Source organism: Perna viridis, chromosome 6 (genome assembly GCF_037379345.1).
Source record: "Perna viridis isolate PV_CMFRI_1.1 ecotype Kerala chromosome 6, ASM3737934v1, whole genome shotgun sequence".
Taxonomy (NCBI): domain Eukaryota; kingdom Metazoa; phylum Mollusca; class Bivalvia; order Mytilida; family Mytilidae; genus Perna; species Perna viridis.
Genome location: NC_142450.1, coordinates 42914385 through 43170186, shown reverse-complemented (window position 1 = coordinate 43170186; position 255802 = coordinate 42914385). Strand labels below are relative to the sequence as shown.

General features: G+C 31.7%; 11 protein-coding genes across 38 annotated transcripts; 6 read left to right on the top strand and 5 right to left on the bottom strand.

Annotated features, from left to right (window-relative positions):
* The first annotated feature begins 5305 nt into the window (after positions 1-5305).
* LOC148615074 (cyclic AMP-responsive element-binding protein 3-like protein 2) lies at positions 5306-24385 on the top strand. Of its 2 annotated transcripts, none has more exons than XM_088589737.1 (8): positions 5306-5535; positions 14210-14384; positions 15272-15601; positions 18419-18606; positions 18925-19068; positions 19706-19921; positions 21297-21489; positions 21992-24385. In XM_088589737.1, exons 1-8 carry the CDS (start codon positions 5437-5439, stop codon positions 22327-22329), a joined length of 1683 nt encoding a protein of 560 aa, XP_088445863.1. In that variant the 5' UTR covers positions 5306-5436; the 3' UTR covers positions 22330-24385. The 2 variants fall into 2 exon arrangements, with proteins under 2 accessions (XP_088445863.1, XP_088445864.1); XM_088589738.1 differs by lacking the exon at positions 5306-5535 and adding an exon at positions 11107-11274.
* Positions 24386-29776: 5391 nt separating this feature from the next.
* LOC148615073 (proton-transporting V-type ATPase complex assembly regulator TMEM9-like) lies at positions 29777-42287 on the top strand. Of its 4 annotated transcripts, none has more exons than XM_088589734.1 (6): positions 29777-29894; positions 32538-32656; positions 33090-33180; positions 33475-33597; positions 36082-36126; positions 39601-42287. In XM_088589734.1, the coding sequence occupies exons 1-6, from the start codon at positions 29838-29840 to the stop codon at positions 39760-39762; spliced, it is 597 nt and encodes a 198-aa protein (XP_088445860.1). In that variant the 5' UTR covers positions 29777-29837; the 3' UTR covers positions 39763-42287. The 4 variants fall into 4 exon arrangements, with proteins under 4 accessions (XP_088445860.1, XP_088445859.1, XP_088445862.1 ...); XM_088589733.1 differs by having other exon boundaries at positions 33475-33606; XM_088589736.1 differs by lacking the exon at positions 36082-36126.
* Positions 42288-43553: 1266 nt separating this feature from the next.
* Positions 43554-65804, bottom strand: LOC148615072 (uncharacterized). The gene is made up of 13 exons (XM_088589731.1): positions 65604-65804; positions 62692-62891; positions 61355-61831; positions 60211-60496; positions 59859-59991; positions 57783-58133; positions 55748-55915; positions 55133-55213; positions 54084-54184; positions 50363-50467; positions 50000-50076; positions 48566-48664; positions 43554-46461 (listed from the first exon to the last, which is right to left on the bottom strand). The coding sequence occupies exons 3-13, from the start codon at positions 61396-61398 to the stop codon at positions 46389-46391; spliced, it is 1518 nt and encodes a 505-aa protein (XP_088445857.1). The 5' UTR covers positions 61399-61831; positions 62692-62891; positions 65604-65804; the 3' UTR covers positions 43554-46388.
* Positions 65805-65965: 161 nt separating this feature from the next.
* Positions 65966-78557, top strand: LOC148615071 (ATP synthase subunit b, mitochondrial-like). Its single transcript, XM_088589730.1, has 8 exons — positions 65966-66047; positions 69194-69224; positions 69606-69889; positions 72758-72921; positions 74049-74177; positions 74701-74778; positions 75977-76078; positions 78415-78557. Exons 1-8 carry the CDS (start codon positions 66020-66022, stop codon positions 78484-78486), a joined length of 888 nt encoding a protein of 295 aa, XP_088445856.1. The 5' UTR covers positions 65966-66019; the 3' UTR covers positions 78487-78557.
* Positions 78558-79089: 532 nt separating this feature from the next.
* On the bottom strand, positions 79090-85826 carry LOC148615070 (sorbitol dehydrogenase-like). Of its 2 annotated transcripts, XM_088589728.1 has the most exons (9): positions 85703-85826; positions 85423-85456; positions 85035-85199; positions 84521-84680; positions 82422-82540; positions 81338-81403; positions 80865-81043; positions 80243-80364; positions 79090-79433 (listed from the first exon to the last, which is right to left on the bottom strand). In XM_088589728.1, the coding sequence occupies exons 1-9, from the start codon at positions 85754-85756 to the stop codon at positions 79274-79276; spliced, it is 1059 nt and encodes a 352-aa protein (XP_088445854.1). In that variant the 5' UTR covers positions 85757-85826; the 3' UTR covers positions 79090-79273. The 2 variants fall into 2 exon arrangements, with proteins under 2 accessions (XP_088445854.1, XP_088445855.1); XM_088589729.1 differs by lacking the exon at positions 85035-85199 and having other exon boundaries at positions 85703-85808.
* Positions 85827-87998: 2172 nt separating this feature from the next.
* LOC148615069 (uncharacterized) lies at positions 87999-107762 on the bottom strand. 2 transcript variants are annotated; one of them, XM_088589726.1, is made up of 19 exons: positions 107679-107762; positions 105652-105830; positions 104416-104535; positions 100933-101641; positions 100552-100617; positions 99473-99951; positions 99069-99144; positions 98516-98576; positions 98274-98295; positions 97328-97379; positions 96951-97082; positions 94961-95070; positions 94448-94615; positions 94027-94102; positions 93553-93758; positions 92632-92740; positions 91738-91937; positions 90080-90210; positions 87999-89238 (listed from the first exon to the last, which is right to left on the bottom strand). In XM_088589726.1, exons 1-19 carry the CDS (start codon positions 107679-107681, stop codon positions 89030-89032), a joined length of 3108 nt encoding a protein of 1035 aa, XP_088445852.1. In that variant the 5' UTR covers positions 107682-107762; the 3' UTR covers positions 87999-89029. The 2 variants fall into 2 exon arrangements, with proteins under 2 accessions (XP_088445852.1, XP_088445853.1); XM_088589727.1 differs by lacking the exon at positions 107679-107762.
* Positions 107763-107934: 172 nt separating this feature from the next.
* LOC148615068 (ras-related protein R-Ras2-like) lies at positions 107935-126701 on the top strand. The gene is made up of 6 exons (XM_088589725.1): positions 107935-108092; positions 118093-118180; positions 119519-119621; positions 122003-122111; positions 124075-124193; positions 124469-126701. The coding sequence occupies exons 1-6, from the start codon at positions 107988-107990 to the stop codon at positions 124554-124556; spliced, it is 612 nt and encodes a 203-aa protein (XP_088445851.1). The 5' UTR covers positions 107935-107987; the 3' UTR covers positions 124557-126701.
* Positions 126702-140386: 13685 nt separating this feature from the next.
* On the bottom strand, positions 140387-205906 carry LOC148615067 (mitogen-activated protein kinase kinase kinase 15-like). Of its 18 annotated transcripts, none has more exons than XM_088589697.1 (43): positions 205450-205906; positions 194702-194848; positions 193344-193566; positions 191406-191438; positions 181919-182091; positions 181622-181697; positions 179523-179615; positions 177567-177722; positions 175698-175819; positions 175106-175218; positions 174683-174842; positions 174305-174383; positions 172805-172873; positions 171716-171787; positions 171319-171407; positions 170816-170911; positions 170325-170409; positions 169744-169877; positions 168751-168878; positions 167992-168095; positions 167543-167681; positions 167060-167121; positions 166210-166275; positions 165821-165921; positions 165261-165329; positions 164686-164750; positions 164333-164396; positions 163975-164061; positions 163613-163630; positions 161712-161786; positions 158508-158570; positions 153344-153397; positions 151591-151765; positions 150989-151054; positions 150543-150621; positions 148739-148818; positions 147581-147686; positions 147032-147185; positions 146679-146771; positions 146392-146444; positions 145734-145840; positions 145062-145138; positions 140387-144737 (listed from the first exon to the last, which is right to left on the bottom strand). In XM_088589697.1, the coding sequence occupies exons 2-43, from the start codon at positions 194842-194844 to the stop codon at positions 144671-144673; spliced, it is 4068 nt and encodes a 1355-aa protein (XP_088445823.1). In that variant the 5' UTR covers positions 194845-194848; positions 205450-205906; the 3' UTR covers positions 140387-144670. The 18 variants fall into 18 exon arrangements, with proteins under 18 accessions (XP_088445823.1, XP_088445825.1, XP_088445827.1 ...); XM_088589699.1 differs by having other exon boundaries at positions 145734-145816; XM_088589701.1 differs by lacking the exon at positions 153344-153397.
* Positions 205907-205981: 75 nt separating this feature from the next.
* On the top strand, positions 205982-235701 carry LOC148615066 (homogentisate 1,2-dioxygenase-like). 4 transcript variants are annotated; one of them, XM_088589720.1, is made up of 16 exons: positions 205982-206069; positions 211924-212007; positions 212859-213053; positions 213348-213407; positions 214493-214584; positions 214949-214983; positions 215239-215318; positions 218019-218118; positions 221390-221508; positions 225591-225695; positions 225911-226037; positions 226399-226451; positions 227274-227402; positions 227874-228009; positions 230039-230058; positions 231183-235701. In XM_088589720.1, coding segments are annotated over exons 1-15 (1332 nt in total). In that variant the 5' UTR covers positions 205982-206054; the 3' UTR covers positions 230041-230058; positions 231183-235701. The 4 variants fall into 4 exon arrangements, with proteins under 4 accessions (XP_088445846.1, XP_088445844.1, XP_088445845.1 ...); XM_088589719.1 differs by lacking the exon at positions 205982-206069 and adding an exon at positions 206359-206409; XM_088589718.1 differs by lacking the exon at positions 230039-230058.
* Positions 235702-237944: 2243 nt separating this feature from the next.
* LOC148615065 (mitochondrial transcription rescue factor 1-like) lies at positions 237945-241452 on the bottom strand. Of its 2 annotated transcripts, none has more exons than XM_088589724.1 (4): positions 241324-241452; positions 239959-240086; positions 239504-239576; positions 237945-238238 (listed from the first exon to the last, which is right to left on the bottom strand). In XM_088589724.1, the coding sequence occupies exons 1-4, from the start codon at positions 241423-241425 to the stop codon at positions 238059-238061; spliced, it is 483 nt and encodes a 160-aa protein (XP_088445850.1). In that variant the 5' UTR covers positions 241426-241452; the 3' UTR covers positions 237945-238058. The 2 variants fall into 2 exon arrangements, with proteins under 2 accessions (XP_088445850.1, XP_088445848.1); XM_088589722.1 differs by having other exon boundaries at positions 241141-241425.
* On the top strand, positions 241421-255292 carry LOC148615064 (uncharacterized). Its single transcript, XM_088589721.1, has 5 exons — positions 241421-241701; positions 247039-247105; positions 248859-248981; positions 252534-252633; positions 254620-255292. The coding sequence occupies exons 1-5, from the start codon at positions 241509-241511 to the stop codon at positions 255085-255087; spliced, it is 951 nt and encodes a 316-aa protein (XP_088445847.1). The 5' UTR covers positions 241421-241508; the 3' UTR covers positions 255088-255292.
* The last annotated feature ends 510 nt before the right edge of the window (positions 255293-255802 follow it).

Sequence of the window (255802 nt, the reverse complement as noted above, 5' to 3'; positions counted from 1 at the left end):
CCATTTAAGTTTGTAAGAAAGTACAATAAATGGAGTTATTTCATGATGCTCATTTAAAATTATCCATGCTGCTCTTTTTTGAAGTTTAAAAATCTTATCATTTTGCACCAGACCAAATAGAACAACAGTAATTAAAATGAGAAAAAATTGCACAGTTATCAACCATAGTAAAGCATTGCTAGACAAGACTTTTTGATCTATGTAACACATACCCAATTTTTTTTTTTTTTTTTTCAATATCTTCTTAGTTAAAACATCTGTTTGATAAGGCCATGTCAAAGAACAATCTATATTTATTCCTAAGAGTTTTGATACATCAACAGTTTCAAGAATAACATCATTAATTTCAATACATATTTTTCTACATTTCGACAACCTTTGCTTTGTTCCAATTAACATTGTGTTTTTTTTAATTCATTGTCGATTAATTTCCAATTTGCTATTAATTTGTATTCAATGGTATCAATTGATTTATCATGGGTTGTATCACCTGCATAGATTGTAGCATGTGAATATTTTATACGTTTTGGATAATCACTTAGTATGATGTAAAAAAAGTAACGGTCCAAGTATAGAACCTTGTGGGACACCTATAGTTATATTTTCGAGCTGTAACAAGTATCCATTCCAAGCAACACATTGTTGCCTATCACTAAGATATGATATAAACCATATAAAAAGTGAATTAACACAAATACCAAGATATTTCAACTGATATAATGATACATTATGATGCACAGTGTCAAAGGCCTTGCTAAGGTCAATAAATAATACATCCGTTCATTTACCATCATATATATGTTTCAGCCAGGATCAACAAGGCTATCTAATGCTGTCTCGCAAGAATGTTTTAATCTAAAGCCAGATTGACAACAAGTTGTTAATTTATTTGAGGCTAGATATTTGTAAAAAATATTGAAAACATGTGTTCGAGAATCTTACTAAAAATTGGCAGTATTGAGATTGGTCTATAATTGCTAAATAAGTTATTTTGAGTGGAGATACATTATGATCCCCCAAACCTGTTTAAATATCTCCGTTATAAACTGAATTGATAAACTCATGGCAATATTCAAAAGGAATAGTCAAAAAGTAAAGTTAGTATAACAAATTAACATTTGTCCCGACTTAGTACAGGCATTTCCAATAAAAAGTGGTGGATTAAACCAGGTTTTATAGCTCGCTAAACCTTCCACTTTTATTACGATTAAGTATTTCCAGTATACAGTATGAATGGGTAAAATCAGAAGTCAAAACGGTACAGAAAATATGAACAATTGAAAGTGAAGATAAAAGGATCTAAATACAATTAAATACTTGTAAAACAAAGACACCAACTTCAAAATAAGGCTTGAACTTAGTGACGAAGCGCATCAAGTTTAGGATGAAAATAAGATACAAGTAAAATGAACGGAAAATAAATTTGTAGATATTATAAAAATCTATCATCTATATTATCTGTGTGTCAGAGACAGAAAATTTCTCAATAAGATCTGGATACCGGAAATAAAACTTTTTTGTGCAGCATATGAAACAAATGTGTTCATAACCTTGATCCAAAAGCCTGTTTCTCAGCGTATGAGACCTTGATCAAAAAGGCTGGATATATTATGCACAAGAAAGCCAAGGGAATTATAATGTTATTCAAAATCGTCTCGTTTGCCGTATGTTTCTGTACTAAGATGACTACTGTTGTCAAATTCGAAGTGACTGTCTAAAAATGACGCGGAGGAAACTGTCTCTTACATTTCTAGTTCTGGTGGACAAATAAATTGAAACCATTCTCCAAATTTAGGATTATTAATTGCGAGAATATTGTCAATAAATCGATGTAAAATCAAGGGATCTAACTTCTTTAACCTTGTTGTCTTTCACAGGATGTTGAAGAAACTCTGATTCATATGAATAAAGAAACATATTGGTTAGAAGACGGGCACAATTATGTCCTATTGGAATGCTGATAAATTTTTTAAAAAGTGTCCCCCAAAAGTGACAAATATGTTTCCAAGGAGAAAATCTAGCATATACTGATCACCTAGCTGTTGCTCAGTAAAGCATCTTCCTGTGTTTTTGTTCTCTCGTGGTATTTTATGTATAATTGTAGCCTTAAACAATAAATTTGTAAGAATTACTCATCGTTGCAAGTAAAATGCTTCGTAAATGATTTCGTTTAGACGGGTTTTCAATTTATCGTGGTGTAGGGAGTATGTAATGGTGATAATTGAATCAACTGCAGCGAAGGAGCGAGATTTAAGATTATCTATAAGACCTTTAGAGTTTTGAGAACCGCATGCACGTGATTATTACCACTACGCGAGTTAACAGTTTCGCAGTATTTTTGTTGTCCCTACTTCACTTCAGAAAAAAGCCTGGTCAGCTGTATAGACAATTTTTTAATTATCATATTATGTAGCTTTGTTTGTATGGATTTATATATACTTTTGTAAGAAATATTCAACAAGGCCCAACACAAACTGCTTATGCGGATAAAAATTACATTTATTTATCTGAAAATACATTTATCATAATAGAATTTGAAGTGACCTATGATTTTTTATTCAATTTCGTATAAATATCGCTATTCCATATGTATTCCATAATAACAAGTTAAAGAAAGGCTGAAGATAATATGTCATAAACATACTTGATTCTTGAAAACGATCCCACATCCCAAAATGATTGTATTTTGTCTTTTGTTTTGTTTTGTTTTTGTTTTTTTTTTTTTTTTTTTTGCGGAGGTGTTATTTTGTTTTGTTTATTATTAGTTTTATTTGTTTTTAATAGGCAACACACTGGCCCGACGGAGTCAGTATATCTGTTTTCAAATGATATTCCAATTGAACAAAAAATTGCCTCACCCTTCGCCTTGAGGCTAGGTTTCAACTAAAAATATTGGAAAACTGTGTTCCTCTTGAATTTATTTCAAATTGAAATGTGAACTCGCAGGTTCACAGTTATATCAATGATTTATATATAGCAATATATTTGACTCCTTGGTTATATGCTATAAAAAAATCCAAACTCCAGAAAAACAAAACAAAAAACAAAAACAGAAAAGAAAGGCAAGACAAGTTTATTTTGTCAACTCGGGCACAATTACGTGCTACAAGAGCAATATATAAACAAGTATTTAACAATATGGCAAACAGTAAGATAGAAACATTGGTTGCAAATGTGCACGGTTATCACAGACAAGTGGAAAATTAACAATATTGAAGTACAATGTAGACAGATCATTTTTTTGTTACCATTTTTAATTACTGCTTTGCACTTAGTCAGAGTAAAAGAAGTAACTGGAGAATATAACTATACTGTTTGACAGAATGTTTAAAGTACTACTTGAAATGTTTTTATGATCCATCCATTCAAAATAAAAGGCATGTCCCAAAGGCGGCGTAGAATAAACACCCTTTTTCATATTCCATCTTTACACAAATAGTGAACGGAATTTTGGCCTAAACATTCCTTGTGTGTCTATTTATACTTCTACTCAAAAGATGTATACTTGGTATTCTTAGATTCCATTTTGTGGAATTACAATTTTCACTTATTCCTCTTCAATGTTTATTATAACGCAATTCGTTTGAACAGAGCTATAAAATTAACCAAAAGTACTACAAAAATACGATGCTTATGACTTAAGTTTGTATTCAAGAGATTCAGTCTTTTTTAAAGACCTTGTGACTTTTTCCCTACCACCAACTACCATTAATAAAAACTAAATGGGTGTACTAGTTGGTATATCACTTTTGCAAGATCTATTTCACCGATATCTAGATCATAACATTTAACGCACACATTAAAAGACAATTACGTCGTGTGTACACGCACCGGGGCGCCCACATTATTCATATATATATATATACCAGTAATGACCGTTGAATTTTCTACCATATAGCTGAGATGAAACCGGAGTCCATTGCATTTGTTAGAGAAATTGCCAACAATATTGGGTAGTACTCTAGAATTTCAGATAGAAATCATTATACTTAGCAATGATTAAAGAAAAAAAAAGATGAAAGGAATAGGCCGAATTAAGATAACACAATAGACCTATAATTAATAAGTATATGATGACACTAATGCAAATGAACACAATTTTAATAATCGGGGCGGGGGGGGAGGGGGGGGGGCTTCCTATGTATATGGTGACGGGGCGCGCCACTGGAATAGGTGCCATTTTTTCAGTTTGCAAATATGTGAATAGGAGGGGGAAAACGAACACAATTGTACGATAAATTAATAGAATTTACATTACGAATTATATGGATTGTCAAAAACATCACTGTCCTATTTTTTTTTTGTATTTGTAGAATGAATGCATGATGGATATTGTTAGCATATCCTAGTGTTTCAATATCTTATATCTATACTCTTATATCTATTGGACTAAGTCTTTTTTTTTGACAAGATATACGAGAAGGTCTACATTTTTTTTCCAAAAGCAAAATATATGAATAGGTTGGGGTTACATATATTAATCCCATCGGCACCCCTATCAAAGACGTATTAGAGTGGCCCGAACTGCGAAACGTTCAGATCTTCCTTCCCAGTCTGCTACAGCTTAGCCCTGTAAACTTACACTAAAAGAATATGCTTTTATGAGATTTATTACGTTCTATCATTTGTTGTAACGACATATACAGTAAATACTGGTAAAACAGCTGGGGTCGATCCAGCCAAGGATGTCAGGTAAGGTTATGGCGGAGGGAGTAGGGCGTAAATAGAATTTAAGTCGAGCGATGCGATGCTGACTGAAATTTTGAGGCAGAATTTGTGAAAAAAAAATCTAGATGTCATATCAAAATATCGAATGGCTACAAAAATCACTGACAAAAATTGTGTATGAACGAACAGACTCCACGATCAGTAAATACTGCCCTAAAAGTGGGAATATTTCAATGGTCATCGAAAAACAACGATATAGGCAACTAACACAAACAAAATAAAGAAAATATATAAACATTTTATGCGTTACTTATTTGTAAGCACGCCGTTCATTATCAGTCAAAACAGGTGGTTTGCTCAATAATATTTATCCCATCTTTTCATTGGTCAGTCTAAGCATGACGTTCTACTAAACTTGACCTAAAGGTTATTCCCTATATATCCCTTCGCTTGCAAGATTATCTATAAAAAAACACACACATTAACTCTTAAAATCGATCTATACATTTTGTTTATATAAGTGCGTCATTCTTTTTTGCAGTATGGATTTCATAAAATACTCGTAACAGCTTGAATAATCTATTTTGATTCGAACTGAGAAAAACTAATTTTATTGGTGGAATGATTCACGTGGTTTGTAATAAGGTTGTTTAGCTAACAGACAGCACTGGCGAGTAAGGAAAGGAGTAAGAAATTCACAGGCGGCTGACCCACGGAAAACGACCCATCCCCCGAGGTGTTTTAGGAGACCTCCTGGGACTTCCGACCATGGACTTGCTATACGAAAGTGACCAAAAACTCGGCGACTTGGAAGATAACATGTGTGACATACTGGACAACGACGCTTTTCACTCCCCCTCTTCTATGGTAAGGATGTAAATTTTATCCATATGGGTTTACGGTACACACTGATTTCAAAAGCATGATTGTTAAAAATTGCGTTTCTACTTGAGTACCATCGAACAGACGTGAAAAGAGTGCAACTAGGTCGCTGTATTTACAAAAAAAATGTAAAACCGGCCCCAAAAACGTGATTAAACTCCATATGGTTTTTCAAATATGTGGTAACACGCCCATCTTTTGACAGTTACGGATGAGTGGTATTTTCAATGTGTGAAATGATGTCGAAAAAAAACGAATAAGAAAGCCAGTGGTGTAGTCTTTAGAATTGACCTCGTCATGTGAAGGGCCAGTTATTATCAAGATAATATTTAACTCCATGACCAGCTGCATTCTCCCGTTTCGTTATTTAAATAGCATAGAAAAGCATGTTTTGAATGTATAAATGGTAACAGGAAGGTTTGTGATCCTGTTAGACTTAAATGCCTTCTAAATCTGAGAATAGAAACTAAGACTTCCTACTTGGAAATTTCTATATTTATTAGTGTTTCATATTGAAATTTTCGAAACAAAAGATTGTGACAATAACAGAAGAGTTTCATTATGTGCTGCATCTCTTGACCAGTTCAAAGACTATTGACCTTAAAAGCAAACTTGTATAAGGTGACAAGTGAGGACCCATTATTTGTTATTATTGACATATTGCATCATAGGTGATGTCTTGGTGCCTTCAGGTAATATAAAGAATATGTTCACCTGTTTAGCAACAGGTAATATTGGAATTGCAGTTTGTATAACTGCTATAAATTTGTAATTTGGAAACAATACAGAAGAAAAAAAATAGGGTATTAAGAATACTTATTGTCAATTTCATATTTTTTCTCCTTAGTCTCCTAAATAGAACCATGGAAGTATAATATCCAGATTATACTTTTATGATAGAACATAAAGATTGCGTGAAATACCCAGTAAATAAAATTTAGATCATTAAAAAATCAAGACTTGCCTCACCATAACCTTTTAAAAGTACAATAACTCATCACTAGGGATGTGTAACTGTGAAAACTTAAGACTTAACGATTTAAAAATGAACTTTGGTGTAGGGAAACTCCTGAATTTGGCCCCTGGCAAAGCATTACAAGGTAGTTTACATGTAGGCTGAGATAGAGCTCTTATTTCTATCACTGAATGATATGTGATTGTCACCCTTGTTGAAATTATGAGACTGAGAGTCCATTATCTACAATGGACATAATTCCTAGACAACTTTTGTTGTAGGAGGAAATTTGATTGTAAAAGACCATAAAAAAAACTGTCTGCAAATAGAATGATTTATACTCATTAAGAGAACAACATAGGTGTATGATGCATTATTTTGTCAGAACATGTTTTTTATCTTGACTTAACTCTAATTAATCTTCATGATGCACATTGATGAAAGGGTATGGTTTTTCATAAAGTTTGAATATGAGTTTATCAAATTATTTTTTTTTTATGTGTGTGACAGACTTTACAATGTCTTAAATGCATTTACAAAAATGTACCTGTACTCTTACATGTATTAATTTGCCTGTCATGTCTGTTTAATAAAAAAAAGGAATAAAGGTTTAGGCCAAATTTATTTATAAATAATGTTATTTAACTGAATAAAGTGATAGTTCAATTTATGTTAGGCTTGATTTGTGAAATGAAATAGGGTTTACTGCTTATACTTTATTTAGAAACGTAAGTTTTCAAAATACATGTAACAATTTTGTTTTTACATTTACACATGTATTTTAATTTAACTATTCTTGAATTATAAATGAGGCTTGTCTAACATAATTTTTGTAGAGCAGCTTGCATGTTTGTTTCTCCCTTTTGGGATAATGGTTTAAAATAAACATCACACACAAATCACATTAAGCATGCAACATATTGCTATTAGACAGGTGGTAAGTGACCAATATATCAACAGCACATACATTGGTCATTAAATTTTAGACATTTGTCCTTTGACCTATTAGATTGACCATCACTGCCTCTCAGAATCGACTGTTGATATGTAAATAAACATGTGATTATCTTCTGGCTATCTTTCAACATAGTGCAAAGTAGTAGTTTCCTATCACACATTGCTATTGCAGTAAGTCATAATTACTACACTGAAGTGTGATTCAGACCATTTGGATGAGTCTTTGTTTTGGTAAGCCCCAGACAGGTTGATGATGTTGATTCATTATGAATTAAGGACTCCTTTAGGGCTTCCTACAATGCCTGCTTACTAGTTTGGAGTTTCAGATGTGACCTAGCCCTATAGTACTACGTTGTAGCATTATCAGTATTTCAGTTTGGAGTGCAGGAAAATTAGATTGGGAGTTCAAAATTCAAAAATAATATTATACATAAATCCAAGTTTAAGTTCTGTCAGCATTACTGCTCCTGTTAATTCAGATTTAAGTCTAGACAATTTGTACATTAACAGGAACTGTTTTTTTAAGTCTCAGTGCAGACATTTTTTACCTTGTCAAACCCACCACAAAGTGGTTTTGCATGTTAAGATTTGGTTGGAATTATTTGTTAAACAGAAGTGCAATATATCACAAATTTCCATGTGTATTTAATTCAGAACATGTTGAAAACTTGTTTCTGCAAAGTGAAACTGACAACTGTGATAAAAACATTACAAAATGAATGTTGACATTTTGTGAGAAAGTAACAGCTTACAATGAAGCAATAAAGCTTTAAGTTAGATTGTATGACAACCTTATCATTATTATTATTGTTTTGGCAGCTCAAATGTTAATTGTTCTGCTAAAAGGTGGTTTTGTGAACCCATCTACCCATTACTGAAAATAATTAGGAAATCCCCTTCCTAGTTTTTGATTTGCACACCATTTTATGTTGTATTTGGGTAGTTGACACACAGGTGTGAAACTGTTCACTAGGTCTAAAATGATAAGATCTGAGTATTTCCTTTGAAGTTTGGCATGGTACCATGCATTTATCTTCCTTTTTGAACTAAAGTTTAAAAACAAAAATCACCCAAATGATATCTACTACTTAAATGTATTTTACAATACTAGTAATAAAAGTACAAGAAGCTATCTAGTAGTGTAGTAAAAAATAAAAATTGTTTCAGTGTTGTTTTGTCTTGAAATCTTATATTTTACCACACTGATTTATTGTTGTTCAGGAGCTAAAAACATGCACGTATACAGTACATGTATGTCATTAAGATCATAATTATTTTATGTACAGGGTAATCTGATTCAACAGGTTCTTTATCTTTTAGGGGATTTCCATTTTCTTAATGCAAGCTAATTATCATTAAATGTCAAAGACATTATCCTACATGTTTTAATTGAAACCTGGGATTCTTGACTGATACACAGATATTTGATAAAGAAATGAGCACTTTTATAAATACTCCATTTAGTGTTCATGGATCCTTTCAAGTCAGTGTGATTTATGGGGATAAACCATTGCCTAATTCTTATCCATTCAGATCCTGTTTTCATATCTGAAAATAGAATTAAGGGTAAGAAAACTTTTTTTAGTACCAATTTAAAGCACAAAAGACAAAATTAATCTTGTGTGGTGATGAAAACTTGCTTTTAGATCATGTATATAAGAAGTGACATTGAAACGAAAAGCAACTGAATTTTAATGATGATGAATATCCATGGTAGTATATAAATACACTGACATTTCAATCATAGCTTCAGAATAAACCCTAAGTACCCTGGACTAATGGTACCCTTCAAAATTGTTGCTTTTTTATACTGTTTACTTGAGCAGAGAAAACATAAATTTTCAGGTTTTCCCATTTTTTATTTTATCAACAGATATAACCAGTTACAAGTCATTTTCTAAGTAATATATATACTTAGAATCACACAGAACAGGTACATGTACATGTATTCTAAATAATTTATGTTTTGGTTTGGTATATGTAGGGTCAGTTTGATTGATTTTTCTCCCTTTTTTTATTTTGTTGCTAAAGAGTTTTGGTGCTGATTATAACTGATAAAGGAACAATATAATATTTCTCAATATATCCTTGATTCTGCTAAACCTATGTAGAAACATTGATAAGTTGAAAAGATTAATGTGCAAATTTGTTTACAATATTTATTTACTGTTGTTGAGGAACAAAGATCGCAGTACATGTAAGAGAGAAGTCTAATTTCTCAAGTGATACTACTTGTACTCTGACATGTATACCATAACCACAAGGTTTAACTGATTTTTGTGCATGTCATTTAGTTCAGTTTCTTCCTAGACCTTGCATGTAATATTATAACAATTATGACATAATTCTATAAAATATTTCAAGTCTACTTCTTACTGTAAAATTGAATCCTAAGATACACTACTAGATACTAGTAAACTACATGTAAACAATTGCAAAAAAACTGAGATTTAAAAAAAAAATTGTTGGGAATTTCAACACCTTTTGAATAGTTTTGACAGTTTGTCAGTAGTTGGTAATGTTTATCAAATGGTAAACTACAGGTGATTTCTATGTCAGTATAATATATGTATCTTATCAGGTTCACACACCTCTTATGTGTGGGACATGTCATCTGGTGTATCATGTCGCTAAAACAATGGAAATATAGAATGCGCTCTCAATCATGTGTAAGTTTTCACTTTTAGGACAAAGTACTAGCCAATAGCTTTTCATGCTAACATTTGAAGTTTACAGTCCCTCCTCCTACATGTTTATACATTCTGTTATAGAAGAAGAAGAAGAACTGTTTATTCACCAATAAAGGGCCCATAAAGGGCATGATTACAGTACAATTTTTTTTTACATACAACAGTTTTGATTGAACATATATAATATGTTAAATCAATAACAAGAATTATTGGTTTCAGGAGTTTTCCATAGAACAAATTATGCAGTTTTAGAGCTTTATACATATTTATGTTTTTAAAAAAAAAGTTGGTTCCCTATACTGAATATTGAATATGTGGAATATTGTTGATAAAACCACTGAGAAGCAGTTTACTAATATACAGATTTAAATATAAAAATGAAAAAAATTCAGTATACATGCTTAGTCATTCAACTCTGTGAGAATGGTGCTATAAATTAAAAGTAATTGAATTACTTGTGAGAGTGAGAGAATGTATCATGCTGTGATTGTACAGTATACCAGATGAAACAAAAGAACAAGGTCAATGTTCTGATAAAGATCTGTAATTCAAGTCTACCATGACTGGAGAATGTCTGCTACACAAGTGGTTAATGTGGAGTTACAGAATGTATTTTGTTTGTTTGTTTTTTTTTTTTGCAACTTATTTTTTTTGTCATGATCTATAACATTCTCCTACTTGTTCTTGTTGTATGTCCAGAGAAAGAGGGAGAACGTTAGTTTGTTCACCTGTACATCATTCACGATAAAACCATTTATAAACCTTGTGTACAGTTGCATTTGAGTTTTGCAAGGAAATTGATATCTAGTTCCTAAGTCAAACCAGCTGTCACCAGGTTTTATCAAACAGGGGACTGATATATATATATATTGATATTTATTGTTGTCCAATAAACTTTTGTATTGCTAAGGTTTTCACAAAAGATATATATAATAGGGAACACTGAATTTATAGAGTCTCTAGTTGCAAGATGTGAGTTGGCAAATCCAAGCTGGCAAGCTGACGCAACAGAGATAATTTTGATCAATATGGAATGAAGATTTTTGAGACCTTCTGTAATCTTGTTAAGGATATTGGCCAGCCATGTTTGAAACAATGGATGACATAGTGGACTTCTTTATGGTTAATTAATAGAATTTTTGTTATTTCTTGTTTTGATGGATTATTATTAAATGAATGAAGTTTTTCTGATGTTAAATCTTCCCTTGAATTTATGTTGTTAGAGGAATAAATAATGTGTTATTTCCAAAAGGTGGTTGTATCAATGGTGTTAAGGATTATAAAGTCATTATCCTAACTTCCAAAAAACAGGTTTGATACTGTATAAGTATTTTCATGAACAGTGGTAAAATAACAAGTAATTGTTCATTTATTTTCTGTTTTAATACAGGGAGATAACTCTATTATTTCTGTCATTATTTCATCAATATTCATCAATTATTTGTGATGTTATCTCATGTTCAAAGGTTTATTCAATTTCCTTGTAATCAAGTATCGGCAGAGTTTACACAATACAAAAGTCATATGTTTTTACATACTGTGTAACAGTACATGACTTTTGTTTATTTAATCAGGATTAAAAGATAACATTCTCAGCAAAGATGATAACAGTGTTTTCAAAATTACTTAAAATATTCTGTTTGTTTGACCTTTTACCTTTGTTTAAGTGTTGACCTTAACCCCCAAGTTATTTTAATTGACATTGTAATTACTTACAAGACAATAACCTTAGTGCTGTGGGAATTCAATAAGATTAATGGATGGCATTTTGATTGAGATCAATAGTAACCCCACCCCTAAGGCTAGAGTATTCCTGTTCATATAGGGGGACCTTACTGTTTTGAACACCATTTATATATTCACATTTAAAGGATATTATTCACTGTTATGAAATGAGAAAATGGAAGTGGATGAAGACCTGTTAATATTTCCAGAAGTACATGTAATTAGATCATTTTATCTCTTGGAATAATAATTGGATGGTTTAATACATTTTACACTGGTATTTAGTATGATTGTAAAACATTTGAAAACAAACTTGTTATTGCAAAGTATGTACTGATTTATTTAATGTAAATGGATTTTTGTTTACTTGTACTGTAAAAGCATTGACAATGTACATGTATTTTGAGCTTGTGTGAATTAAGTGTGGCATGGACAGTAGTATTCATGACAGTTCTACAAATTAACCTTTAAAATTATAAAAGAAAACAGTTCTATATTTTATATCTTCTGATATTGTAAATTGGATACCTAATACTGACAGAGTGTTAGTTAAAAATGGTCTGAGTTGAACATTTAAATCAAATCCCTTCTTAAAATAGAAAATAATAGTTTTTGTTATAAATGGGAAGATTTTCAATCGTGATGTATTTTCTCTCCAAACTTGCGTCACAGACATGGTGTGACGTTTCCAAAACATGACTAGCACAAACATCATGAACTTGCTGTTTGGTGTTAATAAATGGACTGTTTAAATTTCTGATTTAATTCAATGAGTTTTTGAACAAATAGTCAAATTTGCCGATCCTATATGCAATTCATTGGACTGTAGACTTGATATCCCCTAAAGTTGTTTTAATAACAAATTGATACCTGTGGGAAATCAAGCAGGGTTAAAATGATGTAAAAATCTTTAGAAAGACATTATTGAATCTTGTAATTTATGTAGGGAGGTACCTTTTTTCTTTGTCCAAGTCATTTGAGTTTGTGATTATTTAATATTGAAACAAACTTTAGGTTTTTGTTCCTACTTGTATGTAGTTGTTGCACTTATTGCTCCACCCTTTTCTATTTTTATGCCAGTTTAAATACCATTGATGCAAGTATTATGAAAAAGAGGTTTTGTGGAAGATGGTAGTATTGTTTACACATGGAAATGGTACATTTGTACCTACAGCTATAACTCATAACATGCAAGTTTTGATAAGTTAAAAGATACTGAGAATTACACATTTTCTTATCTTTATCCCTAATGGAAGGTGATATATCTATTACATGTGCTTGTAACCTGATGTGTCTGATGTCCAAGTAGGAAATAGGTCAGACGAAGTGTGAAAACAAAGGTTGTTTATAGTAAAAAGCAGGATGAAGGAGCTGTGAAAAGTACTTTTGTATCCTGATTTAATTTGTTCCAGACCATGATAAATAAAAAAGGGGGTTTCCTGTTCATACACTACATCCTGAAGATTAGAAACTTGTAGTCATAAATCATATTCCTAGATATTTGTTAATTGTAAGGTTGGAGTTAGATGTGTTCTCAAGATGTTCATGAACTCTGTTTGAGATTTTGGACTTGTCTTATTATGGAAGGTCATGAGGTTACACAAGTCTATAGTAAGAGTAGTTTTAAACCAGGTTCTTAACAATGAGTTAACTAGATTGATCTCTTCCTCTTAACTTTCCTATTGTTCAATTCTGATCAATAAATAGGAACTTAAAATTTTACCAATGTTTAAAAAGCTTATAGAACTACAGGTACACATGCTTACAGTTAAAAGTTGATATCTTGAGTAGCCTAATATACAAGAGGACCTCCAACCCAATAATTGGTCTGACCCAAGAAGTGGTTTGTTGTACTTTGTTCTGTACCACTCTGTATTGTGGGGGTTAGTTTACAGCAAAATATATAGTTTACTTGTTTACCAATTTTTTAACCTGATTCATGCAATCAGACTCGTATTGAAGGTTCACATAGACCCATTTATATTGCGTACCTCCCAAAAAACACAGAGGAAGTTTTGATAAATTTAGTGACATCAAATTATCATATCAACTTGCCTGAAAAAGTCTAAATAAAGATGATCAGTGTATGACATGTTAAACAGGAAAAAAACAACTCATTTTGTGTATGACACAATAAAATGACATGTAGACATAGACAGTTGATCTGAAGTTTTATAACATATAAATTTTACTCGTTCCACCACTTTATGTATTTTTTATAGTTTGTTTTTAGCAAAATTTCTAATTCATGTTCCTTAAACAAAGACTTGTTATATCAAAGACATTCCTGTTCTGGTACAAAACTTAATTGTCTGACATTTTGTATTTACAGAGTTCTGACGACTACATGGATAATGACTGGTTAAATAGTTTTTTTGAGGATCCAGTCCTCAATGATAAAATGATAACAGATGCAGTACCAACACCTAGAATACGGTCAGAACACAGTTATTCTACAACCACTAATAATGATCCTGAATCCCCATTTGGACTTACCAAAATTGAAGGTATGGTAGACAAACTTTTACTTTGGCAATTACAAGTAGACATGGTTCTTAACAAGTGAAATACAACAGACAGGTTAATTATAAAATACTGGTTTAAATCATCTGCAATCTCCAGTGGCTGATCTAGAAATTCCAAAGGGGGACACTGAGGTTATTCCCAGCTTTTTCTAATATTATCAACCTTTTTTTTTTTTTGAATGTGCCAGTGATTTCATTGGTCTTTTTTGGATGATTGATTTCCTCTCAAATAGCTTATAAAGTTGCATGTGCATATTAAACAGGTGAAATACTTTATCATGAGAATGTAATAGTATATATAACTTAAGTCGTGTGTCTTCTATACATAGTGTTACATCTGTTATTAGACTGGTACAGAAAATTGTAATTAATTATTTAATAAACCAAAAACTAGACCATGTATCAAATTATTGATATTTGTTTAAATGCTATACAGTGTTAAACAGACTTTGACCTGAATTGTATGTTTGTGAATAAACACACACATTTTTATACGTGTGGTTTAATTTATGTACATGTATGTACATATATGCATGACATTAAGAAAAACTGATGAAGGTTTTATGACATGGTAATATTAATTATTAATTTTATAGTTTTAATGAGCTATGAATTCTCTTAATTTAAATAATTTTGATAATGTATAGCAGATAGAATATAAATTATGCAAATTATTAGCTTCAAGGTCTTCTAATATTTTGTGCATTTTTATAATATCTTTAAAAAAAAAAAAAAAAACATGTATCTTTATTATTAATATGTTCCATTGTTTTTTTTTTTTTATCTTGGATGAATTAATCATGATTTTATTTTATTATTTTCAGTGTTTGAATTACCATAAAATATACTATTTTATGATTGTTTTGTAGAACTTGATTTCTTTGGAAACAACCAAGCTCTGGACTTATCGGCTACCACAGGTAACACACCAACTAAGACAACACCTGAAATGAGTATCAACTTAACTCAGTCCATTCTGAACATAGCACCAAAGAGCGAACCATCAGAGCCAGCCCCACTGCCAACAATAACTACAACAACAACAAGATCATCCATCAAACAGCAACCAACCATCATCCTTGCAACATCTACTCAAAGTCAACCAACACAGGTTGAACATCAAGTCATCTCTCAACAGGCACCAATCGTCACCATCAAAACAGAACCCCATGACTTTCTAGATTACTCTGAGGGCACAGGTAAATATTCCATAAACTAAGCAAACAAGACTCTTTTTACATAAAGAGAAAATTTGGATATTTGATATATCATTTGAGTATATCGACCTTTGAGAAGTTCATGACCTATATGGTAGACTGCAGATTTAAACATCAGAAGAGATTTGGTGAATCTTTAGTATGTCACGTTTCTGAACAGTGAGTGATATCATTTGAGGTAATACAGACCCTTAATTAAAAGTTAAATATATATATATATATATATTCATGCAAATAGGATACTTATATTAGGATAAACAAAATTAGAAATTAGAATATGTGGTGTAAATTAATAATTTTAATTGCAGATGTAGTAACTTTTGGACATAGTAATGATTTCTTCATAGTAATTAAGCATTAGGTAATGATATTTCCTGAGTAAACTTGACAGAACATAGTAGTGATGTTGAGTAATGACTTGTCATTTTTGTGTGTGTGTGTGTGTGTGGTTTAATAGGCTAATGAGCAGATAAATAATTTACAAATTCCTTATTGTTATAGCTCTTAACACCTATTATACAAAGTAGTTCAGTAGTTGTATGCTTCACACACTTGGTATGTGCATTGTATACTGTACCTATAAGTGCAAAATCATGATACAATAATTATAGCAATCATCTGGAGTGTGAATCAGCTGATAACCTTTTACCCATGAAACTTATGAAACCCAACAAAAATATCTGAAACTGAATTAATAGTATTAATTAAAACCAACATAAAATAGTTTACTATTAAAGTGCATAGTACGTAAAACATTGTTGAAGAAATACTTAATAAATTGGTTGTTTTTATTGGTTATTTTCTTGTGATCTCCTTGTAACTTGACCATCAGTTTCTTGCTGTAAGGCAAAATTCAGAAGCTATTGCAATTATAAAGATTGTTGTTTATCATGAGAAATAATCTAAAAATAATATTTATATCTGTTTTGCTGAAATGATAACTTGTTTTTCCTCATACATACATGTCAAAGTTGTTTAAGGTCATTGTTTGTGATCCAACAGTTTTTAAGTTATTATAGCCTTCAGCAAAAATCGACAAGGTTTTATTAGACAGATAAACCTGCCATTTCAGATGTAATATTGTGTTAGGAAGAAAAATAATTTGATATTTTGATATATGGATCCTTAATCTTATTCTCAATACTTGTATTTAAAGGGTGATTTATGATCTTGAGAATATTGCCTCCAGTTCTATAACATTTTTTTAAATTCCTTTTTGATCTAGTTAATTATGATATATTATTGAAATGACAAGGGAGATAACTAAATAAACAAGTTGTTTGTGTTTAGTTTTATATTTATTTGATTTTGAAATCAATATCAGATAAATTACTAAGTTTTGTTAGTTCATCAGAGTCAATTCTTGTGAATCACAATTTCTTCATAGTTACATGTAATTATATTTTGTCAATTCAAAACCATTTAAATGTTCGTCAAAATGTCTAAGAAAATTAAATGTTACTTTGCAAATGTATGCCCCATAACATTTGCATTTGAAATTTGCCATCTACGTTTACCTTTAGTTTATCCTGTACAGACTTACTAAAATTCAAGTGACAATGATCTGTTCTAGAACAAAGGCTATGTTATATTCAAGATAAAAAAAATTCCATCATTTTTATGACACTTAGCTATTGAATTTTTAAGTCATGCCGTATTATTACCTTGCTGTATTACAAATTTAAATTCAGTGAGAAAGTTGAAAGTACAGTCCACATTTATGATGTTTTCTTATTTCAAATTCAAATTACATGTATAACTACTTGTTAAGTAAATGAGATGTGTACCTTATGGTGAGGATAAAAACTTTTTAAAAAGTTCTGTCTGAGAAATTTAACATCATGTCAACCTCATGGTCATAAAATTAAAGCTTGATCAACATAACAGGTGTGGAGGATTTTTTAAAGTGGTAAAATGAAAATATAGATTAATTTATATTTGTGAGGAAAGTACAATGGGACTGATATGAAAAATGCTGTACATACATGTATAATAATCATACATTTGCATGAGAGGCCTTGATCTCAATATCTGGTCTTCTGGGGAGCATGCAAGACTTTTATATTGATATCAAGTTGGATAAGACTCCTTTTTCTTACACCAGGCAAACATGACATGACACTTCTATCTATTTCACTCGGACATTTATGGCAATTTCAGCTGCTAAAATATATTTGAAAGACTGCCTGTTTTAAAGATATTTGATGACACAAGACTGTAACATTACCGAGTCCTTGATCTGTAAAGGAATACAAAATCTGCCGTTTTGAAGGACAAGTTGATGTGCTATGTAATAAATATTGACAAATATTGGTACTTGATCTGTGTATTACATCCCTTCCACAAGTAAGGCAAGTTGTAATTCACTACTTGAAATGACCTTACTTGATATAGGGTTACAATGAATATGTAATATGTAAACCAATATCATTCATCATGTAATTTTACCAGGAATATGTAAAGTATGAATTAGTGGTTTTTACAAGAGTTTGGCGATTTGTTATTTTCTTTTTACAAGTTTACTTCACGGACAGCTTGTTACTGTAAATTTGAGTCTGAAAATCACTTATCAGATCTATCACCAGAAAGCTTTGCAGTTTTTTTTTTTTTTTTTTTTCAGCTGAAAGTATTTTAAAATGATGTAGCAGATAAACGAACTATAGATAGACCTGCGAAAAGAAAAAAACAAACAGCTTTGTTTAAAAATGCTTTATTGATCCTAGATCAAAATCTTCTTTATGTGTCATTTTTTTGGGACCAATTACTCAGCAAATGTCATAAGATAATATTTTATTTCAGTTAATGTTGATTCCCTACCACTACCACCCACGCCACCTAGCAGTTCCTGTAGTGACAGTGATGGTGGTCTAAGCCCTCAACGATCGGCACCTTCTAGTCCAGTTCGTCACATGCCACAGAAATCATCCCATTGTTCATCCTCATCACCGTCATCAAAGCCATACTCACAGCCATTCTTTACAAATCCAGTAAGTACATGTAAATTGTAAATAAGAGAAAACTTGTATTGAAACTGCATTTTATATTGTATAGTATTGGAAGTATTACATTAGTATTGTGGGCTTGAACGTCAGGAATACAAATTGAATTGTTGCCTGTGGTAGATAGCAAATTTCATAGGGCAAAAGAACCAAGCAAGTTCTATTTTTTCACAGTATCTTAGGAATGTGTATTGTTACTTAAAAAAGTTAACAGAATAGTATAATTGCAAAATATCCCTGGTTGATTGAAAGGGAAATAACCTTGTTTTATGACATATTTTGAATGGTTTGTCTTGCCATTTACAGATACCACAATCAGGAGTGCTAATTTTATCAGAAGAAGAAAAGAGAACGTTAATTTCTGAGGGCTACCCTGTACCAACAAAACTTCCACTAACCAAACAGGAAGAGAAAAACCTGAAAAAGATTAGACGCAAGATTAAAAACAAGGTATGATACAATACTAACATGCACAATATACAGTGCATGATAGAAAATACTGAGAGTAGAAAGGATTATGGTGATCAATAAATGATGTGTCTAGAGAATATGGACGCATGCAGTAGTCACAGATAAAGAAGGGATTTTCAGTATACAAAAATTATTACTTTGAATAATGAAGATAAACTAAATTGTATTCAATGTTTAAGTTTTATACTACTTATTTGGTTTATAAGTAGAAAATAAAAGAATTCTTAGAAATTAAATAATATTGATATTTTTCCTGTTTTACCTTGTAGTTTTCTATTTTCAAAGTTTTTCTCAGTTATTCATTCACAATATAGCATGTTATTGTAATAGGAAATTTCTTTTATAGTGTCATCTGTTATGTTAAGTGTTATTTATGTGATCAATATTAGTGGTGGTAACCAAATCCATACTTCAATATAATTCACATGATTGGTAGTCATTCTTGGAATAGATATGTCCTGCTTGTAGTGGTAGACCGACATGAAAAAAATAGACAAAAAACTATGAACAAATCTTAATACATTTTTTGCCAATCTTAATTTAGTACATTTTCTCATTGTCACTTTCTCTTGTTTCAACAATTATTGAAGTATAACATTTACATTTTAATTTATAGATATCTGCACAAGAAAGTAGAAGAAAAAAGAAAGAATATGTTGAAGCCCTAGAGAAAAGAGTGGAATCCTTCTCTCAAGAAAATAATGATCTGAAAAAGAAATTAGAAATGTTAGAAACCAACAACCGGTCATTGCTGGGACAATTACAAAAGTTACAAAGCATTGTGGGAAAAGTAACACGGACCACCAGCAGTGGAACAGGAACTGTCCTGATGGTTAGATAATAAATAGCTTTATATGTGATTATGCTAAGTACATTTGAGAGGGATCAGGTTTAGGTGTATCCTGCCTTTGTATTTGGATGGTTTTTTATGAGAAAGGATTAAAGAAGGAGAATAAGGCAATGATTAGATTGTACATGTAAATATTGGATTACCAAGGAGATTGTGACTGTACCATATGGTCTGCATCTACCTGATTCCTCTCAATATACAAAGGGACCTCTTGTGCTAGTATTATTATAAACTGTTGAAAATCAGACTGTATGAACAAAATTTATCCCTCTGTGAGCTCCAGCTGAAAATTATGGTTGGTCATAAATAACTTTTTTCTAAGTGTGCCATTGAACATCTTTAGTGAAGAGACTTTCTGCTTTATTAAAATGTTAACTCTTGAGTGCATACATGTATGTTGTGACTAAATGGACATGTCTCATGATAAATGAGAATACATACATGTAAGGTCAGTAAAATCAACATGCATTTAAAATTGGCCAGATAATGCATGTAAAATTGACTATTTAATAAACAAGACTTATAAATGTTACAGGATTAAAACCACTTTTGCTGAGAAAAAGCATAGCGACAGATCAAGTGTTGTAATTTTATATCTTCAAGCCTTAACATAAATATAGTCTACCTGAAATTTATCAGTTTGAAGCACATGTATTTACATATATGAGTGCAAGATGTTGCATTTTGACATCCGTCCATATTAGTGATTTGAAAGTAGACATAAGCTGAGATTGAAAATCAATAGATATACAATATTGTTTTCCATTCTTACCACCAGTTTTGATTTTCAACAGATGTACATGTGCATTTTAGTTATATTTTCCAATTGTTGGTGAGTGCATCTTATAAAACACAGAACCAGCACCAGACTTAATGTGTAATAGAATGCTGTATATCTGCTTGCCAAAAGTAAATAATGATCAAATATAATTTCGCTAGTAAACAATGGATAATTTCTTTCATGAAAAGGAACAAATAAAGATGATATGCAAAGATAGAATTGATTTGTTTATAATACAGCATTCTTGCTTGCACTATTCTTATGATTAGGGACAAGTTTTATTTTTTGGACATTCATTTGTTCATGAATATTTGTTTACATTTAATTTAAATCAGGTCAAGGGGGCACTTTCAATGTTATGTACCATTTTTGTCTCTTAATTGTAGATATCCCTTTCAGTATTTTAACTAATTAAAAAAATTTTGTCAATGAAACTATCCAAAAAAAGCCTAAAGTCAAAAACTTTTAATGTGCCTTCTGATGTACTATGATCTAGTCCAAGTAACTTGGTTAATTTTTTTCCACCTTCAACTGTGCTAACAAAAACAATTAAATCATTGGCATGTTCTAATTCAGGTATTGGTTTTGTGTTTTGCTGTGTTTTTGGGCAATTGGACTCCATCCTCGTTGAATATTGGGTATTCTACAAGTTCTAGCATGATGAATGGTGGTGTTTCTTTCTTCTCCAACCCACGTCTGCTTACGCCTGCACCCAGAATGGGGCCTGCGGTACAGGATGTCAAAGTGGATGCTTATACTACTCCAAATAGTGAGTATTGATCAAAAACTCGATTAAAAGGCTGTTAACTCAAATGAATATTTAGAACTTAATTTTTCATTAAATTTGTGAGGGAAAATGTATGCTTCACCAAGGGAAGTTAAATTTTGGTGAGGGAAAGTTTTCATAATACTCCACTTTCTCTTTTGGCAAGTAGATGACTTTCAAAAGGATGTTATAACTTTGAAAAGTAGAAATTGATGTGGGAAACTTTACTTCATATGTTAATTCCCTGTTGAAATCTAATATTTGCAAAAATCTGAGAATACTATTTTTGATAATAGAACATTTTATAATTGTTCTTGCAAGAAGAAGTTGGGCCGTCATCTAAGTTTGTTGGTATAAAATCTATCAGGTTGTTTGAAAGAGAAAAAATTTAAGCCATTGGTCTTCTTAATTCCGTGTATTGCACAGTAAAAGTAAAATAACAGCATTGTATACAGGTTGGCATCTGAAAAAGAACACCTAAGTTACTGGAGTTTCTCCTTTTCAGTGAAGTCAAGGGTGCTGTTATCAATGGTTGATGAAACAGAAGATTCAACATTGTATTCACCATATGGTCCCATAACACCTGGTGGCACTGGAAAAGAATCTCAAAATCTAGATCCTCTAAAAACCTGCGAAAAAGGTCCAGAAATTTCCTTGCCAACATCTGAGGAGAAATCTGAATCCAATAAGGTGGAAGTGGTAACTGTTGATGCAAGGATCAGCAGAATCAATGAAACTGTTGATGAAAAGTCAACTCAAGCTATAATGCACCCAGATATAGCAGCATCAGCTGATTTTCTTCAAGACAAGGGATCAAAGGCTATTGAGGTGGAGACAGCTTGACTTTATAGTGCTCTATTTTTAGATTTGGATGGGTTATTTGTAGGAAAGTGCATTTCTCACTTGTTTTAGTTGTTTATTGAGGGTATACCTTGGTGATGTTTATTCATATAATTTCTTTGTTAAATGCAGCTGACTTATTAGTGAGAAGAACTGTTATGTGACTTTGTTATGTCTTGTTTTAATTATGTGGACCAATATCTGTTTTATCTAGGTCTGTATGTATTGTTCCACGACTTTTGTGGCCACAAATTGAAACCCTGTCTCGTTGTTTTAAGTTTTTTTCCTATCTGTTTTACAGGTTTTTTTATGTCCATTTTATTCATTTTTATGGAAATTGTGGAAAAGCAAAAAAAATTCTAGTATGCAACAGCCTTTACCAGAATGAAATGCATAAAAAATCTGTAGATTAAAAAAACTAAGGCAGAAGAAATGGATCATTGAAAACCATTGAAACATAAAATGCTATTAGGTCCACATAATTTCATCTTATTTTGATATTTATTTGCTTCTTTATTTAACTTTGAAGTTGAAATACGGCTTCCATTGGTGCTTTTAAAAATGTCAAAACTTTTGAAGATCTAGAAAAACTAGTTTCATAGTATTTGAAATATGCTGTTTAATGTTTGTTATATTTTATAGCAGAAACACTGACTTTCCGTGCAAAGATGGAAAGTTGTGGTGACTTGCAGTAATGTGGCCAATTGTATTTTCTCAGGAGATTAAGAGAACCTTTGTTGAGAAGTGGAAATTAATTTATTGTTTATAAAATTATATTTATTGTTAATGTTAAAATTAATTTTGTGTAAAGTTTTTAATTCTTGTTTATTGATTTTTCTCAAAATGATATTTGTCTTGATCCTGTGATAAAAGAAAAATTTGGTTCAGTTGATTGTAGAGAATTCGTTTGAAGGATGAATGCCTATCTTTAACTAGGAAAATTATGATTTTTGAAAACTTTATTTATAATTTCTTCCTTAAAACAATGATTTTAAGTGTTAGTTACTTGAAGAATGAGTTTGTCATAATAATATTTTGTTCCCACAACTGTTAGTGGTAAATTTGTTTTATTTTCTATTTCATTTCATGTTATATTTGAAGATGTATTTATTTTTTTTCCTCTGGTAACAGAGTCATTCGAGAGACTGTATGAATGAATCTTTTATATTAAGGATATTGTATTGTTTGCATGTATGTTGCTCAAACATAAAGATATATATATTTTATTCATGTATGAAAGAGCTTTATCATATACAGTTTTACTGAGTTGCAATATTATATTTTCATGCCAAGCGTATGAAAATATTGGCTATCGTCGGCAAGCGTGCATTTTTGAAAACTTCTAATGTTTAGTAGAATTTAATGATGTATTTATTTTAAATAATCATGAGTCCAAAATAAATTAACATTACCAGAGGCATTTATTTAAAAAAACATAACACATGGTTCCTTGACAATATTTTGTGCTAAAATATTTTTCTATGCAAATCAGTATTGTTATATATAATGAAACAGAAAATCATTAAAATTCATTTTGACTTATTGTTTTGTTATGATAAGAATTAATTTATTTTGGTTTCATCACCATTTTTATGACACTAGTCATTTTGTAAATAATAATTTATTGGAAGTTGAATACTTCTGTCAACATTAAATAATGGTTGTGGGTTTATCAAACCATTGTTGCTTACTTGTTCATACTCAAGAGAAGAAATGTTGGTTGTTTAATAGTTTGATAATAAAAATATTGTACAAACTATCTCAACAAACTATTTTTAAGATTTCATTATCAAAGTCCATGACATTAATTAGAGTAGTTTTTGGTGAAATTCATAGTGGTTCAGAAATTTGATCCAGAGTTATTGCCTGCTATGTTCTGTAAAGTGCTGTATACCTTGCAATGGGTTATAAACATTGTAGAAATTTGAGCAATGTTCAATGACAAAGAATATTTTTTCATCACATTGTCATATTTCTGGATTACAATGGGCATGATTGTAAATACAACATGTTAAAAAAATATATCATTATATCAATAAAAAAATTATTAAAAAGAGAACTTGATGTGTTTATAGCCTCTTTTTACCCATTGGTTCTTGATACATTTTATATTAAGTTATTGGTAAAGGAAAATATTTTGCTTGTATGAAAGAGCTATTGATGAATAGTGAAATTAGGTTATCACTGGCTATGAATCCATTTGTGGATTTAGATTAACCTGGTCAAGAGGAGGTAATTCTATAGTAGGACAAACTGGTTCCCTTGATTTCATTTTTATTTCAAAAGTCAAGCAAGATCATCTAAGCATTTTATTTGCATTACTCAAAAATTTTAGAATTGGTATTGTTTTTAGAAGGTTATCTAGTTTATAACTGTGTCTTAGTCGACCATAGACACATGGTTTTTGTGTGATAGTTTGAGTATTAATGGGTTGATTCTTATAAAATTATATTACAAGTTTCAAAGACCACATGGGGTTACATCCTCAACTGATTTAGAATTGGAAGCCAAAAACAAGCATTTCAAAGAATAGATCGTTATAAGTTGTGTACAAGCATAGGAAATTGATGAAGTGTGATATTGTTCGACAATACTTTATATTACAATAGTCGGACTGGGATTGATTTTGGGGATTAAGACTTGAACCTTTTTCTTTATGTCTGTCCAATAACTTCGGTAAAAGTAAATGGATTTCATACTTTTTTTTATTATAAGATGGGAATGATTTTTGAGGAGACTAGAGCCAAGTAAGAATAAGGAGCAGGATTTTGTTTTTGTTTTTGTTTTTTTGATTTCTGGATGTTTTAGTGAATGGAATTCGATTGCTTTGAAATTGTACTACAAGGAGTCATTTCCTCACAGGAAGTTTAGGATTGATTTGGAGGTTTAAACTGGAATCATTTAGGAATAAGGGACCACTTCTATATTGGTCAAATTTTTATCCAGTGTCAAATGTAATCATTATCAAAATTCAAAGCTGCATAAAGTTTGGATAGTGTGTCCATACTTGCCTCAACTGTTCAGGGTTTGACTGCTCCTGTCATGTTAAGCTGCACCCTGTGAAGCATTTTATTTTAGCATTTTAGACAACATTTTAAATTAGTTTTGGCACATTAACGAAGGGAAACAACATTTATTCATAATATTTACTCTGAACTATTCCGACTTTCATAAAATGGTAGATTTACTTACAACACAAAAAAAAAAATCAGTACATACAATATTCACGATTATCTGTATATTTTAGAGAGAAGAAACCAAACATTACTACAATGCTTCTGATTGTCAAAAAAATGTTTGTCCTACATTAAAGTTTTTTCCCTTTGATCAGTTTAATTAAAAACCACAAATAGTAACTACATAGTAATATCACAAATTGGCAATTCAGCTACAGGTATTTCAAAACAATGAAAAAGTGAAACAACAAACAATATAGAAACCAAACAATTTTGACTACTATATAACAATAAAAAGATGTGTTTTAGAGACACTAGTAAATTTCACATACATTTTTGGCTAGTATAAAAGGAAATGAGTCTTATAAAAATAATCTTGCGAATTCATGAGAATGGGTTTTTAACTCCCGTTGAAAAGCATAGGAATTTATTAAGTGGAGATTATCAAGTTATCAAAAATCTTTTAAAGAGCAACCATTTGATTTCTAGGGAGTTAGGTGAACTAGGATCAAATTTTTGTGATGGATTTTTAAATTTTGCCCATCCTAGAACTTACAGAAATTGATGCTTTGTTTTCTTACTAAAAAAAAAACATTTAAACTGACTATAATGAAGTGTTATTATTACACAAATGAGACTCTGAACATGATGCTGAGGATTTAATATAAATATGGATTGCCAGTAACATCCCAGAAACTAGATTTTATTTTCTCTGTTTTTATTGCCTGTTATATAGCTAATATTTTATTGACTTTCTTCATGAGGTTTGACTAACTGGTAATATTTTCTTTCTAAAAAAATGTCTTGATTTTCCCTTTGAATTATTTAAAAAGAATTTTCGACAATAATCTATTTCAAATATGGTAAAATTAAAACTATTCTTTTTCAAGGGGTGATAATATGCAGTATAATGTTCTATTGAAATAAAATGGGAATTTTGATTTTTTTTAAATTTCGAGGAAAAAAAGTACCGTAATAAGGCGACTCCCAGTAAGAATGAATGTGGTATTGGTGTTCTTTTAAACAATTTAGAATAAATACAAAATTTTAGACACGCCTTTTTTATTAACTAGCTTGCAAACTATATGGTCAATCTATATTAAGACTCAATTATCTCGCAATCAAGTTTGGTGACCATTAATTTTTATATTAAAATTTTAGAGAATATAAAAATAGATGATTTATACTTATACTACAATGCAAGCTGTAAAAGGCCCTAAAATAAATGAATTGAAACTATTCACAAAAGACGTAGATCTTGAGAAAAAAATGTATAAAGAAGAACAATAACCAGAATAACCAAAAACAAAAAAAAAAAAAAACACACACACACACACACAAAACAAAACAAAACCAAAAAAAAATCACGGCAACCTCTGGGCTACAGGTTCCAAGTTGTTTGGGACAGGCGCATGAAGTATGTAGAGGGGTTAAACATGATTGTGAGCGCTTAAACCATCCCCCAACCTAAGACAGTGATGTGAAAATACATCAATGAAACGAACTAGCTATAAAAAATCTGTGGAATTCGGATTGAAGTCCTGAGATCGACACTCGAGCGTCCTCAAATTTTCTAGAAACACCTGACGGCGCAGATGGATACACCGTAACGATCCACGAGTTCATAATGACGACCATAAAACCTCTGTAGTGATGACTTCAATCTTGTAGTAACATAACCCTGTTCCAGAAGCCTATTTGTTAGAATTCTAGCGCAATACAAAAGTCTGCGTAGTTTCGGCATAACGTATAAGTTGTCAAAAGAACACTCCATACGCAAGTGCTGAAGGGATGTTGCCACGTATGAAAGGAAAGTTGGCAATTCTGAATGAAAAGTCATCACGTTTGTCATAATGTTTGGTCAATAGTTTTCTTTTACCATCGATTTCTAAGTGCAGGTCAAGATATGAGGCTGACCTCACAGTGTCTGTATTATCCTTCATCTCAAGTTCGTTGGGGTAGATGCTATGTATCAAATCCCCAAAATTAGGATTGTTTAAAGATAATACGTCATCTATATAGCGGAAACTGAGATTAAAGGATCTAGCTAAACCAGTCGCGTAGCTGAGGCCAAATTGAAGTTCAGGCAAAATTACAGCAGGGGGACATCATTTATGCCTCTCCTGGATGTATTTTATCTCAAAAAAAAAAAAAAAAGGTTGGCAAAATTAAGTGCAGGCAAAAGGTTTTATGCCTAACGGCAGTTACGCGCCTGAGCTAAACGATATTCTTTCTTTCGGATCAAATCAGCTACAATGTATAAAGTCAGCCTCATAACAGCAGCCATGTAGTTACCCGAAAAACAACAGTTATTTCGTACAGGATGCTCTAAGAAACAATCATGATTCCAAATCAGTCACGTAGTTTCAGAGGAGGTTTTTGAAAATGATAACATCAAAAATTGCAACAACAAAAATACGAAAAAGGGCAATAACTCGATCAACATGCTGTTTTTTTTTTAGAATATTTATCACCCATGTCATAATTTGGTTAAACCATACGGTTTAGGAGATATTTGCATAAAACTGCAGTTTGACCCCTACGTTCTAATTCAGTAACTGCACGCTGGCATGTTTTACACGGATAAAAAACGATCATTTAGTGCAGGATCAAAATCCCCTCACCAGTACTATGCAGAACATTCTATAGAACATTTATGCCAAGCTATGTTGAAATCAGAGTCAGAGCACAAGTGTTCCAGTGCAGAAGATTCTTGAAAGTAATGACGTTAAAATGGTAAAAATAATGTCAAAAAAGGTAACAACTACAACATGGCTTAACAGATTTACACAAAAATTGACGGCAAATAGATCTCATAATGCTGAACATTTAGACCCCATATCAGAATATGGCTTAACCTTGCAGTTATAAAGTAACTAAAACAATACATACAAAGTAACAAAAATAAATGAGCAACTCGGTCTCCAGTAAAAACTGGTGCATCGGTAGGGTAAGCATCCCCAAATTTTCAAGAAACACCAGCCGAGCTGCTAATAAAAAGTCAAGTCCGGGGTAGCCGAAAGAGGAAAGGAAAACTGACACGTTGAACAAATTAGTTTTCATGGTGCAGATAGATACACCGTTATGATCCATTAAAGATTTCATTTCTCTTTTTACAAGCGAAGTAATATATTAAATGTACATAATTCCGGTTAACAGTGTCTCATAAGTTCAACCAATGGCTAGATATTTATTGCTGTATCTTATTTGTTTTTAGCATATTATTTGTGCAATCGGTATGTGACACTCCAATAAATATGTTTTTCATTATTATTATTAATACAATTTAATTAATTACAGATCTGTATGGATCTACCTAAAATAATAACTTTTCCACGAAATTAACAATACCATTTTTGATTACCTATACTTTCGTTTTAGTTTAAATGACTAGAATTTCTGGAGTATATGTTGCAATAGCTATTTTGGTATTTTGGGAAATTGAAAAATAACTGTAGCACACACAACACACAGGACATGGAACAGCTGTGCTGGTATCATGGTATGGTGGCCTCTGTTAAAGAAAAAAACATAAGAATAAGTTATATGATATAACAAAAAATTAATGTAAAAAATTTAGTTTAAATTTCCGAGAAGAATAAAATTAGAAAAAAAAATTTGAAAAAAAAATTTTAAACTTCTACCCTGTACTGACTTTATACGAGCAATTCGGCGGTTTTCCTAGAAAATCTAAGGACGCGTGCCCTACCGGTGCACCTGGTCCATGTTCCTGGTTTTTAGTTGAGTTAGAGTTGCTCGTTTACTCTTGTTACTTTGTATGTATTATTTTGGTTATCTTATGTTCTTTGCTGTGTGTGTTTATTTACCATGTCTGGTCTTTGTCCCTTGATCACACACTTGATTTCCAATAGAATCTTAGTTCCCTTAATTACTCTTTATTCTGTATTCAACGGGTCATAGTTTTCCTTTCCTCGTTTGTCTACCCCGGACTTAACTTTTTATGAGCAACTCGGCGGGGGTTTCTAGAAAAGCAGAGGACGCTTACCCTATCGGTGCACCTGGTCCATGCTCCCAGTTTTTAGTGGAGTCCGAGTTGCTCATTTACTTTTGTTACTTTGTATGTATGATTTTAGTTACTTTATGTTCTTTGTTGTGTATGTCTGGTCTTTGTCCCTGGATTACATTCTTTTGATTACCGCTACAACCTTGGTTCCCTTGATTACTCTTTTTTAAAGAACGTTTTAGTGCGTTACTCTATTTTTCGGTATTTTCTACATCGCTTTTTAAATTACGTCCCTTGAGCACAAGAAATCATTTCCGATAATAATAAAAATGCAGAATAATTGATGTATTGAAGGTCTCCTGCTTTTAGCAATGGGATATCTCAATGTAATCATTGCCTGTTTCATCTTAGTTATATCCTCTGCAAAGGTAATTTCATATGTCAATTCAGAAAGATAATAGTGACATTAGCAACAGCTTAATAATAAATAGGTTAATTCAATATACGATATACAGATTACAGTATACTCTGTTCCCATTTTATCGCGGGGTCCACTCACTAGATCAAAAACATGGAACGATGCACATTTCAGTATGTGTTGCGCTTGACCTAGGGACTAAGTGTTAACTTTGAAACTACATATTTGTCAAGTTTTCTCTATCAGTCTATGAGAGGAAAATTAGGGACCAACTTGAAATTTTATGTGATTTCAATGGTCATGTTTAGAAAAGGCAGTGGCTGCTTGTCCATACATTTGAGGATGGGGAGCCTCTTCAGGCTAATCGCCACACATTTTGTTTCAGTCAATAACATACACGATCGTGACAGAAACCCTTCATTTACGTTAGTTTTGTGAGATATTCATTTTATACAAATATTTACAAAATGATATAAGAACAATAAAAGTTAATAAATCTTACCTGATGTAACCAATATTGATTAAAAATCATTTAGTATTAAGACAAGATACACATTAAACAAACTTGAAAGACAATTTTAAACAAATATAACGTGAATACATGTACATTGTACATGTAGGTAAGGTGTATAACAACCCCATGGGTATGAAAATGTCAGCTGAAGTTTGCACATCCAGTGAAATTGTTTTGGCACATTTTAACTGATAATGCTGCCATTCCAGACAGCAACCACAAACTAGTGAGTCTTGGTTGGGCAATTTCTCCTCACATGTAAAACATGTCCATTCACACTGGTCCTTCTTTATAGAAACTAAAATTTTAAGAACGTTGCATGTGTCAGCACAGAGGTACTTTTTGACACATTGGATATTTACATTTTCGTCAAGATTTAATTACAAATTTTTTTAAACATCTGGTAAAGGCAATGCATTGACATTGACAGACATCATAACTTCTGTGACTTGTTCTGTGTCTGACCAACATAAAATCTGCCCATTTTTAAGCACAGGAGCTTGCTCCTACTATCAAATATGCAGCCCGACTTGTATATAACACAAATAGAAAACTGTACAAGTTATTAAATATGATCACAGTTTATGAACCCATGAATAGTGGTACATTTGCTGATAATATTTCTGCGACCACTCAGGCGTTGCCATCACAATTCCATTAGTTATTGATGCTATTCAGATATGTGAATGATTAGCCTAAAGACACTCCCCATCCACTAATTGCTGTCAAACTGAATGGAGACGAAATAAGGATTTAAAAGTTATCACTATTCCTTAAAAAGTACATACAATGTATGTAAATACATGTGTGATGCACACAAAATATTTTGTCGAAATTGTTGTCATGCAAAATCTCCTGCAGCGTTGAAATGAATTGCAGGAGTTCACTTGCAAAGTGGACCCATAAGGTTAATAGGTATGTCTCAGAGTGGTGTGCCACTATGTTGATGATCAGTTATGATATATCTCTTTCTAAACTTTATTTGTTTCTCCTTGATTAATTGATAACTTGAGAAAACTGAATAGGCAGTCCAATGACCAATGACTGTTATGAGCAAGAAAAACACATGCTACATTTTGTATATCTGAATCTTATAGATTAGGAACAAAATTCAATTTTGTATGTTTTTATAAGACTGAAAATATAATGCTATCATATATTCTAAGATTGTTCTGACATTCAGATGTGATCATTTTCATAATATCCAGACAATTGAATGGGTCTTAATGAAATTATGCACTAGGTGCCATACTGCAAAAGGTTTTTGGCATTGATTTTTTAGGTCTTTTTACTTTAACTGATTTAGAATGAGGAGTCAAAAAGGGGTTACAAACAAGCATTTTTATAATGTCCAGACAATGAATTGACTACAAATGAATGGATTTCTGTGAAACTGTACTGACAGTACCACAAAGTGCCATGCCTCAGAAGGAATTTCAGGGGTTGTGACTGTAACCATTAAAACAATTGTATGAATAAGGGCCTAAATGGGTCACTTTGGTTCAGGTCAAATTCTTATCCTGTATCAAATATTTAATTGGAATAAAAATTGAGAGCTGTGTCGGGCTTGAATGGTTTGTCCATACTTGCTCCAAATGTTTAGATTCAACCTTTTTGGTAAAAAATTCTTTGTCCCCCCTTCCCCAAAATTAAATAGTTGCTGCCTTAGGGTAGGCATAAAAAGTAGGGTAAGTAGGGTATCAGGAAATTGACATATAATTTTGTTGGTTTAAGTAGATTTTAATTATTTCATGATTTGTAACTTTTGTTTTTAGATCCAAGATTTTTGTGTCTGTTATAAAGAGTTTTAAGTAAATTCATTATTGCTTGCTTCTTCCTGTAGAAATATAAAATTAGGTTGACTGTGCCAAAGCCTTATCTAGAGAGAGAATGATTAAAAACATCTCTTTGATTGTGCTCACTTCTCCTATTTGTCTTTGAAATGGAGTTTTTGTAATAGATTACATAGACAAAAATGTTAATATTGAAATTTTTCAAACATAATTTACTAATACTTCTCCTTATAATTGATGTCTAGATTAGGCCTTGGGTTGACCATTGTCTACATGCAAAAAATTATTAATTTACAAAAGTCACCGATTGTGTTACAGTTAATAAATTTATGTTGACGCCTTTTAGGCAGCCTCTGAGGAGACCAGTTTTGAAGATGTCAGGTGTAGATGTGTTTGTCCAAAGCTAAATGACACGATACAGGATCGCACTGTTTACATCAGTGCTAATGTTAACCCTAACATGTGGTAGGTACAGCACTTTCTATTATATTTCACTAAAGAAATATGTAATGTGATTTTATTTGAATATATTTTTCATTCAAAAGCTGTTTTCTTTTATTTCTGCAGTAGCAGTGGTGGATCCAAGGAGATTGCAGGGGTTGGCAACCCTCCTTTTTATTGGAAATTTGATGTCTTCATGTGTAAAATTGACAAAAATGGTAAATGATGTTGTAGCACTCCCTTTTTCTGAGGAACCCTGGCTGGTACCCCTTCTTTTCAAAGTATCTGGATCCACCCCGAGTAGGATTCTTTCTGATTAGCTTATTTTAAAGAGAAAGTGTTGGATTTTATTGTCAAGTCCAGATGATACATATGATGAAAAATATAGATGTACATGTATTGCTTTGATGATTATATATCAGCCTTTATCATGAAATAATTTTGCTGACTGTTTTAGTACATGTGTTGAAGTGGTGAAAGACGCTTCTTCAAAGCTTTGTCCACAGTGTGAATGCAAGTATGAAAGTAGAAATACAACTACCATAAAGGTAAATCAAGACATTTTTAAAAGGAAAATAAAACCATTAATTATTAGTAACATTGGTTTCATGGTTTGTACACATAATTTCAAAGATCATATTACTTTATAGAGTAACATTTTAATTTTATGGGGAGACAGGATTAAGTTTGAGTTTATGTACTGGAAGATCTTAGATGAACTAGTGGTATTAATTTGGGAATTTCATATTATTTTTTGTGTAACCTATGAATCATTAAGTATTCCTTATCTGATCACTGAAATTTAATACAAACTGAATCAAATATACCAATGTTTCTTACAGGTTGTTGTAATATTCACCATTTGTGTGGTGTCTTTACTGTTTGTTTATATGGTATTCCTGTTCTTATTGGATCATCTAGTGTCATGGCGACCATCGTCTTATCAACAGCACGTCAGTGAGGAGGTGAATTTGGTAACCATTAGGGCTTGGGGAAAGCCTGTTTTATATAGTCTTTTGTATAATACACAAATATAAACAGAAAAAGTAATTTCAATATTTTTTATACCTCCTGTTTGCAAAATGGGGGTACCCTGATTTGGGTGTCAGTAGTTCCTCAGTACTTCTGTTATGCAGAGGCGTAACCTTATTTTATCTGTTAAACTTCCTACACCACTGAATGGAATTTAATGTAACTCACAAAATCTTCATTAGATATTCCCATAGTTTAGTCCTGTGTAATATTTTGTTGAATCTAAATTCATTTGAATCACCTTGTCAGTTGATCAATGAATCCTCCCCAAAATTTTCTCAATTATCTCAGCTACATGTACTACATTTTAAATTAAAGTCAAATTTGGCATCAGGCATATTACTGTTTAACTTGTTTATTTGGAGCATGTAGATGATTGTAAGAACATTTTGTTACAAAAATATGATGCAAATTTGGCTTGCAGCCAAAAAAGATATAATATATTTCAAATACTTAAGTATACAAGTTTTGCATAATATTTTGAAATCTTTTGACAGATATAGCCTCTGTTATTATTTGTGTATTATATGCATGGAACAATATGGATGTTTGTGACTTGTTAGTATAGTACTGTATTGTTAGACTGACAATGCTTATAATGTAATGTCACAGAAAGCTAGGAATGTCGTCATCCTAATACTGACTGAAGGAAAAGCTATGGAAATAACTTGTAAACAGTTACATATACCTTGACATGCTTCTAAATATTCCAAGTCTTACAGAAGTATATTTGTAAGACTCAGATGCAAGTCCGGTTTCACAAGTTGTCCGATTTCACAATCATTTCATATTATGACATCAATTATTCTCATGGAAATTGCAAAACATTTTACATCCTACTATGACGTGGCCACTCTCATAAAAGTGTCCTATTTGATTGCACAAACATATCCAATTTACAAAACATCAAACAAAGCTGTTTATCTTTGTCTTATGAATTTTCTGGAGCTTAGAGAGATGATATTTCCTTGACACTGTGTGACCAGAAAAATGCATGATTCATATTCATCATGTTTATACAAGCTCTATATATTTTTATGGTTGTTGTCTCACCCAATTTGAAAATAAGGGCCTAAAGGAGAAGATAGGTGTTGTCATTAGACTAGATTCAAACCAGTTGTTGTGTCCATAATGAACTGTAAATCTTTGTTGTAGTGTATCAAAAACTAAAATAGTGTCCACACTTGCCCCAGTGAACTGAGTTCATTCTGCTGCAGTTGTACCATGCTGCATTTCTTGAAATGTGTATAAGGACGGAAACCAACTAACAAACCAACATACAAAAACTTTTAAATTGTTGAAACCAAGAAAAACATAAACACTTACAAGGATGTGATCTAGAAAATTAAAAAAAACATTGTCACAGAGACATCAATTTTACATTAAAGTTGTCTGTTGGCGCATATCTGGCTCAGAGGATATGAAAACAACCAGACATCACAGTTTGTATTCCAAGGTTTTTCCTCACAGAACTTACATACTTAATACACTTTCATACTTGTGGATACTAGTTAATGATTATGTGTTTGATTTTCATATGTTTGTTTTGTTGGTTGATTCAGGCCCTTAGAACTCCTCTCAGGTTCCTGGTTGGTTGGTTCAGGCCCTTAGAACTCTTCTCAGGTTCCTGGTTGGTTGATTCAGGCCCTTAGAACTCTTCTCAGGTTCCTGGCTTAAATATTTTACCCTCTCTCATTTTAAAAAAGAAAATCCCTTAAATGCAGAGACAACCAATGAACTATAATTTCGAGTTGTATGATAAGGAAAAAGAAATAATGATAATAAAAACACAATTACACATACTGGTTCTCATTGATATTATCGCTCTTCAACTAAACCCTACATCCAAGCTCATAAGGATGATGGAATGTTTATCGCATCACAGCCGCTTTGCTGAACTTTGTACCATAGTCATGAACACTAGAACCCCTCAGCTGTCTGAACAACCAACAGTGTTGACTTGTAGCTTAAATATCATGACAAAGAAGTCGACGTTTGTGGTAATTTGACGTATTATATGTATGTGAAATCGGACATGTTTGTGGAACCAGACATGTTTGTGAGTCCTACATATTTGTTATTTTTAAACCAGTAAAATGCTCTAAATTGGAATAAGTTTTTGTGTATTAATGCAACAGCAGTATTTAGAGATTGATATCACTAATAACTTCAGTTTGCTGTGTAGGGTTTCTATGGAACATTATAAGTAAAGAAAAAAACTAAGTCACATTAAAATATTGAATGTTGCAATAAATCATGAGATCTAATGAACATCTCTTTAAATATTTCTTTACATTTTCCTCCTTTTATTCAAATACAATTTTGAAAGACTTATCCTATAGGTAAAAAAATCTGTTGATCCCTTCTCTATCTAAAATGACATTAAATAAAACTGAATGGTATGATTTTGTCGGAAGCCTGATGATATACAGTACATAATACACCAAGAAGAAGAGGATACGGTATGTGGCTTTTGACTGTAGTCTTTATCTCTGTAATTAATAGTTATCAACACCTTGCACTGTCACAAAACTTTGTGTGATTCCTCCTTCCATTCTCAGGTTATATCTTCATACAATTATTAAACTATTAGATGGTGATTGAATTTCCACAAGTTTTTTCAAGTTTTCTACAAATTCATGTAAGAAATTGATTTTTTTCTGCTAATTCTTAATTTCTACACTTTCTACAGCTAGATTTAGATTTTATTACCTTTATGATTCGAGGAATGACTAAAACCACTCCTTCCTAAATCTACTCATATAATTTCATGATCAGTAATTAGTAATAAAACCTTATCTATGTGTTTTTGGTTTTTCCTTTAAATCCTAAGAGATGTTATATTAGTTTGAATAAGGTTAGCTTACAAAGTTTAAAAAATTGGTTTACTTAAAGTACTTGTTTGCTTACAAATCTATTGCTTGGAGTTAAAAAAAAACAAACTAGTAATGACATAGTATGATTTTAGCTTGTAATCAGAAATATACATTATATATTTATATATTTGTGTAAAATTAGATTATATATATAACAGTTTATAATTTGCTATTAGCTACATGCACTTGTATTTGAAAGAGGAACTAGTCCAAAATTAATACTGCAATAATTCTCTAGCATGATGATGAAATTAACTACGAGCAAACCATTGAAAAGGTTTATTGAATTCATTTCAATTTGAATAGCATTTAAGCAGTGATTCTAGTGTCAACAAACATGTAATATCCTCTGTAAATGAATGGGAATGCTGAAGATCATTTTTTGTTCTGATAATGGAAATTCAATTGATAACTATGTTGGCGTGACATGGCTTACTAATAAAAATTAGCACCAAATATTTATCTGTTACTCTCAGAAAGCCCTCATAAAATGATGTATTGTACACATTTATGTTTAAACTTTGTCTGCCCTGTCTAAACATCCATTGTATACTGTACCACAACATTTCCTCTATCATTGCCTACTTTCTTCTGATTAATCCACAACATTTCCTGTATCATAACCCACTTTCTCTTGATTTATCAACATTTCCTCAATCATTGCCCACTTTCTCCTGATTTGTCAACAACATTCCTCTATCATTGCCCTTTTTCTCCTGATTAGTCAACAACATTGCCTCGGTCACTGCCCACTTTCTCTTGATTTGTCAACAACATTTCCTCTATCATTGCCCTTTTTCTCCTGATTAGTCAACAACATTTCCTCGGTCATTGCCCACTTTCTCTTGATTTGTCAACAACATTTTCTCGGTCATTGCCCACTTTCTCCTGATTTGTCAACAACATTTCCTCTACCATTGCCCACTTTCTCATGATTTATCAACAACATTTCCTCTATCATTGCCCTTTTTCTCATGATTAGTCAACAATATTCAATGGTCTCACTCATTTTAGTTAACATTGATGTGACTTAATGATGACTAACAATATGTATGTACAAATTAGAAGTAGTTATATATCTGCTGTAACTTACTAGCTGTTATTTGAAAAGTATTGCTGTTCAGTCTGGTAAAATTCCTTTGGGTATAGAGATAGAAATTCAGTACACTTGTCAAAAACAATATCAAGTCAATCAAAGCAAATTTATTTTTCACAACACAAAAGATTGTATTTTCCTGTTGTGATTTATCTGTTGTCTGCCTTTTTGGTGACCTATTTTTTTTAAATGATTCCAAACCTACAGTGAATTTGATGCACAAAAAATCAACATTACAGAAATATGTTTAAAATACAATATGTACTTATCAAGTTACTAATCAATAACACAAACCCTGTTATTCATGATACACACCACTTATTTCTTGAACAACAGCAGTCATTTTTTACCATCTGACTGACCTAGATTTTTACACATATCATGTATATTTTTTGTCCCATAATATGGTCTAATAAAATGGCTGGTGTTTTCTGAATCTGTCATTGACTTTGTAGTAATGTTAAACAAAGAGTTACAGATGGTTGCATTTTCAATTTATAGATGTGAAAGTATGAAGTACCTAGTCAGTACTTTAAAATTATATTTTTTAAGATAAACTCTTAGCTGTGTGGCATTAACTTTTTGTTTTTTTTCCTTAAAAGAATGTCTTCACCAAAATAAGTATATCGGTTGTTTTGTCCCATTCTGTTCTTTTATATATCCCTATATAACTTGTGTTAATGTATTTTGTACAATTTAGAATTGATTTTATAGCGGCTGAAAAGAGCTAATGAAGTTACTCCGTGATGAAAACTAGACAGTGCTTTTTTTACCATGTTTGTTTTTATTAAAACTAAGAAAGTGGGATACAAATTTTTGTAGATTTCGTGGTAAACTTAAACAATGTAATTAAATTCCTGACAAAAAAAAACATATTTTGTGTTTTTTGTTTTTGTTTTTTTTTTAACTGTGGGAAATGTCAAACCACAAATATGAGAATCCATGAACCTATGATCCATGAAAATCGATATTCACAAATAAAAGTACCTTCACAGTATACATATATGATTACTTGTGTGGTTGTCACATAAGACTCACTATGCCAAATCTATCATACTTTTATCCACCAGAAAAAGAAAGAAATATTCAGTGTAGTGTAAATTATCTAGATAGTATTCCTTAGATGATTGGTATGTGCAATGTTTTAAGGTTCAGCCAAAGTCAATATCTAGGATAATCTGTAATGAAATGTTTTCATTCTTAGTTTAAATAACACGTTAAATTTACTACTGAAACATTGCTAAATGCATCTTTATATGTATATAATACACAAGCACAAGTCAAACTTAGGAACAAATGTTTTACAACTTTTATATAACATTAAAAACAAAAATATAAACAACATATTTTAGAATAAATCTACAGCTGTCAAAAACAAGGTTTGAAGTCTGAAATTCATATAAATTGTTCCAAAATGTATTATGCAGTGCAAGATGGTATTAATTTTCTTTAAAAAAATGTGATTACTTTTAATTTAGATGAATTACTATATTTAATGCTAAGATCCAGTGAAGTACCAACACCAATTAACATAAAATATCAAAATTTCATACAAATCTAGCAATTTGTCACTAGCTTGCACTGCACTAGATATTTAGGCTACAACATATTTGCTTTTCCGAACAAAAGTCTGTTCTGGTTAATCTGTACGTCTATTTTAAAATTTGATGTTAACACTTCAGACTGTTGTTAGCAAAACACTGCAGTAGTAATATATTTTGTAACGGAAGGAAACATGCATATTTGTAGAATAATGTATATGAAGCATTAAGTAAAGTTTTCAGGAACATAATAATTGCATTCTTAACATCTTGACTAAAATTATTTTGACAACGAATGTCCTAGATTTTGACTTCAGCAGAACTTAAGGTATCAGAAACAGTTATTAGAACATACAGAACAACTCATCTGAGAACTTTTTTTATACTTAATATGTGATTTTTTCCTGTAATTTTATTTTACAGGATGAGCATTCAGTGACATCCACTGCCCCTGTGGTATCCAGGCCTGACCTAACACGTCAGAGGTCCATCATCAACCGTGTGTCAGATGAACAGAAGCGATGGAAAGGCACAGTTCAGGAACAGAGGAAGAATATTTATGATAGACATTCCATGTTAAACTAGAGATATCATTGTTAAATGTCAAATTCATAACTTACTGTGCTTCACTGTTATGGTATAAAAAAAAAACTTTTAGTTCTGTGCATGATATACAAACTAAAAGTATATGAAGTGTAACAGTCAAATCTAAACTGTATTGATGTTTTTTTTCTATTTTGATACAATACTTCAAAATACATTGCATCTAAAATGTATAATTATCTTTTTTAAATTAGCAGTTATGATCTGATCAAATTGTGATTCTCCTAGAAGAGAGTAAACCTACTGCAGTGCCAAATAAACAGAATACAAATATTATTACCAATATTTAATTTACATGGAAGACAAAACTAAGCTTGTACACAGTGTTATGTCTGAAGTTAAGTGGATAAATTTTGTGGTAACTGTATGAAATCTGCTGGTAGAAGTAGTGGCTAGATCTGAATTATCTTTGTTGTATGAGTATTGGATGTGTGTAACAGTACCTCGTGTATAGTCATTCCAGTTTTATTTTTATTAGGTATTTTGTTTACAAACCTCTTAGTGTGCATGGATTTTACAGTATTGTATTTATTTCAGTATTTCAAAGGAGAAAGTGCACATCCATTGTTTGATACTAATGTTTGATTGGAGTTAAATCAAATGCTGCAGAATAATGTAGAACAAAGTTGAAGAGATGTGAATTTATTAGTTAATATGCCCAATGAACCCCCTTTCCTTTATGTTTGGTTAATTATACAAAAAAAGCACTGGATTGCCTCCCCACCTATTAGGCTGGTCAGTTCCCCCTTTTTTCACAATTTCTGGATTTGCCCCTTTGTGTTATGGTGATGTTAACTGCATGGTATAGAATTTTTGTTATTTTTTTATGAAAACGTGGACACTAAGTTACCTCCCTTGGATTTCAATCGTATATTATCTTTTTTGCTAGGTAGATAGATCCAAAATACAAATATGAGATTTAAATTTATTTTGAAAATAAAAATGTTATTTATATGTGACATTGTGCTAATGTTAGGGTAATTTTGATCTTTTTTTAGCATGCACAAAATTAATAGTTAACCATTGGACTAATGCTAGATGAAATTATTATTTTGATGAAGTTTTCCAGGAAGAGAAATGGATTTTAACCAAACTTGGACTTTCTGGCAACTGGTCTTGTAAACTACAAGCCTCTTATATTTATATGTTGAAGATTGGATGTTATTTTCTCCCAGAAATTCATTTCATTGTCATATTGTTCATGAAAATGGAAGAAGTCTTACATGAAATGTAATGGATTTTATCCGAACTTGGACTTCCTAGCAATATGTCTTGTAAATTACAGGCCTCTTGTATGTATTTTAAAGATGATGATGTAAAGAATACTCTCCGGCAATTTCTTTCAACTGACGTTTAAGAAAATGAATTTTAAATTTTTATATTTTATTGCAAAATGCATCACGTCTTAAGTTATTGTACAACATCAGGATTGAATGGACCATGATGAGGTGATCATCGTATCAGTTGTTTTGACATTCATTTGAAATAGAGTAAATTACAAAAAGTTTGCAATTATGAAAGTTTTTCATACATCAGGATGAAATTTGTGAGAGATATTTGATGGTAACTTCAAATTATAATGTATTTGTAATATGGATGTTGCCACTGTTTCATTCAAAAGTACTGCATGCTGTACTTAACATTTAGATGAAAGGTCTAAGACAGAAACATTTTTTTTTTACACAGCCTACATATGTTCCCTCCTTTAGCAAGCTGTCTAACTGTATCAATACAAATCAGGTGGTAGTCCTTTGAAACATATTAATACAAGTTCATTTTGTTTCTTATGTTAAAAAGGAGTTCAAAGTCCAAAGAAACATTTTATTTGTGTATTTTATCTTATAAGTTTACTTCTTATGCCATAATAATGGTTCACATAGCATTGGCTGGTTAATGAACAGTAGATCAGTTGATGTAATAGAAATATAACGAATTAATCCTGGGTCAAATATCATCAAGATAGTCAATAACAAATTAGCCATACAACAGGCATTATATAAACAGACATGGAAATAGGGAAAATAAGCATCAAGGTCCTCATTTGATACTGACAATCCATATTTCTGTTCAGTCCTCAGCATCATGTTCAAAGTCTCACTTTTATAATAGTAACATTTCATTATACATCCAGTTCAAACTTTCTTTAGGCTAAAAACAAAGCATCAATTTCTGAAAATCAGAGATAGACAAATTTTAACCTGGGAAACACAGCATCATATTCATGACAATTTTTAAAGCTGGTAACCTTTAATATATGCTTTCCAAATAAAATTATTAATTGATTTTTCATTTTCAATCATCAGTTGTTCCTTGAACTATTGATGGCAATCTTGACTGCATTCCATTTTGAGTTATTACTGGTGTTCTTGCATGTATATTCTCTAAGTGTAAACTTTTCAGAAGAAACATGTACTTATAATCGTGATATAATATTTATTATATATGTGCAATACCAGGAAATATGCATGTTGTCCTAGATTTTTAATAAAACTTTTATGTGAATGCTGCTTTTGTTGTACTGTCATCATTTAGTGATTTAAAAAAAAAAAAAAACAGACCATATAAAAGGCATATTTACTACACATCAGACCAAATTTAAAAAGTTTCAGGAAAATGTGAAAACATTTCCTTACACATTTTATTGTAAAACAAAACAAATTATTATATTGAAATTTGTTGTGACAGTTTGATGGTAACCAGTATGCTTCATTACAAATTTATATTATCAGAGATAAATAAGCAAAACAAAAAACAAAAATTTGATTTAAAGTTTAATGGTCACCAACTCTTGTCCACAACACATTTTTTTGAGCTTGTCTTTTTACATGCCAAATATTCAAAGCTTATGTTGAAAGCCAAAAAATAATGGCCCCAGCATATTTGCTACATGAAAAAAAAAAAAAAAAAACAAAACAACACAAAGAGTTAGACCTCAAGATCATAGGACATCAACCCCGGAATTTAACACATCACCACATACCAAATATCAAGACAGCAAAGTAACTTTTTACTAATCAACATCCAGCACGTTTTGTCATGACTGAAGAATACTTTCAGTCATTAATTTTGATATCGGCAAACTAATCTGTCTCTAAGGACTAGGCTGTTGTACCTGAAGTTAATGACCTTGACATTTGAACTACATTATGAGACACCTAATGGGGGTTCCCTATACATTCCAAGTATTGATGAAGCAGATTTTCTTCACTCAGTCATAGTTTCTGATATTAACCTTGCACATTAACAATGACATACCAAATGCTGATAAAAATCATGATAAAGGTCTTTTATCTACTATGACTTTATTATACAGTTATAAAGCAGACATGATGAGTAGGAAGGATGAAAACACAGACACAGCAAACAGTGGTTGTCATTAAACCAATAGTTTCCTCAAATATCATTTATAGAAAATTTTCATGAGTATAGCCATAACAATATAGGTATTATTCCCTTGCTAATAGGTTGCATGTTAGATCAGTGTACCATAATTAATAAGGCCCTGAAAGAGGATGCATAATTAATGGCGTGTTTTAAAATCAGAAACTAAAGACAAGCATTTTCGTTGAACTGAAAATTACTTTATTTTTTATTTGCAAAATAAAAAAAAGTTCTATAATTTGTAACTAATCATGTAATCCTCTTCCCACTACATACTACAGAGCTAGTATTTCGAAAGTTTAATGTATGTAGAGATCAGGTTATTGGAAATTTGGGAAATGACTAGGCTTCGCTGTAGTCCTCTATACATGGACAGTATTTGAAACAAATAATTACTTTGATATTATAAGTTTATTTTTAAGTTTTTCTCACATTACCCTTTTCAGTATACCATAGGATTATTTTCATCAATGGATACAAGTCCACATTTTACATAATAGTAACTGTTTAGCAGTAAAATACCAGTATTTTTATTTACTCCCACAAATGGGAACAATATTCAAGATTTAACAATAAGTACATAATCTTTTTTCTGGCAAATGAAATTGATGCTCATGATAAAAAATATATTTTTACTTAACTAGTAAATTTATTTCAATAAAAGAAAATTTCTGAATCTGAGAAATTTCACTTCATTGAGTACATAATGCAGAAAAAGCTTAACTACTACATAGATTACAATCTCTAACTTGGCACTGGTAACAAATAGAAATAACTGTTTTTTATCAGCTAAAAAATAGCAAACAGCCACACCATTCATACATTTCTTACATGAACATATGGAAATCCCTTAATAGGGACTATGTATCATTCTTTCTTATCAGTTTCACACAAGAAATCCTTTACAACACTATCATTCAACCTGTTTCATAAAAAAATTAAAATACCAGAAAATTCCACTTATCATACCTAGAATCAAGAGGTACTGCTTCAAACTGAAAAAGGGGAGAAGCACAAAACTACCAAATGCATTCAAATTACCTATGAAAATTTTCACTTTTCAAATTACCTCCCATTCATCATTACTTATTTATATCATTAATGAGAATTTAGAAATTACTGCATGGATTATTAATGTAAATTTCTCATTTTTTACATAGTTACAGTTTATATTCATGTGACATACATATAAGAAAATTCAGATTAAGTACTGTATAAAGAACTGAATTTTATCTATTGTGATAGCAATCAATTCACATCTTTTCAATAATACATACATCAAAATATTTTCAGAATTTACTGCATTTAAATTAGTATTGTACTTAATTACAGCATAAAAAAATCAGATCTCCTAAAAACCTCATATATTCAACCATTCAAAACGGTTGGTTTGACATAAAACCAAAAAAAATTTGGTCCAAAAGGAAAATAGCTCAATCAAAAGTCGTTAATGCATAACTACAGTAAACAACAAAGTTTCTATCTACTTTCATGCATAACAGAAACGAGCATAACAAAAAAAATATTATCACATATTTCCATATAATTATTATTTCATCACAAGATCTCATCACATTTGTGTATCACAGTCATACAAAGTATAGAATAGTTACCTGTAATAAAAACATTAGAAATGGGACAAAAGTGGACACACCATTTGGTTATTCGTGAAATAAGTATAAAAAACAGATATTTTTTTACCATAAATATCCTGACAAACCCCCTATCATTATCATCATACTTAATTTCCTTAATCTAGCTTAGCCATATTCAAATATTAAAACAATCAAAAAGATATCTATTTATTCAAACATTCAAAAAGGATATCACCATGATAAGATATCTTTAAAAATTGGAAGAGAGATATTTCACTTTTATGTCAAAATGTATCTTTTCTCTGAGACATTGTTTATGTTGAACTTTTTACAAAAAATTTTGGAGCTATTTTTTAAAATGACCATCTATTAAATTAATGTACGGCTACTAAAGAACATATCAAGATATTTTTTTTCAAAATCACTGTGGTTGACCAATGACAAAGTCCATGATTTGCATCAGGAAACCTCAAAAGTCATTCAGATGAAAAAAAATGACATAGGAGGTGCACAATGGCAACATGTAATAAAGAATCTTCAGCAATGTTCATTCAGAGGTTTCAGAGGAGTAGCTGATTAGAAGAAAAATGACAAAGTCCATGTTTTGCATCAGAAAACCCCAAAAGTCATTCAGATTTATTAACAAAATAAGAGATTCACAATGGCATCATGTAATAAAGAATCCGTGAAAGTTTCATCAAATTCCATTCAGTGGTTTCAAAGGAGTTCCAGATTAGAACTAGGGACAGATGAACAGACAGAAGAACACATGGACAGCATGATATATATACCTCCTGTTTTTCAAAGGGGTATAAAAGCCTTTAAAATATTTTAAAGAAAATTTCACATTCCATATAATGAACACATTATTACTTATGCACCATAACAATAAGTCCAAGATACTGAACTTTGATTGACAAGGTCAAAATTTCCTACTACATAGTTATCATTCTTAAATGAATAGATTTGCTACAAGTCCCACTCTTTAAATTTAGAATAGATGAAAGAAAGATTATTGATTGTGTTTGTACCATGTAGCACTTAATTTTTTGTAGGTTAGATGTACATTATCAAAAGGTTATCATTACAGAAATTTTCTGTGTCATATATAATGAAGAGAGACTTGTAGCAAGTCTATTGAATCAGCTATTTTAAACATTCTAGGCTATGAAACATGATAAACTAGCTTGTAGAGCATTACTGTGTGAACTGATTAATGTCTCACAAAATGTATCATTCAAAATAAGGCATAAAAATATATTAGAATATAATGGTTGATTGAGAAATGTTAAAAAGAAAACATTTTTTTCTGGCGACATTTACAAAGACACTTCCTTATTTAACTTCAAGTTTTAACATTGTTGATGTACCTTGAGAAAGTACTTCAACAAACTTTTTATGTATTGTAAGTAGCCACATTTACTTACACATTAATGGTCTAATCTAACAGAAAAAAAAATTATTTCTTCATATTTTGAACATTGAATATACATCAATAGATTGCTCAACATGATTATATTTATCAAATAGAAATATGTTACTTTTCATAACTTCTTATTCATTTAAATCTCCCATTTGCATGGTATAGTTTGGTTCAATATTTCATAGAGTCTTCTTGTCCAACTTCATCCTTTATTCCATGTAGATATCCTCTGTTTGATGTGTGAATGCCATATACTCTTGGTAAAATCTCTTGAAAGCTTGTCTGTATAAAGAAACAATATTTAACAAGACTATAAAAGAAGTGTGCAGAGAACATCAAACCCCAATGTAAATTCAATACTAGAGGTTCTGAACAGCCTGCATGGCTCACCTAGTGAATCTGAAATCATATGTTATTTACACAAAAAGTTTATCATTCAAAAAGTTCTTTACATTTACATCATTTCTACCACTGACAATGCCATGGTCTGACATTGAAGGTTGTTCTATAGGCCAGGACAATTAAAATTAAATTACAGATAAGTAAAAGTTAAATTAAAACTTTCCAAAAGAACAACCAAAATCGATGCATTTTTCAACATGTAGAACTTAAGTATGACCTAGTTTTCAGTTTTTATCAATTTGACCAATAGAACAGGATTTACAAAATAAGAACATCATACACTGTGAGGCACCTGAGCCACAAAATGAGGATCATATTTAAAAGACATTGAGGTCATCAACCCTATCAAATTTCAAAACATTGGCATCTATGATTTCAGAACAGCTGATCATTGAAAATTGGCCCATTATTAGCTTAGATAGCTATTGGCAACTATTTTGTTTAATCAAGTAGAACGAAAATTTTATTAAGTGCACAAATTGTCCCTTTTATTATTTCTGTCAAGTTTTGCCACCTCTGGCTTACCAGTAACTGAAACAAGGATATAGGCCAAAATGCATTTTCCCATAGGTGAACAATGGTAACTTTGAGTGGCCAGTCAACTGCAGAGCCACCCAAGCATAATAAAAAGTAGATCATTTGTAGAGGCCATCAAGTTTTAGCACCTAAGGTTTCAACAAAGTTGATCTTCGAAAATCAGCCAATCAATTGCTTAGATATCCAATGGTGGCTATCTTGTTCTATCAAATGGAATAAAAAGTGGATCTTTTTGTAGAAGTATTTCTCCCAAGTTTGGTTAAAATTGGTCAAAGGGTTTCCTTTCAACCCTTTATTCCAAAATGGTTCAAGTAACAACTCCCAAAATAAATCCCAGTATTTCTATGGAGGTATGGCACATTGTTGGGTAATTGAAAAGAGATCCATTCATATTTATTCAAGTTATATTCTGTACACCAGAAACATGCTTTGTTTCTGTCCCCTCATTCCAAAGCCACCAACCATTTTTATACTGAGGGGGCCTGGGATTATTTTGAAAAAAAAAATTATTCCAAATATGAGTAAAAAAAAATTAATCGGCCATGAATTGAAAAAAAAAAATATTATTCAATATTTCCCCCATTACTTAGCAATGTAGATTTTCAAATAAAAAAAAAGTTTTTGCCCTTACTAAACATGAAAGCCCCTTTATATCCCCTAGTTTCAAAATGGCTCATGTCAGAACTCTCAAAATCTATTCAAATCTTCCTCAGGTGGAATGCCACCTTGTATGTTAATCTCAAAGAGATGCATTCACTTGTGTCAGGTTATTGTCTGAACATCATGAAAATGCTTGTTTCTCATCCCATGTTGGTTCCTGATTTAAAAAAGTTCAAGTAATAATATTTTTTTAGATCAATCAAAATTAAATATTGGATGCTTATTAGGACCATTATAAAAACTATACCTTAAACCATATTTTGATTTTTCGTCAAAAGCTTTGTGTAATGAAAGAGCATGATTTACCTCACATAAGTATATGCTTGTCACCAAGGATCAAACTGCTTGGTGACAGGCCACTGGCAAACCCATTCTGCTAAAGAATTAATGCTTTAGCAAAGTCTATTAACTGTCTTTTTAAATCTACTACCTACTACAACACAGGTCGGCTGTCCTGCCACTGTGCTTATATGTGTAGTTTGAAGTAAAGGGAAAATTGTTAGTTTCAGTCTTATAACTAATATCATGCCCCTTCAAGACCCACAAAAGTCATTGGAAATTTAGAATGAAGTGTCTGCTTAACAATAGTGCTTAAAAAACTACTGCAACATATATGACAAATGAAAACAGCATTTCAATACTGATCCTAGTATCAAAGGCTTATATAAGGGCAAAATCTAAATACTGAGCTAGATATGAAAGTCTATAGGGTATATGATAGAGGGACCAGTATATAAAAACCTATGTAACAATCTACAGACAACAATATATGTATAAATAACCTTACCCCAATGCATCGTTCACTGGTCTAGTCGATCTCTCACCCAGGAACACATGACATGCAAATCTGTACAACTTAGGATGTTTTGTTATAAAAGCAAAATACCTTAAAAATAAAAATTAGTATTATTAAAGACTATTTCAAAAAACAATTCAACTGTTTATTCTGGTTTATGTAAGGTTAACATCATTCACCTAGATTTCTCATGCTATACCTTACCATTTTCATGATGAATGATGTATTAAAGAGTTACTTGAGAGGTAAACACTCACCAACAACTAAGTGTGGGGTGGGTATTAATGATGCAGTAGTTAATTTGGGAGTTCTGAAGCAGAATAGGGCCAGTGTGATGTTAGGTATATCAAAGTCCTAAACTGTTATGACCATTATCCCATACTTTTGTGGAATGGCACCTCAAGGTACAATTTAACTAAGATCATTTAATAAACTAATACTCTTGTTATTGTCCAGAAACCAGAAAATGTTTGTTTTTATCACTTTTTTGGCCCCTATTTTCTAAATGGTTGGGTCATAACCTCTATCCCAACCTTACCTTAGTAGGATCATTAACCCTTATCCCAACCTTTCCATGGTTGGGTCAAAACCCCTATCCCAACCTTACATTGGTTGGGTCATAACCGCTATCCCAACCTTACCTTGGTTGGGTCATAACCCCTATCCCAACCTTACCTTGGTTGGGTCATAACCCCTATCCCAACCTTATCTTGGTTGGATCATAACCTCTATCCCAACCTTACTTTTGTTACTGAACCACGTGGAATAATTCCTTAGAGAAACACACACTTATACTCAGAGTTATCAAGGGAACCAAGGTTATAGCGGTAATCAAGAGAATGTAATCCAGGGACAAAGACCACACATGGAAAACAGACATACACAACAAAGAACATAAAGTAACTAAAATCATACATACAAAGTAACAAAAGCAAAGGAGCAACTCGGACTCCACTAAAAACTGGAAGCATGGACCAGGTGCACTGGTATAGTAAGCATCCTCTGCTTTTCTAGAAACATCCGCTGAGTTGCTCATAAAAAGTAAAGTCCAGGGTAGTCGAAAGAGGAAAGGAAAACTATGACCCCTTGAATAAATCAGTTTCCATTGTGCAGATTGTGTGTAAGGATCCAAGAGTTCATAATGACAACCATAAAACTTCTGTTGTGATGACTTCAATCTTGTAGCAACATAACCCTGTTCCAGAAGCGTATTTGTTAGAATTCTAGAGTGATAAAAAAAAGTCTGCATAGTTTCAGCAAGCTCTGGCATAACATATGAGTTGTGATATTAACACTCCAGATAGTGTCACGTAACATATTGTTAACCAACAATGACAGTCATATGATACTATCACAAATATTTTGCAGTCGTATAAAAGAGAAAATTTTCAGATAAGATCCTCCCTAACCCATGTTAAAACATACTTGTCTTTTCTTGGATGACATCCACAAAATGATATATTCTTCAGTGCAAAAAAGTGTGTGAAATCTGTGTCTTCATGCTGAAAAAAAAACAGTCTCTAGTATATCAAAAAAGTAGAGTAGAATTTTTTCTTTGCAAGCAGAGTAATAATTTAAAGGTAACGTTTAAGATTGCAGAAATATGATTATTAACTCCTACCAACCTTTTTCTAGTTTTTGATGTGGTAAATTCCCAACTTTGTGTTGATATCTTAAAGAATTCAAATCAATCAACTTCAAATGTTAGAAAGTCTATGTATAAATAAATAAAATTTGTACATCTATTATATGGACTAATGTTACCATGATTGTAGGAATCTATCTTACCCCAGTTTTACTTTTATCTAACATTCTAATTCCATACTGGCTAATTTCCACTGTACATAAAGGTGGAGGCACTGAACTTTTCTGTGACCTTCTTGATAAAGCAACCTACAATGTCATAGAAAAATGTAGCTCTAAACAGAGAAAGTTGGTTACCACTCAAGTAAAATTACCAGAAATTGGGATCTTTATGTTTTTTTCTTCATCATGACCCCATAATAAATGACTAAATTACAGGTATCAGTGTTAACTCTATTACCAGCCAGCTAATTTTCATGAGTGATTTTTTCTATTATTTTTGTGAAGACAAAAATCTGCAAATAGTATCTGTATACCAGCAAATTTGGAAAATATTACCTATAATGCTTCTAAAACAAAACGAACTAATGTATCCTTCAAACTAGTAGATTTACAGTACTTGTAATGAATTGTAATAACAGAGCTTTGCAGAACGCAGCATGATATTACCACAGTATGTTGAACTCTGTTCACTTGGGGCAAATGAGGACACTGATTCTTGATACAATGAAGCATAGGAACTTATAGTCAATTACAGACATAACAACAGGTTTGGATCCTATATACCACCCTATATATATCTTAAATATGATTGGTATCAAGCAGGCAGGGATTTTCATAAGGAATCCAATAATAAAAAATCAAAATCAGACCAAAATAAGAAAAAAGTTGACTATTTGGGGAGTGACATCTTTGATTTCTTATAACTCAAGTCATAAGAGACATCTGAAATCTGACTGTAACATTCAGGCAGGGATTTTCATAAGGAATCCAATAATAAAAAATCAAAATCAGATCAAAAATAAAATAGATTTTTTTGGGGCATGGCCAAAATTTTTACTCCTGCAACTCCAAAACATTTAAAGATAAGCCTATACCCTGTCAAAATATTTAAAACAGAATTTTAAAAGGTACACATTAACATCCATATCATAAAATTTGGATCAACAATAAACTTTTCCTACCAATTTCAATAATATCAATTTCCCCCCTTTTACCCCTTATTTCCAAATGGGGTGGGGCAAAAATGTCCAATATAAGGCCTTCCACCATGTCCAAAGATCACATAAGCTTTATTCAAGTTATCATAAATAAACTCAAGTTAATAGTCGCCATGGATGGTGACAGGGTGATGCCTTTATATGACCCGAAAAATTGTTTTCGCTGTCATATAAAAAAGAGATTTAGTTCCTCAAATAATGACAATTCAGTGAAGGATTACAAAATTAGTTAATTCTTAGCAGAAATCTTAAAACCTATTGAGACTATACAGTGAACAATCTATTGCAAATTATATCATTATCATTGATTTTATGAGTTGATATATTTTATCAAGAAAGACGTTGTCAAATTCATCATTAAGAACATTCAGAAAGATTAAATGTAAGTTTGGGTGATCTGACAGAAGCATTCATTCAGTAAATTTCTAATCAATTTAAAGTCTTTCCACTGACTTGTCCTTTGTCTGACATGGGGAACACGTCACATCAAAAATACAATAAACCACTTAGAACACTCAAAGAATTATCCCACTATAGTATTATTGATTAATTCTTTTACGTCATGACACAGTCTAGTTTTAATTAAAGTAAACCGAATTATTTATTAACAATAATTGGGTATAAATCATCATTTCACTCATTGATCAACCCTTTCACACATTCCATTTTACAAATATTGAAAGTGGAGAACAAATATAAATGTAAAACTGGCTCTGATTTAATATCTAGTTTGTAAGAATATCTATAGTCAGCATCATATACACATATATATATATATATAGAAGTGCATGATATAAATAAATGGAACTTTGTACATCTGCTTATCAAATTGTTTTGACTATTTTAAATCAATTGCCCCTAACAGGACAAATAACCTCCGCAGCCTGTTGAACCCTGTACATTTTGGAACCAATGTGGACATATAATTCATATTGGTCACAGTTTTTATGTTGGACAGACTACACTTTTGCCACACAATTTGCTGTCATTTCTAAAACAGCCAAATCCAAACAGCACAACACAATACCAGAATAGGACCTATTTCTGACAATATACACTTCTCTATATGATAATCTAACACTCCATTGAGTTTCATTACAATCCTGCAAGTCCTTAAGGACAATTTTTGGACAAAGCATCAGACCAAGTTTTGCTTCAAAATGCCTTAGTTCCAACAGCCGTCATTTCTACAATTTTTTTCCAAACATAAATTCCTAACAGCATGCACATTTCCATATGGTAATCTAACACCTCATTAAGTTTCATAATAATCCTGCAAGTTGTTAAGGAGCAGTTATGGACAACGCATGAGACCAAGAAAATAAGAATAATGAAAATGAAAAGTTGGAAAAATCCCAAGTATGTCAAATGTAATTTCTTTACATGCAATCTATTTTAGGCACAAACTGATGTCATATACATGATATAGCTCATAAAGCTCAAAGGTTAAAATATACAATGTAATTGATTTCTGGTTAAGTTAAATAATTATGGGGTAACATGAGTCTGATTGCTCGATATAGCTTCTGCCAAAATGACACTAGAACATTCAAGACATTTCATCCTATTATACATTCATTCCTAGAGATCATTGTGTGAAAGATTAAAATTTTTGTGAATCCAGAATACCTACAAAATCTATGAATATTGTTACCCAACAAATAACAATAAAACCACAGTATATTTTAGCTCTACTGAGTGATTATTTCCACTTGCCCCACAAAAATAACAATAAAACCACAGTATGTTTTATTAGCCCAACTGACTGGTTATTTCCATTTGCCCCACAAAAATAACAATAAAACCTCAGTATATTTTAGCTCTATTGAGTGGTTATTTCCACTTGCCCCACAAAAATAACAACAAAACCACAGTATATTTTAGCTCTACTGAGTGGTTATATCCACTTACCCCACAAAAATAGCAATAAAACCAGTATATTTTAGCCCTACTGAGTGATTATTTCCACTTGCCCCACAAAAATACGTGTAACAATAAAACCTCAGTATATTTTAGCTCTACTGAGTGGTTATTTCCACTTGCCCCACAAAAATAACAACAAAACCACAGTATATTTTAGCTCTACTGAGTGGTTATTTCCACTTGCCCCAACAAAAATAACAACAAAACCACAGTATATTTTAGCCCTACTGAGTGATTATTTCCACTTGCCCCCACAAAAATAACAATAAAACCACAATATATTTTAGCCCTACTGAGTGATTATTTCCACTTGCCCCACTTTGGCTAGTTGAATTTCTACTTGGCTAGCAAAATCAATATTCCACTAGCCAGAGTGGCAAGTTGGGAACAAAAATGGTTTCCCACACTGCCACAGTATATTTTAACCCTACTGAGTGATTATTTCCACTTGCCCCACAAAAATAACAATATAACAACAGTATATTTTAGCTCTACTGACTGATTATATCCACTAGCCCCACAAAAATAACAATAAAACCATAATATATTTTAGCCCTACTGAGTGGTTATATCCACTTGCCTTTCACATGTTATAAATATTGAATATACTATAAATGTCAATACAGTACTTCATCAATAAGGTTTTGCTAGTTTCACACTGCAACCTTTAAGGGTCAATATTTTACTCGTCTTGCTTTACCAACAAATTTTTCATCTATTCCACAAAGCCCATTGCATATGAAATAGAAATCTTAAATGACTTTATGATAACTAGAATCTACCTTATTGATTGCCTGACATAATACTTCATCTCCCTTGTGTCCATTAACTTCTACAGAGCCAAGGAAACGTAATTGGAATCTCCAACTTCCATCTTCTTCCTCTGTAAAATCAAGTACTTACTGTACTTCTAGTGATCGTTAAGATAAACGTGTCAAAATATTAGTGTTCCTGTTAGGGATTTTTGCATTATAATGATAGAACAAATATTAATACATGTAGTATCACTTTCTAAACAAACATAAGATCAAACAGATATTTTCACTTTCACTTTCTAAACAAACATGAGATAGTACAGATATTTTGACTTTCACTTTCTAAACAAACTGAGTTTTCCTGATTACTATGTACATGTATTATGATGTAACCTGCAAATTACATCATTTTCTACACTTAAAAAGTAGATTTTTAAATGAATATTTATTTGACAATGCAATGTACAGTACAAATTATACATCAGACTATCACTGAACAGGAATGAGTAAGTTATAAAGTGGTACAGTTTCTGATGTGTTAGGCAACTTATTGTAAGTACCAATCAATATCTGTCCTTTACCACCTCTTTTCAACAGAATGGTCTGAATAGAGAAGTCTCAAGATTTACAGCTTACCACCTCCTTCCAACAGAAGGGTATGAATATAGAAGTCTCAAGATTTACAGCTTACCACCTCCTTCCAACAGGAGGGTATGAATAGAGAAGTCTCAACATTTATAGCTTACCACCTCCTTCCAACAGAAGGGTCTGAATACAGAAGTCTCAAGATTTATAGCTTACCACCTCCTTCCAACAGGAGGGTCTGAATACAGAAGTCTCAAGACTTATAGCTTACCACCTCCTTCCAACAGGAGGGTCTGAATAGAGAAGTCTTAAGATTTATAGCTTACCACCTCCTTCCAACAGGAGGGTATGAATAGAGAAGTCTCAAGATTTATAGTTTAACTAGTAACAGAATAGAAATTTCTTTGAAAGTCTGACAATGCAAAAACAAATATTACATAATTTCATGAAGTGTATAACATTTGATGTTTATGGAAACTGCTTCTATCTACCTGTTTCTTCCTCCAGGAACTGTAAATCTGTTGCATACATTGATGGGAAGATTCCCTGTTGTCCTGACCTCAAATTGACACCTGAAATGTGGGTAGTAGTTACATGAACCTATACAATACAACACTCACTTCAAACTGGCATCTAGTAACAAGGAATACAGACAACTTAAGTGAAAAATTTCTTTGGTTGGTAAATTTACAAACTTAAAATTCTCAATGAAATTAGTTTGTTTTAGACCTAGATGATTAATTAAAATAAAATAATACACTTACTGACAAAACTTCTTTAAGCCATTGAGTTAATACCCATGAAGTTCATAGAACAACACTTGTCTTTAGTTAGTTAGCTTAGGATTAGGAATGTTACTGGGTACTTAGTTTTGTAACACTAGTATGTCTGATGTAAGATGCGCATCCCTTTTCTATAACTAACATTTTGTGCAAATGTTTTGTTTGATATGATATTAAAATAAATTCATAATATATTTTCAGTAAATAAAGATTGGTGATGAAATTTTAGTCTTATTGAGTCACACAAAAGTCCCAAAACTTGGATTTAAATATTATCCTGTGAAAGGAACATTAAAACTCCACATGAGAATGCACCCAACATACCTTCACACCAGAGATCATCTCCTGTTTTAGATACATGTATTGGATCGCCTATTTCTATCTCCATTTCATCTTTATGTCTTGGTACAAACCTATGCATTCCCCTGTGAGTTACCTCCATATCTAAGTAATTGGTTCCAGGATAACTTGAAGAGGATCTTCGCCTTGACCCTTAAAAGAACAAGTGTTTGAAGACTTTTTAAACATTTGTAATATGACTTACTAATATATGTACAAACACTCAGAGAATAAAGCTGTAGTAAAGTGATGCTTTGTCATGACCATTGTAATTAAAGAACCTTAGTGAGCATGCTCACATACCCCACATGTCCCAATGTTGGATACTCAAGTAAATTTGTTCATAAGAGAAATATATGTAGAAGGACCCAGATAAAAAAAAGGAAAAAAAGTGCTTTTTATATTTTAGACCTTTATCTTCTTAATAAATTCTGTTACTCAGAATGGTAGTTTCAAACTCCAGACTGTGATTTCTTTGAGTTTTAGTTAGATAGTTATCCGAAGTAGGTATCATCATAGCGGAACGAAATATACACTTGACCTGTAACTTATCATGGTGAACTTACATACCAAAAGTCATGTCATAATCTACAAGCGTTTAGAAAAAAAGTCAGAAAAATGGTTATTTCTGTGAATTTTGATAAGTTCAAGCCTCTAATTTCTGTAAAAATTATAGGAGCAGAACCAACTACAAATTTGTTCTGTAACTTATCATGGTGAATTGATATACTAAAAATCATGTCAACATCTGCAAAAGTTTAGAAAAAAAGTCCGGAAAACTGTTATTTCTGTGAATTTTGCTAAGTTCAAGGCCCGTAATTTCAGTACAAAATCATCAAAGGAGAATGGAAATTGAACTTGACATCAGAGAACAAAAATTGATCTTGATCTGTAACTTATCATGGTGAACTTATATACCAAAAATCATGTCAATATCTGCAAGGGTTTAAAAAAAGGTCCGGAAAACTGAAGATGGACTGACGGATGGACTGACAGACGGGTCAAAAACATTATACCCTTCGCAACTTTGTTGCATGGGGTATAATAACTAATGAAGGGCATGTTAAATATTTTATGTATTGTTTTTTTGTGTTCAAGACATCAAAAAAGTAAATGTTTTGTTATATTTCCATCTAAAACATCACATTTTTAGGTTTCATCAAATGATAAGAAATGTGTCCTTTATGAATAGAATCAAACAATCACAATAAAAATGGATCAAAGACAGAAATCACTGTTTGTCATAAATTTGACAAATATTTTCCCCACCTCACCATTCTACTATAAGACAATTTACATGAGTAAAACCCAGCCAATAACTGAAGGTAAACAATATACCATGGTTTTTAAATACTGAAACAGCAAACAGTGACAGCCACTAAATATTGTAAAATCTTTATGTCATTTGTTAAGACATGTTTAGAAATTCATATTAATAAAATGATTGTTTTAATTCATGTTCAAAGGAAGTTCAAACTAGTATGCTACTTTCAGTATTTCTTTTTATTGCAAGTATGTAGACAGCAGAGATTTATTGAATGTTCCCTGATAATTTTTGGATAATTCTCATTGTGAAATAGAATTTGATAATTTCATTCTCAGACTTTCATCCGCCAAAACGACACAATGCAAATATCTATTCGCCAATCAATTCAAAATTTATGTTGAAAATAGCAATAAAATATGAAGAAAATTTATCGCTCATTCAATCTAAGCATTCTTCGACACTTATGATCATATTTCGGTTATTGACTTTTTCCAATTAATAGTCAAATTATTTTTACAATATACAATGTAGATTTCAGTAGAAATATATTGATATGGGAAAAGGCTTGCAGGTGCTTCCCTGTCATTTCAGATTAATTAATTGTTCTACTTAATCTAATAGAACAAAATGAACCAAATGATAATGTAATGAAAGCCAAAACTATTCCAGTTACTGTGTGTGTGTAATTATCAAGTTTAATGTTATTTTCAAAGTCTGACACTATATTTCTATCAAAATATAATCTCATTTTACCATCGAATTCTCTTCCATCTCTGCCAGAAGCTGAAGCAACAGAAGGACGTTTAGTCTCTACAGATGAATCTTCTTCCAAGTATATATTGTTCGAATTTAAAAATGGTTTTGTATTTTTTGACACACTATTGGAAAACTGTAAGCTTTTAAGTTCGTCTAAATATCTTCCACTAAACTTGGGATAGATTTTCGAATTGTCAAGACATTGTTTAGCAGTAGGTTGTTCATTTGGTAAAAACACATCATCTTCAACTGATTCAGCTTTCAGAAGAGCTTCTTGTAACTCATCAGCTAGACAGCGTTCATTCATCCCTTTAGTCTGGGATTTGTCTTCCTCAGATTGTGACCCTTCTGTGAAAGAGAAAGGAATTAAAATAGTTGGAAAAAACAGCTCTGCACTTTGGAAAAGTGTAGGCTTGCAATAGTTCCAATCCTGCAAAAGAACTAATATAGGCTAAAAACCACTAATTCCACTTTCCATAGGCTTCTATGGTAATTTCACAATATTAAATGGCTTCTCTGGACTTTACCTTAACTTTAACCTGCAGAGGACTATATATCAGCATGATTCTACATATGTCAGCTCACAATCCTCAGAATGGCATGTGGGGTTAGCAGACTTGCAGTGCAGTACTGGTCACCGGAAGTGAAGGGTCTATAAATAGCATGGGAAATCCCAGTGTTTTCACAAGATAAGGGTATATTTAAAAATCATTATGGAGATTAGGCTTCACATCACAAGAAGCAAAATGCACCTATAAAATGTACAGAAATGTTTTTCCTTTCAGAAACTGTTTAAATTTTTTAAATAAGATGAGAACTTTTTTCACAGCACTATGAGGAACAGGGGTAATTTCTGCGTAGGACTATTTTTGCGTACGTTCCAAATGCTCATTGGTTGAATTGGTGTTTAAAATATTTACTTGTTGCTTTCTATCCTTTAAGTAGGACTTAAAGAATTACACAGTACTGTCATTTACACCATAGATCATTAGTTTTTTTACAAAGTACATCATGATCAACAACATCAAAAGCCTTTTTAAAGTCTAAAAATATAGCCAGATTTATGTTTCCATTATTCATCTTGCATAGCCATTTATCCACAATATTCACAAGAGCAGTTTGGCAGGAGTTTTAGGTCTAAATCCAGACTGAGCTGGATGTAAAAATTTCCATTGAGATAAATATATATAAATATTAGACGTTTCAGCATTGATGAAAGGATCAATGACATATTAAAAGAAGTTTTTATATCTTTAACCAAACAACATCTTAGATTTAGGAACAAAATAGTAAACCATGTGGCCATTTTCAAGATAACAAAGTTCAGACATTCAAATTTTGAAGAAAATGATGAAGTAAATAAGATTTTTTTTTTGTTAAGAGATTCTTTTAACAAATGCAAAACTGATGATAAAAAGCTTGCAGAAACAAACAGTAAAAGTTTTTTAAGAAAAAAATCAAAATGATGGAAGTGCCTGAAAATAGGCATTTTAATTAAAAACTTCCCAAAAATTTTAATTTACCCAAAATTTTACAAATCATGTGCAAGATATTATAGGAGAAAGTAAATAAGAAAAAGAACACTTCCATCTGAGTATCATACTTTACATGAAATTGATAAAGGAACAAAAATCTGACAAAAACATTATTTTTACGTAGTTACCCCCCCCCTTTCTAATGTTAATTTCCACAGGATATTTGAAATGCATTTTTTCAAGGTTTCCGCATGTTAGATTTTGTTAAACTTTATTGGTTTGGTCACAATGCTACATATTTTGATCATAACATTTTCTGTTGCGATTTTAAGTTTTAAATTTATACTGACTGGACTTACATGTCTAAACAAGATTGGGGATATCTGCATACAAATAACATTAGAAAGTTATGTGTTTTAACTTAAAGTTCATGCCTTAGGTGGAAAAGTTTTAGATGCGGGTCATCAAAAATTACCAGTAAGCAAGATCTTCTAGTTTTCCACAAAATTTTTAAAATTTCAATTAAATGAAGCCAAATATAACCCTGATATACATGTCAGTTGTCATTCAATGTGGGCACACTATTGCAGCTACTAACCACTAGCAGGTTGCCTAGGGATCTCTGGCAACTTCCTTGGCCTCTTAGGAATCTTAAAACCATTGGAGCTTTGGCATCTTCTGTTGTTTGGAAGGGTTTTATGGGCTGGCCTATCATGAGATCTGTCACTAGACTGAAAGTGTATAGAAAGCAGTTAAAATAGCTATTTACCACATAAAAACATAATCATAGGATATTTATTGAATATACTAATTTGATTTTTTAACATATATATACATTTGTGGGTTGTCTACACATGCATAAGTTTTTCCTGAGACACAAACTGATGGTTTTTTTTTTCAAATGACATCACAAAAGTTTCAAATAGAATATACCATGGGTAGTTACTCACTTCATTGTGTGTCTGTATATCTAACTTATTGCCTTGGCAATCTAAATACTGAGAATTAATAACATTATTTAATTTCTCCAAAGCTTTCTGCTGTGATAACAGAATATCCTCTTTACTGTGGTGTCCTAACTTGTCCCCTGTTCTCTCTATTTGATGCTTTGGTTTCAGTCTATCATGTGTTCTCTGTTTGGTTTGTGATAGACAGGATAAAATATATTGTTCTTTAGCAGTATAATCACCAGAATCATCTTCTGTTAGAATGTCAGGACTGATATCATGTACCAATCTAAAAACACAAAATTTATAAGTAACTGAATTATCTATCTACCGTTATAAAGTGTAGGGACAGCCCCAAAATAATTATGACACAATGATTCTATAAATAGCAAGGCTACAACAAGAGACTAGAAAGGCAGCATTTGTTTATATTGAAGTAGTTTGGAAAAACAAATTATCATTTTTTTATAGCACAATCAAATATTAAGGTAAAATTACCCATTTCCATGATTATAGTTCATAACACCTCTGAAATCATTGTAATACACAATACTAAATAGGGGAAAATATCAGCCTTCAGACAGGACAGAATCATTTAAACCAGAAAATAAATAATTTACCACTGGATCTTAGAATATGTAACACCACCCTTCTGAAAAGCACATTGCAACAAACATTCTAAATAATCTTAATGTCCGACATAATGCTGGGTCCAATGACATCTGTCATGTCTAGCAATTAATAAATTTACAAGATTTCATTCTTATCCAAATTACACCAAAACTGTTTAGCCTACTTATCTCCACAGGGTATACAAAGACAAAATTCAAGAGTGCTGACTGATATAAAACTGAAAACATCTTTCAAGAGTTGGATCCTGGTGAACATAAAATTATGAAAATCCTTCCTTAAATACATCACATAAATCTATTGAATATTGATCTCATTCTCAAGCTCTAGACACAATATAATAAAATTAGACAGATAATAATTTCACCATGATGAAAAAAAAGAAATATTTAGTTTGACTTACAAATAAAATATGCTTAAAAATTATCATAACTAATACTGATTTGTTTGATCAACAAATGGTATCATCATACGAGTCATAAGACCAAAACAAAAGATGTCAACTAGAAGAAATTACCTGAAAGTGACATCAGAACATAATGGTCTGTGAAGTCTTAACATAGTTCCAATTAAATGTCACAAATTCAGCCTTTCTTTTCCTTATTCCATAATTTAATGTCCCTTAAAACTTCCCTGCATGAATTAAGTTTGAGTGTAGGCAGTAGGTTCCATTGACGTCTATCAGAGCAATTTTATTACAGACTTAATCAATAACCTTTAGAAGCATTCTACTGGCTCAGATAAATAATTATGATAATTTCTCCAAAATCAATATTATATCATATGATGCTTGAAACCATCCAATTGTTCTAAACAATTATCCAGTTAATGAAAAGTTCATAGTTAGTTATTTAATTATAAAAATCCATATGGTGTAGAATGTCCTTAACAGCTGATATCTAGGCCAGTCAACCTGGCAAAAATTTGTCAAAAATCTCAAACTACTGCAACACAAAACAATCATGTAATTTTGCTGGAAATGTACAAGGCTAATCTAAGAAAAAAAAAACAATAAAAGAATACATTCGGAAAAAATGACAATAGAAAAAAAATGTCATATGAGATTTGTTTATTTAGTAAGGCAGAAAATTCTGTAAAAACTGCTAGAAATTTGGCCAAAACCACAATAAAACAATAAATGCAATTAGTTTAAGACAATTTGAATATTTCAAGTTGTGACTAACATTTTTCTTTTTCTGATAAACTCAACCCATTTCCCTAAAGTTTTAGGATATCAAGTTTATATTTAAGTAGTAGTATCACTTTTTTTAGGGGGGGGTTCTAAAACTCCTCTAAAACTGATTGATGAATTTTTAAGGAACTTTTCTGTTCAGGAAATGATTATTTGGTAATGACATGTACCAGTGGCTTCCTATCAGATGTAGAAGATTTAAGTAGCAGTCATTGTAAGAATCATGCAAATTCTGTAATATGCAATACACCCCAAAAAAGACTACACATTTTTATTTTTGTTATTAAATTGCTTTTAAGGTCTATTTAATGAAATGAATAATTATTCATTCTAACCTGTCTGCTTTTAGGAAATAATTCTCATTGAAAATCCAGTAGTTTCTATTGTACTTTGGGGTCACTTATAGAGTTATCTCCTTAATTTTGAATTCTACAGAAAATTCTATATAATTTTTATCTCCCAAGAACAACAGTTATCGTTACTTTCTGTTCACTATAACATTTAAAATAAAATATCAAAAATAAAAATGTGTAGGCTTTCCAGCCATGAATCACATTCTGCATGATTCTTATCTAGAGGGCTACTTAAATTTTAAACCATGTTCCATTAGCTGTGCTAGTGAAGTATTCATTTAAATCAGTTGATAGAACGTTAAGGCTTACAATGCCAGTGGTCCTAGTTTCAAATTGACTCCATAAGCTGTTAGGATCAGTAGTGTAGCAGCAACTTCCTCTCAAAGGCAGGAGATTTAAATACTGCAGAGTGCTCCTGTAACTCGTTTAGTTTACTGACCGTTCCATGGGGAAATATGGATTTTTTTCCTGGCTGGTACAGTTAAGAATTTCGTCAGGTGCAACATGCTCTAGTGTTATAGAAATATACAGTATGAATAAGAATAATATAAGTAGAATAGGTAAGTTGTGTATGTCAAAGAGACAACAACAACACCGGGATGAAAATGTCAGCCCAAGGCCACCCACTGGTTTTCAATGAACGGCGAGGAAACCCTCATACCATAGGACAGGCTGCAGCTGGCCCCAAAACATCATTATACACAAGTACAGAGAAAGAGATGCCCCTATATACTTGAGTACAGTAACATAAAAATAAACTAAAGGTGAAAACAAAACAAGACATACAGAGGCCAGAAATTCCCGACTTGGGACAGGAGTAAAACATGTGTTAAAGTACTTTGCCATGATCACAACCCTTCCCCTTTAAAATCTTGCCACTGTGGAAAACATATTACACAGTTAAACACACTGAGTCACTTGTTACAAGGGAAATAAAGAAACTGAATACAAATTACACAAATGTACAAACTAAGGACAACTAGCAGTTAACTGACATGCCAGCTCCAGATCAGTATAAACCTACAAAAAGTTATGTCCCCTTTGTATGTAAAATCAATCCCAATTCTTCCCATGTGGGATTGAGAATCACGGTACATCATAAGTCATACAAAAAGGACACAACCCATGTCATGCCAAAAACTGCTTTAAATATAAAGTTATAATTTCTATGTAGAGACCCTATGAGCGAATAAATGTTGATACCAAAAATGCTATCCTGAACGATTTGACAACAATATCATAACTATACCCCTTATGAATGAGCCTATTCAATGGTTTAATTAACTTATTGGGTGAGTATCAAGCTTTCTGTACTTTGTGCAGAATATTACCGTAAAACAAAGGGTGAGAGAAACCAGCACATATTAATCCTTTACAAGTACATCCATATTTTAGAGTGAGTTCCTTGTATTAGTTGAAAGATTTTGTAAATGTCTTCACAAGCTTATGATATCGAAAACCTTGAAATAGTAATTTCTCAGTTATATAAAGATTCCCTTCGTTAAAATTCAAAACATTGTTACAAATATGAGCAAATAGAACTAATTATGATATGTAAACACCCTATGATGGTGACAAGGGAATGTCACCATCTAAAAACGGATAGTTGACAATAGCAGGGATAAAAATTAGCAGTTGCCCCATAGCCCGTGGCTACTAGATATTAAGCTGGGCTAGCAAATCCTTGGGTAAATTTTAGTTGAACAAACAGAGAATATTACATTAAACAAAAATATGGCTACTAGGTTGTATTTCCTAATCTTTACCCCTGCAATAGGGAATAAAAAAATCAACCTTTTAACATAAATTTTCGTATTAAGTTTAACATTATTGATATGAATACTAAGATCAAGAAACAAACATTCTTTATTATCAATATTTGTTTTATTCAAAGACAGTTCTACAGGATATACATCTTAGGTATAAATATTTAAGTCATTGTTGTTCAGAGCCAAACTATCATCCTAATATCTTATGGTGTTATTAAATTTTTCTACCAAATGTTGTTTGGAAGGGACTTAATTTATTCTTGCCATAAATTGTGATTCATAATAGTACAGAAAGAGGCTTCAAATAGGTGGTGCACAGTTGGTCCCCATGAGAATTCCAGTAACTTGACAATAAATGGTTTTGCGAAAGTGAACAAAAAGGTCATATATTGGATGTGCAAACTATGCAATAGAAATTAAAGATATTGCATCAATGTGATAGCCTTTTAAACTGAGTTAAATGTTTTAATATAATCATTTAAAAAATATGAAAAACACTTTTAAGTTTAATGTCATTTAACTAGTATTTTATTAACATCCTATTTAAAGTGATAAAATATCTTAAAGCTGCATTAGCTGTCATTTTCGTAATTTTTTGTTTCTGTTGAAATATGCCTTAACTTTGAATTATTTCTACTAAATTGTACTTTTCCTGTTTAATTATATTTGATATCCACAAATAAAATGCATTAAATACATGAAATAGGTGTCGATACATTTACTGTCTTGCAAGACAAAAAGTTGACCTAGATAAATTTGTATGCATGTAACTTCTGGTGACCTTAATCTATCCATGTGCTGTAAGGGTTGATTCTTTTAAAAAAATCTGATTGCAAAGCGAAAGTGGTTAATCAACGGCAAGGAAGACTGACAACTCAAGCCGTTCAGTAGAATCAGAACTGAACAAAGTTGGCAGCCAATGCTGCTTTAACTTAATGTTTCATTGTTTATTTTAAAGTGATGTACATAAGTAAAATTTACATCCTTTGCCCTGTCAATAAGCTGTTTTCCCATGATAATTATTGAGACCGGAGCTTGGGGATGGGGAGCCACTGCTTTATAAGAATTTTTATTCCAATTAAAGAGTCCATGAAGGGCAATAGTTTATACAATGTTTTAAAAAATCTCATCAAAATAAGTCACTCAGATAATAATTGTTTATTTTGAAATTGCAAATATATATATTTTCAAAATTTGATTCCATGCAAGTATGGCAATTAAGATCAGTCGCCAGTACATAATCATCAGCAGGATTGATGGTATGTGGAAATTGAAAAAAAGACAATGATCTTGACTTAAGAAATATTTAATAGAGACATTCAAATATCAATATCAGAATCAACAGGCCAGCTCAAAAATTGGGAAACACACAACAAGTAGTTACATATACATATACATATACAGTACTACCAAAATATAGATCTAGTTGGTAATACACACACAGTTACTTACATCAGATCCTGTTTCTTGTTCTGCTCACTGACACGGTGGCTTAGTGAGTCATGGAATTATGATACTTTCCTGGAGTTCAAACATTTTGTGTAAAAACTAAAAAATGTATCATGACACTTGGTTTAGCTGTAAGATGTATTGCTTACCACGGGAGTTAAATAAATAAGTTCATGTCACATTTTTGGGTGCATTAATGCAGACGAATTATTACGACATTAAAATTATGTTCATTCACATTTTTTCATTAAAAATTTTTAAAGCATCATTTCCATCAGAATTGTTAATGAAAAGTTGAACTAAAGTTTTAAAATGTTAAAGATATCTTTTAACAAAACTCATATATTTTGTGACATAGAGGTCACATCCGGGCTTCAGTTAATTTGCGGCAAGTGGTTCCTTCGAAGGTCGAACCGAAAATGTTGTCGACCCTCGCATCTAAATCAGGTACCCTTTGTATATTTTACTTCGGATTAACCCTTTAACTTTGTTTTAGTCTTACCCAATATATTTCTGTTTGGTGCTGTTGTGACGTGTGTCGCACTTTATTTCAACAAGACACCAACATGCTCTCTATCTCGCTAGTACTAGTAGTAGTATCTCGATCATCAATGCCAACCCGTAAACCGGCGAATGTGTAAGCAGACTAGTCTAGATAACACATTTAAAAAAAAACTGGCGTTTAAGCCTCACAGGCGACTTAGCAAAATTAAAAAAAAATAGCCTTGCAAGACAGCATGATTATTTGGACAAGCAAAATATTCCAAGTCAAGTCAGTTGTTGCACTAGTCCGAATTTCCTCGGAGTCTGACCCTGCAACCCCCCTCTTTTTTATTTGGATATTGATATGTTGGTTTAGGGTCAAAACGTGCCATTCTAAAAGTTGGACATCTGTGGTACCGCCCTTCAACCGCCTCTAACGACTTCCAAGTTGAAATCGTGAATGTCACACCTACCTAGTTCAATTCCAGAATCATATTCCTGTATGCTGAAATCATATTTCAATTATTTGTTACAAAAAATTAATTTTTTATTGAAGTTTTTATCATTTGATGAGATATCTTGGTATGGTGACATTTTGAATCATAAACACATGTGAAGTTGCAAGAGGCGAGAGTTGGCAGAGGTGGTAACCTTTGAAAGGGAACAGTAGCAGACATGTACTTTTTTCAATGAAAATATTCTTTAAGATTACGGTTTTTATAAATGTGTCTGCTGTTCTGTTTTAGGATTATTCAAAATGTTAGGTTTCTACAGGAAAACTTGAAATGAGCAGTGATTGGGATTAAAATTTTGCCAATGGGACAATGGCCCCCTTACCCTTCAATTCAGTGGGACATTTTCAATGTCAATGGGCCATTTTAAAAAAAAAACATGGGACAAAATTTGGAATAGCAGCTAAGGCCGGCTAGACATAGATATTGAAAACCAAATTTAGCAGTAACAACTTTAATTTACACTGCAGATCAAATGTTTATTAAGAGTTAACAATTAATGTGTCAATTAATTGTTACATCAAATCACTTCTTTTGAGTTTTTATTCTAATGTATTGTCTAGTGCTTTATCGTAATCCACAGATCCCCCATCAGTTAGACCCTAACTTTGCTATGAAAGTAGTTTATCACAAATGATAGCAAAGAGTCTTTTTTTTTGGTTTGGCAGCACTCAGATTTGGATTTTTTTGCCAAGTTAGTTTCTACAACAATTGCAGTTTGATTCTGGTAATTACCATCATTAATATTTTTTTAGGCCTTGAAAAGATAATTTCTTCTGTTTTGGGTCTAGTTTAAAAATGTCTTTTTGGTGGCATTTTCAATTTCAAATGGGACCGCCAGTCCACGCATTTCTGATATTATCAAATTGTTTTTATTCTTTAAAACAATGTTTTATGTTCATTCACAAGTAGTAGACAACACTCCACCATCCATGATGGAAACTTAATGCGCGCACATGACACAACACATTAGTCACTCAATGTGCCATTTTAAGAGGAAATGTGACTATGGCGCACGGTAATCCCAATCACTGAATGAGGGTCAACTGTTTGCTTTCCAAACATAATAAACCTTCAGAAAATTCAAGCAAGGGGAAGTTGGGAATATTATTGTAATCAACTTTCCTACACCAAAATTGCACTTGCCCCCAGGTGATGGGAAAGAGGAATTCTAGAATACATGCTGATATTGAGCTTGACAGTAATAGTCCTCATGCACAGTCAGTAGATGTATTATTTTTTCAATAATTTTGATTTTACCCTTTTCCTAATTTTGTTTGCAAAGCCTTGGGTCCTTTACCTAATCACCATCATTACAAGCAAAAAGTTAAACAGCTGCAATAGGTATACCAAATTTGTTTAATATCAAATTTACTTGAAACTGGTTTACAGTTCTTTTATTAGTCTAGAAATAAAGGAGCAATTTGGAATTTATGAACACATGTCTAATTAAATTCTGGTAGGAAGATGTCTGTGGCAATGGAAGTTATCTCAGAAGCTTTTGATATCAATTTCTCATTTTAAAAATACATGTAATGAATTTGATTTCTGTTCTTTTGCTCCCACTGAAATGTCTTCAAAACTGTCAACCAAAAGGATTATTATTTGAGCAGGCCTCGTGTTCAAGACATTATGACTGACAAAATATTTTACAGCGTGAAAGTAGCAAAATTGATGCTTTGAATATAAATTGATGCATACATTTGTAATTCAAACTTATTCCAATTTACATATATTTTCCTAGCATATTCTTTTTATCATCACTGGAAATATCTAACAAGCATTCCCATTTTATATTATTTCAAGTCTTGAGCTGATTAAAATCATAGTAGCACTGTGCACATCTTTAACTCAAACATCCGACCAATTTGAAAAAAGAACTTATGGAAGTCCATGAACAGAGAACTACTCACAGTATATTGTGTTGTTTAGATTACCTGCATATTCACGAAGGAGACCTACTGAAATTCTTCATATTAATAAACAATTACTCTCGTAAAGAGTTCTTAAATGAGTTTTTGTGGCATATGCATAATTCTACATAATGCTTTTAATTTGTAAACACTTTGTACTTTACAGTCATGATGAAATGTGTCTAATCAAAAACTACGTCAGACAAAATTTCAATTGGTCCTGCTATAATTTTCACATATTTTTGTTGAGGGTATAGGGAAAAAGTCAAAATGTATCAAAATCAGACTGGTCAAAAATATTTTTCGCCAACTCTGATATGATAGTGTAATCAGGGGAACCAAGGTTATAACGGCAATCAAAAGAATGTAATCCAGGGACAAAGACCAGGCATGGAAAACAGACATACACAACAGAACATAAAGTAACTAAAATCATACATACAAAGGAACAAAAGCAAATGAGCAACTCAGACTCCACTAAAATCTGCGATCATGGACCAGGTGCACCGGTAGGGTAAGTGTCCTCTGCTTTTCTAGAGACACCCGCTGAGTTGTTCATAAAAAGTCATATCCGGGGTAGACGAAAGTTGTTTTATTTACACCATTTGCAAAAATCTCTGAATTACGTATTTATTAACTTCATCAATTTTAAATATTTAATTACCCTGTTTTTATTCTCCTGTAGGATCACTTGGAAAGATCGCAGTGATTCAAAGGTAAGAAGATGACAACTCTTTTTGTGATTTAAAGCATAGTTGTTTCATCATGTGCTGGACCATAAAATGTCTTATCTCTTATTTACCATTTAAGCATACATTGCATTTACTTAATGTGCATCTTTGGAACATGTATGTTATAAAATAAGAAATTTTAGTCAAAAGTAACTATTATAAATTGAAGCAAAAGTAAGGGCAACATTTATAATATAAAATAGAAATCATAATCACTATCCATAATTATATATGTATTTTATATCCATTGTTTATGAACATTGTTATGATCTTAAAATTCTAAAATTTTACCATTTTTTGCACAAGTTGTGTAAGAAGACAAAAAGCCACATCTTTTTTTTTCCAACTATTTAATCATCTTTCTAGATGTCTCCCAAGACTAGCAGCACTGTCCAGAAATGAGAGTACAAGTGTCCAGCCATCAGTTGCTGGTGGTAAAGAACCTGTTACAATCAGAAGGGATAAAATGAACAGTGACATGCAGGAAATGATGGATAGATGGGCTAAAGCTAATGATATATATTATGGCAAGGAAAGAGATACAAAAAACTTTCCGATCATGAAGATGCCAGATCTTCCTCCAGAAACTAAATTCTTGCTGATCCCAAAATCTTGGTTTGATGCACTGTATTCTAAAACAGGAGTCACAGGTATGTTAAACTTAAAATCCAGGGATTTATGATTTGACTTAACTATCATAATTCTTTCAGAACAGTAGGCTCAGAATATGAAAGTAGAATTGTTAAATTTTTTTTTTTTTTTCAATCCTCGTATATACTTTTACCATGTGGGGACCATATGTATACAGTTTGGGGCTGTTTATCGATATTTGGGTTATGACAATGCTATTTTTAGCCTTGAAAACCACTATTTGATTTTATCTCCAAGCAGACTGAATTTACCTTAAAGGAAAAGACCACCTTTACATTAAGTTAGGCTCTTATGAAAAATCATACCCATGTATACAAAAATGAATAACCTTTAATGCAAAATGTGCTGTTGTAAAATGCACAAGGCTATGCAAAATTCGAAATCTTTGAAATATATGTGGATAGTCATCTTTCAGAACTCTTCTATCTGAAGGAAGATCACAAGCAGACTTTATCAATATTTCCGATTGCTTCCAATTAACTCGTGGCATCACTAAATTGGTTTTGGTACTGATACAAGTACTGCATATTAATATGTAAACAAAGAATATTCTGTTAATAATATTACAATCCTGTTTTTTTCTAATCACAGAGACATGCTGTCTTGTCAAGCTTACGAATGCACAAATGATAAAAGAGAAATATTCAAAAAGTATTTTGACCGGCTACACAAACACTCTTCAGTTCTTGTCCAAGTAACCATTAGATTTTCCTCAGACATACTAGTCTTCTATCTGCAAATTCCATTGTTCATCAATGTTGTGTAACATTGGCTTACATGTTGTGCCTTAATCTCATCTTCTGTATAATATTGGGTTGAAATTATAGGGGAAAAGTCCTTAATTTGCGCTTTCTTAGGACGGTGTAATCAATTGTAAACCTATTTACTTACATTTTACTAAATGACTTCGTGACCTCACAGCTCAGCTGATTATGGTGGCATCAATAGGCGAGGGAAATTCAAATTCCATAATTATAAGTCGCTTGATTAGTTAAGAAAAGGATTTTTTTTTTTTCGATTTAATTTTCATGAACATTTAACAGATAAGTTTGGATATATGTGACTTGCACAAAAACATAGTCTTCTCCTTTAATATGAGACTAAATTTGAGTTTTATCAAAAATGAGAACTTCAGAGCTTATCAAGAGGTAATGAGTTACAATGGCCACAAAAAGTTGTGATTTGTTGAAGGGTAGTGCTCATTTCTCAGCCTCTTACCACAACAGAATTGATCCATGGTGCTTAAGTTCTCCTGGAATCTTTAGAAGAATGATGTCTCTCACCACTCCTGCGAAGTAATCCTCATTTTTTCACATGAGTGACCTTTCTGAGAATCCTGGACTTCCCACTTAAGACTGTATTGTAATTAACTCTATTTGGCTTAAATGACCATCTTAGGGTACAGGCTTTGGGAAAATTCAGGGTTCGTAAGGTCTCGAATCTTTGAAAAGTCATGGAATTTCATTTTGAAATTTAAGGCCTTGAAAAGTCATTGAATCCTGTATTTTTGCCAAAAGTTCTTGAAATGTCATGGAATTTTATTCAAATGACATATTGTTTTATTAAGTGTTGAATGAAGCAATCTACTGTCTTCTTTATCTCCCATTCGGGATGGTAAGTCAAGGGGGAATAATCTGTAAGTGTTCAGGGATTGGTTTCCGTTTGTGAATGTCATAAAGGGAACCAGACTTAACCAGTGTCAAAACATCATGACCTTATAAAACAAAATGCCAGGAAACTGTAATTTTCAAACGAAATGGGTTGAATAAGAAGAATACAAGCATTGGCTTCAAAGGGGATGTGGTGCAGGATAGGCCAGGTGCACAATCTGTGCAAAAGACATTGACATTTCAACCATGGGGGAATCAGCTACGTTGTCCAAAAATATTGAAGGGCCAAAATATCCACAAAATTAGTGCAATGTTTTTATAGGTCAAAGCAGCCTAATCTGGGTAAATTTGGAACTTAAGGAGCTAAGATTTTGCTCCTGTTAGAAGTCATGGTAACACATACATGTACCAGCTTTATGAATGTGTTCAAAACATTTGGCATACATAAATATGCTTACAATAATTGAAGAACTTATAAAATGATACGCAATTGTTTGTGGTTTTGGGTATTGAATATTTAAAAAAAATCCTTGAAAAGTCCTGGAAAATTGGAACAAAAAAGGTGTATGAACCCTGAAAATTGCATTTTGGACGCTGTCTTACCCCTGTTGAGCTCACATCTGGCAAATTACAATAACAAAATATTACCATAGATGACCATTTTCAGGTAACAAAACCATTTTCCCATGCATGAAACTACATTGCACCTTCCACCCAATCCACCCCACCCCTTGATCACCTACATGTACCTTTAACTTATATAACAATCAGCACCATGATGCAACTAATTTGCATGTAATTTGCAAAATATCGAAATCTAGACATTTTTTTCGAACAATTCAGCATGGAAAGAGTTTAAGATAATCACCATATGTAGTTGATGATATTGCACTGCAATTACAGCAGTTATGAACTTTTATTGAATTTGTACAATTTGTGGATGCAGCTCCTCAGAGACAACTGTACAGATATTTTTTTTTTCAAATTTTACATGTTACTCACAATACATAGTTGATCATATTGGTCCTTGATTTTGATTCTACAAAAAAAAAGAGTTATGGGCAGCGGGGGACATATGGCTATGTGTTGCAATCTTGTTTAATCTTTATCATACACATACTTTCTCACTTGATAAACTTTGTTTACTTAGTCTTATATAGAAAAGGAAAATAACCTGATTTTGGGTTGATTGACATCTGTTAGAATACATGTTCTTTTATCTGTTGAGAAATTCAGCATTTGTTTTTTTAATTTAAGGTCCATATGTGTTTTTGGGAGGATTAGCAGCAACTATTTTGAGCAAGGAAATATTTGTCGTAGAGCATGCAGTTGTTGATGTCATGTTCTTTATGGTATTCTTTTATTTGGTTGCCACCAAGGGAGGACCCCATTTTAATGCTTGGTACAACAAAACAGTCAAAGTAAGTGAACAATTATTATCATAGTTGCCAGAATAAAAAGTTTTGTCATGACATGTCAAAAAGTACATATACAAATGTAAGAAGAAACATGTTAGGCATGTGCGGGTCTTTTAACTCCTGAACATAATTCAAAAGTGTAATTTAAAAAAAAAAAACAATATTCAACTTTGTACTTACTTTTATCGTACAACATTGTGTGATGTTTTGTATCTTTTAATACATTATTGGATTGTGTATATACATAACAGTTTGAACTCTGGTAGAATTCATATGACAGTAATGGACATCATCAGACTGGGTTTCAGGAAAAATCTCAATCGATGTTTTTATCAAATCTAAAATTTCAAGTGATTTGATTGTCAAAGTTTATGTTGAAGGAAGATTTAAGAAAATTCTCAAATTGAGATTCTTTATGAAACTTGACCTTGACCTGTGCAAGTTTTTTTGTCACAGAAAAAGAATGGATATAACTTGGCTGAAAATGTGTGTAAATTGCTGGAAGCTATAAACATGCTTTGTAATAGATTTTTTGTATGTAAGTAGTGAAAAGGCAGGTATTACAAATGGAAATCATATTTGTTATCTAAATATTATCTAAAGCTGTTGATATTATAATCAAAACTACAAAAACTCGGTTAGGCTAATTTGTATATAAGTGTAGCTTGTACCTATAGAAGACAGTGCCAAAATTTTTTTGAAGTATTTTTAGCTACTTGCTTGATCCATAAGTTTTAACAGAATTCAACTAAATTAAAAAATAAAAAAATAAACTAGGACTACAGGCAAATGGCATCAGTCAAGCTTGGTCATCCATGTCATTTGATTATGATAGTTGTAGAGTACAACACATAGAAGTCTGGTGACAATCTTTATTTCTATGACCATTTTCTGTCTGTCCTCTGGTTGTTGCCAGATCATTGAGAACTGATCAAAGGATTTTTTCAAACTGTGCATAATTGTTCATTGGATCATACTGAAAAACAAGCCATCTATATTTTTACAATGAACATGAAGTAATGCCATGTAAAAAGTTCCATTTTGAAAGGGTATTATTGAATATCCAATGAGATGCCCTATTTTTGAAATATATCTTTGCATTAGTAATCTTATTCTGGTTTTATTGACAGGAAATTGAATACAACCGGTTTGAAAGGCCAGTAAAAGAAACAAAAGATTATCTAAACAATGAAGTTGTTAAGTATGAGGGAGCCAAAGAAGCTATCAGTGCTACTCAGGATTTCATTGCAGCTGAAAAGGTAGTGTACATTTATTCACTTTCTGGACCATAAGCTAAGGCAGACAAAATTCCTACTAATTATACCTCCATTCATAAGAGTAGGGCTATATTGTATTCACCTTGTCTGTCTGTGACACTTATTTTATGTGGCATATATCTCAGCTTCTATAGGAAGGAAGGCTAAGATATTTGGTATATTGCTTTGATGAATTTTAAGGTGTCTCTCCTTCTCAGGTTTATCCCTCATCTACCTTCTGTCTACTGTTCAACTTCAAGTAACTTTTTAGGTGATACATAATAGAAATTTTTGTGCTTAGATATTTGGTGTATTGCTTTTGTATGAGGTTTTGTCTCCCATTTTCAGGTTTGATATGTATGGTTAAGTTAATGTATTCTTAGAAGGACAAAGGGTGCAACATCTTGTTTATTACTGAATGACCTTATGACATTACCTTAAATTCTTTACTGCCATGACAATTAAAAGTATATGATCAATCTCAGAGTAATTTAAAGTGTTCACTATATATTTTTTTTTGTTCCAGGAACATGTTGAAATGCAAATGGAAGCCATTTATAGAGAAAGAATGGACAATGTTTATAAACAAGTTAAGAAACGATTGGTAAGTTTTATTGATTTGGCATATAAATATTCTGTTGCTAAAGATGCTTTAATATAATTTCATACAGTTAATAGTAGTTAAGTGTGTTCTTTACTACATTGCATATCTACCTAATGTCATATGCACATAAGCATTTTTCCCCATCTTCATAATGTCTGTGCTCCTGTGTCCACTTTTGTCCATGTGAGCCAGACAGAAGTGGACACAGGAGCCTTGACTAGTGTTCTAGGATTTTTCAGAAATTGAGGTTTCCTCGGGAAAAATCAATATAAAATCAACTTTCCCACAGTGAATGACTGCTTTCCTAACAAAACAAATCCTTACAGCATTTGAAGTTTTCTACTTGCCACAGGAAAGTGTAACTAAGTACCTAACTTTCCCTGACCCAAATTTCACTTGCCCCGGGTACCGGGAAATAAGAATCCTAGAACACTGCTTGACATTGTGAGAATGTGTATTTCCTAAAACTGTTATGGATAATTTGCTGAACCAAAAATACAAGTTCTGTGTTTTGGGAAATAAGAATCCTAGAACACTGCTTGACATTGTGAGAATGTGTATTTCCTAAAACTGTTATGGATAATTTGCTGAACCAAAAATACAAGTTCTGTGTTTTGGTCAATTAAACTATATGATTGCAGAATTCAGCATCTAGCGTTGTTCCAGTTTATAGCAACTTGTAAAGTACATGTAAACATGTAACATATTTTATTTAACTTCAGAAGAAACATATTTTCTAATGGGTAAAAAACATCTGTCATCTCATAGACCTAATTTTGTGACACCATCAACCAATTTTGATGATCTATCTACCAATTGTAATCTGGTAGTAGAATAAATTATATGGAATGAATGCAATATTTTTCTGTCTGTTTTGAATTACCTTAATTTTAGTGTGCACCACATGGTTGAGGTTATTTCCTCATGGATAGGAACATATTAGTCATAAATGAATTAAGACTTGCAATAAACTTCATCAATGCACCACTTATGGAAGTTATTTTGAATTTTCCATTGTTATAATGATAGATCTTAGATTGTATATGAATAGTTGTAAATTTTGCCATCCTTGTGCAAAACTTGTATTAAAAAAAGATAATAAGATATCTAATAAAAATATTCAATATCAGCAACTATTTCATTATATCAGACATGTCATTCTGAATTGATTATTTTTTCTAAATTTAAAACACTATAGGATTACAAAATGGAAGTTGATAATGCCAAGCGAAGATTTGAACAGGAACACATGGTCAACTGGATCACCAACAATGTAGTAAAGAGTATTACTCCTAAGGAGGTATGGTGTCAAGGAATTTGTGTCTCCTTTTCATTTACAGAACATTTGGACTGTTATAAGTGATTAAGATCTTTTACCCAGGGCTCAAGCTACTTGAGAAAAACAGGGAAAAGTGACCTTTCTTTCAGAGAGACACAAGGGAAAAATGGGTAGTGAACAGGGAGAAGTGAATGTGTATGCCCATCATTTACGAAAGCTTTTTAAAATCAAATGTGTTGTATGTTACTTGCATGCACACAATATAAAGAAGCATTTTGATGTATTCATTTTCTTTTATTGAAGTACATGTTACTTTTTCTTTAAGCTACATATGTAAGTAACTAAATATTTTGGACAAAATGAAATCAGTTTGCTGACTGAATGATTTACTGTATCATATATTCATGAAATTGAATTTCTAATCTATACCTCTACCCCTTACCAAATTTATTACAGCAATATTAATATATGATTGAGTAAAGCTAAGCTTCTTGCATGGCATTGTCCTATTGATTTTGTCTTTCTTTCAGCAGCACTGGAACGAAAGTTTCAGGCAGTAACATTCTGTTTTTTTTTCCTGATCCCACTTAATCCATAATGATTTCTTTTTTAGCTCACCTGTCCAAAGGCCGTCCATCATCGTCGTTAACAATTTTTCAAAACTCTTCTCCTCTGACACAACTTGACCAATTTGAACCAAACTTGGTCTGAATATTCCTTGGGCTATCCTGCATAGAACTGATGTGGGGATTTTTGATCTGTTGAAAAACATGGCCACCGTTACTAAAAATAGAACATAGGGGTCAGACAGTAGCTTTTCGTATATATCTCCAAAACAGTTAGGTTTAGCTAAATTCTGACAGGGTAAAATGTTCAGCATGATGAGATGTATCTGTGGTCAAATTTTCATTTTAATCTGTTAAGGTCTCACTAACCACGTCTAACGTTTCCATTACTTTACATATTAAAAAAGTAATTTTCAAAGTTTCACTGTGAATTCCCAGGACAAATGACATCTTAAAGCTGCATACCATTGCAAAGCTTGGAAAATAAGGCTTCCAAAATCATTATGCTAATGGTAATGGTACGATGATTGTAGAAATTCTTCACAATTTTTACTTGAATAAATAATACTGAAAATCCACATTTTTACCTGTTCTGCTAACTGACAGCATGGAGGCAAATTACTCACACATGTAAACAGTATTCATACACTTTTGTAGTTAATTACATATTTGATTTTAAAGTACACATTCTCAGCTTTATTATGACTACTTTTAATCTTAATACACACAAATAATGCACTTACAATGCACATGTCTAGGTTCAGTGTGTTTTTGTTACTACATAGGGGGGGGGGCATTTGACAGGAAGTGGTTAGTGAGACCTAAGCCATGTTGGAGTTATTGCCCTTTTTCAACATTTTTTGCTATTTTTTTATGTTATTTCTTTCAATAATCTTCTCCTCTGACACTACTAGACCAATTGGAACCAAAATTTGATATGATTGTTCCTTAGGGTATCCTGCATAGAACTGATGTGGGGATTTTTGATCTGTCAAAAAACATGGAGTAGTTTTTCGCATATATCTCCAAAATCGTTAGGTTTAGCCAAATTCTTTCAATAGCTGAAATGATCCACATTATTAGGACTACAAAAATCTTCAGGGATAAAGTTGTCAGATAATTCCTTGTAAGAGTTATTGCCCTTGAAAAGGAAAAAATTACTTTTTTTTTTTTACAGTTTTCAGCTAATATTTTGAAAACTATGATAGAAATTCTTCTTAAATTTACTGCCCTTGAAAGACAAAATTCAACCAGGTGAGCAATTCAGGCTCCTGGGAGCCTCTTGTTAAAATATCCAGTCTCAAGAGTTTCAATTATCATGTTCAAAATTTATAATTGACAAATCACTGTTACTTTAGAGTACAGTCCTGATCATGGGCGAAGTGAGCAACCCCAAGGTGACTATTTTTCCCAAATGGCCCAGTAGCGTGAGCCCTGTTAATGCTAAGAAGTGTGATAAAACAAGTTATAACAAATTTATCTATCAAATTAGATTTCATTAGAAATTCTAGTGCCACAGTATCTATTAGATGTTTTATATCATTCCCTCTATGATAACCAGAACACTTCATTGACTCCCACTGTGCAATATGGTTGTATTATATTAGCTATATATAGGAGATGGGTCTCCTCTTTTGTCATACTAGATAAAGAAAATCTTAATCCAAGCGCTAGGTGTAGAATCATAAGTTGTACTATTAAGAAACTTCAATTGGTTAAACAAGTCCTTGGATAAGGCATACAATAGTCTCAGTTAAAAGTAAAATTAACACGACTTATTATTGATTTCAGGAAAAAGAAAGTATAACAAACTGTATCGCCACACTGAAGAAGTTGTCACAGAGCCAAGCACTATCAACATAGACTATGTAGTGTGATTATGTATGAACATTAGTTTGTGGATTTGTGAAGATCTTTAATAAATTAAACATTTACTTATGTGTTTCCAGTTTATTATCAGAACAGATAGGCTAAAAAGGGAGATGTATGTACAGATGTCTTACATGTAACTAACTTTAACACTTAAAAGTGACTGTAATTGGGGAGTGCGCTTGATTCCACCCATTGTGTAGTTGATTTCAACTTGCATGTAAAATTAATTACTTTTAATCTTTTAAAATTTACATGTCTGTGCATAAATCTGATAGATGCTGTACAGATATTATTTTTAAAAAGCTCAATAGTCTCTGCAGTTGATTGAAAATGACATTAAAAAGGGGGAGTCCTGAATTCCGGTTCCCTTGATTTCCTTTCCCCTAAGAGACTATTACTGAATGTAAAAAAAATCTCTGTATGACCAATAATTATAATAATATTACTGCTGGTAGCATAGGGTGTTGTCATTTTAACTATTCAGAATTTTTAAAATGACTGGTAGGTAGACATCGTGAACATGTTAATAACAATAGCCTAAACTGTGAACTGTCTTAGTAGGGATATAAAGGGATATAAATGACTAAAACTGTCTGTAAGTATGCTTTTTCTTTTAATAGGAAAGATTACTGTATAGTTCTACAACAGAACTGTACATGGGAATGACCTATAACCAATATCACAGCTACAAAAAACAAATGGTAAATATATATATATTGGTTATTTGGTCCTCTGCCCATTACAAAGAGAATTGTCCAGTGCTAGAAACTGACGTTTCTTATGCCATAGTCTTTGTACAGTCAATAATAACTTTAATACCCTGTCCACTCTTTGCTGTTTCAAAAGCTTGTAGAGTCTCTTCTAATGTAAAGTTGTGTGTTATAATGGGTTTGACATCAATTAAACCAGCTGAGATCATCTCTATCAGGGTAGGCCACCTAAATAGATAACAGTACAATGTATTTGTTTATGTAAATACAAACTCCATTACATAAGAGCTGATTCAAATGAAGAGGATAGTCTTCAGTTCACATACCTCAAGTTAGCTTAAGTTAGACAATGCTCTCAGTCCAACCACTAATAGGACATAGATGTATTCTTTAGTTTTTCAGTCCAATATTCTTACTCCACCAATCAACAACGGCTGGTTTTTTATGACACAAAAATCCAATATAGATTATTTAATATATATTGTGAGCAGGAAAAGGGTTTGTAAAATATACAGATTTCTATTAAGAGTAGTTTGTATTGGTTACATCTACAAAAGTAGACAATGGAATAAAGTTTGTACAATAGTTATCCAAAATTTTTGACCAGCTGATGTTGAATATGATGAATAGAACCTTAACTGTAATACTCAATCTCAATTTTTCAAGCTTATCTTCCCTGAGGCCCTTGCACACTAAACTAAAACTACTAAGAAACTATCGATACAATTAAACAAAGCTTATTTGAATATAAAGGCACTAAAAAGATATATACTGCAAAGCTGTACTTTTCTATGTAACTATTCAGAATGCTCAATGTGCTTCTTTATATGATTTTTAATGAGTCAGTAGTAGCTGCATTATGTAAATGTTGGGGAACTTACTCCACAGTACATACCCAGAATATAATAATTTATTACTATCTAATAAATGATTGATACAAAAAAATAAATTTACAAAATACAATAATGGTTGTCCAGGAGATCCATGTCTCTGGTTCCTGTATTTAAGGTTACTCCTCATAAAAATATGTGACTTACGTGTTGACGTATCTGAAACAGCCTTTCAAATCCAATTCTTTGGCCACTGTCGTAACAATAGGGAAGGATACCCTTGGTGGTCCGTGTCCTATGATACCAACAGCGCCTGCATGTCTTGTAGCCTGTAATTTAATGGTTCTGTCATTAACAATCACCAGGCTAGGTTACGCTTTATCTGTAGCCTGTCAAATAACTGGTATACATGAGAAGTTCAGCTGCATCAGCTAACTTCAGTAAAACATGTCAAAAGTGGAAGTCAGCATATAGCTATGATATTAATGGTTAATCGACTTCCGGCAGGAAGATGTATTCTTCATAGTAACCTAGTGGGATTGACGTTGTCCGTTGACCTTCAAATAGAACGTGTGACTTGAGCAAAAAAAAGCTACAACTTGACTTAATCAAGTGATCATACTGGCATTTCGCTGCAAATACACTCAAATTTGCTTTTGAAAATGTGAAAGGATTAGAATTGAATAGAATATTTGTATAGTCACATGGGCTTACTCTCACTATCATATATGCAGCTCGGCTAGAGTTCATGTGTTAGACGGGCTGCATATCTGATAGTGGGAGCAAGCCCGTGTGCATCGGCTAGTTTGAGTAGCAATACACTGCTTACATAAATAGCAAGATCGACGGAAAATTGAGCCCCACTACACTCTATTGTTTGGTGAGGAGCTCCACCCATCATCTCTCCGATTTTTGGTCCTAACTCCTCTGGGGTGTCGTTCTTCCCAATTAGATAGGTATGGGTAGCTCCGATTGATTTAGCAAACTCAAGTCTTTTTGCATCAACATCTGGAATTTAATTTTGACAGCAATTGGTTAATTGTCGTAACCTTAAGCTTTCCTTAAATAGAAAAAGATGGAATCTTGTATTAACAAACAACATTTATTAACGCATTTCTCAAAAGTAAAAAAGGTCACGGTTTCTTGTTTATTTTATATTCATAAGCAACTATTTAATTTCAGCACATAACATGCTAGAAAACTTGAGGATTTTTTCGTTTGCGTGACACGACTTGGAATGATACAAAATGCATGATATGAATAAATAACTGACGCAAAAGTCACGTGGAAAAAATAACTTACCTGTGATACAGATAGCAGCAGCACCATACGCCTTGGCACATAACAATGAACACAAACCTATTGGCCCTGCAGAAGATGATAATGTAGTTCTTACAATTCAGACCTGTTTTTGGAAGTACATGTAGTACACACGATTAAAAAGGCATAGTTTATTTAATTTTTTTTCTATAAGGGGCATATCGTTCTTTACCGGCAAGGTGGGTGGGTCATCTTATTCACGTAACTATTTTTTTATGTGGAAGATTAAAAAAGGGGATCATCTTTCTATGACGAAAGTTGCAAAAAAAACAATGGTGACTTTTTGTGTCTAGAAAATTAAAATGTGTCATTTGTCATAACTTGTCACAGCTTATAGTGTAACCAACCCATGTATATATACATGTATATGGATTTTTCAGAAAGGGTCAGTGTTTCTGCTGTTTTCTTGGGTGTACAATCTCGTTATAGTCAAATTTTGAAGAACAAAACCTTTGTTACCTCCATGTTCAAATACACGTGTTGTACCAAGCAAAGAAAAAGAGGTAATGGTTGTTATCTAAGTGATTAAATTTGTATTTTGTGAGTAAGATCTCGTATTTTTTCTAATGACCATAACATTGAGATTGACCTTTATTTTCGAACATATTGATATTATTAAGTTACTAAATGAGTGGGAATGGTCCATAGTCTTCAACTTAGATGATTGGAGGAAAGCGGGGACCTGGAAACATATGAACTAAACATGTTGCAATAAATAAATGATATTTAAACAAGGAGAGTATATTTTGTCTGAAGAATATCTTGGACTACAAAAAATAGAGCCCCTCAGGGTTTCATTTTTCAGAAGGGCTAGAAGGGGGGGTAGTTTTGTTCTAAATCAACATTCGAGGGGAATACATATTTTTTCTGTTTTCATTGGTCAGAGATGAGGAGACTCCCTGCCAATGAAAAATGATAAGTCTCTAAATACTATCAAATTATTATTGAGTTGTTTTACTTTAGATATTAATTTCATTTATTTGTCCTTTCAACTTAACATTAAGAGCATTGTCTGATTGGTGATAATTTTTATAGCAGTCCTCGATCTTCCAATTTTAATACCAACCAGCTCCTGTTATCAAAACTTTGTTGCCCATAGTTACATCAACCCTTCTACAGGCATTAAGTCCCACAGAAAGTGGCTCAACACATGCGCCTTCTTCAAAGCTTACATTATCTGGCAATCTGAAAAAGTAAGTTACAGTGTTGATTACCATTTTCAAATTAAAAATAATGACAAAGCGACGTTTTCGCCTCCTTTTATCTAACCTCACTAACACTATGAAATACTTCGCGAGGTACAGATTGATACATCCCTAAAGGGCATCCCTGGAGAGTTGGACCAATTTGGAAAAACTCATCTTTGAATTTAGATTGTGATTAAATGTTTAACCAGAATTGACATGTCCTTTAATAGTTTAACAATAAATGGATAATACGATTTCTATGCATGTATATCGCAAAGTTTTGCTACTGGAGAGTATGATAAAACAAGAGGCTCCCAGGAGCCTGAATAGCCCACCTTGTTGAATTTTGCCTTTCAAAGGCAATAAATTAAACAAGAAGTTGTCCAACAATTTTGACTCAAGAAGTCTTTGGTAGGACTTATCACAAGATCTTTTCAACAATGGAAAGTTTCTTTTAATCTATTATAGTTTTCAAGATATTGACTGAAAACTGTTAAACAAAAAAGTCATTTTTCCCTTTCAAGGGTAATAATCTTACAAGGAGTCTGAAGATTTTGGTAGTCCTAATAATATGGATCATTTCAGCTCCTGAAAGAATTTGGATAAACCTAACGGTTTTGGAGATATATGTGAAAAACTAGTGTCTGACCCCTATGTTCTATTTTTAGTAACGGCGTTCATGTTTTTCAACGAATCAAAAATCCCCACATCAGTTCTATGCAGGATACCCCAAGGAACATTCATACCAAGTTTGGTTTCAATTGGTAGTTTCAGAGAAGAAGCGTTTTGAAAAATTGTTAAGGACGACGGGGAAGATTTTGATATTTGAACATTAAAAATAGCAAAAATCGTTGAAAAAGGGCAATAACTCCAACATGGCTTAACGGATTAAAACCAAAGTTTGACCAGAGATAGATCTCATCCTGCTGAACACTTTTATCCTATGTCAGAATTCAGCTAAACCTAACGGTTTAGGAGAGGTATATGAAAAACTACAGTTTGACCCCCTATGTTCTATTTCTAGTAACGGTGGCCATGCTTTTCGACGAATCAAAAATCCCCATATCAGTTATATGCAGTATACCCCAAGGAACATTCATACCAAGTTGGGTTCTAATTAGTCAAGTAGTTTCAGAGGAGAAGAGTTTTGTATAATTGTTAACGACGACGACGGACGCCAAGTGATGGGAATAGCTCACGTGGCCTTTGGCCAGGTGAGCTAAAAATCAAAAGAGAACTATTCATCAAAATTTCATGGCAATTGGTGGAAGCATTTCACAATCTGAGTTATAGTCCAAACGAATTCAAGGATATAATTCGCAAAACAATTATCTGAACTTCAAAGAACTTCAATAAACACCAGTATACCATAAAAACGTTTTCATTGTTGAATCTGGCAGTTGTTTTTTTTTAATACTGGAAACAGTTTAGAAACATTGGTAGCGCTTTGAAAGTTAATTCATAGGCACGTAAAATTATTTCGCTAATGACCTTTTTAGCGCCTGTTCGATAGCTACATAACTTAGGACTTGGGATATTAAAAAGCATGATTTGTCGGATCAAATAGCAGTATTTAAGTGTCAGACCCTGTAAGAATCAGGCAGTCGGTGAAACATGGCATGAAAAAAAACCCCCCAACATTTTGATAGTGTAATTTGACTATTTGCACCATAAGAATCAAGGAAAACAGACAAGATTTTCCATATCATGTTGGACCATTGAGATGCACTGAAAATGGACATTTGAAAGGCAGATAGCTCTGTAAAATGATGCAGAGATCAAATAATAGACTTTTCGTATAGAGAAAGCATCCTAGAGTGATATTATGTTGTCTGATCGATGGGGTTTTGACATGCATGTTTCTAATTTTTCATATTTTGCCTGATTCTTACAAACACTTACACTTAATCGTGATATATTTTTTAGAAACAGTTGCCTGCAGGTTTAGGACTAAAATATTGGAACTAAAAGTACAAACTTAAAGACAAAATCTGCTGCATGTACATGGTATCTAGCCAGTGCTCCGCTGTCCGGTGGCGTGGCAAGAAACGTCAGATCAGGACACATATTGTACCGTCCTGATTTACAAAAGTCACACGTTCTACAAGTCACATGTGGGTCCATAGCCACTCTGTCTCCTGGAAGAAAAGTGTCGATCCATATCCATACGCACATAAGAAAAATATTTTAATCTATCCTCCATATCTTGAGGCGAACCGTGCGCGGTTTGAAGATGGTTAAAAGAACGAAAATCAATAGTGTCACATTGCGACGAATTGTTTTGTTTATAAGCATTATTCTGCGTTTAATTATCACGTCTAGTAAATTTCCCTTTGCATCGAAATAAAGAAATAAATGTGAAATAAATTTTATTATGACTCATTCTTCAAGAGTGAACTGGTGTAAATTCTACAACTGTCGTCATGCAGTGATTGTGATCAATGTGACATTTGCGTGGAATGAAATATTGCGAGCATGTATATGGTAATTACCAACTTTAAGATTAGTAACATTAGATCCTAATTTAGTTACGACACCACTAGCCTCGTGGCCTAACAGAATGGGCCCGGTAACTATAAAATCTCCAATGGCACCAGCTGTCCAATACTTCACATCAGAACCACAAATTCCAACCTTATGCATGGAAATCTGCACCTCTGCAAAGTCATGTACTTCGATATTATATAATATTTATTTTAAGGTATATTTCGACTGTCAATTCCATCATATACATCGATAAGTTTTCACTTTTCTCGTTTCATTTTCACTTTAAATGCGTTCGCTTTGTGCTTAGATCTATAGGAGATTACCATAAATCTATTATGTGTATGCACTATCTAACAAAATTTTGTTAATGAGACTAAGAGTTTAGTTCCTTACCACCCGGACCAGGTTCCGGAACAGGACGATCCTCCTAAAAATGCGAAATTATGCTAATTACAAGAAGGGATATATATAAATGAGTACAACAAAATATCCAGTGGAAATTATAACATTAAAATATAGCTCAGCAGATTTAACCCGAGTGCACATATCTCTAGTTCTTTTTCGAGCGTTTACCCAAGGTAACTTACAATCCATTAATTCGTGTGCTTAATACCAGCAGAATAGTGTATTTAATATATGCCGAAATGTATTAAGATATAAAAGCTAGGCCTACCAGTCTAAGGTCGCCTTTCTTGTACAGAACTGCTGAGAGATTTACATCCGACATGATGGTATAGAAATGTAAACAAACTTATCGTTATCATGAGTTCAACGTAGATAACTTTATATGATAGCTTAGGATGAATGCATAATAAAAACTCGGTCACCTCACAATAGTTGTTGCAGTCATTGAACTTGTATGAAACGCATATTTTTTTAAGTGTCTATACCCTTAGGTAAGGGAGTTTCGGGTGGTTACGACGATCCTCTCTCTTTGGAAGCAAAAAAGTGTTAAAACTGTTAAAGGCGAGCTTTAAATTTACTATATTAAGTGAGGAAATTGTGTCCAAATAACTCCTCTCCGATCCCCTGTAAAAGTTCTGACTATGTATGCTTGGTGTCTGGCCTTTTTTTCAGTATGGTTCGTAAAGCAATCAAAATAGCATACATGTTGTTAGTTTTATTGGTAGGAGTGCGGTGTACGATGATTCGATTCATTCTTGATTTAGGTGAAATAAGGACAAAAGTAAATGTATGACTAACTGTAAGATTTTGAATTAACTCGGAGGTGGGGGTTTACACTATATACAGACGATGAAATGGCCATCAAAATCATCAAAAATTGTAAATCTTCTGCATATAGCACCTCGAGTAACGTGTAACTTAAAATTGAATAGTTCCGGATCAAAGTGCTTCACGCATAACAGGCATTTTTATTAAGCGCGATCATTTATAAATCGGTTAGTCATCTATCCTTTTTTTGCACAATTTGGAGTATTCTGACAACAAATATATTGAATCATTTTACAGCGCATGTAAACGTGGTAACTGGACATTCAATGATAACTTGTTACTGGTCTCCCATTTTACAAATAAAGAATACGGGTCACATATTTACGATGTTCACGTGATAATGTATTTGCTAGTTCGATTCTTATTTATTCAATAACCATTCAATGAGTTCAAAATTGAAACAGTTGGGAGCAATAAAATGAGAATAATGTCACGGTTGTCTGTTGTCTAAATATTTTGCTGGTTAGTTATACACTTTAAACAATTGTCTTAAGAAATTTTAAGAGTTTTGACTGTCCATACTACCACAATTATTTATTCACTTAAACCTTTTTAACACTAAGCACCAGACTTTCTTAAAAAGCTCCAGGAGGCACAGCTTGATATAACCCTGATGTCGCATCCAGAATAACTAGGAAACTATAGACTCTTTTTAAGGTTGATATAGCCATGAATTCCAACCGTCGCAGCATAAGCTTCTTTCATGGAATGAAAACGGTACAAACAAACTTTAATATTTTTAAAAATTTACCCTTATAGTTCATCATCCAAAATCTGTATAAACATTTAGATCAGGCACATCAAAGATCCCATAGATCTGTTTATTGTTGATATGAATGATACCATTCTTCATTTAAATGTCACTTGATCACCAATATATCTGTCTATGTATAAATGCTTAATTACATTTAAACCAGTATATCAACCTATTTCAACTTTTAATTTGAAGTTTTACAAAATTAGATCCTGTCACTTTTGTGAACAATACAGTGCACTTAAATGTAACTGCATAGTGCACCCTTATACACAGTCCAAGATAATGTCATTTTTTGCCAAGTACTAAAATGTGGTAGAAAAAAGCATGTGTTTCAGTTTCATAGAGATCTATACAATTATACTCAACTTATTGTTCAGAAACTATAAAATGCTTGGTCCTCAACTCCTTGTTGCTCAGAGTCAAAATCCACAGCTTTATTTTGTACTGAAGAAACAATTCAATCCAAACACCTAAGTTAAAGTACTATTTTTCGTGGGGTATCAATTTTCGTGGTTTTTGTGAGTACGCCAAACAACAAAATTTGGTTCCAAATGAAAAGATTTCCATTGATCTGTAAACTGAAAACCTCAAAACCATGAATTCAAGAATTCACAAACGTGTGATTCTTCCCTAATCCACAAAAACTGGTATCCATGAATAAAGTACTTTCAAGGTATTGGCCACTAATTATTGTGGTTGTATAAAAAATATATGAAATGTAGTTTATGCTCAGTTTGATTTCACATACATTAACTACGATCTATAAATTATCAAGAAAAAAAAAAAAAAAAAAAAAACCACAAAAAAACATTAATTTGCATTTGATACTATTCTCAGTTTTTAATACCACCACTAAAACAAATGTACCATGGCATGTAGTTTCTGTGTGGCTGGGTTGCTATTTTACATTACACATTTCTGTACACTATTTGTACACTGACACAAAGGGGAAACATTTACCCACAGTAACAACAATTCATTATATAATCTTGAGTTTTATTGCTAAACAAAGCATATGTCCCCAATCAATACCTAAATTGGGAATAACTTGCTTATTACTGTCATCACATGTCACATTGAACAAATCATATAGGTTAAGTAGATGTGTCTGAAATATTAATAACAAAGAACCAGACATAACTATTGAGGAAAGAAAAATAATAAATGATGATGTTATTTATTAGAGTATTAAAAGGAAGGGATAGCCAGGACCTTATAGACAAACAGGAATGACATTACTTTTAGATAACTGTATCACAGACTTGGACATTGACATTAATGATGTCACAATACCATACCAGGTTATACAAAATAACCCAGTTTGCCAAAAATGGCCAAACAATCAGAAATTATATATGTTAAGTCCTTCATTTTTTGGGGGTAGACAAATGGGTGTTTTTTATTAAACCATATTCTGGCTAGGTTATTTAAAGAAAAGTGTAGCTCATATCACTAATAACTTTCATGGTTGAAATATGGAAGTTGATGATGGATGTGGCTAATATTTCCTTTTAGAAAAATGTCATGAAAACAGTTATTTTTGGGTAACAAATTTGGTAGGCATAAACTGAACAGACAATTTATGATAAAGTTTTTTGATGAGTCATACACTAATAATTGATGCACCACTGAATTACACAAACATTATCTCTTCTCTTACATGCTGGGTAAAATATACAGATCAGTATTATCTTTTACTTTTTGTTACTCATACTGATCTTTAATCACACAATTTTTTCAATCATTCACATGAACAGAAAATATTACAAACCCAATTTTCATTATGAATACACCTCTATGTATACACTCTTTCAAACACTTATTACATATTCATTTAATCAACTATTAGAAATATTGAAATTATGCAATGTTGTGCAAGCTTACAAAATTATGCTTATAGCAGTTTGTATAAATTCCACATTGAAAAAAATATGTAAAAGAATAGCACATGAATCCTTGACACAACATTACAATGATAAAACAATTTATATAAATTAAAACAATATCACATTAAAAGTATGTAAGACCAGTATGTAGTCCAACAGTTCCTGGAGGTAAGATAGGAGAATCCCAGTGAGCTGAGCTAGTACGTTTGTTAAATCTAGCCTTCTTTTTGCTAAATAGTTCATTTAGATCAGGTGGGACTATAGCATCAAACATCTGCTCAAGATCTGGAGGGTAATAGAGCTGGTTTATCAGGGCTGCCTTTAAGTTTGGACCTACAAATACAAACATCACTATTTATCAAGTTTAAGGCTACATGAAAAGTATACATGTACATTTAAGAAAGACCAATTCATTTTCAAGTATAGTTTTGAAACACTAATTCTACTGGCGTTTAAATAACAAAAATAAGAGATTGATAAATCATCTACAATACTAAAAGTTGCTTTAATAGTAACCAAATATGAACAAATTTTGGTGACTATAACATGAATTCAAAAGCTTTTTCATAAACTTTCTAAACTTAGAATTAAAGCTGCATTAGTTGCCAAATTTGTTCAGTTTTGATTCCACTGAATTTTGCTGATTCAATGAATTAAGTTTGTAGTAATGCAATTGAAGCAATTAATTTCAATAATACCCACAGAATATTGTGAAAACGGTTTTTTTTTAATCAGAGAAGGTCAATAGGTCTGATCTAATTATTTTTCGCCATTACATCCAAAGATTGCAGACACCAGTGTTAAAAATACTTTAACCTTGGAAAAAAAAAAAAAAACAATAACTGATACACAGGTAAGCACGTGTCTTGTTTTCATTTCATTTCATCTTTTTCTTGATTAGTTTTCAAATACTGACCATATTTGAGCTGCATTATATCACAATACGTAAATTTCAAAAGGATCCTTGTGTCATATTCGATCACTATTTGGGCAGCCCCAGTTATGTAATGCTACTAATAAAGTTTTCATATACAATGAAAACTTTTTCAGCAGTATTACATAGCTGGGGCTTCCTAAATACTGATCAACTTTCTAATTTGAAGGATGTTGCAGGATACTTGTATTAATATCAATTCTTTAACAACCATCATTTGTTGTCCACGAGTAATCTAACCTGATGCCCAAGCAGGGATTTTCTTCTTTGGAGCATCCTCATCATCAGTGGAGTCATCAGATTTGAGCCCTGAGATGTCATATGTGTCAAATGTACTTGGTTTATAGGTTTTGGCTGGTGTCATGTCATACCTTCAACAAAAAATATTCATATTAAACAAATATGATGATAAACCACAAATATAAAGCCCAAGGCTGGTAAAAATGTTGGTGGTCCTGTAAAAATTTCACATACAGGCCAGCAATTTATATAGACATAGAATTGTATGTCTGTTTTGTTATAGGTCATATTGTACTTACAAGTTTGGGTTGTGAGGGTTTATTCACGTTTCTCCAACGTTTAATTATTAGACTAAAACAACATCAATTAAAGTTAGGGATTATGGGGTCCTCAAAAGGGTTTGATAGTTTAAATCTACTTGTATTTTACCTTTTTTAAAACTAAATAAAATACTTTATCGATTTTTTGTTTGTTTGATCACAGTATTGTTTTTATTTTTTTGTTTTGTTTCTGACTTTTTATTTTTCATATATTGACTATGTAACTCTATATTATTATGTAGATTTAGAACAGTTAACCATAGCTTACCATTAGGCTATCGTTTTTGTAATCTATGTAACTTAGAAATAGGGGGCAAATACCATTTTATTATGAAATGTCCAACACTTGCAACAGAGAGAAAACTGTATATCAACAAGGAGCTGATAAAGTGCCCATGTATTTTAGGTTTTAGGGCAATAATGTCACCAAAAGATAAAAAAAAAGTCTGATTGATTTGTGTAAATTTATTAAAATAATAAACAAGAGTGAGTCCTCCTGACTAACTTCATCATACTGTAATGTATCTAACATGTCTGTAAATAGTTCTGTATAGCATGAACTGTATATATGTTATATGTTGTTATACAAAATATGTGGTTTATGAGAAATAAAAATAATAATAATAAAGGAACCAATAGAAATATTTCTCAATCTTCTGTGTGAGCTATGAACAAGCTGACTTTTAGCTACAATTGACTACATTTCTTGATAATCATCCCAATAAGATAAATATTTTTTTTTAAATACTGACACAAGCTAAAGTCCACCAATCATGAAAATTGAAACAAGTGGATTAATAACTTGTTATTAATAATAATCTGGTGTATATATTTGATGACTATTGTAAATAATTTTAATAAAATTATATTGCCTTAACAGTAATCATTTTATTTTAAAGGTTAATTCAAATAATTGACTTAAAGAGATAGAAATATATCTTTTAAAACACCTATCGTTTTAATATGCTACATTTTTTTTTTCAAAAAACAGAGAAAAAAAAAATAAATGAAAAAATATAACATTATTATTATTATATTATTATATTATTGTGTCTCTAGTCAATGAAATCATTTGAAATATCATGCAACATTTTTCATTGGAAAAAGTAAAATACACGTAGATTTAAACTATCAAACCCTTTTGAGGACCCCATAAACAGTAAACTTAATTGATGTTGTTTTAGTCTAATAATTAAATGTTGGAGAAACGTGAACACACCATTGTGAGGTTTAGAGCTGTATGTCTGTGTTGTTTTAAGGATATTGTATACTAATGAGTCTGGGTTATGAGTTTTAGAGCTGTATGTCTGTGTTGTGTTAAGGTTATTGTATACTAACGAGTCTGGGTTGTGAGGTTTAGAACTGTATGTCTGTGTTGTATTCAGGTTATAGCCAGCAGCTGACATGGCTGTCTTTAGTATCTCCTCCTTTGTATTCTGTAGACTAGTGTTATGGTTATTGATAATTTTTCTAACAGCTTCTTCATGTTCTCTTAGTTCAGCTCTTCTTTTCTCCTCCTCCATTATCCTTTTCTTCTCCTTAAATAATTGAAGAAAAACAAAATTTAAGACAACAGGCGAAGTAAAAGAAACAGGTAGTCGACAACAATATAATGCTGAGTGGGCTCTCTTAATATAACTTAATGAAGTACATCAAACAGAAAGTCAGTCATGCTGAAAAGACATCAAAGATGTCAAAGCTGTAGTCTATTCAATAATCATGTAATTGGAATGTTGTAAAATCATTGAACAGCCAACTTCCTGTCTAACAAGAAAGAAAAGGCATGAGACCTGAAAATAAGAGATAGCATACAATTAAGGATTGTTTTTAATTTTTGACCAGGTTATGTGAAATAACCAACTTAGGGGAGTTTACATTTCTTGTAACTCAATTTCTAATCGATTAAAGTCAAAATCAAGATTTGTCCCTTCATCAAATCCTTAATTTGAATTGCAAAATGTGGACTGATTGATGTTAATGATGTCACAGTACCAAGTTAGTTATGTAAAGTAACATATCTTGCCTAGATGGGATATAACACCATAAAAAAGAACAAAAACACCTCCCTTATAAATTTTTTGGTCTATGAAAAATTTAAAATGTACCCTCATCACATAATAGCGGCAACAAAAAAGATAAAATAATGCCTCCACTTTTCCCTCCTTGTCTTCTGGGTAAAAAGACTTGAGAACAAAGTAATTAATTTTGAATGGCCTAAAGTGAAACATTTACCAATTCTTTTATCTTTTCCATCCTTTCTTTTAGTAACTGATCTTTCTGCTTCTTTTCCTCAATAGCCCTCTTTTCTCGCTCAGCTTTCTCTAATGCCAACTGTTTTTCTCTGTCAACAGAATAAAAGTGTGAACCATTACAGTATTAAAGCTACTCAGAGAAGAGAGAACACATCTCTAATATCTAGAAGTTTACTGCAGTTTATATGTTTTGTATTTCCTGCTTTTCTACAGAAAAGAGCAAATATCAAAACCAAAAAAACAAGAAGTTCCCAGGAGCCTGAATCACTCACCTTGTTGAATTTTGCCTTTCAATGGCAATAAATTAAACAAGCAGTTGTCCAACAATTTGACTCAAGAAGTCTTTGGTATCACATGATCTTTTCAACAACGGAAAGTTTCTTTTATTCTATCATAGTTTTCAAGATACTGACTGAAAACTATTAAACAAAAAAGCCATTTTTCAACCTTCCAAGGGCAATAACTCTAACAAGGAGTCTGAAGACTTTTGTAGTCCTAATAATATGGATCATTTTAACTACTGAAAGAATTTGGATAAACCGAACGGTTTTAGAGATATATGTGAAAAACTAGTGTCTGACCCCTATGTTCTATTTTAGTAACAGCGGTCATGTTTTTCGACAAATCAAAAATCCCCACATCAGTTCTATGCAGGATACCCCAAGGAACATTCATACCAAGTTTAGTTCTAATTAGTCAAGTAGTGTCAGAGGAGAAGAGTTTTGTATAATTGTTAACGACGACGACGGACACCAAGTGATGGCAATAGCTCACATGGCCATTCATCAGGTGAGCTAAAAACAACATAAGACCTGCCAAGAATAATGCATCAAAATTTTCTACTTACCATAAAAAGTTTTATTAATACATTTTACTATTCAGTATTTACAATTGATCTGACCTTTGTTCCTTTATTTTCTGTTGTTCTAGAAGTTTTTGTTCCTCCTTCTTTCTTAAAGTCTCCTGTTCTTCTTGTCTTTCTTTTGCTAAAGCTGTCAATCTTTCCTCATACTTCCTTTTTTCTTCAGCAATCTTCATTTGCCTTTTCTGTTCTTCTATTTCACGTTTCTTCTCCAAAGTTTCTTGCATTACTTTATTTTCTTCTTCCTGTTGTCAATTTGAAAAAAAAAAACAAAAAAAAAAAAAACAAAAAACAAGAGTTTAATATGTCTATACTGAAAAATAGTCAAGCCTCATTCAACTGTTAAAAGAGTTGATACATTTTTTTTAATCAATTCAAGAGACTTAAGTACTATTCTGTTTCAGAATTAAGCAAAATGTGTATAAGAAGTGGCACATGAAGATAAAAATCAGTTATCCAAGTTTTCATACCTCATAACCTCTAGAAAAAAAAAATTATATAAATAATCATTACAAGTTTCTGTTGTTTTTGTTGCTGTTCCTCTTCTTCACGTTTACGTCTTTCGTCTGCCTCCTGTTGTTTCTTCAATCTAAAGACATAAATAAACAGCCATGCTTAAGCACATGATACACCGTTCAAACAACTATTAATTCAAAGTTAAATGAATGAATGACTAGATTTTAATTGGTGTTTTAAATTCCTTTAACCCTGACATTGAAAAAAAAAAACAAAAAAACAATGTTCAATTAGTATTATCAAAATTTGTCTATTTTTTTTAGTAATCACATAAATACAAAGAAAAATAAACTGCATATCCAAAGCCCATTACACCACCATTCCTCTTTTTTCTATGTTCCAAAGTCCCATTACTTCAAAACAAAAACTTCAACCCGAATTCATGCAACACTACTAATTCTTCAATTTTTATACACACTTTTGCTGTTGTCTTTTAAGTTCTTCCTTTGCCTTTTCTTCTTTCTGTTTCTCATTTTGTTGTCGCTTTTCCTCAAATCTTTTCAAGATTTTGTCTCTCATTTCCTGATCTCGTTTAGCTTGCTGCTCCCTAGCTTCGGCAAACTTCTTGGCTTTTTCTTCATTTTTCCTTTAAATAAAGTGATAAAAAGATAAAAAAAAAAGTAGACTAAGTTAGCCTGTTCTAAAGCACAAAACATGTCTATCCCCTTTTTAATAGTGTTCAAAATCCAATAACTTTGAAACAAAAATTCACAAAACAAAGAAAAACAAAGCACATTTTAGATTAAAAGAACAGAAACCAAATTTATAAATCTTACATATACATATTACAATGTCAATCATATGACAATAGCCATAGGGGTGATTACATGTCACAGATTTTGCACTCACAAGCAGGCATACAATCAGTGCTAAATTTCAAACTACAATCTTCATTAGGAATTGAATACGTAGAGGAAAAACAAAAATTAACCTTCTCTGTTCTTCAATTTTGTGTTGCATTTCTATTTGTCTTTTCAGCAGTCTTTCCTGCTCTTTTTTCTCTTTCTCTTGAAGCTCCTTTTTCTTTAGTTCTTGAATTTCCTGATTACGATACATACATGTTCATATTTATTTATACAATTTACTACATTATAATTGACAGGAAAAGTAAATGTTCACAGATTACATTTAACTTAGCATAATTTGGAATCTCAATTTACTAGTGAATAAATTGGTGGAATTAAAAAAAAGTAATTTCTTAAGTCAATTTACAAATAACAAGAGACCCCTAATATTTAAAGCACTGAAATGCAGAAGCAGGAAAAGCAACAAGTTAATTGTGCCAAGACCATAACACACATCTGTAGAGTGTAAAATGTGCTTATTTAGTATAACCACCATTAAGTTTGAGAGTTTTACTCTTTAGTGCCAAATGTTGGCTCAAGATATTTCCTGTAAGATGTCGGACGATGCTTTCAGGCACCATCAACAGGTGGAAATAGTGTAACTATTTCAAGTATATATTTCATTCACATCTTACGTCATTTTAATATATATCTTTTAATCTTTTAAATCAAATTTGAATGTGTGCTTGGAAATCCTTTAATAGACTCAAGTGCTACGAAACAGGCCTGGATGAAGGGAATGGTAATAATGAGGACACTGATAAATGACAATGACAAAGAGATAATTAATAATAAAACTATAAAGTAAGTTCAAAATTAGTTTCATTTCAGATAGGTAACTCATTTAAGAATTATTATGAAACTGGTACTAAATTAATTACTAATCACATAATTATGAACACTGGCATTAAATCAATTATTTTCTTCACCAAGGAAGTAATACATTCAGTCATTTCATCTAGAGGGTAACAATTACAACTTTACTTGATTTAATTTGGCAAAAGAAGACAACTTCATTTCAATTTTTACCTGCAGTATGAGGAGCTGCTCTGGCTTTTAAAATTCTGACGCCAGAAAAATTGCCAGCTGCAAATTTTTGTCACCATTTTCAGAAATTAAAGCCAAAATAAGTGCCAAAAATTAATTTTTTTTTTTAAATATGCCAAGGACAAAGTACGATAAGGGCCATATTTGGCCACCTACTTTATGAGAAAAAATTGTTTGAAGTAAATGACAAAAATGTGATATATATTGTTTAATGGATGATTAAATCTTTTTGATATGGTTTTATTGAAGCAGAAAATTAAGAAAAATACCAATTTTTAATGCTGAATTCATAATTTCCAAAGGTCTCCGCCAAAATGACAGTCCAGGGATATCTTAACTGATTTGGACTCCTAACAAAATATCAAAAAAACATCTTGGATAACATATCACATCAAAAACATTCCAAATCATTAACTATACACCTAAAATTGTCCACAAAAACGTAAGTCCCGCTTTTTTAATTGTGCCCTTATAGGAAACCTTTACAGACACTTGAGTGTTTAATCATGATAAGATTGTGTATGGAAACAATTCAACAGCCATGGAAAACATTTACTACATATAATAGGTATTAAAAAATAAGTACAGATTAAATTATAAATTTTTTTCCAGTGGAAAGTATTTAAAACAGGACACTATTTGATGTTACATAAGCAATAGTTGAAATAAAGTATTGAGATAATCTGGGCTAATTTGCACAGCATTTCATTTTGAAATTACTTGACATGCTTAAATGTTATGACAGTGTCCTCCTGTACACCTATTTGTCTGAGGTTATCAATAAAGTTGTCTTGTCTTGAATTGACAAACATTTTCCTGGAACTGTCACATTATACATATGGCTAATTAATTCAGGTCAGGGGAACTAACACTTTAATTGCATACAGTCTTTAAAAGGTCAAAACTGGACAAATCCAGTAAGAAAAGGGTTACATAAATGTAGTAATAATATACAGTCGAACCTTGTTAAGTCGAAGTCAAAGGGACCATGCAAAAATGTTATCTTTGTAGAACATGGTAATGACATACCTTAGAAGTTAATTTTTTGGCAGGACTGTTCCTTTTGATGAAAGACTTGACAATACCAGGTTTATTCTGTACAACTATTTTGTTGCTAAGATTGTGTTGGAAACTAGGCTTCTGTATTTTTGGCCGTATTACCTAAAATGAAAGTAAGGCAAATTTTTATATGCTAAATAAGCTTTGTGTCATCATAAGAGGTAAAAAAAGTGTATCAATGTATTTCATGAAATGACATTGTTCATTCTTACATTAGTTACCATCATAGGCTCAGCTCTAAAAATAGTTCTTGAGCATATCAAAACTAGACCTTTTGAATTAAATAAACAAACCCAATCAAATCCTGTTGCTAACTTGTTGAATAACTCAGCATTAACATAAAATACCTTATCTCTTGGACAAATTGGAGAATCATAATCACTGCAGCTTGTGCCTTCACTGAAAGTATATATAAATAATTACTTGACAGATTATCAGCATTTCTAAAGTGACGACTTCATATCGTCAAACAGTATATGTCAGTACAACCCCACCTTTAGCACCTGCGCAGTCTCTTTTCTTTTGCTATCGCTTTGAGACGAAACACTCATTTAAAAATGTTTATGCTATGATTTAATGGCTGAGAGGTTATCTAATTGAAAACAATTACATAAATACACATATTTAACACATACAATGACATAAATATACAAATTTAATCCAACTTCAATACTGGGGAGGTTAAATGGAACAGCCGTTATTTTGGCTATGCCTAGGGAAATTTTTGTTACAAAAATTACGGTATTAGTTATATTAGAAAATAAACATCTTTCAGGGGTAGATTTGTACTCATTTTAACATGGGTTTGGCATTTATATTCTCATTTAACACCTTGCTGTCCCTCGATGTTAAATAATCAAATATAAATGCTGTACCCATGTTAAAATGAGTACAAATCTACCCCCCTCCGCGAATTATTTCTTAAATAACTCATAAAACATGAAAAGACAAATTTTTTACCTGAAATGGAAATTTTTCAAATATAGCAACAAACTTATTATTCATGGTTAAAGCATTATCATAAATTAACAATGGAGCAATTAACAGATGAGGCAAAAGCACGTAATATGCTGTCTCCCCATCAAAATGAAAGGTGCTTCCTTCAAAGACAAGACAGTCTACCCATAAATTATAAAATCTTTCCAACAGTTTTTGAGATATGGTACAAATTTAAGACAGAAAATTACATAAACTGAAATGTGCTTAGATAAACCAGAGTAGTGTGCATGATTAAATTAGAAACTATTCCGGTTTCAAATTCCCCACCAAAACCAACACAATACAATTACATACTCGTCTGTAGACCTTGCACCATCTGAAATTAGAAAAGAAAATACAAATTTTATCTTATTTGCAATATCAATTTGCTAAAATGTCAAATATAGTGAAAAAAAAAAAAAAAAAAAACTTGTGCAAACTTAACTAAGAAATAAAAATTAATTAAATAAAATTAAATTACTTACATTTGAAATACAATTTGGGATATGTAGACATGGAGCAAGAAAACAGAAACACAATTTTGTATACATACTTACCATTTTTAGTGGACAAGAATGTACTACTTCCAACAGGTGCACCAACTGATATGTCTGAAGACTGGAAAAGAACAAAGGAATTTAAATTGCATTACTGGATTTTGCTGTGATCACTTATTACAATTCAGTATTAAGAATTTAATATCTGATGATGGATGCAGACAGCATCTCTTATGTTACAAGATAAAACCACTGACAGAACTTGATCATTAACTTTAAAATACAGGCAGAATACAAGTAAACATTCATTTAATCAAATAAACAGTTCACTATCACACGTGAAGAAACCAATACTTTACAGATTGAACAAAATAAAGACACTAATTCTACAGAGGGATAACCAATAATTTGTTCAACAGATGTTAGTATAAAAGAAAAGGAAAAAGTGTATTCCTTTAAAGAACCCAAGGGATATAAATTAATATTCAATAAATTTAATAAAAATTCCCACAGTACATTAAATTAGCAAACACAATCTTTTAAAACCAACAAATTAAAATTGGAAGACAAGATATGTACAATAAAATTCTGCATTTAATTAGAGGGTACATACTGCACTCTCATCCATACAAGATTTCTTAGAAATAGACATATCAGCCTCATCATCAGATAGAACTCTCTTCTTTGTTCTGAAATATATATTGGTACGATCAACACATTATATTTTTGTACATAAAATACAGCAAAGAGGAAGAGGACACAAATTATTAAGCTGAAACTTCACACAAATCAACTCAATGAAGGGTTGTCAAGGTTTAGCAGAGGGAAACTTATGGGATAAAAATATGTATGAAGAACGGAAAAAAATCACTCATTTATGAATGTCATCAAAGGCAAGGTCATATTAGTATAATAGGTATACAATCAATCAGTGTAAAATTAGACTATCAAACAGTATGAACAATGGTCATCTTTATTCTTTAACATTTATGCATAAAACATGACAAGATTACTAACCTTGTTCTTGGTGCTGGATGGTCTGGTTTGGCAAAATTATCTTCTCGATCACTTGCAGATCCTTTAGGTGGTCTCATTTTAGATCTAGTTCTAGGCATGTTTGCCCCATTCATAGATGTGATACCTGAATCATCCTCTGAATCATTCTGACTAGATGTTTTTTGTTTTGTTCGAGTCCGTGGACCCTCTCTTTTATGTTCACTTCCAGTCTCATTGCCTGAAGCACTTAATCTTTTGTCTGAATCCTTCTGAGGTGTGTCATGGTCTATCAGCATCACTTCATCATCACTAAGGTCTATTGAGGACATTTCCTGTTCAGACTGACGTTTGTTTCGTAGCTTTGTTCTTGTTTTTGCAGAAGTCTCTTTATTAGCCTTCCTGGCTTTGGTCCGTGTTCTCTGAGGCTGTTCCTCTTCTGTAGAATTTTCATTATCACTGACTGATTCTTGTGAAGAAACAGATGTAACACTATCGGTATTCTATAAAATGCCATAATATATTTTATTGTTTATTTCAGAATGAAGGTTATTCAAAGTTGATTAACTAATGTTTTGGTTGACAACCAAATTAAAACATGAATTTAGCTGGCCTTTGTTTTTCATCTACATTACATTAATAAACTGTTACCACAGAGTCGTACATGGTCAATATAATTCAATATTTGACAGTGCTTGTGGGGGCATATGCATGAAACAGATATGGAACTGATGCAGTGGTGATAATGCAAATATACACTAAATGCCATTGACCTAGCTTAAGTAGTTCATGTTGAACTACTCAAATCAGAAAAATAAATATTAAATCTGAACAAGAAATATGAAATTTCAAACTCAAAAGACTGTGACTAAGGGAACTTATGCATGAAAGGGATATAGAAATGTGATGTGGAGATCCTATGCAAATGCATACCAAATATGTTTGCCCTGGCATCAGTGATTCTCATTAAAACTTACTTAATCAGAAAACTTGACATTAAAATCTTAATGTGGATGCCAAAGCCTGAAACACATTATCTTAGTCTTGTCTTCTGTGATTTTCATTGCATTATCAATGAATAGACTTGTTTAAAATAACATTACCTGAGATCCTTTCTTTAACCTAAGTCTTGTCCTTGGTCTGGTGGATTTGGTTTCTGATGATTTTGTCTATAAATAGATTAAAAGTCACATGATTAAAATAAAGTAATTCATATGAACAAGGCAAATCAAAACTGAATAGAACAATGAGGAAATATACTGATTCAGACCAAAGAATATATTTAATCAAAACAAAATACTCTTGGACTAAAATCAAGAGTATCATAAAACATTGAACCACTTAATACAGTAATCAGAGATGATTCTACAAACAAAGTGGAAATTGGCAAAATCAGAAGTAAATACACAGAAAAAAAAAAGAATCATAATTGTGAAATCTGGATTTGAAACAGCGGAAAAAAATAATCCCTGAGTAATACTTACTTCAGAAAGAACTGATTTTTCTGATGAAATACTCTTCACAGCAGCTTCAACTTTATGTAAAGCAGCAATGGACAGTCTTTTGATAGATGAAAGTCTTGCAGAAGAATTCAATGTTTTACCATGTTTCAATGACTTCCTTACACTAGTCCTTGATTTTCTGTGGCATGAGCTATGATCTGCTTTATTGTCTTGAGGTTCAATTTCCACACTTTCCTCTACACTTTGTTTATCAATACAACTTACAGGTGTCTTGTCATCGGATACATTTTGTTTAACAACTGTTTTTGGTGTGACAGGAGAAGATAAATATATAATTTCTGGTGTTTCTTGCACCACTGTGTTTTTATCAGCAGGTTTAGGAGTTTCCTTAATATTATCAATCTGACAAGCCTTAGGAGTATCCAGGTCACTGGCTGTATTAGCAAAAGGGGTCATATTTGCACTGGGCACTTTGTTGACAGGGGTAGCAGTCACATCTTCTATTTCATTTGAACTTCCATCTGTTTGTACACTTAGTTCCTTAGTCATTGAGAATACAGGTTCCTCTGTATCAGTTTTTATCTTCACTGTTTTAGTGTTTCTTGTATTTCTCTTTGGTCTCGTTGAGGCTGCGGCTCTAGATGCAGCTCTTGTTCTTGTATTTCTTCTGGTTGGTGGGGAATTGAAATCTTCCACATCAGCATCTTCATCTTCATCTAGTCTTGATGTACTGCAATTGTACATTTAAAGATTTAAAATAAAATAAAATGAAAATAACACTTAGCAGTTGAACTGAAACAAGAGGCTTCCAGAAGCCTGAATCACTCACTTGGTTGAATTTTGCCTTAAATTTAAAGGGCAATAAATTAAACAAGAAGTTGTCCAACAATTTTGACTCAAGAAAACTTTGATAGGATTTATCATAAGGATCATTTCAGCAAATGAAAGTTTATATCTATCATAGTTTTCAAGACATTGGCTGAAAACTGAAAACAAAAAAAAAAACAAACAGTCATTTTCCCTTTCAAGGGCAATAACTGTTACAAGGAGTCATCTGGCAACTTTTATGCCTGAAGACTTTTGTAGTCCTTAAAAATAAGGATCATTTCAGCTATTGAAAGAATTTGGCTAAACCTAAAGTATATGCGAAAAACTACTGTCTGACCCTGATCTAATTTTAGTAACAGCAGCCATGTTTTTAGATGGATAAAAAATCCCCACACCAGTTCTATGCAGGATACTCCTAAGAACATTTGTACCAAGTTTGGTTTCACTTGGTAAAGAAGTGTCAGAGGAGAAGATTTTTGAATGAAATAACATTAAAAATAGCAAAAAACATTGAAAAAGGGCAATAACTCCAACATGGCTTAACAGTAATGGAGTAAAGTGAAAATTTGACCGCAGATAGATCTCATCATGCTGAACACTTTTACCCATGTCAGAATTTAGCTAAACCTAACAGTTTTGGAGATATATGCGAAAAACTACTGTCTGACCCTTATGTTCTATTTTTAGTAAAGGCGGGCACATTTTTTGACAGATAAAAAATCTCCACATCAGTTCTATGCAGGATACCCGAAGGAACATTCATACCAAGTTTGGTTTCAATTGGTAGTATCAGAGAAGAAGCGTTTAGAAAAATTTTTAAGGACGATGGACGCCAAGTGATTGCAATAGCTCATGTGGCCTTTGGCCAGGTGAGCTAAAAATTTGTTTTAACAACAAATAAAATCATACTTCAATAAATAACAGAACTTTCATGAATTCATGAAACACTTTCATTACTAAGTTTCCTTATATTCTGTTTATTACAATTAAAAGAGTTGCACTGTCAAGCTGCTTTAGTGATATTTGTTTTATGTTCAAATTTTAAGAGGCACAACTTCCAGGAAGTTTAAGTGATCAAAATTTGCTGTCAGCATGCACTACCATATGTTTTTTTTTTTAAAGAGTTGCACTGACAAGTTGCTGAGACTACCTAGACAAGGATTTCATTTACTGATTATGGTTTAACATCCTAAGGCAGATATTTCATGCATTTCAGGACAAGAAGAAATGAAGTACCATTATGTGTAAGAATCAGGAAAGGGGTGGCACATCATAATTCTCAATTTGGTCTTTTTTTGCCTCAAACATATTCAAATACATCTAGAAAACAACTATTAACCTATTCAAATTTATCCTGAAGCATCGGTGATACAGATATTTTTTTGACTGCTTATAAAACGAAAACGTTCGGGAGAATTTTCCCACCATTTTTCCAGTGCATTTCAACTAAATTCAATATCTTGAAAAAGCAAACTTTAAAAACACTTTGACAGTAATTTCTTGAGGTGATGAGTTATAAATAATTGGATAATGCAATAAAATATCTGTGTATTTTTTCTTCATGTGCCACACCTTATACACATTTTGCCTGATTCTTAGACAGAGAAGTACTTAACTGCTTAAACAAAAATCTGTTGAGAGGCGACAGAGAAGTTGCACTGAGCAGTTCAGAGTTTCAGAGAATTTGAACTGACAAGGTAACTATTAGGATTTCTGACAAATTGTTCAAAGTTCAAAGGGGCATAACTCCTACAAAATTAGGGGATCCAAATTTCCTGGTAATACGCACTATATATGATGTTCTTGCTACATACCATGTTTTGTTTTTTCGGATTGGTAGTTTTAGAAGAGTCGTGCAGACAAACTATGTGACAGACCCAAAGACAAGCCAAAAACAATATGTCTCACCCACCTTAGTGATTTCCGGACCAGATGTCTGGTACGTTTTTTTTATTTGACACGCCTCAACCGGAACTTCCGGTTTAAAGATGGTGTTTGAATCAAGGCAAATTTAAATTGGGCCTGCAGATAATTGTTTGGACCAGCAGATTTTGTTAGGTTGCCAGACCAAATGTGTGACAGGTTGAAAAATGATTTCATCAGGTCTGCTAGTCTGACACACTGAGCCATTAACTTTAATTGTGCTAGCTCAGAGGCAAGTTCTGGCAACATGAAGCTATTTCATCCAACTCAGGTACATGATACATGTACTTACCTGAAATTCTGATTTCAACCAAATTGTCTTCACTCTATCCCCTAAATTCTGCCTGCTTTGCAGAAAAGCAGTAACTACCAAGTTTAAAGGCTTTGAAGTGACTTTGCACTTGATATTGAATTACTGGTATGGACTGAACAATTTTTCAAGTGAATAGCAGATAAATCTTAATTTCCAAAAAGACTGAATGAACAAAGACCTCCTTCATGGTTTGAGACTAACTTTTCTAAATTGGTAGCACACAGGACTATTTAATAGATTAATTTGGAAGGCTTCAAAATTATTTTGCAGTCCTATCCTTAGGACTAATAAAATTTTAAGAATAGATTTAAGTAGCCCAAAGGATTACCAATGCAAATTTCAAGGTCGACCTCTTTCAAACTAGGTCGACACAGGACTACTAGACCACTGTCAAGTGTCAAACCCTGCTCTTTTATTTATTTTTTTGACTATTTTCATACCTTAACCTCTTTGAAGGAGGTTCTTGAAAAACATCTTCTTCATCCATCCATTTGGCTGGTCTTTTTGGTTTACGACCTCTTTTCTGCGAAGGAGTTTTTGGAAGAAACTGGACTTCTGGCCTGAAATTAAATTTTATTAATAGACTCGCCTGACCAGGCCTGGGTTTCATTAAAAAAATCTGAAGTTGAGAATTTCCTCAAATCTTCAATTTCAAGTGACCCGATTGGTTGAAATTTGAATGAGGATTTGAAGAAAATCTCAATTTGAGATGTTTTATGAAACCGGACCAGTGCTTGATAATTTTTTGTAATGTTTTTGAAAATTAATGTTCTTAATTCCACGGCTAACATTTTGTTACATTAAAGAAGACAATAGTTCCATCAACCTTAACAAGAAGAAAGGTTCGAAAAGGGTGTTACATCATCAGCAGGCGAATTTGTTTACGACAAGAGAAATTTCAAAATCGAAGCATCACCGAACCAGCTCTCGATAATAAAAATAAACCTTGAAGATGGTAATGGAAGAAAATATCATATAGTTTGTCATTTATGACATTCATTTAACTGATAAATAAGCAGTATATTATAGAGATGGATTTTTCATATTTGAATGAGTTGAAATTTTCGGACAACTAAACCAAATTGATGTTTTGTTAATAAAGAAATGGCAACTACCTGGATCTGACTGCTTTTACTTTTTCACAGTAAATGTAATTTACTTATTGGTCAAAGAGTAACCTTTTTCCAAGCATATGTGAAAATATCTGCTACAGAGGCTTACTGCATAATCTCAATCATTTTCCTCATTGAACTTTTACATTGAAACATGATAAAAAGGAAAACACTAACAAATAAAGACAATTACCCTTTTGATTGGGATCAATACAAATCAAAGTCTGTATTGAGCACTTGTCAGGGTAATTAATACAACAGCCACACCGAAATATACAGTATAGAACATATGTGGGAATTCAAAAACTGGCCATTTACAGTGAAGGGAACATTGGGAAATATAAAATTTATACGTATTCATTGTCAATCAGAGTAACTGATTGTCAATGGCTCTCTCGCCTTCCCAATCTTGACAACTCGACAAAACAAATCACATGTACTTAAACATTAAATAACCAATTTCCTCAAATTGCAAAATGAAATCAGTTTATTGTTATAATGTATTACGGTGCTTTTATTGAGTTTTCATTAAAAACTTCAGATTTCATAAAGCTTGAAACTTACCTGATAAAAGTCTTCTTGCATTCATACAATAGTTCATACAACCACTCCATTTCCTTCTCAAATTCTCCTAAAGCATCTTGTGCTTTATTCTGAATTGACTCTTGGGCATTGAAGCCAAGCTGATGAGGGTATTGTACAGCATCTGACTTCTTCTTTGAACTATTTCTCTTACCTTTCATCTGTAAGATATAAAATCAGAAGTACACAATAAACAAAAGCCACATGAGGCAATGGGTGATACCTTTTGAGTAGAATTTCTATTTGTATTATAATTTGTTCATGTTTTCATATGTTCTTTGCCATTACCTGTTTGGTACATGTTTGTCTTTATTTTAATTTTGTTACAATGATGTACTTCAGGATCGAAACATGTGTCCTACATTGTTGACCTCTATTATTTCTTTTCAAATAATCAAAAAGAGACATGACTTGTTTACATTTTCATGTGGTGGTTCCCCATACATTTCACACAACACCGCCATGTATATGACTTAGTATCGTGAGATTTCACTGGATGATATTACCGAGCGACCAATCAAACCGCTTCATACAAATAGGAAAATCATTCTGATGTCATATGAAATAATTGCCACACATTCGGCTCAATGGTAAAAACAGAACTACTGGACTGGTCCAGTGGTCTGGCTTTTTCGTGAACACTGTAAGTCTCGCCTGTTCAATATTGTCAATATAATGGAGTATTTGTGAAATATTATTTTTTGTGTTGCTTTCATATTTTGTATAATATGAAATTATAAAGGCAGTGGCTGCTTGTTAAGAGTCAATAACACATGGAATCACGATGGAAACGGTTCATTTACATTAGTAATGTGGAAACTGTGAAGAATTCTATTTTATACAGATACCATTTAAATTGTAACTGCTATAACAAATAACGATTAAAATTCAATCAGAATTAATACAAAAATTGTCAAAATATACATTTAACAAACTTGAAAGACTATTTTAATTGAAGTTTGCACATCGAGAAAGATTGTTTTGGCACATGATTCAGTCCGTCACATTTTAAATCATAATGCTGCCATTCCAGATGGCAGATGTGAAATAAATCCATTCACACTGCTCCTTCTTAATAGAAACTAAAATTTTAAGAACATTCCATGCGTTATTAACAAGTACATTGTAGGATAATAATTTTCTACCAAGATTTAATGTTTTATAAACATCTGGTAAAGACTATGCAGCAACTTTGGCACCAGTCATCATAACTTCTGTGACTCTGGTCTGTGTCTGACCATATTGGACTTGACTTGACCGAAGCATGGATCCAATTAGTGTTTGGTAATTTTGTTGTTACCCTTATTATCTGCACAACATAAAACCAGTCTATTTTCAATTTAAGCAATTTAAATTTTGATTGCAACTGGAAATAAGATGGGTAGGGTTGTGCAATTTAGCCTCCTGAGGTGGAGCCCTATGGTTCCTACTCCGGGAGAATACCACAGTGGGGTTCTTAAACGTGCAAGGAACGTGGCATCTTTCCCAACACATTGCACCACTATGGTTGGCGGTCAGGTTTTCAGTAATATAGTCTGACAACCCCAGCATGAAGCACACCAGGGGTACCCCATTCCACCACCTGGGCTACACAACCCAGTTGCTCTGGCTAGGATTCTGATCACTATTTGGTCGCCTTTTACGACAAGCTTAGTGCTGCTGCAGGCCTATTCTTTCGACGCCCTGACCTGCGGCTGCACGGGGATCATTTTTGTGTTAACACTACAAAATGCACTAGGCTATGGGATTGCATGCATAAAATTGGTATGAATTTGTGATGCAATGATGGTAATGCATCTGTAGATCGAAACAAAGTTATCATTTTACACCTCCAATCTATACTACAAATCAAAACAAATAGAAAGGTGACGATTCAATGGATTCGCGTTGACACAGTGTACGTAGTCGTAGACAAAACTAAAAGGTTAAAGATGTGTCACAAGACTGCGTTCTTTTTTGAAATTATGATGACCAAAATGATTTACTAGAAAAGAAAACCTAAATATTACCATGAACAGTTTTGACCGAGCTTATTGGCCGACTGTCTTCCCTCTAAATTTTGAAATGTACGTCTAGGCATTAACCAATCAAATCATCGTATTAGATAAAAAAAATATATTATTTTCGTATACAGACCTAGAAAAAAGTTGATTTAAAATCAAAGAATAGTATTAATAAATTATATTTTATTTTATGAAAACGTTTCAGTTAAAAGAAAAAATAGTACAAAGTGTTATACGACAAAAAACTTGTAGCTCTGCTTCTACAGAATTATACTTCCGTCATCTACCACAGGAAAACAACCCACTACAAAAAATATGTCAAGAACAAGCGATCCTAATAATACAAGCCAAAGTTACAAATTGGTAGTTGTGGGAGGAGGCGGTGTTGGTAAAAGTGCCTTGACAATTCAGTTTATTCAGGTGATTAATGCAATAACTATTGAACTGTATATGTTGCTACACTTGCAAATGCCCTGTCCTGAGTTGACTATTCTCTATTCTTGTATGTAGCTATTTTTCCTTTTTATGGTCCTTACCCAAACTCCAAGGATTGGAAGATAGCATTCAGTTGCATTGTCTTCTTCACCCTTCCTGTTTGGAGCATAACCAAAACCAAGGATTTTTATTGTAGACAGAATTTGAATCTTGTGTTAATAACTTAATTTACACTAAATATATGTAAATATATCACTTGGGGAGAACAAGCAAGACTACCCATAATGCAGTTTGTAGATGATATGCTTTGGTTAATTGAATGATGGAATTTTTCCTCACTTCAAATTTTTGAGCATGTATATGAGAAAGGCAATGGTCTTAATTGCAAGCGAATCTGAAGCAAAAGTATCAGGTTTCCATTTCAACAAATTAGACTTAATGCCAATTGTCATTTTGCTAAGTTTTTTTGTAAAAATATGTTATCAGTAATAAGTGGTAGACAGCAAATGGCATTCCAAATATTAGTAAAATTATTGAAAGAAATGCTCCAGGTTTGGTAATAGATCACAGGGTTTTATCAAGATTCTTTCAACCGGAAGTAGCTTTTTTGAAAAGTAATCTAGTTGTCTTTAAACATTTTTTAAACAGCCTGCATTTTTACTATTTTTGAAGCTTAATGTACTTCAGCGTATTGTTTTGCTTGGTGAAAGTTTCTCAGTTGTCAGTATGATGAATTTTTAGATAAATTTTTATACATTTAAGAGCGAGATTTGCTCACTTTTTAGTATGTACAGAAGTCATAGTTACAAATTAATTGTGAAAAGAGTTTTTGGATATACCTGTTCGTAATGAAATTGTATTGACAATACTCAATAATGTTTACTGTTAGTCAGAATACCCTTTGACAAGTTTAAGCCTGCATATAACCATTAAATGAAAGGCAGAAAAACTAATTCATACTTTTAACTCCTCTCACATGGTCTTGAATATTGACATGAAGCTGACTTTTTTTCTGATAGTATGGTACTAATCTGGGTAAATAAGGAGTTTTATTGATAACCATGAGCTCAATCTGCATTTATTGATGTTTGTTAACCAGTATGTATTATGATAGGGCATACCTAGACTGAAAAAGGGGTGGTCAGACCAGGTCTATTTAAAAATAATTAAAACATCTTATTTAACTCTAACGTACAATGTAAAGGTGATTGCAGTTGTTGTTAGTGGAAGAAATTTATATAAAAATGACTTATTTGTGACATTTGTTTGGTATTTATTTGTGTAAAAATTAGAAATTGTTCTTTGTCAAGATGGGGTATTCTCTTTACAATTGGAGGCTGTGTTGCTATTTTGAATTTTGAACTCTTCCCTCATTGTCTCAAATGTTGACTAAAAGGAAACTTTTTCTGACACTTTTTATGTGTGTGACATGTGTTATGGAATTTAAATGAAGATCATTTGTGCTTTATTCCCATTTATGGACTTAATTAACCAATATGTATTGTGACACTGATAAATATTAGTGACACATCCAATTAAATTGATGTACTGATACAGGATACAATGAGAAAGAGCAACATTCCAGTCCTGTATGCAATAAAAATCCTTGCTAAAACTATTCTAAGATTGATTAATAGAAAATTTTGTGATAGAATACTTTATATAAACCATTCAAGTGTTGATTCTTTATTGATTGATCTTTGTTTGGAAAATTAGTCAAAAGATAACCAATCAGCCCCTTGATGGAGTCCTGAGCTGCGCAGTGTTGTTATAGATAAGTCATTAAATTTGTAATCTGTGGACACTTTTTAACAGGGATTGTCTCTCTTGTATAGGATCTCTTTCTTGTGTGTATTGTGAATTTTCGATGTAGATACTGGTTTGTTTTTGGAGCTTATTGCAGTCTAAATATTCTCAGTATACCATCTACCATGCGTACTAGAAGTGGTACTAGCAAATGGTAGCAACCCTATACCAGAAGGAGAATAAGTCCTGAAATTTGGGTTAAGAGTACTTTCAAATACAATTGATACTCCAATTTTCAACTAAAATATGACATTTTCCAAACTTAATAAATTTGTAACAGGTAAAAACCCACCATATCAGGGCACATTTGTAGAAAGTAAACCTAACAGAGGGTTGAGTTTACCCTAATTTCAGGAATTTTTCTCAGCCTGTTTATAGCTTACACTATTACAATTGTTTTTGTATATCAATCTTTTCAATATTGAAAAGACATTTGTCATTTTCTAGAAGTGAGCCAAGCATTTCTTTTTGACAAGTTTTTTATATATTATAGGCTTCACTCATAGATAATGAATACCAGCTGTAGTCATAAATATCAGTGAATATTAACTCTAACTTCTTTGAAATAAAAAAAATATTTATAAAATGTTTATGAATTATATATAATTATAACATCAAGTTGAGCTGTCCCGCACTACCATACATCGTGTACTAAGTTACAGCCCTAGATTAAACCTTCAAGGAGGAATGACCCAGTCAACGAAAGCTATTATTTTTTCCCGGTGAGCGAAAGCTATATTATTATATAGCCTAGCTGGCAGAGTGGTCTAGGGCACTGGACTTCGTGCAGACAGTGTTGCTATAGATGTCGCAGCGGTACGAGTTCAAGTCTCACGGAGGGAACAACCAAAATTTGCTTCGTAAATTTCACAGTTCTAACATTGTTGGGAATACATATATCCATACATCTCAAAATGTGACAATTCCATCGGAAAAGAGGATTAATCTAGGGTTGTAACTTCGCACACGACATTTGTATAATATTGAATTGTTGTGGCATGTATCATTAATTTGATCCTCTATCCTACGTAACAACACCTAGATGAGCTGTCCTGTACTACCATACATCGTGTATTTACAACCCTAGATTAATCCTACAGGGAGGAATGACCTGGCCAGCGAAACCTATATATATTTTGGCATTCTAATATTGTTTGTCTTTCAACATTTAATGTTGGAAAAAAGCCTATAGATACATTTGTTCATTTTCTGCTGACTTCTATTTTTGGAAATAAAAATTTTATGTCAAACTTAAGTGTTGAAGGCACTCAAGGAAGAAAATTAAAAAAAATTACTAGTCTGATTAGTTAATATACATGTATTTTGTCTTGTATTACAAATCTATGAATTTCCTTATTTTAGTATTTCTAACTCCAAAACTATCTATTGCTCTCCCATGCTTGCTGCTTCAGACATATATCTTAATGATGCATTAGAAGAACTAAGATTTCAGTAACCCCTTAAGTTTACTACTGAACAATCACCTGTCATCATGTTTCATTCATACTGGCAATGACATTGTAGTTCTCAAAATGACATCACAATCAATTGACAACAATACTTTCAAAGCCATGTCTGAAGTTAAAGATTGTATTTGTCATAAACCAAAATATTTGATTTACAATAAGGCAAGAATATACATTACAAATACAATCAATAATCTTCCTAGAATGTAACAATTTTGGAAGCATAAAGGAGAGTAACATTTAACAAAGGTAGTTGAATGACAGCTCTCACGAGTCTTGATAGTGTAATGTTTTCTCAGAGAAACAATGTTAAAACATGTAATAATCAACTGAAACCTTTTGTGTAGTTAAACTTATGCACAACAATTCATCATATCTTGATATATCAACTTACAAAAGGTATGTTTTATGCTGCACCATGTTTTAGTACCTTTTCAGAACTTTCTATCAACATATACACATTAGCTTTTTTAACAAGGATGAGTTGTAAATCACAAGAAAATTTTATTTTCTTGTTTGAATGACAGATGTGTTCACTACAGTTTATTGTTCCCAATATTTGTGCAATTATCCTTTATACCATAAAACTAAGTTTGAAAAGCACTTTTGTTTTGAGGACATAATAAATTGTTGGTGGTATTCGGGTCATCCAAAGGTAGCAGTACTTGTTTTCCTGCAGTAACTTGACTATTTCTTGATTTGTTTGGGTTTTTGATCCTTTAGGATCAAAATACCTCATGTCACAGGTCAATCACTGGAACTTCCCTACTATTTCTGAGCACTACACAAAAATATAGTCCTAGTCCAAGTGTAATTCCTTTTATATCATTCAGTACCTCTTTAATAACAAGTAAATATACTTCTTGCATTTTATCTGCTCAATAACATTGTATTATTTATGCAAATAAAATTAAGATCTTAGGACTAGCCTTCATATCATCTCAAGATTTGAGGGACTCCTTTTTGGCCATGAAAGATATTTAGTAATAAATTTACATTTAGGGAATTTATTTCTTACGGTAATGTGTCTGGAAGGATAAAATGTGTTTAATATTTTTATTTTAACACACTTATATTTCACATTATCCATCCCATCATTAACATTTTACCATTTTTCAACAGGAAATGAAGAGAGTGATTTGAGCCAAATGAAATTGGCGGGAAAATTCAAATTGATTAAAGTGTCTAGTTTTTGAAAATCTTGTTTTAAGGAAATTATATTCTTCAGCTGATATTGGTTTTATTTAAGTATAATTATAATGTGGGATAAATACTTAATAAAGCTTTTGAATGTAAATGCACATTAACTTTTGGATATATTTAAAATTTTGGAAAAAAAGGTGAAATGAAACAAAAAATTGTAAATGTGTGTGAAGTTGGATCAGTGGTATAGATTGACTGTCAGTTTATACATATTAAAATAGGACAGTTCTTAATAGTGTTTTAAATGCAATGTATGATTGATCACAATTTTATTAAACATCATATAATCTTTGAAACTTTGTTCGTGCTACAATATTCACAAGAATGGAAAACCTCTGGTGCTATCAGCACTTTGATTTTTATTATGGTCATAGGTGTTGTAGTGGACAAAAACATTAATTTCATAAAATGAACTATAAGCATGTAACTTGTGTATGTGTCACTATAATATTGTACCTTGAGGCTCCACTCCTTGAAGGTCACATTTGAATTGAGACTGTGATTAATTTAGAGGGTTATGATATATCGTCAATGGCTATTACTTTTCTACTATATATACAGCACTGCCACATAAGATGATTAAGAAAAAAAATTCATAATTAATTAAATGGAGCTTTGATACATGTAAATCTGGTTCCTATTCATTTTTGAGTGACCATAATGCATTTTTTAGTGATTTGAGATGGAAAATATAAATTAATTGGACATATTAGATAAGACCAGTGATTTGAATTTTAATTGAGAATATTTGTATTTGTTTGGTCATACTTTATACAGACAAATTGTTGGTATTCCAGTGGGTACTTATTGTGGTCCTCTCATTGCTGATTTGTTTCTCTACTGCTATGAATTACAATTGATTCATGAATAGAATTTGACATACATTTGCAATATTCAAAATGTAAATTATTTCATACTTTCAGTTCATGTGTATTGTAGCTAAGTTTTTACCTGTGACATTCAGCAACTGAATTCAAAATACTATGAATCATTTATAAAAGGTTTGTAAGACCATCTGAGGTCTTCTACTTCTGACCAAATTTTCAAAGTCTCCTGATTTAAATTTCAAGGTTGATGAAATGTATTTTTTATCCAAGAAATAATTAACAACACTTAGTGTCTATAAAGAAAAAGTCTTGTTTAGCTCCATTTAATGTTTGTACTAAACATTAAGACTGGAAAATTAGTTTGTACCGTAATATCTTTCTTGATTTTGCCAAGTATTACATGAAACACTTCATGTACAAAATCAGCAGTAGATATCTTCAGTAGATGCTCAAAATGATATGTAACCATGATTTTGAAATTCCTTTAGGTACATGTATATGCTTATCCATGATAAAATGATTATAAAGTCCACATCATTTAAGGTAACATATGCAACTTAGCAAATTAAAAATTGGGACTTAAAGTAATATACTTGTAAATAATTGCAAATATTCATGCAATGTAAATTTTAAGTGGATTGGGTGAGAGTTCAATTGACTTCCTGGTGGAAAGATGAAATGGCAAAGCTTAAAATGGACTGGCCTGGTGGAATGATAATTGATTATGCGATCAAGAGAATTTGTCCATACTGTAGAGATATTCTTTGATTAAATATATTCAATATAATCAGATAACTGATAACTTGAAGTCATTTGCTGATAGCATGCAAATCATACAATTATGTGATAAAATTTGACTTATATTGATGTCATTATTCAGAAATACCTCAACCTGCATCTGTTGTTATACAAATGATAGCACATTTCTACTATTAGTATCTTCATCAGTAACCCTTAATGGCTGAAATTGTCTTCTTAAAGTAATCAGACTTAAACTTTAAGTTGAAGAAGTCATGTACATGTATCAAAATGTGCAATTTTATACATGGCTTGAATTAGACAATGCAGTAATTTAAATTAAAGAAATTGAGTCTTCTAGATTGAGTTTTGATTTTGATGACAAGTAGTTTCTATCTTGTACCTATGTATTTGAAGTCTTTCCTGTAAAAACTGTAGAATATAAATGCTGAAGTAGGAAAGTGTAGCTTATCCATTTTTATGACATGCCCATGCTGGGAGTTTGACAGGAAACCTATTTAATAACAATATTACATTAAATTGAAACTAAATGAATTAGTGTCTTGCACCTGTGTACTGCTAGGTGTTATTAAGACCAGGAAAATGAAAGTTTGAGAATACTTTTTACTTGTAGATTTATATACTGGTATATGATAATATGTCACATACCTAAGGTCTGAGACCTTTGAGATTTGTACTTCAATAGACCAAATTGATCTTTTTTTATCATTTGCTGAGCAGATTGGAAAATAACCTAGGAAATGAGCTGTAATACATTTTATATCTTCCTAGAAATTGGTAGATAACTTAAACATTGTCTGAATAAATTTACATCATGGAGATTATAAGACTACTTTTATACTTTTCATTCTTTTGACATCAAATTTGCATTTCATCTTTTTTCTGAAGCTGTGGTGCAAAGTTAAAAGTTCATAAGGTACGTTTTTTATGCTATTGACAAAAGGAGGTCAAAGTAAGAATTAACCAGTCTTCAAAAGCATGGAAAGTACAGACACATATTTACTGAAGGTCACCATGCATATTACAAACTACAAAAAAAAATATTAAGTATTTGTTTTAATTGACACCAAGAGCAGTTTGTAAGGGCAACCATCTTTACAATAGTAGTTTTCTTGTGCAGGGTTGGCTTACAAATGGTTCATATCTACTATCTCCCGTTCAAGGAAAATATTCCTATTTGTTGAATTTTGGTGTGATTTTCTGAAGTTTCTGAAATGAATAATTTATAAAAATATGTACTTAGTTTCTTGTCACTTTTCAACTTTTCTACAATATTATTGTTTGTTTCATCAATTTCTGCCTTTCCCTGTACCAATTTTCCAATGTTCTGGTATTGTAGAGATGATACCATAATATTTAACAAAATTTGTTACTATACTTGGGGTATGTTCTGAAAGCTCTTAATAGGTGTGTAGTCTATTACCTGATATCAAATCATTAATAGAAAAATATTTTGACAATACTGTTGTTTAAAGCTAAAAGTTTCATTCACCTTGATCAAGTTCCAAGGATTGCTGTTGAATTCCAAGTACCGCTTTGAAATTTAAAAAAAAAGTCCCCCCAAAAACAGACCAATCTCCTGATATGTATCTCCTAGCAAAAATTAAGAAATATCTGAACATTGAAACTAGAAAAACTTTCTGTTGACATGATTTTTGGTATTTAAATTCACCATGATAAGTTACAGGTCAAGTGTACATTTTGTTCCGCTCTGATGATTTTTACCAAAATTACAGGCCTTGAACTTAGCAAATTTCACAGAAATAACAGTTTTCCTGACTTTTTTCTAAACATTTGCAGATATTGACATGATTTTTAGTACAGAAATTTAACATGATAAGTTACAGGACAAGTTTGTAGTTGGTTCCACTCCGATGATTTTTATCAAAATTACAGGTCTTGAACTTAGCTAAATTCACAGAAAGAACCAGCCTTTTTTTTTCTAAATGCTTGCAGATTATGACATGATATTTGGTATATAAGTTCATCATGATAAGTTGCAGGTCAAATGTATGTTTTGTTCTGCTACGATGATATTTACTTTGGATTAACTAAAACTCAAAGAAATCTGTCTGCAGTTTGAAACTACCATTCTGAGTAACAGAATTTAGTTTAGAGGTCTAAAGCCTAAAAACACTCTTATTCCTTTTTTTTTTATTGGGATTCTTCTACATGTATTTCTCTTACAAACAAATTTTCTTGCGTATCCAACATGGGAACATGTGGCGTATGTGAGCAAGCTTACTAAGGTTCTTTCATTTGTCCTTTTTTCAGTTTATCTTTAAAATTGTGACAAGTCTTGTCATCTGCCATAATATTAAAAGAAATTCCAAGCATCTTAAATTGACCAGATGTATTCCGAACTAAAGGTTTTCCAGGGAGGTTGTTTTGAACACTCCTTTTTCATGAGCCAACCCATATCGCTTCAGTTTATTCCAAGTGAATGCACAGACCAGCTTAAATAGAAAAGCCATTGAATATGTGTAATGCCCTTTCGAATGATCTATGGATATCATACGAAATTTTAGTAGAGTCATCTGCATATTGATTTAGCAAACACTCACAGTCATCAATTGCAACACCAGTTACTTCTTGATGGTTTTTTAGGGCTGCACTAAGAAGTTCTAATACAAGGATAAATAAGTAAGGGGATAACTGATCTCCTTGTCTACCCCCATTCTAATTTCATCTTTACATGTGACCATTATTTTCCACAGAATTTGATATCTCTGAATATAAACTTTTTATCCATATTTATACAATAAAATGTATATATATGACATAATATGAGACTAAGGCCATGAAAATGTAGTGTCTTTTTGATTAATGGTCATTCAATAGTGTCAAATGCTTTTTCAAAGTCTACCAATAAGAGAAGTCCTGCTATGCGTTGCAGCATTACTTTCCAGTATTTATTAAATAGTAAATTGAACTTTTTTTTTAAACACACCAATTTATATATATTCCCTATTTGCGGAGCTCAGGATGCAGCCATATTTTATCCTGTTTTTGCAGAGTTACTTCCTGTAAGAGCAGGTATAATTTTCAAAGTCTCTCTAATCAATGTTCGGATTCGGGTGCAGAAAAAAGAGGTAACCTGAATGAAAATGGAATCACCAGCAGACAAACACAACGGTGTTTCTAAAATTTACAGGGTGTTTCATTTTTTTGGTAGGTTACATAAGAATGATTTTCATTTGTATCCTGGGTAAAGAAAATTTATGGCAGGGTCAGTAGAACGAGAAATTCCCTTTTGACTTCCAAGATTTTCTGAAGTATCGTCGATATCGGATGGAAAACCTTACGTGTTCCGAATAGACACCTGCTCCAAAGGGAGATAAATGTTAACAAAGTGTTGGTCCGCAAGTCGGGAATATATAAATTGACAGATTTGATTTTATCATGGAGGCAAGTAAACAAGGAATACAGAAATATTTTTGGCATTTTCATGTTCATTGTACATAGAATATAGGACGAGTTATGAGTAATTATGAATTAAGGACCAAAAAGGTGCTACTGCAATTCTTGGTCAAATTCTTCTACTATGTCAAGTCTTTAAATTTTGCAAATAAAAATTGAAAGCTGTATCAAGCTTGAATGATGTGTTTGCCCCAGCTGTTTATGGTTTGATCTCTGTGGTCATATTCAACTGCATCCTGTGAAGCATTTTATGTCGTCTTACTGCATTTTACCATGTTCTACTGTTTTAAAGTTATTTACAGGCCTATTACCTTAATTTATTCAGCAAAAATTTGAAATTTCCTTATCCTAACAAGATAAACAATATCAAGGATTTTCATAGTAGTCTACTACAAAAATCCTTGGCAATATTATAAATTTTACATATTACTGTATGCAAAATGGGAAATTGAAAGTGCAACTAATTAACTTCAAGTTCTTTAGTTATGTGGTTTTCTTTTTCAGTCATACTTTGTCACAGATTATGACCCAACAATAGAGGACTCCTATACAAAACAATGTGTTATAGATTCTGTAGTAGCCAGATTAGACAGTAAGTGATTCCCTTTTTTTATTATTATTTTGTGTAGTAATTTTCATACGTCCTTATAATGGTATTATGCTATGGACATTTCATGTCTGGACCAATAACTTAAATACAAGTGTATAAATCTTATGAAATTAAACCTCAAGGTGCCATTCCAAAAGAGTAAGCCTTGGATTGTTTTTGGGGTTGTAACATGAACTATCTATGCATAAGGAGCCAGAAACAAGCATTTTCATGATGTCCATAACTTGATTAATATGACTGGATTTGGTTTTGACTAACACCATTTAGGAATTAAAGGAAAAAAAGAAGAGGCCAGAATCAAGCATTTTCCTTATGTCCTGACTATAACTTAAGTGAATGAATTTTTGTTTAAATGTACCATGAGGTGCCATACCACCAAAGGAAGGCTGGGATTTTGGAGGTTTATAAATTTTGAACTGTTTATAAATGAATTACCAAAAAAGTGCCAGAAATAACCATTTTCATGATGTCAGGTCAATAAGGACTGGATTGTTCCGTTTGAAATTGTCTTACAAGGTGCCATATCATAAAAAGGATTGCTAGGATGGATTTTTAATAGTGTTATGACTTGAACTGATAAGGAGTGAGAGACCAAACAAAGGACAAAAACAAGTATTTTCCTGATGTGCAGCTAATAACTAAATAGTAAAAGTGAATTGGTCTTTTTGAAATTGCACCACAAAGTGCCTACCCCAAAGGGAAGCTGTGATTGATTGTGGGGGTTGTGTTTATTGAGGTATAATGGACCAAAAAGGGCCACTTCTGGTCAATTTTTTTCCTGTGTCAAATGTTTAACAAAAATTGAAATTCAGAGCTACTTTAAGCTGGAATGATGTATCCATACTTGCCCCAACTGCTCAGGATTTGACCTCTAGGATGGTATCAAGCTGTGCCTTGCAAAGATGGTACCTGTTTGGTCTTCTTTATATATTTTTTGTTCTGGTTAATTGATTTTTGTATATAGTTAGGCCCCTTGGATTTAATAAAATGCTACTTATTTAAGTTTTTTTCATATTTGAGAACTGAAAGTTACCATATTTATAATGTTTTAAATTTAATTAATAGCTAATTAATTTATTGTTTAGCTTCTGTTTGTTGATCTTGAAAAAGGCCTTTGAAATGATAGACTGCCTTATTTTGATGTTCTAGTGGGAAGAGGTATTCTGGTGAATCTGTCCTTGGATCACTCAAAATTGAAACTTGAGATCTGTTTCAAAATCTTGACATCACATTAATAATTCTGCAAAATTCTTCCTGAATTTACACTTTAACATTTGATTCATTATGAATAAATGTATATCTACTATGTTTTCATTTCAGTTTTAGACACAGCAGGTCAAGAAGAGTTCAGTGCTATGAGGGAGCAGTATATGAGATCAGGAGAGGGTTTTCTTTTAGTTTACTCAGTAACAGATCGAAGCAGGTGAGCTATTTAAAAAAAATACGTCTTGAAGGCATTGATACATGTATAAGTTTTTTTTCTGTCATTGTTGTTTGCAATATTTTATCTGTTACAGAAACTTATTACCTAACTAGTATATGTAGTTTTTTAAATGACCACAAAAATTGTAAATACATATTGTTATGGTGCTATCATTATCTGAAGACATTTGGTTTTCGTGCTATAATTTGAGTATTGGTTAATATTTATAGAATGTTATAAGAAGGTTCCAAACCACAAAAGGAAGGTTGGTAATGATTTTGAGGGTTATGGCCACAACCATTTAAGAATTAAGTTGCTAAAAAAAGCCTTAAACCAGCATTTCATTTAATTTAACTATACAACTCATAAGAATGTCTATGATATTGTTCCAAAATATTCTATACCACAATGGTCAGACTTGAATTGATTTAGGGGGTAAAGGCTGGGACTTTTCAGAAGTTATACAAGTTATAGATAAAAAAAGCAGCCAGAAACATGTATTTTCCTGTTGTCTAGACATTAACTTGGCTATTAATGAATGAATCTTACCACAAATGGAAGACGGGGATGAATTTGGAAGTTTATACTTGAGGCAAATAAGAATAAGGAGCCACAAAGAAGCCAGAAACAAGTATTTTTTTCCCTGATTTCTGGAGGATAACTTGGTTGAAAGGGAATGGATCTCTCTTAAATTGTAACCCAATGTACCACTGGAAGTTTGTGGTTGATTTTGCAGATTTTGACTGGAGCCATATAGAAGTAAGAGCCTAAAAGTGACCCCTTGGGTTCTGATCAAATTTTTATCCTGTTTAAAATGTCTGATTGTAATCCAAAGTCAAAGCTGTGTTTAGTTTGAATAATGTGATCCAACTTGTCCAACTGCTCAGGGTTCAACCTCTGTGGGTGTATTAAGCTGTATCCTGTGAAACATTTTATTTTGTTCAAGGACATTGATTGGTCAAACTTCTTTGTGACATTCACAGAAAATTAGGGAATCCCTAATGAAATTGTTGAAGTCATTCACAAAATCTAAACTAAATCAGTCAATAGGCTACTCATGAAACATTCCATGGATTTTGATTAAATTTTGTGGTATTCTTAGAAATCAAATGTCATTGTTTGCTTAAATATCATAAGGGTATGTGCATAAAAGAAAATCAGTTGCATCACTGTAAGGAGATACATATATTATTTAACTTCTTGAGTTTAATTGTTTTTGGAGCTTGGTCTCATCATCACCTGCATCCTTCAATCCATCATGCTTAGGTAGTACCTTCTTTGTGTAATCTGTAACTCAAAAAGTATTAAACCAATGTAATTCAAACTTTGCAATTTATTTAAAATATTTTGGAAGGTGTGCAAATTTGAGAGAAATAAAAATAGAAATAGAGAAATTTGATTATTTTTTTCCTACATATTTTGCATGTCGAACTTAGCAATTTTTTTAGTCACTTTATGTTGTGGATGTTCTGTAAATCAAAAAGTGTTGAATGAATATTATTCAAACTTTCAACTGCATTTATATACATACTGAAGATATGCACCTCAGATTATGGAGATAATTAATATTTTCCCTACATTTTTAGCATGTTTTTACAGCAGTGTATGTTATTAATAGTATATTACTTAAGGAACTTTGGAGCCCAAACTGTAGTTTTTAATTTGCTATGTGTTTACATATTTACGGTACATTTGTTGAGAAATATATGACAGCGATGCAGGACATGTTTTGGCCTCATCTAAGTCATCTAATTTCTATAGACTCCAAAGCCTTAGGCTCAAAATTAAATATATTTTTTGGTCTTGAATGTAAAATGGTACACTTATCAGTGATTTGAACAATGTTTCTGGTTTACTTGTTTGGGGATGTGTAAAATGAAAATAAAGTAGTTTTGATGGCTTCTTTATTTTTATGTGAAGTAATTTCCTTGAAATGTTACACCCTTGACTGAGAAGACACATGATTGAACATTATTTATGCACACAAATAAAATTTAGGTTTATGAAGCCATATGTTGTCCAAAACACTGGATATGTGCAAAGTGAAGTAATCAAATTCCATTTGAGAATGGTAGAGTAGATGTAAGGGTATAATTTTTGTGAGCCAGCTTACAGTATTTCTGTATTAAATCATACTATTATATTTCATCTTGGCGTTCTACTTAAGATGAACACGAATTTTGATATTTTTTTCAATCTGTGACAGTGAGCTAATCCATTTTACAAAGTGTCAAAGTTTTCATGTAATCTAAAATCATCATTACCAATTATGAAGTCCACACTTTGTAAATAGCATACAGAAGTTTGATTTTATAAATAAATGCAATTCTGTTATTGTCTCCACAGGCTGTAAAGTTAATTGTTTACTATATTTTTTACAGTTTTAATGAAATATATAAATTCCACAAGCAAATATTAAGAGTGAAAGATAGAGAAGAGTTCCCAATGATATTAGTTGCTAATAAGGCAGACTTAGAACATCAAAGATTGGTGAGTAATCTACTGATAAGGAAGACTTAGAATACCAAATATTGGTGAGTAATCTACTGATAAGGAAGACTTAGAATACCAAAGATTGGTGAGTAATCTACTGATAAGGTAGACTTATTATACCATAGATTGGTGAGTGATCCACTGACTAAGAACACCAATGATTGGTGAGTAATCCACTAACTAAGAACACAAAAGATTGGAGAGTAATCCACTGACTAAGGACACCAAAGATTGGTGAGTAACCCACTGACTAAGGACACCAAAGGTTGATGAGTAATCCACTGATAAGGTAGACTTAGAACACCAGAGATTGGTGAGTAATCTACTGAAATGGTATTTTTAGAACACCAAAGGTTAGTGAGTAATCCACTGACTAATAACACCAAAGGTTAATGAGTAATCCACTGACCAGGTAAACTTAGAACACCAAAGGTTTGTGAGTAATACACTGACTAAGAACACCAAAGGTTGATGAGTAATCCGCTGACTAAGGACACCAAAAGTTGATGTGTAATCCTCTGATGAGGTAGACTTAGATCATCACAGATTGGTGAGGGATCCATTGACTTAGAACACAATAGATGGTTGAGTAATGCAGTAATAAAATAAGCACTAAAATTGGTTAGTATTCCATTTATAAAGAAGACTTAAGCTACTAAAGATTGGTGAATAATCCACTGTTAAAGCAAACTTAGCACACCAAAGATTGGTGAGTTATCCTCTAATAATGCAGACTTAGAACATGAAGAATTGGTGAGTGATACACTATTAAAGCATACTTAGAACACGAAAGATTGGTGAGTAATCCTTTATTAAAGCGCTACTAAAGATTGGTGAATAATCCACTGATAAAGCAAACTTAGCACACCAAAGATTGGTGAGTTATCCTCTAATGAAGCAGACTAAGAACTCCAAAGATTGCTGAGTGATCCACTATTTTAGCCAACCACGGATAGAAATTAAAAGATAATCCACAAAAAGCAGATTATGTGCATTTTATATTTATATTTGTATACATAAATACAGAAGGTCAAATTAGCATTATTATTTCAGATACGAAAAATAAAAAAGAAAATATGAAAAGCCAAATTATGTCTATGGACTAATGACTGTTGATTTTGTTTGTTGTCTGTTACCACAATGCTGAAGGGGACATTGAAATACTGCTGTCTGTGCATCTGTCCGTCAGTTAGTTCAGATTTTGAAGGGTTATTAGTCACCGTATGTCCGTCTGTTAGTTCAGATTTTGAAGGGTTGTTAGTCACCGTATTTCTGTCTGTTAGTTCAGATTTTGAAGGGTTGTTAGTCACCACATGTCTGTCTGTTAGTTTAGATTTTGAAGGGTTGTTAGTCACCATATTTCTGTCTGTTAGTTCAGATTTTGAAGGGTTGTTAGTCACCATATTTCTGTCTGTTAGTTCAGATTTTGAAGGGTTGTTAGTCACCATATTTCTGTCTGTTAGTTCAAAATTTTACAAGACTGTTAGTCATAATATATAGTTGAACAAATTGGTTACAAAGCAGTTTTGATTAGATATATTTTACAGGAGTTATGGGCTTTTGCACTTCAACTTTTTCTCAGTAGCAGGGTACATAAGGCTAAGTATAGCAATCTTGTTCTGTCTAACTGCAGATTGTGGAACATTTTATTTTTGTGTGTTTAATTACTGCTATTATGCTATTATTATACATCTAGTTACAAGAGGAAATGAGTGTGATTTACATCTTTATGTAACTGATTTTGTTTTAACAAATAACAGTCATTTCCATGGAAACCAGTTTGATTTGACCAATAGTTCTAATGGAGGATCTCCTTTTTGTTAATGTTCAGTGCTTAGCTCTGGAAACTTTATGATAGTTATAAAATTTTACACCCCTTTATGTTCATTTGACAGAATAAATAATAATTTGTGGCCACAATACAATAAAAAGTAACTAATTTTAAAACTCTGTTTTGCAGGTTACTAAAGAAGAAGGTCAAGAATTATCACGACAGTTGAGAATAAGTTATATAGAAGCCAGCGCTAAAATGAGACTTAATGTAGACCAATCGTTTTATGATTTAGTCAAAATTATTAGGTACGTGTTATCAATACAGCAGTTATCTGGGATACTATGAAGTTAGCAATGTGTGAGGAAAATCAGAGCTTATCAATACTTTGGTTTGAATTTTTCTTTTGGCTAAGATAAGTGAATCTTGATGATAAATGGTAGTAGAAACTGCTTTTCTAATTTTATGACAATTTAATTTACCTTTTTGTGGTCTTTATTCAAGTAATAAACTTCTTGAAACTAAAAAACAATCTTTAATTAAAAGACTTCCAAATACATGTATAAGTAATGTATATTTGTAGAAAATTTCAAGCAGAAGAAAGACCAGATGAAAATTCTCGAAAAACAGGTGGTGGTAAACATCGGAGGGGACGTTGTTCTATATTATGAAATACCAAAAAGACTAAACCCATACATTATAGTGTGAAAGTGATATTTCAAGGTCACAGAAACAATGGAGGTCACTTCTTGTGCCATGATTTTTTTATCAACTGGATAGTGTGTAAAATAAGATTCGCTCTTACGCTTATGTTGAGTTGTTTACAACAGCAGATAACCTTTGACCTTTAATGTGTCTTCTGCCTTTGAGAAAGGACCTGTTGATGTAGTCTGTAGATGTTATCCATTTTTACTTGTTTAATGCATCTCATCTTCAGGTACAATGTCAGTGACTTTCAATGGAATGTCACTGCATTTATCTTATAGTGCTCATTTTAATGTTTTTGTTTGACTATTTGCTATTAGGGATGTTTCATTCATTTGACTGATTTCATTGGTTTATTTTCAGATGCATGGGCATATTTGTTAGTAAGACTAATTTTACACTTGAACTGATTGTTTCAGTCTGATAGTGTTACAGGCATTATTTAAGGTTTTAAACTAAAGTGTTTGAATAGTGAATTTGATTTACTCACATAAAATGGATAAAGTTGACTTAATATAATAACATCTAAGAAACTTGAAAATTATATCTAGGTATGAAAAAAACTATTAATTGCTTTCTTTCACAATTCTGTCTTTATTTATACTGTTAACTAGTTAGGATGTTCTTCTGAAGGCTGTATCAGTAACTGTTGACTGGTTTAACTAGTTATGATGTTCTTCTGAAGGCTGTATCAGTAACTGTTGACTGGTTCAGCTAGTTTGGATGTTCTTCTGAAGGCTTTATCCGTAACTGTGGGCTGGTTTAACTTGTGAGGATGTTCTTCTGAAGGCTGTATCAGTAACTGTTGACTGGTTCATCTAGTTAGGATGTTCTTCTGAAGGCTTTATCCGTAACTGTTGACTGGTTTAACTAGTGAGGGTCAGTAACTGTTGACTGGTTGAGCTAGTTATGATGTTCTTCTGAAGGCTGTATCAGTAACTGTTTACTGGTTCAGCTAGTTAGGATGTTTTTCTGAAGGCTTTTTCAGTAACTGAAGGCTTTGATTTACAAGGATGTTCTTAAGGCTTTATAAGGACAATAATGGCGAGTGAAGATATTGTCTGTAATGCAATGAATGGCACTTCTATCTTTACAAATGCTAAGTTATATATTCTTTCATTTTTTTAAGTAAGTTGTTCTTTGTGTCTTCCAAAATGTTTTGAAATGTGTGTCATCATACTATATATACTTAAGTTCTTTGTAAGAACTATAGAACTTTTTTGCAACAATGTACATTGATGTGAACAACACCAATTTTTTTATTTCAATAGTGAGGTTCTTTCTTTTTCTTTTTTTTTTTGTAAATACAAATTTTGCCAATGTGATTTTTAAAGATTTTAGTCAGAGATTATATTAAGCTAGTCTTTATTTTTGTTGATTATTCTGTATAAACATTCCTTTCTTTCCATTGTAGTCAATTCTTTTCCATTGAAGTACTACTAATATGTAGGTAATTGACACATCTCACAGATTTATATACTGATATGTTTAGGTAAAATTATTTATTATTATATGTTTATGAAGAAAAATGTATGTTATTCACAAATGGAGCATATTGTGAAAATTTGTGTGTTGGGTATCAATTTTTGCTGCTCTCAATGATGTAAGATATTTAGAATTTATTAATTGAATTTCCCTTGAAATCCATGAATTAAAAATTAAACCCAAAGACAAAATTTTGACAAACTACACCAATTATGACACTTGATTTAAATAAATATGTGATCACTTATTTTTTTTTTAAATTTATGAAAGTACATTTTCCCATTTATTGCTGACTCTAACACTTTCTAAAAACCTCATATTTTCAGGCTTCTGCTGTGAAACAAAAAATGTCAGGAATTTCCACTGACAATGTTCTATAGAATTAAATGTGACCACCAGTGAACAGAATAGCATCAGTCCCAATAGGAAGTCTTTTCTTTTTAAAGAGCCAAGGATATTCCTTTTTTAATCTTATGAGACTTCCTTATCTCCACCATGGATGAGATAAAACATGCCACGTTGTGATGTCATAATAGAAGTTTTATAATGTTCTATAATTACAAAGGATTAGCATTCTAAATTGGTGTACAAATTACAAAATTAACTTTAAAAGTAAGAAAAAAAAATCAAACACTGCTAGAAAATGCTAGACCAGGAAATCTTGGACAACCCCAGATAAGATTTCCCTGTCTTGCATTCTCAGCGGTTTAAGATTCTTAATATCTCAACTAAATAGTGTTGCTGTGAATTTCAGTCTTGGTATAAGAAACATATCCAGAGGCATGCACAGTTAGAATGTGTGAAGTCCATTGTAGCTAGAGTTGTTTTTCTCAGAACCTAATAGGAACATAAAACAGTGCCATGTTACACACACAAAGGAATAAGGATTTCTGGTATTTCTTTATGATTTTTAATACATGATTTTATTTTTCAAAATATTGTAAGTGTACTTTTATTTATAAGTTTCATTTACTTTGTTTGTCAAAGTTTTGTTACATTATAGATTACGTTACTGCAGTAACATTATTAGTGTTAATCTTTTGGAGAATTTTAATTCCATGCTTTGACTTCAGTTTAAACATATAGTTCATCAAAAATGGGTAATTCATTAACAATAATTTTTTTCTTAATATTGGAAATTATCCAGATATTTTTGTGAATTTTTTTTTAAATTGTTCAATCGTAAGACAATATACTTTTAATTTACAATTTGCATTTTTGAGTGGATTAAATTAAAATTTTTCTTACATAGAATCGTGGATTTTATATCTTGAAAAACCACAATATATGAAATATTGGAAAATACTGCTTGGAGCCTTTTGATTTATTTCCACAAATAGCAATAACATTCAACATCATTTTATTTTCCAACTGCTATATATTTTTGTACAAAAGTGAATATATCTATGATATACATTATGAATATAGACATAAAAAGTGTTAATTCTCTAACAATAGTGTTAAATAGGGACTGGTGTCTTTATTACCAATTATGTTTATTTATTGACCTGTAGACTAGAAAATAAAGTAAGTAAATCTGATAAAATATAATCCTACAATAAGAGACTTGAAAGGATAAGCATATATTTGTGTAATGTTTATGAGATGGTTAGGGGATGGAAGTAATTATTTTATTATCCTATATAAGGGAAGTAACCCTGTATATTATAGCCTTCCTCTAACCAACCTCTTGATGTCATGTACCAAACAAAGAGTCCAATGTATTTTTTGGTGTGAAGTTCTTTTTTTATTTTGAAACAATTTAATGTTTTCCTCCTTTTAAACTATTCCTCATTTTGATTTATATTTAGGTAATCAGAGAAGCCCTTTCATGTCATTGCAGTGTTATTTTGCAAAGATTAGAATATTTTGGACAAATATAACGAAATTGAAATTTTTGAAGATCAATGTGCATAATTGTGTTTTCCATGAAAACTTAAATTGATGTTTTGTATTAGAAAATACTGATGAGCAGGATATAAAGCAAGTCAAAGTTTTCCTTTTAAATCGTTGGACTCTGTAACACATAGAACTAATTATATTGGATCCTTTGTTTATGTTAATCCATTTATACAGTTTTATTTATACAATATGTACTTAATTGATTTTATAGGAATTTATTTCTACATCCATTTGATATTTTAACATACGACTCTGTGCAATACTATTTTACTTTATGCAGATCCATTGATAATCTCTGTGACATTCCATAGAAATATAGGTTTCCTTAAACAATTATCTTCTTTAAAATTAGTGAAATTAAGTTACACCACCTTCCAGATTTCTTGCCACAACCTTCAACTTTTTTTAATTAACTTAGACAATTACAGTCATATCATTTCTTTAAACTAAGGACATGAGTGGAGAAATATGTTCAGATGAAATCAGATCTTTTTTTTTTTTTTTTCAGTTGATGTATATTTTTCATGCAGATATCTCAGGGAAAACATAAACCAAATGTATTTTCCAGAAACGGTTGAAATAAGTTGCTATGACAACTATAGTTTTGATCTGTGAATCAATGAGTTAAAAAAGAAATCCGTTTTAAGGTTAACATTTTGCTACAGGGATTGTCATCTTGTGGGCATTACCCCAAAATCAAAGTAAATGATTTAAGTGTGAAATATCAATATAAAACTGTTATTGTCAGAAGTTAATAAGTGGGAAGGTGGTGGTATCTTCTAGAAAACAAATCCGTTACAATCTTTACTTACCTATGATCTTCTGTAGAATCAGCTAGAACTTAAATCCATTCTTATTCTAAAACCTTACAAGTGGTTTAAAGATGGATTTGCATATCGTAATAAAATCCTTGTATTAAATGTTATTTTGATGTTAGTATGTATCTATATGTATTGTACTTTTCCTCTTATATAACGTTGGAATAACAATTTTCTTTTCAGGTCTCTTGCATTTTTACTATGACTAAACAGAAGACATTATCGAGTAGATAACAACTTTTGTTGTGATGAAGCACAATTTTCGTATTGTAAACTTTAATCTAAAATTTTGCCAGTTACTTCAGTTTATGAGCATGTGAAATTATAAAATTACTGGTATTTCCTTAATGCGATTGTGTAGTTTTGAAGGTATTGCTTTCAAGTCATTCTATCCCACTTCACCTTTATGATAGAGTAAAAATTGTTTCAGTTTTTCTGCTGTTGCACAGTCACATTTATATGCAACAGTGAAACATTGCAGATACTTCCAAATATTTGGCTGCCATAAAGCTTAAGGATGAGAGTGTTTATATTCTGGGATATTTTCCTGTGGTTATGAGCAAAACTACTACATTGTAGTAAATATTGATTTTAGAATGGGGATTTTTATTTCTAAGCAGTATAAAAATATTGAACCAAATGCTTACCTTTAGTTGCTGTAATCTAGCTTTTCCTTGTTTGTTGTAAATCAACAAATGTGTCTTAGTCATAAAGTTAAATTGTATAAACACTTGCATTTTGCCATTTTATACTCAAAACATTTCAAACAACTGTTAAATTAAGGAGAAGTCTAATGAACTGTGTTTTTTTTCAGGACAGTTGTATACTGCCATGTGACCTGTCATGTGACATATTCTGTGTGATATGCTAGTATGTGCACTGTATAAATATATATGCTTTAAATGTATGTAACATATTGTAAACAACTTTTAGTCTGCCTTGTACAGCGTTTTACCGATTTGAAACTTCATTTAATCTAGTCATCTTGAATTTGATATCAAAATTAATTTACATGTGTGTTTGTGAATGTGTGGATATCTACCTGTGTTTAGTATGACTGCTATTACTGTGAATCTGTTTCCAATCACCTGTTTAGTCCTGCCTTTATGTGTGCATGTCATAGTGATGTAATAATCCAATATGAAACATTTTATGGTAACCAGAGAAGGAAACTTTGTATGCAAATTTTAAAATTATCAGGTGCACTGTGTTCAGAACTGAAAGATAATACAATATGATATGGCCATCAACAGACAAATTGATTACTGGAATTTCTTGTATTATTATGAGAATTATTATCTATATTTTTTATTATAATAAACTGAAGTCTAAACTTTAAAATAGAAATTGTTTTATTGGATAACATTTATTTCAATAACCAGAAGTTCTTTTTTTCATGATCTTACATTCTTTTAATTCTTTTGACACTTTGAATGAGGGTTATTTTCCCTATAATTTGAGCTGTTGATTTCTGATTGAACAGGTATGCCCACTTATACATTAATATATGCAATGATAAAAATAACTTTTCAACTTAGTTGATATATCTAAACAGAACAAAGTATGAAGATAATGGAATGTGGAAAACTTATTACAATGTGGTGTAGTACAGCTATTTTTGATTTCCATTTAGGACCATAACTGTAGTGCTTTACGATTTCAATCATATAATCGTACTGCTAAATCAAGTCAAAGGTGTCTTTGTTATCTGTGTTTTTGTTGTTTACTTTCAAATTATCTTAAAATTGGTTACTAGTACAGCTAACTCCATATTTTTTAGTTATTAGTTGACCAATTGTGTATAGTGTGAAATCAAAATCTTCAGAAATAGGAAATTGCATTTGTTTTGAATAAATGTTTTTAAGCAACTGGATTTTAGAATATGCTGTACTTAAGCTAAATTAAGTATTAAAGTTAAAAGAAACAAGAAGGTAACACATGAATCTTAACTTATTACAATGTCACTGCTATTCATATAAATTCCCTCTTCCTGCTAGAACCTTTCGTTCTGTGGTACTCCCCCCTTTTTTTGAGTGATATAACTGTATTATATACTTGTTTATTATTATTTAAAACAAGAGTTTTCATGTATATGTGTGTTTGTTGTTTAGAAAATATTTTGTAATTGTATGCTAATATTCTATGGAATAATCTGTTTGTGAAGACTTTCGTATATACGTATTAAGTCTTCAACTTCATTTTCTTGTAAATATCTTTACTTTTGGTATAAGAACTATATCTCTATAATTCAATATTTGGATGAGTTTTTTTAAAAGGGTCTACCATATTATTCTTTCTAAAAACGATGTGTAGTTTAACATATTTTGAGCATAGTCTGAGCAGTCAATAGTTTCATGTAGCTTCAGTTATAAACAACACTTTTTTGTGGAGTGTTTGTCTTGGATTATTACTAAAATTCACTTGGAAACAACAATTATTTACCAATTTTTTCTGACAAATAGTCATAAGTCCTCTATGTATTTTTGTCCTCTGCTAATGATCTATCAGTATGTTCCTGTTCTGTCTCATTGTTTTTAATGTAACTGTTGTCCTTCTTTCAAAACTAATGAACCAAACTCAAAAAGTCTTTATTGTAAATTATACTATTATGAAACTTCCATGATCCACATGGTTCTACAAAAGTATTGATGTTTCTGTTAAAAGGCCATGAATCTTTATTGATATATATATAGCGTATGACTTTTAAAGAGAAGCCTACCATAGATTTTCGTTCCAAAAGTAATAAAATTGATATACATGTAGGGTGGCTAGATATGTTAAAGATGGATTGGGTTTATACCTTAGTTTGGACATAAATATGACTAGATTTAAAACTGACTTCCTGACGTACATTTTTCACTCATTTCTTGTCATAATTATTTCTGGTGTTTAAACATCTAGTTCTTATCTGATATAACTGCACTTGTCTGTCTTGTTACTAATAATATATCTGATGTAATGTTTCATATCTGCCAAAGATTGATGAGAATACATTCTTTAAACAATGTACTTGCTGGCAAGTTACAATTGTCAACTTTTACCACTCAGTTTAATCAGGGATTTTTAGCAATTCTATCTAATGATGTTAAGCAATTTAAACAAATATTATTAAGTGAGTCATTTTGGCAGCAAATATTTCAGGGCTTTAAAAGAACCCCAAAAACTCTTTTGTTTAAGGTATTTAAGTACCAGTCCACATAAAATTCAGACACTGCCAATGGTAAAGTGATTCATGGTAAAAAAAAAACTCACCAAACAAATGATGCTTTTTCAGTCTACATATGCTGTACTTTCACATAAATATAATCATTTCTTCATTCAGATCTGTGCTTTTAAGAAAATCATACATTCATCTCCCACTAAAATCAACCAAATAAAACCAAAGCAAGAACGATAACTCATGCAAAGTGCCAATTTCATGTACAATCTATATAATTTTTATCTCAAAAGCGCAACAACCAAATGAAAAACTAAGACTGGTTATATGATCAGTAACTATCTCTGAATAAGAAATAAAATTGGAGTTGGTGGGTTTTTGAAATGCAGGAATCATGTTGTCTGAATCTTACAAAGACTGCTACTTCAGAACAGAGAAACTAGCTGGTGTGGTAAAATTTAGCAAATTTAAATTGGAATATATATTTTAAGACCTGCCAAATTATGTGCTTTACAGTATATTGATGAATTTCCTCAGTGCTTATTATTGTTTTTGTTTATGTGAATAAGCTTGCCTAATATGTGGGATTTTGATATTTTGTCCAATTTGAAGCTTATTACCTATGGGCCAATTCAAGATTTATCGTTAGTTTCAAAATTATGTTCAAATATTGAAATTTTTCACTTGTGGATTAAAAAGATGATGGTTTATGTCAGATAGATATTTTAATGAAATACTTAGTCTTGTGAATACAACCTGCAGAACTGTAAATCACAACACATTCTTGTAAAAAAGCTCCTTTTATTTTTTGTATAGAACTGAAATGATGTTGGTAAGATTAAATTTGAATTGGCCTACATCTAGCCCAGGAAGTGTATTTGTTGTATGACATCTATTTTTGATCTGTTGCCTTTCATCAATTATTGTTTTTCTTACCATATAATTATATGTATTTTTGAAATACATTGAATAAACTTCAAATGACTTTTTTTCCTATTTTGTGTTCTAAATAATAATTTAAAGTGTCATCAAATGTTCTGTCTAATTTGTAATTTCCTGAATTTAAAAATAACTTTCTTTCTTTTGTGACATAGTTCTTTGAACACACTAAAATTGTGGAACAAAAATCAACATTCCAATACTTGCCTGGTGCATTAAAGTTTGTAAATAACCATTGTTTACATGCAGACAATAGGTTTATAACTATATTGTGATGAAGACAGTCAAAATTTCAAAATTCAATCCCTTCCTTTGATGATATGGCACTTAATCGAATAATTTGTAATAGATCCTCGCAGTGGTAGTCAATGCAAATTTAACCTTTGACCTTAGAAGCACTAAGAGTCTGATTTCAATCTGACAGAAAGTTAACCTGTAATACCACAGATAATACAAAGCAAGGAACTTTTTTCAGTTTCATATCTTTAACAACATCAAATGTTTATACATGTAGTTCCTGTCTTGAGGTTTTGTTAAATTATGAAGAAAATAAATCCTAGTTTTAAAACTATGAAAGGCATTATTATTTTTTTCTTATATCAATATTTCAACTTCGTCTACTTACAAGTTACACCTGCCTCATATTAGTCATTGGTGGACATCAGATAAATGCATGTTTCTGGCCCTTGATTTCTAAAATGTTCCATGTCTGAACCTCACAAAATCAACCTGTTTTTATTTAGTGGTAAAGAATATTGTGGAACAATATCATTGACATCAATAATGCTTTTACAAAGCTTCTATGGTTTTAAACTAGCTAGAGCAATCTATGTCTGGACCTGCCTCACCCTGCAGCTGTGATTTATACTGGTAGTTGCTGAGTAAAATGTGATGAAAGAAGTGTTACAGACAGATATATGGAACTACAGAACATAATTCCCATAAAAAATAGATAATAAAAAATTTCCTTATAATATGCACAATAACATAGGGTGTTCTTGCTACGTTCCAAATTTTATGAAATTCTGTTACAAGTTGTATTTAGTTTTAGAGGAGTTGCCATGACAAGCTGGTAATTGATTTTCAGTTAATATCTTGAGTTCAAAGGGCATTACTACTATATAAATTAGACAATTGAAATTTCTTGATAATATGCACAACTGCATATGGTGTTCTTGCTCCATACCAAGTTTCATGATATTCTGTTCAGTAGTTACGGGAAGTGGCAATGACAAGCTGATTCATGATTTTAGATTAATTTTTAAGTTCAAGGGACATAATTTCCATAAAAAATTAGATAATAAAATTTCCTGATAATATGCACAACAGCATATGGTGTTCTTGCTACATACCAAATTTCAGGAATTTCTGTTGAGTAGTTTCAGAGGAGTTGTGATAAGCTTAAGTTTTACGGACAGAAGAAGTTACCCAACTCCTAGACCTGCTTCCTCCTTTGGTGACACAGGTTAAAATCTATGAAATGCTTGTTTATGACACCTTTTTCTAAAATGGTTGAAGCCATAACATCCAAAATCAATACTAACCTTCCTTTTGTGGTTATGAACCTTGTTACAAAATTTGATAAAGATCAAACTAATATTCAAGTTTAAGCACAAAATGCAAGTGTCTACAGACAACAACACAGAAGTTGATGCCATACCACTATATGGCTGCAAATTCTGGACCAAAGAAAGGTGAGTGGAGGGAAGTATGAACAAACCATATTGCTCTTGGTGTAATCTGTAGGTGTTTCTCTAACACAGATGGATAGACAGTGATTCTGGACCAAGGGAGGTAACTGTGTCATATAAATGTAGGGTCTCACTAACCACTTCTCAGGTTTCCATTATTTTACATGTTAAACAAGTAATTTTCGAAGTTTCACTGTGAATTTCCAGGACAAATGACGTCTTAAAGTTGCATACCAATGCGAAGCTTGGAAAATAAGGCTTTCAGAATCATTATGCTAATGGTATGATGATCATAGAAAATCTTCACAAAATTTACTTGAATAAATCAAAGTGCTGAGGCACTCAGTCAAGTAAGACCTCAAAGTAATCAAAAATCTTCATGTAACCAATTGTAAGCTATATAAACCGATCAAAACTTAGTCCTTTTAAAGAATAACCATTTGTTTTAACACAGTGTACATTTATACAGTCCATTTATCAATATATATTTTTGGATCTTCTTTTGTATTATTGCTTTTGGTATAATTGGCTGTACACATATGTTGATGTCCTCAAATTTCCTAATACTTAAAGCATTTCTTACAAAAAAATGATTTCCACTGAGAATCACTGACTATCAATATTCAATGAATTTTTTAAGTAAGATTGGACCCACACCTTGAAATTTCGGTTTGGAGATGCATGAAGTAGAAATGAATCCTGCAGACTCGAGGAAGTTGAACAAAGGCCCAATTTCGAGGGAGAAATGAGCAAAAAACTTTTCCTTGCTTGTGCTCACTTTGATGTACATTTTTTTTGTGATAAATTAAAATTAAAATTTGTCCTTGTCATTGTTGTCTAGATTAGGCTATGGTATGTATAATAAATGATTACCTTTCTCTAGGAATTTTTCAGTTCAAACAAGGATAAAAACTCTCTTTGTAAAAATTACTACATAGTTTAAAGATCATTAAACTAAAAACAACTTTGTAGCTCATAGATTTGTGCAATTTAAGATTCCAATTAAGTTGGAAAGTCAATGGTATGTGGTGAATACAGGGAATATGATGTCTTAATCACACATGCACTTTGAGTATAAATCCATCTTTCTCTCCAAAACAAAAAAGTTACTAGTGAACCCATACCTCCTAAGTACCACTTTTTTATGATGAATCACTATTTGCTGAGTGTTTTATACCTGTCTGCCTTCAATATTAAATGTGCATTTCTTTCACTTTTTTTCTGCAAAATAGTTTCACAAATATGTATAAGATTACAATTCAAATATATTAGTGCTAATGTTTTTTTTATAGTTTTTTATTAAGAGATGTTGATATATACATTTACAGCTGCTTAATGCTACACATACATGTATCAGACTTGAGAATCATGAACTTTGTTTAAATAGTGTCCCAGCACAGAAATGGTCTGTTTTACTTTTGTATTCTTCTCACTTCATCTAGTGAAACTTCTAAGTGATAACCACTGAAAAGAAATCAAGAAAAAAAATCATAACACAGTCTGATATATGCAAAATGTTACAATGTAAATTCATGAAAATATACATGTATTTTAACCATATGATATGGAGAAACCTCCTATTGTTGGGAAATATTGTTACGTGTACATATAATTTTGTGCAAATCAGGCAAAAATAAAGGTTGGGTGGTTATAACAGTACCAAGTTTTTACTGTTTTTTAAACGACCAGGTCAATATTCCCAAAGTGATCAATACTGGTCGATTGAAAATTTGCAAACAATATTTCTGTTATTATCCACAATTTTTGTCCTACATTAAAATGTTAATACATATTTCAGTATTCTAAGGTTTTATTCTTTTAATATTTCTATCAGCTGTATTAATTAAGAAAAAAAAAATATTTCTTTCTCTAAAATAATTCAAATTTATCTGAAATAACAACAAACTTTACAAAAATGTACAGTGTATTTCATGAGCACATCTTTGTTTCAATAACTATTAATAACAGGTAACATACATGTAAGTAAGAGTAGAACAGGTTACTTTTCACCTATCATTGTTAAAACATCTCCTCATAACCAGATAGATCATAAAAAGTAGTTTGAAGTGAGGATTTAAAAGTAGTTTCATTTACCAGACAAAAACCTTTTAAATACAGAAAATGGAAAGCTTGCTAAGGATATTGCTTTAGGGCTTCTTCCATGTATGATTTTAGCTACCTGCTGATTTATAATGATGTTTGGACCCCAATTTCAAAATCTCTGGATCAATCCCTGAATGTTGATTTATCTATGAGCAATTAATGTCACATTGTAAAGAAGAAAACAAATTAAATACATGTATTACTATATTACAAATATCATAATTTCATGTATGAAATCTTGAATTGATACTGTGCTGCATATGCCAGTAACCATAGTTAGAGTACATGCACATGTATTTTTGTAGTTTTCAGTGTAAATTTCTTGTTCACAGACATACAAATGTAAACTGCAAATTTTGCAAAGAAATATGACTACACTGTTCTACACTAGCAATAAAAACACTATACCTATCACCAGTTTTGAAGATTTGAAATGACTGTGTACATACAAAGAATATGAATAAATAATGTATACCTCAACACTTACCTAGTACATTGTACATGTAAGAATGTCCATTAAAATTAGCTCTTAGAAAAGGTCTACTTTTGGTAACCTTGATATCAACACATTTTCAATGCACTTTCATGGCCAGAGAATTTCTAACATAACAATGTCTTTCTTGTGTCATGAAACTCTTGTTTCTCACTTTATGATCTGCATTCTGAATAAATGTATCTGGTATATCTTGACAATGTACTAAAAAAGAACCATATTGATAATCAGTTACGACTTACATGCATATAATACACTTGTACATGGTATTATTATTTCTTTAAATTCCATACTGTATAGTACATGCCAAAATCTGTATCACATGCAGTATCAACAGGAGACTCCTATATCAAATCAAGGGCCACTGTCCCGCGGGGTGATATAGGTCGAGGGTTGATTCTGCATATCAAAAAGATTTTTGCATGTCATGTTCATTCTTTCATACATTTTATCTATACAAAATGTACTTCGATTGTGTTCTGTGCAAGGTGTGATAGATGATATGCAATATATGTCTAGGGGTGTGATATAGGGTATGCCATATAGGTCTAGGGGTGTGATTTAGAGTATATGTTAATAAATATATAATTTCATATTGGCCCTGTTATAGGTTTGAGGTCTGTCATATTGTCAACATGATTGACTGAAACCTATAACAGGGCCAACGTGAAATTACATATTTATTGACAATTTTATTAACCAATGCAACTAGATGATTTGTAGAACAGTTGTTTTCATGTTTTACCAAGAACATGTAGGTTTATTTGCATTAATCAGTCTTAAATATCCTTTTTGTATAAAATAAAAGATTTTTTGGTGTTTCTACAGCTTTTAGTCCTGGTGATCAAAATTCATAAAAGCAAATTATAACTCAAAATGACCGAAAGTTATGATGCCGTATTGGCCCTGGTTTGATCCATATTGGCCCCCTTTTTTCATATCGGCCCCATATAGATGCCCGGTTTGAATTCATATCAATTGGTCAGTTTTTTGACATATTTTAACATAGTTTGGGTAGTTGGTTAATAAAGGGTACTTGAAATGGGTTTAGGGGTGTGATATAGGGTATGCCATATAGGTCTATGGGTGTGATTTAGAGAATGTGATATAGGTCTAGGCGTGTGATATAAGGTATGCAATATATGTCCGTGGGTGTGATATATAGGGTACTTGAACTGGATTTAGGGGTGTGCGATAGAAGTCCAGGGGTGTGATATACAGAAGGCAATAAAGGTCTAGGGGTGTGATATAGAATGCAATGCAGGTCAAGGGGTGTGATATAGAATGCAATATAGGTCTAGGGGTGTGATATACAGTATGAGATATATCTAGGAGTGTGATATACAAGGGGCCTGAGGGGAGGGGGTGTCTCATCATGATTCACAAGTTGATTTTTTGTCAATCATGATGCACAGAAAATAAATTTCCATGATCACGGATCATGAAAATATAAAAAAGAGTATCCCCAATCAAACTCGATTATAGAGATTCAGAAGCTGGTTGTTTGTGTTGTAGATTGGTTCAATTAAGCTACAATCAAATACATTACTGGCTCATTACTTGTTTACGTGTTGAATTCTCCCAGCTTCTAATTGCACTTTTAAAACTATTGCGCCACTTCAACTTTTTAAGCCAAGAAAGACAACTCAATGGAACTTTATTTCTGTAATATTATGGAAAAAAATCACAAGAACGAAATATATGTCTCAATCAAGAAGAACAAACATAAAACTCCAATGAAAACGATTCACGAACAATGCTTTCATCATGAATCATGAAAAATAAATCTGTAGAAAAACGGATCACAATAGCGAAAATGTGCTGATCATGAAGAATGAATATAACCCATCAGGCCCCTCATGTAAGGTATGTGATACAGGTCTAAGGGTGTGATAAAGGGTATGCGATATAGATCTACGGGGGTGATAAAGGGTATGCGATAAAGATCTATGGTCGGTGTGGAAGTTTGGATTTTAGGAACATGTACATGTACAAGTGTATGTGTAATGTCATGGCTCATGTGTCCACTCTTTATTTCACTGGATACCCCTCCTTTTTGATAGTTCAAGGTTACCTACTGAATGTGATGAATATGCCACATGACCTCCTTTCATCCTTACCGTTGAAACAGACATTGTTTATGTCTCTGCTTTGAAATCATAATAATTAACAATTCTGTTTATTTGCTATTTTAAATACTTCTTTGTTTGCTACATGTATGTACATGTGTGTTTACCATTTTATATTGTACATGTACATGTAGTAATTAACATACATGTACAAAGTGCTTGCATTTTATGTACAGAAGTTAAATTCCAGGAATCAAATTAATCACACATAAAATTTTCCAATAAAAGGAGGGGTGCCAACCCCATGCACCCTCCCCTGGATCCGCCACTGTAATCTATACTTACTACACAAAAAGGTTACATTGCAGCTCCTAAAATCTGTCATTAAAAGCTCCAGACATCTTCATTAAAAGGGTCAGATTGAGAGAAATAAATTGGCAAATCTCGATTGAGATTTCCTCCCTGTGAAAATGTTCGGGTCAATTTGACAAAATAGTCCAGCTCTCTGTGTGAAAATTTAAATAGTTAATATCATATAATCATTGAAATCTTGCAGTTCTACACATATTAAATAGCCTTAATATTGTTACACGCCCATGTCGTATGTAAAGTAAACATCACATATTTGACATGGAGTATGATCGGTGGCGAAACAATATCTTAATGTAAACTTTGCATGGAGAATAACCAGCAAAGTGTTATTTCGTTAGTTATATGTTGAAATGTCTATCTTGATTACGTAATTTAGTTGCCGACGATCTCTAAGTCAAGTTCAGTCTATAAATAGACTTCCTAGACAAAAGTATTGAAAAATCCACATTTTTACCTTTTCTGCTAACCGACAGCCTGGAGGCAAATTACTCACACAAGTAAACACTATTCATACACTTTTCTAGTAAATTACAAATATGATTTTAAAGTACACATTCTCAGCTTTATTTTGACTACTTTTGGTCAGAATACACACAGATAATGCACTTACAATGCATATATCTAGGTTCAGTGTGTTTTTGGTACTACTTAGGGGTGGCCATTTGACCCGGAAGTGGTTAGTGAGACCAAGGTCTGCATGTGACCTATAGGTTTCTTTACTTCACCCCGATTCACCTATGATAGTAAGGGATTAAATCATTGAGAAGTCAGGGTATACAGTCCTATTTATTTTACATTTTTACTTCATCAACAATAACAATTCACTCCCTTAATGATAAAATGGGTACAACTAAACAAATGACTAATGACTAAAATCTGAAATAAAATAACATAGGTTCATAACATAATGGGTTGTGAATAAAATAATGGGAGGGGCAAAATTAATTCACAATGCTACAAATTTACTGAATCAAATGTAATGAAGCACAAAATTATTTTCATATTAAAAATTATTTTATCTTAATTCTAAAAAAAGCTTTAAAATTATAACACATCTATAATAAAACATGATAATTGATTCATATATCAGAGTCTTGAATGTACATTTCATATGGCACAAACATCACACATGTTCCTTATGCTGTAATACTGAGTTGATGACAAATTATTACAGGAGACATGGTTACAATGGTTTGTAATGGAATAAAATAATTGAAGTTGTGAAAAAAATTATAATGGAATCTCAATAATGACTGTGAGTGCTAGAAAAAATGAAACTCTTACACGTTGCATCTGGACGGCATGCATACTCTGATAAAAAAATTCAACAATTTTTACATTTGAAGTTCCAAGGACATTATGCATAATGAAAAATACTGCATTTCTTTTGTCATGATTGAAATTAATTGATTTTTAAATTAATTTAATTATTACAAGCAATAACTTAGTTTGGTTATTGCAGATCAATGCATAGGAACCACAAAACCAGCAAGAAGCCTATATGTCACTAAATCTTGTAGGCAAAATACTATATATGGTTGGTAAACATGCTGAGTTTGTCTAAATTATTCAATATTTAATGCATCAAGGGATTATAATGGGTATAAGTGGAATATAAAAAAGGGGACAAAAAGAGAGAAAAAAGCACTACTAAAAATGAACTAATGCATTCTATCTTATTTTTATAAAACCAAAGTTCATGTATTACTAATTAAGATAAAACGACTATCTTTTTTTTCTGTAATTTAAATGCTATGTCGTACCATCACAATTAAGTCAGAATTTACACATACAAATCATGCATATTCATGTACATGTAATACATCTTTCTTGAAGTCAATTGAATTGAAGCAGAATTTTAACTACCCTAACAATCATTAACTAAACAAATCATGACAAAAATAAATTCAATCATCTAAAATACACCATGTTTCCTCCATATTAACTATATAAAGCTTACATGTCTTTAAATAACTATACTTGAGCACTTCTGAAAAAGATTTAATACTACCAAATATTGGCACAGTAAAAACAATTTAAAATGGATTTAGTACACAAATATTGTTATTACAAAAAAATATCATGACACCCCTTTATAATACAATTAACAAAATATTCAGGCTTTCAGTGAAAGTGATTTACTTCTCTCAAAGTAAAATATAGGGAGAACTAGCAACTTACAAATTAAATAGAAAATAAAAAAATACTCAATAAGAAAGTATTGAAATATGGGACTTACTCCAATCATCCAATTAGTATAAAAAGAAAAGTTCCATACAAATTCAAGTTGTTGTAAAGAACTTCTCTGCCTTATAATTTAACAACTTACTTGAATTGCATACATAAATCACCGGGTCTGAACTCCTTAAGTACACTTTATCTTATCACTGTGTTGCAAATACGTACTCAAGAAAAATGCTCCACAGGATGTAGTCTGATACAACAGCAAAGGTGAAACCATGAACAGTTGGAGCATTTATGATCATATATTTAAGCTTGATGCAAGACTGAATGTGGAACACAGCAAAGGTTTTTGACAAAGAAAATATGTGACCTTTGAACTTAAATTTTTACAACAGGTATTATCCTCCAAAATTAAAAAAAATATCGTAAGTTAGATTTTACATATCTAAAGAACCAGAGAACTCAATTTTTGTTAAAATCAATCAAAGTAAGGTTTTAGACCTTCTGGGCTTAAAAGAATCACAAGAAGTCAAGAGTTCAAATTTAAACCCATTGAAATCATTCAAGTAATAAGCAATTACAACTTTAATTTATAAACTCTTCTATCTGGCTGTTTTTCAGCCCTAAAATAATGGATTGGGCAATATGACACTAAAAATGAATCTTGTGGTAAAGTCATCATTCAACTAAAACTAAGTGTCCACAGATAAAGATGAAGATAGCACCATACCATTATATGCTTGAAAGATGACCATAGCACCATAAATTTATATGCTTGAAATCTTTTTGTGACTGTAGAAAAAAGATAAAAAAAGCATCATTTATAAATCAAATAATTCAACAGAAGTTATATAATCTACTGCAGTAAAGTACCAATGTATCATAAAACTACATAGAGATATACAGAGGGGAGTAGTTACTTATCATATGACAAGGTGATAAAAACAAGTTGACAAACATTTACACTTTTGCTCTCCAGTTTCAAAACAGAATGCCTCTGATTGTAAAAAAAAACAAATAAGAACTTGTTCAAAGCTTTTGTGAGGTGGTAAATCCTACATTTTGTGTAATTCATACTAACCAGTCAGACTTAAGGATCTTATTAGTAAAAACTAGCAGAAGAATGTGAGGTAGTTCTTTGTTTCGTCAATTCAAACATTAAAAATATATAAATATATGTATTGGAATAGAAAAAAAGTGGGTCATTGATAAAAAAAATTGACAGAGCTAAATGGTTATTCAACGCCATTAGACATCAACATATGGTTTAATTTCATTATTTTGGTTTGGGATTTTTTTCAAATATACAAAACATTGTTGTCTTGACATCTGAGCACATCTAATTATTCAATTGAAATTATAATTGGCAAAAAAAGTAATGAAAATAAAAAATTAAACAAAATAAGCGAAAACATGTCTTCTAAATGGCAATAAAATAGACTGAGACAGTCTGGAGCATTGGGCCTCTTATATCTTCAAAAAATTGAAATACATGTGACTACACATACAGAATAAAATTCAACAGGAGGGTTGATTCTAATAGTGATTTGTATAAGATATAACCGGCCACAAAACTTTAAACCTCATACAATAATAAAGTTAAAAATAATCAATATATAAATAGAACTATAGTAAATAATGTTTCATTTTATAAAAACAATAATTAAATTTACAAATAGTATTCAAAACTTTCACAAAAAATCCAGTTTTTTTGTGTTAAGAATTAAAAAAAAATGTAAGTAACTTGAAATGCATATTATTTTAAAACAAACACTCTTCATTTATAAAAAAAACAAGGTATCCTTCATTCATAACATATTAAAACTATCAACTATTAAAAAGTTACATTTTTTAACTTCAAGTGATGACAGATTTATATAGACCATTGACCAAGGTGGGGTACAACAGGCAGTTTTAAAATTGTCACTAAAATAGCAACTTGGCTTGTTTTATATGAGACATCTTGCAAATCTCTTAATAATGAATTACAAACAAGAAACACATTACTAACACAATGGTGAAGACCTCCAAAATTAACTTAACCCTATTATTTCCTATTCTATAATAATGTTTATTATGGTGGCTACAAATACATTTTAACTGTGATAAAAATACCTTCCCCCTCCAAGAAAACCATCACAATAAAAAAAAAAAAAACAAAAAAAAAACAATTCAACGAAGCGGTTTACAGCCATTTCATTATTTCATTAAATACCTAAATTTGGGATACTGAGAGAGGACTAATTAAAAAAAAAACACACAACTACTTACTATTCTTCACTCCCCTCTCAATGTAGAGTATGAATACAGCAAACCTTTTTTTGCCAGGAACCTCTGTATAAAACTCATTGATGAATCATTATGATATTAGACAAGATTGAAAAAGGTAAAATGTGTAAATTTGGCTTCAAAAATATTAATGGTAGGTTGCATTAAGTTCTAAGTACAACTTGTGACACAAACATGTAAACAAGTTCACTTAGTGAACACATATTAGTTATGGAAAATATTGGGTAAAATTTAACACTCCTGAAATTGATAAAAAGAACAAAAATCTGCCCACAAAACTATGAATCAAGTAATTTGATCGTGAATGATAGTCATCCTATCTTGAAAAGGACTATTTTCTGAATCCTTGAGGTTTCATTTAAGATTTTCAAGAGGGAAAAGCCCATATTATGTTTAACGGTTCTGCAACACTAATCAGCACATGGAATGACATGTAACACTTTCTTCAGAAATCAGCACTTCACTGTAAGCAACTTTGAAAGCACCGTCTTTGCAAGCACTCTGCTGACTTTGATTGATTGAACACAACCTGATAGCTTCCTGGAAAAGGCACTCTGTAAATTGTTGATTTGTTTGTGTTATCTTTTGGGTTGTTTATCTCGGTGATTTAATATTGCACGCCACAGTCTGTAAATAATTCCTCCCCTAAAAATAATAAGACGTGTCTAAGGCTGAAATGTTTCTCAGCGAGCATATATGAGTACAGAGTGGGACAAGAATTATCATGTATAATGACTGTTTCAATTACAAAAATATCATGAAAAATCTTTTAACTTTTCTAACTAGTTGCTGAAACACCTACTTCTGTGACAAAAATAGCTGCATTTTTATAGAAAATCTAAAATTACCTCTTCTAAACATTATCCCCCTCTTGTCATTAACAAATGGACATAGTGAACTCAAGGTTCATCTATACAATTTTAATCAAAAGAGAGATTATAATGAAATTTGCATTATCATAATAAATACCTTAGATTCAATTTGCTCAAATCTTCTATTCGGACTAGCTCAAGCAGATCCTGTAGTAAATACTGTTCACGGGAAACCTGCAATGAACACATTTGTGATTCTATCAAAACCCTTAATATATGAACAAGCTCATCTTCTTTCAGATCACAAAATTTTTTTTATGTTGTATTAAAATATTAAAAAATTTTCCCCCACTTAAAAAGAAATCTCACGGAAAGATAATCCATCAAAGTATTTCTGTGAGGAAAATCATAACAATACCTGATTTGGTGTGTCATATGATGCATGTGGGTACTTTTTAACATCCATTTCCATAATGCACATACAAATGTTACCTTACAATGCCATAAATGACAAAAAAATGTGGGTCATCGACTAAAAAAGTGACAGGGGCCTAATTAGCTAACCTAGGTATTAATGGAGTGAAGACAAATTTGTTTTAAGTAAGCACAGGACAAAACAGCTTCATCATAAAATATGAAATTAATATGAATCATAGATAGGAACTGGATGACTAAATATTGTCTAATCAGAAGCTTAGATAGCCTCTGGCAGCCATTTGAACCTAAAGATGACTTTTGTAGTAAAACTTGCATTTAACATCCCTAATAAGTTAGGTTCAATAGTCTGTTAGAGAGTAATCTGATTAGAGTAATAGTTGTACATATTTACCACTTCAATAGTTTCCTGATCAAACTTGTGTTCCTTTAACCAAGCTGCTAGCTCCTCGTCTGGTGGCTCATGTATATCTGGCACTACATTGAAACAAATATCTAATGCTGAATAAAAATGTTTCTATCAATAACATGCATGACAAAGACATACTTATGCTATTGTATGGAGGTTTTTATTTGGCAAGTGTAAAATTCAGGGATTTTGAGGCAAAAATGTATACAAACAAAAAAACTTAGGCATTCCTTATTTTGGCAGATGCTAATTGGTGCACAAAGTATTGAAGCCAAGAGTAAATATTTTGCAGAATTTATTTCATCATTTTTAGACAGACCAATAATATACTCCAAAATTAGTACCCTGCAAAATTACCTGCTATATGGTATCTAGAATGAGATTTTAAAGTGGAAATTTTAAAGGATTTATTTCAACTCTGAAGGGTTTTGACAGGTTGAATCATTATTTATATCATTTTGAGTATTTCATGTAATGATTTTAATAGCCAACTTTAATAGGGATGTCTGAGATATCACACAACATTGTGAGTAAAAAGAGAACAAAGTGATTTTGATATTTGTCCTGATGTTAACATAAGCATAATCATTATGATATATCCAAGAAATTTGACAAGATGACCAATAACCAGATTAAAACATACCTCTGCCTCTAGTAGGGGACCCTGGTGCCATGGCTCCTGCTGCTACTGATGACCTGGAAACAAATGTCATCTTTTAGATTTCAAATTTGTTTCAACCAACTGAATGTAGTTTAATTGGGAGAAGAAATATTGCTAGAAGTTATTCTGTCAAATTGTTTAAACATAGGTTGAGTTTCTATTCATGAAAAAGAACAACTCATTAAAGTTGTAATTTGGACTTTCATGGAAACACCTCAGGTTTTTCTCTATATAGATTTGGTCAGTAATAACTCTATATTGATACTCACTGTAGTAATTCCATATGTAATTTCATATCTTCTAATGACTTCTTCAGTAAACTGTGATAGGACTGGTTCACTGTCACCAGCTGTTGTAATAACCTATAAAATAAACAAGTCATGTATGTCAATATCATTCATGACTCAAACTGAATTGTACATGGTTTTATGGGTTATCAAAATGTATGATATTCAGTCCATCTTAAAAAATTCTTCCATCAAATGACTACCATAATCCCATAATTCTTCCATCAAATGACTCCCATAATCCCACAATTGTTTATTGTTCAAATATGTTTAAATTATGTTAATTAAGGTTTTTTGGGAAATAAACATGTTTTTATCATCAGATGATGTTATACCTCATATTATCTTCCTCTAAGTTATCAATTTGAGATCTGAGTTCATCGGAAGCACAGTTCCTGTAGACATGTTGTATAGATTTGATAGAGTTAGTCGATGGAACACCCGACTCCTGTTCTTCTTCCTTCATACCAGCAATATTGGCACCTAGTTCTAAAATATGTCACAGTCCATATACGGAGTATAAACTTGTTCTAGCTAATCATCAAAACAATTGTTTCCCCTACAAAAGCTCTGCTATACATCAATTATATACAATGTACAATGTTTCTCATGTTTACTAAGTTCTTTTAATGACGAATTTAAAAAAAAAAATTCTTACAAAATATGATTCCAAAAGTTTCGTGAAATTTGTAAAAGGAAAAGTTCTCAGGATTCTGCAATGAAAACATAAACAAGATTAAGGTAAAGTGTTGCTTCTGCAACCTTGACATTTAACTTATGATCTTAAATAAAGATTTTCTTTAGAACCTAGAATTGACCCACTTTGTGAGGGAATACAGACATGTTTTGTCCCACTTAGTTTGTGAGAAGGTATAGTAACATACCTGGTGATAGAATAGTTATAGCCTCCTGTACAGCAGCCCTCAGTAAATTATCTATAGCAAACATCCAGTGGGGCTGAATAGAATGTGTCTTTAAGTTCATACTGACCTAAAATCAAAGGTCAATTTCATACATGTCAACCGCTTTTCAGTAAACAATAGTTGTATGTTTCAGAAAAAAATTAACAACAATACTAGCAAATTTTAATCTATAGAGGATCTGGATTTATTTAGTTATTCTAAAACCAAACTGCACATCTTGATAGTACTAAGCTATTAGAACTTACTAAATTGTTTGCTCTTATACTGGATCTGGTTTTCCTTGGTCAGAGATAACATATCTTATTATGATAAAGCAACTTCATATATAATTTGACTAACAAAATGTAATAAAGGTATAAATCCCTTTCCAGCCCAGTGATTGTAAATGTATTAATTTTCGACCAAATTCACCTGTATCAATTGATACAGTTTAAAAAATGATTAGGATAACAGTGTTAAAAATCAATTTCATGGGTCATTTTTTTTATAAACGTTTTTTTCAGTCCACCGTAAAAATAGGGAAAATAAGTACAATGCAAAACCTAATACATTTACAGACTTTAGTGAAGATTTCATTTTCCCCAGTGAAAAAAAAATTATTGGTATATTTTGATATTTGATCCATAACCTAAACCTGGGTATAAACAGACTGATGTTACATCATTTTATCAACTTGGAAATATATAAACCAAACAATTTTCTTACATGGTGTCATTTCCATTGTAAGAAGTTTGTGCATAAGATATGAACTTTAAATAAACCATACAAAATATATCAACTTAAACTGGTATACAGGCAAAATTGCAACATATGTTTTAAAACATATGGAAACATATGCTTAGGACCAGTATGGTAAAAATAATTATTTTTGCTTATTAAAATACATGAAAAATATTTTTTTTTATTAAATTTTTAAAAACATACATTTTTCTTATATTGAAAACAGATAAATATCATATGATTTTTATTTACTTGTTTTTCATGAATAAATTAATTAGTCAGAAACATATGTTTTTCATATGTCTTTCATTTTGGTCCTAGTTATGTGTTTTTCAGGTGTTTTAAAAACCTACGAAAAATATGTTGCAATTTTTTATGTGTAAGCAAGAAGAAACTTACTGCTTCTTGGAAAACATAAAGTGCTAACTGTAGCTCTGTCATAGCTGTAGGATCATACTCAAACCCTCTCCTTAATCTATCTGTAATATCAGAGTTGGAAATTATGGCCCGCCCGACTACCCGAGACTGCCTGTTTTACAATCAGGCGGCCAAATATTATATTTTAACAGCCTGGTGGTCGTGCTATTTTAACAGATTATTGGGATTACCCTTTTCTATTTTCGTAACGAGTTCTCGGTATTACCTCATTCATAACAGAACTTAAGAATCAAACCAATCAAGTAACGTTACATTATCATGTGTTTTGACTCAATCTCTGTAGGGAGCATGGTAAAACCCTTGTATGTGCCAAATCAAATCCCATTGGCTGATTTTCATTAAATCAACCAATAGCGATCACGCTTATTAAACAAAAATATTGACAGAAAGGGAAAAATGTATTTGTAAAAGTTGTGTCTTTATGACAATATTTTGGACTTCCCTCCCCCTAAAAAAGCGATTTTGATTCCAAGGAAAAGAATAAATTGTATGATCAATCTAAGCCAAAACGATTGATTGTTCCAAGCTTTAAAACAGAATTTCGAACGATTAATTTGCGACGACTCGCATGGAAAGTTATATTGTCAACTATGCCGTTCAGCTGTCTGGAAATGAGTCTGAGGATAATTATTGACAGTGACTGAGTTTTTCAATTTGTTTAAAAGTAGAGTAACAATAAATGAAATCAAAATTTAATTTTTATTTACTTAAAGCAGAACTTTTCAGATTGCATACTGAATTACATTGTAGACCAAAAATCAACCTGCTAAAAATGAAATGCTCTTTAAAGTCACCAGTAGTGTCTCAATTACATATGCACTTGTTGCAGTGTGTTTTCATCAAGTGACAAATCATAAGTCATACATATTACAGAACATCTTTAGGTTTATCAAATGATTCTTCTTTGTCATGCTAACATTTTAAACATCAAAATACATTAGAATCTGAAAAGGAAAATTTATTGGCATTTTATTGCATAAATTTTCAGGGCTGGTAAATGTTAATCAGGACAGGTAACTTTTTGATGCAGCCAGCCCAGTGGTCGGGTCAATATTTTCTATGAGTTTCCTACCCTGATTAGTAATATATACAGTAATCAGTGATATCAAGAGTCTTTGTATCCTTAAATTTTTTTGCACATTTTGTTAATAATATTAGCAATTTCAATTGGCAATTAAACATCACACTGACTGTGTTGGAAGGTCTTGAGAGAATGTATCGCCAGTATTACACAGATTTTCTGCATTACTGATAATAATTTTTGCTGCTTCCATCTAAACTGTTCCATTAGATGAAATAAAATACAAACAAAATGAAAAGTGCATTGTGTTTATAAACGCATAAATATAATTGATGCAACAGTCATCCTTAAAAAAGACTTCAGAAAACTGAATATAACAAACAATATAAATTAAGCCCAAGATTCACAACTATCAACAATTATATCACATGGAATGAGAGAAACAAAATTATGATAAACTTTGTCAAATTTCTTAAAATACTGAAAGTTAGGATATTATTAAAATATCGGTATTAGTATCAATAATGTGACATGATAATTTTCCCAACTAACAGTATTTAAATTTATATTTTGAATTGAATACCTTCACCTAAGAAATTTAACTCCTAACATTAGCTCTGAAAAATCCAAATCATTGCTCACATAACAACATTTTAAAAGGATCAATATTATTTAGAAATTAGACTAGATTTGGCAAACAATTTTTTACGGAAGATTTGAGGAGAGATTATCCATTCTTTTTACCTATGGTATCCCTAATAGCTGTGGATGAGTTATCTTGTATATGACTTCTAAGAGCTGAGGCTAGCTGCTTCAGATGTACCTTAATAAACACAGAAAAAAAAGTAAAATTTCAATCACAAAAAATATCTCTTTGTAACAGCATGAGATAAGCTTGTTTACTTTTTCTTATAAAACAAGTACAATTAATTTGATTTGTAACAGACTTTCTCATTTCTTGGTTCTTTTTGTGCAAAACCAGTTTATTTTGTATAAACTAACATAGTAGAAATGTATCAAATTTTTGAAAAGGTTATACTCAACAGCCTGGTTTGGGCTTATTGTGAATAATTTGCAAATTGTACACGGTAAAATCTAGCAAAAGGACTTAGTAACATGTATACCATACCATCAAACCATAGTGGGATTTGTGAATTTTGGAGAGTAATCAATATGTATGCAAATCATACCACAGTGAGTTTGGGATTAGATATGGTAGCATCTTTATGTAGCATTTCCAACCACATGTCACAGATCTGCAAAGAAAAGCATGCACATTTCTAATATAGGAAGTACTATTAGTATAATGAAACTAGTGATTTATTGAATGTTCCCTGTGTACAAATTTTCGATAATTCACACTGTAAAATAAAATTGGTAATTTCACTCTCAGACTTTCTCCCATCTAAATGTCACATCATGATAATCAATTAGCTATCGTGAATAACTAATCATTCGTGTCAAGAACCCATTAAGATTTAACTCATGCACGTAACAAATTCTTCACACTCGTTAAATCTAGGCATTCTATGGCACTCTTATCATATTTTGGTTATTCACTCTTTCCTATTAAAAATCCTATTATACATTTTATGAAAATTCAAAAGAAAATAGGGTAACTAACCCTATTTAAGAGACTTAATGTCCTAAGTTCCTTCCAACCAAAATTTGATATCATAAGATCAAAACAAATGAAATCGTTTAATGTTAAATCTATCAGCGGCTGCATTCTGCTGATATTTTTCTGAATAAACACTTATTCATAATTTGTTATCACTCATTGTATCCTTACCGTATTGAGGTCATGAGATAGAATCTGTGTTAAAGTAGATCTTCTCTCAGAATCTTTCCGCAGTAAATAAAATCCTCCTTCCCTCCCCGAACTATCAACAGAGCTGTGATCTGTCTCACTTACATCAGGAGAAAGATTAGAATAACTGGTACTATGAGAAATTCCTGGTTCTGAACTAAAAAATAAACTAAAAGTTTTCAAATTTTAAACACAGGTGTTATTTGTCCCATATTATAATTACAAGTAGTTACTTATGAGCAAATAAAATGTGCAAAGCAACAGGCATTTATTTATCAGGTATTCACATTTTTAGATTTTAACTTCTGGTTAAAATAAGAGTTGTGTAAAGCAAAATTCTGTGTAACTGGTCTATATAAAATTGAGACAAAATACTGGGAACATGAGTACAAAACAATTCAACTTCCTTTATAATGAGATAAATAAATTTACCAACAAAGGATGTAACAGTTGCCAGAACAGTATTGGTAAATAGTTGGTAAAATGTTTCTCATCTCTGAGAGTAATGCTAGCTTTCATTAATTAATAAAACTTCTTAAAAAATTTGTACGATACAAAAAAAAAGTTTCAATCCAATTTACTTTCAAATTACCTCACCAGATATAAAATTTACATGCTAAATAAGGTTCTGATATCAATTCTCTTGTTTCAGAAGCATATAAATTCCTTTAACCCAAGATATTATAACTCGGATTAAAATTGTATATTATACCCTCTACATCAATGTAAGCATGTGAAAACAGTGTGTTATACCTATAGATATGTGTTTCTGTGTGTTATGGATAGAGAAGATGAAGTTGTGAGTTAAAACAGCTGATTCTAGAGTGTTTTCTATTTCAGAAGGTCAAACATTTAAACTGAAGAGTCTCCTTCCAAAGGAGTTCTAGCAGTCAGAAAAAAACAAATGATATGTATCAATTAAGGTAGGCAAGTACCAATATTGGTACTCTATTGAAGAAGAAAAAGTAAATTTTGCTACAAGTATCTTATATGTTGCTTATATTACTTATATAGTTAGTATCAGAAAAAAATATAAATAATTCCATTTAAGTTCTGTATAAAAAAATGGCAGTTTATACAAATTGTCCAAATTTGGTTCACATTCTGTGTATTTAAGGAGAGTATTAGTAAGATCTCTAACAGAATGTTGAACTGATTTTTTTTCTAGCATATTTATCCCCCTAAATCATTTTATAATGTTCAAAACTAAATATGGTAGGAAATGTAAGAGAAAGAATTAAAATATTTAAGACATATGGTAAAACTAGTTCAAGTTCATGGGTATAAATTCATTCCAAATTATTAGTGAAGGTTTTTACCCATAATAGCTAAAATACAATAAGTTCATATCATTGAGAGAAACAAATCATATTAGATAGAAACAAATGATTCAAATGTATACTGAAAAAAAAATTGTAAACAAAAAATTAAAAAAAATCAAATTAGCAGAAATCTTTTGTAAACTTTACATTTAACAAACTGCAACATGTAATTTAAATCTGCAAAAAAAAGAAATCACCATGTAAAATTGAAAAGGGAACTAAAAATAGACAAACAAAATCTAAAAATAGACGTGAAGAAAAAAGCAGATGGTGACACTAACATAAGCTTACAACCAATTGTGGGTACTTCAAATCTTAATCTTATCTATGACAGAATGTAGAAAACACCATGTACAATATTAGGATAGGCAGAATAAGTGTGTAAAAATAGAGATCCCACAACAAACAGTTACCTGTAATACACATCAAGTGTACTGGGGGAGTGTGATCGTGTTGGGGACGGTGACCTGAAAATTTGACAATCAAACAATATGGTTATGATGGGTTATACATGTAAGTACATGACCTAGCTAGCCATGCTTTACTCTAAATAAAGACTTCACAGTTGTCAATTGCTTCCCAGTTGATAACCCCATAAAAAGACATACCTGTATTTCTACCAGTACTTTAACTTTGGACATTGAAAACACTAAGAAATTTGATTCAGAAATTTGGTATAAGCCATGTTTCCAATAACAAAAACAAACCTGAAAATCATTTAATTTTATTGTATAAGTCCATTATTCATGTTTTGTGGCCTGATGTTTAAACTTTTAAAAATTACACTGAAATAAGAGCTTACCATAAAATGTCCACCTGTTCATGTAAACTAGAGGCTCCCAGGAGCCTGAATCGCTCACCTTGTTAAAGTTTGTCTTTCAAGAGCAATAAATTTAACAAGGAGTTGTCCAACAATTTTGACTCAACAAGACTTTAGTAGGACTATCTTAAGGATTATTTCAACGATTGAAAGTTTCTTTCTATCTATCATAGTTTTCAAGATATTGGCTGAAAACTGTAAAAAAAAGGCATTTTTCATCTTTCAAGGGCAATGACTCTTACAAAGAGTCGCCTGACAACTTTGATGGCCTTATAATAAGGGTCATTTCAGCAATTGAAATAAATATGCTAAACCTCATGGTTTTGGAGATATATGTGAAAAACACACAGTCTGACCCCTATGTTCTATTTTTAGTGATGGTGGCAATGTTCTTCAATGGATCAAAAATCCCCACAACAATTCTATATAGGACACCCCTAGGAATATTCATACCAAGTTTGATTCCAATTGGTCAAGTGGTGTCAGAGGAGAAGATTTTTGAAAGAAATATTAAAAATAGAAAAAAAAATGTTGAAAAAGGGCAATAACTCCAACATGTCTTAACAGATTCAAATGAAATTTTGACCACAGATAGATCTAATCATGCTGAATACATTTATCCAGTCAGAAATTGGCTAAACCTAACGATTGGGTGAGTTAAAAATGGATTAGGTTCATAAATATATAGGGGTTAAATCAACCTGAATAATATCAGTTGTTATATTCTGTCGATCTCAGACTGCTCCATAAAGAGAGGACTTTGACCTACAGAGGGCGCTGAATTATCGGATTAAACTAATTATAACTAGAAGAATTTCATATAGTCTAAACCGATGTGTTAAGAGTAAAGCATGCCCATTTGTTTATATAAGCATGCAACTAATAATGACAATAACTGTAGTTTGTTCTAGAGGTAAACTCTAATGTGATACATATCTCTGTGGAGCTGCTTTCTGCATGAAATTGTCCCTCAACATTAAATTATCTTCTACTATTATTGTAAGGAATAATGAATATTTTTTTGCAAGGTGCAGCTTGATATGACTGCAGAGGTCAAACTCTGAACAGTTGGGGTGAGTATGGACAACTCAAGCAATCTGGATTGAATTTTAGATTGCAATTAAGACTTTCGAAACTCAGGAAATAAATATGACCAGAATTGCAGAAGCCTTTTTGAGTCAAAATTCCTAAATGGTTCCAATCCTTTAAGGGTATGGCACCTTGTGGTACATGTTCAAAAATAGTCAAATTATTGTCCAGACATATGGAAAATACTTGTTTCTGACACCTTTACGGTTCTTTACTCCTAAGCAGCTAAATTCTCATCCTTATCTGACCTTTGTAGTATAGAATATTGTAGTCAATATCATAAATATCCAAATGCTATTACTGGATTCTATAAAATGGTTGTTTTGGCCCCCTTTAGGCCCCTTATAAAAAAATATGGTCAGGAACCTTGTTGAAATATTGGATAAAAATCAAGTATATTCAAGTTATTGTATGAAGAGTCTACGGGGGATGACGACAGTAGTGCAATACCATTATACAACCACAATTCTTTTGTGGTTACTTAAAAACTGCAACAAAACTGTAGTATTAGGGAAAGTAATTCACTAAAATAGACAAAGATAAATAAATTTATTACAACAATTGTCAATCATTGTTTTATTTCTGTAAAATAATTTCAGAAGAAAGCAGTTGTAGTAAATAAAGCTATGAATGACAAGAACCAAGGTAAAATGATTTCTGCAATGCTTTGTAGTGACATAATGAAACAGCAAACAACAAACATACAACAATAATGTCTATAGGACCAACATATGCAGGCAATTCTATATACAGACATTAACAGATAAACTGTTTTTCTCAAATGATTTTTAATGATCATTTTGGGGTAAAATGACAGTGACATTATTTTAATTTGTATTGTGACTTAACAAAAGAAATAACAAAAAGAAAAAGATGTATTTTGAAATATCTGAAAAAAATACTAGTGGCGTGTTTATATTGTTATAGGGATATGTTTTATCTTCAGTTTTGAAGGACATTGTCTGATATTTTACAGCTATAATTACATTGGTTTGTCAGGATAGGACATTCACATACATCATTCCAACAACTAACAATAAAAATTATAGTGCTAAAACAACTTTACCCAGGGAGACTTTCTTGGACTTTTTTCATATTGTTTTTTATCCTAACAATATAATGATAATTAGTAAGAAATTGCACCAAAAACAGTGACTGTGATGTCTTCAAATCTTTTGAGATGAACAAAGTATTTTCCTCCAGATTACAAGAGGAAAATTGAATCTATGCTCATCCTATTTTGTCATTATAAATGCCATTGATTCAATTTTTAAAGTACAGTTCAATCTAAATATCATGTGGGGGTGATAATCACCTACCCAGTATTTGATATATTAGATGTATTTACTAGGCTTTTAAAATAATCCCTGTATTGTTATTTTCTCTTTCAGAGTTGTATCTTTTGAGATAATATTCCACTATTTATAGTATAAGATGAAATACAAGTGTTTTTCTTAATCTTCCAGTATCTTTTAACAACTGAATTCAAATCAAATTTAATTGCAAATATCTGAAAAACCCAACTTTTGTGATCACAGTAAAACAAATTTTCAGAAAAGATATGCTGTTGCATGATACTTAGGTAGAGCTGTACTTCAGTATTTAAAGCATGACACTTAAAGCTAGGATATCTGGCACAAAGGCAGAGCACAGTTACAATGCAAAACTTAAACCATACTGAAATTTATGAAACAATTGACTTGTATAGAAATTGTGCTAAGTGTGCCTTCAGTGAACTTTGCAAAACAGTATATTTTAATAGCATGGAGTTATTAGTTTCTTTCATTCACTCATATATTCAGCAAAAAAAATCCCTGTAAAAGCATTTTCTGAGTGAAATTAAATCAAAAGTTTTCTATATTAAACCTAAATGATATTAAACCCTTTTTAAGTAAATGTGCCAGCAGCTTGTGTGAAAATCTGACTATAAAACCCAAACTCAATATCATACTGACTGAATCTGACGAACATCACATACAGGTGACATCCTCGTTCACTTTCAATTTTCAGTTATCCAATACGTTTAGAGGTGGTACCGTGAAAGTACTATTGTTCGTGGGGTATCAATTTTAATGGGTAGGCCAAACAATGAAATTTGGTTCCAAATGAAAAGGATATTCTTATTGGTGTGTATACCAAAAAAGTAATGTCAGTCACTTCAATGATATCAACTGGATTACAATCAGAATGGCAAATAACAAAATTTAAAAAGCATTTTTATTTATTCCTGAACAGAGATGCCAACTTAAAATATATTTTGTTTCTAAACATGTTAATTCAACAAAATATAAACAAGATATGTCTAAATATTAAGTATAACTTATAATAAGTATAATATGCAATATTATTGTACCCAAATCTCATATCATGCAATCAATTACCATGGCAACAGCAATACTAAGTTAACACAGAAAGTTAAATTACATAATCTATTATCATTTTTGTCAGTCATACAACTGTTGTTGGAGATCAACCAAATACAGGCTGGTTCCCCTATGAACAAATTACTCTTAAAATAAATTATATCACTTACAATTGTGCAGCTCAAAAGAATATTTTTTCCAAGAACATGAAGGGAGCAAAGATTTCCAAGAAAGGAGAGTTGGATGCAATGTTCTGGTGAGAATAACCAAACTAAATGTTTGTAAACAAGAAGTTATGGAAGAACTCACATCAGGAGAAAACTACTCAATAGGTCATGTTCTACTGAGTGGAAATTAAACAATATGTAATGTCATTTTCTGAAGCAAAAGAAGTTTGATTGCAAAAAATGGATATTAATTAATGTGCAACCTGTAGCTCAACAAAAAAAAAATAACAGATTCTAATAATTTGAGAAGCACAATATCAATATGAAGTTTCTATCTCAAACATGAGACAAAACATCTTCCATAATATTCATGTCTTAATGTATTGACAATCCACCAAACTTGACACTAGATTTTAGCCACTAACACTTTGACAGGTACAACTGGTGCAGCAGGACAAGCTTACCATTATGAAGTATATCTTTTTTTTGTGGGAGTTCACATTGCAATGTAGTTTTTGTGTGTTGTCTTGTTTTGCTTATCTTCAGTTTTCATTTATAATTGTATTTTATTGTTTACTACATGGTGTATGTGGATCATCTTTGCTCATCCAGTTTTTTTATTGCTGACTTTTAGATTTTTTTACTATACTAGACACAAATGAATATTCAGAATTATATTCCACTACTAAATTTCTAGTCAGGTTTTTGATATTTAAATGCTTTTTTTTCAACAAAAGAATTAATATTTTATTAGAAATTAAAGTTAGTTTGGGTTTGTTACTTTAACAAACAAAACAAATAATTAAAATCAGCATCAAACAGTAATATAGTTACACAGTTTCCTAAATCACTAATAAAACATGAATCTTCTGAGATGATACTGATATTAGACATTTGAGGACCAATCTGAGATGATATTGATATTAGACCAAAGCATTTAAAATCACTTTATTTATACTACATAAAATACTATTTATAAGATATGATTCTTTACAAAAACTGCCCTCATAATGTCATGTTGTTGCCATTGGTTATTTACCTCAACAGAACTTGCATGTTATACAATATATATACTATAAAGCCAAGCAAGCATCTGGCTGAAGCAGAGATTAGTAAGGGTGAGTGAATTGGCACTTACCGTGCAGCATATAAAAACCTGCTGTCAGACCCTGAACGACGTCGAAAACTCATATCACGATTCCTGAATATAAAGGAGCCAAACCAAGTTGCAGGGAATCATGTTAAAGCCATGCTATCTAATATCTTGTAGAATATAGTTTTATAAATTATCTGTAATCAAAGTGTGCCCTTCAGCTTGTTAATTTTGAAATCTAATTTTTTAAACTGTTTTGTTTGACAAAGTTAAAAACAAATTCACTAATTGTTTTCCAGTAATTCAACGACAGCATCACAATTTACTGCAGTGAGGACCAATTGAAAAAATCTGTTTTTTGAAAGGTACATGTAGTTCAAAAGGTTTAGAAGTTTTGTTATACATTTGCTCTATGTCTGCAATAAAGAAAATCTTGAACTGTTCATATGATTAAAACATCACATTTTTACTATGATCCTCTTGTCTTAGTTGTGGCTAAGGTATTTGATGAAATTGGTAAAATAAATAAAAAGAAGCAGAGAATTACAAACTAAAGAGCAGATGGTATAAAACTATACCTACAAGAGGATAAATCATTGGGTGCTAAACTAAAGAATTAATGAAAATTAAATACAGCTATCTCCCATTCAGGAGTGATTGTACTGTAAAATAATATTGAAAATAAATTCATCAGTAAAACAGTCTGCAGTCTCCATATCTGTCAGATATCAACTAAGTGTGTTGATATAGCTCACTGCCTAAAATGTCAAACCCTAAATATTAGGGACCATTATGGACTTTTTTTTTCCAAAAGTTCTCTCTTATTTTGGACTATAATTTAGTGTTGGTCACAATAACTGTTGGTTTTTGACAAAATGTGAACCAGATTGATGAATATATTATCTGAACTATGATAATCAAAACAAAATTTAGGAAATGAAATTTTTAACTCCAAAAGCCTATCTCATGAAAGCTTACGATTAAAAAGTAAACTGATTCTTTAACCCATCAACTCACTCACCGAAAATCAACTAAAAAACAGGACGTTCTCTTATAAATCCACAGCCCTTATATAATTCTGTCATAAAAAGACATAGCAGCCAGCTGAATAAAACATAAACATGCTGGGCAACCCATCAACATTACATACAACTCAGTTCAAAACATCTTAGGGACATATCAAATGTTCCTTTAGTCTGACTATTGCCGTAATCAAATTATTTGATAGAATTTGAATATCTCCCCCGTTTATGTTATCCGCATATTTCTCATTCATTCTACTGATGAAACTGATGTTAGAAACCTATTTGTTGGAAGACAAAAGCTGATTTTCAGGAGGTCCATAACCAAGCTGATTTAAGAAGCAAAAATACTAAACCCTAACCATACCTTGACATGATTACAATAATGTATATGTCAGGGTGAAGTATTTTCCCAAAAAGTCAAGTAGGTTAGTGGTACAGACAACTGAAATGTCATGGATTCCAATAATTACAATGATGTATAATTATGATATCTTTTGACCTTGCAAGGAAGGAAATATAAGTTTAAATTGCCCAGTCAAATATTTCTTAAATCACCGATTACTTTTGACTAATTACTTATTAACTCAACCTACCTGACTTTTACAAATAGCTGAACTTAACCACATTAAATTAATTATTTTTTACTGGTAAAAATGGTATAAACTTATGTAAAAAGTTGAGAAGAAAGAATCACGAAAAAATTTATGTAGCACAAGTGCCTTATATTCTTGTTTTTCATCTTTTATTTTCTTTTTTTTTTTTATTTCAAAATTAAGTTTCTTTTTTCAAATGAAACATAAAATCGGAAAAAATATAGATGAAAACAAGACATAACTGCATAAAATTAGTTGCCAAACTATTTTGATGACACAGATATCCCTTACCAATAACATCCTCATCATCCCATCTCATTCAAGACAAGGCTATCTAAAATGGGGATATTCTGATTTTTCTGATGAACTGTATCAATTAAAAACACTGCCAACATGACAACATGTTGTATGTAAATATAGCGGTAAATATTTTGCAAAAGCGCAGAAGATAAAGCAGTGATGTGTGAACCAGATTTATTCAGATAAATCTGATTTTTCAGTGTCTGTTTGAATTACTATAGCAACATATAGCACCAATAGCAGATAGCCAGCAAAGTGCACCAAACACTATGTATACAACAGCAAACCAGTGAAGACTTAGGATAGAGTACATACACAAACTTCATCAATTTTTTTTCATTATTTTAGAAATATTAGAACAATTAGCTGTCAAGGTTTAATGTTTCTACCTTGTATTAGATATGTACTTTTTTTAAATATAAGGGATAAAATGTTCATGTAGTCATCTTAAAATGAAAATAACAAATTTTCTAGGGTGTTTTTAAATGGAAATGAATAGGTTGATATATTGTGCTAGAAAGTAAGACAGATTATGGCTTCATTAATAGATCATACTGATCATACAGTGCCAATACAAGCATAGCATTCCTATGATATAATACAGAAGTTAGTAGTAAAATGCTGCTATAAGATCTAGTACTACATAAGCTAATATAAGAATGAAAAATATGCAAGGGAGTAACTGTATATAGAGGGTATATTTATATAGATATTAATGATATGCAAATGAAATAAAGAAATAAACCTTGGGGTTAAAAATTGCCTATCTGCATCTCTGGTTCTCTACTTCAGGAATAAATAAATCATAATTATAACTGAATCTAACCCTAACTTTAAATAATATTGGAATGTGTAGGTTTGGTCAGACATCACCAGAAATTAAATCATGGACAATTAATGAACATACTGATTTGATTAGGTATTAATGTCCTGTCCATATTAACGATATAGATCATAAAACTTATTGAAAATTTGATTTTAATTTAATTAATCTTTTGTTGTCAAATGATGAAATTCAAAAGAATCAACAGAAGAAAATACTGCAAATTTTGTATTTTGTTTCTTCTCTCATCCTCTTAACCCACTAAACCAATGTTAGTTACCAGTACACTTCTAATACATGGACCATTAACCACACTAACTTTTTTATATCAAGAAACTACTTTCTACTTACCAGAAAATAATTTTAGTTTTAGTAAACTTGGGATGAAAAATTGGGACAAGACGTATCACTCTACCAAACATGAGCTCCATGTAAAAGTAGGTATAGGGATACTTAGCTGACCAAACCTTGACATTGTAAGCTCAGGGGGTGTTTCACACAGACCTACCTGTCCAAATCGTCGTCGGTAATGTTTAACAAACCAGAATGGAGACTACGTGAGCGGTGATATTTGGGTTCGGTACTAAAAATACAATTAATTATCTGATTAACAATTGGGGATAAGCAGGTTGTTTTGATAATGAGAAAAAAATATCTGAACTACTGAAAATTAACTTGTGAGATTCTAACGGCAACAAAAAGGAAATAATTTCATATTGGTAATTAAACCACTTATCTTATTTATTCCTTTGACGTAAGGACACCGCAAAAACTTGCTCACTATATCCTATGATCGAAAGAGGTTTTCAGAATTGAAAATCAAAGTTCCTTCTTATATCTAAATTAAGTCATTATACAAGCAAAAAGAAAAAAAGTGGCAATCAAAATAACATTTGAAAAAGAATATGTCGTCAGTCCAATAGAAATAAGAGTAACCAGACCTAGCATATAAAGAAAGAAGCATATATCATAATGCTAGCGCATACAGCAATAGCTCAATTTTTTCTTTCATAACTATATATTGATCCTAAATCAATCATTTCCCTTTTATAGACATTATGGTTTAGGTTTTGGCTTATATAAGAGGTACTTAGGATATGCATCACAACACCAATATTGTCATTCTTATAAGCATGAACAGGAATCAGAAAGTATGGTGATATCAAGGGTGACAGTTCAGGACTTAATGCAGAAAATAACAGGTGTCATGTTATCAGCAAACCATAAAAATCAACAATGTTAATACAGTCATAGCTTCCAGTAGCTTGTCAATTCAGAAACCTGGATTAATTGCTAAATCATTTTGGATCGGAAAGAATTTAACAAGGATTAAATGAAACAAACTAAAGTTGGAGAATTTAAATCAACCTTGGCCTGTAATGATACAAGTAACATGACATCAGTTGTATTGATGATAACTATTTCATAAATTGTAAGTGATGATCTATCTCTGCAAAAGAAAACCCTAATAAATCTTAAGTAGCTGTCTTTGTAAGAATCATGCACACTCTGTAATATGTGGTACGCCCCAATATAGGCTACACATTTTTATTTTTGTTATTAAGTTGCTCTATAGGTCTTTATGATGAAATGTACAATTATTCATTCAAATCTGTCCGGTCTTAGGAGATAATCCACATTGAAAATCTAACAGTTTCTATTGTATTTCAGTGTCATTACAGAGTTATCTCCCATAATTTTGAATTCTACAGTGCATTCTATATAATTTTTATCTCCTACGAACAAGAGTTATGTGAAAAGCCACATGTTCATTCTGTCTATTATGACATTTTCAACAAAATATGAAAAAAAAAATAAGTAGGCTTTCCAACCATGAATCACATTTTGCATGATTCTTATGCGGAGTGCTACTTAACATCTTTTTGTTGGTTGTAGAAAAATTCCAAGCTAAATTGACCCCCAGACAGTAATGCATGTGATTTAAGTTGATTGCTTTTCTTTTAGTTGTTATCAGGAATGCTAAATATTGATAAACATAATGTGTGAATTCTTTCTAAGGTTTATAATGTAGATATCAAATCTATGTCTGCAAAATCTGTGGTTTGAATTGTTGATTTCAAATGCCTATTGTGTGTGATGGGGTAGTAATATGCATTATAAATCAAATAGCAGTAGGAGCTCACAACACCAATTCATGCCTGAAATCTGCATACATCACTAACACAAATATCGAAATGACTTCGTGCTAAAAATATTGCTTCTAAGAAAAAAAATTACTAAATGTTTCAAATCAGCCATTAAAAATGACTTGGAAAACAAATAAGCCAAAAAAAAAAAATGACTGAAAACCAAAAAAAATGAGCTGCAACTAAATTCAAACAGACACTTCTACATAATAAACATAAATAAAAATAAAAACTTAGTGGCATAAATAAAAGCAGTTTGTACCTTGTTGGGGATTCAGTGCTGAAAATAATACCACCTTAAATATATTTTTGACAAATATATTGACACAATAAAACTAGCACATCAGTAGAATTATTTATACAATAAATACATGTTTTAAATCATAAAATACCATTCATATTATTTCACACCACAAATAACCTCTTTGGTTCAAGATACATTCACCACACAAAGAAATGTTATTTACATGTAGTTATTGTATTTGTGTTCTGTTTTTGTTTTTTTTTTCAGAAAATACCTTTCTGTAAATGATATCCATTTTTTCCCCTTATTGATGGTATTTATACAGCAAACCAATTCAATAAACCACATAAACAGCTTTGAACATCAATCATCAAACTTACCTCTCATCCTCAAAGAATTCTGGGTTATTATCTGTGTCATCTAAATTTTCCATACTACATGACATTTGTATCCCACCCTTCAGATCTCTGAAAAAGGATATTTTATATCACAATGGAAAAACTGATCCTTTTAAAAAAAAGTTCATATTGTTTAATCATATTACTGAATCAAACTGAAGGAAAAAAAGAAAACAAGAAACATCACATTAAATTTTGAGCAAATTATGAAGCTGTTAATTACATAAAACAAAAGAGCAATTCTAGTCAGATAAAAGTGTTTCAAATCAACTGGCAATAGTTTATTATCAACTCATCCAAGTAAATCAGGGTTTTATTTATTTTCTACAGCATTTAATACCTCCTTTTCTTCGGGACATGGAGTTCTAACTTTGGCTTATGTTTCTTTTTATCTGTAGCTGGCACTGTAAACAAATCAATGCAACAATTCTAAATATTAATAGACTAAATCTATCTAAGTTTGATACAAATGGAAACTATCTTATTTAAAATTATTTACAATTACAGGCTGAAAAAAAATGAACACCTTAAAATAATTAAAAAAAATTAAAAAATATTATGAAAAATATTAAAATTAAAATTATGAAAAATATTGGTTTTACAGTGTTAATTTGAAGTATTGCTGTAAATGGTTGAACACTATATCTTGTTTCATTAAATAACGTTTTGTTATAAAAATCACAGAATACTCACTTGAAATACTCCTGAGATACTCCACGTCAGTTACCCTCTTTTTCTTCTTTCTTGGACTTAAAGTTCTGAAAGAAATTTATACACATTTTAGTTACTTTATTTCAATTAGTTTTTTGATAAGGGCGTCTTTGTAAGTAAATGGTGGAAAAAAAAGCAAAGTCCATGTTTTCCTTTAGGAAAGCTGAAGAGTCAATTTTGATGGAAATGCAAAACAGGGGCACATTTGCATTTTTTGATGATGAATGTTTTCAAGTTTCATAGAATTCCATTCAATTTTTTCAGAGGAGTTGCAGATAGAAACTGGGAATAGATGGGCAGACAGCACATGATATACTTCTTGCTTTTATAAGGGAGATATAAAAATACTACATTAACTGAGTATACATTCTAACAAAATGTTTCTACTTCTAGCCTTCTAATTTATTTTAACAAGTACACATACTTGATACAACAAAGTTCAATAGATGAAACAGAAATCTACACTGTATTAACATCAGGTTTGTTATAGACAAAGACATGAACACACCAATCACAACCAATCAACCAAATTCTCTCCAAACGTGCATATAACTTACTCTATGATAAAAGGATGTGTAAGTAAGTCAGCAGCAGTACCTCTCTCCACTGGATCTGGCTTAAAGCATCTGAAGATAAAATTATACAAATTATTTCTTTAGTTCTACTAAAGTCTATACTCATCTTTATGAAATGTGACCACTCCCTTTACATAACCATGTTTATTAAACTGAAAATGCTATAATATTGCTTCTTTAAAAAATCGACCCCATTATTTATTGTGTCAACATTACTCACTGGATCAAACTTTATAAAGGTAAAAAAGTATCTTATATCAACTATCGACTCCAGAATGTAGGAATTTTTATAACAAGACACTTCATACTACAAATCAACAATTAGCAAAACTGTACAAAAAAACACATGTTTCTTGTATCATTATAAAGAAGCAGTAAAACTATGTGCCTTACATGTGTATCAATGTGTGTATCACCTAAAACTATGTGTCTTACACATGTATCAATGTGTGTATTACCTAAAACTATGAGTCTTACAGGTGTATCAATGTGTGTATTACCTAAAACTATGTGTCTTACATGTGTATTAATGTGTGTATTACCTAAGTAGAAAATCATTGGCATTAGCTGACATAGTGTCAGGGATTTCTGGATGCATCTTATAAAATCCTACTTTAAACATAGCTGCCTCTGGACTCTCCAGCTGAAATAAAAATGGCCAAAATGTTTACTTTTAACACCAAAGAACTCAAGACTTTGTTCTCACAATCCATGTTTTGCTAAGGACAAGTTTTCACACTAGATTACTTTATACATTGTATTTTTTTGGATATGACTAAGAAACTTTGACTCACTTTTATAATTGTATTTACCATGAATCTTATAAGCCATCAAGTAAACATAAATTAATATTATACTACATCACTGCTGTGAAGCTATTTCAACTGTACAGTAAATGCACCTCCAAATTCAACACAATAAATATATGTACCTCTATAAATGGGATTTTGCCTGTTGCCATTTCTATCACAGTACAACCTAAGGACCAGATATCAGCCTGCAAGTACAAACATTCAAATCTTCCTTCAATTAAAACTACAAATATCTTATTTTACATAATTCAAATGGTCTTAAGTTGATATCACAATAAAGACTAGTACATTATTAAAAAAAGGACAACATTAAGACATACCTGTATACGATCATTAACAATGAGTAAAAAAAATATAGAGAGGTGAGATTAAATTCCATTTAATTGACAGTATAAGGCTAAGGCTAAGTTCCTTATTTGTTTATTGAGGAGTAAAACACTGTCAAATTGCTACACATTTATGAGGGTAATAGTAAGCTATCCCTATCCAAAAATGTTGTTATATTTCTTGTATGGTATGCTATGAGTCATCTCACCATTTTGAGATAAAAAATACTTTCCAAGAGCTCTTCAAGGCCAAGAATGGAGTCACATATAATTTCCATGCCTACTTTAGTTATTGACATTTCAAGCACAATTGTAATACCCTAGAGTATAACAGAATATCAATGGTGGTCATGTTTTTTCATTGAAAAATATAAAAAACTAAAAAAAAAACAGTATTTTACTATTGAAATCTCAAGATAAATTTAAGTACTGAGTATCTGTTCTCTCAATAGTTACAGCAGGGAACAAACAAACACCTTATAATAGCAGTAGCTTACTGGTCTTATGATCAAGTAGAGTTTATAATTTGGAAATCAAATAGAGTAGGCATTGAGAACGACTGGCATCTTCTGTCCCTCTAAACATACATGTATAATTTTGCTAACGTAAAGTAAATTATGCACCTTTCAATACATGTACTTACCGAAGGACCATATCCTCTGGCCCCTTTATCAATCACTTCTGGTGCCATGTATTGTATTGTTCCTGGTGAAAAATGAAAAATATAAACAATTTATAACCAGAGGTAACATGTCATCTCAAAGATACTGCAATTTCTTTAAAATTTCATCAAGATAAGAAAAACAAAAGTTGGATTCAGGCAAAAATTAAGAAGCAACATACATTTTATTATATTTAAGATTTTTACAAATTAAATATGAAAGCATTCTGTCCAATGTAGCTGAAAAAAATGTGTGTAATACACTGTATCACACATGCTTAAAAATGGGAAAAATTTTCAAACGTATGAGTCATTCTAATTTTTTTGCTATTAAATTTAAGGTTGCAGTAAAAATATATAACAATAAAAATATCAAACTCATTAGTTCTCAACAGACATAAAACACACAGGAAATGTATCAAATATAGCCCAGAATCTCTCAATTCGTTTTTTTTATTAACATACCTGCAAATGTATCAGCACAAGGATTGATACCAGAAAGACGTTTTGAGGTACCAAAATCTGAGATCTTTAACACACCACTGTAGGTGTTGACAAGCACATTATCTCCCTTTATGTCTCGATGGACAATCTTATTTTCATGCTGCAAAAATTTTTGATTGGTAAGACACTAATTTTGACATAAATAAACAATGTTTAATTTGAAACCTTTATTTTCCACAGACAGTAACAATCAACATTTTGGATGATTTTCACCCATAACACGGTATGTTTTTTTATAAATACATCATTTCAGGAAAAGCTTTAAATATCGCTTTGGTGAGAGAGTGTGCTTATAAAACCATTTCCTTGATCTTCTTAAATAAGTGGAAAAAATGGATGCAATATGTTTTTCTATACAACTTTATATGTATGTTCCTTTGAAGCAACAGTATTGATTATAATTAACTAACCAAATATTTAAGTCCCTCTAATATCTGTTTAGAATAATAGGCTATTGTAGTTTCATTTTCTTTCAGAGGTCCCCATTTACTGTGTAACAGTTGAGATAAACTCCCTGAAAAATAAAATGTATACCAACAGAAACGATTTTGTATGAATCTAATAAAGGTTATAACATTCATTAGATGAAAAACGAAATCGTTTAATCATCATTAAAAGCATAAATAGTCAGTTGAATTATTTTGTCAGTTTGACTTTGTGTACTTTTTATTTTAGAGTTCAATATTTATCAATTATGGACTGTTAACAAAGTCAATACATTATATATGGACCTGTTCAGATTATATTGACCGAGGACAAAGTCTGAGATCAATATAATCTTACAGGTCAATATATATATAATGTATTGACTGAGTGAAAGTCCTTAATTTATATATTATATATGTAGAAAATATAATTTCTTTTTGTCTGATTCCCCTGTGCGCTTCGGCCATGATTGGCTGAGAATAATTATGGACCAGAAAGTTTATATCAGGATCTAAATTTAGAAGTATAGTGTCAATATACATATAAATAGAAACATAGCGACAATATATTTAAAAAATAGAAACAAGGCTTCAAGTATGTGGAATGTCCCTTGCATCATTTGATCATAATAACCAATGAACAAAAGAAGACTGTTACACTATATGTGATATTATGTTTTATTTTGCTTTCACATTAACATTTACACATATATTATCTAGGGAAAATGTAAATGTAATGCAAACCTCCTGGTACTTGTTCCATGAATATTTTAAAGTATCCATCTTCACTACAGGATCCTAGATATCGGACAATGTTTTTATGGGTTAGTTTACTTTGTAACCGTATTTCTTCATGTAATGGTTGTACTTCTCTGGAAACAATTAGAAATAATCAAATATTAATGAATCTACAGTAGTCTATATACTTGGGTATATCTACAGTAGTAGTCTATATACTTGGGTATATCTACAGTAGTCTATATACTTGGGTATATCTATAGTAGTAGTCTATATACTTGGGTATATCTACAGTAGTCTATATACTTGGGTATATCTACAGTAGTCTATATACTTGGGTATATCTACAGTAGTAGTCTATATACTTGGGTATATCTACAGTAGTCTATATACTTGGGTATATCTATAGTAGTAGTCTATATACTTGGGTATATCTACAGTAGTCTATATACTTGGGTATATCTACAGTAGTCTATATACTTGGGTATATCTATAGTAGTAGTCTATATACTTGGGTATATCTACAGTAGTCAATATACTTGGGTATATCTACAGTAGTCTATATACTTGGGTATATCTATAGTAGTAGTCTATATGCTTGGGTATATCTACAGTAGTCTATATACTTGGGTACAATGAATTAATTAGGGTGGGTGATGACCCTCTAAAATAAGTTACAAAAGAGTTTCCTGTTGTGTCTTTTCTCAAAACAGAAAGATGTTAAGTGAAATTCAACTTTAATTGATCTTTCAGAAGACATTAAATATTAATATAATACTATGTAATATAGGGGGCATTATGAAAAATAAGCAATATGGTATGACTGCCAATGATAGTCATTCACCAAATGCCAAGCAATGAACAATTAAACTTCCAATTACTGAGAATTTTTTTACCCCTCACCATATTGAAAATATTTTTAGTGCCATACAACCAACTACAAAAGTATAACAGACATTATCTCTAACTAAATCTTTTTCCAGGTCTATATTTACTTACTGAGAATGTTTTTCAGGAACTTCTTTAACAGCTATTCTGACTTGCGTTTTCTTGTCCCTTGCAGCATATACTACACCATATGTCCCTCTACCTAATACAACTCTATTATTCTTATCATCATAGTCATATTCATACTGAAACATAAAGTACATGTATTCATCACACTGCTGAAAACAATAGTGATATTTTTCAGATATAGATTCCAAATTATTTAGCAAAATTGCATTTAAATATTTTACTAACTTTTTTTATAGCATTTTATGAAAAATATCTACTATAAAATTGACTGAGATAATATCACAAACCTAATATAGTGAACAAGTCTGAATTCTAAAACCTGCCTTAACCACACAATATTTTAAGTCTCTTTAGTTCAATTTTAATATTTTAAAGCTTGGCAAACAGAACACCTGTCTAAACCTAACACATTTTTAAGTCACTCTAAAAAATTTCAAAATTTTATCTTTTTGTTGCAGATAATGTACTAAAATGAAGACTTTAAAATATGTTATAATGTAGAACTCTATATAGTAAACAAACAGTAGCATGGAGATGTGTCTGTTTCTATGATAGCAACCTACATCTAAAGTATCTTCTTCCTCCATACTGTTAAATATCTGGGAATCTGCCTGGTCTGATATCATATCAGATACCATATCATAAAATCTACCAAAATGATGTCAGTAAAAATTACTTTTTACACAATGTAGAAACATTTTTCTGTTATATCTTCATGTTAAAACTGATTAATTTGAAGACTAAATTGAAACTACATGTGATCAAAAGTACATTTTCTAATGAGACATATACAGCCTATACTTTTGAATTGTTTATATGGTGTTTTGAAGTCAGATAAATGTGTACTGCCCTTTCATGGGCTTTTTTGTTTAGCATGTGGAAATGAAACATCACAAGTATACAAGTAATTTGATAGCTTTATCTGAGACATATTTTATCATTTTCTTTAAAAGTGTATATGTAAAATCCATCGCATAAAGTATTTACGAATACCAGCTCATCAATTTGTATCAATATAACTATTTATTCATATGATTGATGTTAAATTATTGACCTTTGTCTCTGAGTTTCAGATGAGAAGAAAATGTGGAAGTCATCAGAGTTCTCCTGAACATATAGAAACACTGCCCTGCAGTCTCTCTTGTATAAACTATAAAAAGACAAATGTTTGAACATATTTAATTATACTGTACTGTAATTTCTACAATATAAGTACATATCATTTACTGAAATAATAACAAATTTGTGCTGGTTGTTATTTTTATCTATTTTTATAAAATTTCCTTTAATGTTTTGATCTAAATGATTATTTTTTAACCTTTGTTCTTTTACAACAAAATTATACTGACATTAAAATGTTACTGAAAAATTTAATTTTTCATTTTTTAAGGATTCACTATTATTGTTCTGTATTGGATCCATCAGAAAAACTAATACAAGACATGCTCTCTATAAAATGTCCTAACCTCACCTAGTTATTTTATGTAATATATACAGCCTATAAAGAAACAATTATATATTCTACATCAACTGGAAGAAATGATTTACAGTCATTACCTAACACCCTTAATACTGGTGGCCTGGAATGTCCATTCTGATTGCTGTTTTGATTCTGTATGCTGGGAAACATTCCATAATTTTACTTCCTAGATAAAACAAAAATACTATCTAAACACCATGCTATCAACTGTAAATTTTCTGGGGCAAATTCAATACTAAAAAATCTCAAAATAAAGACTTGGACTTAACTTATGGTGAATTTCATGTGACATTGTCATTTAAGTAGATGATAAACCTAAACTTGATATGTTTTATAAACCAAGTCTATGCATATCACAAGAATAGGGAAAGTGTTCAAAATAAAACACCTTCAAGTAATGGAAAAGTGTCACAAATTTTTACTACTAAGTATAGAATGGAGTTATACTACTAAAGTATGGAAGCTGGCACTGACCTTGTTTTCTCCATCAGAGTTAATCTGTACATAGCTTGGCATAAAATTCTTTGATGGTTCTAAAACTAACACCTAAATGGTAGAAAATAATTGTGAACAGAAGTAGAAGATGATGATGATGAAGAAGTTTTATTCCAATCATAGGCCCTTACTGAGCATTAGAATTTAAGAATGACAAACAATGATTCTATACCATACAATGATAGAGGACATCATGAAACAATGCTAACAGCTTTAATGAAAAGTATTTTATGTACAATGAACTTTAACTGATAAAAGATGAACTGATTCTATAAGATTTTAGAGTTGGGCTGTATATTTTGGTGAAAATGACGATTTTAGAATATTTTTTTTGTTGTGTTATAGATAAAAAAGTGAGACAATAATACCATATCCACATGATGATAATGCAAAAGAAAACACTTCCCTTTGGGTTAATGGTTTCCAATTACTTAGTATATAAATACTAAAATGAAGATTTAACATGAAGATGATGAAGAACACTTTTTCGTTTGATTATTAATGGTACATTTTATCACTAAATTTTAAATGACTGACATTCTTGAATCAAATGTGTACTCATTTTTACATTTTTTTTTCTGATGTCAACTGAGAAAATTTATTAGATATAAAAATAAAAATAAACAAATAAAATAATAAAAAAAATAAAAACAAAGTGGAATTCTTCACATGAAAGTCTCTTGGAAAAGAACTATAGTTGAAAACAAAAACCAAGAGTTTAAGAAGGTGGTGTGTACTGTACAGAAGGTGTGATATGTAGTATAGGAAAAGATACTTTGTTACCACCCTGATTGTGATGCTAAAATTATCATCCTAAAACAAAATATTTTCATAGTAAACTTAGTCAAAGGCTTTAGTGCAATCAGCCATACTTTCAGTTAAGATAACACAACTTAGGAGAAATTATTCCTGAATACTGAAAACAAATGTATGTGTTAGGATTAGAGATTGTCCCTGACACTTCATTTTCTGATTCTTTTTAATTTAATAACAGGGATTCTTTATTTCACATAAGTGAATGGAATTCATTCATCATATCATAATCAAACTATTTAATCTAAAACTCACAGGGAATGTGGACAGTACTGCTTTGGTCTTAGTAGCTTCTACAAAGAAATCCATCCAGAAACAAAACAACTGAAATATCACAATAAAGTCAATCAAAAAAATTAACTAAGTACAAAGTCATGAAATCAATACATAATATTGCTCTTACTAATTCTATATTGTAATTATTTTAATACGATAAGTAAAGCATAAATGCATTTTAATATTTGTGATTTAAAAATGCATTATGCATGCATACCTGTTCAGTCTGCGACAACTGACACTCAAAATACCAAAATACAAAGTTGCATAATTATTTTAAAATAGTCCTTTACAAGTACAAGTGAACTGAATACCAAACAGTTAAACAAAGTCAATAATAAACTTATTCAAGGTCATTGTTATGAAAAGTTTAAATGCTTGTCAACTAGAAACCAGCAGTCATGTTGTTCTACTGATTATCTTAATGTAGACCTCTCCTTTAACTTAAACATTGAAAGAATCACTTCCTACAACATTAATCATTGAAAGAACCTATCTTTTTCATCCGTGGCAACATCCCTTCAGCACCTGTGTATGAAGTTTTCATATCACAACTCATATGTTATGCCAGAGCTTGCCGTAAATACACAGAGTTTTGTACCACCCTAGACTTCTTACAATTAAGCTTCTGGAACAGGGTTATGTTGCTACAATATTGACGTCATCACTACAGAAGTTTTACGGTCGTCACCATGAACTCGTTGATCACTGCGATGTGCCATCTGCACCATGACAACTGATTTGTTCAGCATTTCATAGTTTTCCTTTCCTCTTTTTGTCTTTCTGGACTTGACTTTTAATGAGCAACTCGGCAGTTGTCCCTAGAAAAGCAGAGGACACTTACCCTAACGATGCACCGGGTTGATACTCCCAGTTTTGAGTGGAGTCTGAGTTGCTCATTCACTTTTGTTACTTTACTATCTTAGTTATTTTATGTTCTTTGTTGTGTTTGTCTGTTTTCCATGTCTGGTCTTTGTCTCTGGATTACATACTTTTGATTTCCACTAGAATATTGGTTCCCTGGATTACTCTTACAACATTAATCATTGAAAGAACCTCTCTCTATAGCATTAATCATTGAAAGAACTTCTCCCTTTAACATTAATCGTTGATAGAACTTCTCCCTATAACATTAACCATTGAAAGAACTTCTCCCTACAACATTAATCATTGAAAGAACTTCTCCCTACAAAATTAATCATAGACAGAAAATAATGTTTATGACCTTGACCTCTCTCCACTACCCACACACCAATGGTTGATAACTGATGGGACTAAATTTTTATACAGTACAGTCAATCATGCTGACCCCATATACCAAATACCACTTCATTCTCAAGATGGGGGTTTTCAGCTAACAAAGTTATCTGGGAAAGACACATGTAAGTATATACAAGCCTGTCTATTGGTACACACATACAAACAGTACTAATACTTACTGCAACTTATGACAAAGACAGAAACATAATAGCACATTACCTGATATTCTTTGGTTTGACTTTGGTGCTTCCTGAATTTGTTTATCAACAATATATTGCCGACTGTGGATTTCAGATACCTAAAACAAGACCATTATGATCATAAGTACTGGTAAGGGGTTTACATATTGTGTGGTAAAGAAAAGATATTGATGACCTTTTCAAATGGACAAAAACCATCAATTCATTTAAAATATATCAATGATGAACCATAACTCTAAGAACTTATTTGTTTCATTAAATTTGTTTTCCTATTTTGTAAACATGCAAATGATTACTTAAGAAAATAACATTCCTCTGAATAACTTAACATTTACCTTAAAAATTATCATGGAATTAAACAGAACAAAATTCTTTGTGAACAACAGTAAAAGCTTACCAATAGGGAGGTTCTAGGCTAAACATACACTCAGCAGCCTGAATAGCTTTCCCATAATCCTGTGCCAGTACAGAAATCTCAAAGAAAGTAGCCACATCCCAGTAATCTGTTAAAGACTGCAAACTTCCTTTCTTACCAATCAAATTATTTAGAATTAAACCTAAAAAATTATAATCAGATTGTGACAAAGGGATGAAAATCATAGAAATACCATAGTTCGAACAAGGTCCAGTTTTGAATAGCTAAATATTTGAATACACAATTTTTTACATTATTTTCTTGCTTTCGGTTTTGAACATTAAGTTGATGAAAGGGAGGTAAGATTACTGCCTATGGTAAAACTGAATGTTTTAAACTTCAACGATTCTAATGACATTCAGGTCTTTAATTAAACACTCAGTACTTCATATTTTTAATACTTACCTATTCTTTGAAGTTCCTGGCAATTAGAGAATTCCTTCCCTGATATTACCAGCAATGTTGCTAAATTGATACCAGCATATTCATGAGGCTGCCTCTCAAAACCTTTTCTGTACCTAAACAGTTTAGTTTAGTTTTTTAGTTAAACAGTATTTTATTATATAATTACATGAGCACCACAAAATAGTATACATTACATTCTAATAAGGATTCAGAAACAAATTTTGAAGAACTTAAATAAATCTGTCTTCTAAAGGTTGTTTAAATGCCTATAACTACAACAGTTCAATTACATTGAAAGTAAAACCATTTGATCTACAGACCTTAACCATATTTTCGATATTTTTAATATAGATATAACTGGCCTACAAGTGTAATTTTTACAGGCCCACCAGTAATTTTTCTCCAGCAAATAGCTTTCGCTTACTTGTTTATTGTGAAGACTATGAATATAATTGTGATAAGAAAGGTTAGTGAAAGTAAAAAAAAAACCCAAAAAACATGAAGTTAATAAAACTGACCAGGTAATAAAAAAATCTCATCATGTAATAAAACTGAACTTATTTTTTTTTTAAATCTGTTATGAAAATCTTACCACACGATAGCATTGTCTAAAGCATCCCTGTCAGTATAATCACTTTCTACAAACATATCCTTATAAATCCTTCCACACAGACACAACATGTCAGGGGTCTGGTTATCTGTCTTATCTAATGCCTGTTAGAATAGTGTGATTTTTAATTTCATGAAATGATAAACAATTTTTGACATTAAGGTATTATTACAATTTTCTGTCCATCTTTACTGAAATCAATTCTGACATATTGTTGTTCATAAGAGTGTTTAATTAAAAAAAATAATACATTGATCAAAATTTGTGAAGCCATCTTCAATTACACCCTAAACCTGAATATTGGTATTTTAATACTTTAGTTAGTTAAAAGAAAAATCAATAAAATAATATAGTGTTTTGGATGCCATGAAATACAACTAAAAAAAAAATCCTCTTGGAACTTAGCTAACATTATTAACCGACTTACTACAATATGTATAGAAATGCCCATCCTTTATGAACCGAAAATTTCGACAACTGTCATTACGAACCGGAAATTCCTACAGCCAGTCATTACAAAATCACAGCCATGCATTACGAATTTCAAAACTGGGCATCAATACTTAGATAAGGATATTCAAAGTTGCTGAAAGATGGTACTGAGCCTACGTATATTGTATTATTAGGTATGTCCAATCTTCACTTTAAATTTACGATTTGGGGGGAATTATTGGAAAAGGCAACAAAAATGACATCTCAAAGTGGGAGCACATACTTTTCTATACAGAAATGCTAAAAAAAGGCGACTTTCATGTTTTAGTGATTTTCAAAGACGAAATGTGCAGATCAAATCTCATTGTTTTGCACGAATCCAGGTTTTGAAATTAAACTTCAAAGTAAATTTCATTTCTCTTTTCACTCACCTACCTTGTGCACTCCTCTGTCAAAACAACATTTGAAAATAGCTTCATTCCAGATAAAAATGCACTTAAAAACACTGTTTTACGTAAAAAAATTATTGTTTTTTAATTTGCCCGGTCACATACTAGGACAGTATCAATAAACCTATGAACAATGACAGAAACAACCCAAATATTCCGTAAATTATGGATAAGTTTTTGTCGGGTATTGGGCGATTGGTCATGTGATGTTAATCACGAATATTCATTTTTGGTGATTGCAATTTCTCCATATAAATTATTAGGTATGTTTAATCTTGTACTTGTCTATAAATTTACAATATTTTTTGGTGGGGGGGGGGATTATTGGAAAAGACAACAAAACCTTCATGATTTATTTCCATAAATATTTGATTCATCGTGACATGAGCTTATTTTTAATTAATGTGAAATCATATATATTGATAATAGATTCTGACTATGTCCTGAAATAAAGTTGGTTAATAAAAGCATAAATGCATGTCCTTTTCCATATTGCCCCTGTAACATATCCTTGGTATTAATAATGGCCGCCGATGGCTGTAACGGCCATTATTAATACCTCGGGCATGTTACATTGCCAATATGGAAAAGGCCATACATTAATACTATATTAATGACCACTGAGATTGTGACTATACTTATCTTAATGACCACCTGCAGAGCTTTCTATAAATCCTCACAATTCTTACCTTAATGACCACCTGCAAACTTTCTGTCAATCCTGACAATTCTTATCTTAATGACCACCTGCTGAGCATTCTGTCAACTGTGACATGTCTTATCTTAATGACCACCTGCAGAGCTTTCTGTCAATTGTGACAATTCTTACCTTAATGACCACCTGCAAAGCTTTCTGTCAATTGTGACAATTCTTACCTTAATGACCACCTGCAAAGCTTTATGTCAATAGTGACAATTCTTACCTTGATGACCACCTGCTGAGCTTTCTATCAATCATGACAATTCTTACCTTAATGACCACCTGCAAAGCTTTCTGTCGATCACCATCTTTATTTCTCCTATTTAAAGCAAAGGCATAATGATACTGTATGCCTATGGCTGACGATATTGTATTGTTTGGGATGTTTTCTAAATCTTCAACTAATTTCACCATGGAATTGTATTCCTGTAATAAGAAATTTCATGCACCTGAAGTTGTGTTGGTTATCACTCAAGTCCCTGTCTAGCAGAAATAGAAATTTAGTACATGTAGTGGTAGTCATGACCTATGACACCAAAGCTAGTTAGAGTATCCCTCATTATATCTGTTGAAGATTTGTTAACATTGACCAAAGTTGGATACCATCATTCTCTTTTTTCTGTTTTTGAAATAAAAAACTAAACCAAATTCACTTTCCTACAAACAGTTTTAGTAGGTCATTTGGAGGAAACTTGCCCTAAAAATCATGAAGTTATATACATTGTTATACTAGGTATATCCTCACTCTTACAGCAAGTTTATATAGGACAGCACCAAAAAATTGCTTACAATGTATACCTAATCTATTTAAAACCAAACACAACATTATTAATCAATCCACCCATGGGGAGCACAGATTTTTGTGACGAAAATTTTCTTTATCATTCCATAAAGGGAAAAAAGGTAAGTCCAATGAAACAGGAAGTTGATATCAGACATGTCCGAAATTAGTTAAAGCCCATCTCTATGAAGCTACACAATGAATCTGAAATCAATCCATCCATTTAGAGCTGAGATATTTGCAACAAAAATTGGATGGAAGGGCAGAATGACTGACAGACAAGGTGATACCACTATACCATCCACTCATTGAGTGGGGTATATATAATTAATGTCCTTCATACTACAGCTTTATCTCAGTCCCTGAGGTAATCCTCATAAAGATTTTAATATAATGTTAATCAGGAAATCAGTTAATAGTGACTTGATTTTGAAACTAAATCTTAAATGATAAAAACTTGGAACTAGATACAACCATTTCTAATTATATTAAGGGAATAAAAACAACATAACTTTGCCCATAATGCATACAATGTAGGAACATATTTGGTGATAATTTTTATATGTCAATTCTTCCTGAGCTGATCAGTATAGCATTTTCATGGAATAAGAATATTCATTTATACATTCTTTATAGATATCCACATAGCACTGCCAAAATGTACACAATACAAAATGTATAAAAAACCAGAGATTCTATAAATTTCTATAAACTAGCCTTATGGAGTAAACAACAACTAAAGAGATTTGTATTTTATGAATGCATTCTCCTAGTTTCTACTTGTTATTTCCAGAATGTTTCCCCCTAGCTTCTACTTGTTATTTCCTGTATGTTTTCCCCTAGTTTCTACTTGTTATTTCCAGAATGTTTCCCCCTAGTTTGCACTTGTTATTTCCAGAATGTTTTCCTTAATTTATACTTGTTATTTCCTGTATATTTTCCCCTAGTTTATACTTGCTATTTCCTGTATGTTTTCCCTAGTTTATACTTGTTATTTCCAGAATGTTTCCCTATAGTTTATACATGCTATTTCCTGTATATTTTCCCCTAGTTTATACTTGCTATTTTCCATATGTTTTCCCTAGTTTATACTTGTTATTTCCAGAATGTTTTCCCTAGTTTATACATGCTATTTCCTGTATATTTTCCCCTAGTTTATACTTGCTATTTTCTGTATGTTTTCCCTAGTTTATATTTGTTATTTCCAGAATGTTTCCCTATAGTTTATACATGCTATTTCCTGTATATTTTCCCCTAGTTTATACTTGCTATTTCCAGAATGTTTCCCCTAGTTTATACATGCTATTTCCTGTATATTTTTCCTATTTCTTGTATGTTTTCCCCTAGTTTATACTTGCTATTTCCTGTATGTTTTCCCATAGTTAATACTTGTTTTTTCTTTCTTGTAGGCAATCCCAAAGTTTTATAATTGTTGTAAGTATTACCTGAATATCCCTGAAAGACAATAACATATTGAATACAACATCAACAGATAAGAGTTGAGGATCATCCAATCTTCTTCTCATCCCGTCTAATACCTAAAATCAAATTTAAATGGTGACTATCCTTAATGACATCATATTGAGAATAATCATATATTTATTGACAAACAATGATTTCCATGCAATTTCCTCTGTAGTACATAAGAATGTGATATATAAGATAGGTACTACATTAAATGCCAATAAAACAAAAGGCTCCCAGGAGCCTGAATCACCTGGTTCAATTTTGCCTTTCAAGGGCAATAAATTAAACAAGAATTTGTCCAACAATTTAGACTAAAGAAAACTTTAATAGGATTTATCATAAGGATCATTTCAGCAAATGAAAGTCTAAATCTATCATAGTTTTCAAAACACTGGCTGAAAACTGTAAAAAAAAAAAAAAAAACCCTGTCATTTTCCCCTGTCAAGGGCAATAACTCTTATAAGAAGGCATCTGACAACTTTTATGCCTGAAGACTTTTGTAGTCCTAAAAATAAGAATCGTTTCAGCTACTGAAAGAATTTGGCTAAACCTAACGGTTTTGGAGATATATGAGAAAAACTACTATTTTTAGTAACAGCGGCCATGCTTTTCGATGGATAAAAATCCCCACTTCCCCACATCAGTTCTATGCATGATACCCCAAGGAACATTCATACAAAGTTTGGTTCCAATCGGTCAAGTAGTTTCAGAGAAGATTTTTTTAAAGAAATAACATTAAAAATAGCAAAAAAACGTTCGGCCAGGTGAGCTAAAAACTTGAAAACATATATTCCTTATATGACATCTCTATCATATTTGTCAGCTTCACACGTATAATATTCCTGATCATTGCAATGCTTCCAAAACAGTTCCATCATCAATATCATACTAAACATACATGTATGCTTTCTTACAGTTCAGCTACAAAAACATTTGTGAAAAATCCCTTTAGCAGAAGAAAAACATTGTTTAAATGAGTTTATTTCACAAAACTTTTACAGTGTATTCCTGTTTGTTGGAGAGTGTATTTGTCAAGGAAAATATGCTATAAAAAGTAACATGGAAACTGATAAGAATAAAAACAAAAGGCTCCCAGGAGCTTGAATCACTCACCTGGTTAAATTTTGTCATTCAAGGGCAATGAATTTAACAAGGAGTTGTCCAACAATTTTGACTCAAGAAATTTTTGGTAGGACTCATCATGAGGATCCTTTCAGCAATTGAAAGTTTCTATCTATTACAGTTTTCAATATATTGGCTGAAAACTGTACAAAAAAAACCCCTGTCATTTTTCATCTTTCAAGGGCAATAACTCTGACAAGGAGTCGTCTGACAACTTTGATCCCTGGAAACTTTTGTAGGCCTTATAATAAGGATCATTTCAGGAATTGATAGAATTTGGCTAAACCTACTGGTTTTGGAGATACAATATGTAAAAAACTACTGTCTGACCCCAATGTTCTAATTTTAGAAATGGCAGCCATGTTTTTTTGACGGATCAAAAATCCCCACATCAGTTCTATGCAGGGTACCCCAAGGAACATTCATAGTAAATTTGGTTCCAATTAGTCAAATAGTGTCAGGAAAAGATTTTTGAAAGAGATAACATTAAAAATAGCAAGAAAAAAGTTGAAAAAGGGCAATAACTCCAACATGGCTTCACAGATTTAAAATCCAAATTAGACCATATAAAGATCTCATCATTCAGAATACTTTTATCCAGTCAGAATTTGGCTAAACCTAACGATTTAGTACTGTCTGTTCTATTTTACAGCAGTCATGTTTTTTTGATAGTACAAAAATCCTCACATCAGTTCTATGCAGGATACCCAAAGGAATATTCATACCAAGTTTGGTTTCAATTGGTCAAGTAGTGTCAGAGGAGTAGAGTTTTGAAAAACTGCTAATGACAACGACGGACGATAACAATGGACACCAAGTGATGGACTTTGACCAGGTGAGCTAAAAAAATCATATCTAATAATATTTTACTCCACGTATTTTGTTCAGCCAGCATAAATTCATAAAGACGGGGTATTTACATACAGAAATTCAACCAAGATGGATCATATCATACCTTGATCAATTCTTCTCCTTTATAATTCTGTCTTGCTTTCCTTAAATCATTCAAAAATCGCTCCTTTTGGTGAACTCTGAAAGTCAATGTAATGATTGATGAGTTCTATGACAACAAAAGCATACAAAAATCACATTTTGTCAAAATTTGCCATAATGATAAAGTTGAAAGCATAAATTTATAAATAATGAATGTAAAAACAAATTACACATTCACATTTAAGAGAAGAACCAGTCAGGTGTCTATGGCCCCAGATTTATTCTAATTTTAGTCCTTATTATCCTTAATCATACTAACATGTTTTCCTTTTGTAATTCTACGAGTCGTCTTTTAAGTTGATTATGTAGTGATAGACCCTTTTCTGGATGCATACAGATGTCTTGTGGTAATGTGGAGTTCTCTACAACCACTGGTGTAGTATTATTATCAACTTGGTAAGGTAGAAACTCAACATTGGCACCACACGATAACTAAAAGGAAAACAAGATAGCATCATTTATAATGTAAAAGATAGAGTGTGAAAAAAGGAAGCAACAGAAGATCACAGCAGTGGACACTACATGTATAACTGTATAAAATCCACATTCAAGACATTAAAAATAACATCAGAGCACACCATACACATTGCTCTTTAAAATACAAATTCATGACATTGAAGATACATTAGAGCACACCATACACATCACTGTATAAAGTACACATTCATGACATTAAAGCCCCAACCAGTGCACACCAGATCACATCAAATACATCACTATATATAAAACACATTCATGAATACATCAGAGCACACAATGTTAAAGTACACATTCATGACATTGAAGTTCACACCAGAGCACACCATACACAACACTGCAATAAGTACACATTTATGATTTTGAAGAATGCATCAGAGCACACCATATTCCTCCATGTATAAATGACACATTCATGACATTGTAGATTACATCAGAGCACACCATTAACATCAATGTATTCAATACACAATCATGACATTGAAGATCACAACAGAACTCACTTTAATGTATTAAGTACACATTCGTGACATTGAAGATTACATCAGAGTACACCACATAGATCACTATATTTAATACACATTCATGGCATTCACACCATAAAAATTATTGTACAAAATATGCATTCATTGTATTGAAGATCTCATTAGACCACACCATTAAAACCACTTTATAAAGTACACATTCATGACACTAAAGATCACAAGAGAGCAGACCATATACACCACTGCATTTAATACACATTCATGACATTGAAGATCACATCAGAGCACACCATACACATCACTGCATAAATGACACATTTATCAAATTAAAGATTACAACACAGCACACCATATTCTTCACTGTATAAAATACATATTCATGACATCAAAGATAACATCAGAGCACATTGTATATATCACTGTTTAAAAGACACATTCATGACATTGAAGATCACACCAGAGCACACCATAAAAATCACTGTATAAAATACACATTCGTGACATTGAAGATCATATCAGATCACACCATATATATATCAATGTATGAAATGCACATTTATGTCATTGTAGATCATATCAGATCACACTATATACATCAATATATAAAATACACATTTATAATAGGTTATTAGTATTGGTTAAATGATAAAGCAAGTTTAATGAAAGTTCAATAAATTTAAAGTAAAGTATTAGTTTGGATATTGTCTGCAGGTTTTGGTAACGTTTTTCAAATTTCATGTTATGAATATTGGTTTAAGTTATATTTAATGTTAGTGTTTGGAGAGTAACCTTTCTTTATAACATTGTAGATAAATGTCATTTTATATATATATTAGCATCTTGACACCAAAAAGATGTCAATATTTTAAAATTAATCATCTTGCATTTATGTATATACATTACTGAATGTGCATATCCAGTCCAGGAACCAAGCAAGTTTTAATTGAAAATCAAGACATAGGCTGGATCAAAATTAATCTAATTTAAAAATTTAATGAAATATGGTATACCAAGACAACTTGAGATGAACCTTTTCTTGACATAGACTCAGCTGTAGGATTAACATTTACATTTATAATTCAAACACCGGAACTCACCAACTTAATACTAATCATTCATGAACACATTTAAGATGAAATCACACATATTTTCTCACTCATCATTGTCCATTACACAAACAATGGACACAAAAAATGGTTAAACCTTAACACCAATTAACCTTGAATCTGCATGGAGAATAGTTGTAAAGTTATGATAAATAGATAGTTGCACAGTAACACTGCTGCAACATGTAATTTATTGCAACATATAATACATAGTATATTCTAAATGAAACACTTAGCCAAGAACAGTTAAAAAACATCTAAAATTTAACCGAACTGATTAGTAAGACATCCTTGTGCTACATGAATGACAAAAGCCTGCCAAAAACCCAAAGTATTTTTAGCTGGAAAATATAAAAATGGGTAAAACAGTAACGACACCCCTAAACAAATGATGCAAATACCCAGGAGAAATTACTTTCATTCTAATTCAATACTTCAACCGAATGAAATTATGAAAGTTTTTATTCTACCAAATGTCACAGTTACAAAGATGTATGTTCAGAAAAATAAGGTAATCCTACTTAAATACCAATTAGATAGATCTGTAGCAAGATCAGACAATTACATTTTAGATATGGATCAAAGAATGGTCACAGGAGCTATGAATATGATAGTAAAGTCAGTAGAGAAGAAGAGCAGAGGACCCTGGATGAAGTCAGGAGTGTGTCAACCACCAGGAAGAGCATTCATGGATGACATGACAGTTACAACAAAAAAGTCATTGAAGCCAACTGGACAATACAAGAACTGGAATAAGCCATCACCTGGGCAAGAATGAACGTAAAACCAAGAAAATCTAGAAGTCTGGTGATCAAGAACTGAAAGGTGACAGAAGAAACATTCAACGAGATAATACCAACAGTCTCTGAGAAACCTGTGAAATGTTTGTGAAAGTTCTTCAATGACTCACTTACAGACAGGCAGAATATAAGGGAAACTTGTAACCAGCTAGATGATTGGATGAACACTGCTGATAGGAGTGGACTACCTGGAAAGTACAAAGTATGGATTTATCAATATGGGATATTACCTCATTTGCTTTGGCCTCTGCTGGTGTACAATGTACCAATGACCATGGTTGAAGGAATGGAGACAACAGCAAACAGCTATTTGAGGAGATGGCTTGGTGTACCAAGGAAATTCAGCAGTATTGGATTATATACTTCGGGTCAAAATTACAGCTACCTCTTAAATCCATCACAGAAGAGTTCAAGGTGACCAAAGTACGGCAACATCTGATGCCACGAGACAGCAAAGGATGAGAAAGTACGAACAGCAAGGGTCGAAATCAAGACAGGGAGGGAGTGGTCAACAAGGAAGGCAATTGATGAAGCTGTGTCACGCTTGAGGCACAGTGAGATAGTGGGAAGAGTGGTAATCGTAAGGGACTTGATGTCACACCAGCAGACAAATGGGGAACAGCATCAGCAGAAGGAAAAAGAAAGTTAGTACAGAGAGAAGTCCAGACAATAAAGGAAGACGCTAGAATGGTGAAGGCAGTCAGAATGAAAAAACAAGGAAGCTGGTTAAACTAGGACGGCGCAGGACAAGTGAAGCTAGTATGGAACAATATATGGAAAATGGAACCATCCAGACTGTAGTTTAAGCTGAAATCAGTGTATGACGTCCTTCCAAGTCCTACCAACCTTGCAATTTGGGGACTGACAGAAGATCTGAAGTGTGTACTATGTGGAAAGCCAGCAAATCTAGAACACATACTATCACCATGCTCAGTTGTTGAAAGATGGAAGGTACACTTGGAGACATGACATAGTATTAGCAGTATTAGCTGACACCTTAGAGAGAAATGTAAAGAAGCCAAAGAAAAAAAAAGAAAGCTTGAAATTTGTCAACTTTGTGAAGGAAGGTGAGACAGGACACAGAGCTAGTGTTGAAGGAAGTGGTCTATTAGGGACAGCAACAGATTGGCAGATTTCAGTAGACCTGAGACAGAGAATGGAGTTTCCAATAGAAATAGCAGTTACAAACAAGAGGCCCGATATTGTCATCTGGTCAGCGACAACAAAGCAGGCAATGCCTCTAGAACTAACTGTGCCATGGAAGACAGAATGGAAGATGCATATGAGAGGAAGAACCTGAAGTACCAAGAGCTGGTGAAAGATTGTCAACAGAATGAATGGAAGATCAGGTTCTTCGCTGTAGAAGTGGGATGCAGAGGTTTCGTTGGACATTCCATGTAGAGAGCACTCAGAGCCATGGGGATTACTAGAGCAGCCAGAAGATCTATAGGATGTCTGTGTAGAAAGGCAGGTTGTAGAGAAAGAGGGCAGACAAATGGAAGACCAATAACTAAGATGAAGAGCTAAGTGGTTCCGGGATGGGACTTGATCATTCCAGTCGGCACACCTCTGGATGTTGTAGTGGACAGTGGCGAAACAGCTGAGAAAGGAGGATCCACCTGAAGACGGAGCCACACATCATTCTACCAAGATGTATACAAGTAATTCAAACACTGACAATCATGACCACAGTTTGTTGTCAAAAGATTTCTATTTATAAACAACCATTTTCATTCACCATCTTCATGTTATAGAAATTGTTTAGTAACAATAAAAAAGCCATATTATAATAATGAAAGTTTGATATCTCTCAACTAGGGATGTCTTGATTTTATCAATCTTAAAAAATGAACTACCGGAATCTAAAGTCTGTTGCAGAGATCTAATGCTGAGTCTCAGTTTTTGGTCTATTTCTTTAAAAATTGTTATCATTGAGATATTAAAGAACAAGATGTACCCAACACAGCACAAAACTCTTTAAATAACCTGAAAACAGTTGCACTCTCTTTACCTCCCTTAATGCTCTACTCCTTTGCAATGCCTGTTTCAGTCTTTAATGTGTTATGATCTCTCGCTCACGCTTGTGTGCATAATATGGCTATATCTGCAGAAGACTTACCAGTACTTATATTTTTATGCAGTCAGTATAACTGCCAACAATTTTTTTTGAAAAAAAGCACCTTATGGATATGTTGCTCAAATATACAAAAAATATAAAAACAAGAAAAGAATTCAATGCAAATTAGCTTCACTCATAATCAAATTTTTGGTTTGGATAAAACAAATGGGTTACACATTGATACCAGTGACTTTATTTTTGCTTACTTCATGTATGGCTTGCTGAAATTTTAAGAAAGGTAATAAAATACACATCTATGGTCATCAACACAGATTTCTTAGAAGCTGAGAAAAAAAAAATAAGCTCACTTTAAGTGACACAAGAGCATCAGCTTTCTACAAAGAAATTCAGATAACATTACTAAGGAAATCAGCAGTTGAATGGTGTGTGTATCCTTGAAAAAGGATCAATTTTCAATGTATTGCTGGGGATTCCACAAAGGATATGCACAGTTGTAAATTTTTTGAAAATTATGGGTTTCTATGGGAAAGCTCAAACTGAAAATTAACATTCCTACAAGCAATGATGTCTGCTGTCCAAACTTAATTAATCTTTTTGGAAATTCATTTTTTCTACTTGCCAAATGAAAAGTGAAATGTAATAAATATTTTATTCTCACCAATATTTCACTTGCACCCAATGGAAGGCATTCAGAATCCTAGAACACTGACAAAAAATCAAAATCTCAACAAAATATTTATTCAAAAAACATGTGCCATAATTTGCAGACAAACCACTTCAGATTAAAGCAAAGACCTCAATCAATACCATCAAAATCATTATATAATCATAAAAGAACTAAAATAGTACGGCAATAAAACAATAATAAAAAGCTTACCAGATAACAACTAATTGTCTTTCTAATTATATCTGTAATATTATGACTTATCAATCCGATGCATTGTTCATATCAACAAACACGGAAAAAACAAAATCAGCTGTCAACAACACAATATCAGTATGTCATAAAGAACTATGAGTTTTCAAGCAGCTTATAAAATATTAATATTGATGTACTTATTTTAAGTTTATGTCAACAGTGGAATTAATACACTAAATCCAACTGGGAAAAATAACTAGGAAACTGTGTCAATAGCAGTCTAAACTGTGTCAATAGCAGTCTAAACTGTCTACATGTAAGAAACTGCATTACTATTAATGTTGATATATCACCTTACTTAATTAGGTTGAAGGATTACTGATCAAGCCATCTTCCATTTAATGCTTCAAAAGTATTAATTTAATAGCTTCAATGCAATGATTCTGTTCTTAGGGGAAATCTATGATCACTTCACATTTATTTGATACATTTGTTTGGGAAATCTCTGCTGTTTGGATACATAGGAAAATTGTCTGTGGTTTGAGAAGTTTCTGATAAATGAACAGATGAAAAAACTATGATTCATGGGAACATTTTTGTAAATTTTGGAATTCTCTAATCAAAAGAAGAGCTTTAATTCTTTGAACCATGTTTTGTTGTTAGGGGAAATCTTTGATCAGTAATGGTGCTTTTATCAATGAGAAAAGTTTTGTGGCTTGGGGAAATCTGTGAACAGTAAAAGTGCTTAAATTCATTGAACATAGTTTTGTTGTTTGGGGAAACCTAAAATAAGTGAAAGTTCTTTCATTTAAGGAAAATTGTTTCATGGTTTTTGTGCTACAATTCATATAAAACTGTTTTGTTGTTACAGTAGACAGGATTTGATTCAATGGAAAATGTTTTGTTGTCAGGGGAAATCTCTGAACAGTGGAGGTGCTTTAATACATGGAACACTGTGTTGTGGTTTGGAGAAACCTTTGATCATTGAAGGGAAAATTTTTTTGTGGTTTTAGGGGATCTCTGATCAGATCATGAAAAAACATTTTGTAGTTTTGGGAAATATCTGATCGATGAAAGTGCTTTGACATGACATGTGGAACAAAACTTTGCTGTAGTCTTAAATCTGTATAACTGGTTTGATTTACTGAAAAACTTTTGGTGGTAAGGTGATGAAGATGGCCATTTTAAGTGTCTTAATCTATGGAGCTCTGTTATGTTGTTAAAGGAAAATCCTTAACCTGGAGAAGTGCTTTGATTCATGGGAAAATCATTTGTGCTTTTGGGAAATCTATGATTAGTTGAAATATTTTCAATTCATGGGAAAAAATATTTTGTGGTTTTTGAAAATCTCTGATAAGTTACAGTGTTTACATTTTTAGTTATTTTGGGAAATCTTATAAATCAATATAAGTGATTTTATTCATGAAGGACTGCACAGCTTAGTTGTTCCAGGGAAATTTTTTTATCGGTGATAGTGTTTTGTGAAAAAAAAATAAATAAAAAAACGTCACAACTTCTTAGTTATGTCCTCCAAAAATAACTGAGAAATCAATACCTATGAGGCTATGTTCTTGGTATTCATCCATACAGCTTTGTCATTATGTAACAATGTGTAAAATTTAACAACAATTTTGATACAATATGTTCAGATAGTGTAAATGACATACATAATATATCTTACTGTTAGCAATGTTCTCCAATTTCATTCAAATCACTCAATGAAATCAACTCCATTAAAAGAATTTATATCAATTTTGGAGAAATACCACTAGAAGTCAAATCATATTGAAACAGCTGTTACAAAAACATGTGTTATTGGAAAAAAATTTCCTTTTTAAATCGGTTATTAGGGCACAATGTTAATACACAATAGTTGCTTAAGAAATCTTTCAATGAGTTTATATATTTTTTTACTACAAATGAAAATAAAATTTTCCAAACAAATAATCAGACTTAGTTTCTTCATTATACCCTAGTAGTTACACATAAAATTTTGTACATAGAAGCAGCAACAACACATTGACTAATGAGTGGATGACAATGATTTTTATGATCACTTTATTTCCTCAAGCAAGTTTTTGGTAAAATTAATATAAAAATATTAACTTGTCATGAAATTTGTCTGAATTGGAATAACGAATGCCCTATGGACAAGTATGAGTTTATTTCTACATCAGTTTCTTGTACCAGGACAATCAAATAATATACCCTGTAATCAGCACACTAAGATCAAGTATGAATTTCAAAACAAAATTCAAACCCAACCAAATGAAATGCTTAAGAAAGAATCTAAAACTGAACTAGAATGTTATTCATGAGATTTTATTATGTGGTAAAAAAAATCATAGTTTGGGAGCAAACGCAGAAATGGACAATTTTAATTTTTCCTCCTAGCACAATTATAGCTGGATACTCATTGACAATGCAGTGACCAGTAAATACTTATGTTTTTATTCATCTAAATTATGAAACAACAACAAGATTCATTGATTTAACTTTATCTTTCTTTATTATCTTTATAAGATAAACTATTTTCCGTGATAAGAAGACTTTTGTTCAAAATTATGTATTGCAAGAAAAGGACACTGAAAGTTAATTGACTTGACTAGACTTGAAAATACTTGATATAGGAATTTGTCAAAAATTTGTTCAAATTGTATTTCCTCACAGTTCTATTAAAGCCTTATCAACATTTTGGTTTCCTGTCAAGTCAGTGCAGTACTACTGTCTATTAATGTACCAGTGACAGACCATGTAAATTCAGACACTCTATTTCCTGTTTTTTCCTCATTTTCCACTTAAATGAACCAAATCAAGAAAGATAACTTTTACAAATTGCCAATTTCATTAAATTTATATATTTTTTTACTTGAAACTACAACAACTGAATGACAAACTACAAGCAAGCTGAGTAACTTTTTCTGAACAAGCATTCTGACAGTATTGCTGATGCAATACAGTGTCCCCTTTCGGCCTTTGAACTCACTGCCTTTATGAGATTTTTTTTATATATGTGAACTAACAATGGATGGTGTTATTTTTTAACAATCAAGAGAAAATAACTCTTGAACAACAAAAGCAAATTCCATCAAAATCAAACCTGAGCTTCATTTTACAGTAGATAATAACAATTTGCCGCAATAATATTTAAATTTAATTTGTAACTTGTCATGATAAGACTAGCTAAAGAATATGAAATCAATTGGATGAGGCATTACAAAGAAAAGTCTGGAAAACATAAAATTTTATGAAATTTTCTATGTCCAAGGGACACAACTTCTGTAAAAATCATTCAACTGTAACATCATTCAAACTTAACTTGTAACTTGTCATGATAAGACTATATACCAAATATGAAAAAAATTGGATGAGGCATTACAAAAAAAAGTTCAGAAAACATAAAATTTCATTAAATTTTCTATATCCAAGGGCCATAACTTCTGTAAAAATTGTTTAACCGTAACATTATTCGAAGCTCACTTGTAACTTGTCATGATAAGACTATATACCAAATATGAAATCAATTAAATGAGGCATTACAAAAAAAAGTCCAGAAAACCAAGTGTGACTGACGGACTGACAGACTGACTGACAGACTGACGGATGGACGCAGTGCAAACCTAAGTCCCCTTCGGCATTTGCCGAAAGGGGACAATTAGATGTAATAATTAATTGAATGGGGTTTTGACATGCATGAATCACCTCCTGTGTAATTTTTATAAAGACATGTTACTTACATGTAAATATCTGAATCAATGATTATGTCAAAAAGAATGTTATAATAGTGTTCTACAAAGTATATATTCAGGTATTGTAACAATTTGTTATGTTAATACCCTGTCTACAAAGGATAAGGGAGTTTTAAACTAAAAGGGTCCAAGAACTGTATTAGAAGGTTATTCAATGTTAGAACAAAAACTTCAAAAGAAAATTGAGAACCTTCTGTTTCATTCTGGTGCTGTCAAAAAGTGCCTGAAATAAATTTATTATATTTGTTATACCCTGTAACTTCTTATAACAAATAATTAATATGTTATGGTTTATCATCCTATGGTAGATATATTATATCAGGACATGAAAGTTTGACCAATGTTGTGTTAGTCTAACAAACTGAGCTGGATCTTTATTGTGCTAGCTCACAGACACCAGACATAAAACCCACAGGAAGGCATGCCACAATGATACATTATTTTGACTCAAAACCAACAAAGTGTCACTATATTTCCTAATGCTTGGTGGAGAAGCAGTTACTATAAATTTTGAAGTCGTTAATGTGACTTGGTGGGGATCAACCCTGATCTTCAGGCAAACATACTACCCCAAGACCATAGAGGCAGTTAAACACAAAAAAACAAATAAATATATCATATTTGAACAAACCCTTTAATTCCTTATATCTGACATATTTGGAATGCATTGGTGATCACATGTACAATGTACAAAACCACAATGACTATTGAATATCTTGAATGATACTTCATTAAAAATGCATAATGACAGTATTTGAATGAGAAATCTAACATTCTATCCAAGACATATACATCTACTAAAATAGTGTCAAATGGACCTGTGTAGTAAAGTCATTTATATTCAATTAATAAAATGCTTCGCAGGGAGCAGTTAAATACAACTGCAGAGGTTAAACCTTTAACAGGTGGCGCAAGCATTAACACATGGGTCAAGTTTGATAAAGCTTTGAATTTAAGATGCGATTAAACAATTGACAAAAAGTAAGAAAAAAAATCTTAGTGACCTCATTTTGACCATGTTTTTAGTCCAAACCTCCAAAATCAATCACAGTCTTCATTTTGTGGTATGGTACATTGTGATAAATTTTCAAAGAGATCCGTTCCCTTTTTCTCATTTTTTCAATCAGTAAAATGCTTGTTTATGACCCCTTGTTCTTACTTGGTTCAAGTTATAATCCATAAAATCTATCAAAATATTAGTTTTGTGGTATGAGCAACAATGATGACGACCACAAGGTGTACAAATACAGTGCCAAACCATTGTATACAATAACATTTTCTTTGTGATCCCATTAAAAAATTCAAATACAGGAAAAGTTTTTGACTTAAAGTAATGGTTACATTTTAAACTAATAACCAATTAAAATAATCAGGGAATTAACAAGACAAGAATTAATGACCCCTGACCCCATTAACTAACAAAATAAACTGGAAATTATCAAGACAGGAACTGCAATCCATTTAAACCCAGAAAGTTATTTTACTACACAGACATCATTAGCCACTTAATGCAAGTAAATTGCTCAATCAATCATATAGAAAGAAACATATACCATATAAACCTTAACAAGAACCTTATGTGAAGAATAGACAGTATCCATAAGATGTTTGTTTCATGACAACTACTCTGTCATCATAATGCCATCTATTAAATGTCCAAGACATGGGGAACTCCTTTAAGCAGAGAGAGACTGGTAGAACAGTCATAAATCATATAATGGAATGAGTCTACCCTTAACCCAAAGCAGAAACCAGTCAAATCTTCATGATGTCTTGATATGCTGTCCCTTCAAATCAATTTCTCTCAGTGTTGTGTTAACTAAATACTTAGTCCTAAATACAATTCCAGATAAAATTGCCAGGTTTTTCAGTAAAAATAGGCCAAGTGTATTAAGAAAATCTGTACTGTAACATGTTATAAAAAACAAATTGGAATGATAAGCTGTTGAATTGGTCAACTAAGTAACACATAAAGCAACAATATTCAAGCTTTTAATTTCCCCAGCTGAGTTTTTTAAGTTTTATACCATTGCCATGCTGTATGCTTTGTTTATTGTGTGAAAGAAACAGAATCACACAAAATATATTGTAAAAAGAACTAGTAGTACTTTTGAGGACAATAAATTACCTTTAATGACAGGGACTGCTCAACATCTGTGTCATAAAACAGGACAATGTTGTGTTTCATACCCATACTCTGTCGAACACCAATGTGATAAAACAGGGCTGACTGTTGGACAGGGATAGTCATATCAACAACAACAACATCAGCATTGTAAAATTCCTCCAACACTGCGGTACTGCCAAAATCTAACTTCTTAAATGGAACATGCTCTAATATTGCATCAATACTGAAAAATATCAATAAGTCATAAATTAATTTTCTCTAAAAAGTCTTCCTGAAAAAAAAATTATTTACATAACTGAAAATTTTATTTTGCGGAATAAGCTGACATGATCATTTGCTTGTTATCAATAATTTGATTAAATACTTGTTGTTTGCTTTACATCCTATTGCAAGTATTCTGGCATAATCAGGACAGTAAAACAAGCTGATAAAATTAAAGTGAAACAGAAAATTAATAAACAATCTGTGAGTTTATTCCACTAAAGATATCTTTTTATTCCATCTGTACAAATGTTCAAAAAATGTAAGGGGTCAAAATATTAACTGAGACATAAAACCGGAAAGCCAAAATGACAGTGATAAGTTGTTATGAACTAAAAATACTGTGAGCAAGCTCACAAAGAGAATACCCCCTTCAAAAGGACTTACAACATGTAAATGTAATACCTTAAATTTGGATTATCTCCTTTGAGGTCATCCAACACTAATAAAATTTACTTTGTTTGTGAAGGGGGGGTATATAAAATGTGACAGACGGACAGATAAACAAGCAAGGATAAAGCAGTATACCCCTACTTCTGGTTTCAGGTCAATGGTAGGAATAGAGATTGGATGGGTAACGTGGGAAAAAGTTGGCTGCTACTGGAAAATTGAAGGTGAGTGAAAGTCAGCTGCCATCTGTAGTGGCTCCAACGAGTTTACTCATAACTGAACACTCGAATGAGAATTTGAGTGTTGCATTGTTCTAACAGTTGGTCTTTAATGAGTTGAGGAAACGTTTATCATTGAAGCAGGGGTATCCTTTTTAACTAACTACGGTACATATCCATGAAGTTCTGTGGGCTGAGCACCCAATTATTTGTCAAGACTTCTATCAAATCAAAGCACATTAATTGCCTAATAATACTATGCATGAGACAATAAATGATTTTGGGGTCCATTTCTGGCTTAAACAGTGGACTATTTGGTTCTTGAATTTTTTTTCTTAAGTATGTAGTTTTTTGTTATTATTTGATTAAGATCATGAAAAGTCTTTCTCAAAATATATCATCATAACAAGAAGAAAAGATAATAGCTTCCTCAATCATTCAATTACCCTTTTAAATTTTAAGTCAGAAAAAAGTTGGTTCTTCAAATACCTCTTGCAAACTTTCTCTATCACAGTAAGAGCTGCCCTCCTTGGTGAGTCAATTGCCCCTAGATTAGCTGTCGCTGAAACAGACTGTCTGTCAACATTTGGAGTTGACTTCCCCCAACTGTCCAGTACACACACAACCTTCATTTTTCTGAAAAATACATTTTTAAATAAGTGCATTTTCCAAATTGTATTGTATAAAAACAATCAATAAATCAAAGTATAAAAGGATGTAATTTGTAAGATAACATGCCACCACTCAAAGTCACTCAACAAAACAATGATTCAACAGATCATTCTGAAAGTGTAAATAAGAGAAGTAATTAGACACTGGCCCCCATTAATCTTCCTTACATAAGTATTATTAAGGAGAAGTTTTTAACAAGGTTTGAATGGTTAACTCCTATTCACAAATATTCATTCCCATGGTGACTGATGTGATCAAATGTTGAAATCCTACAATTCCTGGGCTATACAAACTAAAATCTCAAGTAAAAACATTGTCTGAGTAGATCTAATTAAATGATATCACCAAGGCAAAGAAATGCATTTGTGAACGGTGAAGCAAATATGTGGAAAAATTTTACATTTAAGTACTCATATATAAACTTTGACAGTTGTCAAACATTATTGGGCAAATATAAGTAGATCTCTCATTTTTGGACAATATTTTGTGTTTGACACAGCATTAGTCTCTTGTATAGTGTTAACATGAAAAGTGTATGAAATAGATGAAAGTTGCAGTGTTAACATGAAAAGTGAATGAAAGTTGCTGTATGACGTGTACTTATGAAACTTGCCATGTTCATGCAAAAAATCAGTTGAGCAGTGCAAAAAAGTACTTGATCAGATCTGTAAATCATTCAAAATGTACTTACATACAAAAAATAAACTCAACATGAGCAAAGTTTGGAAGGAAGTCAAATTTATGAAATTTATTAAGTCCAACACATTTTTTCCCTGTTCATGATAAAACAACTGAACTCTTAAAAGCCTGAATCATGTTTCACCTTTCAAGGGCAATTACTCTAACAAGGAGTTGTCAGACATCTTTGATCCAATGCAGGCTTTTGTCGGCCTTATCTTAACAGGGGTAAAACTAAGAAAATACCAGCTGGTAGCCCAGAATATCTTTATTTAATATTTTCTATATGTTTAACTAAATTTAACCAAAAGTCCACAAAGCTAAAAATGTAGTAGCCATTGGCTACTGGGTGACTGCTTATTTTTATTCTAATTTTAATTCGAATTTGGCTAAACCTAATAATTTTGGAGATACAAGTGAAAAACTTCTGTCTGACCCCTATGTTCTATTTTTAGTAAAGGCAGCCATGTTTTTCAAAAGATAAAAAATACCCAGTCCAGTTCTATACAGGGCACCCAAAGGAACATTTATACCAAATTTGGTTCAAATTCATCAGGTAGTGTTTGAGGAGAAGAGTTTTAAAAAGTTGTTAACAATGATGAATGATGACAATGGATGCCAAGTGATGGCAATAGCTCACATTGCCCTTTGGGCTAGGTGAGCTAAAAATGACAAATAAGTTAAAAACTACATGGCCATTGGCACTTTGTGGCAAGGGCATAAAACAAAAAAAAAAAAAAAAAAAATATGACACCTCTTAGTCTTCAATACTCATGTAAGACTTATAATAAAAGTTATCTTAAATCAGCACCTACAAGCATAATTTTTTTGAGCAATTTTATGAACAAAACCAACTACTTGTATCTACATTGTACATCAATACAGTTATTGATCAGTAAAAAGGAAAATGAAAATAACAAAAGGAAATAGATAGTAAATATCTTAATGTGTTTTATCCAGAATAGAATTTTAAAAATTAATGGGAAGTAATATGCTTTGCATGAGAAAAAATATATATAGTATTAAGCAGGTAGACCTAGGATAAGGGACACAACACTTGAAATCAGTGAGGTCACACTAACATCTTCCAGGTCAAATGCTCCCCCCTCATGTAGTACTAATAACACTGAACTTAGATCTATGCATTGTAAGAGCATTATTTGTGTGTATTCTGATTAAAGGTAGTCAAAATAAAGCTGACAATGTGTACTTTAAAATCATATTTGTAATAAACTACAAAAAATGTATGAATATTGTTTACTAGTGTGAGTTATTTGCCTCCATGCTGTCTGTTAACAAAAAAGGCAAAAATGTAGATTTTTAGTATTATTTATTCATGTAAATTTTGTGAAACAATATTCATACACTTTTGTAGTTAATTACATATATGATTTTAAAGTACACATTCTCAGCTTTATTTTGACTACTTTTAATAATAATACACACAAATAATGCACTTACAATGCATATGTCTAGGTTCAGTGTGTTTTTGGTACTACATGGAGGGAGGGGGGGGGGCATTTGACCTGGATGTGGTTAGTGAGACCATATAACTATGTGTGTATTCTCCCATTCACACAGTGACCCTTATCATTGGGGCATTTCCTATACAAGACAAGTTCCAATGATTTGTAAGAGTTGTGTCCCTTACAAACGTGATGACTTTTCATTCAGAATTGTCAACTTTCCTTTCATCTGTGGCAACATCCCTTCAGCACCTGTGTATGGAGTGTTCATATCACAACTCATACGTTATGCCAGAGCTTGCCAAAACTACGCACACTTTTTGTTTTGCACTAGAACTCTAACAAATAGGCTTCTGGAACAGGGTTCATCATTACAGAAGTTTTATGTTCGTCATCATTAACTCATGGATCATTATGGTGTATCCATCTGCACCGTGGAAACTGATTAATTCAACGGGTCATAGTTTTCCTTTCCTCGTTTGTCTACCCCGGACTTGACTTTACATGAGCAACTCGGTTGGTGTTTCTAGACAAGCAGAGGATGCTTACCCTACCAGTGCACCTGGTCCATGCTCCCAGTTTTTGGTGGAGTCAGAGTTGCTCTTTTGCTTTTGTTACTTTGTATGTATGATTTTAGTTACTTTATGTTCTTTGTTGTGTATGTCTGTTTTCCATGTCTGGTCTTTGTCCTTGGATAACATTCTTTTGATTACCGCTATAACCTTGGTTCCCTTGATTACTCTTGCTCTAGGTTTATCTCCATAAGCATCATGTAACAGTCAAGGACAAAACAAAAATTAACACTTCTCACATCTTTGCTGAAATAAAGCCGGGTGATAGCAATGGATAACTTTGTACAATTCATAACATATTAATTACTTTATCAGAGATGTTATAGTATAAGTGTACTCACATAATTTAGAAAGAAAGAAAAATCCACATACTAAAAACATACTGAAGTATAAAACATTGATCAAAATTTGTTAAATGGATGAAAACAATTAGCAGTTTAACTTCCTTTTACTGGGTATGCAAACATACAAGTATGGATAGAGAAAGAGTTCTGACGTATACAATGCCATCATCATATTTCCCAAAGTTATTAACCTTTCCCTGAAAAATATTCACACATTTTACTTCTGGTACACCAAATAAGGAATCCATTCTAAGTAAGGGTTTTCTGCTTCACACACACGTAGATCAGATATAGGAAAATAGTCATATAAAGGGCAATAAGACTAGAATACTGACACTCAGAAAGGACCAAATAACAACCAAAATTCATAATGTACATCTATATCCTTTTTCACAAAGGAAATATCCCAGGCATCAAATGGAGATAAATGTTAAATGTATAATGCTTTAGCTCGAACTCCTATAGTATATATATATTTCTCTATGCACTTCAACATATGATGCCCAAAATTCCTATAAAATGTCATCCAAATCTCTTGCACAGTTTAGGATGAGTCATGTTTACAATGTTATAACATGTAAAACCCTTGATTATCTCCCTTTAGAGTCATCCTGCAATAATTATATTCCTTCATGCACATCTACCAGTACATATGATGCCAACCTTCCTATAAAATTTCAACAAAATCACTTGAGTTGATCGGGGGAGTTACACTTACAAGAAGTGGAATGACAGAAGAATGGAGTGTATGGAATTTTATTTCAGGGGTATAATTAAACGGTTGGTTGTGTAATGTCACAATCAATATGCATAACATTGACCTTGATGATGTACACCAATACAGAGAAATTAATGTTATGAAACAGATAAAAAATGTCTGATCTAAAAACACTCTTCAATGGAGATATGGCTTCGACTTTCTGTGATTGTTCTATATGCAGTTAAGTGACTATAAATGTAGAATGCTCATAGGTTCAAAATAACATATGTCCAAGGTCTGGGTCACCCAATATCTGTCCTACAATGTAGACCTCTTGAAATTTCGCTCACCATCAAAGTCCTTCATGCATCTTTTCAACTCTTTTAAAGGCACTTTATTGAGGACTTTAGATTCTTCTCAATTGGTCTATTGATTTTAAACTAATGGAAAAGTCCAAGAATATGAACCAACATCTCTCTACTCATTAAAGTAAAACTTATTCGACAATTTTTCAAATGATTGTAACAACTTTATTAATCTGAATAATTTCTTTTCATTTTTTCTGGATCATGACACAAGAAAATCTAGAAGCATTAAACACAATAGTCATGGTGAATAAACCAAAGCATAAAAACCTGATATCAGATATGCATAAATTACATGTAGCACATTCTTTTCTAGTTTAATTGTATGTTCGTGGCATCTTCTAAAATATTCATCCTTCCTTCACAATTAAAAAAATATCAACGGCAAGCGAACATTGCACTTGGCTAGTGCTAATTATTTTGCACTTACCAAGTAGGCAAGTGATAATTTACTGACCAGTATTTACATTTTAATGACCCTGAACGATTCAATGATTGTTTTTATTATCAAAATATTTCAAAACATTTCTACCAACCTGAAACTGTATGTTCGGTTTATGGGTTGTACTTGAACCAAGCTGACTGGTGAAATTTTATTTTGGTGAGTTGAAATAAAAAGTTAGTATGTAAATCTGGCAAGAAGAATATAAAAAAGGTTCACATTGTGAAGTCAGCCTCACATCTTGACCTCCACTTAGAAATCGATGGTAAAGGAAAACTATTGACCAAACTTTACGACAAACATGATGACTTTTCATTCAGAATTGTCAACTTCTCTTTCATCTGTGGCAACATCCCTTCGGCTCCTGCGTATGGAATGTTCATATCACAACTCATATGTTATGCCAGAGCTTGCCGAAACTATGCAGACTTTTTGTATCGCTCTAGAACTAACAAATAGGCTTCTGGAACAGAGTTATGTTGCTACAAGATTGAAGTCATCACTACAGAAGTTTTATGGCCGTCATCATGAACTCGTGGATCGTTATGGTGTATCCATCAGCACCATGAAAACTGATTTATTCAACGGGTCATAGTTTTCCTTCCCTCGTTTGTCTACCCCGGACTTGACTTTTTATGAGCAACTCGGCGGGTGTTTCTAAAAAAGCAGAGGATGCTTACCCTACCGGTGCACTTGGTCCATGCTCCCAATTTTTAGTGGAGTCCGAGTTGCTCATTTGCTTTTGTTACTTTGTATGTATGATTTTAGTTACTTTATGTTCTTTGTTGTGTATCTCTGTTTTCCATGTCTGGTCTTTGTCCCTGCATTACATTCTTCTGATTACCGCTACAACCTTGGTTCCCTTGATTACTCTTTCACACACAATGCACACATATATTTCTCTTCCATCAAAAACAATACAAACAAGTTCAAAGGGAAATAACTACTGTAATCTTGTCTTTTTAAAAGCTTTGTGGACATGATTTTATCCTGACCTAAATCTGTGACAACTGTCCCATACTAATTAATGCCAACTTGTACCAAAAACTGATAAAATCAGTAACCTTAGGATTATAAATTAGTACACATGAATGCATACAATAATTATAGATGCTTGTGGTACATAAATAAATGATCTTTGTTTAACAAGTTGGTTATCTCATTAGTTGCTAAGAAGCAACTCAAGAACTGGAGCAAGGTAAGAACAGAACATGATAGTAGGATATTGCCAGAAAAAGTGTGACAATGTCAGGCTGATGTCATGCAGGTCATTTTTTTTGTCAAAACAGAAAAAGGATAAATTTTCAATATTATACTCTACATATGTTATAAGTTTCATAATGATTCTCATATATTGAACCTGATAATGGACTGTACATTAGGATGATCTAACTTATGGTTCTAGAAGATGTGTTATAATATAGTACTTTTGAGTAACAATCTATATAGGTGGAATCCTTAATTCTGAAGATTTTTGCTTAATTCTAAGTATGTGTATACAAAATGTACTTTGTATTACAAATACATGTACATGTAAATGATGTTACTACATTTACAAAACAATTCTCAGAAGGACTTGGTCACTTTTTCAGCAGAATTTAATTTGTATTAATCATATTAAATAGTATGTTTCAATTTTGTATGTGTAATACAAGTATTGAACATGGAAGAGATGTATATGTATAAGCTTTGAAATAGCTAAAATCTACCTCAGTGAAGGAGAATGGATTTGACTATGCTATTTTAATTAATCAAATACTTTTTTCTAATTTTCTTTTGTGATTTGCCCCCATCATGCATTAGTTTTACATTTCATTTGTTTGCATTTCAAAAACAGAACTACGACACACTACAGATATTCTCTGCATGATTTTTGGTAAGGCCAATACATACACTGTATATATACTTAATTAAATGGTCTAATGCAGCTGCACTGATCAATATAAAAGCTATCTCATTAGGAATGCAAACAATTGGTGGATGATGTTTAAAGTAGACTAAAGTCAACAGATATACTGCTGGGAATAAGTATTAAATAATCAATACAACTCTGTGGGTTCTGCATTCCAAGGTGATATCTTAATGCCACTATAGCAGCAAAGCCACTTGTTACAACATCATTCAGGCAGTACCAGTATACTGTAAATAATGTTACTGCATGTACAAATAGGTGTCTGTCACTGCATGGATCCAATACTTTATAATATGTATTCATTTCCAGGATCATGGATTATGCATGTCATAGATTTGTCATTTTAAATAGTATGTGTCATTATAGTCTTATCAAGTCTATAAATAAAAATGTACTACAATACAAGTACATAAATCATAAACTTTTTAACATTGAATATAGAATGACCTGAGTTAATGGAGATAAACCTGTTTACCATATCAAACTTTTCCTACCTTTTATGAGCACATTATTTTTCCAAACTTTAATTGCACTCTCATACAATGTATTGTAATCTGGAATTGTATTTTCTCTCCAGTGTGTAGAAGAGATAATCTGGTAAGAATATGCCCAACATGCAAGTGCATAGTTTAGTCAATCTAGTTCCTATGAACCCTATCATTATAAATAAGGCATTTACTTAAGCTCTGACATATTTGTAATAATATTATGCTGATAAAAGTCAGAAATTAAATACACTTATCAGCACCAATACATTGGTTTATTGATTAATTCTTAGAATTTTATATGCAAGTATACACATATTCATTTCCTACCAGGAACTACATGTACATTTGAATAAATAACAATATATGCTTAAATTGCAATTTAGTACATTGCCTCAATAAATGCAATACTACCAGCTACATTGTACTAAATACTTAATACAAACAGAAGTGATTATTATAGAAGTCACATGATTCCCATAGTTTTTTAATCAACTATATATATATACATTTTTTATGGCCTGGGAACTATTGTTTTGCCTATCAAATCTAATCTAAATCTAAAGATACATAATACAGACTCAGACATACACAATGTAAATGCATGTGTAGCATGCAAGACAAACTCTGCCCATCTCTCACATTATTGGTTTATCTTAATACATTACACAGTGCAAGTTTATACAGTGCCAAACAACCAAACAAAATTTCAGAATTTGTTTATCATTAGTCCACAATTTGCATTGTACCTAAATGTAAATGGAAACATACAGACCATTACTAAATCCCTCTAACATGTCCTGGTAGGGAATATTAAAGTACTAGAAATGTTTATAAGACATGGAATCATCTGCCATTTTATGCAGGAACAGGTGAAGAATTTATAATGATTTATGCACAATAATTAATTATATTTTTGTAATAAAAGAGGACATTGTACTTTGATCTATTGTTCACTAATGAAAGACCATGAAAGCATATATTATACAGACTGATATGGTCAAAACATATATGAAATGTGGTTGATGGTATATGAATGTTTTGACATCAAATGGGGAGTTAAACAAGGGTGTTCCATGTCAGGTTTTTTGTTCCTTCTAATCATGTTATCAGATAATGTGGCCAAACATGGCAGAGAAAAAAAAAGGAATTAGGTGGAAAATGACTACAAAATTAGACAATGTAACAGTCAGCAATACAAGAGGCACCAATGAGGACATCTGGACATCTGTCTGATAATATCTATCATCTTTTATGGCTGTGAAATTGTATAGGCCAATACACACAAAGAGATTAATCCTGTGAGAATACTCGTAATTGCATGCAACAAATATTATTGTGTACCGATAAAATTTGTGTTGCATGCAACAAAATTTAAAACATACAGGATTTTTTCTAAATAGAACATAAAATGTGTTGATGAGATTTTTATCTGCAACAGCTAATTAAATGGCTCATATAGTCATAAGTAAACTAATAGGTCAATCAAGCACATGCATGCTTTAAGTATGAATGTATGTAGCTTTGTTGACTTTCATCTGATATTTCCTGTAAAAGGGCATGACAGGTCTTTTTGTAGTCCTTCACCTGACCAAATATGCCTAACCCAAAATTTCCATAAGACTTTGATGTGTCTGTTCCAAGTCCTTCTCTTTCTCAATACACTTATCAAAATTGTTAATCATATAAGTGTTTTAGTATGTTGTTGATTTGAGTAAAATATGCCCCTTTTCAGACTTCAGAAAAATATATTACAAAATTTAAAGGGAAACTGTATTTACGAGAAAACATTGAGACCCATTTGTACATGGAAGTAATACAAAATACATTGATAAAATAAGATGCAAGTGCTTCTACTAGATGTTTATCTTCTAGTCTTTGTGAAAAATTTGAAATTTAGAAAATTCAAGGCATGCAAATAACTAGAGAAGTTAAAATACCACTATTTTATTCACTATTCTGTTCATAGCAAATAATACATTTTTATTTCAAGTTCAAACTCACTATTTTTGACCAAAAAAAGGTCTTCTTGTGGAAAACAAGCTACAATGTTCAGTCAGTACATCTTTTGATGTTTGAGGGTCTGGCACTGACAACCATTGTGCTAGAAACTCATCATAAGTAACAGCATATAAATGTACATGTAAGTTAATACCGGTAGTCATTACAGTTTATTCATAATTAATTGCACCAAGTATCCTGTTTACTGTCCAGAAGAATAACATTACTTTACATGTGGCACTAAATCTGAATCTGTGAATTATCCTGTTCTTTCATTTGTATTATAGTACATTCCAAATTTTGCTGCATTTTTTTTAATATTTGACTATAACACCTGGATGTGACTCTATTTGCCTTGCAGAGTTTCTCCAGCAATGATTATTTTTACACCCATACTTGAGTCGAACATGTAATTTTTTAGGGTTACTTTATACTATTTTGATCCATTACATTTTTAGCTTTCATGACAGCATTATTCATTTAGTAAAGTATATATCTTGACACTTGTGAGCTTTAATTACAAAAAAATTCTGGCTCCTATATTGTATCTTAACAGGAAAAAACCTGCATGAAATTAAAAAAAAAATCCTTACATCAATCATTTTTTTCAAATATTTCAAAAATATTGTTGCAAAGAATCAAAAACAAGAATGGTGTGTTAAATTTACAATCAGTTTCAGTTAATTTTGAATATTTACTATTGTCATGACTGTTGAAAATATCCTGTTAGAAACAATGACCAATAAATCTAAAAATTGCTTCGCATCCAGAAAACAACATTTTATCATTTGTTGGTGTTTTGAAACAGCCAACAGATGTTCTCCTATTGCAAACTGAAGTTTTATGATTGCAATCAACTGTAATGTTTATTATATTATCAACATTGACCCAATATAATAAATATGTTACATTATTGGATAACTGGAAATTGTGTTCTATCTACGAAGTCATAAAATCTTTTTTTTTTTAAATGCCAAAATAGATCTTTGGCCAATGTGTAGATGGCACACGCTATTCCCATTTTCAAAACCTAATCTAAGCCATTCAAAACTACCACGTCCATCTGTTGAGATGAAAAAATCATTATAGATATCTTACTACAGAAATCAATATTTTAAATGCTCTGGATTATCTATTCTAATGACCATTTTCAAAGGGATCTTTTATTAATAAAGAAAAAGGCTGAAAGGATTTTAAAACAGCTTTCGGAGTCATTCGTACATTAACCAAAGCCAGGTACATATGAAGTGTCACCTACATGTAGCTACACCTTCTAAACCCTGATGTGCCCAGATGTTTGGAAAAGAGAATTTTATACCCTATATTGAAATTTAAAAAAAATGAATTAAATAGGCACCCAGACAACTACTGTAAGAAGATATAAAATCTTTCTTTAGATTTGGAACATATAATAACAGATAACATAGCTCTAGTAAGTTTTAACTGAATGATAACTTGATTCCATATAAGTCTCTCCCTAACTGGACTGAAACGTAACAATATGGGTTTGGGCTACATTTGAAGACCAATTCAGTGTCTTCTTAAAATGGGTTGCATATCATCATGCCAGTATATTTAAAAAAAGATCTATCACAATTACCTGGTATGCGTGCTTCAAAGATTAGTCTAAATAATGTACAAAGTTGGTAAAACACCGATGCTGGAGATTAATAAAGTGCATTGTGTGAAAAACGGACGCAACAGCAGTGTAATTCTGCTAAAGTTGTGGTCTTGGTCCAAAATTAAGCAATGTGAAGGTCGTTTATCGGAAGTTTCAGTACTAATGCAAATTTGCAGGGTTAAACCCAAAGACTACCGAAAGTTTAATTGGGTTCCGGGTCGTTTCGCCCTTTTTTCCCTTCGCCCTGAGTTCTTTCGCCCTTTATGTGAGTTGTTTCGCCCTTTATGGTGGGTCGTTTCGCCCTTTCCTTATTAATAAGGAATTTCTCCTTATAAATATTATTTACTACTATTTTAGCCTTCGTTCTCGATGTGAGTCGTTTCGCCCTCTCTAATTCGTTTATAATATTCACTCCCTAATACGTTTATATATCATTACAACAAATAAATAGTTGATGATACATTAAAAAGAGTTGGGGAAAAGGGCGAAACTACCCGACGCCAATTAATTGTCCGGGTCCCCAAAGCGCTCACAGAAAAGGATATGGTAAGTCTAGAGCGCTATTGTGATCACGATTTTTAATCATGAGCCAGAAAAAGGTAAACAAGATAAACATCGCCTAGATTATCGTAACTTTAAACATCAGAACACAATTATCTCGCAATTATTCATCAGAATATGCTATTAACCAACTGTTATATTCAGTTGACGTAACTGACAAAAAACCTCTTTTAGTCAACTTATGCATCAGCATGCAACGTGTGTGACCTTGACTTCAACCAAAAGGATTAAGTTGTTTTTTTGTGGAAAACACTTGCTTATTTTTCATTTAATGGTATATTACTGATCAAAAGTGTTAAAGTTATATTTTATGTTATATTTGCAATCAAAGAAGTCTGATGAATGAATATTTATGCTCATGACAGTCATGTAGAAAAGGTGTGTATCAATACTTTGATGTGATTGGTGGGTAAACTGATATGGCCACACCTACTTAATTTTATATTATCAACATAGGTTTTGAAAAGTTACTATGTTTTTAAAACAAGTTCATACTATTGAACCAATAAACAGCCTTACTGTACGTGTCTGACATGTTTTTAAGTAATTTTAGCATATTTGATAGAAGACTTATTTTTTGCATGGGTTGGTCTAAAAACAGGACAGGCATTTGCCCATACATTTTTGGCTATAACTTTAGTTGTACTCAACTGATATAATTTATTTGAGAAAGAAATACATAATAAGTATATTATAGTTCTAATTCAGTTAATTAAAATGAAGATAAATGAAGATTTTTCAACCCGAAAAAAATTTGTTCTGTCAAGATTTTGGATTTACATGTATTTCTGATTTAATTTAAAAAATCTATACATCAAAATGTATAAAAAAATATAAGCTTTAAGAATATGATAAATATTTTTGACAGACATTAAATGAAATTCATATATTCTATGTTTTGTTACAGTACCCCTACAGAACCCTTCCTGTCAAGATTTTCCCCTTTAACTACCTCAAAATGAAATATTTTCATATCAAAATATACCATTTATTATAGGCTTAAAGAATGTGCAAATATTTTTTGACAGACATTTACAGTTAAGAAGAAAAATAACTTTATTTGTTCCCACATCTAATAAGAAATTGAAAATTTCCGGTTGCAAACAGTTCGTCCTGTCAAGATTTTGAATTTATTTCTAAAGATATTTCAACAAAATATATATAACAAAATAGCGAAAAGTTTAAGCTTTAAGAATATGTTAAGTATTTTTGACAGACATAAAGTAATTTTCAAGTATTTTGTGTTTTGTTACCGTACCCCTGTAAAAAACGACACATTTCACAGAACAGAATAAGTCTGTCCTGTCAAGATTTTTCCACTTTAACTGACTCAAAATGAAATAACTTTTATATAAAAATGTGCCTTTGACTATAAGCTTTATTAAATAAATAAACTTTATTTGACAGACGTGACACATTGTATAAACAATGAACTTTATTCACCGACATGTCTCTCTTTTTATGGCCATTTTCTTGCAAAAAATGTTCATCCTGTCAAGATTTTTGCTTTATTTTTTTTACATTTTCCCGAAATTAAAAGCTCTTTTATTCTTCTTTAAAAATCAATTTAAATTTTTGAATTCCATTCAGTAAAACTAAAGTTATAGCCAAAAATGTATCGGAAATTGCCTGTCCTGTTTTTTCTCGTCCTGTTAATAGACCACCCCTTTTTGCATGTACAAGATATAATTAAATAGTTTATTTATATTTACAAGGTCCTAGAAGGACAGAGTTGATTAGATTACACCCACTCAATATTTATATTTGAATGCTAATTATAGTGAAAACAGTGTTAAGCATATTTATCTTTGCATAAAGAAGATCACTTACAGTAATTACGCCAGCACTCCATCATGACGAGAAAAACCATCATTGCATGGCCTGTTTTAAAAGATAAAGAGAGAGGAAAATAAAAAAAAAACAAAAACAAAACAAAAAATTAAAAGGCCTACCTGGCTTTATGTACATGAGAGTTTCTCAAGAACAGAAAACACCCGGGGATAGTGCAACAGGACCTTTAAAGACTATCATTATTAGCATTGTGATATTAGCAAGAAAGTAATCAATACAGAATAAAGAACAGTTCTAAATGTAATAAGATTCTCCCTGCGCTTTGTGCAAATGATAAGTACAAAAAAAAAAGAGCTAAAAACACCCAGGGATGTTACAACAGGACCTTGCTGAAAAGTATCATAAGTATTGCAATAAAGGGGGCCATGCCTGCCGGGATCCTCCTTACTAGTGGAGGAAAGGATTGAGTTCATGTTTTTTTAAAGTTAAAATGTAGCAGACCATGAAGAGATGCCTGTCCAATATGAGTGCAGGACAATATTGAATTAAGAAGGATCAGTCAAATAATTCAGTAGTTACATGTACATTGTATGAAGAAAATCAATAGGATACAGGTTTTTCATTCTCTAAAATAAAGAGGCAATTTTGAAAAGATTGTCAATGTCATCACAATTTAATAACTATATAGCTTTCTTTTCAACACTTAAGGACTGAAAGAGCAGATGTTTTATACATCTGTTTTTTAAAAGTATAAGAAATGATGGTCCATTATATCTCCAATATCAGAGAACAACTCTTATTTATTACAAAATGGTAATCACGGGTAACTTGTCTATTTCTGGAACTAAACTCCTCAAAGATCATTAAGTTACTCTGGTCCAACTCTGTGGAACAACCTTCTAACAGCAGTGCCAAATTAAAAAAATGACAGATTAAGATGCTATTTACTCAGCAAACATAGCTGATGCTTTTGTATGACTGTATGTTAATGTGTATTTAAAAAAAAATGTATCATAGAATTTTTTTAGGACTTAAAGAAGATTGGTGTATTTGCTAACTGTGTTACAATCTTGAAATAAAGTATTATTATTATTTTACATATTTATCATTTGTTCTCTTTTCTGAGACAGAATTTTATAATTAAAAAAAGGAAATGCATTTCATATTCAATCTCATAACCTGAGCATATAAAATTTGGCATATTCTATTACTTCTATCAATACCCATATATCTGCCTTTCTCTATTATAAATTGATTAGCTGAAAGGCTAAGCCTTGTCAGGGTCCTCCTTTTATCAAACTATTTTATAGCACTTGCATGTAAGTATTTCTTACAGCCAAAAGTTTTCCATTGGAGAATTTCTCAGTATTTTTCTCTTATTCTTGAGTCAGAGCAGACTTAATTAGTTTGTCACATGGCAATTTGCAATTTGCATTATATGATACGCTAATATTACTTAAAAATGGGTCATACTGTCATGTACAGTAGGGCTGTTTATGGGTTCAATACATAAAAAGTACAAATTTAATTTTTAAAATAGTAAAACACTCTTTATCTCCGTCCTTGAATGCCTGTGAGTTTGAAGTTTGAAATTTGTTATGTATATCTATATCCTCTTAGCTATCAAGCTTTCATTGGGCAGATTTATGAGACTTGACAAAATTTGTCTACCAGAAAAGCTTCAAAATCCTCTTTCAAAACATCTGTGAATTTCAAAATCTTGGAGATGTAGCAAAGTAAAACTTAGTAAATGCTTTTATTTAACTTGTGTAGAAGTCCAAAAGTTAATTCACAATCTGTCATTGCGTCATGTACATTTGTATATCTGTATGCTTCTTAAAAAAAATCTTTTTAGACAAAATCCTGAGCATTTGAGACATTCATTTTTGTATTTTCTTACAAAGTTAACCTTCGAAAACTAAAGCATGAAATCTCCCTCTCAAAAATTTCTCAAAGCAAGGGATTAGCCAATGGTGTTCCAACATATTTATTTATTGTCACTTTAATCCAAAATTTTAGTTTGATTTACTACTTATGATCTTAGATGCATATCACAATAACTTGGTCACAGGTTCCAGATCAATTCATTTTGAAGTGATGTTTACAGTGTAATTACCATTTTAAGATATTTTGGAGAAGTTATTTATGTTGAAATAAATGGCCTGTAAGTTGAATTATAACAGGCCCACTAGCCATTTTTACCAGCTCTGGTCTTCACATTTCTAGTTTGTAGATCACCAAATTTGATTCCCAGATAAGTAAACCTCCATTTTGACAAAATTCTTTTTGGACTTTATATTGACTAAATTATAAGGAATTTCCTATACATTTGTATTTTATAAATGACTTAAAAAAATTGGCCTGTAACATATTGCATTTCACTTCTCAAAATTATACCTTTACCACTGAGGATCAAACTAGAATCTGTGACCCAAAAAAAAAATTGACTACATGTATATTAATCTGTAAGATAAGTCTTGTCACCATTTTGTAAATCCAACACTGACGTTTTTTTCTAATTCTAAAAACAGCATTTCAGGACATTTTACTTCTTTCTTGTTTCTTTTTTCAAAAATTATATTTCTATTTGAATGTGGCTTTTCAGAATAAATATTTGTAATATTTTGTCATATAAAGCTTAAAGTCATATCTTTTTAAGGGTTTCCCATCAAACAAGGCATTATTTGCTCATTGAAAATGTACATGTATATTTTGATGCAAATTTGCAATATTCAAAAAAATTGTTTTTTAGAATAGGTATGACCTATGTATGACCTTCAGGAGAAACAATATAGAGCAAATACACACACATCAAATGTACTTTTAATTTACAAGTAAACAAAAAAACAATTCTTTTCAGTTACAAACATCAGAAGAATATTAAATCCATTCATAAAATTACATCATTTTAAAATTTAAGTGGGGCATACTTTTATTTTCAAGTGTACTATACAAACATTGACATTATTTCATATATAAAGTTGATTTGTTTGTCCTCCACCTGCCTGACGGTGCACTGATACAATAATTACAAATAAATACAAATATTTTTATTACTTAATCGAAAGGTCCCAAAAAGGGCATAGTAATTACAAAGATATTACATGTATATTTAAACATTATCAACCATTACAATGGCAATCAATCAATACATGAATGTGTGAGAGAGATGAGCTAGATAAATGATGATTCAAAGAAGGATAACTCTAATTCACAATGAGAGAAGCTGCACTGATGGTACTAGTATTGCATTGCATATCCCTGAGTAGGTGTACGTCATAACATGAAGGGCATAAAAATATAGTGCATTTTAATTCTGCCTTTTTACAAACTATTTTTTTGTCAATAGATATGAACAATGACGTATAAAATAGAGCAAATATAACACTATAACAGAGCTTGCCGAAACTACGCAGACTTTTTGTATCACACTAGAAATCTAACAAATAGGCTTCTGGAACAGGGTTATGTTGCTACAAGATTGAAGTCATCACTACAGAAGTTTTATGGTCGTCATCATGAACTTGTGCATTGTTATGGTGTATCCATCTGCATCATGAAAATTGATTTATTCAACAGGTTATAGTTTTCCTTTCCTTGTTTGTCTACCCCAGACTTGACTTTTTATGAGCAACTCGGTGGGTGTTTCTAGAAAAGCAGAGGATGCTTATCCTACTGGTGCACTTGGTCCATGCTCCCAGTTTTTAGTAAATATTCTATAGAGACAAAAAATTACAATCATTTCTTATGATTTTATTTTAGTTTGAAATTTTTACAAGTATATTTTATGTAACCATCTGATGGAAATGGTTGATGACGTCACTGTCGTATAATTATGTCTATGAGATGATAAATGAAACTTTTTTTTAATCCATTTAGAATATAGGTTGCTTTTAATTTATTAAATTGTAATAATATAAAGTACCTGTTTGATTGGTAAAGTTATGCAATTTTAAATGGCATAAATCTTTAAAAAAAGTAAGCAATATAGTAAATCTACTGAAAACCTGATTGTACAATTATACATGTTTAATTAATTTTGAAATGACTGTACATACATGTTTTTGTACTTTTTCAACACCAGTGATGTTTATTTTACAGGATAACTTGCAGTATATGTCAGGGTTTGGTAATGAATTTACCAGTGAAGATCCTCGCTGTCCAGGAGCTCTCCCTCATGGACAGGTATGTTTGAAAGGATTCAGTATAGGGACTACGAATCTTTGGAAATAACGATTATATGGAGTCTTCTGTATCTGAAAGTTTCTTTGTGGAAAAATGAATGGCATTGAAAGTCTCATTAATCATTAATGTTCTGATTTAGAATTTTCATCGATTACTCATTCAATCTCTAAGATCCATCTGCATTAAACCATTTAGGTAGCAGTGTTCACAATATGACACACAGGAATCAGAATATTCTTTTTTTGCTTTTAATAACCTCTTCGTTGTGTAAAAGTATGATGATATCAGGATGTCCATACTTCCATTTATCTGTGATATTTTTATATTCACAATGTCCCATTTTATGATTATTATGTGATAAAGGCAAAACCCAAAGTAGAAAAAAGGCCATTAGTTTAAAAATTTAAATTAAGTTATTGATATTGGACAATACATTCTAGGTTTTTTTTTTTGGAATTTTATTAACTTTTTTTGACAGGGGCAGATGGGAGCTTAATTTTTAAAGTTAGCCATACTTTCTATTGAAGGCCAAGATCCTCAAATTTTTTTAGTTGAATATGACTGCTTCGATGCTTTTTTTCATGGCTATTTCCTTAGTATCTTTGCTTAATTAGAATTTAAGTTTGAATTAGTTAATTTAATATTGCATATTAAATCAAGTAAATTGTTGATGATCATATTGAGAGATTTGTAACTAGAAAAGTTTGTGTATAAAATCTTTATCACTTCAGCATTGTCAGGCCATGATAATCGTGATAAAAGTCGGGCTGCATGTGATTTAAAAGAAAATAACCAAGGTATATTCTGTAGTCATCATGTCATTATAACATACATTGTACAAACAATTTTAGAATAACCCTCAGAAGTGTAAATATGGTCTGTATGCGGAACAGTTGTCTGGATCAGCCTTCACTGCACCAAGGGGAGATAATAAGAGAACTTGGTTCTATCGAATCAAGCCAGCAGTACAACATATGCCCTTCAAAGCCATTGATAATGGTCTTATTTCTAATGATTTGGATACAGTCAAACCTAATCCTAATCAGGTAATGTATTCCTTTGTCTCTTTATTGAATGAGATAAAACAAGACAACATTATCACTAGATAAAGTGTTGAGATATTTCACTGTATCAGTATTAATATTTTTTTTATAGTCACATTTTTTTTTTCATAAACTTGATATAAATACACTTGCATGTACATGTAAATCATTTATTGTTCTGACGAAAAGTGTTTGCTTGATTTCTTGTTGAAATCTTTTTTCATTAACTTTGACTTGCTGCAATGACCTGTGTTCTTTATAATATGATTATCAGTGTTTTTTAAATTCACATTTTAGATGAGATGGCATCCATTTGATATTCCAAAAGCAAGCCAAAAGAAAATAGACTTTGTCCAGGTTTGTGACTGATTTTATTTTAGAACAGATTTATTTCAACAGTATTTCTTTGTTGGGGTATAGTGATTGGGGTGTCCATCCTTATTTTTGTCCATACCTCCTTCCATTACACAGAGAGGTACCCATTTCTTTTTCATTACTCCTCCTACACATCTGAATGAAATTCATTGAAACTTGTTTCAATTTTTAATTACATTTTTTCCACTGTGCACCTCCTACCAGTATTTTAATTTTGTCCCCAATCAATTTTGGGGTTTCTTGAAGCAAAACATGGACTTAAGCATACCATATGTAAATAGAGGGACTTGAGGGTACCCATCTCTCCACTGAATTGGATTGAATAAATTTTTACAGAATATTGTTTATTACCACTGTGCACCTCTTCTTTTAGATCTTTAGGGGTTTCACGTAGCAAAACATGGACTATGTTATAAAATAAAGGGACATGGGGTACCCATCTCTTATCCGTTACTCCTCCTATGCCACTTAATGGAATTTAATTAAACTTTAACAGAATCATTGCTATTTAGAATTTAATATGCACAGCTTTTATTTTAGATTTTTATATGATGTTTTTTGAGGTATCACATCAACCAACAAGAACTTTATCATTCCCTGATATGTGAATAATAATCTTTTATCCATGACTTTTGCTACACAACTGAATTGAATTTCATGAATTTTCACAGAATCTTGGTAACATATTACAATATATATATTTTTTTTGGATTTTGCTCCAAATCAGTTTGGAGGTTGAAAGCTACTTGTCAATCAAATGGAGGTGTTGGGGGGTTTCAATTTAGTGAGCATTACTCAAATTTATTTTATAGATTATTATGAAAGTTATTAAAATGATATAAGCCAAATTATGTAGCCCAGATTTTCTTTTAAATGTTCATTATAATTTATTTATTTATCTATTACTTATGACACTGTGCTTATTTTTGAGATCTGTAGGACATTACATTATGTGTATACCTGTACATAACTGATGAACATTATAGACCATATAAACAAATGACTTCTGAAATTTAGCTTGTCCATTTTTGGAATATGACAAAAATATTTTGTATTTTGTATTTCAGGGTTTATCTACAATATGTGGAGCTGGTGATCCAAAGGGAAGGCATGGAATAGCTATTTATATCTATGTCTGTAATACATCTATGGGCAACAAGTATGTCTATACTTTATGGATGGCTTTTTTTCACCTACCAATGTCAGTGACCAATCAGATACAGATACCATTTCCCTATAAACCAAATCTAAAGTAAAAAGAATGACATATAACACTTAAAATTGCATTGCTTCTTAAAAAAAAACTTTCTAGCAAGCTTAGAAGGTCGAACCAATCATAAGTTTTGTGACACTGTATTATTGTTTCTTAAACGTTTTCTATCAAGCTAGTAAGGTTGTAACAAGTACAAATCTTTGTGACAGTGTATCATTTAGTTATGTGAAGTTGTTTCTTCTTCTTATATTATGATGATAGTACGAAATTGGCTTTGTATGTATTTGGTAATATTTTTTTTTTATTTCAGGTGTTTCTATGATTCTGATGGTGACTTGTTAATTGGTAAGCGTAGTAAGAATTGGCAATATTTGTAAACTAAGAATGAACACTTTATACCTGTATGTGTCGAACTCTTCAACCTATATCTGATGTTAAAGCTACAGTGGCATTTAGTCGAAGTCTATTTGGATTTTTTAGAGATGATATTTCAAATGCACGTATCAAATTATTTTTTAACTCAAACTGCTGCATTGAATATTTGAAGGATTGTGGAAAATAAACAGGACATTCAATTTTTTTATACAATTTTTTTTGTAGTTCCGCAGCAAGGAAAAATTCACATTACAACAGAGTTCGGGAAAATGAAGGTTGAACCGAATGAAATCTGTGTTATTCAGGTATGAAATAATTAACAACAGAACAGAGTTATGCATTTCAATTAAAATATATTGAATAGAGGAAATAGAATACTAGTACAGTCGACTCCACTTAATCGCATATCGCTTTATTGCATATTTCGGTTATTAGCATAATTTTCTCCTGCACAAAACCATTTCCTATTATTCTATTAGGGAAAAAATCGCTTATTTGCATAGGCCTTGCAGGTGCATTTCGGTTTATTGCATAGAGAATTTTGCCTCATTGAGGTAAAGACAGGGTTTCCCAAATTCTATTTTAAGCCTTCGGGTCATAAATATGTCAATCATATTTATTGTTGTAAAAACTAGGTTATCATCAATCAGGAGGTGTTAATAATGGATTAAAAACATAATGGACATAAAAGACAATTTAAATGATTTCTAATTGCATTAAACAAGCATCTAGGCCAACAATGGCTTCTGACGACATGCCAAACATCACCTTATGATGCGGCTTGGGGTACGGCTTGGGGGTATTTTTTGTCCCTATTTAAATTCTTCCGACTACAAATGATTATCAATGTAAATTTAATTTTCTTTAATGAGGTGAACAGTTTTTAGTGAGCTTGGGTTACTAGGCAAAATATCAACCGAAAATTAAAAGTCATCATTCATTCAGTACAATGTCTAATGAAATTCAACTACCCTAAGGTGCCCCATACTATCCACACTTCATAGGAATATATTGAGGTCAATGACACGTATAATACACAACTATCAGTGTACAATGATGATTGAACAGAGGACTAAAAACGCACAGACCATTTCAAAAGCCCAGAAACTGCAAACATTGATGAATATTACACTGAATCCTGGCTGAAATATGAAATATGGGATTTTCTTTCATAGAAAGGTCAGGAAATTACTTGACTATTTATAGATGAGAAACACGTGGTTTTACTTATAAATACACACGACGTAAAGAAGGTCAACAAACAAGATAAACACAATATATATTATTATTTATTGATAAAAGAACAATACAATGTGAAGGTCTATAACAATTAAATACCAGATCAGAAATGTTGAACAGTGATATCCCTGGTTGATCCACAGTATCGTCGTCTTACCTGAACTCACACTTCCGGTAAAATCGTAATTTCGGTTATAAGAATAGCCCGGTTATTTGCATAATTTTTACTGGCAAATAGGCTATGCAATTAAGCGGAATCTACTGTACTGGTAGTTAAATTTCCTGATAAGTAAGATAAAGTTTCATAAATTGTTGCAGTAATGAGAAGTATCCTATCTATATTTAGAGACAAAATAGAAAAGTCAACGGTTATCACTTTTCTCACTGGTGTTGAATTTTTGCTAGTCTTACCCTTAATGAAAGTCTTATTGTTACATGTGTAAGAGTTTCCTTTAATGAAAGGCTTTTTGTTATTGCATGGAATAGACATGCATAAAAGTCATGTATGTGTTGGATTTATTGGTGCCCCTAGAAGAAATTAGACAATGATCTCATCTGACATATTTGCTTTATTGCCTGTACCAAGATTTGTAATGTAGCTAAATACAAAAACACCAATCAATTTTGGTATGCTGTATACATGTTTCAATGAGTAACCTCTCACAGGGTTTTAGCTACGATTTTGAGGGCTTTAGTCACTTTGGCATAAAGCACGAACGACATATTATGGGCAGCAGAATTTTTTGTAAATAGTCAATAGTATCATAAACTAAAGATATAAACATGCTTAATATATTTATTTTAAGTTTACAGATACAGACATAACAATAAATACAATAAATGTTAAAACAAAATAACTGCTATTTTCTATAAGAAAATGTGTGTTGCGTAATAAAATAATATAGTTGCTATTGGAAAAAAAATAGATTTTTACATCTTGACAAAGCTTTGATGCATTCAGTTTAAAAACAGCTACTACTTGACAAAAGGTACTAATATGGTATGACCTGACACTCAACTAATAAGAGAAAATCCTCCTGTCCTTTTTTGCCAAGCATCACACCTCAAAAGCTCTCTTCAACCTTAAACTCTTCAAATCGGAAGGATAGAGACAGATCTTTTGAAGAGAATTGATGAAACCTTGAGCCTGTTCCTAAGATAGGTCTTGATCAGATAGTATCTACTAAATCCCCTCTCAGTCACCAGAAGATAACGCAGGAACTAGACAGAAAGAAACTTGTCCGCAATGGCATAGTCAGCTGTAGAATGTTGAACTCTATAAGCAATTGCTCCATTATGTCTTACTGCTGGGTAGTCCGAATTTCCTCTGTCCCTGCAACCCTCCTCTTTTTTATTTGGATATTGATAACCCAATTACATAAAAAGTTCAAGATTCAAACTATAAATAAATTACATACAATAAGTACTCAAACCAATAATATTGAAATAGGAAGCCAAATCCAGTACCAATGAATTCTACCGATGTATGTAAGAAGTAGTCACAATATAGTATATAATATAGTAGTCCTGTGTTAAATACAGCAAAACCTGTCTCAACCGAACCCCTTTTCAGACTAGAATTTGTTTGGTTTAAATAAATGAAAATACATTTATACTGACATGAAAGGATTCAAAAAGGGTCTTGTGTAAACAGTTTTTTGTTTTTTTTAGGATTTAGACAGTTTCATTGTACAAGGAATGAAGCCTTGGCATAATTAGTAATAGTATATTCTTATAATTCTGTTAACTTCTTCTATTTAATTCAGCAAGGTATGAGGTTCAGTGTAGATGTGGCTGGTGACACAAGGGGATACATGCTGGAGGTCTATGATGGACATTTTATACTCCCCAATTTGGGACCAATTGGTAAAGATCTATAATTATACATCTGTAAAACCTTATTGTATTACATATGCTGTAGTAGTATAAAATTTGGTATTTAAAACAAACAAGGTTTGGGGGTTTATAGGAATCACTCTGTCTGTTTGTCTATTCACATATCTTGAAACTCCTTCTAAACTACTCAATAGATTTTGTTGCAAATTTTGTATGAAAGTTGAGCATTATATGTTGACCTACATGAAAGAAGATAATTATTGTCAGATGGCTTTAAAAAAAATAATCTAACTGAAGGATGTTAAATTGGGTTTACATATTTTGAATATTGTCTCACTTGATGGATTTTCATAAAACTTTGTTTAAAGGATTTGGGTGGTATGTAGATATGGATGAAGAAAGATACTTCTAGTCCAATGTTTGCAAAGAGAAATTATCCTACTTACGTGTTTTAAACCACCTGACTGTTCTTGCAAAGCCTCTCCATTCAAATATGGTCCTTCTGGTCACGTCGTTACGGGAAATTAAACCATTATCGAAAACGAATCTCCGTAATATCCTTTCTAAAGGTCCCAAGTACCGTTATCTATACTCCATAAATTGGAATTATAACTTTAAAGTTCTTATGGATGCCGTAGAGGACTATGGAAGAAAATGGATAAAACAAGAACAAGAAGACATTGATTCTCTGTCAGAGTGGTTAAAGGCCGTGAGGTCTTTAATTTTGAAACGAATGAAAGTTTTAAGTAGGTCAATGAGTGCCAGGGCTACATCAGTTTTCAAAGACCCTGATATAGCAAAAACATTGTCTACTATCAGGGTTTTTAGGGATTTTGAGGGCTTTAGTCACTTTTGCGAAGAGCATGAACGACATATTATGGGCAGCAGAATTTTGTAAATAGTCAATAGTATCATAAACTAAAGACATAAAAACTCTTAAATATATTCATTTTAAGTTTACAGATACAGACATATCAATAAATACATTAAATATTACAACAAAATAACTATTATTTTCTATAAGAAAAAGTGTGTTACTTAATAAAATAAAATAGGCACTATTAGAAAAATAGTAAAATAGAAATTTGTCTTACATCACGACAAAGCTTTGATGCATTCAGTCTAAAAATAGCTGCTATTTGACATAAGCTACTATTATGGTATGACCTGACACTCAACTAATAAGAGAAAATCCTCCTGTCCTTTTTTGCCAAACACCACACCCCAAAAGCTCTCTTCAACCTAAAACTCCTCAAAATCAGAAGGATAGAGACAGATCTTAAGAAGAGGATTGGTTGATGAACCTTGAGCCTGTTCCTATGATAGACGTTAAAATTAATTGAAATCCACCAGTCACACATCGGAGGCATTGTTTTTGTGTGCATTTAAATTTCTGAAAATAGATAGCTATATATATATATATGTTGCGAGGTTCGCGAAGGGTTTGTTTTTATATGGGAGTAAAAACAGTCTTTATCCATTAAAGTTCGAAATCGATTAACACTACTAATCCTTAAAATAAGGATATATATAAGTTATATTTTAAGTTATATTTAAAAGCAGAAATGTCTCAAATCAATTCAAGGCTTTTTTCGGCGGTCGAAAACGACTGGCTAAAGTTGAGTGAGAATCACTGCTACTATACATGACAAATATGTTGTCATACCAGCAGACAAAGCCCAAAACAACGTTGTTTTTGTCTGCAAAACGTTTTATATCCAATGTTTATTATCAGAGGTAGATGTAGAAAATAATAGCAGTGATAAGACCTATACTGCTACCACTCTTTCCAAAGAAGAGATTGTGGAAAACCATAAATCTGGGCTATCCTCTTTTGGTCTCTCTACCAAGGACGATGATTGTGATTTACTGTCTATGTACTGGATTCCTAAACTCCACAAGAATCCATACAAACAACATTACATAGCTGGATCTTCAAAATGTAGTACCAAACCTCTTTCATACTTTTAACTTTTGGAGACAATCAGTTCAAGACTATTATCTGAATATAATAGCATCAAAACCTATGATTTTTCAACACTGTGTACTTCTATTCCCCATACTCAGTTAAAATCCCGACTTAAAAACATTATACATCGTTGTTTTTCCAAAAAAGATGGTACACCTAGATACAAGTATATAGTTCTTGGTAGAGAATTTTCATACTTTGTAAGAAATAATTCCCAATCATCTTCCAAATATACAGAGGAAGATATTTACAAAATGCTGGAATTTTTAATTGACAACATATTTGTCCAGTGTGGTGGACATGTTTTTCAACAAACAGTTGGCATTCCAATGGGAACAAATTGTCCTCCTTTACTTGCTGACCTATTCCTTCACTCTTATGAGGCTGACTTTATAGCTGATCTGATCAGAAAGAAAGAATATCGTTTGGCTAGATCCTTTAATCTCAGTTTCCACTATATAGATGACGTATTATCTTTAAACAATCCTAATTTCAGGGATTTGATACATCGCATATACCCAAAAGAACCTGAGATAAAGGATACTACAGGACACTGTGAAGTCAACCTCATATCTTGACCTACACTTAGAAACCGATGGTAAAGGAAAACTGTTGACCAAACTTTACGTCAAACATGATGACTTTTCATTCAGAATTGTCAACATTTCTTTCATCTGTGGCAACATCCCTTTGGCACCTGCGTATGGAGTGTTCATATCACAACTCATACATTATGCCAGAGCTTGTCGAAACTACGCAGACTTTTTGTATCGCGCTAGAACTCTTAACAAATAGGCTTCTGGAACAGGGTTATGGTGCTACAAGAATGAAGTCATCACTACAGAAGTTTTATGGTCGTCATCATCAACTCGTGGATCGTTATGGTGTATCCATCTGCACTATGAAAACTGATTTAATCAACGGGTCATAGTTTTCCTTTCCTCGTTCGTCTACCTTGGACTTGACTTTTTATGAGAAACTCAGCGGGTGTTTCTAGAAAAGCAGAGGATGCTTACCCTACCGGTGCACCTGGTCCATGCTCCCAGTTTGCTCATTTGCTTTTGTTACTTTGTATGTATGATTTTAGTTACTTTATGTTCTTTGTTGTGTATGTTTGTTTTCCATGTCTGGTCTTTGTCCCTAGATTACATTCTTTTGATTACCGCTATAATCTTGGTTCCCTTGATTACTCTATTATAGATTGTAAATAAAGTATTATTTCTCATTGATCCCAATCTCAGATCAAATTTATACTGATTTTCAAAACAAAGCATTAAAGTATATATAAACTTACTTCAAAATTACCATCAATATATTTACATTTTACAACAGGAGCTAATGGTTTAGCTAATCCAAGAGATTTTCTGACACCTACAGCCTGGTATGAGGACAGAGACTGTGATTATACTGTGATAAGTAAATACCAAGGGCACTTGTTCTCTGCTCAGCAGGTAAATACAATGGCACTTAAAAAATCTGGTACAAAGTATTGATTAATTCTAATAAATGCTGTTCAGTTTTTGTCATATATTATACAAAGGCAAGCTTTTAGTTCACATATTACCTAAAACTGCTGAAGCTTACAATGACAGTTTCAATACACCCACAATAATGGAAATATTATAATATACCCATGTTTGCCTATCCATAAATCGTACTGTATATATCTCATGGGTCCAGAAATTTTGACAGCCCATGTCAGATATTTTATCAAATTTCAGCAGACCTTTATGTTAGTCCTTTACCTGCCTCGATAGCAAATAAACTTTAGAAACCCTTTTTGGTAGTTACTTAAAGATAAATATTGGAATTTGTGTTATTCCATCACATACTCCTTTTTTTTTTTTTACAAAATATGTAAATGAGTTCGGTTTTGACCACACGTGAAGATTTGACATGTAAGCAAAACATGGTGTCTCTCTGACTTTTTCATCACATTGGCAAACAGCCACTTTGAGTGATGAAAAAAATGCTGATTATTTCAAAAATAAAATTGCGAATACATTTTTTACATTGATTTGAATGGGCTGATGACTTCTGTATTAAAAAGATTCAATTGATGAATTAATAATTACAAACTACAACTTCATTTGTAGTTTCAGCGCCATATGCTTTCATTACCACTGAAAGATCAGCGGGAAAATGATGAATTAGTCAATCTTTTTCTTATTTAAATCAAGTAATAAATGTATGAAAATTCTCCGAGTCACTTCATTTAATTCGTATACGCAATGGTGCTGCACGTGTAGCATTAATTTAATTATGCAATCAACTAATCAGTTACAGGTAAAATCGCAGTCACAGGTGGCTGCACTTCAGCTAATTAATATTGATGTATACATGTCAAGTACTTTCCAATAAACAATTAGGAGACAAGTAGACAGGATGTTTATAAAACCACGCAGACTAATTTATAAGGGTTGACAATTTTTTTATGTCTGATATTGGAAAATGGTATCGGTCATTTGCATAATTTGTCAGTCAATGACCAGCATTTTTTACCGTTGCCGTATACTTGGTTTATCTCTTTCTTTCCCTTTGTCCAAAATTTGGTTTCCTAGGCGTAACCTTTATAAGCCTACATAAATTTCAATGAAATTTATACTAGTTAAAGAAGACACTAATTTTGGGGTCAGTAGGTCAAAGGTCAATGTGACACGTCTTTATAAAATATAATTTTTGTTTTGAAACAAGTGACCTGAAACACTGCTCTTGTTTTAATAACATTTGATAATATGTTTGAAATATAAGTTCATAACAAACTGAAACAGTTTTTTTGTTTAAGTGTTTGGAGTAACTGTTGAAACTTTCCTGTCTGCTCTTCATTTCATACATATTGCTGCTACCTATTTACTGTATATAAGAGTATTAATATTTCTCTGACTTTTCTTTATTGATATAAATGGTTTTAATCAAAGGTTTCCACTTGAATGGTTCATCTAATCTCTTCTAGCTTTCCTTCTGGTAATTCCTTAACTTGGTAACAACCTATCAGACATTGCTTTACATATTTCACTCTGTTGATGGTCTAGGTGCATGTGGCATACTATGATGTATCTATATTAAGCTTGGAGAAGATACTATATTACATTATTACGTTATATATTTGGACTATTGATTCAAGTTTTGTATTATTGTAAAAATTTCCAAAGTTTTCTTAATGCAGACAGTGAATTTAAATTGTCATACAAAATCAAACCTTTGTGCTTGTACCAGTATTGATCTTTACTCCACAACTCAGAGCTAATGGAACTGAGCTTCTGAAACGAGCTTAGATATATATGTACTGAAAAAACCTTTTAAACTATGATCTACATATTAAATTCAAAATGCTAGCATGGTGGTCAGTAGGGAGGTGAGCCTTGTTTTCAGGGAACTAGTTTTTTCATGGAATTCTTTACACATTTAAGATTGTGCCTGTTGGTGCACTTTTGAAATTATGATTTTTATTAAGATACTTTTTATCAACCTGCTACAAAGATTTGCGGGCATATTGTTTTATACAGGGCTGTCCCACTTATTTATTGTGTTAAGCTTCCTTAATTTTTTGAAAAATTCAAATTGTTTTGTGGGAATCCCTTCAATGTTACCATAAAACGGTGAAAGCAGGTGTAATAGCCACTCAACTCTGTCTGTCCATCTGCCTGTCATGCTTAAGGGTAACTACTTTGTGTAATCTGTAACTCAAAAAGAATTTAAGCTGTATTTTAAAGAAAAATTGCACAGGAATTATATACATATTAAATAATTATACCTTTGGATTGTTTTTTTCCTACATTTTGAGCATGTTGAACTCAGCAGTTTGGTCAATTTATGTTGTGAACAATTCCTACTTAATGCAATCTGTATCTCAAAATGTATTTACCATTAAGCAATAGTATTCAAACTTTGCACAGTGATTATATACATATTGAATGTGTGAATCTCCTATTATGGAGAAATCTAAATAATTTTTTTATACATTTTGAATATGTTAAACATAATTATTTTTTGCTCACCTGGCCAAAGGTCATGTGAGCTATTGCAATCACTTAGTATCGATTGTCATTGTTGTCGTCATTCACTGTCGTTAACAATTTTTCTAAACTCTTCTGCTCTGACATTACTTGACCAATTAGAATCAAACTTAGTATGAACGTTTCTTACGGTATCCTGCATAGAATTGATGTTGGGAATTTCTGATCCATTGAAAAACATGGCTGCTGTTACTGAAAATAGAATATAAGGTCAGACAGAAGCTTTTCACATAAATCTCCAAAACTGTTAGGTTTAGCCAAATTCTGGTATTGGGGAAAAGTGTTAAGCATGATGAAATCTATCTGTGGTCAAATCTTCGTTGTAATCTATTAAGCCATGTTGGAATTATTGCCCTTTTTCAACATTTTATGCACATTTTAATGGTTAATTTTTTTCAAAAATCTTTTTCTCTGACATTACTTCACCAATTGGAACTAAATTTGGTATTCTGCATGGAACTGATATAGGGATTTTGATTTGTTGAAAAACATGGCCACAGTTACTAAAAAATATAACAAAGGGGTCAGTCAGAAATTTTTCTCATATATCTCCAAAACTGTTAGGTTTAGCCAAATTCTTTCAATTGCTGAAATGATCCTTATTATAAGGCCAACAAAAGTCTGCATTGGATCAAAGTTGTCAGAGGTCTCCTTGTTAGAGTTATTGTCCTTGAAAGGTGAAAAAATTATATTTTTTTACAGTTTTCAGCCAATGTCTTGAAAACTATGATAGCTATAAAGAAACTTGCAATTGCTGAAATAATCCTTATGATAAGGCCTACAATAGTTTGCGGGGATCAAAGATGTTGAATGACTCCTTGTCAGAGCAGTTGCCTATGAAAGGCAAAAAATATTTTTAGGGGTTTTCAGCCAATATCTTGAAAACTATAATACAAGTGCTGAAATCAGGGATAACCTTTAAATCTGTTTATATCTTTTAATTTGTAATAATTATAAAATAAAATACAATTTATCAATTTACGTGATCAAAATTTAAGTGAGGCAACTGCATTACTTGCCTCAGTGGATGTTATTGCCATGGACACATGAATATTAGTGTTTTTTTGTCAACTCTAACAAACAAAACGTTTTGTATAGTACTTATTAAATATTCTCTTGGTCAACCAAGAACACCTTACTAAACTCTGTAGAAACACCAGCAATAACAGCCTTTTTTGATAACAGTAATATATTATAGATTTAATCACGTCTTTTGTTGTTATAGAAGGGAGATAACGTTTCCTACTGGTATTAGATAATAAAAATACTAACATTAACAAATACTGCTAATTCAGAAATAAATATATATTTATTATCATTTATTATCCTGAATAATGTGATGGGGTCATATCTGCATAAATTAGAATTTCTTAATGAAATGCATTAATAGTTAGCTGTTTCACAATATTACAAAAAGTAAATTATATAAAACACTCTTAAGATCTACCTCGGTAACTTCAAAACATCAACTGCAAGTAATAACATTTGTGATGATAATGTATGCCTATTTTTTTCAGGACCATTCTCCATTTGATGTTGTTGCTTGGCATGGGAACTATGTTCCTTACAAATACAACCTAAGTAACTTCAACACAATGAACACCGTTTCCTTTGACCATGTGGTAAGTGTGTGATGTTTATTTTTAGATTTACAGATAGACAGAGGTAGGCCATTACCTTCAGCTCTGCTATTGTTGTGGTCTAAATTTGTCCTGAAAAAGTATAACCTGTATTTAAAATTATTGTTCAATTAGATACTACTTCACATGTAATTACTCCATCTGTAAGATCCATTTCCATAATCTGCATGTATCTATCTTCTCATATACACTTTTAGGATCCTTCAGTATTTACAGTACTGACTTGTCAATCATTAAAGCCAGGAGTAGCCATTGCAGACTTTGTCATTTTCCCACCTAGGTGGAGTGTGGCAGAAAATACCTTCAGACCCCCATACTATCACAGTAAGTACTCATTGAATATCTTTATTTTCATGGTGTCTACATGTGAAACATGTATTGAGATCCTGTTTGATGACTTTGCATATGTTTTGACCATATAATTCCTGAGGAAGGGAGCAGGAAGTATCCTTCAGTGCTCACAGATTTCCTGGTCTTCTTGATTGTACTGGTAGTTTTGCCTTTGTGAAACAAGCTGTCTCTGGCCATATTTTAACAGTTTGGTTTCAGTCTAATTAGATCAATTATGAAAGAAAAGAATATTTTCCTTTGTTAAATTTTCATTACTAAGCATTGAAACACTCCAAACAAGAAGAATATATGTATATCATCATAAAACACGTCATATTTTTTTATTGATTTGTAGGAAATTGTATGAGTGAATTTATGGGATTAATCTATGGAAAATATGAGGCCAAGGTATGTAGGAAATGAAATTCTGGTAGGTTTAGTGTGGTACATTTTCCATTGAGTTAAAAATTTGTTGATAAGAATATATGTGACCCTCATGAGTTGTACCTTAGTTTGAATCCATTTTTTATGTATTGTCTTATGTTAAATGTTAGGCTGGAACAAGGCATAATCAAATATTTGCTTCATATTGTAAACCTACTGTTAAGGTTCTTCATCACCTTTTGACAAATAATACCTGACTTTTGCTGTGCTATTTCTTCAAATTCTGCAGAAAGTGCTAAAATAAATTAGGTTGAGATGTCCCCCATACATTATAGGGAAACTCTTCAAGTTGACATGATGGTCAGTAGAAGGACAATAGCCACCAATTTCAACTGTGTAAATGAGTGGACCTTATTAAGGTAAACTCAGGTGTTTGTTTATTTTGTGCTCTTCTGTAAGTTTGATAAAACAACACAGCTCAGTTTCTGAGTTAATTTTACATAATGGTAAATATTTTTAATTCATATCTTGGGCATGTAATGCCTTAAAATTTTTCAAAATACACAGGTTTGTATTTAGTCAGAGGGAAATTATTGGTGAAATTGACTCCATACATGTATTTCTTGAAAGGAAATTATGAACCTTAACCAAATTATTTTCATTTAAGGTGATTTATGATACCTCTCCTTCAAACAAAGTTAGGGCAGTATGTGTATATACCAATTATCCTGTTTGTCCATCCGTCTATTGTACTGTCCATTCGTAAGTATATCCACATATCTTGAACTAAATGAATTTCTATGAATGATGAACTCTAATGACCTTTATGTTGTTTTTTTATCTCAGGAAGAAGGGTTTCAACCTGGTGGTGCTACATTACACAGCATGATGACCCCACATGGCCCGGATGCAGATTGTTTTGAAAAAGCATCAAATGGAGAACTCAAACCACAGAGAGTGGCTGATGGTACCATGGTGAGTGTATGGAGTCAGTTAATCTGTCAAGCTTTAGGCTTGTTACTTCTTTATTGCCTTGGATTTTGATAAGGGTTTTTTTTGGGGGTAACAAGAACTGTTAGTTTTTTACAAGTTGTTCCTTGCTAATGAAACAAATTTGACTGATTATTATCTGAAGAGGGTACTCAGCTTTATACATTTGATATTTATTAAATACAATGAGCTATAGAAATTAAGAATGTGTTACAAATTACAGATATCAAAAGTGCTTTAATTTGGTTGATATTTTAGTGCTTCAATATCAATTTCCATGTCTATCTATTGGTAGATCAATCACATTGCATAATATATTGGGAGTGACTCTTGTAGAACCCAGAATGCTTAACTCCCATGTATCTGGGAAACAATAGGTGTTACTTATTTTTCCAACTACTTTATATACTGGTTATTTCTGCTTGAAGTCAATGTCATGGCATCTTTATTTTACAGGCTTTTATGTTTGAGACTTCTTTGAGTATGGCTGTGACAGAATGGGGAAACAAGACTAAAGTTGATAATAAATATTACCAGTGCTGGCAACCATTGAAGAAGCATTTTACTGGTGCAGTGGACCCAGATAGTTCATGTATGTATACTTAACATATCTGCTGGTAATTTAAGGTTTCATAAACTGACTGGAATTTATAGTAGATGGAACCTCATATTTCGATTAATGTCATACAAGTAAACATGCAATAACAGTGCACAGACATGATACTGATGGGGATGAAGCTTCAAACCCGGAAAATATGAGGCTGGGCCAAGCATTTTCACAGGTTCAAGCCTAATTTGTATATCAAAAATTTAGTCAAGTCTGTGCACTTTTATTGTTCTTTAACTGAAACAAAACTTTAAAAAAAATATATGTTTTAAGCAAGGGTCCAGAAATTTTGACAGCCCATTTCAGACATTTTATCAATTTTCAGCAGACGTTTGTGTCAGTCTTTAACCTGCCTAGATCGAGAATTAACTTTAAAAACCCTTTTTGTAGTTATTTATAGATAAATATTGGAATTTGTGTTATTCCAACACATACTCTGAATTAACTTTAAAAACCCTTTTTGTAGTTATTTATAGATAAATATTGGAATTTGTGTTATTCCAACACATACTCTGATCTTTTACAAAATATATGAACGAGTGAACGAATTCAGTTTTGACCACACGTGGACGTCCTGACATGTAAATGAAACATGGTGTCTCTAGGACTTTTTCATCACATTGGCAAACAGCCTGACACTTCAGAGTGATGAAAAAAACTGTTGATTATTTTAAAAATGAAATCACGAATACATTTTGTATTTTGATTTTAATGGGTTGTTGACTTCTGTATTAAAAAGATGCAATCGATAAATTGATAATTACAAACTACGACTGATTCGTAGTTTCAGCACCATGTGCTTTCGTTACCACTGAAAGATTGGTGGGAAAATGATGGATTTTTCAATCTTTTTCTTATTTAAATCAAGTAATAAATGTATGAAAATTATCCGAGTTACTTCAATTAATTTATACATTGTATATGCAATCGTGCTGCACATGTAGCGTACATTTAATTAAGCAATCAACTAAGCAGTTACATGTAAAATCGCAGTCATAGATGGCTGCACATCGGCTAATTAATATTGACGTACACCTGTCAAATAATTTCAAATAAACAATTAGGAGACCGGTAGACAGGATGTTTATACAGTAATAAACCCATGCTGACTGTAATTTATAAGGGTTGACAATTTTTGTATATCCGATATTGGAAAATGGTTGTTGGTCATTTGCAAAATTTTTTAGTCAATGACCACCATTTTTGACTGTTTCTGGATCCTTGGTTTTTAAGAAACAGAAACGGTGTTTTTTGTTTGAGGCTAGTAACATACTTTAAATTTCAAATTATTGTAGTGTTTGTGACATCACAACCACAAGTTATATGAAGTCAGTAAACATATATCATTTGTTAATATATAGTACATTTTGACTTTTGAGATGGCAGCATTTATAATATTTACATAGAGCTTTGGGGAAAAGTATAAGATTAGGCAACTTAGTTCTTATAAATCAATCTCTTGACAGAGTAAATACTTGTCTGTCTACAAAAATAACTCTTACTGTGAAAGTGCTATTGTTCATTGGGTACCAATTTTTGTGGTTTTTGTGGGTAGGCCAAACCACGAAATTTGGTTCCCATCGAAAAGGAGATTTCCATTGATGTGTACACTGAAAACCTCAAAACAACAAATTTAAGAATCTACGAACTTGTGTTTCTTCCCTTATCCATGAAAATTGGTATCCACGAATTAAAGTACTTTCACAGTAAATACTTTGACAGATTTTAATAATTTGTTTCATGAAAGTAAGCTATTTATCGTTTCATTTTTGGGTTATGACACAAATAAAAAAAGGGGGTACAGGCGTGTCGTGTGATTAAGCACAGCTGTTAATATCTTATATGTTGCAATCTGTTTTTCAATGATGTTAGGAAGTTATAACTTAAGATTGACATGTTTAATAAATCAGAGAATTACAAGAAATCAAACATATAGTAATGTAACATGATGAAGTCTAGCCATTCATAAACCTAGAGGACAAAAAATCTGTTACAATTTGAATTTTATTTTTAGAAAAGTGGAAATTGATTGCTGTAAGTTTGATATGATTTTGTTGTAAACAGAAAGCTATATCTAATTTAGGTGTACTCCTTTGAGCATTTTGTATTGGAACAAGCATATATCCCAGGGCCTAATCTAGAGAGAGAAATGAGCAGGAGCTTCTCCTTGTCTGTGCTCACTTCTCCAATTTTTCTTTGACAGGGAGAATTTTTTGTAATAGATTACAAAGAAAAAATGTCAATATTGTTATTTTTCATGCATAATTTACTTTAAATTTACTTGTTATCAAAGTCTAGATCAAGCCCTCTATCCAAGCATGCAGTATTGCTTTTTTTTATTAATTTGTGAAATAAACAGCTATGCATGAAGGTATCTTTTCTGTAGTAAAAGCAGTAAGGAAAAGAATTATTTCCTTCAGTTTTTCAGTTTATTTCCTTAAGTTATACAAGTATCTTTGATGTATGACACAAATTTTTTGGGGGGAAGTACTAATTTTAAAGCCTCTCTGCAAGCAAAAGTTTAGCGAGTTTTATGGCTTTCACCCTGTTTTTTCCTAGCTAATCTGTTGGTCTGTCTATATATCTATTAGCTCCTCCTAAGGGGCTATAGATTTTGGTCAAACTTTTTTGGAAGATGAGGCATAATACAGTATATAGTTATACATGAATGAAAATAATTATTGTTGGACACCAGCCAGGAGTAAAGTCTTAATCCTAAGTTTGTTGTAAGTTTGCCCTAAGTGATTATAGTTTATACTTAACTAAAGTTGATCCATCCAGAGCAAATCCATACATTTTTAAAGGGGATTGATGTTATATTTGTGAATTACAAATGTTTATAATTTTGGTTTTAGGTGTATCTTTTATACCATCAACAATAGAAGTATTAACCAGTGATGCATGGATACAATGTTATCATATTTCACTGTGGTTTTGTTGTAACTGGAGTGCATGATTTATGCTTAATAAATTTGTTTTTTTATTGGAATTCTTTGAAGCAGAAATATTGTTAAATAATGGATTTAATATGAAATAATCATTGAAGTATTTGTTTTTACTTTATGTGTAATCCTTACTTTATTATCATAGTTCCAGATCCGTTTAAGATCACTTTTAATCTTCTTTGCTATGACATGGAATATTTTTTTTACCTGCAGCTTCTCCAGCAAAGAAGAAAAATGGACCTAGCTCAGCTAAAAAGAAGAAATTAAAATAGATGGTGATATTTAGGAGGCTGTGACTGGATATCCATTACTGAATCTAGTATGCCTTTGTTTGTATGACTTTTGTTGTAATGCATCCAATCAGCTGATATTTTTGTAAAACTTTTTTCAGTGGCTTTCAGAAATAATTGTGTATGGGAAATTTTGAAGGATGTGTTACAAAATAATAGATCTTAATTTTCCTGCCTCCTTCATTTTAGCATTTATTTGTAGATTAAGTTTGTAGTATAAGGTTTCCGACATTGAATCTCAATACAACTGGGCAGAAGAGGTGTTTTAAAGATTAACTTGTTTTACCAGAAAAAAATGAATGGTTGGGGTTTTTAATCATCATTTATGCGATAGATGTTTTAAGAGTGTAGATATTTCAGAATCTGTTCACAGTTTTGTTCATAATTATGTTTATCTCATTTTTATATCTATATGTTTATTTTTGTGTATTAAATTCAATATTCAAGTGAATTTGTCTCAGAGGGACATATAACTTAGAGTTTTTTTTTTTAGATAAGTACTTGTGACATTCCTTCATGGGACCAAGGGTCTAAGTTAAGTAATTCTAGCTGTTACAAAATAAAACCAATTGACCTTCATGATAACTTTTTATTAATTAATTTTTAGCTCACCTTGCTAAAGGCCATGTGAGCTATTGCCATCACTTGGCATCTGTCATTGTCGTCGTTAACAATTATACCAAACTCTTCTCCTCTGAAACTATTTGACTGATAAGAACCAAACTTGGTATAAATGTTCCTTGGGGTATCCTGCATAGAACTGATGTGGGGATTTTTGATTCATGGAAAAAATTAGCCGCTGTTACTAAAAATAGAACATAGAGGTCAGACAGTAGTTTTTCACATATATCTCCAAAACCGTTAGGTTAAGCTAAATTATGAATGGGTAAAACTGTTTAGCATGATAAGATCTATCTCTGATCAAATTTTGGTTTTAAACTGTTGAGTCATGTTGGAGATATCTATTAGACAGCCATTACTAAAAATAAAACATGCAGTGTAGGGGTCAGACAGTAGTTTTTCACATATATCTCCAAAACCATTAGGTTTAGCCAAATTCTTTCAATAGCTGTAATGATCCTTATTATTAGGACTACAAGTCTTTGGGGATAAAAGTTGTCTGATGACTCCTTGTAAGGAGGGAAAAATGACTTTTTTTAACAGTTTTCAGTCAATATGTTGAAAACTGATAGATTAAAAGAAATTTTCAGTTGTTAAAATGATCCTTATGATAAGCCCTACGAAAGACTTCTTGAGTCAAAATTGTTGGACAACTTCTTGTTAAATTTATTGCCTTTGATTTGAAAGGCAAAATTCAACCAGGTGGACAATTCAGGCTCCTGGGAGCCTCTTGTTTATAAAGACCATTTGAATTTTGTGTATGATTATGCCAGTGAGAAAAAAAATTATTTTGTGCCATTTCTATCAGTATTTTAACTATATAGATCATACTTTTGTTTTTTGTGTTTCATTGTATACAGCTGCAAAAACAAATTTCAGTTGTATAATGGTATCACCCTGTCATTGTTGGCATCTTTTACCTTTAGTTCATTTACGATAACTGGAGTAAAACTTATCCTTCTAAAATTTCAACACATTGTTTCTAGGGACATGGTGGAGGGCCCAATAGTTTTTGGAGATAAAAAATTGGTTCATTCCCCAATAAATCAACTTCTCTAGTTTTGGTCCTATTTAAAAAAAATATTTGGATTTCTTGTGATAATCTTTGCCTGCAATTTTCTGTCAGATTTTAGATATTTCAAGTTATAAGGGGTCAAAGGGCCACACCCCAAAAAATTGACTTTATTGTTTTTGATATAATTTTAAAAATTTTTAATTGAATTTCATATTGTGTGTTATATTATATCTAAACCAGTTGTTGGGTCCATAAGGAATTGTAAGTCAATTTGCCCAAGTGTGTCAAAAACTAATGTTGTGTCCACACTTGCCCCAAGTCAACAGAATTCAACATTCTGCAGTTTTATCATGCTGCACTCTGCAAAGCTCTTTATTTAACAAAATTCATAAATGTATGTTCATAAAAGTTAGATACTGTTTAACTATCTATTTCAGATTTTACTTCAGAAATCAGTAATTGATTGACATTAGGTTTATACGCACCAAAAAAAAGTCCAAATAATAAGGGAAATGCAAATGTTAGATTGTAGTTTTATTTTACATGATGTAATCTTTCAAAATTTAATTCACAAGAATGAAAATCAAAAAACCCCAGTGCTAACAGCACTTTGATAAATGGAGTCTCATTTACCTTTGTTTCTTTGAAAGTGGTATTTTAGTTAATTCATGTTCTTTGTTGTGTTTCTGTTGTCTCTGCCTATTCTCTACTAGAATCTTGGTTCCCATGACTACTTTTAAAGATCAAACTTTTGTGCTCATTAAGGTGAAATGAAAATCATGTTTCTTGTTCTCTTTGTGTTGTTGAACTAATTTATAGATTAATATCAGGTGATTGATTTAGGTTAAGTTTTTTTAACTGTTATGTTTTGTTAGTCATCTTAATGTTTACAGGTAAGCATTTATATGATACATGTATTGTCAATTTCTAGTGTCTTATTACTGGTATTTTTGTCGATTTATAAGATCTGTGTTTAATTTTTAGTTGATGTATCTATTTCATATTAAAGTTAAATTTTTGGCTACATCAAATTGATTGTATGCTATTTGGATTTCTTATAGAAGGAATGTATTTTTAAAATGTAGTTTAAAAAATGAATCAAAATTTAATTATTTTTTTTTTTATAAAAAATGTTTTCCTATGGCTAAAAAATCTTTTATAATCAGATCTAATGAGCAGAAGTTTTATAAATATGAACTTGACAAGAATTTTTGTTTATATATTTGTTGGAGATGCCTATTTATTTTTAAAATCATCTGACTAAAACGTGTGCAGTGAAATCCAAACATAGGAGAATCAATTTGGGGTGGCTACAAGCTAGACAAACTATTATACTGTATTCTGTGGAAGTGGATAGAGGTACAGCATGTAAGTGAACATATTTAGTGCCATTTCACATGAAGAAGTGGAAATAAAGGATTGTCATCTATGTAGATAATGGTCATATTTTGATTGATTTAGAGATTTTAAATTGCATCTCAGTTGAGTACAGGATCATTTTACTCATATTTGTTATTCATATTACATTATTTTTTTCTGTAGGTTCATTGAAAGGTATTGTTTTTATCTTACAAACTGAAGTTGTTTGCATTGATCCATGAAATTTTCAGTTTTTCCTCAAGTATGCATTTTGTTCATGCTTGAAGTGATAAGTTACAGAACAATTTTGAGACCCCTACATATATAATATGTGCTTGCAAAAAAGAGGAAGGCTGTATTTTTCATTATGCAACTACATTGTATTACAAACAAGTCTATTTACAGCAACAATAATCACAAACAAAGGTGCAATCCAATAAACATATTGTAGTAGAAAGATAAAGTTTTGTCCTGAATTGTATTAACAAGTGTCCAAGCAGTTGGTGAATGTATTGTGTTTGGTGTATTTTTTTTCTTGTTTAATATTTCTGCTTCGATATGTATTGTTACATTATAATGTTTATTGTGGAAAAAAACATGAATTATTATATAAATGATATATGTAAGTCATTAAATACAGTTGTAGTTCAGATTTAAACAGATTGCTTGTAAATTATTGCTAATGATGTTGCAGACAAATGTGATTACTGGTCATTTTATTGTTTAACAATGTACAGGAATCAAACTGTGATCTATGACTGTCTGGCTGTCACCCCAAAACAATTAGGTCTGTACTTTCTATTACTGGTATATTATAACAAGTATAATTTTTATTTTAAAGCAACAGGTGTCATTTAAATACTAGTCCCTGTCAAGTTCTTTCGATGCCAATGGGAGATGTGCTGAAATTTTTCTACCATTCAATTGTTGCACTTTTGAAAGAAAGATAATGTAGATTATACGTGAAATTAGTTCTTTGCAAGAGTTATTGTTCATATTATGCACATTTCTGTATTTTGTAGAAAATTATAGATACAACCTTAACATAAATCAACCAAACTATGAACAATAACTCTTGTTGCATAGACAATTTGTAAAGATCCAACAATTGAATGATAAACTTAGACTGGTTATGTATTTGAATTTGGTTGGTTTTTACATGCATCAATCACCTCCTGTTTGAAATTTATAAAGACTGCTACTTAAATGTTCCAAGTGGAAAAACACTGTCAGTTAGTGCTTTTTGTCATGTTTACTTATCTAGGACAATCATGGATTAGTACACCATCCAGCCTTTAGGATGGAGTTATCATCTGTATGGTTTGAAGATGATGATTTATGTTTATAAAATACTCAATCTGGTGGCCTTTAAAATTATAGTGGTCTACTAATCAGATCTTGTATTAACCATTATCATGTGTTGAATCAATAAAGAGTTTTATTTTTATTTGTTTTGTATATAATTGACAACAAAACATGTTCAAGTAGTAAATATACAAAGAAAGTTCAGAATGAAATTCATGATATTCTGTATAGTTTTCAAGGACAGAGATAAAAAAAAACTGTCAAAATAAGTACCTTGTCAAGTTAATATAATCCTAATAATGAAAATCACAATAATGTACCTGGATTCACCTGTATTCATAAAATATGTTCCCCACTTGTTGTGTAATGAGTTCTTTTTAATTTTCAGGGTTTCTATTTTTTCTAGTAAGCATATTGAATAAAATTTTAAAACAAATTCTTACACAAGTTTAGATTTAGTCTTTAAACAAAAATTACTTGACTTCATATTTTTGTTATGCAATCCATACCCTAGTCACCATGCAATAATGAAAATGAAAGGTCAAGTTTATTGCAATGCAATATCTTGCAAGATGTCTACCTCATACCACTCACAAAGCAAAACTTCGTTGAAACTTAAAAATTTACCAATATTGAGAATGGGAGATGTAGCAAGTCAATATATTAGTCAAGAACATTTTTTAAGGACTTTCAAAATTTTGCTTTTATACATAGTATGATGAAGTTAATAAAAAGATACTTTCACTTTCAGCTTAAGAGATAAAACAAATGTCCAAGATTTAAAAAAAAACACCAATTGCATGTAATATAAAAATAAACTGCTTTCCAGGGGGCAGCTTGATACTTAACCCCTGAAAAGTTAGGGCAAGTATTGGCACACAATTCAAGCTTAATACAGATAATTAAATATTGATCAAAAGATGAGAATTTGACCTGAGTTGAAGTGGGCCTTTTTTTGGACCCTAACTCCTAAATGGTTCAAGTTGCAACGCAACTTGAAAAAATTGTGAGCACTCACGACGGTGTTACCCCCTTTCCCCCATTTGATAGCATGCATCTTGACCTTCAAATTGATTTGGATCAAAGTCTGAATAAGACTGTGGTAATATGTACTATAGATTCTTTGAAAGTTTTATTTAATTCCTTTCAGCAGTGAAGAATGATTTACTGATAAGTGATAGGAACCCTACGTCAGGCAATGAAAAAGTCTGTGTTTGCTGATGTGAGATCTAAACAAAACTTAAGATCAAAATCTAAAATCGAAGCTTCCTATATTCAATACTAAATACAAAATCTGTGAAATATTCTTCACATTCCATTAAGTGGTGTACATGACAAGAGATGGGTACCACAATGTCCCCATATTCATAAAGGACAAAGTCCATGTTTCGCTATGTGAAACCCCAAAATTGATTTGGAAGTGGAGGTATTGTAAAAATCAAAGTTTTCCTTTAATTGTATGGTCCCTTGTGGCACAAATTTTGTCAAGGCATCAGGAAAGTGCTTGTTTCTTGTCCCACATTCCTGCACAGATCAAGTCACCCAAATTGCAGTTATTGTGTGAATTCTAGAACAAGAGGCTCCCAGAAGCCTAAATCACTCACCTGCTTAAATTTTTGTCTTTCAAGGCCAATAAACCTAACAAGGACATGTCCAACAATTTTTACTCATGATGACTCTGGTAGGACTTATCAAAAGGATCATTTCATCAATGAAAGTTTCTTTCGATCTATCACAGTTTTCAAGATATTCCATGTCTACTATAAAAATCATTGGTTATTTCTTTCAATGATCTTCTCCTCTGACACTACCAGACCAATTAGAATTAAATTTTGTAAGAATGTTCTGATCTTTCAAAAAATATGGCTGCTGTTACTAAAAATAGAACATAAGGGTCCAATGACAGACACCAAGTGATGGCAAAAAAAAAATATATTTGATATTTAGTTGGATTCAATTTTTTTTTCTTGAATTCTTTATGAAATCCCTGCAAGTGATTTACAATCAGATTTCAGACCAAAATCAGACTAAAAATAAATGAGATGCTCTAAAAAGCCTGAAGATTTTTAAAGAAAATCAGAATTAAAATAGCAAAAAAAACATTGAAAAAGGTCAATAAGTCCAACATGGCTGAATAGATTTACACAAAAAATTTGACCACAGATAGATCTCATCATGCTAAGCACTATTACAGTGATCAGAACATGTCTAAACCTAAAGGTTACAAACCACAAATATACGGTTTTTTATACCAAGAATAAATAAGTGTTCAATTTGGTACAAATTTATACCAGTCAAAATAAAAGCATTAATAGTTATTTTATTTCTGCAAGATCTTGATATAATAAATTATTTTTTGAAACATAAAAAATTGATGCACTTGAATATATGAATACTTTTATTCATCTAATAGTATAAGAGTAAAAATATCAGTCTTTACTTCTACATATAAAAATGAATTTGCAAACAAAAATCAGTATAAATCTAGTATAAAAATTCTTATCTATCAACTGCATTTTTTTCCATCCAAAAAGGTTTTAACCAGTTTCTACATATAACCCTTAATTTATTCTTTTTAGCTGTTCGTTCAGATTTGATTTTTAGAACACGTACACGCTGGATCTTATACTGTTCACCATCTTCACTAATGATTCTGTCAATGTAATCACCTTCTGCCACCTAAAGCCAAAACACATCAGTTTAAATATACTAAAATGTGAATTCAGCAATTTCATTGGACTTTTAACTAAGCATTATTGCAATTGAGCTTTTTTAAGCTAAATGTGACTTTTAGGATAACAAATTGGAAAAAGTGAATAATGAATGGTATGGAACACCTTGATTTAACAAATCAGCAGGGGTTCAAATTAACTTTGAAGAGTAAAAGGTCCCTGATATGAGAAAAAAATAAATATGGTAGGTCCAGAGCCTAATTAAATAGAATTGCATTAGAAATTGAGAATCCTGGACCTCGAACAAGGGCAAATTTGAACCCATAATTGGCTCTGGTGTGCAGAACTTGTTCCTTGCACAAATTATATCTAAAATCATTCTCCCCCACATTATCATGTTTTGATTATTCACAAGAACTAATTTATTATCATTTTATCATACATATTGTCTTGATAAGTGACATCAAATTAACTTAACATTCCAAAAGAAAATATTAGGTGGGAAAACACATAAGATCAAAATATAGAACTTTCTCACAAATGAAATATCAAAATTTATTCAACAGAAACATTTGATATCCCACTGCTAACTACAAAGTAATTTAATTTATATATCAGCAGTGCAAAAGTACATAATTATCCAGCCACCTTCTGTCATTGTTAAAGTCCTATAACTCAGAAAAAAAAACAGTTATAATACACCAAAGAGGGCTTCCTTGAATGAGAAAAAAAATTGTTCAAAAGAATTAATTAAATTCATCTTCCATGGCTTCTTTGCATTATGGAATGATGTGTGGTCTTCCAAATTGAAAAATGCTAACTGATTTATCAATTTTATCCATGTCATACTTTTCAAAATTAAAAAAAAAACATCATATTTCTGATTTTACATTGAAATTCCTTGAATATCAAGAACAACTTTATTGATCAGTTTGATTTTAATATGGAACACTAGGTCCAGCGCCACTACACTTCAAATATTACCTAAGTAGGAGAAAATTCTCAACTGTTTGTGACATCATCAATTTCAAAGACTTTGACAGGAGTTACCGTGGAAGTTAAGAATATTCTCAGACTTCATTATTTTTAAAGTTTTGTGGTGTTGGACCTAGAATCAAATTGTTTCAGTCTTGATTTTTCACAATAAGCTGATTATAATTACATTGCACATGTACAATTTATTTACAGCATCAACTGCTTTTATGGCACATACTTTCTCCACATTTTCTCTTTTATGAATAACAAAAAATTAGTATTTTTCAAATAACAGACCTGTAAAGCCTTCTTTTTTGGTATCCGTCCATTAACTCTTATCTTGTTATCATAAAATTCTTCTTCTGTTGTTCTAGAAATAAACATTTTATTTTTAATCGTTATTATAATTTTTCTGCAATTAATTGACCTCTATTCTTTGGAATGCAAGTGTATTCTAAAGGAAAGTTTTACTGCACGAGGAAGAAAATTTAACATTTTAAAAATTTCAAGACCTTACAAAAATGTGTATATGGCAATACAATTTTTTTTTTTAAATTATCATCAAATTATATTGAACAGTGAGTGAGTACACCTTTTGAAGAATTTTGAATGCTTATAATTTTTTTTTTAAATTAATAATTAACTTATGCAAGTTTTTTTTTGTTTTTATTTTGACCAAATGGTGTCTTCAATTCATACTTGAGTGTCCGTGTTATAAACCAATATTTTTAAAACAGTCTTCTGTAACTTACGTTCTATTAGTTCCAACAGTGTTAGCAAGAATATTATCAACTCTCATAGATGTCACAATGAATTCTCTTTCTTTTGCCGTTGATGCAATGGCTTCATCCTCTTCAAAGGTTTCAAATTCCTCATCAGACTGAAAATTGAATTAAGAACTTTAAGAAAATTGTTCACGATTAAATCCACAACTCAACTATTTCATCATCTTGTTTGTGTGTTGCTGTGTCTGACCTTTCTGGGTCAACTTCAGGAAGCAAATTTTTGAGTTCAGTAGATATCCAGCTTTAGTTAAAGTGAGTGTCTTAATTTACCTGGCCTACATGGAAAATAGGTTAAGAAGTGAAAAAACCTCGAGAGCCTTTGATTCATAATCACAAAAATAACATTTGTCAAGGTATGGTCAACAATAGAAACGACAAAATTATAAACAGGTTTCATAATGAGTAAAAAGTGAATATAGCAAAATATAAACTTGTCACTCAATTTCAAAATTACAAGGATCGACACTAACAGTATAGTCCATTTTGCCTATCAAAATTGAAATTTTAACTGATAGTCCTTTGGGCTATCAATTTAGTTCTTAAAATTTGATTAGTCCTAAGGAAAGGACTGCAAAAAAATGTTAAGGTCTAATTAATATATCCATCCAAAAGTCCTCTGGGCTACCTAGTGAGAAAAGCTAGTGTCAAACCCTGAACATCATAACAATCAAGCCTCAGTGAGTTTGTTATGATGTTGAAAGTAAATAATGCAAGTTGATAATTTACAATATTCAAATTTCAATAGTTATAAAACCTTTTTCTCTCTGATTCCGCTCAAAAATTTATATACTTTAATTCAGCTCCTGCCTTGACAAAAATTTTTGTGACATCACCAGCTGTTATGGCAGAACATCATCCTTTTCAACAAATCAGGTTTTATTTACTATGCTTCACAATCACACAACAACCAATCACAACTGCCATTTTTTTAATATCAACAGTTAATTCACGTTACATCATCTCATGATATGATATCACAATTATCTAGCCATCCAAGATGCAGAAAAAATACAAAATCATAGAGAATATGCAATATCTGCAATCAGAACTACACTGACATTTCCAGTTAAACCATAACTGTTGTAAAGATAAATTATTTTAGGATGAGTATTTCTACTAATTATGAGGGAATATTTCAATAGTATGTACCCCATCACTGTCTGAATCTGAGTCAGAAGTTTCTCCATGAGAATGTTTCTTTCCCCTCTGCAAATGACCAGTAGTATGTATATTTTGCTCCATCTGTTGAAACACAATGTTCACCAAGTCAAATTTGTTAGCATAACTTGGATGGTAAGCTGACCCTGAACATATTTTACAAACAGAATTTACTTTTCTGTGATTTTTCCTTGTGTATGTACTATTTGAATTCGAGAAATTTCGGTGGATACTCTTAGAAAACCTGCAAATTCTACTGAAAGCACTTCTCAGCATCTCGAAGTCAAATTATCTCCCCTTACTGACGTGCTGAATACTGACCTGAGTGTATTTGGCGGGAAATTTTGTAAACATATGCAATGACTGATTCTATCTCCAAAAACTCTTCTGGACATTTGTTGTACACAGAACCGATAACCACCAATGACAACGCTCAGCATGAACATGCAGAGGAGACCATGATATTCCAGTGTGCAAACTGCAGTTCAGTTTTAGGGGACACAACTGGTTGGGCGTGTGCTGAAGATGTTCTTCGAACAATTAGCTTAAAAAGTAAGTGTTGAAGATAGTTTAACCTATAGGAGATTGTGTCGTCTGTAAGTTACAATTTTTTTTGCAAAATCGTGAATAAATGTTTCAGTAGCTATTTTTTTTTCTTTTTTTTTCTTGTTATTTATTTATTTTTTTTGTTTGTTGTTGTTGAAGCTGCATTAGCTGCCAACTTTGTTCAGTTTTGATTCTACTGAATTTTGCTGATTCAGTGAAATAAGTTTGTAATAATGCAATTGAAGTAATAAATGTCGATAATAGCTACAGAATATTGTGAAAACAATGTTTTTTAATCAGAGAAGGTTGATAGCTCTGATCTAATTATTTTTCGCTATTACTTCCGAAGATTGCCGACAGAACATTCACCTGGGTTAAAAATACTTTAACCTTGGTAAAAAAATAACAATAACAGACACACAGGTAAGTACGTTTCTTGTTTTCATTTCATTTCATTTATATCTTGATTAGTTTTCAAATAAATAATGACCATATTTAACCCACATTATATCACAATACGTAAATTTCAAAAGGATCCTTGCATTAAATTTGAACTTTTTTCTTTTAAGGCTCGAGTCTGTTGGTCTTCCTTGCCATTGAATAAACACTTTCGCTTTGCAATCAGATTTGTTATTCTAGGAGAGACCCTTACAGCACATGCATGGATTAAGGTCACCAGAAGTCATGTGCATACAAATTTATCTAGGTCGATTTTTTGTCTTGCAAGACATTGAATACATTTATATAGACATCTATTTCATGTATTTAATGCATTTTATTTGTGGATATCAAATGAAATTATACAGGAAAAGTACAACTTAATAGAAATAATTCAAAGTTAAGGTAAATTTCAACAAACGAAAATGACAGCTAATGCAGCTTTAAGTATTTAAAATTGGGGGAAATTTTAATCATAATTTTTGTCCAAGGCTTCATAAAAACAAGTGCTGTATTTAAAAAAGATAGCCAATGTTTTTTTTATTTATCAGTCTATTATTTAAATACCAAATACAATTCAGCTTTTATTTGAGGAACAGTGTGATCACTGTGTTTTGTATTTCAATTATTGACCAAATTCGTTCAAGTAAACTAATATACAAGTGTTAAAGACTGTTTTTGCTCGAAAATATTTCAGACCTAAAAACCCCCGATTGGGCGTTCAGTTTCATAGTTGTCATAACCTTTGTCCAGTGTAATGCAAGGTTGTAAGCTCCATCAGTTAGGTTGCCGTAGTTAAGCATCATTAGTGTCACATGATGTGAAAGTGAATTCAAAACCAATTGCATCAAAAAAATTACACAACAGCAACAATTGTTTATCTTAATCAGGTACTTTATATTACAGTGACTGATTACTTCAACTAAGTCTTATAATGAATAAAAATAACTGCACCTCCCCTGTCTTTCTATTGGTTAAACTTAAGGGTGCTCTATACAGTTACATTAAGGTGCACTGTTTCGCACACCAAGTTACCCCGGCCAAATTTTTTAAAACTTGAATTAAATGTTGAAATTTGGTGGATATATTGTTTAAATGTAGTTAAGCATTTATACATAGACAGATGTAATACATTGTATATGTAATGGTAAACAGGTGTAATTTAAAGGAAGAATGGTATCTGGGATGTTTCAGTCCCCTGCCATATTAGGTTCTCTCCTCAGCATTAGATTGCTGATTTTCAAAATACCTTATTTAGCACAAACTTTTGGAATTAAAATTGTGAGAGAATGAATTGAAAAGGTTCTTATTATTTTCACCCTTTTTCCACCTACTCCATGCATGCTTTCATCCTGTGATAGTGTCTAAGTGCCTGATATTTTATAAAACATGGTATTTGGCTGTTAGTTTTGGAAAGGCACCCCTGATTTGTACTAAAACTCAGTAATATTTTTTTCAGTATGTTACCATGGCTACTGGATTTTATAATTTTTATAAAAAGACCTATTTTAAACTTAAAAATATTTACATTCCTTTTATTTTAAATAAATACAAAATACATGTTGCCATCCTTTTATCTTTTATCTTTAATTTAGTACATTACTCATCAAAATTCATGTAGTGGTCTTTACAAACACCCTTAGTTAAGTTACCCTATATTCTACAGAGAAATTTGAGAAAATTGGCTAATAAACAGCCAAATAGCAATTGCAGTGTTCTATTTAAAGAATTACCACTGACTTCTCCCTCTAATATACACTCCCTGTCCTAATGGTATGGCACTGTCATTGTTGTCTGTAGACACTTGGTTTTATGCAGTATCTTTAATATTTGCAGTATGGGAAACCACCACTCGCCAGCTCGCCAAATACGAGTAGATGTGTAATTTAGCTGGCCCTCATTAGCTTACACTCATCAATTTGGCGACCGTCATTTGATTGGCAAGTTCCATGAAAAGTTAACCAGCCAGCAGGTTATAAAGTAATTCATCCCTTAACATCATACATTCAAAATATGTTCCCTACATTTTAAGAAGTTTAACTTGAATATGTACAATTTTTTTTACTTGTAAAGCATTGTTTACGATCTGCCATTTCAATTCCCAGTAAACGGGATGTGCCAAAACCTATGCTTGTATTAGTGTTCAAATGAAAATATCTGTGTAATTTATGATATGTTACCTTGCAAATTAGTTGTTTATTGTCAAAATAAAAATGAACAAGAAGCAAATGATAAACATTTTCTTGTTTCATGATGAATATGTTGTAATATTATTTTATTTTAAAAAAAATATGAGTTAAAAAATGGAGTCTTATTTTGTTACTGTAAAATACATGAAAATCTTCAATGGGAAGGAATATTTGAAAATGGAAAAGTTTTTGATAAATTTAAAAACAAATGAAAAGATAGTTGAAGAAATAAAAAGGAAGGCAGAAGATAGTCAAATCCAAGAGAAAACAGATGGTAATACGAAAAAAAAAACCCAAAGAAATTTGGCTAGTTGAATTTCTATTTTGCTAGCAAGATCAATATTCCATTAGCGAGAATGGCAAGTTGGGAAAAAAAGTGGTTTCCCACACTGTATAATTTGTTGATTTTTATAAAATTTTATAACAAGGTTCCAAACAACAAAAGACTGGTTGGTGATTTTGAGGGTTTGGCCCCAACCACCTTGGAATTAGAGGAGTAAAAGGGTTCAAAAACAAGAATTTTATAGAATTTGACTATATACATGTAACTCAAGTACGGTAAAAGTTGATGGATGTTTATGATATTGTTCCACAGAGGTCAGGCTGGAATCAACTTTGGGGAAGGCTTGAGACTTAAAGGAACAAGAGGGCAAAAAGGGTTAGAAAAAATAAGGAACTCAATAGTCAGGATTCAGAAGTGTCATTAATAAAGGGTTTTCCTTAGACCATTTTAGAAGGGTGGGTTGCCCAGTGTGTCCTTTCCCTCCCACCCGTATGCCTTTTATATAGACACACCCATTCCAATGCCTGGAAGGAGTTATATAAGTGGAATATTCAAGAAATGAATACTTGCAAACAAAAATGCCCCCTTCTGCTTTAGTTCAACTTACCCTTGCCCCTTTGGAGCTGCTGTTGGAAACCTTAAGATACTGTTCATGGAAAGGTTGACTACAAATCTATAATAGAACCACTGTTTGAATTCCTGGCTACAGACCAATACCTTGGTCTTGTACACAGGTACATTGTGCAAACATTTAACTAACATTATTCACACTGACTGCACTATTGTGTCAATAATAATGGCTTACTTTTCAAAGATCCTGGTTTAGCAAGGACATTGTCTTCCATACATGACAAATCTGTTGTCATACCAGCAGACAAAGTCCAAAACAACTTCATTTTTGTATGCCAAACCATTACATCCAATGTTTATTTTCAGAGGTAGACGTAGAACAATAGTAGTAATAAAACCTATATTGCTACCACACTCTCCAAAGAAAAGATAGTAGAAAAAAATTAATCTGTGCTATCCTCTTTTGGTCTCTCTACTACAGACAATGATTGAGATCTACCGTCAATGTACCGGATTCCTAAACTCCATAAGAATCCATAAAAACAATGCTACATAGCTGGATCTGCAAAGTGTACTACCAAACCTCTTTCAAAACTTTTAACTTCTAGACTCACAGCTGTCAAAGAGGGTCACCAGTCCTATCATGACACTTGTACTCCCGTAGTGGTATTAATTCAATGTGGATCCTTAAAAATTTCCAAGATCTTCTGGAAACCCTCAATTCAAGATTATTATCAGAATGCAATAGCATTAAAACCTATTATTTTTCAACTCTTTATACTTCTGTTACTCATACTCAGTTAAAATCCCAACTCGAAAACATTGTACATTGTTATTACTCCAAAAAAGACGGTACACCCTGATATAAATATGTAGTTCTTGGTAGAGATACCTCATACTTTGTATAAGATAATTCAAAATGATCTACCAAATACATTGTATACTGAAGAAAATGTTTTCATAATGCTGGAATTTTTTATTGACAACATATTTGTCCAGTCTGGTGGACACGTTTTTCAACAAACAGTCGGCATTTCCAATGGGAACAAATTGTGCTCCTCTGCTTGCTGACCTTTTCCTTCAGTCTTATTAGTTGACTTTAAAGCTGATCTGATCCAGAAGAAGGAACATCATTTAGCTAGATTCTTTAATCTTGGTTTCCGCTGCATAAATGACGTATTATCATTAAAAAATCCTGGTTTCGGGGATATGACGCATTGCATCCACCCAAAAGAACATGAGATAAAGGATACTACATTCACTGTGAAGTCAGCCTCATATCTTGACCTATACTTAGAGATCATTGGTAAAGAAAAATGTTTAAATGTGATGACTTTTAATACCATATTGCCAACTTCCCTTTCATCTGTGGCAACATCCCTTCAGTACCTACATATGGAGTTTTCAGACCTTGCCGTAACAGACTTTTTGTACTGCGCTAGACTTCTTAGACTTATTAAAATTTGGCTTATAGAACAGTTAGGTTGCTACAAGATTGAAGTTATCAGCAGTTTTATGTTTGTCATCATGAACTTGTGGATAGTTACGGTGTATCCATTTGCACCATGAAAACTGATTTGTTGAATGTGTCATAGTTTTCCTTTCCTCTTTCATCTACACTGGATTTGACTTCTTATGAGCTACTCAGCGAGTGTTTGTAGAAAAGCAGAGGACGCTTACCATACTGTTGCACCTGGTCCATGCTCTCAGTTTTTAGTAGAGTCTTAGTTGCTTATTTAATTTTGTTACTTTGTATGTATTATTGTATGTGTCTGTTTTCCGCGGCTGGTCTTTGTCCCTGGATTACAATCTTTTGATTTCTGCTAGAATCTCGGTTCCCTTGAGTACTTTTTCTACTAACAGGAGTTTCAGACAAAGTACAGATAACAGATGAGTTGGATACTTCAAAGAATGGAACAGATATGGGCAGGTAAAACTATAAGTATAGAAGAAGAAGGTGATGTTGATTTTATTTCCAAATTAAAATAATTAAATAGGAATGGTTTATGACTTATACAAAATACATACATATATAACTTTATGCAAAACCTAAGTATAAAACATAAACAAAATTCTAACACTGCAATCCTTTGCTTAAAAGGTCATCTGGCTAAAAAGTATTGTGCACAAAACTATTGTGCATACTTGTTAACAATCTTTTATCTCCAACAAAATCCCACATAAAAATGTATAGTTTGTGGGAGGTTTTGATTAAAATGACTATTTTCTGTGCAATACGGTACTTGTATACTAAATTTAATTTTTACACCAAAATTTGTTTATGTGTATAAGTCTCCCAGGTCATGAGAGTTACAGAATCTCCCACATGAGCTATTCCAAAGCTGAAGTATGGATGTGGGAATTTTTTAACCTTTGACAAACATTGCTGCAGGTTACAATTTTTTTTTTTTAATTCCTGAAATATCATTGTCCAATTGAAAAAATTGAGGTGAAAGACAGAAGCGTAAAATAATAATGTTAATGATTTATCTCATTACATTTCCCTATAATTAGAGCACTTGTTAATTGAGCGCACTTATCCAAGTTTATTTCAGATAGTGCTGTACTTAAAAATTGTACTTCTGCAAAGCACAACTTTATGTTGGCCTGGAGTGAACACTGAATAGTTCTTGACTCTCCTGACCAGTGCTCAATAATTTTTCATAATGTTTTTGCAACTATATAATTGTTAAAGTAGTTCCATCAGTCTTAATAAGAATAAAGATTCTTGAAGGGTGTTATGTCATCAGCAGGCAAACTGGTTGATAACCACTGAAATTTCTAAAATTCGGAGCATCACTTAACCATTAATCAATAATAAAAATAAACCTTGAAGATGTTAATGTAAGAAAATTTTACATAGTTCATCATCTACAATATTCTATTCATTTTGCTGATAAATAATTAATGTAATATAGAGATGGATTATTACCATTTTAAGTAATTGAAATTTTTGGACAACTGAATCGAATTAATTTTTTGTTTACATAGCAATAGCATCTTCCTGGGTCTAACTTCTTTTACTGTATAAATTTGACTTGCATTTGTGGAAGAGGGAATACAGGATGGCCAAGTACTTGTGGTTGAGTACTTTCTCCATCAAAAGAACTACTTTGCAGTTACTAGCTGTTATTTATCTTTTGTTCAAAGAGTGACCTTTTCCAGATCCTATGTGAAAATATCAATATTTATTGTCGAAATTATCTGCCAGAGAGCCCCACTGCACAATCTCAATCATTTTCCTTATTGAACTTTTACACTGGAACATGAGAAAAAAAGAAACATGTAAAGACAATTACCCTTTTGTTTGGGAACATACAATACAATGTATTTATTATCCAGCACTGGTCTTCACTGGTCAGGAAATTATACTGAATTAAAATTTTGTTGATTTCTCACATTTCAGAATGTAAAATCCTATGATGCTACCTCTTTTCTTTCATACACACTGTCATAAAAATAGAATGCCCTTGGATATAAGGGAGATCATTCCGGCCTGGCAGGATTTCTAACAGTTTCTGGTGAAATGCCTCCCACTACAGAAATAACTTGACAAACATTGGTTAAACCCAGACTCTGTATACAATGAGTATATGGTCTTCGGTAAGACTTGTCTTGGGACTACAATATTAATTTCAAAATCTTATGCTTGTTGTGAACATGTCATTATTTATTCTTTTCAGTACTTACAATTTGTTAAAATGTGAGATTTGCAAAGAGAAGATAGGTAAAATGTACAGAACTACACCAAGTCATCTGGATAAGTTACGAGGTCTCTTCACTATGTTTGTTGACAAACTTTCCAGGTAATTACGAGGTGTTTTCACTAGGTTTGTCGACAAACTTTCCAGGTAATTACGTGGTTTCTTCACTATATTTGTCGACAAACTTTCCAGGTATTTACGAGGTCTCTTTACTTATGTTTGTTGACAGACTTTCCATGTATTTACGAGGTCTCTTCACTATGTTTGTTGACAAACTTTCCAGGTATTTATGAGGTCTTTTGACTATGTTTGTTGACAAACTTTCCTGGTATTCTATTTGTTATAATATCCAGCATGAACAATGTTGTTTTTGAATATAGATTTTTAACCAAAGTTCAATCCAATATCTTTGATAGTTTTGGTCTCTTAAAATATTGAAGCAACTCTTACACAGAATTGATGAAAAAAAAAAGATTACTCATGGTATTTCTATAACTTCTAACACCCGCACCTATATGTTGTATAGGTATAAAGTTTTACTGTCCATATAAAGGTACATATATACATATGTCAAATCAATGTCCTCAGTGTAAACTTCAGAATCTGATAGTAAATGAGTAACCACTTGCTATGTAGCTTTAAGTATGATGAATTGTACCAGTACTCTTTGATTGTATGTTCAAGTTTTTTTGTTTTTGTTTTTTTGTTTTTTTGTCTCATTGCACCTTTCTTAGTCTTATGTTTTATCGGTAGTTCTACCAGTCTTGGTTAACAAATACAATGTGTCTACCTGATTAATAAAGTGTCTATGTTAAGTTTTTGTCGGAGAAACTGAAAAAAAAACCTAAATTTGAATGATCTAAAATTAATAACAGAACTTTGATCATATGATAATGGATTGTACCGTGTCTGACAACTGGTTGGCTTGGAGAAAGAATAATGTTTTCAAGTGGGGTGGCATATCTACCTGTGGGTTGTTGTTTCTGTGAGCTAGCACAATAAAAATCTGGCTCAGCCTTTTGGGATAATACAAAGCAGGGTATGTTCGATTGGTCAATTGTTCTCATCCTGAAATGCTTGAAATATCTGCCATAGGGCGTTTACCCATGATCAATAAATTAAAAAAAAAAACTGTGACTTTTATCATGGAATACCTATTTTATGTTTTTGTACTATATTCTTTACATGAATATGTACTAAATACATTTACATGAAATGAAAGACTTTCATGATTATGTTGAAATGATTGGCTTATTAAATGTCGGTATAATTTTTTCTCCAATAATCGTCAAATATTACCAGAACAATCAATATTATACCTTATTTCAAATCTGTGATTCCTGTTGGACTAATGGGTTGGTTTTTTTTGTTTGTTACACTTCTCATCACAAATATTGACTTTGGAAAGCCAAAAATGGAGATTTCTTTTCAGTTTTTAGATGACCTCAAAAAATTTACTTATTGTATTATGTTAGGGGCTGTCATTTGGGGACACTTCATTTCTATTAGATAACTTTAGTTGTGGTTGACCAATTGTTCTGAAATTTTGATGTGATTTTACTTACTACTAAAGGAAGTTCCTATATGTGGACTTAGTGGCCCCTACCATTTTAGAAAAAGGGACCAAAAAGGGTAAAAATGGGTGTTTTATTAGAACCCATGTAGAATGTTTCTTTTTTATGTCTCCCCCACTTAGTGGGGAGGCCAATTGTTTTTGGCCTGTCCGTCTGTCTGTCACAAAGTTTGTCAGTGCAACTCCTCTGAAACTACTGAACCAAATTTTGTGGAACTTTGTATGTAGCAATAACATTATATATAGGTCACCTAATTTTTGTAGGAGTTGTGCTCCTATGGGGGGGGAACATACATTTGAATGTTTTTGCAGACAAAAACAAGCAACAAGCTTTAATTTTTTCCCAATTTTAATTATTCTTTTTTTATTGTGTTCCTTATTCAATGGTAAACTAGTGTATCAGCAGTTTTTCTGTGTTATGGACTGTTTTCAAGTTATAGGGGTCAATGTTGGGTAACACCCACAAAATTCAACTTTTTTCTTTTGGTCAGATTTTGAAAATTTATTTTTTAACTCACCTGGCATCCGTCGTTAACAATTTTCAAAACTCTTCTCTGAAACTACTTGATAAATTGGAACCAAACTTGTTATGAATGTTTCTTGGGATATCCTGCATAGAACTGTCATGGGGATATTTGATCCATCGAAAAAGATGTCCGTTGTTACTAAAAATAGAAGATAGGGGACAGACAGTAGTTTTTCGCATATATATCTCCAAAACCGTTAGGTTTAGCCAATTCTTTCGATAGCTGAAATGATCCTTATTTATTAGGACTACAAAAGTCTTCAGGCATAAAAGTTATTGGACGACTCCTGATAAGAGTTATTGGAAAAAAATGATGTTTTTTTTTTTTTTTTTTTTTCTTTTTGACAGTCTTGAAAACCATGATAGATAGAAATTGCTGAAATGATCCTTATGATAGTTCCTAACAAAGTCTTCTGCTTTTTTTTTTTTTTAATCAGATTTCAGATGTCTTTTGTGGTTTTCGAATTATGAGGGGTCAAAAGGGGCTTTTTTGGTACGATTTAGAAATTTATTTTTAATTGGGATTCCTCATAAAATCCCTGTCTGCATATTTCATCAGATTTCAGATAACTCTTATGGTTTTCTAGTTATAAGGGGTCTGAGGGGCCACACTTGAAAATACTGACTTTTCATTTTAGTGTGATTTTACATTTTTAATTTAAATTTAAAATTTCGTGCAATATAGTGTTCAAATCATTTGATGTGTCTGTGATAGATCGTAAGTCTTAATGCTTAAGTGTGTCAAAAACTAATAGTGTCCATACTTGCCCAACTTTTTTGACCACCACAGTTATATCATGCTGCACCCTGTGAAGCTTTTTGTTGTCATATATTTTGAGAATAATTCTATCTAGCAATCAACTTTTAATTGATGAAATACACCTTATGACTAGATCAACTTCTTACAAGACTTAAGGTAATAAATTCAGTTTTGTCTTTTATCTTCTTATAGACAGAATGACTTTCAATAGAGGAAACAAATAAGACTTTAAATTTTATTCACAGTTATACAACAACTTCTTACAGGATTTATTTCCCTTATGAAAACAAAACTTCAAGCTAACATAAGAGCAAATCAGCCTATTAAGGGTCTCTTGTTTTAATGTAACAAGTTATATACAGGTTGTGATTATTTGTCTTTGGAGATAGATGTGATATATGAATGGGTGCTTAAGAAGATTATGTTTCAAACCAATGTTCGGTGACCTTTGACCATGTATTATGGGTTTTTTGTTTTACTTTTGATGGGGTGTCCCTCCTTCCTTCCTTCCATTACGGAGGACTACCCTAATCTTATTCATTAAACCTCCTACACCACTGAATGGAAATTAATGACTTATATTCCCATTCTCTAATTTTACATTTTGATCCAAATCAAATTTTAATGCATTTTATCAAATGGAGGAGCTTGGGTATCTATTAAATCAGCATTGCTTAGTTTTTCTAGTCTTCCTCAGGTTTTGCATTTACAGCTCCAAAGTAGGGTCTAGCTATCATACAAACTCAACTATAATATTAGAGGATACCTTATTCTTCTGTTGTTTTCTTTTTACAGCTACCAAGTAGGGTCCAGTTCCCAGACCAACTCAACTGTAAAATTAGAGGATACCTTATCTTTCTCTGAGTGTAAAGAGATGTACACACAGGTCAACAAGGTATGTTGACACTTGAAATTAGATAGTAAATCAGAGTCATTATAAGATCTGGTTCAAAGTTATAGCATACAAATTCAGAAATAATCCAAAATTTTAATGCTGATGTATTATGCAAAAAACTAGTTATTTGATAAAAGTAAGTATATTTTTTGTGCAGCCTGGTAAGGCACATTGAAAATGCTGAAAAGTAGTTAATTTGGTAAATTTCTCCTAGTATGCTATAATTAAGTCAAAATGTTGATAATTTCAATGGTGTCCTTTATTTGTACTACATATACTACTCATCAGAAGACATTGTATTAAGCAATATATGGATAAAATGTTGTAAACAGCCTGCTGTCACATTCAATACAACACCATTTGGGGAATATTAAAATACAAGCATTTTTGTCGTTTCTCAGAAATAGGTCATTTTGAATTCCCTAGATTGACCATCCAATGCAACCATACTTAATAAGTCCAAAATCTGTAAGGAATTTTGAATATTATATGTTTTAAGATGCAAATTGATTATGGGGGTTGTTTCTGGAACCATTTAGGAAAAATGGGCCACTTTAATTCTGGTCTAATTCTCATCCTTTGTCAAATGTCTAATGGCAATGAAATTTCAACACTCATTCAAGTTTGAATGATTTGTCCATACTTGCCCCATCTGCTTAGGTTTCAACCCTGGCTGTGGTATCAAGCTGTGCCTGTCAAAACATTTTTTTTACTAATGACTGAAGTTTTGAACCACCTCTTGACCTTTTATGGTAATTTTTCTGTCTGATATTTTTTCAGCTGATGCTCTTGATAATTAAAAACAGATAGGGAAAGGTGATAGCTCAAATTGAGATAATTCAATAGAATTGGTTATGTGTTCACTTTTTATCCATCATCTAATACTGCTGTAAACATTAGAGTCAGTCACTACATTCCTTACACCCGTTGTTAGAAGTGACGTCAGCTAGACCAGGTGATTGCTTCATCATATCTGTAAAGAAGCTTGATAACTGAAGTCTCAAATGAACTTTTGGAAGTCTATGTTCAGCCAATAGTTGATGGTCAATTAAAATTATGATCTTGTAACACCTATAAATGTGCTATGTAATTGTTTGTCTGAATCAGTTGTGACAGTTTAGGACTATATAACTGTTTTACAGATATTGTTGCTACCTCTAAACATAGGAGTAAACCCACTGTCAGTAATACATTTCACTCAGAGTATATATTTCTCACTGTGTTAAATGACAGAGTTGTCTGCCTGAGAGTTGATGTTTACATAGTGCATCATCTGGACAGAGTTGTCTGTCCAAGAATTGTTAGTTAGCAGGACTTTTAGGGAAATTTATTTCTCATTTTACCATTAGATATCACTTCTTTAATTTCACCTTGTAGTCTCAGTGTTGTTCTCCATGCATTCATCCAGCCTTTGTATCATTTCAAACTTTAAAAAAAATCTTATCTGTACCAATTTGATGAATTGTAGTTAATATACAGACTCCATAAGTACTTTCTATAATCTTTACAGTGAGTTGACCCTTGACCTCTGACCTTGTTGAACTAGATATGAATCTATTCTATTGAATTAGTAACAATGGAGTTTAAACTCTGTGGTAATTTAAATAGACACCTTCACATGTGTACAAGTGTACAACTTGGCTATCATTTCTAATTTGGTTAAAAGAACTTAAATCTCATGTCTTTTGATGGATGTTTGTACTTTTGTTTACCATTTGATTTACAGCCAGTTGAAAAGAACCAGTTCCAATTTCAATACAAATTTTGGTAGGCTACTAAGTAGTTTAAATAGCTCTCTAGGTAGAAATCTGCCCTACATTATACCAATATGTCCTACTTAACTACTTCAGAACACCTGTGTGACCTTTTGGACACTGCCTTTTAAGTTTATAATAAGTAAAATATATTGGGCATTTGCTCTTGCTATCCATTTTTGTCTGTTCTGTGGATATATAAATTTTAGTGTTTAAATTCTGGTAATTTCAGATTAAGCAAGTGTTAGTGTCTTTGGATTCCAGAATTAAGAACATTGAAACATTTCTTTGTGAGGAGTATGATGACCAATCAGAAACAACAGTAAATGAGAATATGAACAATCCAGTGCAAACACCATTGACTGATGATGAACACCCTTTACCTACTAATTCAAACTATCCAGTTAGAGATCAGTACAGCAGACGTGACTCAATGCCATGTGATGGCATTTACGAGTCAAAAAATACTTCTCCACAGCAACCTAGCAGTAGGTTTTCTTCTGTGCCTCATGTGTTCCATAGGAAGGATGAAGAAAACATAAGAAATATCAGAACAGATGATCCTAGACAAACTGGAGGGGATGGGTTATCTAGCCGACCAGGTTCATCAAGGTCATACATTGAAAACTTGAAAAGGAAAATGGGAGGTAACTCTAGATCTGAAAGCTCAATGCAACTGTCCAAGAGGAGTAAATATTAAAGAGATATTTTATGCCAGAGAAATTATATTTTTTGTCAAAGGGTACATTGGTCAAACAGAAAATTCAGACGGATGGAAGTTTGATAAAGAACCTATGTTAAGATCATTTTAACACTATTGTTAATATTTTCATTTTTGTTATTAATAATTAATTAACTATGAGTGAAATCTCTGATTTTGGTTGATTAAACATATTCAAGAAAAATACTGTCTTTGCAGTCTCCTAGCTATATATTGGGAAAGGTACTATGCTGTCAGCCCTTCAGAAATACTGTCTATACTCCCAGTTATTTGTGAGTCTGGGTTATTTACGTTTGTTTCTATATGCATGCTGTTTTGGTTATTTCATGTACTTTATTGTGTGTGCCTTTTTTGTCTTGTCACAGACATTTTTGGCACAATGGTTCTGACCAGTACCCCTCTATTCTCCAGAACCGTTATTACCCCCCCCTCCCCTTTTCCCCCAATGCAAACAAAAATTGGGGGAAGTATACAGGAATCTTGCCATCCTTCTGTCTGTCCATCTGTCCACATTTTTTTTTTAAATGCAACTCCTTCTGAACTTAATTGAAAGGTTTAGCATCATGTGTATATATACTTACTAATGGGGACTCCAAAGGGAGATAATCCAACTTACGGGTTTAACATGTTAAAACCTTGTGGGCTCAACTCTTCAACTGTTCAAGGGACTTTGATGAAACTATTGGAAGAATGG

What these genes read in the sequence shown, in the direction of transcription:
- LOC148615074 (XM_088589737.1), top strand. Translation starts at nt 5,437, where the DNA reads ATGGACTTGCTATACGAAAGTGACCAAAAACTCGGCGACTTGGAAGAT. An exon ending in TTCACTCCCCCTCTTCTATG is followed by an intron (nt 5,536 to 14,209) that starts GTAAGGATGTAA and finishes TTGTATTTACAG; the next exon opens with AGTTCTGACGACTACATGGA. An exon ending in AGCCATTCTTTACAAATCCA is followed by an intron (nt 18,607 to 18,924) that starts GTAAGTACATGT and finishes TGCCATTTACAG; the next exon opens with ATACCACAATCAGGAGTGCT.
- LOC148615073 (XM_088589733.1), top strand. Translation starts at nt 29,838, where the DNA reads ATGGGATATCTCAATGTAATCATTGCCTGTTTCATCTTAGTTATATCC. An exon ending in TCAGTGAGGAGGTGAATTTG is followed by an intron (nt 33,607 to 36,081) that starts GTAACCATTAGG and finishes TTTTGTCGGAAG; the next exon opens with CCTGATGATATACAGTACAT. An exon ending in ACCAAGAAGAAGAGGATACG is followed by an intron (nt 36,127 to 39,600) that starts GTATGTGGCTTT and finishes TTTATTTTACAG; the next exon opens with GATGAGCATTCAGTGACATC.
- LOC148615072 (XM_088589731.1), bottom strand. Translation starts at nt 61,398, where the DNA reads ATGTTAAGACTTCACAGACCATTATGTTCTGATGTCACTTTCAG. An exon ending in GTTCCTGGAGGAAGAAACAG is followed by an intron (nt 54,185 to 55,132) that starts GTAGATAGAAGC and finishes TTGATTTTACAG; the next exon opens with AGGAAGAAGATGGAAGTTGG. An exon ending in CCAGTGAACGATGCATTGGG is followed by an intron (nt 46,462 to 48,565) that starts GTAAGGTTATTT and finishes TTCTTTATACAG; the next exon opens with ACAAGCTTTCAAGAGATTTT.
- LOC148615071 (XM_088589730.1), top strand. Translation starts at nt 66,020, where the DNA reads ATGTTGTCGACCCTCGCATCTAAATCAG. An exon ending in TTCTAAAACAGGAGTCACAG is followed by an intron (nt 69,890 to 72,757) that starts GTATGTTAAACT and finishes TTTTAATTTAAG; the next exon opens with GTCCATATGTGTTTTTGGGA. An exon ending in AGAGTATTACTCCTAAGGAG is followed by an intron (nt 76,079 to 78,414) that starts GTATGGTGTCAA and finishes TATTGATTTCAG; the next exon opens with GAAAAAGAAAGTATAACAAA.
- LOC148615070 (XM_088589728.1), bottom strand. Translation starts at nt 85,756, where the DNA reads ATGTCGGATGTAAATCTCTCAGCAGTTCTGTACAAGAAAGGCGACCTT. An exon ending in GCAGCAGATTTTGTCTTTAA is followed by an intron (nt 82,541 to 84,520) that starts GTTTGTACTTTT and finishes TTACTTTTTCAG; the next exon opens with ATTGCCAGATAATGTAAGCT. An exon ending in AGTTTTGATAACAGGAGCTG is followed by an intron (nt 81,404 to 82,421) that starts GTTGGTATTAAA and finishes CATCTTCTGCAG; the next exon opens with GGCCAATAGGTTTGTGTTCA.
- LOC148615069 (XM_088589726.1), bottom strand. An exon ending in TGCAAGAAGACTTTTATCAG is followed by an intron (nt 104,536 to 105,651) that starts GTAAGTTTCAAG and finishes ATTTAATTTCAG; the next exon opens with GCCAGAAGTCCAGTTTCTTC. An exon ending in CAGAAAATAAAGGAACAAAG is followed by an intron (nt 92,741 to 93,552) that starts GTCAGATCAATT and finishes TTCTGTTGACAG; the next exon opens with AGAAAAACAGTTGGCATTAG.
- LOC148615068 (XM_088589725.1), top strand. Translation starts at nt 107,988, where the DNA reads ATGTCAAGAACAAGCGATCCTAATAATACAAGCCAAAGTTACAAATTG. An exon ending in TGTAGTAGCCAGATTAGACA is followed by an intron (nt 118,181 to 119,518) that starts GTAAGTGATTCC and finishes TTTTCATTTCAG; the next exon opens with TTTTAGACACAGCAGGTCAA. An exon ending in GATTTAGTCAAAATTATTAG is followed by an intron (nt 124,194 to 124,468) that starts GTACGTGTTATC and finishes GTATATTTGTAG; the next exon opens with AAAATTTCAAGCAGAAGAAA.
- LOC148615067 (XM_088589697.1), bottom strand. Translation starts at nt 194,844, where the DNA reads ATGAAGGTTGTGTGTGTACTGGACAGTTGGGGGAAGTCAACTCCAAAT. An exon ending in AGGAAGAAGATACTTTAGAT is followed by an intron (nt 169,878 to 170,324) that starts GTAGGTTGCTAT and finishes TTTATGTTTCAG; the next exon opens with TATGAATATGACTATGATGA. An exon ending in TTGAGCAAATTGAATCTAAG is followed by an intron (nt 144,738 to 145,061) that starts GTATTTATTATG and finishes TATTATTTTTAG; the next exon opens with GGGAGGAATTATTTACAGAC.
- LOC148615066 (XM_088589717.1), top strand. Translation starts at nt 206,374, where the DNA reads ATGAATATTTATGCTCATGACAGTCATGTAGAAAAG. An exon ending in TCAAACCTAATCCTAATCAG is followed by an intron (nt 213,054 to 213,347) that starts GTAATGTATTCC and finishes TTCACATTTTAG; the next exon opens with ATGAGATGGCATCCATTTGA. An exon ending in CAGACCCCCATACTATCACA is followed by an intron (nt 226,038 to 226,398) that starts GTAAGTACTCAT and finishes ATTGATTTGTAG; the next exon opens with GAAATTGTATGAGTGAATTT.
- LOC148615065 (XM_088589722.1), bottom strand. Translation starts at nt 241,425, where the DNA reads ATGCTGAGAAGTGCTTTCAGTAGAATTTGCAGGTTTTCTAAGAGTATC. An exon ending in CAGATTCAGACAGTGATGGG is followed by an intron (nt 240,087 to 241,140) that starts GTACATACTATT and finishes TTCAATTTTCAG; the next exon opens with TCTGATGAGGAATTTGAAAC. An exon ending in ACTGTTGGAACTAATAGAAC is followed by an intron (nt 239,577 to 239,958) that starts GTAAGTTACAGA and finishes GTTTATTTCTAG; the next exon opens with AACAACAGAAGAAGAATTTT.
- LOC148615064 (XM_088589721.1), top strand. Translation starts at nt 241,509, where the DNA reads ATGACTGATTCTATCTCCAAAAACTCTTCTGGACATTTGTTGTACACA. An exon ending in TCGAACAATTAGCTTAAAAA is followed by an intron (nt 241,702 to 247,038) that starts GTAAGTGTTGAA and finishes TTCTACTAACAG; the next exon opens with GAGTTTCAGACAAAGTACAG. An exon ending in TGTACACACAGGTCAACAAG is followed by an intron (nt 252,634 to 254,619) that starts GTATGTTGACAC and finishes TGGTAATTTCAG; the next exon opens with ATTAAGCAAGTGTTAGTGTC.